The sequence below is a fragment of the Cupressus sempervirens genome, chromosome 5 (genome assembly GCF_028749045.1).
Source record: "Cupressus sempervirens isolate cs-2001-9-10 chromosome 5, ASM2874904v1, whole genome shotgun sequence".
NCBI classification, from domain to species: Eukaryota; Viridiplantae; Streptophyta; class Pinopsida; order Cupressales; family Cupressaceae; genus Cupressus; species Cupressus sempervirens.
Genome location: NC_143122.1, coordinates 473,767,970 through 474,056,327, shown reverse-complemented (window position 1 = coordinate 474,056,327; position 288,358 = coordinate 473,767,970).

The following is a 288,358-nucleotide window of genomic DNA, read 5'->3' as shown; positions in this document are numbered from 1 at the left end:
TGTATCAAGAGGATCCTAAAACTAGCGAAGGTCCCACATCTCTAAACAACACATTTGAATTCTTTTTCAAAGGACCTTTCCAATCACAACATACTAAAACTAAACACATTCCTACAATGGCTAATTATGAACTTGAACATTGTGAACACAGTAGAAACCAAGACCAACTTAGGAATGACAAAGAAAATGACCACGACATCAATGAGGAGTAGGAAGAGGGGGAAATACTTCTTGAACATATAGCAAAGTGTCGTAAAGACAAAAACTTTCAAAAGTTCATGGAAATCCTGCTCAACAAAGAGAAAGAAAAATACTTTCTCAAACTTTCCCAAGAGGGAGCTAAGCTACCCCATCATTTCAATGTGGAAACTATCATCACACCTAAAGAGGAAACTAAGACTTCCAAACTCCAAAAAAAACTAAAAATTATGCAAGACCAATTGGCTCAGATGATGCATGAGAAATACAAACCCACAAAAGCATACACCTTAGACACTCTTTGTCCATTTCCATTTAACAAGAGCATAGACATGCCTCCTTTTCCAAGAGGAGTAGAGTTACCTAAGTATGACAAATACTTTGGAACTAATGATGCCCAAGATCAATTGTGGGAATTTGGTGCCTTGTCTATTGAATTTATGCACACTCAAATGTATCTCATGCATTTATTCCCAAGAAGTCTAGGTGGTCAGGCTATGGAATGGTTTTCACACTTGTCTCCTAGTATCAAAACATTTGATGAAATTGCCAACTTCTTTGTCTAGTAGTATTCTCATAACATTCAACACCCTGTTAACATATGAGATTTGTGTAATCTTAACTAGAAGGTTGGGGAACCTTTCCTCACATTCCTTTATAGGTGGAGACAACTTTATACTAAATACTCACGCAATATTCCAGAAACAAAGAAACTTGACATCTTTATGAATAACCTCCTACCTAATTTTGGGTATAGAGTCAAACTTCAAGGTCCACACACCTTTGAGGAAATGGTCACACAGGCTATGCATATAGAGGAATTCATGGTCAAGAAGGGTGAACTTACTTTTTAGAAGGACACAAAACAAAGCTCCACCTCTAACAAGGATAAACCCAAGTATGTCAACAAGAATTGAGAAATTGTACATGATGGGATTGTTGATAATGTCACTCCTAAGCTTGCTAAGGCAACATTTAATCTCACAGATAGTCTTAATACGACCAAGAATATTGAGAAACCTCCTCTTGACAACAAGACATCTAGGAACAGACCAAGAAACTCATGGGCTACATGCCCTAAATGAGAGTATACACCTTTGGGTCAACCTTTGGATGTGGTTTACAAAACCTTGTTACAGAAAAAGCTTATTTTACCATTGGAGAACTCTCATCCTTATGATCCATAACCACACCCACCATGGTGGAATGAAACCACATTCTATGAGTACCACCAAAATAAGGGGCACAAAACTAGCAACTACATAAACTTGCATCACAAAGTCTAGGACATGATTGATGATGGTGACATTTTGGTTGACAGACATAACAAGAACTTAGTTCATAAGGCTTTCAAAGAGCCCTTCCTAGCTTATGAAAAAGGAGAGAGCTCAAAACCAAAACCTAACAACAAGGTCAACTACACATACTCTAATAACAAAAATGTGATCAACATGGTTGAACCTATGGATATTGATTACTATGACATCATTACCATTAAGGGAAAGCAAGATGCACATAAACCCAAGACACCATTTGCCCTACTTCTAACATAATAGACAACACATCTTCACAACATTATGCCAACATTGTTACATGCTCTTGTGCCAAGTTGGTACTCAAAGGCCCTGCACCTTCTACTCTTGATCTTGAACAACATAAAGAAAAATCCCTTGCTAGTCCATCTGGAAAAGGTGCAAAACTCGCAACAAATTCAACAGCAACTAGCTATAGCATTCTTGATCAAGTAAAATGAACTAACACTCAAATCACAATCTTTGAGCTACTTAAAAACTCACCTAATCATAGGTAGATTCTAGACAAAGCCCTCACTAAGGAAAATGTTCCTCAAGAGCTTGATCTTGAGTGGTTTCAATCTATGGTAGGTCACTTGACCTCACCCTACTTTATGTCCTTCTCTGAGGAGGATGATAACTCACTAAGTCACCCACATAATCAACCTCTACACATTGAGGTCATGATACTTTAGACACATGTTCGTCAGATACTCATTGATAATGGCACTAGGCTAAACATTGTCTCTGCTACTCTACTTAGATAATTAAATTACTTTGAGGACTCTATTGATCCTCACCACAGGATTACTATCAAAGCATATGATGAAGTTGAATGAAAGTCTCTCGGTCTTATGGTCTTGCCCCTTTGCATTGGTCATATAGAAAGGGATGTCAATTGTTAGGTCCTTAACATTCCCTTGGCTTATAACATTCTACTAAGAAGGCCTTGGATACATGAGATGCACATTGTACCCTCCACATACCATCAGTATATCAAATTCCCATTTCATGGCTTTGAAGTCACTATTCCTGCCAGTACTAGTTACACTTGCAATATGCTCAAAGCTACTAATAATTTTGTCCTTGCTAATAAGGAATCTATTGATTATCATGACAACAAACTAAAACAAATTGAGCAGTTAGTCAACCTGAAAGAAACTAGCATAGGTGAGTACTATATCAAACTAGTGCTATCATTAACATCTCTTCTTGAGTCTCCCTAGCATTATGGAAGACCAACTAAGGCAAAGAAGCCATTTGTGTTGACACCTCAAACGAAGTATAATGGAACTTTTTTCAAGGCTATAGTTCCCTTAGAAGATGAAAGTGAAAATAGAGCCATTTTTACATGGCTTTACAAAGAAGAGACTCCAATAGACTTAATGGAACAAGCTCATGAGATCACTCTTGAGAAGTATGGTCCTGGTCTTAGACTCATGAAATGCTTTGGCTATAAGGGTACTGGTCCTATTGGGTGCAATAACAATGGTCTAGTTGATCCTATCAAAGCAATAGCTCAAAGAAATAAAGACACATCTAGTCTAGGCTTTAAGAAGGTTCCTTTCCATTTAGGGGCTAAAAAATTCATACCAAAGCCTAAGAGTTCATCCAGAAATGAGTCACAAATTGAGTCTGATACTCAAGAAGATAATACTAATGATGAGGATCTTTATCCTTATCCTATTCCTCACAATCTTGCTAAATTCTTTACTAAACCAAATGACTTTGTGCCACATGTCAGCACTATAGATGGTACTAGTGATTCTTATGAGGACAATACTAATCCATACCATGCCCATTTAGAACAAGGTGAGTCTAGTCAGGTGTTACATATTGAGTACCTATGTAAAAATTTAGATGATGAAGGAGAGTATGTCCCTATCACTATTGGGGAATTCTATAGCTTGTCACAATGTAGCACTGATTCTAAGGAATACAAATTTGACTCCCTTTTAGAAGTAACTACAAATAAAGATATTGACCAAGTTCATGTCTATGAAAACCAACTCAAAGTGGGTGAAGCATCTAGGGTTAGTTTGGATGGGTTTGATCCAACTAGTGTCCTTGAGTATTTAGTTGATGATGTTAGTACTCAAAGGCATTCAAACACAATTGTGGATGAAGCCACTCTAGGTCTTGAATTACTAGTCCAAGTATTTAATGACTATACCATGAACGTAGTCAAACCTGTCACTACTCTTTCACTCACATATCTTGAGCTTATAGACTAGAATCCTAATGCATCTAGTGAAGTCTCCATATTCTAGAATGACTATGCTCTTGCCTACTACCTGAATACTGTTTAACCTATAATGTCTTCCACCAATTAATAGAGCATCAAAATGATTGAAGCTGACATCAAATATCTCATTCATACAATTAAAAAGAAAAAAATAGAAGGTCTGATGGTGAAAACCACATTGTGGCAATGTTAGAACCCAAAAAAGTAAAAACAAAAGACATATCCAAGGGTGAAAACCTCTCTGCGGCACCTATGGATGAGATATTTGATGCACTTCCAAGTCACTTTCAAGAGAGATCATTGGTGTTGATAGAGATGACATAGCCAATAAACCTAGGCATAGAAGAACATCCTCATATGATACATCTAGCATAGTCACTGTCTCTGGGAGAAAGAGAAGAATTCATTGCCTTTGTCCAAGAAAAGAAGATAAATTTTGCTTGGACATATTCTGACATGCCAAGACTGGATCTTGATCTCATTATGCATCATTTGTCCATTGTACTAGGCATCAAACTAGTTAAACAAAAACTTTGGAAAATGAAACCTCATGTTGCATCACTTGTCAAAGCTAAATTAGAGAAGCTTTTGAAAGCCAATTTCATCTATGCAATTGATTATGCTGAATGGATATCTAACATTGTTCTAATCTCCAAGCATGATAAATCTATCAAAGTTTGTACTAACTTTCATGATCTCAACTTAGCATGTCCTAAGGATGATTTTCCACTTCCCAACATTGATATGATAGTGGACATGATAGTAGGATATGAGATGTACTCACTCATGGATGGGTTTTCTAGTTATAATCAGATAAAAATTGTGCCAAAAGATTAGGAAAAGACTACTTTTACATGTGTATGGGGAACCTTCTATTGGAATATAATGCCATTTGGCTTAAAAAATGCTGGTGCTACCTATCAGAGAGTGGTAGCTACAATTTTATATGACATGATCCATAAGACCATGGAGGACTACATGGATGATACCTTGGTCAAAAGTGAAAAATGCAATACTCATTTGCAAGATTTGGGACCCATCCTACATCACATGGAAAAGTTTAGTCTTAGGCTCAATCCTAAGAAATGTGCATTTAATGTCACATCAGGGAAACTACCAAGATACATTATGTCTATGAAAGGAATTAAGGTGGATCTAGAGAAGGTTCAAGAAATTATGGTTATGCCTCCACCCCGTAACATTAGCCATATGAGAGGTCTACAAGGAAGACTCCAATCTATTCAAAGGTACATCTCATAGTTGGTGAATAGATCACAACCTTTTACAAAGACTTTATATAAGGATGTGAAATTCAACTAGAGTCAGGATTGCAAGCAAAGCTTGACATAGATAAAATAATATCTTGCTAATCCACCAATCTTGATGCCTCTTATCTATGGGAAGCCTTTGATTTTGTACATTTCAACAATTAAAACATCTCTGGGAATCTTATTAGCTCAAGAGGACAATGATAACAAGGAGAGAGCTATTTATTATTTGAGTGACATGCTTATCTCTTATGAGAAGAATTATAATATCATTGAGAAATCTTGCTTGGCAGTTGTCTTTGCTTCCCAAAAGTTGAGACACTACATGCCTTCCCACTCTACATGGCTAGTGGCTAAAATAGATTCACTAAATTACTTGCTTAATAAGGTGGCTCTCACATGAAGATTGGTTAAGTGGGTCATGATACTCAGTGAGTTTGACATTTAGTATGTTGAATGAAAAGCTATCAAGGGACAAGAAATTGTGGATTAGCTAGTAGATGCACCTATGCAAAGTCTTCTCCCAATGAACACTAATTTCCCTAATGAGTCAATTCTAACACTCGCACACCAAATGTGGATAATGTTCTTTGATGGGTCCTTCACACAATAGGGATCTGGAGCTAGATTACTCTTCATAATATGAAAAAGATATTTATTACCCAAAGTATACAATATTTTGTTTCGTTTTACAAAAAACATTGCTGAATATGAGGCTTTGATTAATGGAATGAAGATTGTAGCTGAATGGAGAGTTGATCAGTTAGATATCTTTGAGAACTCCTAGCTCATAATCAACCAAGTTAATGATGTGTATCAATCAAAGGATGAGAAATTGATCCCTCAAAAATGCATGGTTGATGACCTAAAGAAGTATTTTGTGCACATCACCTTCTAGCAAATTCCTTGAGCAGATAACAAAGTGGCTAATGTAATGGCTACTTTGGCCTCCTTGCTATAGATGCCTGATAATGATCTTTGACATGTGTTCCTAGTGGAAGCATTATAGTACCTATCCTATGACACCCCTAATTCTAGGATGATCTATTCTATTTTAGGACAAGATTCATCTCACTACCATCACATTTACTCCTATCTCCATAACTAAACAATTCTAGACGGTCTAATCCAAAATGAAAAATTCTACCTTATCTGTAATGCTTCATAGTATGTCATTATTGCTAATGACTTGTTTAGGAGAGGTCTCGATAGAACACTCCTTAAGTTTTTAGAATCCAAAGAGTCCAAATGTGCATTAGTTGATGTTCATGAGGGCATTTGTAGATCCCACTCAAATGGCTTGACACTAGCTCACAAACTCATTAGAGCTGGTTACTATTGGCCTAAAATGGAGCAAGAGGCAATCAAGTACACCAAGTCCTAAAAGTAGTGCCAACTTCATGGGAATCTAATTCATGCTCTAGCTAGGGAGCTGATTCCATCTACCACAATGTGGCCATTTCAACAATGGGCCTTTGATTTGGTGGGTGAGATTCACCCATCTTCTTCTAATGGACATAAGTTCATTGTTACTGCTACATACTACTTCATGAAATGGGTAGAGGCAATACCCCTCACAATAGCAAATGGAAAAATTGTAGCTCTTTTTATCACAAATTACATCATATGTTGGTATGGTGTACCATCCTCCATTATTAGTGACAATGGAGGATAGTTAAAAAAAAAAGACCTTGAGGAATTATGAAAAAGATTCAAAATCACACAATATTGGTCTTCTATCTATTACCCCCAATGTAATGGTCAGGTAGATGCATCCAATAAGGTGATCCTCAAGATCCTCCATCACATAGTCAGCAAATCTAGGAGGGACTAGCACCTCTAGATTAATCCATCTTTGTGGGTATATAGGACAAGCATTAGGACTCCAATAGGTACAACACCCTTTGCTTTGGTTTATGGAGTAGATGTTGTGCTTCCAATAGAGGTTGAGATTCCTACATTAAGAATCTTCATGAAAGGCCTTATTACTGATGAAGATTATAGAATGGCTTGGCTTCAAGAGCTAGTACTACTAGATGAACATTGACAAGTGGCATGTGATCATCTGTGAGCTTATCAATAGCGAATGTCTAGAAGCTACAATAGGAAAGTTAAGCCATGTGACTTCCAATTGGGTGATCTTTTCCTGAGAGAGAATCCTCAGAATCAACAACAATGGGTCCAAAAAGGGAAGTTTGAACTGAACTAGCTTGGTCCTTACATAATTACTGTAGTGTATGGATCTAGTGCTTACTAACTTTCTATGACCATGGGAGAAGTGCTCAATGAACCTATCAACACTCTCAACCTAAAGTAGTTTTACAAATGATATGATCTTAGAAGCTCTTTGTACATATCTAAATGTCCTAAAAAAATCTAAAAATTGCAAAAAGTCTTGAAAAAAATCATTACCTTGGTGAAAACCTAGCAATAGGCACCTTGGTAATACCAAAAAAATTGAAAATTTTCTAAAACACAAAAAAAGAGGAAAAAGAGAAAAATACAAAAAAATTGAAAAATGAGAAAGTTCCATTGGTGAAAACTTGGAAATAGGCATCATGGTAGCAAAAAATAAAAATGAAAGCCCTACCAAGAAGGTGAAAACCTGGCAAACAGGCACCTCTTGTTCCCAATGCTCCATCTTGTAGTACATCTTATGGCTCCATGTGCAATTGCTTTCTTGCTTTAGTTAACTACTTTTTGCTCATGTATCCATGGATTGAGTCTTGTCATAGCTTGGGGGCACTACCCTCCAGTATCCTAGAATCTCTTTTGCGATAGTCACTAGTTGTTTCAACTGTGTTTTCCTACTATTGATAGTGTCATTCTTTGTTGAGATTCTCCTCATAGAATCTCTTTTGTGATAGTCATCAATTATTTTAGTTGTGTTTTCCTACTATTTCTAGTGTCACTCTTTTTTGAGATTCTTCTCATAGAATCTCTTTTGTGACAGTCACCAGTTGTTTCAGCTATATTTTCCTACTATTGCTAGTGCCACTCTTTGTTGAGATTCTCCTCATAGAATCTCTTTCATGATAGTCACCAGTTGTTTCAGCTGTGTCTACCTACCATCGCTAGTGTCACTCTTTGTTGATATTCTCCTAATAGAATTTCTTTTGTGATGGTCACCAGTTGTCCTAACTATGTTTGCCTACTATCACTCATGTCACTTTTTGAGATTCCTTAAAGGCAGATCTCTCTTGCATTAGTCACCATCCATTCTAGCTATGTCTATCTACTATTGGTTAGTCCTCTTTAGGTTTTTCACATTGAAGATTCCTCTTTAACCTTAGTCGCCAATCGTTCTAGCTGTGTTTATCTCTATTGTCACTATACTGAAGAGATTTCTTTCATCTATGCTCTGGACATTGACACTTGACATCAATCCCAAAAACATGAACTCAAATGACATACTTGTTTAGATATACTGAGCATTTTCTTTATTTATTTCATTTTCACTTCATCATGTCTCCTCGAGCAACTCAATAATGTCATTTTTTACTAGATAAGCAAGGATTGGGGGCATGATCTTGTTGGTTTGACTTTTTTGTTTGATAGAAATCCTTTGTCCAGTTGTAGAAAAGTCAAATTTTTCATTTAGTGGTGAATAGGGTTTTTAGATAAGTCATCTGTTTGCTCCCCTTTTTGAAAAAACCCTATGTTTCTTTCCATTCATAAACTATCGGGTGCGAAGTGTTTAAATTTTAAATTGAGCAAATATTCTTTTCCTTTTATATCTTCCGTGCCTTGAGCTACTTTTCCTCTTAGAGTTCCCAACCGTCTAATCTAAGTAGATCCATCATTGTCATTTCCTCTCTATGAAAACATGGGCACTCTTTATGTATAGCGAGGTAGCGAGTGTCTTAAAATTTTGAGATGGGACCACAAAATGAAGACACGACAATTGAAAAATTATCTTCTAACTGATCATTTAGTCACAAACACCTGGTAAATGCTATCAGAGCTGGAGGAGGGACCTAATTAGAAAAAGTCAAAGGTTGGCGCTAGAATTAGTATCTTTCTGATGCTTTACTACCTCACTATCAAAAATCTTGAGCATCTCACCATTAGCAAAGTAGTGAGGCACCATAAAATTGAAGAGCTAGTGGCCTTGAAATTTATTAGTACCATGATTAGTCTAGGTGGCATGACCGGTAATAATTGTTGTTGTCAAAAGTAGTTGATAGGAGCAATAATGATCTGATGGATCCTTGTATTTTATGGTGCCAAGATTTATTAAAGTTTCTGGAGCTTGCTATCTCGCTATCAGAAATCTTGAGCATCTCACCATTAGCAAAGTAGCAAGGCACCATAAAATCAACAGCTAATGGGACCTCTAGTAACTTGGGATGATGGCTAGGACTAAAGTAAAGTCTTATGGGGTGCCAACAGTGTAGAATTTCATACATCATCAATGCTCTAGACCCATGGCCCATTGATCAAGTGTGCGAGAGATCCTAAGCGTCAGATTAAAGAAGAATCAACAGTCCTTGTTATCTTGCATTGGAAAGTTGCATGTTGTTTAAGCTATGTGACATAGTGAGTATGGGGCCCACCACTTTTTACGAAACTTCATGCAGCTTCTCTACCTTTGATTCAATCTTAGATCAATGGCCATCACCTTCTTGCCATGAAGAGTTGCTAGGGAGATACGTATAGTGAGGTAGCGAATAAGGGCCCACCGTCATCTTTCTAAGCAAGTATAGTAACATATCATCTGCAAGATCAAGATCAAATTGATGGTTGTCACTACTTTGCTATGGCAAGGTGCTCATTCTTTATGTATAGCGAAGTCACAACCTGCTGACACGTGTTTTCAATTGCTAGTGGGTTCAGATAGAAGTTCCATCAAGGAAAGAGCTGTGTACGTGGGCAATTTTTATTGGATCAATTGACCAACTTGTCAAGTGCAATGCCTAGTTGTTTTTCTCCATATCCCATGATTGTAGGATTGTTGAAGATCAATGGTGCAACTTTAAATGCAAAATATGGTGCCACTCTATGTATTAATTAGAAATGAAAACTTCACATGTGAGGAAAAAAAGAGTATAATACAGAAGATTTCATCAATTTCACCTTATGCGAGAAAAGATTTCGAGCTATTCTTGAGAAAAAGCAATTACTAAAGGAAATCATGCTAAAGTTTGGAAAAATTTGTGAAGTAGTTTGTTCGCGAAAAGTTTGCAGAAATACAAAGGAAAACAAAGACAGAATTCAAGTAAGTAGTACTACTATAATCTCTATAGTCTTTTCAATTCTGTAAAATATAATCCAAAATGCCTCCAAAGAAGAGATTTTCAGGTCAAATAAACTATTTGGATAGAAATGTGCATGATGACTTGCTTGAGTTGCTACCAGAGTCTACTGTAGAGACAGTGCAAGTTAAAAGGTTAACCTCATTAAACCCTAGGTTGAGGATAGCTGATGGATTGTATGATAAAGGTAATTGGGTCCATGATGCTCAAACCTCACAAATTGGTTTGAATTTGTTCAAGAAATGGTTTGCAAAAAGAAAATTGTATGCCCCACATGCCAATATATGGAATTTTGACCTAGGAAAGCTAGTTGTTCCCAGTGTATTCATGGATTATGACCTCCTTGAGGCCATGGAAAAGAATTATGATCAAGTCACAAGGGTAGTGAGAAGAGTAGGTGGTGAAATTTTAATCACCATTAGCCCAGAAGAGATTAGGGAAGTTTTCTGCTTGGGACCTCTCACTAGGTATCATGTGCCCATTGATTTGACAAAGTTAGAAAAGGAGTATATGTCAAAAAAGCATGTAGTTAGACAAGGTGCACTAAAGGCCCACATAGGCAAAATTGGAAACCTATGAGCAATAACGTCATCCTCTAAAGAACCTTTCAAGAAATCATGTTTCAATGCTAGGGTAGTAGATATATTCAGAACCCTGTGTAGAGTTTTTGGAGAGGATGAAGAAGATTTTATCCCTGTGAGCTTCATGTATATGATCACTCAAATCTCCTCTTTCGGTGTAGAGATAATTTTTTATTTTGTTTCATACCTGGTTAATGAAATTCACATTGGATTGGTGGGGATTGCAAAGGGAAAAGTGGAGAAGGTTTGGGGCCAATATTCCTTATTGATGCACATGTTTTTGTTTAAAGGGGCTACATAGTTTTGTAAGGAAATGGTTCTAAACAGAGAGCAGGAGGGGGAAGCAATCCCAATTCAATTATGGAGTGCAAATATGACTTGGGAAGTAGAAAATGCTAGTTTTGTTAGATTTGATAGACACTTTGCTTCCAAGTTAAGATTCCTCATATTGAGTGACAAGCCCAGAATTCCTAAGGCAACTAATGCATCTTGTCAGACCTATGGATGAACCCCACAATCTAAAAGTTTCACATAATTGGGGAGATATCATCCAATATCTAGTCTCAACTATCATAAGAGTTTATGGATTCAAAGGGACACCCCATGTACTACCTTATCAGGTACCTTTAAAGGTAGGAGTAGCTGAATATTTGTGGCAGTTGGGAGGAGTGGAGGAGGCCTTTTTGCATAAAAGGGGAACATGATCATTTTTTCCTACTTGCACTATAGCTCACCAGTTTGTAATAACTAAGGAAGGGTGGGTCTTTCTCCACAAATTTTTGGAGTAGTATAAAATGGTAGTATCTCACCCTCATTTTTGTGATGCTGAAGGTTTCTTTAATTCAGCTCTTAGACATAGGATCAAGCTTCGTCCAGTTAAGCATGAATTTTATTTCCCTGAAGATGTAATAAGGAATGAGTACTCTTTGTAGGAGCAAGAAACAAAGAAAGAAAAGTGGACAATTTTTTCAAAAGTTTTGGATTTTATTAATTGTTTTGACAAAGATTACAACCCTCTTGATAATGTTGTAACTACTGCAAATATGATAAATAAACTTATGAATAAATTCCCTGAAATAATGGAGGTAATGAATGAGAAGAAGCAAAATTTCATTGATTCTTTTCCAGATAAAGCCAAGGAATTAATGAGGAAATTGGGTTTCACTCCTAGCATAAGGGCAGGTCCATTGGTTGTGCAAAAGAGGATAGGATATACTGTGTGAGGCCTCACCCCGACCCATTCTAGCACCTATGATACATTGTTATTTTGATACTCATGCTGACATGTCAGAACATTATTGGATACACTGAACATTGTTATGCTATTTTGCTATGTGTGATGCTTACTTCAGTTATTTGATTTTGCCATTTAATGCTTATAAATATGTATAATGATGAAAGAAAATGTATGCAATGCTAACACATTGGTTATGCAAGTCGACATGTTAGAAATATGAGTAGAATTAGATAAACAACTATTTATTAAGAAGTGGATGCTTTAAATTATGTATAATTTTCTTTAGCATGTTATTCACATTATGCACGTGATTTTTGGACCTACTGATGTGTGCAATGAGTGTACAGGAAAATTAGCCAAGATAACTCAATGGAAGAAACAGAGTTAAATTTCTTGTTAATTTTGTGCTAATCTTATATTGTAATTCTTTAAAGGTTGTAATTTGATCTTACTATTCTACTAACTTTTAATTAATCCTAATAAGCCTTTAAAGGCTTAGAAGCATTAAATTTAAGTACCCCTATGGGTAAGGGTATGGGTGGGGGTACTTTCCAACCCTTTAGCCTCCTAGGTTGACTCTTAGGGCCTCTTAAAAACCCTATTATAGGCTGATTTCGAAAATGGGGGGGTTTCTCTTTACTTGGGTTAGTGAAACCAAACCTCCATCTTGAGTTACTTGAAGCTTAGTGGGGTTAGAGACCATACTTAGAGGCTTTTGGAGAAAACTTGAGCTTTTTGTCACCCAATCCTCTAGTTTTAGAGGAAGCCTTGAAGATTGAGGAAGGAGAAAGGGAAGCTCTTCTCAAACTACCATTGCCATAACTCTTTTATGAAGGTAGGAGTTCTTCACTCCATGAATGGTTCTTGTGTGTGTTCATGTTTTGGAATCTTGTTGAATCATGTTGGAGACATTGTGTAGATATGCATTCCTTGCTTGTGTGTTGAGGGTGGTATTGGGAGGGATTTTATCTTGTTCCTTTTTGGATGATATTCATATGTTTTTTTGGTGTGTTGATTGTTTTTGAAAGATGTCCATGGGGATGTATTTGGCAACACTCACCCTTGGATAGGGAAGAAGTGGCCATGCTTGGGGAAAGGGCATTAGTTGGACCTCAATAGTGTAGAGTCTCCTCTCATGGAGAGAGGAGGGAGAAAGGGTAGGGTGTATGGGCCCCTACTTGTCATCCCATACCTTGTTGTTATTGAGAATTCTTGAATGTGGTAAAGAATGAAAATCCTTGTGGATATAGCCTCGAAAGGGCCTTGTGAAAGAATGGAAATTCTTGAAGTTCTAGCCCCGAATGGGCTAAGTGAAGGTATGGTGATAGACTTCTCCTATTGAGAAAATCCACCTTTCCCCTATATTGGTTCATTGTTGGACCTATTGTGCAACCGGGTGGGAATGTATTGTTCATTTTGTTACCTCTGTGTGTTGTTATCTCCATGATTGTTTCTTGTATCTCCCATGTTTTCCCTTGAGGCAATGAAGACATTTGATAAAAGTCTCTTGTGAAAGTCTTGAAAAAGAAACTCAATGAATTGTAATATCATGTAAATTGTAATTGAATTTGATGTAGTGGCAAAGATATCAGGTTTTCTTACTAGTTCTTTCCCGATGGAGCCTTGAACCGGGATGAATAATAGAGGAAAGAAAAGAATAAGAAATTCTTCTTGCATTGCTCTCATGTGGTTCCAAAATTTGCATATGTTGTGAGAAAATAGGTTGATAGATATTGACACTAAATTATAGATCTCCAAGTTTCTAATTATGTTATTTCAATGCAAATTGAGATGTTGAAGTTTCAATATATGGTTAAGTAATTGATGAATTAGAAATCCTACATTGTGATTCCAAGTTAGTACATTCATTGTTATGCTCCATTAGTAATACAATTGAAATTGAAATAATTATTCATCACCTTTTTGAATTCTGAATATAGAATCATAATTCCCTTGTTAAGGTTCATAAAGAATAAAATTAAAATTGAATAGGGGGATTATAATCCTTTGCATGCTTGTGTGACAAATTGCTTTAGAGGAATGTAACTCCATTTTTCCTCTAGAAATATTTAACTCATCTTGGTTATCAAATTTTTTTTTGCATTTCTAGGCTTAAAAGACCTCTCTGCAAAATGTATGAGAGGAATCCTAATCTTCCCAAGACCACAGAGAATATTCCTTGTATTGTTCTTTTAGATTGTACAAGAAAAATTAATACTAAATCCTTTAAAATGAATACAAGTTCAATGCATTTGAAAATTATAATAATTAAAAAGAACTTTCGTTGACATTCCTCAACAAACTTTACCTTTGCATTAAATTTCCTTAGGACTAGGAGTCATGGTGCTAGTCTAATACTTTATGTTTATTCCTTTTATTAAACCTAACCACTACACTTTAATATTATCTTTCTTCTATACTCTTCCTTCGCCATTAATTTTTTTTCTTCCCCTTCCAAAACTTGGTATGGACCTATCCACCACCTGCCACCCACGTACTTGGACAATACGCTAGCCATGTCACATCAAACTAGGCGAAGGGGGGGGGGGGGTGGGGGGCAAGGTTAGTAGTATCTTTCAAAAATGCTTGTAGATGACATAAATGTTGTACTCCACCATAGCGTAGGCTTGCAATCTCTATCCCCACTCACGCAAGGTATAGAGGGGACAGGTCTGCAGTACGCAGACCTTGGGCAATGTACTTCCCATTTGGATGAGGGAGCACGTAGGTAGGTAGCCTTATTGGTTTAGGAGTAAAGGGTAGGTAGGAAGGGTGGGGAGATTATCATAGAAATTGTTTTTTTGTTTGTGTAGATTGGATTAGTATGTAATTGATAGTTAGTTAGTGTATCATGTGTAGTTAGTTTTAGGTTAAATCTTGAATGTTGTTTATCATTTTTGGTTTAGTTTTTTTTATTTTAGTTAAAATAAGATAGAGGTAATTAGTGTAACTAAATATTGGTTAGTTTGTATTTGTAGTTTAAAGTACATGTTTAGATATTAACTACCTAAGTTAGTTTAATTGTTAATAGAAGTAGGAAATATGTGTTCATTTAGATTATAAAGTTTGTAGTATAATTAGTTTTAGTTTAATTATAGTTAGTTTTAATTTTTAAGTGATTAATATGTTTTGTAGCTTAGTTATGTTTTAGATATATATATTATTAAAGTTTAAAGTTTTAGACTTAATGTTAAGATTAATGGAATTAATTAATTAAAATGAATTAAAAGCTTAAGTTAGTGTTAGCGTAGGACACTAGTTAATTTTGGGAATATTAATTAGTTCCAATTTGATTGTGTAAGATTTAATGTAGTATATAATTTAAGCAAAGTTTGGGTTTAGATTGTATTTAATTTAGTTATTAATTATTAAAGATAGTTTGCGTTAATTCGGTTTTAAACTAAGGATTGTCGATTTTTGAATTAGCTTAAGTTTAATTATGATGAAAGTTAGATTAATGACTGATTCACGTGTGAAGATTATAAACCTAAGATTAAATATAGAGAACCTTTGCTTTACTTGTGAACACAAGCATACCAAATTTCGAGCATTTTTAATTTTTTTTTAAAAAAAATTGTGTGTTTTTGCCCCTTACTTTTTGGGCATGACATACTGTCATTTAGGATCAGAGGCCCACTGTAAATAAAGGAAAGAAGATAATTGAATCTACTAGTGCTGCTTCTAAAGAAAGGCCCCTTGAACCCTCTCCCAAGAAAAGAAAAATAATAAGGGAAGATGAATCACATGATGAAGGTTACTCAGCTTCCCAAACTCCTATGAGAATCGAGGAAGAGCAGCTCACTAATGGGCAAATTGAACAAATTGGATCACAAGGAAGAGTTTTTGTTACCTAGGTAGAAATTGATGAAGGGAACCCCCAGGAGCCTCCTATGCTGAGTTTTGAATTAACTATAGTAGATTTTAGGGGAAGGAAATTAGACCGTATTTTGGAACAAGCCAGTCAGCAATTTTTTTCTGATAACAGTTTTGTAAAATCTAGGGCTTTCCATCAGTTTGTGTGGAGGGCAAACATGCACATTTTTGAGGAAAGATATAAGAATATGAAAGCAGCGCATCCAAAAATGGATGAAGCCTCCATTCAGAATCAAATAAAGGAACAAATGATACAAGAGTTCTAGAATATAACCCTTGAAGAGGGGAGACAGATGGTAAAAGCTGAAAATATCTTATTATTGCCCAATTAGGACATTGCTAATGCCTTAATTTTTAATTCTGTGTAAAATAATTTGAGATTACAAGATCTAGATAAAAAGGAATTCTTGGGAACTACATTCAGTAATGACCAAGGTGCTCTTGTTATGTGGTCATTAAGAAGAGGATCCAAGACTACTCCATCACAGCCTAATGATTTAGGACTAATAGGGAGTATCATTGTAAGGAGAGTTGCTAATACTTCACATGTACAGATAGCCAACATGAATGTGGATTATTCTCAATTTTCCTTGGCTACTGCAGAAAAGGAAGAAAATGAAATGACTGAGCTATAGGGCAAGTATGAAACAGTGGTGGATGCCTACAATAAAGAGGTAAAAAAGAGAATTGAGCTTGAGAACAAGCTATTGGGAAGGACCACTAGGCCAAGAATAACATACCCTCACCCCCCAGTTGAACCTTTCAAATCCACCCCCCTCATAGAAATACCAAATACACCCCAAAAGACACAATACTACACTGCTAAGGATTTTGAAGAAGAAAAAGGCAAACTGTGGGCCTTACATGTAGAATTGGAATCCAAATATGAAAATAAACTAAGAAAAGCTCTCGCATATTTGGGGGAAAAAGTTGAATGGCCACTAATTTATGATTAGGTGGCCAAGGTGATCAGTACCTGGGAGGATTTGAAAGATAATGATGAGGCACTAATGCCTATTGTGAATAAATGGGTAAGAAGGGAGAAAGAAATAAATTGTTTGTGTTTCTCAGTTATAGATGATTCTTTTGATCAAATTGAAAAAACTTTTGATATTGTTTTTGATCTTACTAACTTTGATAATAAAAGCATTTAGTTACAAAAAGTAGTAGTAGGCTACTTGAAAAAGTACAAGAGCCAGAAATTCATTTTGTTTCCTCATGCCCTAGATAAAAAGAATAATTTGAAAATCAAAGATGAATGGGCAAAGGAACTTGATGATTTATTCTATTTAAGAATGAATCAAGTCATTAATGAATTAGAGCATGCATGGTGGGCCACCACAATAGAAGAAATGGTGAAGGCCCAAATATTCTTTGATTCTTTAAAACAAGAATTTGTTACCATTGATAATGATGCTGAATATGTGCTAAAAAGACAGAGGGATATTTTGCAATTCAATTGGCCAGATGACACATTATTTGACAAGTGGATGGCAGACATGGCTCCTGGTGAACAGTTTGATGAGGATGAAAATGACAGTGATGAAGTGCAAGGTGAGGAGATCCAAATCATTGGCCCTATCACTACTCAGACCCAATCGAAAGAAGAGACAAGGATAATTTGTTACCCTTAGTTGCAGACCCGAGACCACAAGATGTTGATACAACTAAAGAAAGGGAAAAGGTAGAAGTTACTCCCACCTTACAGGATAAAGGTGGTGAAAGCTCATAGGTGGAGGTTGATGTGCCATCATTGGAAAAAAATTCATTATTGGTTAATTTGGCTATTGTATACAAGGAAGGATCAGAATAGCAACCAACTCAACAACATTAGAGTATGTGATAGAAGCTGACCCACGAAAAAGAATGTTTTGATTTGGACATCTTATATTACCAACATTTTTTTCATGTTTTGATAGATATTCCTTGTAAAGGACACCTATCATTTTCTCTTAGCCTAAAGCTTGTTGCATCTCACACTATATAAGTGAGATCCTAGGGATAGAAAAAGGGTCTAAATTCTATTTGTCTAAGTGATATACTTAGTCTATTTTTTGGTCCATTGTTTTGAATGAATTGGTGGTGTATTTTTTCTATCAAATCTTGAGAATACATGAATATAGAATCATATGTGTTTCCTTCTGAAGGTCATTCTAAGTCTACTATAAATCGTATACAATTTTCAAGGAAAATGAATAAAAATTATGAACTATCCCCATATCAGTTTTTTATGAATCTTGTCTCCTTTTAATCACTTGGTTATCTTGATATTGTATCAGTAAAGGCTTGTGCAATTGAATGCAATCCAATTAGGTTGTATATCTGTTTATCACTGCTGTTAATTCAATGGATTAAGTAAAAGCTTTGGTGAATGTGATAAGGTTGCTGTAGTAGTGAAAAGGGTTTTGAATGATAAATTCTAATAAGAATTGCTGATAAAATTTGTTGTAAGGCAACAAATTAGATCTAAGAATTTGCTATAGACTCTAAACCCCAATGGATTAGGTACTGATCAAATTTGATCCAACTAAAAGAGAAAAGTATCACAAATGATTGTCAAAATTACAAAATTCAATCAATTTTACTTTTATTTCTTGTAGATTTTCAAAGTTGGCCAACACTTTTTTGCATGGAATAGTTTAGCTTTAGTTAGTCACTTTTGCTGATAACACCTACAGATGTATAGAAAAAAATTTGGCCATATATATTACATGGGATGTGTTTATCAAGTTATCAAGAATTATGTATGTATTTGAGCATTTGAGATGAGAATCAGAATGAAACTAAAATTAATCCTCATACAGTTTTCATAGTCTAGAGTTATCCCTGGGTATACCCAGCCTGGTTTTGCAGAGCTAGAAGAGTAGAAAACCACCCTTGGTTTTGTCAAAGTTGGGCCCAAATTCTTTGCACATGCAATTGTTAATAAGAATTGGCTAGTCTTTAGATTGTGTGAGTACTGTCATCTTGGTATTAAGCATTTTGTTGCTTAGTAGTTTTAGTTCATTTAAAACACCAACAGATCTTTTCTTTTCTTTCTATTTGTGGTTTAGTTTCAATGATCCAAGTCATAAATATAAATGGGGTGTCCACTATAAGAGCCTCCATCTTGTATTCGATGGCTATGTGTACCTAAAATCCTTTTATATGGAAAAATCAATGAGGTTGGTTCTTCTCCTTGTTGGAGTGAACTCTTTATGCTATAATAAATATTGATACTCGTCCTACTAAGTGAACGTACGAGTCACTGCGAGTATATATGGTAACTTTTGTCTCAAGTTACAAAAACAAGGGCCATTTTGGATAGAATACTTATTGATTACTTAGCATAAGAGGGATCTCCCATGTGTCTAGTGTGTCTGCATGCAAGAAACATTTTGGTCATCCTAGTGTTTATGCTCTGATGCTTATGTTCACTTGCTATATTAAAAGGGACAAATGTTCTAGTCATTTTGACTTCTTGTACCTCAAATGCTTACATTTAATCCTAACAAAACTAGAATAGATGTCCTATTCATATTCCTATGATTGTAGTGTCAGTGGAGATTGTGTGACATCTAGGATTTACTATATGCTTAGTGATGATAATTATTGAAGCTTGGTAACTAGACCTAGGGTTGCATCTATTTTAAGATTGTATCTAGCATAAGATTACATTGTATAAGCACATGGATCGATTATAGATCCAGTTCATTTGTGATGAGGAATTGTCAACTTATTCAAAGCATCATGTTTCTTCATGACTGCATAAATGATTGGTTAATCACCCTCTTGGCTACTTTGACTACCCTAAATCCATTTTTAGGATCAAATTCAAAATATGACACCCTTAAATAGCTCAAAATCACATTTTAAAATTTTAGGACTAGCGTGATTGAATGCTTGTGCAGTTCATTTTTTTTCTAATACTTTATGAATCTTGAAATCTTTTCAAATCACACTTTCTTCAAACTTTCCAAGATTTCTTCAAATTGACTTCTACATATCTTTTGATCGTACTAATCTCTACTAAATTCTTCTAATAATTTTGATCTCTTCTATACTTCCTTTGATCATTTTGATCTCTTTTATGTTCTTTTAAACCTTAGATTTCTTCTGTATCTTTTAACATATTGTGCTACATCACATTTTTGGTGTCTCATCTTTCAATTTCACTCCTCAAGGGGTAGGATGATTATATCATTGAATCTAAAATTCAACTCAATCTAAATCTTATGTCCTCATCACTCGAGGCATTTTCATTGCTTGGGGCATCTTGTTTTTGTCTTATATTCTCACCACTAGGGGCATCTTGTTCCCCTCTATCTAGAATCATTTATCATCTATCTCATCTTTTCATCAGTTGATCACATCTTATAACATTTTTAGTCCAATTTTGATAAACAAGTATCAAGATAGTCTAAACCTTGACTCCTAAGGATCAAACCTCATTCTAAGCATGATTCTATGACTCATGATTGGATAATGTTATCTTTCATGCTTAGTTATCTAGGTGTTCTATCTAGATTCCTTAGGGTTAAGCTCCATTCTAGAGATAACCTTTAAAATGCTTATTCAACTTAGGTATCTAGGCATTCTATCTAGATCCCTTATGATTAAACTTCATTTTGGAGATAATCTTTAAAATTTTGTCAATTTAGGTATCTAGGTGTTCTATCTAGATCCCTAAGGGTTAAATGTTTTTCTGGAGAAAACCTTTAAAATGCTTATTAATTTAGGTATCTAAGTGTTTTGCTTAGATTCCTTAAGGTTAAGCTCTATTTTGGAGATAATCTTTAAAAGCTTATCAATTGGTCTCTATGTCATCAATTTTGGAACCAATCTCATTTCTTGATCTTTACATTATGCTTTCTAATTTTCTTTGAATTGAACATGTTGCTCCCACATTCATTCAAAGAGGGGAAAAATGTACTACCCCAAAATTGGCACATTTCCATATTAATCAACTTTGGTTTATTCAACTATTCCTAAGTCCTATTTTACTAGTCAATTATTAATGTTAATAATCACTACTTGACCTAGGTGTCAAATGCAGAAAACCATAATTTGCATTAATCAATTAGTTAAAGTTATCCATTTATGAGGTCATATTCTATTTTATTAAATTGAATATTCACTCAAGAAAAAGGAACCAATCAGCTCCTTTTATCACTCAAAAGGTAGTCAGTCAACTCCTTTTATCACTCAAAAGGCACTCAGTTAACTCCTTTTATCACTCAAAAAGGACTCAGTTAACTCCTTTTATCACTCAAAAAGGACTCAGTTAACTCCTTTTATCACTCAAAAAGGACTCAATTAGCTCCTTTTATCACTCAAAGGCAACCAGTTAACTCCCTTTTCATGAGGAAGTTACCTTTATGACTAGCTCTGCTTTTAAATCTTGACCATTCATTTCGATTAATCTTGACCATTGATTACCTCTTGGATTCTATAAAAGAAGCTCTCCATTCCTCATTATGGAGGATGAATTTTGGAATTTGCAAAGAATTTATGCTGAAATTCTTACTCACTTTGCTCACATTTGCATAGCTTTATTTCTTTCATTGTAATATCATTTAGATTTTAAAATATCCATCCATTTATCATACTATGCTTCTTTATTTCTTAGATTAATAAGTGCATTTTCTCATCTAGATTAATTGCGCTTTCATTTAGCAACATAAATCCTTCATTCTAGAGGTCTAGTTGCCTATTTCTCATTCTGAGAGCAAAAGCATAATCCTTCTAGTTAGAAGGCAATAAGTCGCTTTGTTAGACCTTTCAAATAAACAATACAATGTTTATTTCAGGACGATCTCATAGGTAATGACCATGTTGAAGTGTATGTGAGGATTAGAGGCCCATAATTTTGCATATACACCTATAAGGTAATATATTGTTTTAAAAATGAAAGGACCCTATCAGTTAGTTAATGCCTAGATGCCTTGTTATGGGAGGGTAATAATAATAAATTATTTTTTTATAATTGTTACTTCTTAAGATTTCATTCATAGTTATGATAGTGACTTTATGCTTTTTAAATAGTACTAAAGAAGTAAGGTTATAATATATTCATTTTTTAATATTTTAATGTTTGTAACTTGGAAAGGATTTTTTTTTTGTCCATACATTTTCTAGAGGGTTTTATGTATCTCTAGGATCACTTATGAGGTTATCATTTTCTCTTTGAACTAGTTTCCTTCATATATTATATATGGTTTTTTATAGTTGAGTTGATGATATTTCTAACATTGTATATTACATCTCAACATATTCTATATAATAATTCTGAAGTATCACACATAAAAACTACCATATTACTATCATAGTATAATTTGAAGATGCTCTAATTATGAAACATAAATGAAATCTTCTTACTTGTGATCCTAAGAACATTGAGTATTCAATTTACATTATTGATATCTAATTTTGGAGTATAACTAAATATGAATGCATTAGCTATTGAATACATATCCTACAATTGTGCATAAATCAAGTGTAATCACATAATGCATCAATCTTTTTCTATAAGAATGATGTGCAATAGAATAGCAAGAGTTAGTTTTATTTCCATCTTATTAATGCCTACAATTTCTCCATATCTAAGATTATGAAAACACAACATTAATGCAATGAAATTCTCCTACATAATATTCTCAAATCTTCCCTCTAACTCACTTATCAAGCATGAACAAAGTGTGGTGGAATGACCATATCAAGCTATATACAATGGAAGGACCATTTGGTACATACATTATTCAAATCTCTCTCTCTCTCTCTCTCTCTCTCTCTCTCTCTCTCTCTCTCTCTCTCTCTCTCTCTCTCTCTCTCTCTCACTATATATATATATATAGCAAGAGAGAGAGAGAGAGAGAGAGAGAGAGAGAGATTTGAATAATGTATGTACCAAATGGTCCTTCCATTGTATATAGCTTGATATTGAGAACAATACAACACTCTTACAATACAAACTACTTCACATAAGAGGTGGCGTTTATCTCTCCATTTCCAACACAATAATAAAGAGTCTTCTTCTCCTATGCAAAGGATAGGCTACATGAACTTCAAGCTTCCAAGCTCAACAAATGAAAACCTACAAAATAGAGATAAAATAGGAAACCATTGAGGCTCACCTCCCAACCTAGGCCTCAAGAAGGCCACCCACTGAGCTTGGGGAAACAAGGCACAAATGGTTGCATACAACACATTCTCATATCATGCATGATCACCACATTATAACAAACTCTAAACAATACATTACAACAACACAACCCAAGGCTTGCACAAAGATTCAGTAATTGAATTAAGCTATAGGGTAAAGGTGGGCTCTCTCCATGAGTAGTATTTCCAAACTATGATCCACAAATATGCACATATTCTCATTATCAATATGCCCTTTTGAGGCTTGCAATAACTTTCCTTTTCACACACCTCCTTATACCTCCCAAAATGCAAGTAAACAAGAAGTTTCATATTCCATTGAACACATAAAAATCATCTCCACACATAGGAGAGTTCCTCAACTACATGAGTGAGCCCAACTAACTCCTTCACCCAAACATCTCTTCCCTCCCAAGGTTGAGAGATGCTTCACACCCATTACACAACACACAACATTAAAAAAAACAAGATTCAAGAAAGAAATCACATAACCTTCTCACATGCAACACTCAAGCAAGAGGATCTTCTTTCACAAACCACATCTACAATACACCAAATCTACCATGAAAAAGGAATACCATATCAACTATACATGCAAAAGAAGAACTCCATGGATCATGGGTACCAATCTCACTCCAAGCAAAGGCAATGAAATTTTTTAGTAGAGCTCCTTATCCTCTTCCTTCAAACCCTAGTTGTCTCTAAAGATAGAGAGTGGTCAAGTGAATTTCTAATTTAGCCAAGCCTTCACATATATCTCTCATTTTTGGATTCATTAAAAAATGCATTCTTTTTGGGGTCTCCTAGGTCTATTTGGAACCTAGTGGCCATTATTAGCTCCCTAACTTAAGGTACTAACATTGGTAGGGTTTATTTTTGTTACAAATTCACCATAGAGTTACTTCATGGCCCTCACAATGCTAGGTAAATTCAAATTCCATGTTTTCCATGGTGGTAACCTTTTTTCTTTATTAACTTAAGGCAATAAGTGAAATTTTGAATTAAGGCATTTAACTTGGAATAAGGTGGCCACATGATCCATCATCAAAGAGAATATCATTTCACATAACAAGTACAAGTGTCAAGTGACACACACAAATTTCACTATACATCATACATGACATGTTCAGAACCTACACATGAATACATACTAAACACATATATCTCACATTTACAAAATGACAGATCATGGTGAGGTTTATGAATCTCATAAAGATGCACCTTGGCAGTGTCATTTTAACATGACCCTTGTTTCCCCTTAAAAATTCCATGGTTCCTTTCCTACACACTAAACTTCAGCATTAGTAGTCCAATGAGAAACCACATATGAAATACATATGAAAGTAAAAATACATGATAACTTTGTTATTCTACCATTCACATACAACACATTCCATAATTAACTTCTTATTCTTGATCATTTACATATAAAGCATTTAATCATTAATCCTCAAAAATAATTGCATGTTACTAACTTTTCTATCAAGATCAAATTAAGAACTTGAAACACATCATATTTTGATTTCTTATCATAAAAGTGAAATACTGAATAAATATTCATTAATCCATGGACTATGCCAATAAGTCCTAATACATATCATGATGGGAGACCATAAGGTAATTATCCTTAGTTAAGTAGAAAAATTTATGGTTCATCAAGTATCAAAATATATATCAAGATATCCAGTCCTAAATAACAAAATGGAAATATAGCATCTATGCTATGATGGGTCTAGGTGAGGCTTCACACTTATGATCACTTTGTTCCAACTTCAACTTTACTTCCTAATACAAAGACTTCATAAAATCAATAAATTCTTCCCCTTCATCATTTCTCTTCTCTTCACTAGCAACATCCCTCAAATCTTATATTCCTCTAGGCTTCATTCTTGTAACAATCTCAAAAGGTGTTTTTCATGCACTCCTATTCACAAAATTATCATATGGAAAGTCAATTTGTGCCAATACCAGCTCTAAATTACTCAGGTTATTTCCAAATAAACATCTCAAAAAATTAACTAAGCTTCTATTCACAATATTTGTCTATCCATCTATCTGTAGATGGAATATAGGACTAAATCTCAACTCAATATCCATCTTCTTCCACAAAGTCCCCTAGCAATAACCAACAAACTTACAATCTCTATAAAAAAAATACTTTTTAGTAATCCATGCAATCAAAAAATTTCTTTGAAGAAAATCTAAGTAACATGCACAACATCTAATGTCTTCTTACATGGTATGAAATATGCCATCTTATAAAATCTATCCACAACAACAAATATGGAATCATACCCTCTTATTGTCTTAGGTAATCCAAGAGAAAAATCCATACTAATTTTACTCTAGTATTTCTCAAGAACATAAATAGGTGTATACAAACCAATATTCTAACTTGCTCATTTTGTAGCTTGACTAATTCCACAACTCCTTACAAATCTCTAGACATCCTTACACATCTATGGTCAATAATACTCATCCTCTAGCAAACTTAATGTTAGATCAATTCCAAAATGTCTAGCCAAACCACTAGTATACTTTTCCTTAATCAAATTAGCTCTTATAGAACTTCTTAGTATACATAAACAAATTCATTTGAACAACATACCTTCTCAAATGAAATATTCATCATACTTACTCATGTGATATAATAGATTTGGTGCTCTACACTCTCTCTACACCTCAGAAAAATCAAGGTCAATGTCATACAACTCTTTCATTTCATCAAAACTAAGAACTTGAACCTTCATCTCAATCAACAAAGAATACCTTCTACTCAATGCATCAGCAACTTGGTTATTAACTCCACTTTTATGTTTGATCACAAACATGAAACTCTACAAGTGCTCAACCCACTTCATATGCCTTTGATTCAATTTATGTTGACTTCCCAAATACTGTAAGACTTTATGATCAATATACAACACAAACTCTTTAGGAATCAAATCATGTTTCCTCTTTGTCAAGGCTTGAACAATAGCATAAAACTCTTTATCATACACAAAATATTTCCTTTTAGTACCATTCAACATCTCACTAAAAAATAAACATGTTTACCTTCTTGATTCAATACATGTCCTATTGCACTATCAGTTGCATCACATTCCACTAGAAATATCTTATTGAAATTAGGCAAAGCAAGTACAAATAACTCAACAACCTTTTGTTTCAAAGTCTCAAATCTCTTATCAGCTCCATGTTTCCACTTGAAATCCTTTTATCTCCTCTCATTGTTTCAATCATAGCATTACAAATAGAACTAAAATTATATATAAACTTACTATAAAAACTTTCCAAACCATGAAATAATTTTACCTCACCCACATTCTCAGATGTAGGCCATTCCAAAATTACTCAAACCTTCTGAGGATCCATTCTCAAACCATTGGCTAAAATCACAAATCTTGAATATATAATATGCTCTTGCATAAAAGAACACTTTTTTAGATTAATCATCAACTTTTCCTCTTTCAAACTCTATAATACTTGTCTAACATGCTCAGTATGTTCTTCCTTAGTCTTACTAAATATTGCAATATCATCTAAATAAATAATCACAAACTTACCCAAAAATATCTTGAGAACTTTATTCATCAACCTCATGAAAGTACTAGGTGCACTAGTCAAACGAAGAGGCATTAGGAACCATTCATACAAACCATATTTTGTCTTAAAAGCAGTTTTTCATTCATCACCTTTTCTGAGTCTGATATGATGATAACCACTCTTCAAATCAATCTTGGTAAAATATTTTTCTCCACTCAAAAAATCAATTATGTCATCCATCCTTGGCATGAGAAACATTCAAAATCAATGTGATCTTGTTAATAGCTCTAGAATCAATACACATTCTCCATTCTCCATTCTTCTTAGGTTCTAGTACCTTAGGTACAACACATGGACTAAAAATTTCTCTAATCAAACCTTTATGCAACAACTCATGTGCTTTTCTATTAAGTTCTTCATTCTTTGTAGGTGTTAATCTATATGGTGCTTTGTTCAACAAACTAGCTCTAAGAATTAGGTCCATAAAATGACACATACTTCTTACTAGTGATAAAACATCATGTATATCTTCACCAACAATATCTTTATACTCATTCAAAAAAATTGTAATTTCTATTGGTACTCAACTTACACTACTAGTTCTACTATCACTCGGCCTCTACCAGGTTTTGTTTCTTGGTCATTACTGCCAAAACTTGGTCCCCTAGGAATTATAGAAAAGAAAACTTAGTTCCTTTTCATTTCTTTTTCAAATTTCTTTCCATTAACCATGAAAATTCTCATATTATTACAATTTATCTCATCATGAGACTCAATCAAAGGAAATGATACTTTCTTTCTTCCATTTACTCAAAGAGTATATTGATTCAATATTCTATCATACATAGCATATGTATCATATTTCCAAGGTCTATCCAATAGAATAAGACAATAATCCATAAGAATAACATTAAATATAATGTTATTAATGTAATTTCCAATATTGAACTTCACAACACATTGTTCACTTACCAATATCATATGCTCACACTTGATCCATGAAACATGATAGGCTTTAGGATGGTTCAACCTCTACAACTGTAACTTTGTAATTAGCTATTCTAATGCCAGATTTTTTGAACTTCCATTTTCAATGATCACTTTGCAACATTTCCTATCCATTGTACATCTTGTCTTGAAAAATATTCTTCTTAGGATAGGTTCTTCATCAATTCAATTATTACACAAAGTTCTTCTCACCATCATATTTTCTCTAGCCTCAGGTCCACTTGGTGACCACTCAAGGTCTACTTGAATCATAACATTTTTATTACCTTGTTCATTCTCACCTAAGGATCTATAATGAAAGGATATATTCCCTTCTTTTCCACATCTAAAACAATTACCATGAAAACCACCACTAGAATAAGAATTACCTCTTCCTCAATAGGAACTAGTGCCTCCTTGATAAGAATTACTACCTTTTCATTTAGTCTTGCCTTTCTCATCACTTTTCCATTTAGATTTGTCCTTATCTTACACAAAATTATCAAATCTACCACCTTCACTATGAGATATACCTTTTCCTCTCTAGAATCTACCACCTCTACCTTATTATCTTTTTTTATGCTTCTTTATCAAGATCTCCTCATCTTTCAATGTATATTGGTATGCTTCTTCTACACTTTGCAATATCAAAAAACTTATCTCACCAATCCAAAATCTCAATTCATTTAGATACCTTACAACTATATCAACCTTAGCATCCACAAGTCCAAATCTAATGTCTAATCTATAAAATTCCTTAGTATACTCCTTCACACTCATGTCCTTTTGCCTCAAATTTTGCATCTTTCTCAACAAGATAACTTGGCAATCAGCATGAAAGAACTTCTTCTTTTCTTTGCTCACCATTTTCAGCCAAGTCCTGATATCCTCATTTCCTCTCATCTATCTATTAGTTTGCAAATGCTCCCACAATAGTGAGGCATGACATTTCAACCTAGTGAGTGCAATTTTCACCTTCCTATTATCAGGAGTATTTTCAAACTCAAAGAACTTATCCATATTAGAGATCTAATCTAATATAGCATTTTTGTCCTATTTTCCATCATAAGAAACAACTTCTACAATATGATTTGAATGTGCCCTCAATAATCCTCTTAACAACCTTTCCTCATCCCAATCTTCTTCAAGTTTTGGATTGGAGTTTGGTGTCATTGCTTTATCATCATTCACATCATTAAGATATTCTCATCTCCTCTAGAATGTCTCCACAACATCTAGTCTAGCTGTAATTGGTGTAAACATGTCCATAATAGTAGTGTCAAAATTTTCTCTACCTCGAACCATCTTTGCAAGTAGGTTCCTACAAGATCATCACCTTTTGCAAGTTATGGGTCAAATCTTTAGATCTGCAACCCTAGAAAAAAATTCAACCTAGGGTTCTATATGATCCAATATCCATAAGGATGAACCTCAAGCTTTGATACCACCTAGCTCAAGGAGGGATATGAATAGTTGTGGCCAAAAACACACCTAACTATCCAAACACCTTGCTAAGTAAACACGTAGAGAAAAACACCAAGGAGAGAGATAGAACCAAAAAAAATTATTGATTCATGAAGTTAATAACATACATGGCCAAATATAAGGCCTTTTGGGTTATGATCAAATACAAAACATAACTTATCTAGCTTCAAATTCACAATTTTAGAAAACATCTTCTTTGAACTCTCTAAGTCCTTTCTAAGGTATATCTAAAATAAATCAAATAAATCTACTTATACTTTTCAAAATGGCTTATAGAAGATTCTAGATCATTACATAATAGAAAGATCAACCTTGAAATGGTCTACACTCATCTCTAAACTAGATCCTATCATTAAATTCATAATCCAAATTAAATATGAAAGCCAAATCACACTAAGAACCAATCATGACAAAATTGGTCAAACAAGGAACTGAGCATCAGTAAATATCAGTCTTACTTGACACATGAAGGAATACTCGGTTAATACTAGACAACTCAATAGTAACTAGAACGTGATAGGAACTAGAAGTTGATAGCAACTAGAACTTGACAGCAACTGGAAATCGATAGCAACTAACACTTAACAATAAATGACACTCAATAGTAATTGACACTCAATAGTAACTACAAGAATTAAAAAAAGGTGTAGAATTATAGGGCAACCCAAGATGCTCCTGCATCACTTGACAAAGGTATGTCAATCGTGCATTTTAACCCTGACCCAAAATCACCTTTCTTTGATATGATAATGCTTATATTTGTAGAAAATCATGTAGGAAATTTTTTTTTTTTTATGGCTTCTTTTATGGCATCAGTTTTTTGTTGTATTAATAACCAAGGAAGGGGCCCTAGGGTATTTTTTAGTGGCTAATATTTGTCAATTGACTAATTTTAGAAAGTTTTGGCTAGTAATTTAGTAACTAAAAATATTTAAAATTTCCACATTTTTATAAAATTTAGTTCTAAAAATATTTAAATAAGGTAAGATTTGCCAATTAATGAAAGAAATTATTTTATTTTTTCAAAATAATGTGGTATTTGCTAATACTTTATGTCCTTTTCAAGAGGGGAGTTGCTTTAAGTTTACCCTAGGAAGGGCACTCATATTAATTTGGTTTTCACTACTACTTGCTTCAATGAATAACTTCAATGCATGATTGGATTTATGAAAGTCATTACAAATTTTGACTTTTTTTTCTTTGTCATGCCTTCTATCCAATATTTTTCATGGTGTCTCTATTACATTCTTTCCAATATGCATAGCATCAAACAAATGTATGATTCGAGGGTGCTCATAGTATGGCAGCCTATTGAATTGTCTAAGATAGCTTTTTAGTCCTTTTGGAAGTTACTCATAAATTTCTTGATGATATTGACAAACATCAATTACATCATTAATAAACAAAAAACAATGTCTAAATATTAATTTTATTAAAAAACCATTAGATCAAATGATATTACCTCAAAGATTCATTCTATTGTATTCTAGCTACCATAGGTGAGGTGTCATTCTTCGCTAATTTGATGTTGTCTCTTCTTTCCCATTGAAAATATGTTTTTTGATAATTCGATACTTATAATTTTTGTGGAGAAAGTGCCTATTCTTATCAAACGCCTTCTTTCCTAAACTTTTTGAATGATGAGATTTCATCTTTGGACCACAAACTAGACATAAAAAATTTTCTTTTTTTTGAAGACCTACAAGAGCATGTATAATTGGATGACTCGTGTTAATTTTGATGTTTACCACTATCACGCACAACTTGAACATATAATAAAAATTCTTTTGCAATGTTATATAGCAAAAATATGTAGTGCCCACCCATAGTTTGCTTTTCCAATATATTTACTAAACTATTTTTATGCCTATTTCATGGATGTGTTATTTTCAAGGATATTATTTCATAACTTGGACTAGAGATATATCAATGATGATTACTTAGTTGACTATATTTTATGTGTTGTTTAATGATTATAGTTACTCATTCATTAATTATGCTTTAATGATTCATAATTAAAAAATATAATTTCTTTCATAGCAATGTCAAATGATGCTTTAACGATGATTACTTCATTTTCATAATGATATATTATTTTATCTAAGAATTTGATGTTTGACTTATAATTATTATGGTACTTACCCCATACATGGATGTGTATGGTATGTGTGTTTGTTTTATCTTTCTATTTGTTGTGTTTGATGTGGTTAAGGGAGGGAGTTGCAGTCACCCGCTAGTCAGGATCTACATGATGTACCACTCCCCACCATTGCCTATTTATTTTAGATATATATGCATATGTGCATGTTTAGATTTTATACAAGAATATAGGTACTAGGCATTGACTTCCCTGAATTTCCAGGATGAGCATGCCCTATCATAATAACTTAATGGTAAAAATGGGGAGATAAAATTTAGATCCAATCCTAGTCATAGCCTAAATACTTGTTTTGCAAGGACTCGTTACTAACTTTCCACTCTTTTCTAAAACCTATGAGTTTATCTTTGTCTATGTTGTTTGATTTTGAGTTTTAGTCTATTTTGATAATGTTGATTTTATGTGAATTTCGCTATGTGATTTATTTGGTAAATGATTTAATTATAATATTTGAGTTAATCATATAACTAAATATTATTTGATTAAAAAGAAAATATGAAAGCATGAGAATATTTAATTAAGTAAAAAAATAATTAAATACTTGTTTTAATTTAGAAGTCTTAATTTAGAAAATTGGTTAAAGAGAAATTATAATATGATGATATGTAATTAATTATAAATTAATTAAATATGTACTTCAGTTTAAAAGATTTAATTTAAGAAGTTGGATAAAAAGTGAATTAAAATATTAAAGATTTAATATTACTTTATTATAAGTATTATTTATTTAATAACAATTAAATTAAAGTTGTATTTAAATAATGAGCTTTGATAATTATTATTAATTTAAATAATAAACTATTCTTTAATTAGTGCTTGCAATAACTAATAAACTTGAGGAAAATAAAATATAAAAGAATGAACTTTAAAGATAAACTTATAGTTCTAATTGTGGCCTAGTTATATTTATTTAATTTAATGATAATTATTAGGAATTTTATTTTAATAATGAATTCTAAATAATGTTATTAATTAAATTAATAAATATATTATTAAAAATATTTTGAAAATTAATTAAAGAGAGAAAGATAATTATTTAAATTAAGATATTTTGTAATTAAATATCTAAAAAAAAGTTGTGCATGAAAAGGTAAAAATTAATAAAGTAATAAATAGTAATTAATTAGTGAGTTCCCTCTTATGATTGCATAATTAGAGCGCCAATTTAGGGGAGAACTCTTTATCAAAGATCTAGAGCTCACTTTGCAATTACACAAGTTTTGGGGAGCAAAATTCATAATCGGATCAAAAGAATTGCTAAAAATTTCAGAGGGTTTGGATTTGCATGCATTCACAAATTGTCTCAAATTTTAGCTATAGTTTTGAGGTAAGGCTTGAAAACCCATTGTAGAATTTTATTGAAAGATCTATCTACTTCGTGTCTTCCTAGGTGATGACATATTGCTTATTAATTTATTGTATTGATTGTTGAATAAAGAATTATGTTGTTAATTTTAATAAAAGAAAATTTGATTGAAAGAAATTATAGAAAAAAATTGTAGAAAATTACTGTAATTGTATTCTTATAAACCTCTTTCTAATATAAAGAAAATTTTGATTATTGAAAATCAGAAGAAAATAATAAATTGAATAGTTAAAATTTCAATTTTAAATTTTTCATTAGAACTACATGGTTACCATGAATTTCCTAAATATAGATGAATATTCTTCTTACATCTAAAATAATTTAATTACAATATTTATTTAAAAAGCAACAGATTAGTTGAGAGGAAAGAATTTTGTAACTAAACTTATACATATAGGTGAAAATAAATATGCTAAAAATAGAAAGATAAGTATAATAATGTTACATGCATGTGAAAATAAATATGCTAAAAATAGAAAGATAAGTATAATAATGTTACATGCATGTGAAAATAAATATGCTAAAATGGAAAGCTAAGTATAGTATGGTTATATGCATGTGAAAGCAAATATGCTAAAAATAATATACTAAGTATAGTATGCTTGAATAATTTGAGAGATCAAAGACACACAAAAATGCTAATTGTATGTTTATTTTTATTTTATAAAAATATAATTTATTTTTTAGATTTATTTATTTAATAATAATAATTTATTAATTTCTAACATTAAATAAATATTATCCATTTAGTTATAAATTGAATGTTAATATTAGTTGTTATTTAAATCTAATTAAATTCTTAGTTGCATATAAATAATTTTATACTTATTAATGCAAGAGGGAAGTTAATAAACAAATATTTAGAATTTTATTATATTTTAAGAGAAGTTGTGGTAGAGTCCACTTTGTAATCATTTAGTTAATAACTATTTGACTTTATGAGAGAAATTATAAATAATTAAATTAAATTTATAATTTTATTTATATTTGCATTATGAATTAAAGGAAAAGTAAATATTAATATTAAACTTAAATATAAGTCAAATTAATATTTTAGAAATGAAATTGATATTAGTATGTAATCTAATAATATACATTTATGTTATTAATTAAATCATTTATGATTTAAGATTATTTAAATTAATAACATTATAATATTGCATGATATTTTATATGCACAAAAAGATTGGATATTTAAATGCTTTTATTTAAAAAATAAGTATATGACCCAAACTAAACAAGAGAAATTGGTGGAATTAAATCATATGGCTAAAAACTATGTATTTTCTAATATCTTATTTATAGCTTTGTGATGCTTATTTTCTTGATACTTTTTCTTTGTGGGTTGCTTAGTTGATCAAGATAGAATAAATGCACTAAAGACATTTTTGAGATTTCTTTAATAATTATTTGATTGGATGTCATGATGATATTTATAATTTGAATTGAGATTTCTATTTTATAAGCTTTATGCTATTGAGCATTTATGAGAACTTGGGTTTTGAGAATCAATATTATTTTTATGTTGCATGTTAAGGAGCCAAATTTGATGAATATTACTCTTGTGATATGAGACACTATCGTGGTTTATGATTTTTGGGAAGGTAGTCTACGTGCAAGTTTATTGGAGTGGCTTGCAATAGGGTTGGGGCCCAAAGTGGTTGCTAGGGTAACTCATTGTAAGTTATGTAACAAGTGATAACATAGTAATTAAAATATCTTGCCTAGCCCTTTTCCTTGATATACATTAATAAGATAAGTTAGAGATTTTTGCTCATCCATGCTTTGAGTGCTTTTATAGACTAAGGATGAGATGGAGATGATACCTTGAGAGGTATGACTAGTTTCTTCATATTCACGAGAGAGTATTTTGGTTTTGCATAGAGTCACTAGGGGGCCGAGGTCTTGAGAGACTGCTAGGGTAACCTTAGATTTGGCTCATGTGATGATACTCTATAGGATGTAGCCTAAGTCTCCTTCATAATTTTTTTATATTTTTCTCTAGTAGTGTACTTGTTGGATATTACTTTTGATGGTATATTAATTGTGAGTTGTTACTCATTGATTGGATGTTATTTATTGTTGACAACTAACTTTTATTAATGAATGATTAGTTATTCATTAATGGTGTTTTTTATTGTTGGAGTTAGGTTTACTTTGATTGATGATAGTTGTTATCTATTGGTTATTGTGCTTGTGACACTTGACATTGTTTTGGAGGTGGTTGTGTCTTTTTGGATTTTGATACTTGATTTATATTTGGTATCTATGTAAGAATTTACCTTAGGAAAAAATTCACCCAAGAACTAAGAACTCAAACACAAGCACAACTATAGATCAAAAAGAGAGAGTATGATTAGAATGATGATATATTCATTCAATATGTGTTGAGAGTACACTATGAGTGTCTATATATAAAGGCCTTTGAGATACATCTAGAATGCTTCGAAATTGGCTACATGATAAGTCGTACAACTAGGCACATGTCCAAGAAATATGGGTTATCCTCCATTAAGTATAGAAGTAAGTGTGATGATGAAAAGATAAGCCTACAAGAGTATAACACACAATTCAATGCTCTAGACAACATGTGCTAAAAAGGGAGTGTGAATAACTATGTTTTCAACATGACAACTCAATGAATGATGCAAACTCTAGTGTTGTAGATGCCATGGGTTGAAATAGAGTTGCATACTTTTGTGTTGTCAACATAATAACTCAAAAAGGTACACAAACTCCTAAGTGTCTCACAAAATAAAATAATTAAATAATGCAAAATAATAAATAATGCATTAACTTAAGTAAACTTAAGTAAGTGTAAATAGTAAATACACATTTACACCAACACCCCCCTTAAGTGAAACTTAGGGAAATGCACTTCAACTTATGAAAACTAGGATGAAATGCAAGATGGGTCCCAACTACTAGACCATGTTAGGTACCCAAGTACATAATAAAATGCAATCTCTCATAAAGTAGAGAAAGAGAGAAAACCTCATGGGAAAAACCCTCCCTCAAAAATAGAGATGAAAAGGGATGCATGGATGGATAGAGTAATCAAGACCCCCCATTATGACATACATCTAGTATATAAAAAAGTGAAGAAGGAGAAGAACAAGACCTCATAAGAGGAAAAATTCCCCCTCAAAATGAAGAATGCTAACCAATGAATGCTACTCCAAGAAAGAAGTTGGTCCATGAATGCAGAAAGATGTTCCTCCCCTTTGGAAGAAACAAAGGCAAAGGTACAACCCTAAAGATGTATAGTGGTACTAAAACCTACTCAAGTTTCTATAGAACTTATTCCAAAACTATCTCCTCTACTGACAAAGAGACCTCCTCTAATTGATGTATGTAAGTATCCATAATTGAGCCAACTTGTGAAGATTAATCATGTAGAGAATGGACATGAGGGTTAGAGTGAGCCCTCACAACAACTGTAGAAGGATCATCTTCATCAAAGAGAAGATGTAAATCATCAAGGTTGTCTCCCAAATCTATGATGTGTGACTCCATGAATAAACTTGCAATGTCTACCATGAAGTCATCCTCTATTGCTGAAGCTAGAAGATGATGTGTACCCTACTATTCTAGACCTTTCACTATGGCAATGTAAGCATGTGGGCTATACTAATGATGTGATCTCTCACTGCAACTGTTAATAGAACCCCATGTGTCTAAATATATTGAAGCACTATCACTAGTGTCACTATCAATTTTTACTATATATAATGTGCAAAAAAGATTAGAGGATAAATTGGGTGAACTTTCCTCAAAGTGTACATCCTTCTCCACAAAAATCTCATGAGTCTCTGGATCCATAAGTCTATAATCCTTTACATTAACTTTATATCCTATGAAAATACAAGGCCTAAGTACTTGTGCCTTGCATCCCCTAGAAGGTAGGTTTACCCATGCTAGACAACGAAAGACTCTAAGGTGATTTACAACTAGTTTTCTACCACACCATGCCTCAAAAGGAGTCTTCCCATCTAGAGAATTATGAAGAGATCTATTAAGTATGTGAGTAGCATTGCTAATGGCTTCAACTTCAAGTGTAGGATTGAGAGACTTGGCTTTTATCATGCAACTTGCTATGGATTTAAGAGTTCTAATCCTCATTTTTGTAACATTTTTCTTATGTAGACTAAATGTTGGTGGATTTTGAAGATCAATTCTCTCATATATGAAAAATTATCTAATTCTTTTGTCCACATATATGTTCTCATTGTCCACCCATAGAACTTTGATGGCTTTCCTTGACATGTGCTCAACATGAGGCTTAAAGGATTGAATCTTATGAACCACTTAATTCTTGTGATGAAGGAAGTAGACCCATGTAAAATATGAAAAGTAATAAAAAAAAGTAAGGATGTAGTGGCCTTGGTTGACTGAAGTCATTGCAAAAGGACCTGCTAAAACCATGTGAACTAACTACAGAATAATTGGTGCACTAGAAGACTTCTCTTTATCATACTTCTCCTTGAGATGCATATCCACTAAACATGATGAACACTCACCCTTAGAAAATTTGATGTTAGGTAGACTTTTAACTATTTTTTTTTAGCAAAATTGTTGGAGAAAGTGGAAGTCAAGATGACCAAACCGCTCATGCCATAATGTGGTTTGTGAAGTAAAGTGAGTTAACAAGGCTTGAGAAGGAGACTTAGGCACAAAGTGGGAGAAGGAATAAAGCCTCTTGTCATGATTGACTTTTCCTACTATAACCAATGAATCATCCTTGATACTTCACACCATCATTGAATCTAGAAGCAACTCAACTTTGTGACCATCTCTAAGGTGAGTGACTTGGTAAATTGAGAGGAGATTGGAGCTAAGGTTTAAAACATAGAGAACATCTTTGAATTCCCCATTGTACATTTCTACATGTCCTTTTCCTTCAACTTCCATTTTGGTATCATCTCCCATGAAGACGTGTAGTACCTATCACTACTTCAATGAAGAAAAGTCTCCCTTTGAAGAGCCCATATGGTAGGAGTCACCTGAGTCAATTATCAATTCTGAAGAAGAACTTGTATTTTCCATAAGTGCTTGTCCTTTTCCCTTTGAAGATTTTGGAGTTGAATCCTTCGAAGTACTTGGCACTTGAATCTTGTTCTTCCTAAGTAGGTTTTCCAACTTATCGATTCTTTTAGTTTTGCAATGATACTTGTCATGATTTTTCTTTTTATATTATCCACAAAAAGGTTTGTCCTTCTTTTCATTACTTTCCTTCTTGTTGGAAGAATAATTGCCTTTTTGTGAGGAGGATTGTTGTGTCTCAGACTATGATTTATGCTTCTTCTTCTTGTTGCTAGAACTTTTCCCTCCTTGACTTGATTGGCGCTCATCACTAGCCGCCAAGGCTTTGGTCTTTGATGTCGTGAGAATTCCTAAATCTATCAAGTGAGATTGTTCAACAATGAACATCTATACAAATGCATCAAATGTAAGATTCTAGTGAGCAATTCCCATGGTCAACCTGTGAGTATTAAAAATCAAAACAAAGGAAGAATATTATGAAGGTAGCCTCTTTAGGATGTGATGAATCAACTTGTCATCTTTCATGGGATTTCCACAATCTTTAAGTAGTGCCTTATACTCATTGGCTTTATTGATGTAATCTTGAATTATGTCAAAGTTCTTTGGATCCAAGAGAAGTAGATCATCCTCAATCTGAAATTCCTTTTCCTCATCCACCTTACCATACAATGATTCAATTTTGTCCCAAGTTCATTTGGATTCCATAAAACTGGCAATGTGAAAGAAGAGATCTCTATGAACATAACTCTTGATAATTTCTAAAGCCTATTGATCTTGCTTTTTCCATTCAATGAGTTCTTTAGCATCAGTAGGTTTGGTAATTGTACCATCAACATTAAGATTATAACCTTTTTCCATTAATTTACTCCATGCAATGTCTTTCTATGTAGAATAATTGCATAAATCTAGAGGCAAACATTTAAATGAACCCAGGATGTAGAAAATGAAAAGAGCACAAAAGAGAGACACAAGAACATAGTGTGCACCCCCCTTTTCACTCAATCAAAAGACCCACCCCAAAAAAGGATACTTTTGGCACTTTATATGTAGTGCATGTATGATGGGCCACTTGTCAAAATGAACAAAGTGGACTTTCTAATTTTCCTTTTACAATAGCCTTTTGAGGCCAAAATATATCACTAAGCACTGTAGCTTAGATGTACAATAATTTTGAAAAGCAATCAAAGCTTTATAATGCAAAAAAAGCCCTAGTTATGAAATTAAGATTTGTATCCACACAACCCTAGAAATTGACAATAAATTGGGAATGTAGACAAAAAATATCACATTTAAAAAAAAAATGAAACCTAAAAAAGTGGCTAAGTGAGCCTGTACGAAGCATTTGAAGTTGCAAAATGTAGGATTAAGTAGGTACAGTTGCCAAAAACTACAATTTCTAAAAAATCCTTGCACCAAAACCAAAAAATACGACTACTAAAAAGTTCAGGAAATTCTACCCAATTTTTTTTAAAAATTGCACCTAAATTGGAGTCTAGATGACCAAGTTATGGGTTCGCAAAGTTAGGCTACCAAATCATAAAGAAATCTAGAGAGGGGTATAGAAGGAAAAATGTGTGCTTAAATTTGACGGTCAAATGGTCATTGTAGTAGTTAAAAAATGACTAGGAATGATGGTTAGATGGCTATCGAATTTAACTTAGCAAAATGTTGACATCAACAAAAAATTAGCGGCCTAGTGATGTGTCATGGTGATAGGACTTTTCATACAGTATGGATTGTACACATGGTAGAAGCCATACAGTGTACAAAATGGCTAACAGAGTTTGCTTAGTTGGCATATAGTCTTTCCACATGGCTATTCCATGTAGGTGAGTAATTGGGCTCCACGTGGCATTGAGTGGACTGTCCATTGTGTGTAGGGATGACATGAGAAGATGTCCACATGGCAGAGATTTGGCCTATGCAACTACTGTCTTTCCTTGTCCACCATGGAATGGTCATGCCACATGGCATCTTCAAATAGGTTTGTGTAGCAAGTTCTTACATGGGCATGTGGTAGTTTCTACCAAAGGCTCCAATCCAATATGGCAGCGGGTTTGGGTGCCAAAGATGTAGACTGCCAGTAGAAAGTTTTACTGTCATAGCCAAAAATTCTTCACACCAGCTAGGAATTATGTTAGAAAGTCTAATGGTAGGTGCCAAGGAAAACAATGCGCTAGGAATAGAAACTAGATGTCATTGATAGATTTAGCTACTAGAGTGTGACTTTTTTGCCAGTGTTTGTTTGGTCATGTACTAGAAGCTTCAAAATATGGCAGTGAGGTTTAACAAGAATAGTCCCACATTGTGTGTGGGTTATAACTTGCTGGTATATAAATTGAAAACCTACTGATGATAAACCAAAGCAGCTAGAATGTGAAGGTCGATGGGAATTGTGGTTGCCTAGGTCTGCTATCTTTGTCAGAAAGTGGCCACTGCCCATATTTAATTCTATAGTTGCCAAAATTTTTGAATAGTGCCCACTACATCTAGTGATAATGAAGACCACCAAAAAGAAATAGAATATTCATAGAAAAATATTCTCTCTACAGGGTCAAGATATGATAGCTTGGTTCTACAAAAAAAAATTCTTTGCTAGCCCGACTAGGCATAATTTTTTTTCAAAAAATAGAAATTCAATATAATAGTAGAAATTAAATAAAAATACTAGATTTGAATTAAATTAAATTGTAGATCTAAAGATCATACTCGTGTTGCAAATTAGGGCCTCTAGGTTTCAATTTGCAAAAAAAATTTGCCTCATAATCAATTTTAGGCTGAGGTAGCCAAATTTATAGTCAATCTTCACTGAATTAGTATTCTAAATATAATGGCGAGGTCAAATCTAGCTCTAGATGCTGCCAATTTTTGTAGTATTCCAAATTTGGGCTAAGGTTCTAAAGCAACAATGGTCTCCAATGGCTATGTGAAGTGAAAATCTCCAAGCTCTGATACTATGTAAGAATTTTCCTTAGGAAAAAATTCACCTAGGAACTAAGAACTCAAAGATAAGCACAACTAGAGACTAGAAAGAGAGAGTATGATCAAAATGATGATATATTCATTCAATATGCACCTAGAGTACACTAGGAGTGTCTATATATAAAGGCCTCTGAGATACATCTAGAATGCCTCAGAATCAACTACATGATAAGTCATACAACAAGGCACATGTCCACCAGATATGGGTTATCCTCTATTAAGTATAGAAGTAAGTGTGATGATGAGAGGATAAGCTGACAAGGGTGTAACACACAATTCAGTGTTGTAGACAACATGTGCTAAAAAGGGAGTGCAAATAATTGTGTTTCCAACATAACAACTTAGTGAATGATGCAAACTCTAGTGTTGTAGACACCAAGTGCTGAAATAGAGTTGCATACTTCTGTGTTGTCAACATGACAACTCAAAAAGATGCTCAAACTCCTAAGTGTCTCACAAAATAAAATAATAAAATAATGCATTAACCTAAGTAAACTTAAGTAAGTGTAAATAGTAAATATGTATTTACACCAAAAATCTAGATGTTGACTTGGTATATGGTGTTGATATTAGATGAGTGTTATTTCAACTTTGGTTATCTTTTATTCTTGAGTAGTTTGTGTTACCCTTGAGGTAGTTTTGGCTATTAGGATTCCTTGCCTAGGATTATTTTATGATTTTATTATCTATGTATGGATCGTACATTATCTCTCTTGTAGGGTGGGAGTGGGAACCTAATTAGGTGACCACAAGTTGGGAGGTAGTGTATTCTTATCATTTGGGCCCCTCAGATTGATAGATATTAGATTCTTATTGATATAGTGGTACAATTATCATTTTTCCTCTTATCTTGAAGACTTCTATTCATTTGATGTATCTATGTATCATGTGTTTTGAGATTCTACAAGATATTGTATTGTATATTGATGTACTTGTATTTATTTTCACATACCCTGTGCCATGTGCAATGGATTTTATTCATTATATGTGCTTTCATATTATTAGTTGTATTTTTATATTTGCTTATATGACTATGTCTGTGTTTATTCATTTTATGATTATGGACATTGTAAATTAAACTTAAACTTATTAATAAAACTTTATTAAATGTGACGCAATGTGAAGGAACCCTTAAGGAATTAAAACTCTATTTGTAATTGATAATGTGTTCTTAATGTATATGTATATATTGCTTTCACATTATTGTTACTTTGATGTTGTTTAAACTTTAAAAAAATAATATTTCAATAAACTTTGTAACATAGTAAGTTTGTTTCTTTTGGATTCCCGAGAGGGGCATTAAAAAATATGCTTTAACAATTTTACAACTTCAAAAATGTGTTATCCCAAGGGCATCATCTATTTTCCATACACACATTACATAGAATTAAAAGTGTCTTTCTCATATTTATCTAGAGATTTCATACATAGTGACCCCATTCTATAACTCCAACTCACCAATAAGGGGCTTAATTTATGCATTCATATCTTTTTCTTGGCACTTACCTAGTTGAATAAACATTGAAAAACATAATTATTATGGCCATTTTGATGCAATCTTTATAAATTAATTTAGATGACTATTAAAAAGAAAAATACATGGTATAATCATTTCCAACATTGTGTGCTCTCTCTTTATGGACATTTAGAGAGGAATTTTATTGTTAATAAAAAAATAGGCTAGACTGAGTAAATAGATCTCATCTCTCCAAATAGATTGACACCATCCACTACCAATGAAAGCTTTAGATTACAAAGTTTTTCTTTAAAAAGTTGCCACATATCTTCTATGTCCTTAAATGAGGAACCATCCATATGAATTCAGATAATGCCACCTTGAATTCTATTACATGCATGGTAATCCATAAATTTTCCCAAGCTAGTGAACATAAATAATCATTGCAGACATAAAACAATCTCAATGTAGCAAAGGACCTTGCGAGACACCTTTTTTTGTTATTTAATCTTATCAAAATCTACTAATTTGACAATCACAGAATTATATTGTAAATTCATGTTGTTTATGATATATAATATTTGTATGTGTTATTTGTGGGCCTCTAAATTAACCACATAGTTCAACATAATCCTTACATGCTAGAAACATCCTAAAATGAACATGGGATTACCCATTCAAAAGGATCCAAAAAATCAATCTGTTGCTTTCTAACTAGACAAATTTTGCTATCCACTCTCAGAGTTGAGAGATCAACAACCAAACCACTCGTACAAAGGATTTAATCTAGATGAAATACAAGATTAAACTATGATGAGCATATTAATCAAAGAATAAAATAAGAAAATTAATCTAAATGTATGCATTGTAATCTCTATGAGAAGGTATGTAAAGAAATGGAATTATAAATGTAATTGCTTGAGTAAACAAATTGGCATTAATTTGATACTTTTCATGGGTATTTTTTTGAAATGAGAGGTTGAGGGTTTCTTAAATAGAATCCAAGAATTTGATCAATGGTTGAGATCAAACTAAATGAACGATTGAGATTGAAGATGAGATTCAATTAGAATGGAATATTCCCTTGTGAAAAGGGAGTTAATTGATCACTTTTGAGTGTAATAAGGAGTTAAGTGATCTAAATCCTTTTCTAATTCCAGTGCACTCATTATTTAAAATTTTGAACCAAAGAGAGAGAATAATAGAAGATATTCAATTTAAAAAGCTAAATATGACCTCATAATTGAATAATTAAATTCAATAATTAGAATGAGGGTATTTAATTAAATCAGATACATTTAATTCCTCATGTATATTAGCTAAAGGGGTGAATTCAATTTAATTAAAGTACTAGGACTTATAATTCAATTAATTCAATTAATAGGTTTAATTTAGATGATTCAACTAGTATTTAGGAATTAAATAAAGTGTGTGATTAATCTAGGTTAGGGATTTTTTGCATTTTACACTTAGGTCAAGTAGAGATTATTGAAATTAGAATTGCCTAGTACAATAGGACTTTGAGTAGAATTGATAGACTAAAATTGGTTTAGAATACCAATATACCAATTTAGGGGTATTACATTTGCCCCTGTTTGAATAAATGTGCAAGTAGCATGTTGATTCAAAGAAATCAAAAATCTGAGAATGTAGACCAAGAAGTCAGATTGGTTCTAAGATTGACGATGTAGAGACCTAATGAGCTTTTTAAGGTTATCTCCAGAATGAGGCTTAGACTTAGGGAATCTAGATAGAACACCTAGATATCAAAATGAAAGAACAAAGATTATCAAACTTCATAGAATCATTCCTAGAATGAGACTCAATTCTTAGGAGTCAAGATTAGATTGCCCTGATACCTATCCATTAGAATCCAAAAAGATTAATCATGATCCATAGAATTATCTTGAGAATGAGGCTTAATCATCAAGAGTTAGGGTTAGATTTCCCTAATAATTGTCCATGAAATAGTGACTGAAATCAAGAATTTAGAATTATCTCCAAAATGGAGCTTAATCCTCCAAAGTCTAGATACAACACTTGAATACTGGTCCATAAAAGATAACAAGACCTAATCATGATTTTTAGAGTCATCCCCCCAAAAAAATTTGATCCTTAGGAGTTAGAGTTAGAATGCCTTGATACTTGTCCATCAAACTATGACAAGGATTGTTATAAGTGTGATCAGCTGATCAAAAGATGAGATAGATAATATATGGTGCTATATTGGGGGAAAAAATATGCCCTAAGTGATGAGATGCTCCTAGTGAATAGGACAAAATTTTAAGATTAAGTTAAAACTAGTTTCAAAAGATTCAATGATGTAATCATCCTACCCCCTCCAGAGTGAAATCAAAAGATGACACACCAGAATAGTGATGTGGAACCATAGATTGGAAGACACATGTGTGATTAGGGATCTATAAGAATTTAGAATAGATTAGAAGAGTATGAAGAAAATTTGGAGTTGATTCAAAGTGATTTCAAGGTCCATTTGACCAAGTTTGACTTTGGTTGACCAAATTTAAATAAAGTTGACTTTTTTAAAAATTGAAAAATTTGTAGAATTGTGTGATTTGAAAATATACCAATACTCACAAAGTATCAGAAAAATGGACTACACAAGCATCCAATTACATTGGTCCCAAAAATTTGAAGTGTGAATTTGAGCTATTTAAGTGTGTCAAATTTTGAATTTGAACCCAAAAATGAGTACTGAGCTGCTAAACTAGTTAATGGGGTAGCTCTCACATCAATTAAAGAACTTTAAAAAATTACGTCAAAACCTATATAAAGGCCCAAAATGTCATTTTCAATTCATTTGTGCATTTTTTCGTTTATGGAGAAGGAGCTGAAAAGTGAAAATGGTGGTCCCCATTCATACTCATCGATTTGAGCATTTGAGGCAACATAGCTAGCTAGCAAACTACAAAACTCTAGTGAGTAGTCGATTATCCACCTTGTCATTGAAAATTTTATGCTTGTTTGGTCATTTCTTAGCATTTTTTGGATGTTTTAAAAGTTGTTATCATTGGGTCTTGCACAGAAACCCAATTTTTTGAGTGAGCTTGTAGGAAAGCTCACACAAGGAAGTACCACTAGGGTACTTTATCACTTAGGTTGCTTGGTTTCCTTGTGTGGGAGGTATCCATCTCTTACACAAGGGACCCTAGATTTTTCTTTTTTGTGTGCTTTAGTGAGGTTTCTCACACGATGAAGTAAAATCTCACAAAAAAAAAGTAAAAACTTGTGCAAGAATGTGAAATCTCACACAAAAATCTAGTGTTGTCTTCATGTTGAGCTTGTCAAAAACTTGATTTTCTTTTCTAGCATCACTTCATATTGTTATCAATCTTTGTTGCATGTATTCAACATGTTTTAGTGTGTTTAGTTATAGTATTACATTTCACATGTCAAATACCGATTGTGTTATTATTGTTTCTATGTTTGTGGGTTAGCTTTCCATGTAAGAATTTTCTTTAGGGAAAAATCACCCAAGATCAAGGAACTCAAGAACGAGCACAAAATAAGCCAAAGTATCATCAGAATGACAATATGATATTCAATTAATGTACAAGTACACTAGGAGTGCCTATATATAAAGGCCTTTGGAATAATTCTAGAATGTCTAAGAGTCATTACATTGATAAGTCTTACAACCAAGCACATGTCCACTAGGAGTGGATTATCCTCCATCAAGCACAAGAGTAAGTGAAATGATGAGAGGATAAGCCTACAAAGGTGTAGCATGTAAAATTATGTTGCAAACACCATGTGCTTAATTAAGAGTGCAAATAACTATGTTGTCAACATGATAACTTAGTTAAGTATGCAAACTCCAATGTTGTAGAAACCATGTGTTGAATTAGAGTTGCTTACTCTTGCATTGTCAACAACTCATAAAAATATGCAAACTCCTAGGTGTCAAACTAATAAGTAATAAAATAATGCATTGACCTAAGTAAACTTAAGTGTAATAAGTAAATACTTAATTATACCAACACCCCCTTAAATGATACTTAGGGGAATGCACTTAAGCTTAGTAAAGCTAGGATGAGAATGCATGATGGGTCCCAAATACTAGGCCATGTTAGGTACCCATGTACAAAATGAAATGAAATCTCCTATAAAGTAGAGAAAGAGGGAAAACTTTAGGGGAAAAAATCTCCCCCAAAAAGAGAGATGAAAAGGCAATATGCATGGATGGATGGAGTAATCAAGACCCTCCCATTATAGTATACATCAAGTATATACAATAGAGAAGTATGAGAAGAACACATTCAAAAAAAAGGAAAAGGTGCCCCCAAAAGAGAGGAGAAGAAAGGAGACAAGGTAGTCCCCCCCCCAAATGAAGAATGCTAATTAGTGATAGCTTCTCCAATATAGAAGCTAACCCATGACTACTAAATAATGTTCCTCCCATTTGGAAGAAACAATATCATAGGTACATATGAGATGCTTCACCAATGTGTAGAAAGAATCCCAATGATGAATGGTGTCTCTAAAACCTTATAAATTGTCCTTGTGTCAATATTGATGGTCACCTCTTCTAATGTTGTTGAAAAGAACAATGTCAAATCTAGAAAGGATGGATGTAGAACATATTTCAAAGAACCATGTGTCCCCTCAAATGATAAGGAGACCTCCTATAATTGTTTTACATAAGAATCCATAATCATATCAACCTGTGAAGACTGATCGTGTAGAGAATGGACAGGAGGGTTAGAGTGAGCCCTTGCAACAACTGAAGAAGGATCTTCTTCATCAAAGAGAAGATGTATATCATCAATGACGTCTCCCAAATCTTCTATGTATGACTCCAAAAACAAACTCAAAATATTTTCTATGTAGTCATTCCCTATTGCTAGAAGTGGAAGATAAGGTGTATCCTACTATTTTGAATGACATGTACCTATCACTATAGCAATGCATGCATGTGGAATGTGCTAATGCTATGATATCATGCTAACTGTCAATAGGATCCCACATATCTAAATCTATTGAATCACTATCACTACTGTTACAATTTGTTTTAATATGTATGAAGTATGGAGAGGATTAGAGGATAAGCTAGGTGAACATTCCTCTCTATAAAAATCTCATGAGTCTTAGGATCCATAAGTTTATATGCCTTAACACTATCTTCATATCCAATGGAAGTATAAGGCCTTGGTGGTGGTGTCTTGCATTCCCTAGAATTTTTTTTTTCTCATGTTGGACAACCAAAGACTTTGAAGTGTTTCACAACTAGTTTTCTATCACACCATGTCTCAAAAGGAGTCTTTCCATTTAGGACATAATGAGGAGACCTATTAAGCATGTGATTGGCACTGCTTATAGCTTTTACTTCAAGTTATGGATCAAGAGACTTGGCTTGAATCACACAACTTGCCATAGACTTAAGAGTTCTAATCCTCATTTATACAATACTTGTCTTTTGTAGACTGAATGCTACTAGATTTTGAATATGAATACCCTCAAGTTCAAAAAAGTCTCTAAGTCTTGAGTTCATATATCTACTTTCATTTTCCATACAAAGAACCTTGATGGCTTTACTTGATTACTTTTCAACATGACTCTTGAAGGCCAAAAACTTATCAAACACTTCATTCCTGTAATCAAGAAAATAAACCCATGGGATGCTACTACAAAAGGACCTACTAGAATTGTGTGAAACAATTGAAGAGAGATTGAAGCTCTTGAAGACTTCCTTTTATCAAACTTATCCTCTAGATGCATATCCATTGAACAAGTTGAATATTCACCCTTAGAAAAATTGATTTTAGGTAGACCTTTGAACATATTGTTTGTGTAAAGTTGATGAATAGAGCAGAAGCTAAGATGTCCATAACACTCATGCCATAATGTACTCTGTGATTGAGGTTGTGTCAAAGGGGCATGTGAAGGAGACTTAGGCATAAAGTGGGATAAAGAATAAAGCCTTTTGTGAGATTGACTTTAGCCACAGCAACCAATGAATCATCTTTAAGATTGCATACCATTACTAAATCAGGAACAAACTCAACTTTATTGTCATCTCCATAGTGAGTGATTTGGTAAATTGAAAGGAGATTAGAGATAAGATTAGGTACATAGAGAACTTCTTTGAACTCTACATTTTCCATCTCCACTTGTCCTTTCTCTTCAACTTCCATTTTTGTATCATCTCCTATAAAGATGTGCAGTACCTTAGACTACTTCAATGAAGAAAAATCTCCTTTTGAAGAACCCATATGATATGAGGCACCTAAGTCAAGAATCCATTCCACTGAAGAACTTAAACTAGCCATAAGTGCTTGCACCCTTTTTCTTTTGAAGTGGATGGATTTGAATCCTTGGAAGTATTTGGCACATTGATTTTGTTCTTCCTAAGTAGGTTTTCCAACCCATCGATTCTCTTAGTCTTGCAATGATGCTCATAATGATTCAATTTCTTGCAATATGCACAAAACAATTTATCCTTGTTATCATTGTTTCCTTCTTGGTGGAAGAAGAATTGCCTTGTTGTGGGGAGGTAGTTTGTTGTGTCTTAGATTGTGATTTTTGCTTCCACTACTTTTTCTTGCTATTGGTAGAACTTTTGCCACTTTGATTTGATTGGTTCTCATTACTAGCCACCAATGCCTTTATCTTTGATGATTTGAGAATTCTCATATCTATCAACTTGGATTGTTCCAATATCAAAATTTCTACAAATGCATCAAATGTAGGCTTTGTGAAGGCACTTCCCATGGTCAACCTACAAGTGTTGTAACTCAACACAAAAGATGCATACTCTAAAGGTAGTCTATTCAAGATGTGATGAATGAATCAATCAATAATCCTTCATGATATTACCATGATCTTTAAGTAGTGCTCTCAACTCATTGGCTTTGTTAATATTATCTTGAATTCTGTCAAAATTCTTAGGATCTAAGAGAAGTAGAGCATCCTCAATTTGGTATCCCTTTTCCTCATCCACCTTACCATACAACCCTTCAAGTATTTCCTAAATAGGCTTGGCTTTCTTAAAGTTGGAAATGTGGAAGAAGAGATCTCTATGAACACAACTCTTAATGATTTCTAAAGCCTGGTTATCTTTAATTTTCCAATCAACTAGTGTTGTAGCATTAGTGGGTTTTGTGATTGTACCATCAACATATAGATTTAAACCTTTTTCCATTAATCTACTCCATACAATATCCTTCCATATAGTATAATTGTGTAAATTTAGAAGTGGAGTTTTAGGTGAACCCATGATGTAGAAAATGAAAAAGAGCACAAAAGAGAGACACAAGAACACAAGAGACACCCCCCTATTCACTCAATCAAAAGACCCCCTCAAAAATGATGCTTTTGACACTTTATATGTAGTGTGTGTACAATAGGCCACTTGTCAAAATGTATAAAGTGGACTTCTAAGTTTTTAGTTTACAATTACCTTTCGAGGCTCAAATTTATCACTAAGCACTATAGCTCAGATATTCAAAATTTTTGAAGAGTAATCAAAGCAATACAATATAAAAAGGGACCTAATTTTAAAAGTGATATTTTTGACCACACAATCCTATAATATAAATATAGATCTAGAAAGTAAAAAAAAAATTATGCATTTTTTTGTTAAAAAAAACCTGTTTTGGAGTCCAAATGAGCCTGTACAGAGTGTTTGAAGTTGTAAATGTAGGATTAGATAAGTACAGTTGCCAAAAAACATAATTTTTGACAAATCCATGCACCAAAACCATAAAAGAATAGCACCACTAAAATTTTTAGGAAATTCTACCCAAAATCAAAAAAATCACACCTAATTTAGAGTCTAGATGACTAAGTTATGGCCTCTCAAATTTGGATTGTCAAATCAAAACTAAATTTGGAGAGGGGTCTAGGTAGTAAATTGCAAGGTTAAATTTGATGGTCAAATGACTGCCATAAAATTTTTATTTGGCATAGAAATGATAGTAAGACAACCACCAATTTTAGCATAATAAAATACTAATGTCAGAAAAAAGATCCCCCTTATTGACATAGCAAGCTGACAATGCATACAGACTAGTACCATCTTGCCACATGGCATCTTGACAATGTAGGTCATATAGCTTAGGGGAGGGTGACGTGTTGCTGACGTGGAAAATATATGGTGATACTTGTTAGATGTTGTATGTCTAAGCACTAATGACGACTACATAGGCTAATGTGGAATAGTTGTCTATGTGGCACTTTTTATTGTGTCTAGTCAGGACTAGACTTTCCAATCACCAACGTGGATACCACATGGAGAGATTGTATTTGTGTGTTAGGGAGCATGGTGATCACAGTGTCATGGTGCTAACAGGGACTATCCTAGCTAGCATCATTGCTAAAACTTGTAAAGCTACCACCTATGATTGCAAGGTCGGCATCAAAAAAATTTGCTACAACTGCCATAAGTGGAAATTGGTGGTCGGGATTTTTTTTCAATAACACTAGGGACTATAGTGTTTTATCCCACATGCAGTGGGTTTTAAAAAAATAATGTGTTTAAAAACACAAAGGCTCCCTGCTTGAAACAAAGATCTGTGGGTGTCATGAGTTGGCCTCTGTGGAGTTGATAAACTAGCTGGAATTTGCTAAAAGCTACTTGCTATAGTGGAATATGGTGATAACAAAAAATATGTGACTCAAATTTGAGAAGTAATTCATGAATGGAATATGCCAATGGAATATTTGACCTATAGGGGCTAAGATTTCACCACCCAGTTCCTGCAAAGAAAAATTCTTTGCAAGCCTAATGGGCTAAAAAAATTTCCAAAAATTTGCATGAAAATGGAAAAAAAATTATAATAGAAATTTTAGAAAAATTAAATCAGATATGAAGAATTAATTTGCATATCTAAAAAAAAATCATACTGTACTTGTAAATTAGGCCTTTGGGTGCTGGTTTGCAAAAAAAAATTGCCTTCAATTTCATTATGGAGTAGGGTAGGAAAATTTATAGTCGATTTTCACCAAATCAACATTCTTGATGTAATGGTGAGGTTCATTTTGGCTCTAGATGCTCCCAAAAACTGTGATACTCTAGATTTGGGTCAAGGTGTCCTTAGAGAGGTGAAGAAAGATAGTAGTCTCAAATGGCTATGGGAAGAGAAATTTCCTCAACTCTAATACCATGTAAGAATTTTTCTTAGGGAAAAATCACCCAAGATCAAGGAACTCAAGAACAAGCATAGAATAGACCAAAATATGATCAGAATAACAACCTGATATTCAACTAATGTACAAGTACACTAGGAGTGTTTGTATATAAAGACCTTTAGAATACTTCTAGAATGTCTAGGAGTTAACACACTAATAAGTCTTACAACCAAGCACATGTCCACTAGGAGTGGATTATCCTCCATTAAGCACATAAGGAAGTGTGATGATGAAAGGATAAGTCTACAAAGGTGTAGCATATAAAATTATGTTGTAGACACCATGTCCTTAATTAACAGACCAAGTAATTGCATTGTCAACATGACAACTCAGTTAATTTTGCAAACTCTAGTGTTGTAGACACCATGTACTAAATTAGAGTTCCTTGCTCTTGTGTTGTCAACAAGACAACTCATAAGAGTATGCAAAATCCTAGGTGTTCAAACTAATAAATAATTAAATAATGTATTGACCTAAGTAAGCATAATAAGTAAATAATTATTTACACCAACATTCTGGACATCTCATTTAGATCTCACTATCTCCCATCAAGGCACTAATTCATCAATTAGATGCTGTAGAGATCACACACATTGATTCTATTGACCTCTCACATATTTGTGATATCCCTAATTTGTGGGTGAATCACAAGTTACTAATTACACTTATTGAGCATTTCCATTTAGAGACAAACACATTTCACTTTCCATTAGGAGAGATGACCATCACACTAGAGGACATCTACTAGATTCTATGGATACCATTCCATGGGTCATGAGTCGAGTACGATATTTAGCCAAGACTAAGTATAGTGGCATTGAAGTCCATCTTCAAGGAGGATCTCATTATGGGTAGAGTCATCACATAGGAGGAGTTGGTGTAGAGATATGGTCCTATGCATAGATTGACAGTAGTACTTGGTATATCCTTGAGTTGTTTTCTAATGCCTAATAGAGGCTAACATAGTTTAGAGTGTGTATTGGGTTAGATGTTATAGAGGATGCTGGTAGAGCCAACATGGTTTGGATGAGGTCAATGTATGCTGACCCATATGTACCATGAGATGCATGAGGTGGTATATCAGGAGAAGAAGAGTATGGCAACTAGAGTGTATGTTCTTTAGGTATGGGCATGAGAGCACTTGCCCATCACAAGGCTAATCTATGCTAACATTAGACAAGATCATGAGCTATACATCTATAGATACCAAAGATAGATGACTCAGATAACTCTAAGTATGACCAAGTAGTGGCGAGGTCATCTTGATTATCTAATAGCAATAGTATGGTAGCCATGAAGAGAGACAAAGGCATGGGATGATGCCCAAGTGGAGCTTGGAAACATGGTTTCCTCTTGGCCATTGATTAGTTACTTGATCTAGGTGATTGAGAGATTTCCTTTGACATGTGTGTGGTTGTAGTATGACTGACCACAAGAAATATTGTAGGAGTATTGCACCTATGCTCACCTTGCCTAAGAGGTTGAGAAAGGGTGGTCTATCCAATTAGACCTTAGGAGGTCTATGATTAATGTGAGCTCCCTCACCCTAATGAATTTGGATTATATGCTAATAGTTGAAAATTAGGGGATGAATTTGACATACAGGGAGCACTTTGTGAGTCATCCCTTTCGTCAATTCACAAATCCAATGGGGATGGTAGTTCCCATATAACCTATATAGGCACCACAATAGCAACCAAAGTAGTAGTAGGTTCCAAGACCATAGATGACATAGGTGTAGATTCCTCCTTGTCAGATGAGGTTGGATCTAGATGTTGGTGGGAGTGGGACAAGACATAGATGTCCTTGGGGTGTGATGGGCACTTTGGGTTCCATTGGCAGAGATGTAAAGAGGGAATGTACAGAGGAGCAGCTAGCTCAATAGTTTGAGCCCATAGTGCATGATGAAGATATGTAGGGTCAACCTATGCCAGAGCCATAGGGAGGAGACATTTTGGTATAGACCCAAGATGCCCTTAGGAGAGTGAGAGATCAAGTCTAGATAGCACAATGGTAGTTAGGAAACCTACAAATCTAGATTATAGTGAGAGATGCCCAATTAGCAAAGTGAAAGCTAGAAAACTATGAGCTAAGACAATAGATGGAGGGACATTAGGATGAGGCTCATCTATAGTCAATGGGAGACATATACTATTATTTAGCTTATGTTGGAGTAGTTTCCAATCCATCAGAGTAGGTGTGACAATTCTCAAAGTATGTGAGAGAGTCAAGAGTTACACATTTTCCAACTAGAGAAAATGTTCTCCTCCTCCACTCGAAAGTGGAGAAGAGGCACATAGTTAGCTATTCTCTCTTATGATTTTGTTTTTTCTATATATTGATTGGGGTACCATCACTATTTTGTATCTTTTTGAGATCAACATTGCTTGAGTAACATGCATTTTTGTATTGATGTACACTTGACTCCACTTGGAGATACTTATCTATGAGGTCATTTGAATTGAATATCTTTGCATATGTCATATTTTCTCTAACAATTTGTCATACACGAGATGCTGATGATATGATTGATTGAATGCAAATTGATATGATGTATGAATGTAGTGGAGATGAGATGAATATGAAATTATGTTTACGAAATGCTAAATGTGAATAAACTAACATCTCAAGAAGATTTCAAGTTTGTAATTAGTGATAGGTATCCCATTAAAGTTAAGAGGACAAAAAAAGGAGCTAAATGCTTGTGTAGTCATGAAGAAACATGATACTTTGAATAAACCAACAACCTCTCATGTTGGAATATGAAAGTAATGCAGTGATCAAACTGTGCACTTATGTAAGTGGAGTATGCAATGCAACCCTATGCTAGATGCATCCCTAGGTCTAGTTACTAAACTCATAAAATTATCATCACCAAGTGTTTAGTTAGACCTAGAAATGCCATAAAATTCACACTAAAATTGAAATCATGAGAATATTAATATGACATGTGTCTTAGTTTTATTAGGATTAAATATGAGCATTAAGGCACAAGAAGCTAGAATAACCAAAACATTTTTCCCTTTTAATGTAGCAAGCTAACATAAGCATCAGAGCATAAATGCTAGGATGACCATAATGTTTCTTGAGTGAAAAAAAACTAGACACATAAGAGATCCTTCCTATGCCAAGTATTCAGTAAAGATTTTTTCTACAATGACCCTTACATTTGTAACCTAAGACAAAACCATGTGAACTATACTCATAATGACCCATATGTTCACTTAGCAGGATGAGTATCAACATTTATTATAGCATAGAGAATTCACTCAAACAAGGAAGAGAACCAACCTTATTGAAGTATCCATATAAAATGAGTCATGGTACACATGGCCATCCAATATGAGATGGAGGCTCTTATAGTGGACACCCCTTTTATATGAATGTTCAAGATCATTGGAACTAAACCACAAACTAAAAAGAAAAGAAAAGATCATGCCCTTAGCCCTCAATTCTCTAGTCAAAAGTGAAATCCTCAAGTTTCTCAAAGGGGAATGATAAAGTAAAAGAGAAAAATAAGCAAAGAAAAGCTTAGCATATTTCAAATAGTGACAATGCTATAGGAATGATATCAAGTGTCAATGTTTATGTAGGACTAGAAAATGGGTTAAATGCATAACATACTATGAGCAAATCACAAAACTCAATAATCATATATTAGCACCCACTAGTCTACCATGAAAGCCAAACTAATAAAGAAAGCAATAGAAACCCCCTTTTTTGTTTGTAGCTCCCATGTCCTTCTTTCTTCTCCAAATGATTGTAGCTCCAATTTGCCTATAGTGCACACAATATTGAAGCCAAATCCTCTGATATGGATAATGCCATGAGAATAATTGAACTTGTGATTTGAATGTGAGAGATGGAGTGAGAAATATAAAATAAATTAGGACCTAAAGGATTCCAAGACTTCAAGAAGACCTGAAATGAGAGAAAGAGTATCCATTTTATAATCAACACTCAAAGTGAGGGCATTGGATTTGTCACCCATAGATATGCAATGTGGAAAGAGATTCCTTTGAGAATCCATGATATATACAACAAAATATGCCAATTGTGAGATTCTATGACACATGAAAGTCAAACTTGGCTAAATGTGGAAGAGAATCTATGACGTGTCATAAGACACCTCAACCCACTTAAAGCCAAGAATCTATGGTGAATAAGCCAAATAGGGATTTGCGTAAGAGATAAGAATATTTGATTATGACAAATCCTACCCAAGTGTCAAAGGAGAATCCATGAGGTGTCATATCCAAGTGTCATGATGATGCAATATTTTATGGAATATTCAAATTAAAAATCCTTTTATTCCACAAAATAAGAATTAGTAGAAAATGGAATTAATGATGGAAAATGGAACTTAGGAAATTGTACATTTCCATGGTTTGTAGATAATGAATCAATTAATTAATAAAATTAATTAATTGAGGATGATAATTAGGAAGAATAATAGAATTAAATTATGGGTTATTTAATCCTATAGAGAGAATTAGTAACTGATTGGCCAAATTGATTAAATGAATGCGACAGTATCCTTTGATGAAAATGTGACAATGATGGATATGGAATAAGATGATGATAGATAGACCAAAGCCATGGTCAAATTGATTGATTGAAGTTGATAACATGCCAAGGACACATGACATGAATTGGTTGATATGTAACATTTAACTGACATTGTAAATGCTACAAGATTGAAATTGATTGATAAGGTTTGATCATAATAACACTGACAAACATTATCAATGTTATTAAAATGGTTAATGATGTCATGATTTTAAATTTAAAGCCTCAAAAATGTCAAAGATTGAATGACATGAATGATGGTTTGACCTAGCACTGAGAGCCACGATAGTTCTAAGGTCAGATTGATAAGATTGATAGGTTGATAGGTTTCCAAGGCACTGAAAGTCACAACAATACCTAGGATAAGATAAATGATGATTTATTTTGGATGTTTGATATGTTTTGGGTTTATTAGGACTGATTCTGGGTGATTTCAGGTTGATTTGGGGTGATTCTGAGTTGATTTGATATGATTTTGAGTTGATATGAAATTGATGTGAAGAAGGATACAAATGATAAAGTATGATCAATCTGGCCAAAAGATCAAATTTAGTAGAATGAGAAAATGGGACAAATTATTATGAAGAAGTAATGAATTTGTAGATATGAACCATTTTTGAGCATCTACATTTTGCTCCTCTTTGATACAATGTGATTTAGAGCGTTGTATCAAAGAATAACTATTGAGAAAGCCACAACATGACCCAGTAGGGATGATATATATGGGTGCCCCATTGAGAAATTGACTAAGATAAGCATATGATAAGTCAATTTATCAACAACAAGAAGACAAAACCATAGCAATTGACGGATCACAAATTAGAGCTAAGATGTGAAAGTTATGAGGTCTAGAGTGCAAAACAAGGTCACTCCAGAGCTCGAGAATGATTGCATGGGTTACCACTCAAGAAAAAAAAATGATGAAAATGATATTTCATGTCATCCAAAATGGAGATACAAATCCAACGCGACTGATAGATTGCAAATCTGAGTTAAAACGCAAAAGTTATGGGCTCTAGAGTGCAACATAGGGGCTCTAGGAGCAGTTCTAGGTATCCTAGGTCCCCAACTACACCCAAAACTCAACCAAGTGCGTCATGACAGTACCAAGTGCATCAATGAAACACTTGGGAAGCCCAAGTGGTCTTAGAAAGTGCAAAATATGCCCAAAAGGCTCCAGGGGCCAAAATCAACATGACAAGGAACAAACAGGAGGCCAAGAGTAATCTCAAGGATTATCACTCCATATAGTGACCAAATAATTAAAATGATAGCTCATTTTATTCACAAGAAAGATATGAGTCCAACAAAATTGATGGTTCATAAATCAAAGTTGAAACACAAAAGTTATGGCCTCCAGAGTGCAACCTAGGGGTTCCAGGAGCAGTTCAAGATGCCCTAGGTCCCCAAGTGTGCCCAAACTCTACCAAGTGCATCAATGATACATTTGGGAGCCCCAACTATGCCCAAACAATGCAGATTGCACCCTAAAAGGCTCAGGGGCCTAGAATCAGCCCGATTGGACTCAGAATGCCCCGAAACTTTACGTGCATGCCCAAAATGATGGAAAGATGTCATAACATGAGGGGAATCATAAAAAATGGTCATATTTGGTCAAAGATGATGAGACAAATTGTTAGACTGAGGTTGAACTAGGTGGAAAGCCACAAAAATTTGATTGACAGTGTAGGATGATGCAAGAATGCATGAATGCAAGATGAAGATGATTTGGTGAATCAGAAGACATGATTATGGTGATGCAGAATGAGATGAATAAGAAAGATGGGATGAGGAGATGTTAGTATGATGGAAAGACTTTTGCTTCTAGAAAGTGCACTATATGTCAAATGGAGCTTTATTTTGATATAGTAAATAGAATGCAATGCATCATGGCATAAAGGGCCAGAGTACAAATGCAAGCCTTTTGCGTAAACAAGCACAATGCAGAAAGAGAATGACCTTGTCCTTCCTAAGGCATATGTACATGCCCCAGACTCTCAAAGGTACATTATAATAGACAAAAATAGAAAAAGATGACCATGAACCATCCCAGCCAGTCTCATAGATTAGTTTTATATCATCGAGTGGCATAGGAACATGATCAAAGAAAAACAAAGTGAAAAATAAATCACTCACTAAATAGTGTGAGCCAATAGCTATCCTTGTCCATTATTACTTTCTTTTTAGTGTTTTTAGGTGTTTAGATGGTGTTTGACATGTTGACAATGTGATAGTTCTAGTTGTGGATCTAGTTGATAGGTTCATAGTGATATGTTGGATTGATTGTTGGTTCATGTTGCTCAGATAGTGTGATTGTCTTGAAAGTGTAGAGCTTTGAGTTTTAGGCTGCAAAGTGCAAGTTTGTACGCAAAAGGGATGGTTATCCACAATGAATATGTACAAGGTTTATTGCAAATTTTTGATGGGTTTTGTAGTTTTTAGGGTTTTTTGGGGATATTTGATTTTTTTGTGTGACTAATTTCTTCAGGTCATTTTACAATTTTTAGGGTATATTTTAGGACATTTTATGATTTTTAGTGCTTTTTTCAGGACATGTTATGATTTTTAGTGATTTTTTTAGGATCGTATTTGAATGTGTAGGATTTTTTCAAGACATTATGTGGTTTTTAGTGATTTTCTTAGGATCGTATAAGCATATACAAGTGTTAGCTCCAATCCATTATGTGATAGTTCCAATGGATAGAAAGCACTTAGGGATATGCCCCTAGTTCAAATTCAAACTCATGCACCATGTAGGTAATATGCCCCCAGACAAGACGCAAACTATGTACAAAGGCCAATGGCAGAGTGTGTGTGCAGACTGGTGATGCTTAAGCAAGGTAACAAAGGACATTAACTAGTCTGTGAGCCATGGTCAAGGAGCCAAGGATGTCTTGCAATATGAAGGATATGATCAAGGAATGATAGAGGGGGAAAAGTTCATATGGAATCTCGATGGATGGAGGAGCAACACTAATTACACATGGCACCTGTTTGCCAAGTTTTCACCATGGTACTTGCCCAAAGTGCCTGTTTGCTAGGTTTTCACTTTTGGATGGAATTTTTCTCTTGACTCAAATTTTCGTGCCAAGATGCCTGTTTGCCAGGTTTTCATCAAGGCATCCATTTTTTCATGACTTTCTTCACTTTTTTCCTTGCTTTTTTTCATGACTTTTTTCACTTTTTTCTTTGCTTTTTTCATGACTTTTTTTTTTTTTTGATATTTTTTTAGGACTTTTAGATGAAATCAAGAATGTCACTGACAAATGCTAAGAAGATATCTATTGTTGGTGCTGCTAGCTGATGAGCTCTAGATCCATGACTGACCATAACTATGGAGGATTTGTTCCGAATCTGTAGCTAAAATCAAACCACTAGAAAGGCCTCAAGAGATACCATCATGTACCATATGTAAGACAATGTCTATCTCTTATGAATCAAGGCATATAAGGATAGTTGGGTCAATAGAAATGTCATGTGGGATGTCACTGATGATGACATATGCAAAGGCTTGTTGGATAAAGGACTAATTTTGGTTATTGGAAAAATTAGGTAGCTGGATTTGGGGATAAACAAAGGGATATAGGGGAGGGTTGGGAGGGTTGAGACCAATGACCTTCCGCATGAATGCTGATTGAGAGAGCTCCAAAAGACTTTGTGGCATGTTGAACACTAGAACACTGATATTCATGGCATCATATTTTTCATTTTTTATTAGTGGGAGCTGCTTAGCTTTTGATTTTTTGTAGTCTAATGGCACCTTTTTATTTTCACCAAGAGACCTATGCTTGCTATCTTTTTCTCTTTTCGCTTTGTAACTAGAAAGTGGAGTTGGCTCCCAAAAATATGCTAATGTGTTCTCTTTAGGAGAAACTATTTCTTTATGATCTTCAATCATAATGCCTTCAAATTCTATTATAAGAGTGTCATCATTGTCAAATCGATCAAAAATTGGTGGTCCACGTTGGTCCCAATCCAAAGGTTCAAGATAAATTGAGGAGATATCATCATCAGTGTTGAATGGGCTTTGGTTGAAGGTAGATATATGGGTAACTGATTCAACTGGGTCATTATGGTTATGCTCAGAGGCTAGGGGATTGTTGGTTTCAAGTGGGATATCCTCAAATGCCTTTTCATCGTTCGAAACATCCATAGTCTTACATGTAGGTACCGTGGTACTAGGAGGACCTATTTGTAATGGTTTATATCCAAGCCCCAAAATAGGAGGTTGGCCTTCTATAGTGATAGGTTCAATGATTCCTTGTTTCTAATATCCAAGACCATTATAGCCATCATAGCCTTGTTTCTACATGATGGTAAACCCAGGTCCATACTTGCTAAGAGATATCAAAGTGGGTTCTTGTTCTACTTTTTCTTTCTCAATACATACAGATGTATTCTCATTGATAGAAGTATAATTCTTTGTACTAATGGGAGAAAATGGTGACTCCCTAATGTGAGAGACTTGAGACATAAACTACTCTCCACACCCATTGTCTTCAATCTTCATCTTTTCCTTGGCTTTACTGAGCAGTATATCAGCATCCACATACTTAGACGGATTTGTGGGTTGTGCTTCATTGTTTGTTGGGATTTGGAATGCAGTAGCATCTCTTAGATTAGAACAAAACTTGAAAGGATCTAGATCATCAAGGATGGTAACCTCTACGTTGTGATAGGAAAACTTCAGACATTGATTATATGTAGAAGGGACTGCTTTCATAGCATGAAGCCAAGGGCGTCCTAGCATCATTTTGCAATTCATTTTGATGTCTAGGACATGGAACAATGTGTCTTCAATAGCTGGACCAACTCTGACAGGTAATGTGATGATGCCCCTAGAGAAGTGTTCACAATCATCATAAGCTTTTATTGTGATTCTTCGAGAGGGATCCACATCATCTTCAGAATAACCCAAATTGTTGACAACCTTAAGAGTACAAATGTCCAATCCTTCTCCTCCATCTATTAAGACATGTCTAACTTTGGCATTATGGATGAATACTTTGAGATAAAGGGGATCATTATGGTTAAGTTTGTCCTTAGGAATATCTCGAGGGTAAAAGGTGATATTTTGTGACATGGATAGGTTCCCAACCATGGCTTAGAACTGGGCAACATCAATATTATCTAGGACAACTGACTCTTTAAGGGCTTGATCCAAGATCTTCTGATGTTGGGGAGATGCACACAGTAGGTCCAAAATGGATATTTGTGCAGGGGTTTTTCTGAGTTGTTCAACAAGGCTATAATTAGATGAAGTAGGAGTAGTAGGTCTACTTGGAGGTGCAAGTCTAGTAGAAGTAGTAGGTCTAGATGGGGCTCCAAGTAGGGTGATCTTGCTACGGCATGTAGTGATAGCACAATGATGGTCTTTAGCCTTCAATGTGAATGTGGATATGTGGAAGTCAGACTCATTAAAGCAATTGATGGTGTAGTCATAGCCGGTGCTTGTGTAATTCACATTACCTTGTGAGTTTGAGTTTGAACTTGAGGGTTTCTCTTTGTCATGATTACCCAAAGGATCTTTGAAAATAGTATGATCAGAGTTGGACGCTGACATTGATGGATCAATTGTGATTACACCATCATCAATAAGGTCTTGTATTGCATGTTTCAATTGGAAGCATGATGAAATCTTGTGTCCTTTGGTGCGATGGTAATCACAAAACTTTTTGTCATGCCACCAATCTGCTTTAGTTAATGGTTCATCTTTTATTGGGGGTAGCTGTAGGAAGTTATTACTTAGTAACTATTGTAATGCAGTCTCAAGTGGTATTCCAAATGGTGTGAATTTCTTGTCTTTGGTTCTAGGATGTCTTCGAGGTTTGTCTTGCGTGGAAGTCTCAGTTTTCTATTGTGGAGCTGATGTTTGATTAGAGGTTTGTGAATTTGTAGAGTTTACACCTTTCAAAGTTAGTTGAGGTTGTGTTGTGCTAATCGTGCAAGCATCTACAATGCCAACATTAGTCACATTATTGTTTTTGGAGAAAAATTTTTCCTTGTCATTAGATGAGTTGGTGTTTGTGTTTTCTTTGTTTATCTTGAGGATTCCCTTACAGATAAGAGCATCTTCAATACTAGCCCCTTTTTTCATCAGTTTAGAAATGGTACTTGGACTCTTGATTTTGAGTTCATACATTAAGTCTGGGACTAATTTTTCAATGCATAGGTTTACTTGTTGTTCTTTAGGAATGTCTAGTGAGCATTGACTAACTAGGCTTCTCCAACACAGTAAGAATGTGATGAATGATTCTCCCATCTTCTATTTAGTTGAGCACAAATTAGAAAGTGTCACCTCAGTTGTAATGTTAAAGGAAAAGTGGGAGATAAACTTCTCTACAATCTCTGACCAAGATTTGATATTACTAGGAATTTTGGAGTACCATTCAAGTGCAGGCCCACCTAGAGAACGAGGGAACAATCTCATAAGGTAAGTGGGCTCATCAATGAGTTTGGTACATGAAGCACAAAATTCTTGAATGTGATTAATAGGGTTTCCTTCTCCTCGATATTTTTCAAACCTTGGGGCCTCAAAGTGTCTTGGGAATGGAGGCATATATAGACTTTTATCAAATGGGTTAGGACGTAGGTCCCTTTCTATATATAGAGCCTGTTTCTTTTGGACTCCCAACGCCTCGACTTGTTTGGAAAGTTGTTTGAATTGTTGTAATAGTTCTTCATTGGGTTTTTGCATGATGGTTTTTCCTACAAGTCTTTTGTGTTTGTGAGTAGACCGTTAGCTATGGTGGGAACTATGTCTACTTGATTCTGACATTTTTGTGTCTGATGAGTCTGATGAAGTGTCACTAGGTGGTGGAGGTATGTTGGCACCTTGAAGATAGAAAGGTCCCTATTGTTGTGGAACTTGTTGTTGTATTTGATGTGGCACTTGTTGTGGGATTTACTATGATTGTTGTACCATGTGTTGTTGTTGTGCCATGTGTTGTGGTTGTTGTTGGGATACCTCTATTGGTTGTATGTGAGACCATGTGCATGCTTGTTGTTGTAGAGGTATTTGTTGAGGTTGTTGTGGCACATGTTATTGTTGTAACAAATGTTTCTGGTATACAATTTTTTGCTCAAGGCATCTTTGGTATTCCAACTATTGCTTGAGTTTCTCTTGTTGTTTAGCAAACATTGCTTGTTGTTGTTGGAATTGCTGCTGAAATTGTTGTTGATAAATTGTGTGCAAGTCAAGTGGGTTCATATGGGACTGCGTAATAGGAATGTTGGATGTTTGCCCCACTTGAGGTTGTTGTCATTATGGTTGATGTTGTTTTTGATATGTGGGATGTGTGTTAAGTGGATGTATACTTGGTTGCGCCTTGGAAGTGTGGAGTCCTTGTACCACTGTAGGCTGTAGTTGTTGTGGGGGTTGACTAAGTCCTTGAGAATTGAACATCATTTTTAGATTGTGGTTTTGGTACCTTTGTACATTAGATGTTCCTATTTGTGACATCATATTGACTTGACTATGAGATGTGTCCCTGTTGGGAATGGGCATAATGTCAATAAGACTTTTCCTTTGCATGTCCATAGGGATGGTTGCACTTGATGTTTCACATGTTGTATTTATGAGAGGCTCCATAGCATTTGATGTCATAGCACTTGATAAAGTTAGGAGAAAATGTGTACTTTGTTGATTTGCCTCCAAAGGAGGTATGTTTGGCATCCCTAGAGCGCAATTCCCTTTAGGTGCATCTTGTTGTTGCATCATGTGACTAAAATCAAGTCTTAATGTCCTTTTGGGGTGTTTAGAGATTGGTGGTACTTTGTCAAACAAGGGATTAACATTGATGTGTTCAAATGTACTTTGGAGGATTTCAATAGTTGACTCTTGATGGGACCTTATAGGTGCCATTATTGTGTTTGAATACTACAAATTTTGTTTTCCCTTGTCTAAGTCCAAATTTATCATGGGTTGTATGTTTTCAATAGTTGTTTTGGTTTGATGTTTGAACTTAGGACCTTCCAAGTTTGGGTTAAATTTGACAATTTCTTGGGTTGCCAAACATTTGAAGTTCTTGCAAAAACTTTTGTCTTCACATGCCCTAGCCATTTCTTCATTAGTGATTCCATAATTAGTGTCAAAGTCATCACTTAGGTGTATAGTACCTTGTTGTATGTTTGATGTGTTAGGTTGGCTGAATTCAAAAGAATGTGATTGTTCATCTTAAGATGTGGTTGGTACACTTCCTCCTCCTAGTGGTATTGGCACAAATATAGGTTCAAAGTTAGGACTCCATTGAACCATCCCATGTGTGGGGGAAGTGTTTGGAGGAAATCTCATGGTAGGTGCATTGTTCAAGGTTTGTTGTGCCATAGCTTCATTATGAGGATCTTGCGGATACATGTTCAAGGGGTCTGCTAGTAATGGTTGTGATTCCTCGATTTGGTCTTCGTCAAAGGTTTGTTTGGTTTTCTTGCTCTTTTTCTATCTTGGGCACAGTTTTGGTTGTGCTTGTGCCTTAGAAAACAAAGGTTGATAGAGTTCCTCAGGTCTTTGAGCTGATTGTGTCCTAGTAAGTGCTGGCATGATACCTAAGAGTGCAAATGCAATCGAAATTTTGAGTGTTTTGAGTGATTTAGGATATGCAAGATATGAGTGTTTTTGGGATTTTTACATGTTTAGGGATGTTATGCAATGTGAGGAAATGATAAATGAATTATGATTTTGATGTGCAAAGTGAAAATGTCCTAGGGATGTTATGCAAATGCAAAATGCAAGGTGATGTTTTGAAGTTTGACTAGAGGGGATGAAAATGACTCTAAGGTATGCAAAATGATAATTAGGGTTATCTTTTGGACTTGGTAATGACACTAAAGGTAGGTGTATGCAAGCTAGACTATGCAAAGGATGGTTTCCAAGGGTTGATAATGACATTTAGGATATGCAAAATGAGGGTAAATGATCAAGAAGGCAATTTGGTTGATGGATAATCTAATAGGGTTTGGTAGTGGGAATGATGCTAAGGTTTGGACCATGCAAGAAGAAAGGGATATACCACTAGGGTAATTCAAAATGACATTTGGGGATGCTATGGATATGATTATGCTATGACAAGGGTAAAGGGAAAGTTTTGAATTTAGGTAAAACCTTTAGAAAGTATTTTGCCTAGGAGTTTAACCTTGTGATAAAGGACTTTGGATCTTGACCAAAAACTAATAAAAGATGAAAAGATCAAATTGACAAAAGATGACAAGGTCAAATCTATCAAGACATAGACAGATTTTGACCCAAGAAAATGATAAGAAAAGATAAAAAGACTAGTCAAGGTCCATTATCCATCAACACTAGGAGATACTCTAAGACTCATACTTTGTTCTAGATTTTTTACTAAATTCAAAGGTTTTGGGGGTTCAAAATGATGTTTGGGGAGCTCAAAATGGTGGTGAAACTGATCGGATGTGTGATATGGACAATTCCTATAATGCAAAAAAGGATTTTGGGTGCAATATGTAGTTTTGGGTCAAGTGCAAAATGAGGAGGTGTAGAGGCTCCTAGATGCAGTTTTGGGGTCCTAAAGTGCAGTTTGGAGGCCCAAAATGGTCATGCAGGTACCCAAGTGTGCCCTAGCAGTGCCAAGTGCACCCTAATAGTACCAACTACATCATTGATGCACTTGGAGCCAGTTTGGGCACAGTTGGTAAGTCAGAATGAAGGTTTGCTGATTCTGAGAGGCATGGTTGCCAAACTGATACGCTAGGAAGCTAACATGATGGGGTTGATGTTAGGATGGGTTGGGAGATGAAAAATAGAATTTATGACCTACAAAATGATGTCTTAAGTGAAGGTGAGGAAGACTAGGTGACGTAGAATGCAGATCTGGGCAGGCTAGTGCAAGGGGAGCTAACCAGGTACCTAAGGACACTGTTGAAGCCCCAAAATGTTATCTGGAACCCAAAATTGGATCTCAGGACCACCAAGTGCACCCACACAATGAAGACTACATCAATGATATAGTTGGGGCCCAGTTGGGTGCAGTTGGTAGTTTTAGGGCGTAGTTGGTAAACTGGGCTGAAACTAAGGCAATTTTGGAAGCTATGATTTAAGGATTGATGTTACAGAGAGGCCAATAGTAGGGGACGGTGTTAAGACTAGTATGAATGCTCAAAATGATGGTTAGGACACCTATAATGATGGTTAAAGTAGTCAATATGATGGATAGGTATGCAAATATTCCAGGTGGTGAATGCAAAGTGTTGATTGTGAGATGGGAATGCAAAAACTAAGGTAAACTGAACCTAAAAGGATGCAATATGAAAGGTAATAGATAATAAATGAGGACTAAAAGGTGAAATATGAAGTCTATATCATGTATGAATGAGGCCTATACTAGGGTGAATGCAAGTGAAATCTATGCAAGTGTGAGATCTACATTTTTCCAAGCATGTTTAAGAGCACAAGTCGCCATGTTTTTCAAGGTTTGAGTGTGTTGAACCAAAGTTTGCAAAGTTTGATGAAGGTTGAAATATTTTGGCCATGTGTGATGTTTTGACAAGTTCAAATGATATAAAAGGTGTAAATCTAAAAATTTGGCTTTTATCTTGATTATGTTTTACACACACACAAGACACATTAAGACAAGAATAGTTGTTGTTAAAAGTTAACAAACACACCACAACCTAGGCTTTTAGGACTATATCCACTAAATTCCTACTTGAACTGAAGTTTAGCCATGATTATCTAGAGCGGACAACCTAGGATCTTGGCACCACAAGCTCCCCCTTATAGTGCACTCACTTCTCAGGGCTACCAAGATCCGCTTCCCAAGGGGCATGACTTCCCAAGGGATTGTTGCCTCTACTAAGGACCGCGAGAATGTAGCATGTCTTCACAGGCATGGGTGACCCCTTGAGCTAGTAGATAGAAAGCATTTTGGCCACTAAAACATAGTTTTTAGTAAGGGCATTCTGTTCGGCAAGTGAATGATAAACTTTCGCAGAAGGTCTCCTAGCCCCGAGAACCGGGGTTTGATGCACCACAAGGGTACTGGAGGAGACCTATCACGCAGCAATACTACTGATACAACTTTCATTGTAATTAAATTTTATATAGTGGCTGGAACGTTGACTTGGCTTTGGCTCGTTACCACTCTAAGGTTGTCCCCTGGCATACCTAATATCGAGTATCTTGGTCCAAGGCAGGCCTCCTATAGAAGTTACATGGATTTCTCTTACACCCAAGATCCATGAATTGCAAGGGGAGAGGATACGTCCAATGCAACTCCTAAGGATTTAACACCATTGAAATGCTAGGTAGAAAAGAAAAAGATTCTTTTTAAGCACCAAACAAAATGTTATCTAATCTAGGAAATCCACACACGTAGTTTTGAAAGACACACAAAGTCTTTGACAACCTCCTACAAACAAAGCATTAGTAGTTTATGATCATGTCTTCATCCCATGATCACCACATGCTACAAATAGACCATTAGTAACACAAAATCATCTAATCTAATTTCCAAAAGGAAATAGAAACCTTATGTGTAGATTTTGATTAACGCATATGCTTATTTTGAACTCGGGTGTGCTCTGACAGAGAAGATTGCTCCCCAGAAGGCCAAAATGGCTTTGAACATCTCCAAGTGCACCCAGACAGTATGGACTATGTTAGTGACATTGTTGGGGCCTAGTTGGTTGTAGTTGGAAGTTTTAGGGTGCAGTTGGGAAGTCAAATGCAGAGTGTTGGGAAATGGTGCCTAGACAAGACCCAGAAACTAAAATTTTCAAAGCTACACCCCCAAGTGTACCCAAATAGTGTAGACTGCATCAATGATGTAGTTGGGGCCTAGTTGGGTGCAGTTGGTAAGTTAGAAACAACAGAAAGAGGTTTTGGTGGCTTCTAGACTCCTAAAACTGCTTCCTAGGGGTCCCAAGTGCACCCTGACAGAGCAGAGTGCACCCTAGGATAGCAAGCTAACAGAATGCATGAAACAAGAGCATACAAGCATTTTACTGAACCCCCTGATTAATCTAGGTGTGAAAAGGAATATTAGATAGTTTTTATACCCTTCCAAGTGAACTCCTTCCTTGCACCTACAAGCACAAAACAAAAAAATGCCAGTTAGATATGCATGTTCACGTCGGGTTCACCAAATGTAGGACCACAAAATGGGTTAAATGCATAACATACTATGAGAAAATCGCAAAACTCAATAATCATATATTAGCACCCACTAGTCTACCATGAAAGCCAAACTAATAAAGAAAGTAATAGAAACCCCCTTTTTTGTTTGTAGCTCCCATGTCCTTCTTTCTTCTCCAAATGATTGTAGCTCCAATTTTCCTCTAGTGCACACAAGATTGAAGCCAAAGCCTCTGATATGAATAATTCCATGAGAATAATTGAAGTTGTGACTTGAATGTGAGAGATGGAGTGAGAAATCTAAAATAAATTAGACCTAAAGGCTTCCAAGACTTCGAGAAGACCCAAAATGAGAGAAAGAGTGTCCATTCTATAATCAACACTCAAAGTGAGGGTTGTGGATTTGTCACCCATAGATATGTGATGTGGCAAGAGATTCCTTTGATAATCCATGACACATATGACAAAATATGCCAATTGTGAGATTCTATGACACATGAAATTCAAACTTGGCTAAATGTGGAAGAGAATCTATGACACGTCATAAGACACCTCAACCCACTTAAAGCCAAGAATCTATGACAAATAAGCCAAATAGGGACGTGTGTAAGAGGTAAGAATATTTGATTATGAAAAATCCTAGCCAAGTGTCAAAGGAGAATCCACAAGGTGTCATATCCAAGTGTCATTATGATGCAATATTTTATGGAATATTCAAATTAAAAATCCTTTTATTCCACAAAATAAGAATTAGTAGAAAATGGAATTAATGATGGAAAATGGAACTTAGGAAATTGTACATTTCCATGGTTTGCAGAGAATGAAGCAATTAATTAATAAAATTAATTAATTGAGGATGATAATTAGGAAGAATAATAGAATTAAATTATGGGTTATTTAATCCTATAGAGAGAATTAGTAAATGATTGGCCAAATTGATTAAATGAATGTGACAAAATCCTTTGATGAAAATGTGACAATGATGGATATGTAATAAGATGATGATAGATAGACCAAAGCCATGGTCAAATTGATTGATTGAAGTTGATAACATGCCAAGGACACATGACATGAATTGGTTGATATGTAACATTTAACTGACATTGTAAATGCTACAGGATTGAAATTGATTGATAAGGTTTGATCATAATAACACCGACGAACATTATCAATGTTATTAAAAGTGTTGATGATGTCATGATTTGACATTGAAAGCCTCAACAATGTCAAATATTGAATGACATGAATGATAGTTTGACCTAGCACTGAGAGCCAGGATAGTACTGAGGTCATATTGATAAGATTGATAGGTTGATAGGTTTCCAAGGCATTGAAAGCCACAACAATACCTAGGATAAGATAAATGATGATTGATTTTGGATGTTTGATATGTTTTGGGTTGATTAGGACTGATTCTGGGTGATTTTGGGTTGATTTGAGGTGATTCTGAGTTGATTTGATATAATTTCGAGTTGACATGAAATTGATGTGAAGAAGGATACAAATGATAAAGTATGATCAATCTAGCCAAAAGATCAAAGTTAGTAGAATGAGAAAATGGGACAAATTATTATGAAGAAGTAATGAATTTTTAGATGCGAACCATTTTTGAGCATCTATAGTTTAGAACATTTATGAAAGAAATTTCTTCAATAGGAGGATGACAATAGAAAAACTTTGCTAGGATAACTGGTAACTAACATTAGAGAGAAATATACATTGAGAAGAACCTCAATAGGAAACTATGTGATAGTAGACAGACATAGTTGGAAAAAATGGTGACTAACACAAAAGAGATCTTTTGTGAGAGGAATCTCTGTAGTGAAGCAAGTGATAGTAAGAAGATGCAGTTAGAATAGCTAGTGACTAACATGAAAGAGATCTTATTCAAGAGGAATCTCAATAGTGAAGAAAGTGATAGTAGGTAGACATAGTTAGAACAATTCGTGACTAATGTGAAAGAGATATTCTTTGAGAAGAACTTTTGTAGTGATAGAAGCAATAGTAGGAAGATGTAGTTAGAAAAACTAGTGACTAATGTGAAAGAGATCCTCTATGATACTATAGGGTGTTTCCCCCAAGACTATGAAAAGATTCAATCCATGGATGCATGAGTGAAAGAAGTAAACAAAAGTAGGAAAGCAATTGTACAAGATCCAAAAGATGCACTACAAGATGTAGCATTTAAAACAAGAGGTGCTTGTTTACTAGGTTTTCGCCTTCTTGATAGAGATTCTATTTTTTCTACGATGATGCCTATTTTCAAGGTTTTCATTAATGACATTTTTTTGTTCTTTTTTTTTTTTTTTTCTTTTTTGTATTTATTAAATTTTGTACTTTTTTTTGGGTATTATTAAGGTGCCTATTGCTAGTTTTTCACCAAGATAATAATTTTTTTAGGACTTTAAAGTATTTACAAAGAGCTTTTGAAAGCATGTCAGCTATAGAAATGCTTCAGATGAAGATTATTGATCAGTTCCTTGAGTGATTCTCCCTTAGTTGTTAAAAGTTGATAAGCACTAGATCTAAACACTATAGTAACTATGTATGGACCAAGCTAGTTGGGTTCAAACTTCCCTTTCTATGTTTGTTGTTGTTGATTCTTAGGGTTTTCCCTCAGAATGAGTTCACCCATTTTAAGTCACATGGCTTGAATTTCTAGTTGTAGTTTTTATACATATGCTTTTGGTAAGCTCAAAGATGAACACACCACTTGCCGATGTTTATCTAACAATTATAGCTCATCAAGCCAAGATATTTTGTAATCATCATCAATAATGAGGCATTTCATAGAGATTCTTAAAGTATGGATCTCGACCTCAATTGGAAGCACAACATCTACTCCATATACCAAAGCAAAGGGTGTTATTCCTATTGGAGTTCTGATGCTTTTTCTATAAACCCATAAAGCTAGATTAATCTAAAGGTGCTAGTCCCTTCTAGATTTTTTGATTATGTGATGTAAGAGCTTAAGGATAGCCTTGTTGGATGCTTCCACTTGGCTATTACCTTGGGGGCAATAAATAGAAGACCAATGTTACTTGATTCTAAACTTTGAGCACAACTCTTTAAGATCCTTTTTTTAAAACTATCCCCCATTGTCAGTAATGATGGAGGATGGTACATCACACTTGCATATGTAGTTAAGAATGAATAGAGCTACAATTTTTCCATTTAGTGTAGAGAAAGGGACTACTTCCACCCATTTAGTGAAGTAGTATGTAGTTTTAATAATGAACTTGTGTCCATTTTAAGAAGATGGGTGAATCTAACTGACTAGATCAAAGGCCTATTATTGAAATGGCCAAAGCATGATAGATGGAATTAGCTCCCTATCTAGAGCATGAATCAAATTTCCATGGAGATGGCACTATTTGTAGGACTTGGCATATTTAATTTTCTCTTGCTCCATATTTGGTCAATAGTAACAAGCTCTAATAAGTTTACAAGCTAGTGTCAAGCCATTAGAGTAAGATCTGCAAATGTTTTTATGTATATTGATTAATACATGTTTGGACTCATTGGGTTCTAGACACCTAAGGAGTGTTCCATAGAGACCTTTCCTAAACAAGTCATCAACAATAATAACATACAATGATGCACTATGAATAAGGTGACATTTTTCATACTAGGTTAGATTGTCTAGAATAATTTGGTCAGATAGGTAGGAATATATATGATGGTAGCAGGAAAAATTATGTCCTATAATAGAACAGATCATCTGAGATTTAGGTAAATTATAAGCAAGGTAGAGTAACATCTCCATTAGAAATTCATGTTGAAAATCATTCTCAGTCATCTATAGCATGGAAGCGAGAGTAACCATTAGATTAAATGCCTTGTTGTCTGCCCAAGGAAATTTTTGAAAAGTGAGATGAGTAAAGTATTTCTTTAAATTATCCACCATTCTCTTATAAGGTATCAAATTTCTCATCCTTTGTCTAATACACATCATTGACCTAGTTGATCACAAGATGTAAATCATCAAAGATACTCAATTCATTTACTCTCCATTCAACTATGATCTTCATGTCATTGATTAGGGCTTCATATTTTGCAATATTGTTTATACAAGGAAATAGAATCTTGTATGCCTTTGGAAATGAATACTTCTATGGTGTTAGGGATAAGAACCCAACACTAGATCCTTGTTGTGTGAAGGAACTATCAAATAACATCACCCAATTTTGATGTCTTAGCATTAAAATAGATTCATTAGGGAAGTCAATATTTAGTGGGAGAATATTTTGCATTGGTGCTTTTGGTAATTGATGAGCAATTTTTTTTCCTTTGATAGCCTTCCTTTCAACATATGTAATATCAAACTCACTTATTATCATGACACATTTGGCTAATCTTTCTATTAGAGATTCCTTGATAAGTAAGTACTTTAGTGGATTAATTTTCACAACTAATCACATAGTGTGAGCAAGCATGTTTTCAATGATGCTATAGTTCATTTCATATGAAATCAATATGCGACTGAGATAATAGATAGATTATTCCTTATTATTAGTCCTCTTAAGCTAGCAAGATACCAAGAGATGGCTTTGTTAGTTATATGTACAAAATGAGAGGCTTCCCATAAATAGGAGGCATCAAGATCAAAGGATTAGTAAGATATTCTTTTATTTGCACTAAACTCTAATCATAAGCTTTGTTTCAATCATATTTTACACCTTTATGTAGAGTTTTAATAAAAGGTTGTGACCTATCCACCAACTATGAAATGAAATTGTGAATGGATTGAAGTATTCTTTGTAACCCCCTCATTTGACTAATATTAAAAGGTGGAGGCATTTCCATGATTGGTTGAATTTTTTTAGGTCCACCTTGATTCCTTTTGTAGAGATAATATAGCCATGTAACTTCTCAAAAGTTACAAAAAATGTACATTTCTTGGGGTTTAGTCTAAGACTAAACTTCTCCATTTGATCTAGGATTGATCCCAAATCTTGAATATGAGTGTTACATTGTGTACTCTTGACCGAAGTGTCATCAACATAGTCCTCCATCATCTTATGCATCATATCATTAAAGATTTTTGTAACTTCCCTTTGATATGTGCCACTAGCATTTTTTAGACTGAATGACATCACATTCCAACAGAAGCTACCACATGCACAAGTGAAAGCAATCTTCTCTTGGTCTTTTAGTGCAATTTTAATCTAATTATAACCAAAGAAACCATCAATGAGTGAGTACATTTCATATCTTGCTATCAAATCTACTATCATATCAATGTTTGGAAGTGGAAAATCATCCTTTGGACATGCTAAGTTTAGATCTCAAAAATTTGTGCAAATTTGGATAGATGTATCATGCTTGGAGACTAGAACAATGTTTGAGATCCATTCATCATAGTCGATAGTATAGATGAAACTAGCTTTCAGAAGCATTTCCAATTTATCTTTAACAAGGAATTCCACATGAGGATGCATTTTCTTGAGCTTCTATTTGATCAGTTTTACTCTAGGAGTAATAGATAAATGATGCATTGTGAGGTCAATATCTAAGTTTAGCATGTCTAAGTAGGGCCATGCAAAATTAATCTTTTTTTTGTAAAAGAAGGAAATAAATGCCTTTTTTTCTTCTGTAGATAAAGATTGTGCAATGTGTATCATGCAAGATTGTTCCTCTATTTCCAAGTTGATTAGTTATGTTGGTTCTATCAAAACTAATGATATTTCCTAAAAATGACTAGGAAGTACATCAAATATCTCATCCTTAGACACCTCAGAGAGGTTTTCACCTTTGGATACATCTTTTATTTTTACTATTTTGGGTGCTAATACTTCCACAATGTGATTTTATCCATCAATCCTTCTATTTATTTTTCTTTTAATTATGTGATTGAGATATTTGATGTCAGCTTCAATCATATTGATACTTTGTTCACTGGTGGAGGACATTACTAGTTTGACAATATTTAAGTAGTAGGAAAGAGCATAGTCATTCTGGAATGTAGGGACTTCACTAGATGTATTAGAATTCCAATTTATGAGCTTGGTATAGGTGAGTGAGAGAGATGTGGCAAGTTTGATGGCATTCATGGTATATTCATCAAATGCTTGGAAAATTAATTCAAGACTTAGAGAGATTTCATCCAAAGGTGTACTTGAATGCTTTTGAGTTCTAATGATATTAATTAAAGACACATTGACACTAGTTGGATGAGACTAATTTGACAAAACCCTAGATTGTTCACCTATTTCAAGATAATTTTCATATATGTGAACTTGATCTACATCCTTGTCTACAGTTTCCTCTAAAAGAGAATTAAATTCATACTCTTGTAAATTTGGGCTAGATGGAGTTAGACTATAGAATTCACTAGCAATGATGGGAACCTATTCTTCACTTTCATTATCATCTTGATTTTTACAAAGTCATTCAACAACTACAATATGACTTGACTCTCCTTGTTCCTATTGAATATCGAGAGGATCAAAAGAATTTTTAGAACAATCACTATCAACATCCATAGTGCTAACACATGGTACAAACTCATATGGTTCTGTAAAGAACTTAGAAAGATCAAAAGGAATTGGATAAGTATCATCATCATTAGAGTAGTCTTGATGATTATCTAACTTAGTTTGTGACTTGCATTTAGACAAACTTTTATATTCAGGTATGAATTTATTAATTCCTAGATGAAGGGAGATCTTCTTAAAACCTAGACCTATTTTAGCTCAAGACCTTCTAGATATTTATTGGATAGGATCAATCAATCCATTTTTGTTACATTGAATTGGACCATTTACTTTATAACCAAAGTATTTCATGAGCTTAAGACTTGGACCATACTTTTGAGGAGTAATCTCACGAGACTATTTTTTAAGATACACTAAAATTTTCTATATATATCCATGTAGCAATAGCTCTATCTTTATCTTCCTCTTCCAAAGGTATAGTTGAACTTAGTCTGAGGTGATAGCACAAAATGTCTCTTCACTTCAAATGGTCTCTCGTAATGATGGGGAGAGTTAGGAAGAGATGTCAAAGATAGAATAGGTTCCATGTGATATTCACCCATCCTAGATTCTATCAACTTGAGTAACTTATTCATTTGTTTTAGCTTATCAACATGATGATTCATAGATTCCTTATTATTAGGTACAAATATTTCAACAAATTTAAGCATGTTACAAGTGTAACTAGTATTAGTAGGTATAGTAACTTCAGAGGCTTTGAATGGAAACTTGACGCATTGATCGTATGTTGAAGGTATAGCTTGCACTTTATGTATCCATGGTCTCCGTAACAAGATAATATATGCTAATGGAATGTTAAGGACTTGACAAGTAACAATCTTTCTATTGGACCAACTCAAGGAGACAATAAAACAAGACCTAGAGATTTATGCTTGACTTTATCATGTGCATTGATGGTTATTTTATGACAAGGATCAATAGACTCTTCAAAATAACCCAATCACTTGAGAAAAGTAGAAGAATAGATGTTTAGATCGGCTCCATTATTAATGAGCACATGATGAATACATTTTTGATGTATCATAACTTCAATGTATGATGGCTAGTTATGAGGATGATTCAATGAATTATCATCCTATTCAAAAAAGGACAAGTAGTGAGGTGAGGTCAGGTAACCCACGATTAATTAAAACCTATCAAGATCAATATCTTGAGTTATGCTTTCCTCATTGAGGGCTTTGTTGAGTATCTACCTATGAGAAGGGAAAATTTTGAGGAATTCAAAGATTGTTATTTGAGCACTCATACATTGCAATTGGTCAAGAATACTATAGTTGATAACCATAGAAGATGTTGCAATTTTTGTACCTTTTCTAGATGAAACAACAATAGGTTTATCTTTGCATTGATCTATCTCAAGAGTAGAAGGTGTAGGGCCTTTAATTACTATCTTGGAATGAGAATGCATAACAACATTGGCACAAGTTTGTGACTATTCTTAATTAGTTGTAAGAGATGTAGCTCCTCTTAAGACAAATGACATTCTTAGTTTCATATTGTCATGTTTTTCTCTAATCATGATAACATCACAATGTTCAAAGTCTGCTAGTTTAACCATGTTGATCACATTATTATCATAGGTATATGTATAATTGACCATGTTATTGGTTTTCTATTTAGATTTTTCTCCTTTCGCACAATGTTGAAATGGCTCATTAAAAGCTTTGTGGTTTGAATTCTTATTATGTCCATCCACAATGATTTCACCATTGTCAATTAAGTCTTGAACTTTATGAAATAGGTTGATACAATTGCTTGTGTTGTGACCCTTGTTCTGATGGTATTAGCAAAATGAACTCTCATTCCACCATGTGGGTCATGGGTGTAGATCATAAGGATCATAATTATCTAATTGAGAAATGATCTTTTTTTAAAACAAGGTCTTTGGTGTAGGAGCACCCCATCAAACCAAGGAGTCATAAGGTCTTCTCCCATCAAAATGAATAGTTTTAAGGTCTTCTACGCCTTTTCAAACTTGTTTTTAGCACGTTTGGTTATTTTTAGGCTTTCTTGCATTTAGACCCTATTGTGTGAACTCTTGAACAACTTTGGTATTTCTATAAACCAGTTGTTTCATGAGGTCAGGGGGCTATAGTAGTCTCTAGGGTCTTATTAGAAGTCATAGGAGGTGTTAGGATCTTTAGAAGTCTTTATAAAGTCATAAAAAGAAAAATAAGTTGCATAACTAGAGTAATAATACAACATTTATGCAATAATATGGATTTTTGTTTATAATAGTTCCCTCCAATGGTCACAACCTTTGAAAATCAGTTGGACTTGTTGGAGGAAGGTCTTCATAAGCCCTTATAGGCAGGTGGAAGAAATAGATTATACTTTTACTTTGAAATCAATAAAGAAACCATCATTTTTCTTGTAAAAAGACTATTTTTTCATGCATTATATAGACTATACATATCAAGGGGCCTAGAGAGTTAGTTTTTATTAAAGCCTACAGAATCACCTTTCCAATGAGCCTACTCTAAGCTCTTGATTCACTGGGAGGTTGGAGATATAAGGTTTTTTGTAAAAGTTGCTCTCAAACCCTAACCACCTAGGGTTTTGGAAAAGAATTCTGATTTCTCCCATTTCCACTGTTGGAAAATTCTGATTTTTGTTGGAATGGGAGGCTTCCAAATGTACATTAAGATTTTGGTGGTTTCTAGGCTAGAGCAGATGGTGACAATATGAAATTTGCACAAATGAATTGGCATCCTCATGTGACAACTTTGCTACATTATGAAACTCATTGGTTTGCATGCCTCAAGGTTTGTGCCAATAAGTGAAACTTTGGAATCTATCTTCCCTTGTCCTAACCTAATCATTGGATGCATTTTTTTGGTCTTTCTTACTAGAGTTTTGGTATTTCTTTTGTTAAGGTGACCTAATTGGGGCAATTAGGCCGATTTAATAGTCCAATTTTGGAAGGCTTGTAAATGGATTTAACACTTTTCCTTTTGGGGATATAAAAAAATCAATAAAGGGTACTTGGAATGATAATTAGTTCCTAAGGTCTTTTGGAAGATATTGTACTTGTTGCCTAATTTGTCTTTGTAAGGGCTAGCAGCCTAGATGTATTATTAGGACAAAGTCATGAAACCCATGTTTAGGTTGTTGTTTGGCCTTGATTCTTTGGTTTTGGTGTTATGTTGAACCCCTTAACATGTTGATCAACCTTATTTGTGAGTATCCACCATTCATGGGTGTGAAGCCAAGTTTGCTAGTGTAAAGTTGTATGGATTAATGATGATCCATTAGTGTTATTTTTGTGTCAAAGTATAGAAGTTTGTGTCTATAATCTAACCTATTGGATTGATATCAGCATTGTGCTTATTGTACCCTAACCTCTACATCAATTGGTATCAAAAGCTTGAGATCTAAAGGCTTGAAGTTTTTTTTCATCATGTCTAAAGAAGAGGGAGATGGATTGTCATCAAGGATGACAAATGCTAAGATTGTGAAGTATTTGAGGGAGAAAAAATAAAAGGAGACTGAGAAAAGAAGCAGGGATGATGTTAGGAATAGTGAGACTATGCAGATGAGGGATGAGATAATCAAGCTTAAGGCAGAGCTCAAAAGGAGTAGTGGGAACTTTTGTGATCTTGAACAAGGGAGTGATGATGAACCCCTTTTGGAAGAAAAAGAAGGAAGAATGCCCTCTAGATCAAAGGCTTCTTGTAAAGAATTTGAAGTCCATGGAAAGCAAATGATTGGGTGCTAAGTTTTATTTTCCCACTTATGATGGGAAGGATGATCCTGATGCTATATTGGATTGGGTGAATGCCCTAACAAGTTTCTTTTATTGTAAAACTATCCCTAAAAATCAAAAAGTTAAGATAGCCAAGTCAAGGCTAAGAGAGTCTACATTGGAATGGTGGAACTTTATCCAAGATGATAGGGTAAAGAGAGGTAAAAATTAAGTCTCCACATGGAAGAAAATGGTGGCCTTTCTCTGAGAAGCCTATGTAGCTGTAGATTATGAAGTGCAACTCCATAAGAGGAGGATGGGATTGAGACAAAAAGATATGGATGTATCAACATATATTGAAGAATTCCACAATCTTGTGGTGAAGTCTTGCATTGTAGAACTAGAGAACTTGAAGCCTGCAAGATATTTGCTAGAGCTAAAATTGTCAATTCAAGATGAATTAAGCCTAACCACCATAACCACTATCCAAAAATGTTTGATGTTGGCTTCCAAGGTAGAAGAAAGGTTCAAGAGGAGGAGTGAACAAGGTGCAAGATGTAGAGGAAGAAATGATAGATCAAGAACAAACTCTCAGAATAAAGTGAAATCAAATAAATTAGAGTAGTCCTCTGATCAAGAGGCTAAAGAACAAGGAGAATCAAGGTCAAGGGGACATGCAAGAGGTAGAAGATCCTTTGGTAGGAGTATGGGAAGGTCTAATAGTCCTCCAAAGTGTTTCAATCGTAATCAAATAGGCCACTACTCCAACAAATGCTTGGAGAAAGAAAACAAGAATGAAGGTGAAAGGAGAGCTCAATTGGTCCATGAGGAAAGAGACCTTGAAGTAGAAGAAGGCATAGCATTGATGATGAGATAAGAATTTTTTCAAGTACCACATACTCAAGAGCCTCCACAAAGAAAGAATTTGTTTAGAACAAGGGTCAAATTCCAAGGGAAAGTATGTAATCTACTCATAGATTCTAGTTCCACTAAAAATTTAGTTTCAAAGGAAATGGTGCAAAAGTTAGAATTGATTAAGGCTCCTTATCCTTTCCCTTATCATGTTTCTTGGCTCACCAAAGGTCAACAAATGCTTGTGACTAACTAAACCATGGTGGAATTCTCCTTGAGTGACTTTAAGGATATTGTCCTATGTGATGTAGTGGAGATGGATGCTTGTCATCTATTGCTTGGCAAACCTTGGCAATATGACATGGATGCCACTTATAAATCCTTGCCTAATCAAAAGAATGAGAAGGAGCCTTTAGTTGTTGTTGTAAATGAGAAGGAGATGTTTTAAACCATTAAAGAATCAAATCAAGGGTATGTGCTGATCCATAAACCAAGGGAGGAAACAAAGTCTGATAAAGTTAAGCCAATCCTCAAAGAGGTGTAAAAACTTCTTGAAGAGTACCATGAGATAGTAAAAATTGATCTACCTTATTCCTTTCCACCAATTAGATATTTGTGTCATCAAATAAACATTATACCCGGTGCTTCCTTGCCCAATAAGGCCCCTTACAATATGACACTGGCACAAAATGCTAAGATTGCTAAACAAGTCAGTGAGCTACTAGGAAAAGGTCTGATACAATAAAGTCTGAGTCCTTGTGTAGTGTCTATTTTTTTGGCTCCAAAGAAAGATGGCAAATGGAGATTGTGTACTGAAAATAGGGTAGTCAATAAGATCACCATTAAATATAGGTTTCCAATCCCAAGAATAAAGGATCTACTTGATCAACTAGGGGGTGCTTCCTACTTCTCAAAAATTTATTTAAAATTAGGTTATCATTAGATAAGGATAAAGCCAAGGGATAAATTGAAAACAACATTTAAAACAACCAAAGTTTTGTATGAGTGGCTTGTTATGCCATTTGGATTAAGAAATGCACCTTCAACCTTGATGAGATTAATGAATGAAATTTTTCAAGACTATAATGGAAATTTCTTGGTTATCTACCTTGATAATATACTAATATTTAGTTGTATTTTGGGAGAGCACCTTACAAATTTGAGCATGGTATTCAAAAGATTACGAGAAAAAAAACTAATTATCAACCTTGAAAAGTGCACCTTCTTGCAAAAAGAACTTATCTTCTTGGGATTTGTGATCTGTTAAGGCACTTTGAAGATGGATCCTTCAAAGGTTGAAGCAATAGTTAATTGGCCTCCTCATAAAACAAAAATTGATGTTAAAAGCTTCCATGGGTTAGCCACATTTTATAGGAAGTTTGTGAAGAATTTTAGCCATGTATGTGCCCCAATTTTAGATACCTTTAAAGGATGGAGAAAGGTCAAATTTGTGTAGACAAAAAATGCCAATGATGCCTTTGACTATCTTAAGTCAAGGATTGCACAATAACCTATAATAACCCTCCCTAATTTCAACAAGGTTTTCACAATGGAAATAGATGCAAGCAACCTAGCTATTGGGGTAGTCCTAAGTCAAGATGGAAAACTAGTTGCATTTTTCTTAGAAAAACTAAATGATGCCAAGAAGAAATACTCCACCTATGGCCTAGAACCTTATACCATGGCTCAAGATCTTCAAAAATGGAGACATTATCTTCTACCCAAGGAATTTTTAGTTTTAAAAAATAACCATGCATTAAGTTACCTAAACTCACAAGATAAGTTGAATGTCAGGCACCTTAAGTGGATGGAACAATTGTAAGCATATTCCTTCAGAATTAAGCATAAAAAAGTTCAAGCCAACAAGTTGGCTGATGCATTGATAAGGAGGATCAATTTGGTGCAGCAAATCCAACTCCAAAGCATTTGGATAAGTTCTCTTAAGGACCTTTACAAAGATGACATTGGTTTTGGCCATATTTATTAGGTTTGTACTACATTGGTAGGTAGGTATAATACTGATTTCTTTGAATTTCTCATCCAAGATGGCTTACTTTTCAAGGGATATTAGTTATGTATCCCTTGGTGTTCTACGAGGGATAATATTATTAAAGAAAAGCATTGTGGGAGAATGAGTGGACATTTTGGTCTAGATAAAACATTAGAGGTAGTTAAGAGGTATTACCATTGGCAAAAGATGAAAAATGATGTAAGAAAATTTGTGGAAACTTGTGTCATATACCAACAAGCCAAGGGAACATCCACTAACCAAGGTCTTTACCAACCTCTTCCTATACCTTCTAGGCCATGGAAAGCTATCTCAATGGACTTTGTTATGGGAATTCCAAGGAAAAAACAAGGGTATGATAACATTTTTATGGTTGTGGACCTTCTAGCAAAATGACACACTTTATACCATGAAAGAGCACTCATGATGCATCACATATTGCACAATTATTCTTCAAGGAAATTGTTAGAATCCATGGATTACCTAAGTCTATTGTGTCAAATATGGATTCCTAATTCCAAGGACATTTTTGGAGAACTTTGCATAAGAAGTTGGGAACAAATTTGCAATATAGTTCTACTTATCATCCTCAAATGAATGGGTAGACTGAGGTCATAAACAGATCTCTTGGCAATCTCCTTAGGTGTTTGACAAAACAATACACTCAAAGTTGGGATCTTTTGTTGCCACAAGCTGAATTTTCCTTTAATGAGTCCTTGAATAGATCCAAAGGTAAAAAACCCTTCCAAAAAGTCTATGGCATGCATCCCATGGGTCCTATGGAGTTGAGGGAACTTCCAAATGATTTTAAAATTAGTGCTAAAGGAGAAGATTTGGCAGAGATGATAAAATAAATGTAGGAGTAGATAAAGGATAGTTTGGAGCAATCACCACAAAATTATAAGGTAATGGCAGATAAGAGGAGAAGAGAGGTGCATTCTAAGGTAGGTGACAAGGTATGGGCTTACCTAAGGAAGGAGAGGCTTCCCAAGGATCAACACACCAAGCTTCAAATGAGGAAGATAGGACCTTGCACAATACTACATAAGTTGGGTTAAAATACCTATGAAATCACTCTCCCACCATCCCTTTCAATTTCTCCTATTTTTAACGTTGCTAATCTAGCTACTTTTAAAGGAAATTCTGATGTGATAGGTACTAATGATAAGGAAGAAACACATGCTGATTGGTTGCAGGAACTTCCACCAAGTCAGCCCCTTCAATTGGAGAAGATCCTTGACGCCAAAATCTACAAGAAGACCAGGAACAAGAATTATTTGTAGTACCTTGTCAAGTGAAGAGGTCTTCCTAGTATTGATACCACTTGGATGACAGAGCAAGAAAACAATGAATATGGTACACTTTGGATCAACTAGCCTCAAGTGGGAACTTGAGTTTCAAATAACCTAGGCAGCATGGTGCAAGAGCACCCTATCAAACCAAGGAGTCATAAGGTCTTCTCCCATCAAAATGAATAGCTTTAAGGTCTTCTAGGCCTTTTCAAACTTGTTTTTAGCATGTTTGGTTACTTTTAGGCTTTCTTGCATTTAGACCCTATTGTGTGAACCCTTAAGCAACTTTGGTATTTCTATAAACTGGTTGTTTCATGAGGTCATAAGGGTCTAGTAGTCTCCTAGGGTCTTGTTAGAAGTCATAGGAGGTGTTAAGATCTTTAGAAGTCTTTATAAAGTCATAAAAATAAAAATAAGTTGCATAACTAGAGTAATAATGCAACATTTATGCAATAATATGGATTTTTGTTTGTAATGGTTCCCACAATGGTCACAACCTTTGAAAATTGATTGGGCTAGTTGGAGGAAGGTCTTCATAAGCCCTTACAGGTAGGTGGAAGATAGATTGTACTTTTTCTTTGAAATCAATAAAGAAACCATCATTTTTCTTGCAAAAAGACTATTTTTTCATACATTTTACGAACTATACAAATTGAGGGGCCTAGAGAGTTAGTTTTTATTAAAGCCTACAGAGTCACCTTTCCAATGAGCCTACTCTAAGCTCTTGATTCACTGGGAGGTTGGAGATATAAGGTTTTTTGTAAAATTTTCTCTCAAACACTAACCACCTAGGGTTTTGGAAAAGAATGTTGATTTCTCCCATTTCCACTAGTGGAAGATTTTGATTTTTGGTGGAATGGGGGGTTGTCAAATTTACATTAAGATTTTGGTGGTTTCTAGGCTAGAGTAGATGGTGGCTATACGAAATTTGCACAAATGAGTTGGCATCCTCATGTGACAACTCTGTTGCATTATGAAACTCACTGGTTTGCATGCCTTGAGGTTTGTGCCAACAAGTGAAACTTTGGAATCTATCGTCCCTTTTCCTAAGCTAATCATTGGATGCATTGGTTTGGTCTTTCTTACTAGATTTTTGGTACTTCCTTTGATAAGGTGACCTAATTGGGGCAATTAGGCTTGTTTAACAGTCCAATTTTGGAAGGCTTGTAAATGGCTTTAGCACTTGTCCTTTTTGGGAGATAAAAAACTCCATAAAGGGTACTTGGAATTCTAATTAGTTCCTAAGGTCTTTTGGAAGATATTTTACTTGTTGCCTAATTTGTCTTTCGAAAGGCTAGCAGCCTAGATGTTGTATTATTAGGACAAAGTCATGAAACTCATGTTTAGGTTGTTGTTTGACCTTGATTCTTTAGTTTTGGTGTTATTTTGAACCCCTTAACATGCTAATTGAACTTATTTGTGAGTATCCACCATTCATGGGTGTGAAGCTGAGTTTGTTAGTGTAAAGTTGTGTGGATTAATGATGATCCATTAGTGTTATTGTTGTGTCAAGGTGTAGAAGTTTGGGTGTATAGTCTATCCTATTGGATTGATATCAGCATTGTGCTTATTGTATGTGTACTCTCATTTTTTTCATGTAATCCAAGATGAGTTCTTGGTTTTGCTCCCAAATGTATGGTTATCAGGAGGAGATTTATCAGTAGTCTTAGATGCATTTATGTCTATGGGATTGAAATTCATTTTAGCAAGTTTGAGAGTAATTTTATCAACTACTCCATCATGTGCTACCTCTTGATTCTTGTTCACATACCTAAATTTGTCCTTACTAGAGGTAGATCCTTGCTAATGTCCTTTTGAAGGGTTATTTCTCCCTTTTTTACCATGAACTCCTGTATTGAGATAGCTTGTGTAATCATATCTTCGAAGGTGTGTGGACCTTGAAGTTGTACTTTATACCCAAATTTGAGCAAAATATTATCTACAAAGATATCAAGTTTTTCTATTTCAAGATTTTTTCATGAATATTCGGTATGCAATTGTTATCACCTTTTAAGAAACGTTAGGAAAGGTTCTCCAACCTTTTGTTTGAGGTTATACAGATCACCTATGTTGGTTGGATTTTGTATGTTGTGTGAATATTGCTTAACAAACATATTAACAATCTCATCAAAAAATTTAATGCCAGTAGGTAACCTTGAAAACCATTCCATGGCTTGACCACCTAGACTCCATGGGAATAAATGCATAAGATATTTTTGATTAGGCATGAATTCTATAGATAAAGCACCAAATTCCCTCAAATGATCTTGGGGATTAGATGTTCCAAAGTATTTTTCATACTTGGGTAACTCAACTCGTCTTCGAAAAGGAGGCATGTTCAAACTTTTGTCAAAAGGAAATGGACAAATGGTGTTTGAAGTGTATATTTTCATTATTTTATCCTTGTCATGCATCATTTGGGCCAATTGTTCTCACATGTCCTTATGTTGTTTTTATAAATTGGATGTTTCTATTTCTTCTTCTTGTGTGATAATTGTTTCAACATTAAAATGTTGAGGTAGTTTTGCTCTTTCTTGAGTGAGCTTGAGAAAGTATTTCTCTTTCTCATCATTGAGAAAGATCTCCATTGCTTTCTAAAAGTTTTTATCCTTACAAAATTTCTCTATGTCTTTAGGAGGTATCTCTTTAGTATCCTCATACTCATTCATGTAGTTCTAAGGTTCTTTCAGCCTTTTGTTTCTTTGGTAGTCTTGATTGTATTGTATTCTACTATGGTCTCTTGTTTCTTGATCTTGATCGACCATTTTAGGAGTGTAGAAGGTTTTAGTATATGTCAATTGAAGAGGGTTTTTGAACAAGAATTTAGTTATTTCATTCAAAGACATAGGTGTTCTATCAATTTCAAGATTCTCTTGATACAATGAATTCCTAATTTGCTAAAAGTTTATGGAAAATGTTCTTTGAGGACTAGGTGGATTAATAGGTGAAAGAGATCATGAGGATCCTTCACTATATTCAAACTATCTATAAAATTTAGAGTAACCTTTGCCATTATTTCTACCTCTAGCTCTACCACATTATGGTCTATAGGAAGAAAACAAGTTTCCACTCCTTGTGGCAATAGTCATAGACAATGATCACACTAGAACATTGTCTCAAAGTGAGTAAGTGTGTTGTATATCTAGGTATCAATAGTCTAAGAAATGGCTAGAACACAAAGAGCTATGACTATCATGATGTAAGGTATAAAGAACACAATAGAACCAAATAGGACAACCAAGTAAGGAGACTAGTTTGTGTCCAAATGACAAGTGATCAACTAAGAAAGAAATCAAAGTTTGACACTATTATAGACAAAGGAATGAATAAATGTTTCAGAGACATATTAGATTTGGATCAAGTTTTGATGAGGAAGCTTAGAATAGCTTATTTTCTTGGTTAAATTTGGACAAAATTGCACAAGGAAATGACTTCCAAGCAAGGAAATATAGAAAACTAGGCAAGGAAACACCTTTGGCAAAGTAATTTTGACAATTTTAGGACAAAATATTGTGTGAAGATTCACACAAAGCTGTACAAGAAGTACAATGAACTAGATGAGAATTTAGAACAACAATTTTGAACTTGTTTTCTCACACAATGATTTGGAAAAAACCACATGAGGAAAGGACAAACTAAGAACAAAGATAAAATTTTGACTCAAAAAATTAAGTGTTTTGGCAATCTTTCATGTGAGTATTTACATCCTATTGAGTGAGGAACTATAGAGAACCACGTAAGGATTGATAGTATTTTCAATTTTTAGGAAGATGTGGACATCATTTTCAAATTTTGGACATCATGTTAGTTTACAACCAGAAAATTATTTTTCAGACAAGGGATGCAAGTAGTAGTCATAGATAATCTGACTAAGGACAAAGAAACTTGAAAGGATGAAGGAGTCTTAACATTTTTTTGTTTGGACGATTTAAAAAATTTAGAGTCTCAGAAAAAGACACTTTTTATCTCTATAACCAAAAATGGTAGAGGAAGTAAAACATTTGTCTCACAACTTATGTGCATGTGTTCACCTCACACAGTCATATCAACCCACTAGAGGGCTCTATGTTTTTGGTGTATTTCAAAGACTTAATTACATATATGCTCAATGAGGACCCTTGTGGTAGGGGTCAAGGGTATATACCACCTTTAAACATTTAGGTACATGCCTATGGTGATTATATACATGAGAGATTCTTCCCCCTCCTTGCACAAAGATTATGCCCTCTTTCAAAAGTGAGCTGGGTAGCAACTATATAAAATTTTTTACTTGGCTTCTATTCACATTAATCTCTAGTTTCTTCATTAATGAAGTTGAGGCTAGCAACCCACACCAGCATCTATAAGTGCACACACTTGACTAGAAAGCCTAGGGGGAACCACCCAGTGCAATAGACAAAGCATCTTCTTGATATTTGATATTAGAATGAAGAAGAGGAAATTAACAGGTCTTTGGAGTCTTTCTCTATATAAAGTTTATTTATTATAGTGAGTTGGAATCAAAAGTAAAAGTTGTGTCCTTACTTGGGTCATTCATGGAGGTTGGATCACTCTAGTAGGCTCTCTAAAGGTTGACTCAGATTGTACCTCAAATTCAAGGGTCAAAGTTTCTGATTTTCCTAAGGGAAAAAGAGCATACTCCTCTACCTTGTCACCTTACCCAAACACATAGAACATGTTCATAACCAAGTTAGTTTATCAATCCCAATGTGTCCTTTTTCAAGATTCTAATTTTCCTGAAAGGAATCCATAATCTCTTCATAAAAAGAGTTGTATAGGAGAATTTCTAACTATCTTTGAATACATTCCAAGTAGTAAAGAAATTAGTACTTCTAAGTAGTAAAAATTATATTCCCCTATTCCTTTGTCTAGAGCCCTATGAAATTCACAAGCCTTATTAAAATATGTGTATAAGAAAGAATTAAATAGATACAATGTTTGAGTGGGTTTGAATAAATTCCTTGACCAATGAATCTTTGACGAAATATCCTACAAACTATCAATACTATTTCCATGTTCATGATAAGGTATCTTTAACAAATGATTTGCACACCATTATTAGGTTGTTTCAAAAATAAATAATAAAAAGTAAATGCCTTAGAAAATAAGTGCCAAATCAATAAACATTATGAAAACAACATTTAAAAGTTATAATTTACTTTTACTAATGAGGAGTTTCATGTGAACTTCTACATAGTCCCATGCAAGAATAGGTTGTCTAGCACACAAGAAATGGCTTTCTTGCATGCAAGGATACACTGTTTTTGCATGAGAAAGTACAAAAATATAGGCAGAGATTTTGTTTCTTTACACAAGAATTGATCTTACTGCTATTATAATTCTTTAGAATAACTAAGAGGGTGAGGGGCGGGGGGGTTGGGGGGGGGGGGGGGGGGGCAGGGGGGTGGTGGGTGGTTGAATCAGTTATTCAAGGTCCAATGCCACTTTTTCAAATCCTTAATAGCACATAACTAAAACTATCATGCATGCAATTTGAACATTCAAACAACTATTGAAAAATAATCATGCATCACACCATAACACTAAGAATTTCATAACCTAGAAACCCTCCAGGAATAAGAAGGTAATACTAGGGTGGCGATGATACCCACAAAATAACTACGCAATTTGATTTCAACCACTTCTGATGGTCTGACCTATTAAAGGCTGCAACACATTGTTAAATGTGACCTTGTTAGAGGATTTCACCATACTGATAGGAATGGGCCTGGTAAAGGACTTTGGAACATTCACTTGGAATGTCACCTTGTTAAAGGATTTACAACATGGCTATTAAACCAACCTAAGTTCATAGGATTTATCTTAACTATTAAAATTTCTAGAGAGTAACACCAATGGCTTTTGATCTGATACAACTTACAACATATCTTGCAGATTATAGATCTCACTTCAGTTCAATCCTTTTCTTGGATTTTAATCACTTTAGATTTGTTAGCTTGTCATCTCAAGCTTTGTCACCTTGAGTCTTCTTACTCATCATACCAATGCAATCATATCTATGGTCACCTATTGAAGTAGAGTATCTGTGCTCTCTTTCACCTTAGCACCTTCTTCAGCACTTCATGATTTCATGCTTGACCACTTCTCCTTACTTTGCTTCTTGAGCTTATGACTCCTTAAATAGAAATCTGGAATCTCTTTTCAGCTCGATTCTCCCTCTCTAATTTTAGGGTTTCAATAGATTAGGTAAGATACAATGTATCTATCCCATATCTTGCTCTTATCTAGAAACTTCATCTAGAATCCAATTGTATTTGCAAAAAATGGTTTACATAGTGTTCTGTGCAACCAGCTCATCATTCTTATCTTCTATCTAGTTCACATAATTTTAGATAACTCCCATGTCAGCTCAGATTTGGAAAATCTTCAATTTTCAAAATAATGCAGCAACTCGGCATTATTGATTTACTAATGCTCGACACCCTCTGTATTATTTGGCTCCTATATTCTATTCAGCATTTGTATCTTGCTCGGCACTTGTATCTTTTCTGCTACTCGGCACCTAACCTTCACTTGGCACTTGAAGACCACTTGGCATACTTTAGAGGCAAACTTGCTTGACTTCAACTAAGAATCTATTTGGCACTAACTAGCTTGCTCGGCACTCTCTTATGAACTTAGTTAGGCTACACAAATGACTTAGCTAAACCTTACATCTTTGATATGTCTTGGTGTGTCTATCCTCTATGTCTTAGAGTATGTCATCAATACACTATTTCATCAATGGCTTAGCTGATCCTTATACTTCATTACAACATCATAACTTCAACCTTTCTCTAGGTACTCTAGTTACATCTTATTGATTGCCACCTCTTTCTCAATCAACCAACTTGTAGTATTTGGATTACTTAAAGAAATTGTCATTCTTGCAAGTAGCAATTTTGACATCAATGACAAAATAATGATTGAAAACATTCTTTATCAGTTCCATTACTCCTCAATCATGAGATTTTCAATTATTTCCAATAATCTCCCTCTTTGGCATTGATAACAAACCAAACTGATCACTTGATCAACTTTAGGTACCACCAAAATCATATTTGTTTCCTACTACATTATGCTTCCTTCTTGACTACTGCATCCTTTACTACTGATCTCATATATCTCCATATCTTTACCTTTCAGTTTCTCATAAATCTACCTCTTTCATATATATCTCCGTCATGAGTATCTCCTTCTTACTTTGTATTGATCAATTTTTTGCATATATGTCCCTCTTTGACATAAATGCCAAAGATGTAGCATATTTAACATGCAAAATATAAGCTTTTCATCTCATGTTTTCTCCCTCTATCACCATGCTTGTGACTGATATGGAGTTTCCTATTTCTGCTATCATCCTCTGCATCATCCTTCTAATATTTCAATGATTTGTTTTAGTTGATTCAGGGTAGCTTCTTTGTTGCTTTAAACTACTTGAATTAGGGGGATTACCCCCAACTTGCCTCTTAGATATTCATAAGAATCTTTAGGCAATGGTTTGGTGAAGATATCTACAGTTTGTTCCTTTGTGTGAATGTACTCCATCTTCACTTGTTTGTCTTCTACCAATTCTCTAACATAATGATACTTGATTGCAATATGCTTGGTTTTTGCATGCATTACTAAATTCTTGGATATGTTTATAGCACTTTTATTATCACAATACAATATCACAAGTTTAGTTACCTCTTCTTTCATTCCTTTCAATAGATGTGTGAGCCACACAATGTTTGTGCAATTGACTGCTGCTGCCACATATTCTAATTTTGTAGTGGACTGATATGTGCATGTTTGCTTCTTGCTAGTCCAAGTAACTAGTCTTTTACTTAAAAATAATGCTCCTCCACTTGTGCTTTTTCTATCATCAATGTTGCCTCCCCAATCTGCATTTGTGTATGCATTGAGTTCAAAATTTTCATTCTTTTTATAATATAGGCCAAAATCATCAGTTCCTTTGAGATACTTCATTATTCTTTTTACTACTATGAGATGATTCTCTTTAAGATTTGTAGAGAATCTAGCCACTATTCCAACTGCTAATGCTATATCTGGTCTGCTATGTACAACATATTGTAGTTTTCCAATCATGGATCTATACATTTTTTTATTAACTTCAGCTGATACATCATTTTTGGATAGTTTGTGTCCTGTTGCCATAGGTGTGCTGACTGGTTTGGAGTCTTCCAATCCAAACATTTTAAGTATCTCTTTGGTGTACTTGGATTGTGTGATAAATATACCATGTTTTAGTTGATGTACTTGCAAACCAACAAAAAAATTGATTTCTCCAAACATAGACATCTCAAACTCATATTTCATTTTGTATACAAAACTTTTGCAAAGCACTTCCTTTCCTCCAAACACTATGTCATCCACAAACATTTTAGATACAATAATATCCTTACCTTCTTCTGATTTGATGTACATGTTGTTGTTATCATCAGTTCTTTCAAATCCTATTTGCACTAGATACTTGTGAAGTCTATCATACCATGGTCTAGGTGCATTGTTTTAGATACAAACCATATCCATGTTATTTTCATCAACAAATCCCTTTGGTTGTTCAATATAAACTTCCTCTTCCAATATACCATTCAGAAAAGCAGACTTTACATCCATCTGATAGACTTTAAAACCTTTATATGCAGCATATGCAAGTAAAATTTGTACTCCTTCCATTCTTGCAACAGGGGCAAATGTTTCCCCATAGTCTAATCCTTCTTCTTAAGCATAACCCTTACATACTAGTCTGGCTTTGTTTCTAGTAATCTCACCCTTCTCATCTAGCTTGTTTCTGAATACCCACCTGGTGCCAATCACATTTTTGTCAATTGGTCTAGGAACCAAACTCCAAGTTTTGTTCTTCTTTATTTGATCAATCTCTTCTTCCATAGCTTTATACCAATCACCATCTTGTAATGCATCATACACTATCTTAGGTTCAAATTTTCTTAACAAACATGATTCATTTCTTATTCTATTCCTTTTCATTGGTCTTGGATCTTTATCACCAATTATCTATTCAGTAAGGTGATGCCTCTTCACATATTTGGACAATCTTGGTTCTATTGTTGTTTCCATATTTGATCTTTTAGATTTAGGATCACTATGCACTTTGTTGTCAAATAGTTGTACATCTTTTTCATGTGTACTGACTTGAGAGTCAGAATGAGCATTTTCTTCATTCTGTAACTCAGCTTCTAAATGTAGCTCGGCATTCACTAGTTGTGACTCAGCTAAGACTAAAATTTGTTGTTGAATCCCAATGTGATTGGTGGTATCCTCATCAAAATAATACACAAAGATTCTGTAGTCATCCATTCTCTTTGGTTTTTCAACTTGAACATCTGTATGCTCATCAAAGTTTACATTTGCACTTTCCACAATTTTGTTAGTGTTAGTATTTAAACACTTATACGCTTTACTTCTAGTGGAGTAACCAAGAAATATGCCTTCATCACTTTTTGCATCAAATTTTCCATTTCTAGTATCTTTAAGGATAAAGCATTTGCAACCAAATATTTTGAAATGCTTTACATTGGGTGAGTGACCATACCATAATTCAAAAGGTGTTGAATTTGTACCTTTCTAGACTTGTACTCGGTTCAGTGTATGAATAGCCACACTTAAAACTTCTCTCCAATATTTTAGAGCAATAGTCTTTTCCATCATTAATGTTCTAGCACAGTCAATCATAGATCTATTTCTTCTCTTAGCAATTCCATTTTGTGGGGGAGTTCTAGGAACTAATGTTTGTCTCTTGATTCCTTTGTCATTGCAAAATGTCTCAAATTCATTTGATGTGAATTCACCACCTCTGTCTGATCTCAGGCACTTCAAACTCTTTCCTATTTCTTTTCCAACTCTATCCACATACCACTTAAACATTTGAAAAGCATCAGATTTTTGTTTTAAGAACATAATAGTCATCATCCTAGAATATTCATCAACAAAAAACATTATATATTTATCTCCTTTGTAGCTTTTTACTTCTATTGGACCACATAAGTCAGTATGGACTAACTCAAGTACTTCTTTAGATTTATAGTTTTTACTCTTGAAACTTGATTTGGTCATCTTCCCTAGCTGACATTGTTTGCACATGATATTGTCAGGTTTCTTTAGTTTAGGTAAACCTCTAACTTTCTTCATTTTGCTAATATTGACCAGATTACCAAAGTTAACATGACATAGCCTTCTATGCCATAACCATACATCATCAAATTTTGCAACAAGATAGGAAGCATTTTCCATATCAAGATAAAATAGATTACTTCTTGTTTGATCTCCTTTTCCTATCAATTTACCATTAGTATCATAGATTTTTGCAGTTATGTTTCCAAATTCTACTTTGCACCCTACATTGCCTAACTGTAAGACACTTAGCAAATTGTAGTTTAGTCCTTCAACATAATATGCATTGTCACATGAAATTTTTTCTATTAGCCTAATGGAACCTTTTCCTTTGATCTGACATGGAGCATCATTACCAAATCTAACACTATTTCCATCATACTGAGTAAAGTTAACAACTTACTTTTGTCTCCTATCATGCGATGTGAGCATCCACTATCTATGATCCATTTATCATTCTTTTTCATACATGTTACCAGTGCTATAGGTTCTTCTTCATTAGATTGGTCCTTCATGGCCAGATAGACAACTTCATCATCATTATTATCAAAATCCTCTTCAACAATATAGCATTTCTTTCCTTTTTCTATGTAATCTCTCTTATCATCTTCTCTTCTATTTTTGTACTTGTTTCCTTCCTTGTATTCCTTTTTCTGTGTACACCTGGCAGCAATATGTCCTACTTCATTGCAATTGAAACAAATAATAGGCAGCTTACCTTTGAATTTTCCTTTGCCTCTGTGAAATCTTCTAGCTAGTAAAGCTTCCAATTGTTCCACATCTTCTTCATCAATGCTACTGTCACTGGATACATATTTCATCTTTCTTCTCTTCTTTGATTTCACCTGATCAACATCTTTCAATGATAGCTTGGCTTTGAAATAAGATTCAACATTCTTAGGTCTATAGTTGTCAAACTTAGATAACTCAAATGCAGTGAGTCTACCCACTATTCCTTCAAAACTTAGATTGTTTCCTATCACACATCTTAGCTCTTGTATAGCTGATACTCTAATAGCATAGATAGGGAGCAAGGTTCTTAGGAACTTACTATTAACAGTATCATCATCTAATTGACCACTTAAGCATCTTATTGCACTTACCACTTCCTTTATTCTAGTAGCATACTGAATAGCATTTTCACCTTCTTCCATTCTCATATCATCGAACTTTCCTCTCAGAATTTCTCTTTTTTCTCTTTGAACATTCTGATCTCCTCCATAAATGTTTGATAGGGCTTTCCACATCTTGAACGCAGTGTCACATCCTTTGATATCATCAAATTCAACATAGTTGAGTGTAGAGGCAATTTTCAGCATTGTCTGATTATGTTCCTGTTTGTTTTTCAAATATTCTATAGTTAAAGTACTAGTTGGATCAACATGTTTAGTAACAATTGAATTTTGGGCATAATCTCCTATGAATCCAAGATGTAGCTTCATCAAGCTTTTCCATGCAACAAAGTCATCTTTGTTGAGCTTGGGAACTTTTCTCTTAGGCATTTTGATTTTTTCTGCTTCTAGTCCTTCTAAACTAAGTCAGTAGCAATGCTATGATACCAATTTTTATAATTCTTTAGAATTAACTAAGAGTGGGGGGGGGGGAGGTGGGGAGAGGGGGGTGAATCAGTTATTCAAGGTCCAATGCCACTTTTTCAAATTCTTAATAGCACATAACTAAAACTATCATGCATGTAATTTGAACATTCAAACAACTATTGAAAAATAATCATGCATCACACCATAACACTAAGAATTTGATAACCCAAAAACCCTTCAGGAATAAGAAGGTAAAATTGGGGTGGGGACGATACCCACAAAATAACTATGCAATTTGATTTTAACCACTTCTAATGGTCTACCCTATTAAAGGCTACAACACATTGTTAAATGTGACCTTGTTAGAGGATTTCACCATACTGTTAGGAATGAGCCTAGTTAAAGGACTTTAGAACATTCACTTGGAATGTCACCCTATTAAAGGATTTACAACATGGCTATTAAACCAACCTAAGTTCATAGGATTTATCTTTACTATTACAATTGTTGGAGAGTAACAACAATGGCTTTTGATCTGATACAACTTACAACATATCTTGCTGATTACAAATCTCACTTTAGTTCAATCCTTTGCTTGGCTTTTAATTACTTCAGATCTATTAGCTTGTCATCTCAAGCTTCGTCACCTTGAGTCTTCTTACTCATCATACCATTGCAATCATATCTATGGTCACCTATTGAAGAAAAGTATCTATGCTCTCTTTCACCTTAGCACCTTCTTTAGCACTTCATGATTTCATGCTTGACCACCTCTCCTTACTTTGCTTCGTGACCTTATGACTCCTTAAATAGAAATTTGGAATCTCTTTTCAGCTCGATTCTCCCTCTCTAATTTTAGGGTTTCAATAGATTAGGTAAGATACAATGTATCTATCCCATATCTTGCTCTTATCTAGAAACTTCATCTAGAATCCAATTGTATTTGCCAAAAATGATTTACATAGTGTTATGTGCCACCAACTCATCATTCTTATCTTCTATCTAGTTCACACAATTCTAGATAACTCCCATGTCGGCTCAGATTTAGTGAATCTTCAATTTTCAAAATAATGCAGCAACTCGACATTATTGATTTACTCATGCTCGACACCCTCTATATTACTTAGCTCTTGTATTTTTTTCGGCATTTGTATCTTTCTCGACACTTGTATCTTGCTTGGCACTTGTATCTTGCTCAACACTTGTATCTTTTCTACTACTTGGCACCTAACCTTCACTCAGCACCTAAAGACCACTCGGCATACTTTAGAGGTGAACTTGCTCAGCTTCAACTAAGAAACTATTTGGCACTAACTAGCTTGCTCAGCACTCTCTTATGAACTTAGTTAGGTTACACAAATGACTTAGCTACACCTTACATCTTTGATATGTCTTGGTGTGTCTATCCTCTATGTCTTAGAGTATGTCATCAATACACTATTTCATCAATGGATTAGCTGATCCTTATGCTTCATTACAACATCATAACTTCAACCTTTCTCTAGGTACTCTAGTTACATCTTATTGATTGCCACCTCCTTGTCAATCAACCAACTTGTAGTATTTGGATTAGTTAAAGCAATTGTCATTCTTGCAAGTAGCAAGTTTGACATCAATGATAAAACAATGATTGAAAACATTTTTTATCAGTTCCATTACTCCTCAATCATCAGCTTTTCAATTATTTCCAACAATCACATGAGAAATTGTTGAATCACATGGAAATAATGTTAAAAAATTCAAAAAATGAAAAATGATCAAAAGTTCAGGCTAGAAAATTGCTTTATTGGCCCAACGGTGGGTGCTAAAAATGTATTTGCTAATTTTGGTCCTTTAAATTAACCACACACTTCAACATAATCCTTATGTTCTAGAAACATCCCAAAATGAACATGGGATTATCCATTTGGAATGATCCAACAAGTTGATCTATTGTCTCCTAACTAGACTAATTTTTCTATCCACTCTCAAAGTTGAGAGATCATCAATTAGACCACTAGTAAAAAGGATTTAATCTAGATAAAATACAAAACAAAACTAAATGATGAGCATATTAATCTAAGAATAAAATAAGAAAATTAATATAAATGTATGGATTGTAATCTATATGATAAGGTATCTAAAGCAATGAAATTATGAATGAAAATGCTTGAGTAAAAAAATTTGCATTAATTCGATACTTTTCATGTGCATTTTTTTGAAACAAGAGGTTAAGGGTTTCTTAAATTAAATCCAATAATTTGATCAATAGTTGAGATCAAATAGAGTGCATGGTTGAGATTGATTATGAGATTCAGTTAGAATAGAAAAATCCCTTGTGAAAAGGGAGTTAACTAATCTAATTCCTTTTCTAATTCCAATCCACTTAGTATTTCCAATTCTAAATTGAAGGGAGAGAATAATAGAAGATATTTGATTTAAAAAGTTAAATATGACCTCATAATTGAATAATATGTTTAATTGAATAATTAAATTCAATAATTAGAATGAGGGTATTTAATTAAATAAAATGCATTTAATTCCTCATGTATATTAGCTAAAGGGGTGAATTAAATTTAATTATAGTAATAGGACTTATAATTAAATCAATTCATTTATAGGTTTAATTTAGCTAATTCAATCAGTATTTAGGAATTAAAATAAAGTATGTGATTAATGTAGATTAGGGATTTTCTACATTTGACACTTAGATCACGTAGAGATTATCAAAATTAGAATTGCCTAGTACAATAGGGCTTTGAGTAGAATTGTGATGTAGGGAGGGATGAAGAACTAGGGCCAAAGACACATTGAGCTATTCAAACCACCTTGACAAAGTCAACACAATAGAAACAACAACAAAAAAAACAACTCAGGAGATAGAGGAAGTAAATGCCTTTATTTATATATTCATCCAAGGATCAATTGCATGCCCTGTTGTAAGGACTTTTTGGTTATGACCACATATATTAATTTAATGAAAATCTCGATGATTAAACTACTACTACTTCTTCATCATCATCATCTTCTTCTTCTTCTCTCTCTCTCTCTCTCTCTATAACTACCCATTAAGACTCTAATCAAGGTCCTTTAAATACATGCACAACCACAAGTTAGCCTATTGCAAATACAACTATATAAACTCTCATATTAAATGCTAAGCTAAGCCACAAGTTAGCTTGTTGCAAATATCTAACATTGAATTAAATGCAAAGGCCAGCCTTAATAGGAAACCACACACAAATAACTTGGTAAATGAAGACTCAACAAAATACTAGCACTCAACATCCAAACAAACTTGGCAACCACACAAACTCAACATCCAAAGGATGATTTGATAACCAAAGAACACTCAACAACCAAAGGATGACTTGGAAACCTATAGATGCTCAAAAATGGTTTGCTTCCATGGTTTCATCCCATTTTCTCATTCCACTAACTCTGACCTTTTGGCCAACTTGATTATATCTCAATAGTGTCTATTTCCATTCGTATCCTCTTTTGTATCAATTGCAAATCATTTTGGAATAATATCAAATTAACTCAAACTCATATTAAATCAACTCAAAATCATATCAAATCAACTTAGAATTGCCCCAAATAAACTCAAAATCACCTAGAATTAGTCTTAATCAACCCAAAACATGTCAAGCATCCCAAATCTATCATCATTTGTTTAATCCTAGGCATTGTTGTGGCCTTCAGTATCTTGGAAATCTATTAATCTATCAAATCTTATCAATTTGATGTTAGTATTGTCATGGCTCTCAATGCTAGGTCAAAGTATCATTCACATCATTTGATATTTGACATTGTCAAGTGCCTCAATGTCATATCATAACATTTTCAACCATTTAAAAATATTGATAGTGTTCATCAATTTTATTTATCATCCAAACTCAATCTTGTAGCATTTTACAATGCTAGTTAAATGTTACATGTCCTTAGTTCATGTCATGTGTCCTTGGCATGTTATCATTTTTCATCAATCAATCAGTTTGACCATGGCTTTGGTCTACCCACCATCATCCCAATAAATTTGCATTATCATCACATTTCATCAAAGGATATTGTCACACTTATTTAATCAAATTGGTCAATTATCTACTAATTTTCTCTATAGGATTAAACAACCTATAATTTAATCCTATGTAATTTCACTAAGTATTCTTCTTAAATAACCTTCTTAATTAATTAATTTCATTAATTAATTGACTCATCATTCACAAACCATAGAAATTCTCAATTTCCTAAAGCATATTTTCCACCATTAATTTTATTTTTACCAAATTCTAATTGTGTGGAATAAGGGAATTTTTTAATTCAAATATTCTACATGATATTGACATCATCATGACACATGGGCATGGCACATCACGGATTCTCCATTTACACTTGGCTAAGATATGTCATGATCAATATATTCTTATTCTCTTATGCATATCTATATTTGGCTTCCATTGTCATATATTCTTGGCTTTAAGTGGGTTTGAGGTGTCATATGACACATCATAGATCCTCTTCCAATTTTAGCCAAGTTTGAGTTCCAAGCATCATACAATCCTACATTTGGCATCTTGTATCATATGTGTCATGGATTCTCAAAGGAATCTCTTTCCAACTCACATATCCAAGGTGATAAGTCTAACGCTCTCATCTTTAATGTTGATTATAAATTGAGAATTCTTCCACTCATTTCTAGTCCCTAGCTTCTCTCTCTCTCTCTCTCTCTCTCTCTCTCTCTCTCTCTCTCTCTCTCTCTCTCTCTCTCTCTCAAGCTTAAATCACATCTTCTAGTATTCTCTTAACATTATCATTAACATAGGCTTTGCTTTCAAATTGTGTGCACTATAGGAAATTAGAGCTATATCACATGGAGAAGAAAGAAGGACATGGGAGTTACAAATGAAACAAGGGGTTTTAAATATTGTGTTGCTTTCTTTGTTTAGTTGTATTTTGTGGTAGACTAGAGGGTGTCAATGTGTGCTTATTGATTTTGTGATTTTCTCATAGCATGTTAGACATTATCTTATTTTCTAGTCCCAAAAAACCAAAGAACACTTGGAAACCAAAGACACTCGGTAGTAACTATGAACTTGACATCAACTAGGAAGATTGACATCCACTAAAGACTTGACAAAAATTAAGAACTTGGCAATGCAAGGCATTGCAACTTGAAAATAACTAATAAAATTTAAAACATGTAGGATAGTAGTTGATGTAGGAGCATCCAGAGGTATAAGGGCAATCCTATGTCACCCAAAAAAAATGTACTTTGACTTAGTTTCTGTTTCATGTCTTTACATTTTTGGATACCCATTTGGCTCAAATAAAGGTTCCAACTCTCATAGTTAAACTATCAGTGCATTTGAAAATCCCAAAAAAATAGGAGCATGTATTTGGGCCATCTTTTCAGTAAACTAGAAGGTGTGAATTGGTCAGATGAATGTAATCATGATTTAGAGAATTCCAAAAAAAGAATCAGGTCAATAAGCCCCACGGTTTGAAAGTTATTGCAATTTTTTGGGTTTTGGAGACCTCCTAAGAATGCTTCAAAGTCAGGTTTGGGGCATTAAATGACCTCAAAAAGGGTCAAAAAATGGGGGACGAGAAAAGCTGGTCCATAGGGCTATAGAGCACTTCAAGAGCTTTCCGAAAATGTAAACGGTTCATCAATCAGAGCTACGGTTCAAAAGTTATGCCTCTCGAAAGTTCGATTACCATTTCTGGATTCATCTAGATTTGTACTAACTTCTAACGCAGCTTCCGGAACCTTCTATTTCATTAGTGGATGCCTACTAGCACTTTCTAGAATGTACTCCTAGTCCTTAACCCTCCAGGGTCTATTTAAGGAGATTTCTGGCATTGTAAAAGGCAGTTCGGAGTGGAGTTTGAGAGGAGGTGCTAAAAGGAGAAATATTCTTCAGATTTATGCTATTGTAAGTCCTTAGGGCATGTTCTGAAGTTTATTTTCTCTGTACTGTTTGTACTAGCTTATTTTCTCAGTTAATATAATTTCCCTTTTCTGTTGTTTCCATTCTGTTCTTGGGTTGTGTCCCCATCAAGTGGTCTTAGAGCGGGTTTTCCTGAGTGTGTAGATAGAGCGCCGACTGTGAGGCAGTTTGCACCAGGACTATGTGGTTGTGGTTTCGAGTTAGAAGATCCCTCCATGAAGAGAGCATGGCGAAAGGGCTAGAGCTATTGATCTTGAGGAGGTTAGAGCCCTCTAGAGGCAGGTACAAGCATTACAAGAGGAGCTTCATAGAGGAACAAATGTTGTTGCAGGTGACAACAGTGAGGATGACAATGAAGAGGAAGTAATGGGACCAGAAGAGGAAGTTGACAGGGAAGTTCTAAATCTTGTAGAGGAAAGGCTTTTTAGGGCCATTACTATGTTTGGGAAAAGACCTACAATTGAAGTGGGTATATTTTCAAAAAATCTAAAACCAGATGAGTTGATCGATTGGATCAATGAACTGGAAGAATACTTTGAGTATGAGGATATAAGGGACCCAGATAGGGTTAAGTTTGCAAAGGCCAAACTAAAAGGCCATGCCAAAATCTGGTGGCAAGAGGTTCAACTAGAAAGACTTAGAAGAGGAAAGGAGAAGATCACAAGATGGGATCGCATGGTGGACAAATTGAAGAAGCAGTTCATTCCTATGGACTACAAGCTTGATCTATTTAAGAAGATGCATGGGTTAAAGCAAGCAGGAAGATCAGTCCAAGAATATAGAGAGGAGTTTTACCGACTCTTGATTAGAGTGGGGCATGCAGAAGAAAATAAGGAGAAGGTTGCTTGTTATATCAGTGGCTTGCGACCTAGCATCCAAGAGGAATTAAGTCTGGTAAGAATGACCAGCGTTGAAGAAGCATACTAGTTTTCCCTACGAGTTGAAGAGAAGCTGAGTAAAACATATGAAGGAAGACAAAGAGGGCGTGGTCAAGGAGGAAGGGGAAGCGGTAGATCATCTGGAGGCTGTAATGAAACCCAAAATAAAAATGAAGATGTGGGTACTAGCAGAAACCATAGGAATGAGGGTTTGAACCGCTCCCATGATCAAGACTTTGGAAATCAAAGAGGAAGAGGTAGAGGACGTGGAAAAGGAAGAGGAGGCTTCTGTGGTACCTGTTTCCATTGCAATGAAGAAGGTCATCATGCCTTTGAATGCCCTCAATGACAAGGAAGGATAGATAGGAGAACTGAGGGCCAAGCTAGGGTTGCTCATGTGGATGAGGATGCAGAAAGAAGAGAACCTTGGTAAATGAAAGAGTCCTACTAAGCAGTGAAAATGAACCAGGATAGCGGAGGATTTTGTTTCGTACCAGATGCAAGTGTGAGGATAAATTTTGTGATGTGATCATTGATGGTGGTAGCACTGATAACTTGGTATCAGAAGAGATGGTCTCTAAGCTGAAGCTCAAGAGGGAGAAACATCCCCAGCCCTATCAGATTTCTTGGGTAAAAGATGATCATAACGTCCTGGTAAGTGAACAATGTTTAGTAAAATTCAAAATTGGGAATTACCATGATGAAGTTCTCTGTGATGTTATTTTGATGGATGTTTGCCATCTATTATTGGGTAGACCATGGCAGTTTGATAGACATGCAAACACATACTCTCTGACAAAGGATGGAGTTCACCACAAATTGAAGCCCATGAAAAAGGAAGGTGAAAAGGTATGTAGCAGTGCTAGGATTTGTCTTGTTGATGGAAGGAAGTTTTTAGATGGCATGAAACATCAACATATGTGCTATGCATTGATTCCTAGGAAAGATAAAGAAGGTAGTAGTGAAATACCATTTGAAGTTTCAAATTTACTAGGAGAATTTGGAGATATTATCTCTGGTAATGTTCCAGATGGATTGCCACCAGTAAGGAAAATCATTCATCAGATAGATCTGATTCCAGGAGCTAGTTTGCCGAACAAGGCTGCTCATAGGATGACTCCTACTAAAATAGAGGAGCTAAATAGACAGGTTTAGGAGCTGTTGAGGAAGGGCTTGATTCGAGAGAGCCTGAGTTCATGTGTAGTACCTGCAATAATCGCACCAAAGAAGGATGGAGAATGGAGGATGTGTACAGATTCTCAAGCTATAAATAGGATCACCATCAAGTACCGGTTTCCTTTACCATGGATGGATGATATTATGGACTGCTTGAGTGGAGCTCAGTACTTCACAAAGATAGATCTGAAGAGTGGTTATCACCAAATACGGATTCAAGAAGGAGATGAGTGGAAAATAGCCTTCAAGACCAAGGAGGGTCTTTATGAGTGGTTAGTCATGCCCTTTGGATTGACGAATGCCCTGAGCACCTTCATGTGGCTCATGAATGAGGTACTTAAGAAGTTCTTGGGAAAATTTGTTATTGTCTATTTGGATGATATTTTAATTTTCATCAAGACTTTGGAAGAACATTTACTACATATTCGTAGTGTCCTTGAAAGGCTAAGCGAAGAGAAACTACTAATTAATCTAAAGAAGTGTGTCTTTGCAAAAAGGGAATTAGTCTATTTGGGGTTTGTTATATCACCTAAAGGTCTCAAAATGGATCCAGAGAAGGTAAAAGCCATCTTGGAATGGCCTACTCTGAGGTCTGTTACTGAGGTAAGATCATTTCATGGTCTGGTTAGTTTTAATAGGAAGTTTATTAAGAATTTCAGTGGCATATGTGTACCCCTAACTGATACAATAAGAGGGGATAGAAAAGAGTTCAAATGGACTGCAGTAGCTACGAGAAGTTTTGAATTGCTGAAGAAGAAGGTGACAAAACAGCCTGTGTTGGCACTTCCAGATTTTAGAAAAGTGTTCTAGGTGGATTGTGATGCTAGTGGTAGCGCTATTGGGGCTGTATTAAGCCAAGAAGGTAAGCCTATTGCATATTTTAGTGAAAAATTGAATGATGCAAAGAAGAAGTATTCTATTTATGATCAAGAGTTCTATGCAATAGTTTAGGCCTTAAAGAAATGGAGGCACTATTTATTACCAAAGAAATTTGTTTTGTATACTAATCATCAGGCATTGCAGTACCTAAATAGCCAAGGTAAATTGAATCAAAGGCATATGAAGTGGGTAGAATTCTTGCAGAGTTATACATTTGTGTTGAAGCATAGAAGTGGAAAATCTAACAAGGTTGCAGATGGACTAAGTAGGAGATAGTCACTGCTTACAGCAATGCAGGTTGAAGTAGTTGGGTTTGATGAACTCAAGGATTTGTACCTTAAGGATCCTAATTTTGCTGAAGCATGGAAAGCTTGTAAAGAGCCTGTTGTTCTAGATAGAACCAAGTGGTTAGATTATTTGATTTAGGATGGCATGTTGTTCAAAGGTAGTCAATTGTGCATTCCAAGGAGTTCCATGAGGGAAAATCTAATTAAGGAGAAACACAGTGGGGGGATGGCAGGACATTTTGGTCGAGATAAGACCATTTCCATTCTTAGAGAACATTATTTTTGGCCTCAAATTTCATAGGATGTGAAGAAGTTCATACAAAGTTGCCAGGTTTGTCAAGTTGCCAACGGGTTTAGTCACAATACTGGTCTATATCAGCCATTGCTTGTTCCATCAAGGCCATGGGAGGACATAAGTATGGATTTTGTTCTTGGATTGCCAAGGACACAAAGGGGTAATGACTCAGCATTAGTGGTGGTTGATAGGTTCTCCAAAATGGCACATTTCATTCCATGCCACAAAACTCATGATGTTGTCCATATTGCAGACTTGTTTTTCAAAGAGGTGGTAAGACTACATGGTCTTCCAAGGAGTATAGTTTCTAATAGAGATACTAAATTTGTGGGGTATTTCTAGAGGACATTGTGGAAGAAGTTGAGAACAGACTTGAAATTCAGTTCCATGCATCACCCACAGACTGATGGCCAAATAGAAGTGGTAAATAGAAGTCTGGGCAATTTGCTGAGATGTTTAGTTGGAGATAAGCCCAAGGGATGGGATTTGATTCTACCACAGGCAAATTTTGCTTATAATAACTCTGTAAATAGGAGTACTAGAAAATCACCATTTCAAATTGTATATGGGAATAACCCAAGGACTACACCAGAATTGAGGAAGATAGAACAAGGGGAGAGGACAAGTGTTGAAGCTGAGGAATTTGCTAAACACATCAAGCATCTACATGAGGAGGTTCAAGCACACATTATCAAGATGAATCAAGAGTATAAAGCTAGGGCTGATCAAAGGAGAAGACATAAGGAATTCCAAGTAGGGGATCTAGTCATGGTGCACTTACGAAAAGAAAGATTTCCAGTTGGTACTTACAACAAGCTAAAAATGAAGAAATTTGGCCCCTGCAAAGTTTTGAAGAAACATAACTCAAGAAATGCATATGAGGTGGAGCTGCCAGATGGTATTCACATTTCTCCCATTTTCAACATTGCAGATTTAACAGAGTATCATGATGATGGTGCAGATGAGGAGCTAGTTTTAGAGCCATGTCCAATTCCTGCTTCTAAGAAGGAGGAGATAGAAGACATTATAGATCATCGTGTGGGTAGGAGTACCAGAAACAGGCAGTATGAAGAGTATTTGGTCAAATGGAAAGGATGGCCGATCAAGGACTCAACTTGGATTTCAACAGCTGAGGTTTCCCATTTGGGATTTCCTCTACCATCCATAAAGTGACAGGGTCACTTTTCAATCTACCCTGGGTGTCTGATGCAGGAGCATCCAGAGGTATAAGGGCAATCCTGTGTCACCCAAAAAAAATGTACTTAGACTTAGTTTCTGTTTCATGTCTTTACATTTTTGGATACCCATTTGGCTCAAATAAAGGTTCCAACTCTCATAGTTCAACTATCAGTGCATTTGAAAATCCCAAAAAAATAGGAGCATGTATTTGGGCCATCATTTCGGTAAACTAGAAGGTGTGAATTGGCTAGATGAATTTAATCATGATTTAGAGCATTCAAAAAAAAGAATTAGGTCAATAGGCCCCACGGTTTGAAAGTTATTGCAATTTTTTGGGTTTTGGAGACCTCCTAAGAATGCTTCAAAGTCAAGTTTGGGGCATTAAATAACCTCAAAAAGGGTCAAAAAATGGGGGACAAGTGAATATTTTCCATAGGGCTATAGAGTGCTTTGAGAGCTTTTCGAAAATGTAAATGGTTCGTCAATCGGAGCTACGGTTCAAAAGTTATGCCTCCCGAAAGTTCGGTTACCATTTTTGGATTCTTCTAGATTTGCACCGACTTCTAACGCAGCTTCTGGAACCTTCTATTTCATCGGTGGATGCCTACTAGCACTTTCTAGAATGTACTCCTAGTCCTTAACCCTCCAGGGTCTATTTAAGGAGATTTCTGGCATTGTAAAAGGCAGTTTAGAGTGGAGTTTGAGAGGAGGTGCTAAAAGGAGAAATATTCTCCAAATTTATGCTATTGTAAGCCCTTAGGGCATGTTCTGAAGTTTATTTTCTCTGTACTGTTTGTGCTAGCTTATTTTCTCAGTTAATATAATTTCCCTTTTCTATTGTTTCCATTCTATTCTTGGGTCGTGTCCCCATTAGTAATGCAAACTAGGATGCTCCTACATCGGATAACTGGGGTAGAAGGAAATAATTCTCCTAAATTACTGAGATGTCACAAACCAAGCTGAATCCAACTCAGATTAAGAAATCCATGTAGCATCTTCACTAGGTCTATTTTTCTATTTTATCAAATATTCATAGTAGTCTTTCCCTCTTTCACTCATACCAAATCTTTGTTTTGGTATCTATTCAACTTCTTCATTCTTCTTCTTAGGATAATCATGTGATACATCCACTTCATCTTCAAACTCATGATATTTGTATAAATTGGCACCATTGAATATATGAGATATATCCATGTCATCAGGTAACTCAACTTCATAAGAATTACCACTATCAAACTTCCTCAAGGTCTTACATGGTCCAAACTCCTTCATCTTCAATTTATTGTATGTTCCAATAGGAAATCTTCCTTTCTTCAAATGAACTATCATCTCATCACCAACTCCAAAAATATGATATCTTCTAGACTTATCAGCACTCTCCTTATACTTTTGATTACTTTGTTCCATCCTCAATTTTACTTCCTTATGCAAAGACTACATAAAACAAACAAATTCTTCCCCTGTAAAACTTCTCTTTTCGTCACTAGAAAAATCCCTCAAATCTAATACTCCTCTAGGCTACATTCCCATAACAATCTTAAAAGGTGCTTTTCTTGTACTCCTAGTCACAAAATTATTATATACAAACTCAGCTTGTACTAATTCTATTTCCAAATTACTTGGCTTATCTCCAACTAAACATCTTAATGAACTACCCAATCTTCTATTCACAACCTCTATCTTTCCATATTCCTGTGGATGGAATGTAAAAGTAAAATTCAACTCAGTACTTATCTTCTTCCACAAAGTCTTTCAAAAATAAACAACAAACTTATTGTCTCTGTCAAAAAAAATACTTCTTGGTAATCTATGCAATCTCACAATCTCTTTGAAGAAAAGTTCAGCAACATGCTTACAATCTAATATCTTCTTACAAGGTATAAAATGAGTCATCTTAGAGAATCTATCCACAACAACAAATATAGAATCATATCTCTTCACTATCTTAGGTAATCCAAGAACAAAATCTATACTAATATCACTCCAAGGTTTCTTAAGAATAGTAATAGGTGTATACAAACTAGTATTCTAACTTACTCCTTTTGCAACTTAATAAACTCCACAACTCCTTACAAATTTCTAAACATACTTATACATTTGTGGCCAATAATATTTCTTTAGTAAACTCAATGTCTTATCAATTCCAAAATGTCTAGCCAATCCACCACTATGATTTTTCTTAATCAAATTAACTCTCATGGAACTTCTAGGGATACACAACTAAATTACTTTGAAGAACATACCTTCTTGAAAAATAACTCATAATACTTACTTATGTAATCTATTAGATTTGGTGCTCTACACTCCCTCCACACCTTAGAAAAATTAGGATCAATATCATACAACTCTTTCATTTCATCAAAACCAAGAACTTCAACCTTCTTCTCAGTTAATAAATAATGTCTTCTAATTAATGCATTGGCAACTCTATTAGTAACTCCACTCTTATGCTTGATAACAAATGTGAAACTCTACAAGTACTCAACTCAATTCATATGTCTCTAATTTAATTTACGTTAACTTCCCAAGTACTATAAGCTTTATGATCAGTGTATAACACAAAGTCCTTAGGAATATTAAAATAATGTCTCCACTTCTTCAAGGATTGAACAATAGAATAAAATTCTTGATCATACACAAAATATTTCATTTTAGCATCATTTAACTACTCACTAAAGAAAGTAATAGGTTTACCTTCTTGACTCAATATGGCTCCTATTGCAAAATCACATGCATCACATTCAACTTGAAATACCTTATTAAAATGAAGCAAAGCCAACACAGGTAACTCAACAACCTTTTGTTTCAAAAGTCTCAAAACTGGTATTAGCTCCATGTGTCTACTTGAATTGCTTTTTATTTCCTCTCATTGTCTCATTTATAGTGTAACAAATAGAACTAAAACTCCTTATAAAATTCCTATAAAACTAGCCAAACCATGAAATGATCTTATCTCACCCACATTCTTAGGTGTAGGCCATTCCAAAATTGCTTTTATCTTCTCAAGATTTATCTTCAATTCATTAGCTAAAATCACAAGTACCAAACACACAATCTCCTCTTACATAAAAGAACACTTTTTTAAATTAATCATCAAGTTCTTCTCTTTCAATCTTTGCAATACTCGTCTAACATGCTCAAGATGTTATTCCTTAGTCTTATTGAATATCAAAATCTCATCCAAATCAATAATCACAAACTTACCCAAGAATCTTTTTAGAACTTCATTCATTAACCTCATGAAAGTACTAAGTGCAATAGTCAAACCAAAAGGCATAACCAACCATTCATACAAACCATATTTTGTCTTAAAAGAAGTCTTCCATTCATCACCTTCTCTAATTCGAATCTGATGATAGCCACTCTTTAAATCAATCTTGGTAACATAATTTTCTCCACTCAAACAATCCATTATGTCATCAATCCTCGATATAGGGAACTTATATTTCACTGTGATCTTGTTAATAGCTTTAGAATCAATACACATTCTCCATTCTCCATTCTTTCTAGGTACTAATATGGTAGGTACACCACATAGACTAAAACTTTTTTTGATCATTCCTTTCTCTAACAATATATGCACTTGTCTATTAAGTTCTTCATTTTGTATAGGTGATAATCTATATGGTGTTTTATTCAGCAAACTAGCTCTAAGAATTAGATCCATATAATGACTTATACTCCTTACTAGTGGTAAACCATCAAGTATATCCTCTACAATAATATCTTTATACCCATTTAACAAGTTTTCAATTTCTACTAGTACTTGATCAATACTATTAGTTGTCACTCAGTCACCACTGATTGGCACTTAGTTGTTATTGACACAACTTGGTCTCCCTTGAATTGTAGTAAAGAAAGCTTGATTCTTTTTCATTTCATTTTCAAATTGTTTCCCATTAACCACACAAATTCTCAAATTAGTACAATTACCCTCATTTGGACTTTTAGTTAAAGGTAGAAATATTTTCTTTTTCCCATTCACCCAAAGGGTATATTGATTTATTCTTCCATAATTTATAACATATCTATCATATTGCCAAGGTCTACCCATTAAAATATGACAAAAATCCATAGGAATAGTATCATGCAAAACTTCATCAAAATAATTTCCAATCTTGAACTTCACAATACATTTCTCACTTTCTAATATCTTATGCTCATCCTTGATCAATGAAACATGATAGGGTTTAGGATTCTTTAGCCTCTATAACTACAACTTGTAAATAGCTCTATTGATGCCAAATTTTTAGAACTTCCACTATCAATGATTACTTTCCAACATTTTCTAGCCATCTTACATCTGGTTTTGAAAAGACTTCTCCTAAGGATAGGTTTTTCATCACTTCCCTTATTACATAAGGTTCTTCTCACCATCACATTCTCTCTACGCTCAAGTCCACTTGGTGAACCCTCAGTATCTCTTTGAATTACAAAATTTATGTTACCTTGCCCACTTTCATAGGATCTAAATTCAAAGGATCTATGCCCTTCATTACCACATCTAAAACAATTACCATGAAATCCACCTCTAGAATAAGAATTACCTCTTCCTTGGTAAGAATCAATACCTCCTTAGTAAGAATCACCACTTTCCACTTGGTCTTGCCTTTTTCATCATTCTCCCATTTAGATTTTCCCTTATCTTGTATAGAACTCTCAAATCTACCACCTTCTCCATAAGATCTACCTTTGCCTCTCTAGAATCTACCACCTCTACCCCTTTACTTGTTTTCATGCTTCTTTGTTGATATATCCTCAACTTTAAAGGCATATTGGTATGCTTATTCCACACTTTCCAATTTCACAAAACTTATTTCATCTTGAATTCTAGATCTTAGTCCATTTTATGTACATTGTAATTTTCTCAATATTATCATCCACATGTCCAAATTTGATGTCTAATATATAAAATGCCTTAGTATACTCCTTCACAATCATATCCCTTTGTCTCAAATTTTGCATTGCTCTCAACAAGATAACTTGGTAATTAGAAGGAAGGAATTTTTTCTTTACCTTGTTCACCATTTTTACCCAAGTTTTGATCTTCTCCTTTCCTCTCCTTTTCCTATCAGTTTGAAAATGATCCCACCATACTGAGGCATGTCCTTTCAATCTAGTAATTGTAATCTTCACGTTCCTATTGTTAGGAGTGTTCTCATAGTCAAATAACTTCTCCATTTCAAAGATCCAATCCAACATAGCATTGGTGTCCAATTTTCCATCATAAGGAACAACTTCTACAATAGGCTTTGAATTTTCTCTAGATAATACTCTCAATAACCTTGCTTCATCTTGATCTTCTTTAGATCCTATATTAGGATTTTGTGGTACTACTTCATAATCACTCACACCCTCAAGATGTGGTACATTGATCTCAAAATGGTTTTGACTAGTGAATTTCTATGAACTTAAGTCATTTACTTAGTTTGTGCTAAACAAGAAACATAAGCTAAGCACAACATATAAGTTAGAGCATGTTGAGTAGATAGTGAGTGTGAAGTCACTCATATGCTGAGCCACTCAAGTGCTAAGAAAATAGTATGTTCTAAGTGATTCAGAAGCCAATCAAGAAGTGCATGTCAAGTCATTCAGATGTCAAGTGATAGTATTGAAGTCAATTAATTTCAAGCATCAGGGACTTTAAATGTTGAGTAACACAATTTTCTCATAGTTGCTTGTATTGGAAAAAACTACTATGTAAACCATTTTGAGCTGACTTAAAAATTGAATTACAATATTTTGGTGATAAGGATGAATCTTTAGTTGGAATCCCTATGTATTATATGCACCCATTTAGGTAAAGAAAAGGTTTAAGTGGCAATATAGATGAATCATAATAATTGATTCATACCTAATCCTAAGTCACATAGGTCTTCTTAAGGAAGATAAACCCTAAACTTCATATGTGTGAGAAGGGAAATAATGGATGAAAAAGGAGAATAGAGGAAGGGCACAGTAAATAGTAGAGAGTCATCAGATCAAGAAGGATCAAGTAAATAGTAGATAAGAGGTGATCTATTATCAAGCATCAAAGTTCTAACTATAGGATCAATGCTAAGACATTCTAAAAGGTGAATAAGTTAAATCTCTTAATAGATTAGTCCTAATAGGCTATATTGAAATCCTCTAACAAGGTTCTCAATTAATTGTGAGTTGAAGTACTTTAATTAGGCATACTTCTAATAGGGTTTTAAAATCCTTTAACAAGGCAGGACTTAATAGTCTTTAAAAGTATTTAAGAGGGTAGACCTTTCATAGGGTAGATCATGGTTCATGATCAAATATTGTAACCTTTATTAGATACACTTTATTATAGTAGTAGTGAAGATTTGTGAGTGTCATCCCTATACTAGTTTTACCTTCTCATTAGAGGGTTTATCGGTAATCATATCTTGTGTCATATATGTGTGTGAATGCTTACTTGTTTACATGCTTTAGATGTACATTTTTTACATGGTATTTTAGTTTACTTATTGAATGTATGAGATGGATGTGTGGTAATTATTTTATGGGTCAAATTTTAAATCACTGATTCACCCCACCCCCCTCAAAATTTTACCTTTCCTATTGTAATTCCAACAATTGGTATCAAAGCCTAGTTCTTTGAAAGTGAAGCTTTATAGTTTTGAGGAAAGATCTTAGAAATGGAAGCCTACAATTTGAGAAAGATTATTGAGAAATAGGAGATTAAAATACATCTCATTCTACATTAGTTGAATGAAGCAAGAGAAGATGTAAATAAATAATTAAAGAGAAGGAAGGAAATTGCTATTTAGGAGAATGACACAAAATACCAAGAGATGGACACTACTAAGGCATTTGCAAATGGAAACTCCAATGAATTTTATGTAGAAATTGTAGATCTAATGGAAAAGAATAGAACCCTAGTTGATGAGATCAAAAATCTTAAGATAGAACAAGAATCATAAACCATATTAGTATGTGAGGTGACTGAATAGAAAGAGAAAACTATAGAAAACAAAGTCATGATTGAAGATGAAAAAAGAGTTTTAACCAACAGACTGGAGGAGAAATCATCAAAGGTAACTAAGATTGCCAACATGCATTTAGAAACTTTGGGTCAAATGATGAAAGAAAACCATGAACTGAATGCCAAGGACAGTGAGATAACAACACTGAAGTTGCAGAATGAACAGTTTAGCAATGACCTAAAAAGGAAAAATGAATTTGCTAAAAGTTTCAATAAACCAAATGAGGATATCAAGTACTTTGAATAATTGATGAGATCTCCTAGATCTAACAATGATACATCTAGTCTGGGATACACAAGTACTAAAGAAGGAGAATCATCCAAAAGTGCTAAAGAAAGAAGTAACAAAGGTAAGAACTCAAAACCTGCTTGTCATAATTGTGGTAAGAAAGGACATATTAATAATGTGTGTAGGATCAAGACTACAAATTAGAATGTTGAGTAGAAGAGCATAGGTCACTACCATAAGTGCAATAAATAGAGTCATCAAGCACATGAATGCAAAATCAAGAGCATGCACACTCAAAGATTTAAAGGATATTGTTATAATTGTCAAAAGTATGGACATAGAGCTTTTCGGAAAATCCAAACCCATGTGGTCATCTAATAAGAAAAAAAAGGTAAAGAACAATGAAAACTTCTATAATTGGGATTATAATACAAGCTATAGTTGTCACTACTATCAAGAGTATGGACATGTTCATGAGAATTGTATTAGAAGACACTTTAGAAGTGATTACAAAAGATGGTTGAGTCAAACTACATGTTTTAGCTATTTGATGATTGGTCGCATCAATCGATATTGTCCAACAAGGTCAAAGGAACCAAGTTGTGAATTCAACAAATGCAAAGGCAAGGCAGATATTAGAAATGTCAAAGATGAGATGAAAAAGACTAGGAAGAGAAAAGATCACACCTCATCAAACTAAGAAACCAAGTGATCAACAAAATCAAACTTAAGTTTACTTAGGTTAATGCATTATTTTATTATTTATTTTGTGAGACACTTAGGAGTTGGCATACTTTCATGAGCTGTCATGTTGACAACACAGAAGTAAGCAACTCTAATTCATCACATAGTGTCTACATATTTACTATTTACACTTTACTTAAGTTTACTTGGGTTAATTCATTATTTTATTATTTATTTGGTGAGACACTTAGGACTTGGCATACTTTCATGAGTTTTCATGTGGACAATACAGAAGTAAGAAACTCTAATTCAACACATGGTGTCTACAACACTAGAGTTTGTATCATTAACTAAGTTGTCATGTAGACAACATAGCTATTCACACTCGAAATTTAGCACATGGTGTCTACAACATAAATTTTTGTGCTACATGTTTGTAGGCTTATCCTCTCATCATTGCACTTACTTCTGTGCTTAATGGAGGATAGCCCATATTTGGTGGACATGTGCCTGGTTGTATGACTTATCATGTTGTTGTATTCTAAGTATTCAAGTGATCACACCTCATCAAACTAAGAAACCAAGAGGTATGTGGTACTAATATCTAAAAAGTTAAATCATACATCAATTCAAAAGAATTTTGTTCTAAAAATACTACATATGCATGAATAAATATGCAAAGTGTTATTAGAAACCAAAGAAAAATATTTAAGTTTTATTAGTTTTTCATGTTAGTGTCATGCATGAAAAGTATCTTATGGTTTCCAAGTAAGATGCTATTTGATGCCAAGCTCATAATTTTTTCCAAGTGAATGGAAAGATATGTTGATTCTGAGTGAGTTAGAAATTAGTTGATACAGAGCTTACAATTGTTCAAGAACTTAGCATTAATTGCAATGTTTTAAGGCCTATTTAATTGATTTCTACCCATTTACCATCATTTAAATTCAAGAAAGAAGGTAAAGAGCTAAAGGAAAACTAAAGAATTCCATTTGAAGCATTTTTATGATATTTGAATGGCTATTTGATACCATTTCATCAGGATTTGTAAGGTATTTATCATGTGCCTAGTTATGTAGTTTCAAATTTATTAAACCCTAGATTTATGTGATGGTATCTAGTTCTTCAAATGCAAAAGGTGTACAGGGAAAATAATTTTTTAATGTTTAGTTAATTAGTAATGATATTAAAAAACCTATTTTCAAGGCTATTCTAGATATAGCATATAGACAAGATCCCTCTAGTGCATTGTTTATGATACCACCATGAGTCTTAATGATACAAGATGTTAGAAATTGTTATAATTAAAAGATTGGAAGCATGGGTGACATGGAAATTAGAGAAGCATATGGAAGACTATGTGAAAATGGAATATTGAAGGCAGAATACAACATTGTTGAGAAGAAAGGGTTAATTTGTCCCTAGATTTTCCAAATGTCTTCAAAACTAAGTGGATAAAAATTTTCTTAAGCATAATTCATGATAACTTAATATGGTTAGAAAATAGGCCAGTTAGAATTACAAACAAAATTATTCATAAGGTAATTTAGGATATCCAACCCTAGATTGTCCAAAGACTATGAGAAGTGAATTGAAGGAAGTCATTGAAAGAACATAGGGGATGTATGGAACAAAAGGGTAATGAAAATTGACACTATCATAGATCCCCTGATAGCTTTTGTAGTAAGGGTAATTGCACGTAAGTTTTATCAATCGAGTAGATTAAATAGTGTACCTTTCATTGCAATGGACATGGGCTACAAGATTATGAAGAAATATCATACTTATGATCTTGCAGAGTTGGAGTTGCAGCAATTGATTGAAAACCTAGGAGCAATAAGGAAAACAAAGAGTTCTTAATGCAAATTTGGATCTATTTTGGTATATATTTTCTTCTATGTATAGAATAAATTTCATGCTATTGGCAAGGTTGCATGGAAGAAAAATAGATCAATTGTAGTAAAAATAGGATAATTCATTGAACAACTAGTCAATAACTTTGAGTTAGTGATGACTAGTTATCATGAATATTTTGAACAATCTACAAAGAAGAGATTAAGGATACCAGTCTCACTAGTGGAGAAACATTATGATGATGTTTGCTTCCTAGTTGATACTGACTACACATATGTTCAAACAATAATTCCTAGAGTAAGATGACTAAGACCATTAGATTATGAGATCAATGTTGATGAGGCCTCTATAGAAATCACAAAATTATTGATAGAAGAACTGGAAAAAGAAGCCAAAGCATTTGGTAACTATGAACTAGCCAAATAAAAAATCACTATAGAGTTGAAGACACTTCTATGTTTAGGAAGAAGAACAAATTGGTCAAGAAACTAAAAGAAAAATTTTGGGAAGGAGCTAAGGAAGAGGAAGAAGAAGAAGATGATGAGCAAGAACCTATTGAGGTCAAAGATGATGAAGAGGATAACAATGAAGAAGGCACAGTTGAGGGAGGAATAGATGTGGATGTTGATAAGAAAGAAATTAAGGAAAAGCAACAACAAGACCAAAGTCGCTATAAAACTTTGGGTTTCAGGATCCCTGTAAAACCTATTTTACCTAATAAAAAACAACAAGACCAAAGTGTACAAGATACACAAATACTAAGTGCTAGCTCTCCATAGATAATAATTTTAAGTATTGAAACTATTACAATAAAGGATGTTTATGATATTACTACTCAGAATATCAATCCCCTAATAGAGGAATATCTGAAAGGGATACTTGACCAATCTAAACTATAGTCCAAATTATGTGACAACCCTACATTGGTAAGTGTTGATGAAATTAAGAAGTCAAAATCTATAACTACAGGAGAGGAAGTGAAAATACAAGAAACTCCTATAATCACTCCTCAAGTCACATGTGTATAGCCTTCACAACCATTAGTTGTATATCAAAGGAAGGAGACAGTAGGATGCACTATTAGTACACCCATGGATAGTACTCTAGTCTTAGAAAATGCTTAAGAACCTACAAAAGAAAAGGATGATATAGTTGGAGAAGTTAAGATGGAAACACTAGTCAATGTTGGGACACCAAGTCAAATAGGTCAAGTAGATGTACCTATGCCTCCAACACAAGCTCAATGTGCAATTGAACTCAAAGAGGTAGAAAAGGACAAGCCTAAAGAAATAGATTTGATATCCAAGATAAAGGAGCTAGAAGAAATACAAGTAATGGTAATATTACTAGAATCAAGAATTCCTTCTAGTCAAACTCTTTAGATGCCAAGAACATATGCAACACCTTTACAATTCTTAGTGCCAAGTCCTAGCTCATCTAAGGCAGAAGAGATAATAACTTATGGAGATGTTATCCTAGATGAAGAAATTGTATTGCCCAAGTTTGATCTTATAGCAATGATAATTGAGTAGATGAGCATACTTCAAGAGGCCCTAGCAAGAAAGAAACATCAAGAACTACTTAGAAGGGAGCATAGGCAAAAGAAAGCTTTGATTGAGATCAAAGACATTTTTTTAGATGCATTCAGCATGCCTACTCCAAATGAAACAAAGCCAATCATTGAAAAATTGACCAACATAGTGGAAAGAGTAAGTATATAGACCTTGATACTAATGCCAAATTATTAGAATGGTTTAAGAAGAAGTTTCAAAATAAAGTAAATGAGAAGATATCTAGTGATATAGCACTAACACAAGTTGCATTGGCAAATAAGATAGAAGGTGTGAAGAATGTACTAGAGAACATTTTCTCTTTATAAACCAAATTTTGTAATGCTACACTCTTCACACAGGAGATAAGAAATCACATCCTAAGGTTGGAAAGTCAAATGTAGTCATCTAGAGTTAGATTTCCCATGACTCCAAATCAAAGTGAGAAACACTTCAGGACCCTTTTGCAGTCCCAAAGTTAGTTAGCAACACTACAAGTAGATGAAGCCAACATAAGGACTAAATTGATAAGCATCCAGTCTATATTGACTCCTCACATGAAGATTCTACACAAGGAGTTAGGATATGCAAAAAATCTTATGAAGAAAGACCCCAATCTTTCTATATTATATGTCCTAGTAAAACTTGTTGCCATGTTGGCCATTCAAATCAAGTCTTTGGAGATCACAAGTGATACTTGGGATGTAACTCTTAAAATAATACTTGATGTTCATAAATCTTTTTTTGGATAGATACACTATTAGTGTATAACCCATCGACATAAGAGTCAAAAAAGGGGGAGTAAGAGCTATGAGGGAGCAATGGGGAGTGAGAATGAGAAAGTAAGAATGTGGAAGTAAGAGAAAATGGGGGAGTAAGAAAGAAAAATCAAATAGGGCAGAAAGAAAAAACTAGAGAGAGTATCAATAGAGGCAAACCTCCTCAGCAAGAGTAAGATTTTGATATAGAATATAGTATATAATAGATCAAACAACTTAGGGGAAGTTAAAATATTTTGAGGTATAAGTCATGTTACAAATTTTTTTGATATTTTTTGATATTTTATATAGAAGCTAAATAGTCATTTATTTTATGCTCGTAAGAATAAGAGTATTAATGTATGCTCAAGTGTTTTTGACATTCATGTCAAAGGGGGAGATTTTTGATATCAAAATGGTTTTGACTAGTGAATGTTTATACACTTAATTCATTTACTTAGTTCATGGAAAACAAGTAAGATATGATGAGCACAACATATAAGTCAAAGCATGTTGAGTAATAGTGAGTGTTGAGTCACTCATATACCGAGTCACTCAAGTGATGACCAGACAATATGTATTGAGTGATTGAGGAGCTAAGAAAGTAGTTAATGTCAAGTCATATAGATGTTAAGTGATAGTATTGAAGTCAATTAATGCCAAGTATCGGGGATTTTAGATGCTACATAACATAGTTTTGTCATAGTTATTTGTGCTGGCATAAACTACTATATAAAATATTTTTTAGCTGACTTAAAGATTAAATTATGGAATTTGGTGATAAGGATGGATCTTGAGTTGGAATCCCTATGTATTACATGCACCCAATTAGGTAAAAGAAAGTATTAAGTGGCAATATGGATGAATCATAGTCGTTGATTCATACCTAACCCTAAGTCACCTAGGTCTTCTTAAGGAGGACAAACCCGAAACTTCATGTGTGTGAGAAGGGAATGAATGAATGAAAAAGGAGAATAGAGGAAAGAATCAATTAACATTAGAGAGTCATTTGATCAATAAGGATCAAGTACTTATTGAATGCATGAGATGGATGTCTGGTGAATATTTTATGGGTCAAAGTTTAAAGAAAAAGTTTACCTTTCCTATTGTAATTCCAATATGCTTCTCTCCTCTGGGTTGTCTCTACAACATCTAATCTAGATGCAATCTGTCAATGTATCCAATACTACATTATCAACATTTCCTCTACCTCAAAACATTTTTCAAATTAGGTTCCTACAAGATTGTAATCCTCTGCAAGTTGTAGGTCAAATCCTCTAATCTACTACCCCACAACCAAATTTACTCAGGGTTCTACACAATCCAATATCCACAAGGACAAACATCTACTCTAATACTAGCTGATGTAGAGACAGATGAAGAAGTAGGGCCAAAGGCATACCAAGCTATTCAAACCACCTATACAGAGTCAATATAGTAGAAACAACAACAAAAAAAACAACTTAGAAGATAGAGGAAGTAAATTCCTTTATTCATATATCTATCCAAAGATCAACTACAGGCCTAGTTGTAAGGCTTTCTAGGTTATGGCTACATATATCAATTTAATGACAATCTTTGATGATCAAAATTTGCATTCTACTTCTCTCTCTCCCGCTTTTTCTATAACTACCCCTTAAGACTCAAATCAATGTCTCTTAAATACATGCACAACCACAAGTTAGCTTATTGAAAATACTACTAAATACTTGCATATTAAATGCTAGGCTAAGCCACAAGTTTGCTTGTAGTAGATATCTAATACTAAATTAAATGCAAAGTTTGACCTCAATAGAAAACCACACTAAAAAAACTTGATAAATAAAGACTCCATGAAATATTAACACTTGGCATCCAAACAAACTCAACAACCACATGAACTCGACATATAAAGGATGACTTGGAAATGAAAGAACACTCGATAGCCAAAGGATGACTTGGAAACCAAAGAACACTCAGAAATCAAAGACACTTGACACCAACTATGAACTTGAAATCAACTAGGAAGCTCAAAAATCCACTAAACACTTGACAAAAAATGAGAACTCAACAACACAAGGCATTGTTAATTAGTAGAAACTAAGAAAACTGAAAACATGTAGGATAGCTATGCAACCTAGGATGCTTCTACATCAAATTGATAGACCAAAATTGGTTCATAATACCGATGTGCCAATTTAGGGGTATAACAATATTATCATAAGGACATGCATGTATTGTTTGATACTCCATTCCAATATCTTTCATAATGGTCAATAATTCACAATAAGAGCAAGGTAGAATATTTGATGGTGGTAACAAACTCTCTCCTATCAACCTATAGAAAGAAAGTATTAATATAAAGAACATTAATGGTATATCCAATGTAGTACTCTCATGTATGCTACATTGGATATACCATTCATAATCTTGAGTCTTGAAGTTCACCAACAACAATATAGCATAGAGAAGAGTTGTTTGGAAGCCTTGGTGTAGGGGCTCATATTCCTTTTCAATTATAGGTATATCAAGGTTCTCTTCATCATTGTCATCATTAGATGCACTAGTATCATCATCTTGATCAAGTCCACTAGTGCCATCTTATTTTATCATGTTCTCTAGCACATGATAAAGTGTGCCAGTATCAAAATCTTCAATTTTTTTCTCTACCTCAAGATCATCTTCTTTCATGGGAGAATTCCTTTCTATTTTGATATTCACACCTCCATGTTCCTCCAGTTGGAAATTCAAATTCTTCAATGGATGAAAATCCTTTCCCTATTCAATTTGACTATGTTTCCTACAATGTATCTTATTTGTTGTAGTTAGAAGTCTTCTATTATTTAAGCCCTTCCAATTTTTTTGGGGATAATAACATTTTCTATCACCATTTCTTTTGAAGTGAGACCACAATCTAGCAATTGTCTCCTTATTTTTCTTTGAGTTTATATTGACATGCGTGGTATTTCTTCATAGCCAAATATTTAGGCTATAAAATTATATCAAATATAAACACATGAGAATTAGTTGTATCTTGTATAATAAAAATTAATAAAATATTGCTATCTAATTAGTAAGGGTGGCATCATTAACTACTTCCTTCTTATGTTGTAACTATTTTCCTTTTAAGATTGAATCATGTTTGAAGGCTGCTACAATTTTATGTAGATTTTTGTTACTTGTATCTTATGAATTTTTGTGGTATGTGGTACATACCTAGAGGAACAAACAAAGCTATGTGTTGATGTCTATGGTATTCTCTATGGTACTCTCTTTCATTTCTTGAGAAACCCCTTAGGTATTTGGATACCATTGGTTGCGAGATTATTGGGTAGATGTGGCTTACATATAATACCTTGGAGTTTCAATATTGTAAAAAAACATTATTTTTTGAAATACATCTCTTTGCAACACTCAAAACCATATAATCTTAAGATACATCTCTCTTTGCACTTAATTTTACATCTCCCATTGGTTATGAAAATATACATCTATTTGACAAAAACTATTGCCCTTTCATTCCTTATTTACTCTTATCTTACCTCTTAGTACACATACCTAGTATAATGAAAGAATTGATATATAAAAATTTAAAATCAACAACATACCTAAGAAGAGAATAAGAGTTTCAAATGACAATTGCTCCAAGATATTTAAATCCATAGAATACCACATTGAAACTATCATTAAACTTCCAAATTGTAAATACAATATTGTGACATAGTATTGTGATCTATAAAGCCATACATATAATTCTAGCATCTTGTTACTTATGTTGTTGAATTATGCCTAGGGAGAGTTATCAATTTAAAAGTGGGATCTCAATTTTGAAAAATAATATTTATGTTCTTGTCCATTTTGTAGACATTCATCTTATATTATCATACCACACCATATATTCCCTTAATGGATGAATGACATTGGAATTATTTAAAGGGTACATCCTTATCCTCCACTAAAAAATAGGAACTTAGAGAGATCCTTTCAAAAAGGAAAATTTGTTTCAAAAATAGAAAATATAAACAAATATGGGGAGGATCAAAACAAGGGGTCTATATAGTTAATAATATTTATGAATCTTTAATTAATTCTAGATGATGGAAGAAAATAGGTCTCCCTATCTACCCATGCTTTGATTATACATGCTTACCTAACAAAGACATGTTTCTCTAGGGGGCACTCCAAAATATAATTCTCACTGATAAGGGGTTTAAGAAAATTGAATTTGAAGGCCTTTCTAAATGTTCTTTGTGTGAAAATATTAAATAAATCATAGATCCTATTCTCTTAAACTCTTTATATTCATTAAAATTTTGGGAATGGCTTAGTTATAACTTAAATTAGAAATCAACCCTCAACAACACTCTCCTTAATAATTTGAAATCTTAGCCTAAGAAGCCCAATTATATTTATATAATATTATATACCAAATTACCTAGTTGATATTAGTTTGATAAATATGAAAAGAAATGAATTTACCTATCTTTCAAGGGAAAATCATGTATGTCTCCTATCTCCTCATTAAGATTAAGGATAGAATTATTGAATTTACAAATAATAGACTTAGGAAATTAAATCATATTGAAGAAATTCTCACAAATTGGGATGATGAAATAAGAAAGAATTGGTTTCACATCATTATCTTGCTAATGTATAGAGCTAGTAGATGTGACAAAAATAAACTCAATAATGAATGTAAGTAGTGTACCCCTCCTGAGGGATGATTTAAATTAAAAAAATTATGGAGCTTTGAGAGGAAATCTTGGTAAATTTAGGTTAAGTTGTATCATCCATTCAACTAAAGTTATTTTATATACAAAATTAGCTTTTTCATTGGGGTAAATGTCTAACAATGAGGAAGAATCACATGCTTTGATTGAAGGACTAAAAGTTGAAATAGAGTTTGGAAAAAAAAATAAAAAAAATAAAAGGAGACTCTAAAGGATCCTCCTTCACAAATTACTCCTAATCCCAAGTCCAAGGATTTTTACCAAGAGGACTCATCACAAATGAAGAAGAAGATATGTGCTTGTTGCAAGAAATTAGGACATGATGAGCATAGGCATTTTCAATGACGATTGATGAACTTACATACCTTGGTGTAGAAGCACCTAAGAACCTATAAGTACTAGGAGGTCAAATGTAAAATATGAGAAATCTAAAATTGCATTTAAATCACTTATGATGTATTAAGTTTATTTGAACATATTTTGAGTCAAAATAAGTCATTATACAAAATTATGTTTTCAAATTGTAACAAGTTGGCAATTTGAGAAACAAGGTCTTTAGTAGGTCTAGAAGGTCAAATTAGGTACACAATGCCATGAAAAAGTAACAATGATATAAAAGGTCATAACCATTCTATTTTAATGTGTTCATAATGTCCATCTAAATAGTTAAGGTCATTGGAGAATAAAGCCAAAAGTTTTTTGATGCGACAAATTGTTGTCAAGAACAAATATATTGTTAAAGTTCCAAAATGAGTTGTTATTTGGTCCATGAAGTTGGTATAATCTTTATGTATTCAAAGAAAAACATCATAATTTGTCCAAATAAGGAGAGAAAACTTTGTCAAAATTTTCCATTTTACTAATACTATTTTGACATTACTTGACAAGTTACTAATATGACAATTTTTGTTTTTTTCTTTAAAATAGGCTAATAGACTTTAAAATAAGGAATCAAAATAGTTACATTAACCTTGTTGTTAAAATGTTCTCTCGTTCAAATATGTTCACATCATATGTATATAATGTCAACTACATAAATTTTTTCCTTAGTTTTAAGTTTTTTTGTTTGCTGCATTGTTCATTATTGTGCCAATTTGTTAGTGTAACAACTATTACTCCATAAGGCCTATCTTCTCTTGCAAGATTTGGTGGTTTCATAAACATAGAATATTGAATTGCATGACCCCAAAGTGAATGGGAGTTTCATTCTAACTTTTAATATAACTCTTAAAAGCTAAATATAGATATTTATATCACTCCTTATAAAACATGGTTAAGTTGACAATGCTACTTCTTGCATTAATTTTTTTTTTTGGGAATATTGTGGATGAGAACATCCTTCTTTTCCTTTCTACATGATTATAGCTTTAGTACTTGAATGCAATGTAATAGCTCCTAATTTTTATTTTTAGTTAAGATGTCCACTTTGTTACTAATTTTTTTTCCATATGTTCTTATTGTGTGTGTGTGTGTGTGGGTGTTGTTGACTATGCTAGCATGAGGTTACTATGCCAGCATGAGGTTTGGTGGGTGATTTTCAATTTGTCATGCCTAAATTTTTCTTTTTTTTGGACTTTACTGCTTATCAAGATTATGTGGTTATAGTATCTTTCTGATGATACGTTCTTTTATCTGTTGGACTTGGTGTTAATGTCTAGAGACATGTGTTATTTCAGAACATATTGCTATCTTAGATTTCTATGTTTGATTTCACTATTTTTACAATGTTGTTGTGTAAACATTTTTAATAAGTCTGTTAGGAATTATGTTATAAATTTTACTTCAAAATTTTATGGTGTGATTAATTTGTAAACATTGCTACGAGTTTTCAATTGCCAATGTCAAATTTATGATATGCAGAAAAGAGTTTTCTTGCTTAGGCACATTGTTATAAAATAGTTTGATCTAATTCAATAAATTAAAAGAATTATAATGGGTTAGGTTACAGTTGAGATAAATGATGTTAAGTATTAAGAGGTTCTCTTGTTTTATATATATATATATATATATATATATATATATATATATATATATATATATATATATATATTCCTGATTATGTGATTAGGGTTTTTTTTTTTTAAATACCTATAGTTTCAATTTGTTATGTGTTGTATTTAATTGGAATGGTCTTATAAAAAAAAACCCAAGGGGGGGTTTTGGCTTTGTTTTTTTTTTGAAAGCTTATCACTCATGGTAGTGGAAAATGGACCTCCATATCCACGTCATTGTGGTGAACTCCTGTGTGATGAATCTGGCAGTTGCATATTAATGAGATATCATGGTTTTATGGTTATCTTTGAGTTAGGGCCGAAAATATGGCCGCATCGCTTTGATTTTTAAGCATCTGTAGCCCTTGATGCTAGGAAATCAGCATTATGGAAGGTCTTGAGGGAAGAGATTTTATGTTTAAGGGACAAAGATTTGAGAAGTTGCTGACAATCGGTTCATTTGTTTCATGGTTTGGGTTTTGTTGTTGGAAATTGTTTCCTTTGTTGCGAGCAAGTTCTTCAATCTCTGTCTTGTGGAAGTGCAGTTTGGACTTGGGTTTTGGGCTTTGGCTTCGAGCTTCATTACTGGAGTGTTTTCCATCTTCATTACCCATGTAGGGGCAATTCCTTACCCTACTCTCTTTTTGTTTATAATCTTTTATGTTTTTATTTAGCATTTTGCAAATGGGTATTTGATTTTTATTATGTGGAGTATGGAATACCATTTTGGGTATATTGATGAGTTTCATAATCAGGTTGTGCCCTAGCTGTATGGTTCAATTCATGTTAAACACTGTCGAGGCCTCAATTTGAGACAGTTGGCTGTATGTGGGTTTGGTATTATGGCTACATTGGGGCTGAGCTTGGATAGAACCCATACCTTGAGATATTGGTATGTGTGGTTCTACCATAGTCATGTGCACATATTAAATTGTAGTATCACGTCAACAGTTACTCTATTTCATGAATTAGCTATCTGGAACTGTTGTTTGGAAAGATGAGGAAAAATGTAGTGAACCATATGAGACTCTTGATGGTAATGACATTAGGATTAGCATCTTAGGGGATTATTTTCAAAATTATGGTGTTTTTTTGAGCTCGGTTGTATGTAAAAGAGTTTTTATAAGATATGTTTGTGTGAATTGATTGAGTTTTTGTGTGATATCATTGAGAAAAATCTATAGGCATTATGTGTTTACAATTTCATACTATTGCAAGGATCTAAGGTTTAAGTTGTAACATAGAGTCACCTGTATGTTGTTTAAGGCACTGTTTTTGTTTATTCAACTATATGGATTTAGAGGAATAAAACCTGAGTTTGACCTTCAAGATTTTAGAATGAGTACTATAAAATTGAAATTATTTCTAGAGTCATTTAATGCTTAATAGTATAGTAAAACTATCAATTTTTTTTATCATGGAAATGCAATGTGTTACGAAATCGTATTATTGTTACAAAGTATTCATTTGATAATTTGAAATTTAGGTTTCACTGTCAGTTGAAATCTGACATGGGAATTTGTCAAACAGTTATATGGAAATTGTATTTGAAGTAAGTTCTGTTGCGACAGCATAAACTTCTTTTTTATGGTTGAAGAAATTGATTTGTTTTGGTTGTTGTTTCATCAATATCTGAATGGTATGTAATTTTGTATTTGGATTTAATTATATTTGAATTTTGTTGTGAAGTATTTTCATAGTTATTATGTATTGTTTGGAATGTTATGTTGAAACAGAATTCTTTTTAAATTATCTTGATGTATTCTGTTCATAAATGAAATGGAAAGTTGTTTTGTGAAGGGCAACTTTATGATATAAGTTAACCAAATCAAACTAGAATATCATACGAGCATTATTTATTTGTCTTGGTCTTTTCAAAGGATAAATTTAGTTTACTTCGATGGTAGAAGTAAGTAGTATAGTGTTACAACTGGTAATTATCATTAAACTAGTGTAATAGTTTAGTTATAATTATGAGGGTTTAATATTATAGTACTTATTTCTATTGTTAAAATAATCTAAGTTTACTTTTGAATATGACAGTAAAAGATGAGTTTGTTTATCAAAAGATGAAGAATGTAATAACTTATTTGCTATTCATAATTGTGCATTCTTAGAATATCTTCTTGATGTGTATTTTAAGGATAACTATAATGAATGTATATCGAGGTGGCTAAATATCAAATTATTCTAATTCAGTTGATTAAATCAGTGATAACCTTAAAATAATTTGGGATGGGTTAAATATATATAAAATATATTTTGCCTTACCTAGGACTTAAACCTATATGATTGAGTATGGAGAAAAAAAGGCATATTTCTATTCTATCAATGATAAGTATAATAGAAATTTCCTTTATGAGTTGACTATGGGCATACCAAACATGGATGCAGAATCTTAGTGCCATAGTGATGACACTTCAGTATATATATGATTCATTTACAGGTTATTCTTAGTGCGAGTTTAATTTTGCATTGTTAAGTAAATATTTACTTCTTGCATATTAATTTGAAAACTGCACTATGATTAAATGGTTCAGATGTCTGCATTATGGTTTATATATGTTTATTCTAACATGTATGTAGGTGGATTATTCATTTGATTTAGTGTGTACTGAGCCCTCTTGTTTTGTGTTGCATTCTTTTATGTGATCACTTTCAGGTGCTTTGTAATGGCTAATAGGTATCTGAGGATTATTGTTGAAGATTACTTTATTCAGAAAACTATTCGTTGAAGAATACTCAGAGGAAACTTGATAATATATATATTTTTTAAAAAAATGAATATGTATCTCATTCTTATTTTGAACTCCATATGTATTTATTTTTCTATGGAGATGTGTGTAGATGAAATTCTTTATTATTATGAATTTTTCGCTTTAAGTGTGGATAGATCAATGTATGGACATATATATTATGTTGAGTAATAGAAAAAAAAAATTGTTGTGTTTTTTCTTTCTAGTTTTGTTTTATTATTTTCTTCTTTATGCTTGGGTGGTCATTACATTTTGGTATTAGAGCCTAGTTTTAGATTAATTAGGACTCTTGGGTTTTAGGGTTTTTCTCATCTTCGTTGCATTGTTAACAGTTAATTGTTTTAGGTTGTTACCATGCCTCCCATCACTAGAGGAACTCAAGGTCACGGTGTTCCTAAAGATAACCTTGTTGGTAGAGGCAGAGGTAGAGGCAGGGGCCATGGTAGAGGTCCTAGGCACCAAGGAAATGTTGGGGATGATCAGTTTGATCAGAATGCTGGGATTGGAAACAATCTAGAGAATTAGGTAGATCAAGCTATGGTACTTCAACGGATACTGGAATGTCTTGATAATATTGAGACTAATAATCAGATTCTTGGTGGGGGTGCAAATGTGCGAGTACCTCTAGTGCAATGTATTAACCTTCCTGTCGAGGAAAATCCAGTGGCAAGAGCTCAGCTCAAGGATCTTTCCAAGATGAAAGGGTTGTTATTCTATGGTATGAAACAGGGTATAGTGGCAGAAGCTTGGCTGCTGAACATTGAGTGATGCTTTGTCTTACATTGTTACTTGAGTAATGTGAAGGTAAGATGGACGGTTATGCATTTGAGAGGATTTGGTTCCTTGTAGTGGGAGCAAGAGTTGGAGAAGCTGGGCATTGATATCTCTTTAGTTACTTGGGAGCTCTTTGTAGAGTGATTCAAGGAGAGGTTTATGTCAAAATATTGGCGACGGGATCATACAAAGGAGTTCTTTCAGATTATGCAGTCTGGCTCTATAGTGGAAGCTTATGAATGTAGATTCTACGAGCTTAAGAAGTTTTTTGGTTGGGCAGAAAATGATAAAGCCATGATTTAGCATTTCATCAAGGGGCTTATGCCCAAGATTAGGGAGGAAGTGAGAACTTTTAGACCTGTGTCTATGCAGGAAGCTTCAGAATGAGCAAAGCTGATTGAGATGAAGTCTAGGTATCATGGGGCTTCATACAAAACCAACATGAATCCACCTACTCTAGATGTTAGTAGGAATCAAAAGCCTCCACAAGGCAGTTCGAAATTAGGATTTTCAGGTGGAAAATTCAAGAAGAGAAAATTTGGTAAGGATTCCAAGGGTTTAGAATAGCCTAAATCATCACAACCACCTCTTAGTGTGCAGAGTAACAACCCATCTCCTAACCTTTCTGGTTAGAATATGGGATTTCAGAAATTTGTCGAGTGTTATCATTGTGGTCAGATAGGTCATTACTAGTCTCAATGCCCTAATTGGGACAAGTCAAAGGTTAGACCTAAGCTAGCTAGGTCTAAAGTGACAATTGGTGATTCTGCCAGAAACCATTGTGTTTTTGCTACCCTAGATCAGAAGCAAGCAGAACATCAGAACACGATTATTGAAGCTTAGGGTAATATCCAAGGTATGAAAATATCTATTTTATTTGACTCTGGAGCTATAGATTCCTTTATTTCTTCTACTTTAGTTGCATATTGTGGAATTCATGTGGTTAAGGTAAGGAATAGATGGCATGTGGAGTTAGCATCAGGTTCTAGGGTGAACGCTGATATAGTGGCTCTTGATTGTAAGATTCAAATGAAACCATTTACTACTTCAATGAACCTTAGGGTTATACCTTTGGGATCGTATGACATAGTTTTGGGAATGGATTGGTTAGAACAACATCAAGCTATTTTGGATTGGAAGGATAAGGTAATCACTTGTTTAGATGATGTTGGATTAGCTAGAGTTATTGTTGGAATCAAGAGACCCATCTCTTTGCAGACAATTTTTGCCAAGCAATTGGCAAGGTGTGCTCAAAAAGGCTGTAGTTTGTTTGCCATATCAGTAAATGACTTAAATGATATCATGGATAAGGATTCTTCTCTTGATCATCTAGTCTTGCGGAAATTTTTGGATGTTTTTGTTGAAGAGATTCTGGGAATACCCCCGAGAAGAGAAGTTGATTTTCGGATCGATTTAGTGCCAAGGACGAAACCAATTTCCAAGACTCCTTACAGAATGATAGCCCAAGAGCTGATTGAACTTAAAATTTAGTTGTAAGAGCTTTTGGAGAAAGGTTTGATTCAACCTAGCGTTTCACCTTAGGGTGCTCCAGTAATCTTTGTTAAGAAGAAAGACGGTTCATTAAGACTTTGTATAGACTATAGACAATTAAATAAGGTCACTGTTAAGAACAGGTATCCTTTGCCTAGAATTGATGACTTGTTTGATCAAGTCAAGGGTGCCTGAGTCTTTTCGAAGATTCATTTGAAATTCGAATATCACCAACTTAGAATCCAGGAAGCGGATATTCATAAGATGGCTTTTCACACCAGGTATGGGCACTACAAATTCACGGTAGTACCATTTGGATTAACTAATGCACCTTCTTTTTTCATGAGCCTTATGCATAGTGTGCTTAGAACTTTCCTTGATAAGTTCATAGTGGTTTTTCTGGATGATATTTTGGTTTATTGTAGCTCTGTCGAGGAGAATGATTGGCATTTAGAGCAAATTTTTGGGTGCCTTCATAGGAATAAACTATTTGCCAATCCTTTGAAGTGCGAATTCTTTAAGTATGAGATTTGTTATTTAGGTCATATCATTTTTGGGGATGGAATTTCTATTGATCCATCCAAAATTCAAGCTATTTTCGATTGGCCAGTACCTTCTAATGTGTCTGAGGTTCGAAGTTTCATGGTTTTAGCAAGCTATTACCGCAAATTTGTGTCAAACTTTTCCAAAATAGCGCATCCTATCACGTCTCTTTAGAGAAAAGGGAAGAAATTTGTCTGGATAGAGGAGTGCGAGATAGCATTTCAAAAACTTAAGGATTGTTTGACAAGTGCACCCGTTTTGGCAGTTCCTGTTTCAGCTAAAGAATTCATGGTTTGCACTGATGCATCTTTGAATGGCTTAGGGGTAGTATTGATGCAGGAAGGACGTGTTATAGCTTTTTAATCCAGAAAGCTCAAGAGTCATGAGGTGAATTACCCTACTCATGATCTCGAACTTGCAGTGATAATGCATGCTTTGACCAAGTGGCGGCATTTTCTTTTGGGTCAACGGTTTGAGTTGCATACTAATCACCGAAGCCTTTAGTATCTTTTCACACAACCAGACCTCAACACTAGGCAGCGAAGATGGATGGAGTTCTTGTGTGAATATGAATTTGGGATTAAGTATGTGCAAGGGAAGGAGAATGTTGTTGCTGATGCACTTAGCAGAAGGCGACATGAATTATCTTCTTTAATCTTAACTATGGACCTTAGGAATAAGATTCTTCAGAATCTTTTTGCAGATCTTCCGTTTCAAGATGTTAAGGCTTTTATAGATAGTAAAAGCATCTTGGAAGGGCGTTTTGAGGGGTATTCAGTAAATTTTGAAGGTTTACTACTTTTTAGAGGGAGCATGTACATTCCTAATTTGGGTGATTTGAGAAATCTGGTTATGTTCAAGGCTCACAGAGCACCATATTCAACTCATCCGGGAGTCAAGAAAATGCATGCTATCCTTAAGCGACATTATTATTGGCTGAGAATGAAGAGGACATAGCAGATTTTGTGACTCGATTCTTGGAGTGTCAGTGGGTTAAGGTTGAACATCAGCACCCTACAGGACTTTTGCAACCACATAGTATTCCAGAATGGAAATGGGACACCATTTCGATAGATTTTATTACTAGATTTCCTATTACAGCCCATAGGCATGATGCTATTATGGTGGTAGTGGACCAATTTTCAAAGGTTGCTCATTTTGTTCCAGCTAGATCATCCTATAATGCAGCATTGGTTGCCAAAGTATTTATGGAACAGATAGTTAAGTTAAACAGAATTCCTAAAAATATTATTTCTAATAGGGATCCAGTGTTTACTTAATCTCTTTGGAAATCCATGCAGTGAGAGTTAGGTACTCAGCTGAATTTCAGTTCAGCTTATCATCCAAAAATAGACAAACAAACTAAACGTGTCAACCCGATTCTAGAAGACATGCTTAGGATGTATGTTATGGATAGACAAAATAAGTGGGAGGAGTATCTACATTTGGTAGAATTTGCTTATAATAATGGATATCACAGTTCCATCGGTATGGCACCATTCCAAGCATTGTACGGTAGACCTTGTAGAACACCTCTTAGTTGGGATAATTTGGATGAAAGGATTCTTTTAGGACCTAATATGTTGCAAGATTTGGAACAACAAGTGAAGAGGATTTGAGAACACCTTATTACTGCTTAGGACTGACAAAAGAAATATGCTGATAAGCATAGAATTGACTATCAGTTCTTGGTTGGCGATAAAGTGTTTCTCCAAATAAGGTCACATAAAAGTCCTATTCATTATGGAAAGGGGTCCAAGTTGCCACCACGATTTGTAGGTTTATTTGAAATTTTGGAATGGATTGGGCCTGTTCCCTACAAACTTGCCTTTCCACCTAGGCTTTCATGCATTCATAATGTATTTCATGTTTTTTTTTTTGCGTAAGTATATTCTTGATATTGCTCATGTGTTGGATTGGAAAAAATTACAGATTTTGGATTGTCAAATCATGCTAGAACTAGTGCAGATCATGCAAAGTAGAACTATGAGTTTAAGAGGAAGAGAAATAAGGTAGGTAAAGGTCCTATGGGACCCCAATGATGAAACATCTACTACCTGGGAGGACACTAAGATGATGAGAACAACTCATTTGCATTTGTTTGCTGACTTCCAGGAGAAAGTCAAAACCTAGTGGGGGAGGATGTCATGCCTGACTTTTTCTTTTTTCTGGACTTTACTACTTATCAAGATTATGTGGTTATAGTATCTTTCTAATGATACGTTCTTTTATCTATTGGACTTGGTGTTAAAGTCTAGAGACATGTGTTATTTTAGAACATATTGCTATCTCAGATTTCTATGTTTGATTTCATTGTTTTTACAATGTTGTTGTGTAAACATTTTTAATAAGTCTGTTAGGAATTATGTTAGAAATTTTACTTCAAAATGTTATGGTGTGATTAATTTGCAAACATTGCTACGAGTTTTCAATTGCCAATGTCAAATTTATGATATGCAAAAAAGAGTTTTCTTGCTTAGGCATATTGTTCTAAAATAGTTTGATCTGATTCAATAAATTAAAAGAATTATAATCGGTTAGGTTATAGTTGAGATAAATGATGTTAAGTATTAAGAGGTTCTCTTGTTATATATATATATATATATATATATATATTCCTGATTATGTGATTAGGGTTTTTTTCTTTTTTAAATACCTATAGTTTCAATTTGTTATGTGTTGTATTTAATTGGAATGGTCTTATAAAAAAAAACCCAAGGGGGGGTTTTGGCTTTTTTTTTTTTGAAAGCTTATCACTCATGGTGGTGGAAAGTGGAACTTCCATATCCATGGCATTGTGGTGAACTCCTATGCGATGAATTTAGAAGTTGCATATTAATGAGATATCATGGTTTTATGGTTATCTTTGAGTTAGGGCCAAAAATATGGCCGCATTGCTTTGATTTTTAAGCATCTATAGCCCTTGATGCTGGGAAATCAGCATTATGGAAGGTCTCAAGGGAAGAGATTTTATGTTTAAGGGACAGAGATTTGAGAAGTTGCTGACAGTCAGTTCATTTGTTTCATGGTTCGGGTTTTGCTGTTGGAAATTGTTTCCTCTGTTGCGAGCAAGTTCTTCAATCTCTGTCTTGTGGAAGTGTGATTTGGACTTGGGTTTTGGGCTTTGGCTTCGAGCTTCATTACTGGAGTGTTTTCCATCTTCATTACCCATGTAGGGGCAATTCCCTACCCTACTCTCTTTTTGTTTATAATCTTTTATGTTGTTATTTAGCATTTTGCAAATGGGTATATTATTTTTATTATGTGGAGTATGGAATACCATTTTGGGTATATTGATGAGTTTCATAATCGGGCTGTGCCTTAGCTGTATGGTTCAATTCATGTTAAACCCTATCGAGGCCTCAGTTTGAGACAGTTGGTTGTATGTGGGTTTGGTATTATGGCTACGTTGGGGCTGAGCTTGGATAGAACCCATACCTCGAGATATTGGTACATGTGGTTCTGCCACAGTCATGTGCACATATTAAATTTCAGTATCACGTCAGTTTAAGGACATAGTTACTCTGTTTCATGAATTAGCTATCTGGAACTATTGTTTGGAAAGATGAGGAAAAACGTAGTGAACCGTATGAGACTCTTGATGGTAATGACATTAGGATTAGCAGTTTAGGGGATTATTTTCAAAATTATGGTGTTTGTTTGAGCTCGGTTGTATGTAAAAGAGTTTTTATAAGATATGTTTGTGTGAATTGATTGAGTTTTTGTGTGATATCATTGAGCAAAATCTATAGGCATTATGTGTTTAAAATTTCATACTATTGCAAGGATCTAAGGTTTAAGCTATAACATAGAGTCGCCTGTATGTTGTTTAAGGCACTATTTTTGTTTATTCAATTGTATGGGTTTAGAGGAATAAAACCCGAGTTTGACCTTCAGGATTTTAGAATGAGTACTATAAAATTGAAATGATTTTTAGAGTCGTTTAATGCTTAATAGTATAGTAAAACTATCGACTATTTTTATTATGGAAATGCAATGTGTTATGAAATTGTATTATTGTTACAGAGTATTCATTTGATAATTTGAAATTTAGGTTTCACTGTCGGTTGAAATCTGACATGGCAATTTGTCAAACAGTTATATGGAAATTGTATTTGAAGTAAGTTCTATTGTGACAGCATAAACTTCCTTTTTATGGTTGAAGAAATTGATTTGTTTTGGTTGTTGTTTCATCAATATCTGAATGGTATGTAATTTTGTATTTGGATTTAATTATATTTGAATTTTTTTGTGAAGTATTTTCATAGTTATTATGGATTGTTTGGAATGTTATGTTGAAACATAATTCTTTTTAATTTATCCTGATGTATTGTGTTCATAAATGAAATGGAAAGTTGTTTTGTGAAGGGCAGCTTTATGATATAAGTTAACCAAATCAAACTAGAATATCATATGAGCATTATTTATTTGTCTTGGTCTTTTTAAAGGATAAATTTAGTTTACTTCGATGGTAGGAGTAAGTAGTATAGTGTTACGACTGGTAATTATCATTAAATCGATGTAATAGTTTAGTTATAATTATGAGGGCATAATATTATAGTACTTATTTCTATTGTTAAAATAATCTAAGTTTACTTTTGAATATGACAATAAAAGATGAGTTTGTTTATAAAAAGATGAAGAATGTAATAACTAATTTTCTATTCATAATTGTGCATTCTTAGAATATCTGCTTGATGTGTATTTTAAGGATAACTGTAATGAATGTATATCGAGGTGGCTAGATATTGAATTATTCTAATTCAGTTGATTAAATCAATGATAACCTTAAAATAATTTGGGATGGGTTAAATTTATATAAAATATATTTTTCCTTACCTATGACTTAAACCTGTATGGTTGAGTATGGAGAAAAAAATGCATATTTCTATTCTATCAATGATAAATATAATAGAAATTTCTGTTATGAGTTGACTATGAGCATACCAAACATGGATGCAGAATCTTAGTGCTATAACGATGACACCTCAGTATATATATGATTTATTTACGGGTTATTCTTAGTGCGAGTTTAATTTTGCATTGTTAAGTAAATATTCACTTCTTGCATATTAATTTGAAAACTGCACTACGATTAAATGGTTCAGATATCTGCATTATGGTTTATATATGTTTATTCTAACATGTATGTAGGTGGATTATTCATTTGATTCAGTGTGTACTGAGCCCTCTTGTTTTGTGTTGCATTCTTTTATGTGATCACTTTCAGGTGCTTTGTAATGGCTAATAGGCATCTGAGGATTACTTTATTCAAAAAACTATTTGTTGAAGAATACTTGGAGGAAACTTGATAATATATATTTTTTTTTAAAAGATGAATATGTATCTCATTCTTATTTTGAACTCCATATGTATTTGTATTTCTATGGAGATGTGTGTAGATGGAATTCTTTATTATTATGAAGTTTTCACTTTAAGTGTGGATAGATCAATGTATGGACATATATATTACATTGAGTAATAGAAAAAAAAAATTGTTGTGTTTTTTCTTTCTAGTTTTGTTTCATTATTTTATTCTTTATGCTTGGGTGGTCATTACACAATTAGCTTATTTGACTTCTAATTTTTCCTCTTAGAATAGCATTTTCAAATTAGTTTAGATTAATAAAAATTGAGTTACCTTGGTCATAGATATGATTTTCATATTATAATATATAGTGAAACTAAAATATTATTAAAAAGTGGAATTTTCTTATTTAAATGAAATGCGAATGCTGACAATGATCACAATCCTTAACATAGACACATTGTACTATTTTCTCTTTGACTATCCTATTTGGGTGAAGATATTTTATCAATTTTCATATTGTTGAAGAAAATGCTTATGAGACTCCTATGCCTAGGAAAGAAGTTTATTAAACTTTGGCGAATACTTCTTAACACAATCAAGATTGTAGAATCATTGAATCCAAGAATGAAGGAAAGGAGAGCTATGAAGATATATTAATTTCACCTCACCAATCTCTTCACACACTTGAGTCCACACAAGCATTCCCAAAAATTCCTACAAATTATATCTATGATTCAGGATTAAATATATATTTTATCTCTTATTGTGTCCTTGTCATCTATGTCTTTGAAATTATCTTTTTTAACACAGAAGGAAGAAAATTAAAAGGAAAAAGGAGTGTCTTATGTATCAAGAAATTGAAATAATCCTTATTCTATCTTATCTATGCTCATGTTAGAAATGTCTTTGCACTGATATCCACACCATATATCTAGAGTTTTGTTTTACTTTGAATACTTTTCCATTTATCTAGTGTTATTTTGAAGCATGAAATGGTCATATTTTATATGTACCACTCTGTTAGTAGATGGGCTTCCACTTGTGTATGTAGGAATAAATCTAGCCAAAATAGGGGATGAACCTACACCTCATTGTCCCAGGGAGTTTGAATTTTTAGTGGTTATTTGTATTGTTGAAAATATAGGCACCGTCACTAACAATGTGGAGAAAATGTGAGGTTAGTCCTAATCAAGGCATGTGAGCATTTATTTTTCAAAGGAGAAACTCTACGCATACTATGGAGTACAGTCTTCTATTAGGGGCCAATTTTTTCTCTTAGTAAACACAAATAGAGGACAGGTAAATGAGATGAGAGGGCATCACTCTCAAGAAAGGGGAGGGTCTAATCATTTTTAGGTGATACACTCGAAAGAATTATATTTGAAGAAAATCATAGGTGACCTTGTATTTGAATGCCAGGGCCATCATTCATTTTTTTGAAGGGTTGCATGTTTTGCATTCACTTACTTTCTACCATTACTACCAAAAAACTTACCAAGGGCACATTTGGGACATTGGAATATTAAGACATTGCACAAAGTTGGAACCCTTCCTCCCACCTACAATTCGGCTAAGAAAAAATAAGTGAGTTTCACTTCTTTTTTTGTTTATATCCCAATTTTGTCAAAATTTCAACAATAAACTTAAGTGATATCAAAATTTTGACAAAATACTTAAGTTACATCAAAATTTCAATGATATCAGGACATAAACAAAAAAAAAAAGTGAAAATCACAAGCCAAAATGACCTAAAATCAAAAAATAAAGGTCAAAATTAAAGGGGAAATGTACTAGTGAAGGTATGTAAATGCAAGTATTTTTGTATTTTTTTGGAATATAAGTAGGAAAAATGCACACTAAGGGTATGTATGCAAAATATTTTTGGGATTTTTGAACTTTGGATTATGCAAATGCAACTAAGGATATGTGCATGCAAGGTATTTTGAGAATAGTTGGACTTTGGATTACAACAATGAAACTAAAGGTGTATGTATGCAAGTATGCAAAGGATTAATGATGTTTAGGACATGCAAGGTTAAAGTATAATGTAGGGTTATGAAAAAGTTTGACTATGACAATAAATTTTGGGTTTGAAATGTTAGTGAACTTGGACAAAATTTATGTTTTATAGTGCTCCTTGGACTTTGGAGGCTTTTCATGTTTGGAAAATGTTTTAGGCTATGATATGAAAATTTTTTGGAGTTGGAAATGATAATTCAAAATGAAATTATTTTTTGATTTTTGGAATAATTAAATGATATAAAAACCAAGTTTTATAAAACTATGGCTTATGAAAACTATAATTATGTAAAATGAGCATAGGGTTATGCAACCTAAGTTTAAAATGAGGATTATGAGAACTAGTGATATGAAAATGAGGTTTATAAAGCCAAAGATATGAAAAATAATGTTTTGCATGGGGTTTATATAAAGTTAAAGCCAAGGTTATGCAAAATGCAACTAAGGATATGAAATTTTCAAACTAAGGTTATGCAAACATTTTAAATTTTGAAGAAAAATCTTTGGAAAATATGAATGAAAGAGTATAACCTTATAAGTATAAGAAATAGATCTTGACCAAGAAACAAATCTCAAAAAGAAAAAAATGAAAAAAATAACCAAGTAAAATTCATAGACATAGATAAAATTTGACTCAAAAGAAGAACGATAAAATAAAAATGACAAAGACCAAGGCCAACATCCTTTACTCATCCATACAAAGAAATTCTCCAAGACCCTTTTTTTCAGATTTTTCTAAAAAATTCAAAGGTCCTAGGTCCAAAATGAGGACTAAAATTATGATTGTGAGGGCTATGTAAGGATCTAAGTGCAAAAAATGGAGAATATGCTATGGTAAAAATGAGGGCTTAGGAATGTAAAAATGCAAAGGCCTAATGGAAAATGAAAGGAGCCAAAGAGATAAATAAAAATAATGAGAGTGTTAGAATGAGGAATAAGGACAAAGGGATACAAAATTAAAGTGAATATTAGGATACTCAAGATATCCTAAGTGAGATAGAATGATGGTTATGCAAGATGCAAATGAGTCATAACGATCATGAAAATGAACATTAAGGTTACAAATTTCCATATTTGCAATTTTTCAAATGTTGACAAGTGCATATTTGAAAGAATTTTTCAAGGGTCTCAATATGTTTTTGTGAGAGTGTATAGGTTTTTACAATTATGTCGATTAATGAAAATATTCACGCAAGAAAATACATGAAGAATGGTTATTAATGTAAACAAACACACCACAACCTAGGATAAAAGGACTGTATCCACTAAATTCTCATTTGATTGAAGTTTAGCTACACTTATTCAAAGTAGCTAATCAAGAATCTTGGTACCACATGCTCCCCCTTATAGTGCACTCACTTCTCAAGCACACCAAGATCTACTTCCTAAGAGTCATCAGTTCTCAAGGGACTACTATCTCTACTAAGGACTACAAAAATGTGAGATATCTTCATTGGCATGGGTGACCCCTTGAGCCAATGGACATAAGGTTTTTGGCCACTACAACAAAGGTTTTTTAGTTTGAGACATTTTGTTTAGTAGTTGGATTATAAAGTCATGCAGGAGGTCTTCCAACCTTGAGAAAAAGGGGTTTACACACCTCTGAGGGTATTGGAGGAGAGCTATCACCCAACCATACTGTCAATTGGGCATTACCCACAATTAAGCCTTTATATAATAGTTAGAGTGGAGATCTAGCTTTGGCCTATTACCACTTTGAAGTTATCCCTTGGTGTACCCAACATCAAATATCTTGGTCCAAGGAAGGATTATCTAAAATAATTATACATATTTCTCTTACACCCAAGAGCCATACAGGCAAGGGGACGTGATACATCTATATAACCCTTTGGCTTCTAGCACTGCTAAATTGCCAAATAGAATAGAAAAGTTAATTTTAGAGCACCAAAATCAAGTGTTTACTAATCTACTAAAAAACACACAAGGTCTTCATCATACTTCCTACATCAAATGCATTAGTAGTTTTCAACATGATATGATCTTGATCCCAAGACTATCACAAGTTGCAAAGAGATCATTAGTAAGACAAAAACACCACTCTAAAACAACTACATGGATTTTTCTTCACCCAAGTTCCACAAATGCAAGGGGAGAGGATACATCTATATAGCCATTTAGGATTGAAAAATGATAAGACACACCAAAGACTTAAAATAAAATTTTCATTTTAAGCATGTAAGCACATGGTTCATCATCCAATTAGAAAGGAATTTGATAAAAAACACAATATTATTATTCATTTCCTTCCTAATTAAAATTGCATGATATTTTTTCTATTTATTAACCCATTAAGAAAGGAAATTTGATGACATGTGAATTTTTTTTCTTTGATCCTCCCTAATTAAATCTAAGTGAGAATTGTAGAGTTCTTTGATCCTCCTACTTAGACTATATGATGTTTGTTGTTTATTTACCTACTAATTAGACTATACAAATTTTTTGTTAATTTTAATTCTAAAAGTAATAAATTGCAAAACGAACAAAGTTAGACTCCCAAAAGTTCTCCAAGATTTAAGTTTGGGTTCATCAAATGTACAGCTAAAAAAAGAGTGAGAATGCATATGTGAGAGAACCACAAATCTCATTAAAGATAATGTAAACAATTACATCCTAAAATAAAATCCATTTAAAATTAAAATAGATTAAACAAGAAAAAACCTTCAAATGTAGCCCCTATGCTCTCCTGTCTTCTCAAAGATTTGAAGTTGATGTAGGTCTTGATCTCGACAAGATGTACCTACAAAATGATAGCAAGATGATAATGATATGATGAATGAAAAATGGCCAAATAATGATAATACTAGGAGAATATGGTTATAAAAAATAAGTGCATAAGAGCTCAATTTGTTAGGATTTGAGAGCCAAAATACAAAATTGGAAGGAAAGTGTACAATTAGAAATATGTAATAGTTACATTGTACAAATTAGAAAATTTCCATGATTAAGAGATTTAAATCAAAAAAATGAGTCATATAATGACACATTATGGAAAATTATAAGAGATATGCATAGAAATATGTAAAAACATTTGGTAGAAGTATAAAATAAAAGGAAAGGTATGAAAAAAGGAAGTTGTAAGAGTGGAAGCTAGAAAATAGGAAGTGGAAGAAAAATTAGTAGGAAAGTATAAGAGTGGGAAACTTGAATTTTAAAAATTAATAATTCCATCACAAATTAGAAATTAAAAATTAGAAATTAATTAATCCTAAATTTCATAGAAATGAAACAAATAATTAATAGATATTAATTAAATGGGAATAATGAATAAGATGAAGTGAATTAAATGATTAAAGACATAAGAATAAAGCATGGGTTATTTTTTCCTAATGATTTTTTAATAAAAATGATTGGCCAAATGATAAAATAAATATAAGGAATAATCCAATAGAAGGATAATGATGAAAATGTAGATCAAATGTGATGATGTTGAATATGACCCAAGCAATGATTGAACTGATGAAATAAGTGATGCTAGATGAATTGGTACAAGATGATGATATGTTAAGGACACATGACAAGGATTGATGACATATGACATTTAACAAACACTATAAATGTCATTAGTTGATTGTAATTGATTGATAGGGTTGATCATAATAACATCAACAAAGACATGCAATGTTAAATTAGATCAATTTAAGTAAGAGGGACATGATCAAACATTGAATGATTCAACAATTTCAAGGATCAAAATGATAAAATGATGACAAGGCATTATTGAAAGTGATAATGCCAAGGATACATGACATGAATTGATGAATGTTGATAAGGCAATGAAAGATGTAATAATTCCTAAAAGGATCAATGATGATAAGATGATGACATCAAAACACTTTTGAATTTGTTTTGAGATGATTTGCATCTGATTAAAAAGGTTTACAAATAATGAAGAATATATTCAAAGAACACTGAGAAATAAGTCAAAATTATGGTCAATTTTGCCAAGAGACTAAAGTTAGAAAATTCAAAAAATGAGATGTGTTAGCATTAAGATATGATAAAAAAATAGGTGTGGACTATATCTTAGTGTCTACAATAACAACAATGTTATTTGATACAATTTCTTCTTTATTATTATGTAGACAAGTGTTCCCATTTTACAATTTCATAATATTACAATTTTGATGAGATATTTTTTGATTTCATAGATGCTTACATGAAATATTATAGTTATGATGAGAGGTTATTTGATTTGATTAAAGTGGACATGCAATCCTAGTTTGAATTTTCACAATATTATAGTTTTGATGAGAGATTTTTTAATTTGGTGGATACTTACACACAATAGTATTAGAAATAACAATAGGAAAGTAAGTTCTGAGGTGGGGGATGAATCAACACTTAAAACATTTTCCCATAAAACATTCCACTATACATCCATCTCATAACTTAACATGTAAAGTGAAATATATAACCATTCATCACATCTTAAACATGAAATAAATCAACACATAATACATGAGATTTGGTTACCTAGAAACCCTCCAAGGAGAAGGTAAAACTGGGGTAGGGATGACAATCACAAATCTTTACTATTGTAGTTGTAAAGTGTGGCCTATTATGGCTACTATATTTTGATCATTAACTATGATATACCCTATGAGAGGTCTACCCTATTAAAGGCTTACAAAATTCTATTAGGTCTCACCTCGCTAGAGGATTTAAAATTACAATAAAGTAAGCACTCAATTAAGAGATTTACAAAATCCTATTAAGACTAATCTATTAAGAGATTTACTATATATCACCTATTGGAATGATCTAGCACCTAATCTTTGATTAGCACCTTACTACTTGATTCCAAATCTCCCCTTTACTGGTTATATCTTGATCCTCCTAATCGGATCTATCTTTTTCTAACCTTTCACAACTTGTTTATATTCTTGTTAGACTGATTCTTCATTGAAAAAACTTGATCTTAGCCATATTCTCCATGCTTCCTTCACACCAAACATGCTCCTTATTATCCTCATTCATAACATTAGGTTACCCTTAGGGTTTCCTTCTTTAATAAACATCATGAAAATGAAATTACATTAGAATCAATGAATTTGGTTGATCCATATTGCCACCTAGTGCTTCCCTTAATTTATTTGTTATATGTATAGCATAACATTGCATAAAATGACTCCCTCCTTATTCCCTATAATTAAAAATTCATGGTTATGTTAGAAGTTTTGTGCCATTACAAACATCTATAACAAAAATTATTCACTTGGCATCAATAGGCTCTGGTGCTTGGACTTCACTATGTTGTATTTACTGATACTTGGCTTCTAAATAGCTTAGAACACTCTATTTACTTGGTACCTAAAATCACTTGGCACACTCTAATTGCTCGACACCTAAGTGACTTGGCAAGCATTGTTTGCTCGATACATACTAGAGCTCGGCACTTCTTGTCATATTTATTGACATGTATTGTCTAGAGACTTATGCTTGACATGCTCTATTCACTCAGCCCACATTGATTACTTAACCCACTTTGTTCACTCAACATTCACTATGCATTCAACTTGCACCATTCTCTATTGAATAATGACTAAGTGTTTTATCATTGCCTTATCAAAACCAAAATGAGATCAACAATCTCCCCCTTTAACATGAGTGGAAAAACACTTTGTCATGGCATATACATACTTGATTCATGCATAAGTCAACCAATGTATCTTCCTTTCTCGTATTGTATGCAAAAGCTTCAATATATCAAAATTTGCAAAAATGTCAAAGTTGTGTTAATAATTTTACTCCCCCTAAGTAAAATACATAACTTCTATTCTATGGCTCCTCCTAGGTAATTATCTATCTTGACAAAAATCTTCAAAATTTAAATTCAAAATTGCATAATCCCTCTTTTTTGACACTATGTCATGTGGGTAGTACACCTATAGTATGTTTGTCCAAAAATGGCTTGTGTAACTCCAAAATAGTCTTCAAAGTTATCTCCCAATTATCTATTGCTCCATCTAGAGATTGAACTTGGATTTCTAGTTGTACAACTAGATCAATTAAGCCTTCATGAGTAGAAAGATGGGAATATTTCTTCATCAATGTTTTTGCATAGGCTAGTTCCTTTTGTAAAGCTTCCATGTAAGGTGTCCACATGGACTAAATACTAATCAAAGTAGATTTGATATTGGTATCTTTGGCTTGCAACTTGGAAAGCCTACTCCATGTCATCAGAAGCCTCCAAAAGTGCAACTGACTATTTTCTAGAGATTGGTTCAATATTGTACCTATAAGTTGCAAATATCCTTGTAGCTTGTCAGTAGCCTGTTAAGTCTCCTTTATGAATAGGTCAATGTTGCAAAGCTTTTTGTATAGAGAGAAAACATTCTCTAACACCTTCTTTACATTCTCCATCTTGGTCACTAAATCAACTTTTCTAGATACAATAACACTAGATGTATTTTCCAGAACCTTTGTATCAAATTTTCTTTCAGACCATTCTAGCAATTTTACATTGGTCTCTAGGTCTTCATCCTTAATCTTGTCCACTATGTTGATAAGTTTCTCTATGATAGGAATATTTGCATTTGTATCTAGGATACTAAAAGCATCAATAAAAATATCTTTAATTTCATGCAAAAATTTCTTTTACTTGTGCTCCCTCCTTAAGATTTCTTGTCTTTTCTTCCTTTGACAAGTGCCTTGAAGAATGCTCATTTCTTCAATTGTGATTGATGTTAGATCAAACTTGGATAAAAAAATTACCTCATCTAAGTTTACCTCCTCAAATGATGAAGCATTAACACTCTTGGGTGTGTTGGGACTTGGCCTTGATATTTGCAATGGATTAGCTTGTATACTCGACCTTTAAAGAGTCTAGCTATTGGAAGGAAGTTTAGAGACTGATAAAGTAGCTAGTGTTTGTATGGAAATTTTATCATTAGGTGTAGCAATCAACTTGTCCTCTTTTTTCTTCTTTCCCTCTTTTTGTTCTTCACCCTATGATGGTGGAGTGGGTACAAGACTAGCTTCCTTACTCTTGTTCATTTCATTTCCATTGTTATTAATGATCATAATGGCTAGTAAACCTGGACTATTCAGACTTGAAAAACATGTAACTAATGGTTGTGCCTCTGTCTCTATCATCTAAATGACTATTGTAGGAATTTTAGATGGTGTCTTTGAAGTGTCATATTTCTTTTTAGGGTTTACACTTTGATCTATTTGTAGACCATGTGATTCTTTCTCCTTTAATTTTGTAGTTGATGGGGGCACATTTGGTGTAGCTTGGTGTTTCTCCCCTACAGATGCAATTTCTACCTTGTGAAACTCATCTACTCTCACCTATATTGGTTTATTACATATAATTTTTACATTAGTAGAGTCTTGTTTCAATTTCTAAAAATCATCCTCAATCAATGTATTAACTTTCTGAGATTTATCATCAAGGACATCCTTGATAATCATTAAGTTCTATTAAGACTCTTGGTCTTCATGTGGGGGACTGGTGCTCGACAATTGAACATCTCAAGCATCCTATAGTTCTTCCTCTATTTCTTCTTCTATTTCCTCCATAGTACCTTCCTTGACTATCGCATTGGTTCCTTTCTCTCCTTTTCCTTCCTCTACTAATGTGGTCAACCCATAGATATTTTTCCATAGTAGGGTATTCTAGGTTACCACCTCCTCTACTTGTTTCTTTAAAATATCAAATGCTCAATATTTTGGAGAAAATATCCCTTTATGCCTCATCATTTCCTTAACAATCATATATTTATCCAAAGAGGTCATAACTTGGGCTTATGTAGCCTCCTTAATTTGTCTTTCAATGGTTAAAATAAATTACAACTTTTTGCTCAACTCTATCATATAGATTTTGGTATAGAGTTAGCAATCTCTATTGGAGTGATCTTAAAAATAGTCATCATATCATAAATATCCTCTTCTAGATCATTTTTATCCTCACTCTCTAACTTATCAAAATCAATATGTGAAAAACTAGATAAATCTACATTGGTCTTTACATTTTCACATAAATTGTCAATGTTAGATGAGAGATTGTTGATTACCAATTGGAATTGACTTAAGTCATCTAACTTGATCTTCCCTCCATCTGAGTTCTCTTGGTGTATGTACTTCCTTAGCTTCTTTGTAATGCCCTGCCAAGGGATCCAAAGAATTAACCTAGAATTTTTCACTAAATTTGGTAGCATTTTTTTTTTTTTCATGAAAGTAAATACCACGTATAACTTATGCACAATAACAGAAGCAATAGTAATGTCCATCTGAAAGTAAACATAACATATATAATCAGATTACATTCTTTAAAATCCCTTAACGTTGGATTACATCTAAAAACATCTTACATACATGAATCCATCTAGTACAACATCCACATGAAATAATAATGATAAGTCCAATGTTTATACATTACATTTCAAATACTCAATCATCCACTATACATGTCACAAGGTATGACAAGCTCAAAAGAATATACATACATAAAATAAGGTACATCATCCTATTCTAATCCATGATAAATCAAAGTAAAGATAATCACATGATATACATGATACATCATCATAGAAGACATATACATCCATCATAAAGATCAAACATAATAAACTAAGTGCACGGTTCCTCCCAACTGTTAATAGCATCATTAGACCATCGTGGATCCTAGCCATCCCTCCGTGCATAACATTCCAAATTACCAAAGAGATCATCAGTACTAACATAATAGGAATGTCACTCCTAATATATACAACATCATATGTAGAAAGTAATCTAACATGCAAATAAAAGCATAAGATAACATCATCTAACATATGCTAATCATCAATGAAAAGGATACATATCCACCATCATGAAGGATGCATCAGCCACGATGTCTCAATAAATCTCAAATGATAAGAGTGGAAAATAAACTACCACCCAACCGCATGGTACCTAAGTGGTCCACTCCCACCATGCTGAGGAGATAATCTCAAGTTCCAAACAGGCTATCAAAATCACATAGCACAAATCTCTATAAGTCCAGGAATCCTAAAAGTATACTAACTCAAAGGTTCCAAACACAAAATCCGACATCTAATTCCCAGAGGCACACAATGACATGTAGGAACCTACTATGCAAGTGGGAAAGTGTCATCTCAATTATCACAGAGAAGTTACCCTGGCAGTTAGCTAAACTCCACGGGTCCATACTGATCTCATGCGGCCACTAGTATCCTCTCATACTGACGAGGCATACTACAGAATGCAAGGTTGCAACCATGCATTCTCACTACTCCCATCCTAACCTATACAAGCACTCAAGGCATGGGTGAGAACAAAACACTTATCTTTTTAGGTTCATTCAGTTGGTATTAGGTGTGAATGTTATCACTTATTAATCCAACTTACAATGAGTTACCCTAGCAGCCTCTTAGGGCCCCGGCCCCCATTGCAAGCCACTTCTCATCACTACATGCAGATATCCTACCCTAATGCTCATGGAATCATAAATATCAAAATCAAAAAAGATAATCCATAATAAAATCATCAAATATGCATAAAAGCATCAAATCTCCATGAGCAAGCATCCATAGAAAATCATGATCACAACAGCTCTCTATTGGCAACTGAAGCATCACTGATAATCAAAAGTATCCAATGGTTCTCAATAACCAAAATATATCTCAATCATACTAATCGAAGACTCCAAAAATGGTTGAGTCAAACATGTCACAACATGACATCATCAAGAATAAATCCACATTTCAGTCCCATCATGGCGACTAGAAAATAATCAAGGATAACTGATCGATGACCAAAACAATGGTTAAGTCAAGTGTCTCATACATAAGAATCTCAACTATAACAATCAGTAATCACATCCAATACATAGAGCATTCCATCACATAACCATGGTTGGGTTTATAAAGATTGAGATTAAACACATCATCATGACATCACAATCACATAACCCCCAAGCCTCTGGTAGATGTCCTATACTGGTCAACACTAGTCAACCCAAAACCCAAAACAATAGCATAAAGAATACACAATGCAAACACATGTTTTGGTTTTGCTAAATTTCAAATTTGAATTTAAATGTGGAGGTTTTAGTTTATGTTTTCCAATCTAGATATCAAGTATAGAAATTTCATGTTTTACCTAACCCATGTATTTGTTTGATAGATAAAAGTTTCTGCCCAAAACCATTAGACTCAATTTTCTAATTGATCTAATAATATTCTGTTTATGTAAACTTTGTTTGAAAATGTCATTTCCAATGAATTCAATATTATCAACAAAATTTTTGTATTTCAAAACTTTGACTCATAACATGTTCTAATAATTAACCTTAATTAAACTAAATTTAATTAAGTTAATTATTAATATCTCTTCATTTATTAATAATTGATAAATTCATATTTTAAATCAATGATCTTTTTAAAAACATAACCCATTAATTCAATCTTTTAAATATAATAATTATTTATAAATTAATAATAATATATATACATTTAATAATTTATAATTACATTTAATAATTAATAACAATGCAACATTAAAATCAAAATCGAAATTCATATTCAAATATCATATGAAATAACATTTCAAATAAAACTTTTTATAATTTAAAACCAAACTTAATCATAATGTGCTTTATTAAAATCGCGCGGGCCACCAATGCAACGGCACCGCAGGTACATTGCGAATCGCAGGTACACTACAATCGTAGGTACCCTGTGATCTCGCAGGCCTGCGGTGGGTGGGGTATGGAATACTCGCCCGCCCAGCATCATAATGAATACATTTTTTTAAAAACATTTTTTGATACAACGTTTTTAATAACATTTTCCAAAAATGAAATTGCAAATCACAATGCATTTAAATGAGTATTTACTACAATAATTCGCTCGACTTCCAATTAATTAAATATATATATATATATATGCATATGTATATATATGTGTGTGTGTGTGTGTGTATGTATATAAATATATGCAAAATTTTAGACAGTATATATTTATATGCAAAAATGCAGATCTGAATTATATATATATTTTTTCACAAAGAATATATATAATTTTATGAGTTTCCTATAAATATTTACTCTCTAAATTATCTCAATAATTTTCTACTAAATCTGGCTACAATTCAACCCTAGCCCCATATTCTTTTCAGATCTATGCATATAAAGATTCTCAAATAAATTTTAACTACCCATATTGAGAATGCACAATAAATTATGAAATTCCTCAGAACACATATGGAAGACATGAAGAAGATAGGGAATGCATGATGCGGAAATAGCATAAGTAAAATCACAAGAATCTACCCGAATTTTGATGCTAAATCGCTCTTCCTCAGAAAACCTGCAGAGCAAGCTCCTCCCTTCTTCAGAGTTCTCGAGTCCTCCAATGCTCCAATTTGCACTCCAACCGCTATATCTAGGCTTCTAAGAATGCCTGAATATAAAGAGCTCTCAGGAAACATCTAGAATGCCTCTAGAAACAGCTAGAAGGTGTCACCAACTAAGCATGGGTCTTTTCCATCCTTCTAGATGGGTCATAAGGTTGTAGACACCATGTGCTTAATTGATGCACTAACCTCCGTGTTGTTGACACATGAGAAATAGAAAAGTGCGTTAACTCCCATGCAAGCTTTTAACTCCAATTCACTTTTTATATAATTTCTATTTAAATATTTATAACTCCCATTCAATTAATTATAATCAAAATATCAAATAACATGATATTTTATATTAATTTCCTCAAATAATTAATTTATTAATTAAATCTATTTATTAAGACTTAATTAATAGAAAATTCACCATAGACCTCCAAAATAAAATATGAAAACCCATCATAGAGAAATTCACACAAAATCAGTCTAAAGGGTTAAAAACCATGAATCATGTCATCCGACACATTCGGTGGGTAAAATATCCAGATACTTGTCCTACCTCACTAGGACAATTGGCTTAAAGGTTTGGGATTTGGACTTGAGAATTTATCTCCCTTCTCTTATCATTGAGATAGTATAATAGGGTACGCTCATCCTGGCAATTCAGGGAAGTTGATACCCGATACCTGCAACCTGTAGAAAAACTATGCATGTACATACAATATATATAATGCTAAGCTAAACAGACAATGGCAGGAAGTGGTGCATCGTGTAGATCCCAACTAAGCAGGTGACTATGACTCCCTTCCTTAACCACATTAGAAACGCCATACAATGAGAAAACACACACACCATACACATGCAAGTATGGTCTAAGTATCCATAATAAAACATATAAGATAATAACCATCCAATTAATCATCAACAATAGCTGAAAACAATATAATGATCATCATGTATGCATGAAATGTAAAGTCTAAATGATCTCATCATATAACCACTGAATCCATAACATAATGTCTAATAGTCTCAAAACAATACCACTAATCCATCAACATAATACTATTCCATCAAAGTCTGATAATAATAGCAACAATAAGTCTAGAAAAGATGTGAATGAGAGTAGGCACTACATTCTTGGTAGGTTGACTTGGATCTATTGTGGTACTCTCTCTTTTTCTTTTAGCCTTTATATCTTTACCTTCCATAGTAGCAACCCTTGTGCTTGACCTTTACAAAGGTACAATTGGCTTTTCTTGAGACTTCTTTGCAATCTTCTTTGGTTTCTCCACTACCTTTTGCTATGCTTTTCTCTTTTTCTCTTTTCCCTTGGATACTTGCTGAGCACCATCTTCATCATCATCTTTATCTTTGCACAATCCTTGTGTTAGTTCCAAAGGTCCTTGACCTTCTTTCTCTTCATCTTCTTCTTCTTCTTCTTCAACAAATTTTTCTTTAAGCTTCTTCACCATCTCATTTTTCTTCCTTATAAATATGGCAATCTTCAAGTCTATGGTGATCCTTGACTTGGTTCATCATGATTTCCAAATTGTGTAGTATCCTTTTCAACTTCTTCTACCAATAATTCAGTAATGGCTAATAAAGCCGCATCAACATTAATTTCATATGGTAAGGGTTTTAACAATCTAACTCTTGGTATGGATTCCTATATATATGTGTAGTTAGAATCAACTAGAAAACATACATGATTATAATGTTTTCCAACTAGTGACATGATGGCACTCAAATTTGTATTTCCCATTTTGAATACAATTCTAAATTTTGAGTCACTCTGAGCTCTATAGGTACATTTTCTTGCTTGAGTACCTAACTATCATATTAAGGCCTAAGAGGTGTTTTATGTTTCTAACACCTTGCATTCAGCCTATCTATGTGTAATGTGCCAATTTGGACATTTATTTATTTTCTTCTTATTTCTATAGGTTTTCATAATAATTCATATGATATCTTCTCAAAAGTTGATATTTGATATATATAGATGGTATTTCATAGAGACATGCCCTTTCAATAATGTTAATTATATTAATTATATGTTTATATATTAATAAGCTTTGATTATATTAATTAATATCATAAGATATATTATATTAATTATTATATCATATATTATTTTAATAATATATCAACTATATATAATGTTATATTATAATACTTTATTAATATAGTATTGCTATATTAAAATATATCTCTATTATTTATTATTTCATTCGTATTTTTATATTACTATTGTAATACAACATATATAATATGATTATTATATAATATTACTTGTAATATAATATTATTATTTTAATATTACTTATTAATATTACTTTATATAAAATATTTATTTATTATTTAAATTAATTGCCAAAATGGGGACATTATAGTTATCCCCTCTCAAATTTTCTTGTCCTCAAGCAAAATCATTCATACACAAGCTTTTTCATAGACACAAAACATATTTGCATTCAAAAGACTAGAGAGATTTATGAAATATACATGAATGAAAGAAAAAAGCATACATGATGTAGATAGATGAAAACACAAAGCAGACACAATGTAGACAAATGAAGACACAAAGCAAACATGATGCAAATAGATTGAAGACACACGTTATGCAATTCCTCGATTTTGAACTTGCAATCACAAAAAATCATTAGTACATGTTTATATATAAATTCTCTTTTTTAGGATTTCCTTATATCAATCCCCTAATAAGGTATTTATAGTTTGAATTTAGAGAAATTTGATCTTATAGTGATTTTTCAATCAAATTATAGTCCATTATAGTATCAACTCATCATTTTTTGAGTATGGGAGGAGAAAATATAATAGGGTGCCCTATTACCCAATCATGGGCCTCACCATTTTCCTTCATTATCATTATCTCTCTCTAATCATCATTCCCAAGATGGTGCCCTTGTATGATGTACCCTAGGGTATTCGCTCCACTGTAGGCCTTACCTAGTATGTGTAGGCTTTACGTAGTACCTCGGAGTGGTGTCACCCAACCCATTCCACTGTAGGACTTATCTCATCTTTCTCTTATTGATCATCATTCCCAAGATGGTGCCCTTGTATGATGTACCCTGGGATATTTTCTCTATCATAGGCCTTACCCAATACCCATAGGCTTTACCTAGTACCTCTAAGTGATGTCACCCAACCCATTCCATTGTAGGGCTTATCTCATCATTGGAGAATTATGATCTTATTAAATTTAAGTTTTATTCAATTATTTATTTGAACATATTTCCTTAGTTAATAAGTTTAAATATTAATTTCTTTCATTGCTCTAATTCAAATTAATCTTAGAAATTAATATTAATTAACTTTTTAATTCAATCTAAACTTAGAAATTAATGTTGATTCCCTTTATGTTTCAATTCAACTTAAAAGTGGATATATATACATTCTCAATGGATATATATACATTCTCAATGGATATGTTAAACATACCACTCACCTTATTTTCAAAGTGCTAACACACTGCTGACTCCTTATTCCTTCCATGTGGGAGCTGATGATGATTCCTTGGGTATGGTTTGAATGTCGATTGGTACCTCTGATCTTCCACCTTTTTTCTTTCAATCTCCTACACAAAGAGCCCCATTTTCTAATTTGTCTCTAATTTGTACAAGTTTTATATTATTTCCCTCTTTTTTTTCCATTCTTCATTCTTGTTCAAGCTTCTACTTCTTAAAATTTCATGTCTTGACTATGATACTTCAACTATCTTGGCAATGTCTATCGCACTATGCCCAATGAGAATTGTACTTCCCTGTGATAGAATATTTGGCTTTATATTTTTTTGGTAGTTGATGTGATCTATGAATATGTGTTTTCCTTTGTCATGCCTACCCACTACTTCAGTTTTACTGCATTTTAAGACTTTGTGGTTATAAGTTCTTTTCGGATGATTATGTTTCTATTTCTGAAGAACTTGGATTTATTAATGTCTTTGGGACATGTGACTATTGCTGGATAAAACCTTTTTATTTCAGAATTATTCTATTTTAAGCTTTGATAGAGACATTTATGAATCTGACAAACTTATGATGTATTTAGAATTAATGTCTGATGTTTCTAGTTTTAAATGATATTGTTGTATATTGTCTTCAGGTAGAATATGACTGAAATTTTTTTTAAATTAAGCTCAAATTTTATGGTTATTGCTTTCATATTTTGTTGAATATCAACATATTGTTTATGATTATCATGTTTTATATTTGGTGTAATAGTATCAATGATAATACTTGTATAGTGGATAATTGCAGAACTTAGGTATGATTTAATTCTAATTTATTCATTGGTCTGTGTTGAGATTAATTTAATAATGATGTTTAAGTTATGAGTTCTTGTTTTAGGTATTTTCCTAATCCTCTTTTGGCATGTTACATGTGTGTGTGTGTGTGTGTGTGTGTGTGTGTGTGTGTGTGTGTGTTTTATGTTAAAGGGTCTATATATATACATTACATTTATGTTTTAAATCAATTGCTAATTTAAAATGGGGTTTAAAAACCCACGGTGGTTATTATGGATGTGTTTAGCATATCATATTTGTAAAAAAAAAGTTTTATTAACCTAAAACCCTAAAGGGTTTCACATACATTATGCTTAAGGTAATATGTTCATTGTTGTTTTTTAAACATGGCCAATATTGTGGCAGTGGCTATGAGATAGTCATATGCATGGCATTCTGAGAGATGCAGGTTTATTCATTTCATATTTATATGGTTTTTATTGCATTAAAGGCCTTGGTCGGCTAGTTTGGTGTGAATGAGATTTTTGCTATGCATGACTAGAAATTGAGTCATTTTCCTCTATTTTGATTTACACTTGTGTGTTGTTGCTAGAGTTTCAACAATATGAGGGGTTTCAGTTGGAAGGAAATTCTTGCATATGAAATTGAGCAAAGGGAAAACTCATTGGGAGTTATATTGCGGTTGGACATTTGGATTCTGTTGCTATCCTTCATTGTGGAGATTGTGGTCAGTTTAGGGCTTTGGAGTCAAGCTGTATTTCGGAGCTTTGAGTTGAGCATTTTTCCTTCCACTAAGTTTTTGAGGTAGGGGGCCTCTCTTAAACCCTATCTTAATTCTGTTGTGTATGGAATTGTAGTTTATGATTGTTAAAATTTGGTTTGTATGAAGATTTATATCAACACCCAAGTGTGGGCGTATGTAGAGTTTAACAATGAAGCTATCGAGTTGTGCATATTTCCATACTCGAATGTGGGTATTTGAAAACATAGTTTGTAGTAGAGTGTTGGTTTCATGTTGTGGAAATGTGTAATTTTATGAGGTTATGGCTTCCATAGAGTCGAGTTCAGGGTGTTTAAGTTTTTGGTATGTGTATTACTTGATATATGGTTAACATCGACATCAAACTTTAAAGTATATGCAAAGCTTGGGAAATTCATTGTTAAGTTTTGTTTGTATTTAGAATTGGGTGTGAGGATGTTGGAATTTACAAATTATTGTGTTGCACCTAGATGTGTTCTATATTGTGGTAATATGATTAATTTGAGAACAGACATTTGATCAAATAGTTGTCAAAAATAGTTAGCATGAAACTCAAATTACGTTGTATTGGCAGTTGTCAACGTAGTGTTATTGCAAGTTTTTTATGACTATCAACAGTCGACGCCGTGGAAATATTTTGTGTTCAAATTACATATCATCAGTTTTAAGAGATCATATGAAAATTTGAAATTTAGTAATTTGTTGTTAGTATTATCAGTCGTGACATATTGTCAAACAGTTATGTGGAAACTTGAAACAAGTAGTAACATCTCTGCGACAGCATAGTTTCTTATTATCATATGGAAATTGGTAAAAGGGTTTAAGTTATATGAGCTGATGTTTAATTATTAAACCCGTGATCTGGTTTCATTTCAAACTATATGATAGCTATAAATAAGATAGTTGATGATTACTTCTTTGGAAAAATAGACATTCAGTTAAATAGTTTGTTTACAATCTTAATACATAGTTAAATTTTCTTTTTTTTTAACTTAGGTCTATCATAGTTAATGAAAAACTAAATTGTACCAGTGGAATAGCTGAGGTTCTGTGTGAACAGATACTTTGTTTTGAATATACATTTCGAGTTTTGTTTGTTGTCGAGACTATAGATATCTTATGCATTTTAATAAGTAGAACATAAAATTTGGAGTTTGGTATTAAGATAAATGACTATTTAGCATTAATAATCCAATTTTATTTGTTTGAAAATATTTTTATTAAATTGAATAGTTGTTCAAATGAATGCTATGGGAAACTATTATAAGGTGCAGTATGTGATATTTTATTAATGAATTTAGGTTGGCAGGGGTTGTAATAAATACCATTATATACTGTGATGAGTGGGATTGAGATATCAATCATGGGAAATCATTTGAATGTGAATTGGAATTTTTTTTATAATGATGTTTTTCTTTCCATTATTGAATTGGAAATTGTTCTTAATGAAAAGATGGATTAATGATATATGTTTGATAAGAATTTCATATTAAACAAAAATATCATAAGTATTTTGATTTGTATCTTGGTCATTTCGAAGTTATGTATAGATGGTTTGGTTAGTAGGAAATTAATGTATAGTATGAAGATTCTGTAAGTATCATTGAGTTGAGACAATAGTTCAATTATATTTGCATGATCTTGATATTATAGGTTTTATTTATGATGTTAAAATTATCTATATTTACCTTTGAACATGGCAGAATAAGATGTGTTACAAATGGATTAAAGGATGTAGTATCATGTTGTATACTGATATTAGATCTGTTGCAAGTACATTCTTTTGTAAATCTGTTTGATGTGTATTTTAAGAATAGCTGTGATGAACATATATCGGGGTGGTTGAATTTGGTTTATCCTATTCAGTTAATTAATTCAGTGATAACCTTAAAATGAATGGGGTGGGTTAATTACATATAAAAGATAATTGGCCTTACCTATGACTTATACCTATATGGTTAAGTACAGAGAACAAGGCATATCTCTATTCTATCATTGACAAGTATAATAGAGAATATCGTTATGTGTTGACTATAAGCATACCATACATGGATGCAAAATCTTAGTGCCATAATGATGACACCTCGGTATATATATGATTCATTTATGGGTTATTCTTAGTGCGAGTTTAGTTTTGCATTGATAAATAAATGTTTACTTCTTGCATATTAATTATGGAACTGCACTTTGTTAAGTGGATCAGATATTTGCATTATGGTTATGTATATGTCATTCTAACATGTATGCAGGTAGATTACACTTTTCAACTCAGTGTGTACTGAGCCCCCTTTTTGTTTTGTTTTGCATTTCTATATGTTTTTAGGTGCATCAAGTTGATTAGCGAGTAGCTAAGGATGACTGTTGAAGTTACTTCTTAAAATAGCATTTAGGGTCCCTATGTTGGACATTAGTGATTAAGAAAGATGTTGGACTTCATTATTGTACTGACTCTATATGTATTAACATATTAATGGAAACATATTTGGATGATATCATCTTTTATTTCAAGGTTTTCAGATTGAGAGTGGTTCAATCTATGTATTTGTACTTGTATTAAGTTTTATTAATAAAAAAAAATTATTGCATTCATTGTATTTGTTTGGTTTCAAATTTATTTTCTTATGCTTAGTGTGGCATTACATTTTGTATCAGAGCCTAGTTAGAATAACCATGACTCTTGGGTTATAGGGTTTAACCTGTCATCGATGTATTTTAATAGTTATTTGTTTATAGGTTTCTATCATGCCTCTTGTCACAAGAGGAACTCAAGGATGCGACATTCTTGAGGATCACCTTGCTGGTAGAGGTAGAAGTAGGGGCAGAGGCTGTGGTAGAGGTCTTAGGCACCAAAATTTTGCTGGGAATGATCAGTTTGATCAGAATACTAGGGTTGGAAACAACCAGGATAACCAGGTATATCAAGCTATGGTTCTTCAAAGGATACTTGAATGTCTCGATAATATTGAGGCTAACAATCAGATTCTTGGTGGGGGAGTGAATGATAGGAGACCTCTTGTGCAGGGTATTAACCTTCCTATAGAAGAAGATCCAGTGGCAAGAGCTTAGCTCAAGGATCTTTCCAAGATGAAAGGGTCATTATTTTATGGTACAGAATAGGGTACAACATCAGAAGCTTGGTTGCTGATTAAAAAGTGATGCTTTGTCTTACATCATTACTTGAGTAACATGAAGGTAAGATGGATGGTTATGCATTTGAGGGGATTTGGTTCCTTGTGGTGGGATCAGGAGTTGGAAAAGTTGGGCATTGATATTTCTCTAGTTACTTGGGAGCTCTTTGTAGAGCGATTCAAGGAGAGGTTTATGTTTGAATATTGGTGACAGGCCTGTGCAGAGGAGTTCTTTTAGATTATGCAGTCTGACTCTACAGTGGAAGCTTATGAACGTAGGTTCTATGAGCTTAAGAAGTTTTCTTGGTGGGCTGAAAATGATAAGGCCATGATACAACACTTTATCAAAGGACTTATGCCCAAGATTGGGGAGGAAGTGAGAACTTTTTGACCTTTGACTATGCAAGAAGCTTCGGAATGAGCAAAGCTGATTGAGATGAAGTTTGGCTATCATGGGGCTTCATACAAAACCAGCATGAATCCACCTATTTTGGATGTCAGTAAGAGTCAAAAGCCTCCTTTGAGTAGTTCAAAGTCAGGATTTTTCAGGTGGAAAATTCAAGAAGAAAAAGTTTGATAAGTACTCCAAGGATTCAAAATAGCCTAGGTCTTCTCAACCACCTTAGAGTGTGCAGAGTAATAAGCCATTTCCTAATCCTTCTAGTCAGAACATGGGATTTAGGAAATCTGTCGAGTGTTTTCATTGTGGATAGATAGGTCATTACCAGTCTCAGTGCCCTAACTGGGATAAGCTGAAGGTTAGACCTAAGCCAGCTAGGTCTGAAGTGACAGTTGGTGATTTTTCCAGGAGCCACCGTATCTTTGCAACCCTAGATCAGAAGTAGGCCAAACACCAGAACATGGTTATTGAAGCTTAGGGTAATACTCAAGGTATGAAAGTATCTATTTTATTTGACTCTAGAGCTACAAACTCATTTATTTCTTCTTCTTTAGTTGCAAATAGTGGAGTTCTTATGGTTAGGGCAAGGAACAGATGGCAAGTGGAGTTAGTGTCAGGATCCAAGGTGAAAGTTGATATTGTTGCTCCTGAATGTAAGATTCATATGAAATCTTTCACTTCTTTAGTGAACCTTGGGGTTATACCTTTAGGATCGTATGATATAGTTTTGGGTATGGATTGGTTAGCAGCATCAAGCTATTTTGAATTACAAGAATAAGACAATTCATTACATAGATGATCTTGGATCAGCTAGGGTTATTGCTAAAATCAAGAGACCCATCTCTTTGCGGACAATTTTTGCCAAGCGATTGGCAAGGTGTGCTTGGAAAGGCTGTAGTTTTTTTGCCATTTCGGTAAATGACTTAGAAGATTCCATAGTTAGAGGTCCTTCTCTTGATCATCTAGTCTTGTAGAGGTTTTCGGATGTTTTTGTTGAGGAGATGCCTGGAATGCCTCCGAGAAGAGAAATTGATTTTTGAATCAATTTAGTGCCAGGAACGGAACCAATTTCCAAGACTCCATATAGAATGATAGCTCAAGAGTTGGTTGAATTTAAATTTTGATTGGAGGAGCTTTTGGAGAAGGGTTTGATTCATCCTAGTGTTTCACCATGGGGTGCTCTAGTAATCTTTGTCAAGAAGAAAGATAGTTCCTTAAGACTTTGTATCAATTATAGATAGTTAAACAAGGTCACTATTAAGAATAGGTATCCTTTGCCTAGAATTGATGACTTTTTTGACTAGGTCAAGGGTGCCCGAGTCTTTTCGAAGATTGATCTAAAATTCAAGTATCATCAACTTAGAATACAGGAAGCTGATATTTATAAGACAGCTTTTCACACCAGGTATGGACACTACAAATTCACAGTAGTACCTTTTGGGTTAACAAATGTACCTTTGGTGTTCATGAGCCTAATGAATGGTGTGTTTAGGACTTACCTAGACAAGTTTGTAGTGGTTTTTTTGGATGTATTCTAACTTTGCTAAGGAGCATGAGCAGCATTTAGAGCAAGTTTTGGAATGCCTTCTTAGGAACAAACTGTATGCTAATCCTGAGAAGTGTGAATTCTTCAAATCAAAGATTTGTTACTTAGGACATATCATTTCAGGGAATGGAATTTCTATAGATCCATCCAAAATTCAGGCTATTGTTGATTGGCTAGCACCTATGAATGTGTCCAAGGTTTGAAGTTTCATGGGCTTAGCAAGCCATTACCGTAGATTTGTGTCAAACTTCTCTAGAATAGCACACGCTATCACATCTCTTCAGAGAAAAGGGAAGAAATTTGTATGGACTGATGAATGTGGGGTAGCATTTTAGAAACTTAAGGAATGTTTGACCAGTGCACCAGTTTTGGTAGTTCCCGATTCTGCTAATGAGTTCATGGTTTTCACTTATGCATCTTTGGATGGCATAGGGGCACTGTTGATGCAAGATGGACATCTTATAGCTTATGAGTCTAGAAAGCTTAAGAATCATGAGGTGAATTACCCTACTCATGATCTCGAACTTGCTGCGATTATGCATGCTTTGACCAAGTGGTGGCATTTTCTTCTAGGTCAATGATTTGAGTTACATTCTAACCATCAAAGCCTTCAATATCTTTTCACACAACCAGACCTCAATGCTAGGTAGTGAAGATGGATGGAGTTCTTGTGTGAATACGACTTTGAGATTAGATATGTGCAAGGGAAGGAGAACATGGTGGCTAATGCACTTAGTAGAAGGTGAAATGAATTATCTTCTTTGATCCTAACAGTGGATCTTAAGGATAATATTTTGCAGAACCTTTCCAAAAATATTTGGTTTTAGGATGTTAAGGCTATTATGGATAGTGGAAGCATCTTGGAAGGGCGTTTTGAGGGGTATTTAGTGAATCCTGAAGGTTTACTGCTATTTAGAGGGAGTGTGTACATTCCTATGTTGGGTGATTTGAGAAATCTAATTATGTTTGAGGCCCACAAAGCACCATATTTGGCTCATCCAAGTGTCAAGAAAATGCATGTTGACCTTAAGAAGTATTACTATTGGCCTAGAATGAAAAGAGACATAGCAGATTTTGTGGCTCATTGTTTGAAAAAGGCTGAACAACAACACCTTGCAAGATTATTGTAGCCACATACTATTCCAGAATGGAAATGGGATACCATTTCAATAGATTTTATTACTGGATTGCCTATTACAGCTCATAGGCATGATGCTATTATGGTGGTAGTGGACCGATTTTCTAAGGTTGCTCATTTCATTCCTATTAGATCATCCTATAATGCAGCAATGGTTGCCAAAGTATATATGGAACAGATTGTTAAGTTACATGGAATTCCTAAAAAGATTATTTCTAATAGGGATCTAGTGTTTACTTAATCTCTTTGGAAATCTATGCAGTGAGAGTTAGGTACTCAACTGAATTTCAGTTCAGCTTATCACCTAGAGATAGATGGACAAATTGAACATGTCAACCAGATTCTGGAAGACATGCTTACGATGTACGTAATGGATAGACATAATAAATGGGAAGAGTATCTACACTTGGTTGAATTCACATATAATAATGGATATCACAGTTTCATAGGTATGGCACCATTTCAAGCATTGTATGGTAGACCTTGTAGGACACATCTTAGTTGGGATAATATGGAGGATAGGACTCTTTTAGGACTTGATATGTTGCAAGATTTGGAGCAGTAGGTTAAGAGGATCAGAGAGCACCTTATTATTTCTCAAGATAGACAGAAGAAATATGCGGATAAGCATAGAATTGACTGTCAATTCTTGGTTGGTGATAAAGTTTTTCTCCAGGTAAGACCACATAAGTGTCCAATTAGTTATGGGAAGGGATCCAAGTTAGCACCATGATTTGTAGGTCCGTTTGAAATTTTGGAATGGATTGGACCTGTTGCCTACAAACTTGCCTTGCCACCGAGTCTTTCATGCATTGATAATGTTTTTCATGTTTCAGTTTTGCGTAAGTATATACCTAATATTGCTCACATGCTTGACTGGAAAAAATTTCAAATTTTGGATGGTCAAATCATGCTAGAACTAGTGCAGATCATGCAAAGAAGAACTATGAGTTTAAGAGGAAGAGAAATAAGGTAGGTAAAGGTCCTATGGGATCCCATGATGAATTATCTACTACCTAGGAGGACACTGAAATGATGAGAGCAGCTCATCCGCACTTTTTTGCTGACTTCCAAGAGAAATTAAAAGCCTAGTGAGGGAGGGTGTCATGCCTGCCCACTACTTCAGTTTTACTGCATTTTAAGACTTTGTGGTTATAAGTTCTTTTCAGATGATTATGTTTCTATTTCTATAGAACTTGGATTTATTAATGTCTTTGGGACATGTGACTGTTGCTGGATAAAACCTTTCTATTTTAGAATTATTCTATTTTAAGCTTTGATAGAGACATTTATGAATTTGACAAACTTATGATGTATTTAGAATTAATGTCTGATGTTTCTAGTTTTAAATGATATTGTTGTATATTGCCCTTAGGTAGAATATGAGTGAAAAAACTTTTAAATTAAGCTCAGATTTTATGGTTATCACTTTCATATTTTGTTGAATACCAGCATATTGTTTATGATTATCATGTTTTATATTTGTTGTAACAGTATTAATGATAATACGATGTATAGTGGATAATTGCATAACTTAGGTATGATTTAATTCTAATTTATTTATTGGTCTGTGTTGAGATTAATTTAATAATGATGTTTAAGTTATGAGTTCTTGTTTTAGGTATTTTCCTAATCCTCTTTTGGCATGTTATATGTGTGTGTGTGTGTGTGTGTGTGTGTGTGTTGTTATGTTAAAGGGTCTATATATATACATTAAGTTTATGTTTTAAATTAATTTCTAATTTAAAATGGGATTTAAAAACTCGCGGTGGTTATTATGGATGTGTTTAGCATATCATATTTGCAAAAACAAAGTTTTATTAACCTAAAACCCTAAAGGGTTTCGCATACATTATGCTTAAGGTAATATGTTCATTGTTGTTTTTAAACATGGCCAATAATGTGGCGGTGGCTATAAGATAGCCGTATGCATAGCATTTTGAGAGATGCAGGTTTATTCATTTCATCTTTATATGGCTTTTATTGCATTAAAGGCCTTGGTCAGCCAGTTTGGTGTGAATGAGATTTTTGTTGTGCATGGCCAAAAATTGAGTCATTTTCCTCTATTTCAATTTACACTTGTGTGTTGTTGCTGGAGTTTCTGCAATATGAGGGGTTTCAGTTGGAAGGAAATTCTTGCATATGAAATCGAGCAAAGGGAAAACTCATTGGGAGTTATATTGCGGTTGGACATTTGGATTTTGTTGCTATCCTTCATTGTGGAGATTGTGGTCAGTTTGGGGCTTTGGAGTCGAGCTATATTTCAGAGCTTTGAGTTGAGCATTTTTCCATCTACTAAGTTTTTGAGTTAGGGGGCCTCTCTTAAACCCTATCTTAATTTTTTTGTGTATGGAATTGTAGTTTATGATTGTTAAAATTTGGTTTGTATGAAGATTTATATAAACACCCAAGTGTGGGCTTATGTAGAGTTCGACAATGAAGCTATCGAGTTATGCATATTTCCATACTCGGATGTGGGTATTTGAAAACATAGTTTGCAGTAGAGTGTTGGTTTTATGTTGTGGAAATGTGTAATGTTATGAGGTTGCAGCTTCCATAGAGCTGAATTTAAGGTGTTTAAGTTTTTGGTATGTGTATTAGTTGATATATGGTTAACACCGACATCAAACTTTAAAGCATATGCAAAGATTGGGAAATTCCTTGTTAAGTTTTGTTTGTATTTAGAATTGGGTGTGAGGATGTTGGAATTTACGAATTATTATGTTGTGCTTGGATGTGTTTTGTATTGTGGTAATATGATTAATTTGAGAATAGACATTTGATCAAATAGTTGTTAAAAATAGTTAGCATGAAAATCGAATTAAGTTGTATTGGCAGTTGTCAATGTAGTGTTATTGCGAGTTCGTTATGACTGTCAACAGTCAATTCCATGGGAATATTTTGTGTTTGAATTGCGTATCATCAGTGTTAAGAGATCATATGAAAATTTGAAATTTAGTAATTTGCTATTAGTATTATCAATCATGACATTTTGTCAAATAGTTATGCGGAAACTTGAAGCAAATAGTAACATCTCTACGATAGCATAGTTTCTTATTATCATATGGAAATTGGTAAAAGGGTTCAAGTTATATTAGCTGATGTTTAATTTTTAAACACGTGATCTAGTTTCATTTCAAACTGTATGATAGCTATAAATAAGATAGTTGATGATTACTTCTTTGGCAAAATAGACATTCAGTTAAATAGTTTGTTTACAATCTTAATACATAGTTATATTTTCTTTTTGTTAACTTAAGTCTATCATAGTTAATGACAAACTAAATTGTACCAGTGGAATAGCCGAGGTTCTATGTGAACGGATACTTTGTTTTGAATATACATTTTGAGTTTTATTTGTTGTCGAGACTATAGATATCTTATGCATTTAAATAAGTAGAACTTAAAATTAGGAGTTTGGTATTAAGGTAAATGACTATTTAGAATTAATAATCCAGTTTTATTTGTTTGAAAACATTTTTATTAAATTAAAGAATTGTTCAAATGAATGCTATGGGAAACTATTATAAGGTGCAGTATGTGATATTTTATTAATGAATTTAGGTTGGAAGGGGTTGTAATAAATACCATTATATATTGTGCTGAATGGGATTGATATATCAATCATGGGAAATCATTTGAATGTGAATTGGAATTATTTTTATAATGATGTTTTTCTTTCCATTATTGAATTGGAAATTTTTCTTAATGAAAAGATGGATTAATGATATATGTTTGATAAGAATTTCATATTGAACAAGAATATCATAAGTATTTTGATTTTTATCTTGGTCATTTCAAAGTTACGTATAGATGGTTTGGTCATAGTATGAAGATTCTGTAAGTATCGTTGAGCTAAGACAATAGTTCAATTATATTTTTGTGATCTTGATATTATAGGTTTTATTTCTGATGTTAAAATTATCTATATTTACCTTTGAACTTGGCAAAATAAGATGTGTTACAAATGGATTAAAGGATGTAGTATCATGTTGTATACTGATGTTAGATTTGTTGCATGTACATTCTTTTGTAAATCTGTTTGATGTGTATTTTAAGAATAGTTGTGATGAACATATATCAGGGTGGCTGAATTTGGTTTATCCTATTCAGTTAATTAATTCAGTGATAACCTTAAAATGAATGGGGTAGGTTAATTACATATAAAAGATAATTGGCCTTACCTATGACTTATACCTATATGGTTAAGTATAGAGAACAAGGCATATCTCTATTCTATCATTGACAAGTATAATAAAGAATACCGTTATGTGTTGACTATGAGCATACCATACATGGATGTAGAATCTCAGTGCTATAATGATGACACCTCAGTATATATATGATTCATTTACAGGTTATTCTTAGTGCGAGTTTAATTTTGCATTGATAAGTAAATGTTTACTTCTTGCATATTAATTATGGAACTGCTCTATGTTAAGTGGATCAGATATCTACATTATGGTTATGTATATGTCATTCTAACATGTATGCAGGTAGATTACACTTTTCAACTCAGTATGTACAGAGCCCCCTTTTTGTGTTGTTTTTCATTTCTGTATATTTTCAGGTGCATCAAGTTGATTTGCGAGTAGCTAAGGATGACTATTGAAGTTACTTCTTAAAACAGCATTTAGGGTCCCTATGTTGGACATTAGTGATTAAGAAAGATGTTGTACCTCATTATTGTACTGACTCTATATGTATTAACATATTAATGGAAACATATTTGGATGATATCATCTTTCATTTTGTGGTTTTCAGATTGAGAGTGGTTCAATCTATGTATTTGTACTTGTATTAAGTTGTATTAATAAAAAAAAATTATTGCGTTCATTGTATGTTTTTGGTTTCAAATTTATTTTCTTATGCTTAGTGTGGCATTACATCCTTTCATTACTTTTCACAATTCCATGTTATAATATTTTATTTCCTCCATTTTCTTTGCTGCTAACTAGGTTCGATTATATTTAGTCATCCTTGGATGTATGGTTTAGTTGCTGACTGTATTTTCTCCATGTGAATTTATTATTTATTATATCTTTCGCATGCTTGATCAAAAAATTATCCTCCATGTGTCTACTATCTGCCAATATAAATACTTTTATCATTGTTAACCAATATCTCATATGTTTTCCTTTGATTGCACTTAACCTTTTATTTTTAATTTGTGTATGTGGTTTCTGACTGGGCTACCTCTATGTGCTCATCATATTATTATCATTGTGTGTTATATCTATAATGAAAGATTTTGACTGATAAACTTTCAATCAATATTTTTAATCTTTTTTTTGCATGCAAGACCCTTAATCTTCAGTATGCGATCCATACTCTTCCCAATAGGCTATTGTGTATTTGGTCTCTCTTTGTATATATGTTATTCTCTATTTTTTCCTATGTTGATTCCCCTCCATCTCTATTTTCTAAGTATTAATCTCTTTTCATGTCCATTGCTCTGGCTACTTTATTTTCTTATCTCATTCTGAATAGGGTTTCATGTTTCTTACCTTTCATACGCATTTAATACTATAATGCAAAGAAATATCTCTCTTATATAGGCTTTGTTTAGTATCCAAAAAGCTCTCCAATCAGCCTTGTAGATGTTGCATTTGTCAAATGATATCATTGCTACTTGTAACTCATGAGAATATTGATTTTAATAGCCTTATCAACCAATACACATATTTGATCTAGGCAACATTTCAATTTTGTCCCTTCAATTTGCTAGCTCAATTGCAAAATCCTACAAATCAAAATTGTGAGACTTTATGCCTTTAATATTAAGATCTCATACAAATGAATATCATTCTCTTATTATTTTCCTAAATTATCCAAACTTCCCAAATTGTTCTTTTATTTGAATCTGATTTCTTATCCTTCTTTTTATGTATGAGATACTCTCCTAAATCTAGACTCTATATTCTTGAATCTTGATTATGAAGTCTCTTGTTTATTTTCTATCCTCTCCTAAAGCTGATTTGTATTTATATTAGGTAGGCCATTTATACAAAGAGCAATGAATCCCTATTTGAATTCGTTAACTGATTTATTTCTCCAATATATGGAATAATCTATCTCTAAAGTATTTGTATCCACTATCTTCTACAATCATTTAGTGTAATACTCTTTCTTTTGACTCCCTTTGTATTTTAATGGTTTTCCACTCTCATCTATGATTTTCCCTATTCTCCTCTATCATATGTTTGCATTCACTATTTTTTATAGGATGGCAAGATCATGCTCTGATACCACTTGTAATGTCCCGTTTTTGGACATTTATTTGTTTGCTTCTTATTTCTATAGGTTTTCATAATAATTCATACGATATCTTCTCAAAAGTTGATATTCGATATATAGATGGTATTTCATAGAGACATGCCCTTTCAATAATGTTAATTATATTACATTAATAATTATTATTATATAATTATATTAATTATATATTTATTTATTAATAAGCCTTGATTATATTATATTAATTATTATATCATATATTATTTTAATAATATATCAAATATATATATTATATTATAAAACTTTATTAATATAGTATTGCTATATTAAAATATATCTCTATTATTTATTATTTTATTTGTATTTTTATTTTACTATTATAATACAACATTTATAATATGTTTATTATATAATATTACTTGTAATATAATATTATTATTTTAATATTACTTATTAATATTATTTTATATAAAATATTTATTTATTATTTAAATTAATTTCCAAAATGGGGACATCACACTATGCATTCTATAGTGATAAACTATCATTCTGAATCATTTTGTGAAGTTCTATTTTGAGCTAGTGTCATATTTCACAATTTTGCCTAAGTGTCAAACATTGTATAGTAGCCCAGTTTGCCTTCAAATATCTTGTACCTAGTAATGATTGATGACTCGCTACTTTAATATTCTTTAGTATGCATATCAGTGAGCCTATGTTTCAATTTTTGAGTCATTTTGATATGTTTTGATTAGATTTTGAATCCCCCAAATTTGGTTATTTATCTCTATCATGCTGATACATATTTCTCAAAAATCTACGAAGCCCTATTTGACTAATTATAACTTTGACCCAATTGACCATACTACAAATTTTTTTTTGCATTATATTCTAGAGGATGCACATTTGCCACACTCTAGATTTGAGCTTATGCTGAATTAGTTTGATCAGTTTTCAAACATGATTCCAAATGCAATTTATAACTTTTCACTGGTGTCATAAAATGCAAATTGGTTAGTACCCCTATTCGAGATGTTGTAATTCTAAATCTATAATAAATGAGATAAAAGGGTTTGTACCCCTACATTATACTTTAAAAATACTATAATTGTGCCAGTTTATAAACCTTGATGAATCTGTCTACATACTTTCCCAAGGCCATTCCATCTGCAAAAAATACTTTTCTACTGATTTTCTAGGCTGACAATTCTAAGTAGCTCACTTTACATGCTCACCAAATATGTCCTATTACTTGTAATGAGTCCAAATCATAGAATTATATTACCCTCATGGAAATGAACTAATTCAGTTTTGAGCAATGAAGCATCTATTTGCCTAGTTTTCAAAGCCAAAACCAAACACAATTTCCAGTTTTCTAACTTATTTATCTGCAGCCAGTTTTCAACTAGGCAACTTCGAACATCAATATCTTTTGACTAAGTGGTTATTATGTGACAATATTTGGTACGGTGCAAGAATGTGGAAAATTGTATCATTATGTCTACTTTTAGGGCCTTTATTTTTGTTTATATTAGTTTTTAAAGCCAGCTGACAGGCCCTGTTAGTAGAAAATCACAATTTGCAGATAAGTGTTAAAATCAATTTTTAATGATCAATTAGTGGTCAAATTTGATTTCAAATAGCTTGAGATGATCAATGGATTAGTTTGTAGTATTAGTTGTTCGAAAAAAAAAATATTAGCCATGCCCTATTTGGGGCCCAACTGATTCCATCAGATTAGCAATGACTATAAAAGATATGAAATAATTAATTGATGAAGTATATTTATTATATAGTGAGCACGTCATGGAGTTCTTGATCTACTTAATGAGCCAGCCTCCCACTCAAAGATTTTTGAGGGCTCTATTTAAAGATCTCCCTATTGTGGCTAATTACTACTCTAATGCACTTTATAGATCTTATTGAAAATGATATCTTGACATTTTTTGATCTTCCCTAATGATATAATGTTTTCATATGAGAGAAGTGAGAAAGAAATTCTTTTTCATAACTTGAAACCTTAACACAATACCACATTTGGTTACTCATATTGAAATCATGATAAAAACTTTAAACTTGTCCAAATGTCCATTGATTTTAAACCTCCATATACTTATGGATATCTTAATTGCATCCACACAGGGAGTTGAGGTATATACTTGAGGTTGACATCAAAGGAAGGAGCAACCAGGTTTAAAGCAATCCAAAAGAGGAGCAATCTCCATAAAATGAAAATGAAAGGGTTGCAACAAGCTAAAATATACATGAGTAGTAGGGGATGACATCAGCAGAAGCTACAACATCAAGGAGAGAGTGTGCATGGTAGATGAGTTATAGTCCAAAGCAAGAGGGGCTTACAATTTTCTCCATGAAGGGAAAGAATCCACCCAGCTCCATGTCTCAGATAGAATGTGGGTAGCTGATGGTAGGGGATCCCATGTGGAGGGAAAAGCTCCATGATGTTGGGAAGAAGGAAATATCAACATAGGGTAAGATGCCCATATTCACATCAAGAGGATTTACAATCCACATTTTGGGTAGGAGTTTCATTGGTGGCAAAGAAAAAATACCATAGCCAACATGTTGAAAGGAAAGCATGGCAAAGGCATTCATGGTAGCGACGAAGGAGATTGCATTCTGTTGAGGTTGTATGTCCATGTGCTAGAAGGGTGCCAAGGTAGATTTTTAGAACAAAGTGTTCATGATGTAAAAGAACTGAGATTTTAATGCTCCACATAGATGAGATGGGAGTTATCCCATATGCATTGTGTGAAAGGAATTAAGAGCCTTTTAATACAAAAACTCACATCGATTGGAGTGTCTCAAGTGGAAACTTAAGACAAGCACAAAAAATTCATGGAGGGGCCCATCTACCATGGCATGTTGAAGCCAACAAGTTTTGACCTTGAACACAATGGGAGGAGTGCCATGTGTCACATTCTAGGAATCTTGTAAAAGGATCAAAGATGGAGAATCAAAGCCTTAAAATGTTACAACCAATATGAAGAAGCTATGAGATCATCAATCAAAAGCTATGGGTGTGCATTGTTATGCTAACATCATATAATCATGAGGCTCAATGTGAAGAGCTAAGATATTGTGACTAGTCAAGAGATTGGTGAAGCAATTCCAAACTTTTGAGATATTACAAAAATTGCCTCAAGTTGTAAGTTTGTCACAAGGTTGGGGGGTGGATTTTTGAGGTTTAAGATGACACAAATTATGATGATATTAAACAAGAGTAAATTAAAGTTTTAAGATATTACATATTAGACTCATAATTTTCAAATATTTCAAATGATGATGGTCAAATTAGAAACTGACAAGTGGCACTGATCAATTGGAGAAATGAGAAAACAAATTTTAAAAATTAAAATTCAAATATGTTTCAAATGCATCAATTTCAAATGATGAAATTTTTTAATAAATTAAATTTTTTATATAGTTTATACTATATAGACATTTAAATTTTTCATCTTAATGCTCTGTTCATGGCCCGAGAGCTGAATTTTCAAATTGATTTTAAGGGAAAGATTTTTTTCTAAAATGTGTAGTGTAACTTACCATTGTAATCAAGAAGAAATGAACTATCCATTTGTGCAGTCATTTTTTGTATAGATATTTGTTGGAAGCAGCTACAAGAGGTTTTGTGACTTTGGGGAATCCTTGGTGCAGATGTTGATTAATATTTAAAAAAGGAATTAAGATCAGATATAACCAGAATTTCATCATATTTGATTTCATTGATAGTTATAAGCGATGATTTTATTATTTTTAAGGTAGTTGGAAGTAATTTTTTTTTTTCTAGCAAAATAGTTGAATTTCATGGTAAAAGCAAAAGTGATAGGCCAATATTGGATTTGAAGCTTCAACATAGTTTATGATTTATTTTTGATATTTCTCCGTAGGATATTTTGTTGATTACTTTAAAGGGGGATATATCAAAGTTTTTTGCATCATTTATGGTTTTTGATTATAGGCAAATGAAGGAAGACTATTTTCCACAAAATTAGATTGAAGATAATTTCAGTGGGACACATGTCAATTTCAGATTCCATATCTTGAAATATCTTCACTACTATATAGCTTGCTTCTCTACTCTTTGTAGAGGTCCCAATTTTTATGACTAGTGAGATCACAAGGTTGGCTCCAATTCTAGAGTTGTGATACCATGTTTCTCAATATTTTCCTATCTTACAAATAGTAGTAGTTTAGTTTCTTTGAGCAATTAGATAACATAGTCATCCTTTGTTTATTTTCTATGTTTCGGTGTATACATGATGTATTAATTTCAAAGAACTTAATAAAGAGCTTCATTTTTCTTAGTTTCATTTTGATTCTCATCTCCTTCCTCTATTATCTATAATCTTTTGTGTTTAAGAACAAAGAGCTTAAACTCAATCATAATCCCTTAAGGTTGTATGTCTAGATAAGTTTTCTATTGGAACAAAGAGCCAAGTAAATGCTTATTTACCTTAATAATGTTGCAAGTTTCACCTAGAGGATATTATCATAAGAATGAGAGTTTTTATGAATATTGATGTCTATTTGCAAGCCAGATAGATAGATCAGATGTCTAGATATACAAGTATACTTTAGGTGTCCATGTGTATGTTAATGTTTAGTTGATGCCCAATGGATAAGGGACTGATCATCTTAGAGGTTGCATGTTCTCTGCTATTGCATACCTGAGTTATGTTGAGATCCAAATCTTTAATTGAATATCTTTTCCCTTTATGTTTAAGGAATTAAAAGAGTTTTCCCTTACTTGGTTTATTAGGTTCATGTGCTCTATTATTAGCTATTTAATGAACATGAATGCTTGCATAAACATAGAAGATTAAGGGAGTTTATCTGTTATCTAGATTCAATTGTATGCCTTACACTTTTAGCATATAAAGAATCTAAGGTCCACCCACCTAGGTCTTGCAAAGCCTAAATAAGAAGAAATTACACCTTATAGTTGGCCCAAGATCAGCAGTCAAGTGCATCCATCATAGAAATTTTCTAGCCTTAAATGTATTGATCTAGTTTCTTGGTTATTTTTAAATCTATTAAATTAGGAGCCAACAAAATGGTTACTCCACTGGGGAAAAAAGTTGTAAATGCTTGATAAGGAGCTAGAAATATATGATATATTGTGCATATTTAGTTTTGTATGCAAGGTTTTGATTTTCCTAGTGATGTTTTATCTAGGAAAATAGTAGCTTTGAAGGTTGAACAAATATTGTGTTGTTACTAGTGTTTCCATCATTGGTTAGTTTAGTTAAAAGTTTTTTCAAAGTGTTATAGTATTCAAAGTCAAGAATGAACAAGCATGGCTTGTTCTCTATTTTTAAGATTGTAAATCTATAAGAGTGGTTTGATGATATGTGTTTTTCCTACCATTGAAAGTTTGGTTCAAATTTTGTCAAGTGACAACTCTTGTTTTATTTCTCATGTTTATGAGTGGTGACTCTTTTTCTATACTAGTGTATCCTGGTTGATTTCATGTTTAAAAGTTGAAGGACTTTCAGTTGTATGCGTATATTTGAAGCTCTTGATAGTTTCTTGGAAAAGAAATATTTCTTGATTAAAGTTTAGTGTTGTTGCCTCTACTCTTATAAGAAATTTGAATATTTAAAGTGAATCACAATTTTGATTTAATTTTCCTCTTCAAGGAGGTCGTAGCTCTACAAGATTTTCATCAATGTGTGAAAGAATATATGTTCACACTTGTGCTAGAATTAGCATAGGAAAGTCTTTGCATCAGCACTGAAGGTATTTTACTTTTCATGAGTTTTGTTTTCATGAAAGTTGAATGTTAAAAATTAGTACCTCTATTTAGTGATTTTCAACACTAGAGAAAGAGGTGAAGTTTTATTTTAAAATGGAGTTAGATATCAGATATGAGGTTAGTCTACAAATTTTTGAAAGTTTGAAAACTATGGCGAGTAATATTGTAATGTTGAATAAGAAAATCTACAATAGGATTGTTAGTATTATTAGAGGGAAAATGGGAATTATTTAGGGTCTGAATGTTGAACGAGTTTATGTAAAGTGTAAATCAGTAATTAGAATGATGCCTTTGCATTCTAGACCAGAGGAATCTCCCTTACCTAGTGTCTTCCTAGATATTATAGTGCCTAATTTAGTTAATTTGGCCAACACCTATAAGATTACACGAGCTTTTGCAAGCTGAGAGATTCATTAAGGAGATGGAAAATGATAATGATAGTGTTCATGTTATGTCTTCTAGTGATGATAATACATGTGCTAAAAGTCAATATAATGATGAATGTAATGAATCCATAAACAATGATAATCTCTCTTTCAAATGTAAAGAGATGGAATCAACTTTTAATTAATCAAAAGATTACAACTAGCATCAAGAAGATGGATATGAAATTGAAAATGAGTCTTGTGACAGTAAATATTAGTTTGAAGAAGTTTGTAACAAAAAAAGAGATAGTTCTTACTATGATCAGACTGAATATTGTGATGATTCTAATGTTTCATATTTTGATACTAATTATGCTGCTATTGTAAGTTCTTCATATTATCCAAATAAAAATCATAGCTAGGAGAAGATTTGTGAGGAAGTCTTCTTGAGCCCTAATGAGATTTCAAATTTATTGGCTTGTGAGTTTAAGAAATTTGCAAGTACTACTAAGGATGTTCATATTTTCCCTCATAGTTTTTCTTCATTTAGTCAAGTTACATATCTAATCTTTGATGTGGAAAAATACACAAAATCTAAATTATCTTTAATAGAATTTGGAGGTGCCTATGATAGTACCTCAAATGTATATGCACATGATGACTTGTTAGATGTGAGGAATGTCATTGAAGGGAATTTTTCTATTGATTTAGTTCTTTCTCATGTTGGTGATTGCACTACAATGTGTTTTGATACTTTAGGAGATGAAGAGGAAAATAGTGAAAATAATATTGCTAATTTTGAGTTTCCTTTTTATACTGAAAAATCTTGTAATGATTAGCTTGATGGAAAATTTAAAAAGTGCAAGGTTCCCTCTAAAAATATGTTAGATAAAGACAAAGATTGTGATCAACATATTTTCGATTGACTTTTTCAAAATAGTTTTCAAACTTGGTGACTAACCAATTTTTTTAGTGTGAAGAAGTTTCAATGAGTGGTAAATTTGATTTGATGAGTGATATAACTAGAAGAAGGCAAGGATTAGATTTTGTGTACCTTTCACACCCAGATACACAAGGTGAGTTGCACTTTTTTCACGTGTGCAACTTGGTGAAAAAAGTGGAATATGAATAAATTGTGTTTCCTTTTGATAACATGCATTTGTCATATGTTCATGATGGTTCTCAATTTGATTTTTATATTCAAGAGCATGTTGAAATGCATTTTCATAGTGAGCAAGAAGAAGAAACTGATTTAGGTTTTAATATGCACTATGAGAATGATTTTGTTTCACCTAATCCACTAATGAGAAGATTTAATATGTGTGATGAAATTGATGGAAATAATACTTACAACTTACTTCAAAGAGATGTAAATAAGAATCATTTTTTTGTATAGAGGTAAGAAATTTTGACAAGTTGTGGTGACCCAAGGCCATCCTTCTATACAGTTAGAATAGATTCCCTATTTTCAATAAGTTGTGTGGAGAAATATTTTTGTCAAAATTATCTTCTTCAACCAAAGATCTAAATCCTTGCCATGCCTAGAAGGGGCATACATCCCTAGACAAAGCCACTAATGGCATTGTTGGTCAAAAAGAATAGTCTTGACAATTGAGTGTCAACACACTTAACCATTTTCACTATATATGCCAAGTACACAATGTATGCCAAGCCAAAATTTCAATAGGTGTTGAGCCACAATTGGTGTTGAGCAAGTTAGAATGTAGTATGTACCAAGTGACTTAGGAAAGTTCATGTGACGAGTAATCCAAAAATGTTCAGATGCTATGCAATATGGAACATACATGTGCCAAGAAAACTAGGAAAGTAATAGATGGTGAGCAATCTAGGAATCAGTTCATGCTGAGCATCAGTAATGTAATATGTGTCAAGTAACTCAAGATCAACATAAGAGTTTGTGCTTTTACAAACTAAGATGTAAACCAATTTTGGAGTTGACTTAGAGAAATTTTGAAGGAGAAAAAGGATAAAGATAAATCATTTACATTCCCTATGAAATCTACATGCAACTAATCAAAAAAATTGAAAAGGCATGCAACCAATGAGAAAAATACAAGGTATGAGTGGGAATTTGAGATTCAATATGGACTATAGATCCATACCTAACCCTAAGTCTTCACATTCTTTAAAAAGAGGTCGAAAATCCATTGCATGTGTGGAAGAGAACAATGTATGGGGGAGATTATAGCAAAATTTTAGTGTGAAGAGGAAAAGACTTAGAGGAACAAAGCAAAAATTTCATATCTAGTTGATTAGAGTAGCACAAGGGACAAGGAACACATATAGAGATTAGATCAATCAAGGGTTAGAATAGGAAGAGTAGATCTAGAACCTAAATCTAGCAATTTGAGATTGCATTCAATCAGATCAAATGTTCTAATACTCTCTCACAATTATATTAGATGTTGAAATCCTATATTGACAGGTTAGCTTAACAATTAGGTAGGAGAACCTTTGGAGAAGGTGATTGAAAATCCTATGTATTAGGTGGGTTTAACAATCTATTGTAAATCTTTTAATAGGGTGACACTTCATGTAAGTGTTTGTAAATCCTCTAACCAAGTCGCTATTAATAAAGTGTAAAGCCTTTAATAGGGTAGGCCATCAGAAGTGGTTGAACATTGATTGCTATAGTACTTTTTGTGGGTATCATCCCCACCCCAATTTTACCTTCTTATTCTTGGAGGGTTTCTAGGTTATCAATTCTGGTGTCATGTGTTATTGCATGCGATTGATCTTATGTTCTTTTATATGTTTACATGCATGCAATTTGTTTTTTAGTTATATGTTTAAAGGATTGGAAAAGTTTGAAAGGTGTGGTACTTTTGATTCACCACCCCCCCCCCCTCTCAAAATTACTCTTCCCATTTTGAATATTCCAACAATTAGTATCAGAGTGCTGGTTCTCACAAGGAGAAGCCTAATAGCTTGGAGAAAAAGGTTAGAAGATGGAAGTCTTCAAAATTGGGAAGATAATTGACAATCAAGTGATTGATGTGCAACTAGTTCTACACAAAGTGATGCAGAGCCACACCTTGGAAAATCTAGGAGGAATTAAACACTCAACTAGATTATGTCAAAGGACTCATACATCACAAATAAATTTAAATGAACTCTTCAACGTATAATTCTAACTTTATTCTTCTTTATCATAAACACAAAATATCTTCATTCATCCAATATTCCATAACAATCATTTCTATAAAGCCTTGAATTCCCTTTCAACGAACTTCCAGGAACACGAACATCGACATCAATCGGAACTAAACTATCCTATTCTTCTAAGTTCAGAAACTTATTACTCCCGCTATTCATGGGCATTTGAATATGGATGGGATAAATTTCTTTTAACTGAGCAACCCTTATTACCATTAATTACTTTAAATAACTTTAAATAACTTCCAATTTCCTGATATCTACAGACACCCAAAACTAAATTTCTCATTTCTGGGCATCTTCCTGCCTCACCATGGTGTTTATATGTAATACATGCATGTCGAATACATGTTCAGCATTGCAGCCAGCTATTCAACATTCCTTCTATCTCCAAATGATTGGTCATGGTGTTCTCATTGAGTGCCAAAATCCCCAAACAAAATTTTAAGCTTTTTGCTGAAAAAACGTAGAAAACCACTTAATTTTAATATGGCATGTACAAATAATACAACATTTCTCTTTATGAATAGACCCAAAAATTAATACCCTCTACTCCATTATACATCCATATTAAAACGTGATTCTATTCACCATGCTCAATATCTTATTTGCCATATTACTCAGAAATTGATGAATACATGCCAGTAAAACTCGTTTTAAACAAAAATACTGAAATTTGCACAAAATAATGAAACTTTCTATCTTTCTCTATAGTTTGATTCCTCTATAATGGAGCTCAAAAATCACAAAGTTTTAGAGAAATTCCAGAATAGACAATTGACGTTCAGATCTAAAATGTAGGAAAAACCAATATACAAAAAAAATTGAAGCATTCTATTCTCTGTGACGGAAAGCAGAAATCTCAAAGTTTTGAGAATTTCAAAATAGATAACATTCAGTTCTGAAACACAGGGAGCCGACTGGTTTTTTAAAAGAACTGGCCTTTTCAAAAAAACTGACTCTCTTTCCTAATTAAAGAATATGAAACGTTTTCTTTCTATCCAAAAAAGAAAAATGTCTTCTATCCAAAAAAAGGATAAGAATCTGAAACGTTCTTTTTCTAGCAATATTAGACAGTCGTTTTCTAGATCATGAATATTCCAAAAAATTTCCTACTACCTATGATTGGATTTTGAAAATCATTAAACACTCCAACTACGAATTAAAACAACTATTCTAATTTAAAACCCACACACCTGGTCCTAGGTGGCTATATCTGGAGATCTCATCAAACTGCTACTCTAGGTATGCCACCACATGTAGGATGTTATTGAAAACATTTAAATTTAAAATACACACAAAACATAAACATTACTTATCACATTTTCCGCTCTGCTACTACAACATACTCCCCTGTAGAAAGAATCTCAAGTCCACTTGAGATGAGATCTTGAACTGATGAACCATGTTTGCTAATTTTTTTCTCATCCATCCAAATAGCCTCTGTCACTGGTTTGTTCTTCCATTTGACTAAATACTAAGTGTATTGTCATCTGTGAGTGTTCTTTATTTTTGTATCTAGGATTTTCTCCAACTGAGGTGGTGCTAGTTTAGGTAGTTGTTGCAAATCTTCTATTACTGAATCTTCATGTACGGCTTGTGTTTCAGAACCTCTATATTGTGTGAGATCACAAACATTGAATATGGGTGAAATACCAATATCTATAGGTAACTAAATTTTGTAAGCATTATGTCCATATTTTTCCAGAATTTGACAAGGACCAACCTTCTTAGGTAGTAACTTTGTATTCTTCGTTTGAGGTAACCTCTCTTTCTTCAGATACGCCTATACTAAATCACCAACTTTGAATTGTACTTCTCTTCTTTTCTGATTAGAAACTTCTTTGTACTTTTGATTTGAATTTTGTAGCTGCAACTTGAATTGATCTTGGACCTCTTTAATAGCTTCAGCAAATTCTTCAGCATGTGAACTACTTGGAAAAGTATTTGGAAGTTCCCTCAGCTTGAGAATTCCTCTTGGATGTGTACCATACACAATCTAAAATGGAGATTTCCCTGTACTTCTATTCACTATATCATTGTATGCGAATTTAGCCTGAGCAAGTACGGAATCCCACTTTTCTCCATGTTGTTTTGTAAGGCATCTTAATAGATTTCCCAAAGATCTATTGACAACTTCTATTTGACCATTGGTCCATGGATGATATGCAGATGAAAATGATAAATTTGTGCCAAGTTTCTTCCAAAGAGTCCTGCAAAAATGACCCACAAATCTGCCATCTCTGTCTGAAATAATATTTAGTGGTAGTCCATGAATTCGCACTATCTCCTTGAAAAATAAATCTGCAATGTATGATGCATCTTTGGTGGATTTACATGGTAAGAAATGTGACATTTTACTGAACCTATCCACAACAACAAAAATGCTATCATACCCCTTCTGAGTTCTTGGTAATCCCATAACAAAATCCATACTAATACTTTCCCATGGTCATGAAGGAATAGGTAAGGGCTGATACAATCCTGCATTGGTACTTTTACCTTTACCTTTCTGACAAATGGTGCATTCTTCCACAAATTTCCTCACATCCTTTTGTAACTTTGGCCAAAAATAGTTTCTACGAACCAGCTCTAAGGTCTTGTCTAGTCCAAAATGACCAGATAATGCCCCACTATGTTTCTCCTATATGATATTATCTCTCATTGAACACTTTGGGATGCAAAGTTGTCCTCCCTTGAACAATAATCCTTCTTGAACCAAAAAATCAGAATATTCACTATTGTACCTCTCATCCAAATTAATACATGCCTGATAAATGTCTTTGAAATCAGCATCATCCACATACATACCTTTCAGATTTTAAATGCCTGTAGTTCTAACTGAATTTGTGACGTAGTTAAAGTTCTCTTGCTTAACGGATCAGCAACCTTATTTGTTACTCCTTTCTTGTGCTTAATAGAAAACGTGAATGCTTGCAATGTCTCCACCCATTTCATGTGCCTATGATTCAATTTCTCTTGGCTATTTATGAAACTAAGTGCCTAGTTATCTTTGTATACAATGAATTCCATGGGTAGAAAATAGTGTCTCCATTTCTTTAGGGATTGAACAAGGGCATACATTTCCAAATCGTATGATGAATATCTCTATTTGGCTTCATTGAGCTTCTCGCTGAAAAAGGCTACAGGTTTGTCCTCTTGACTAAGAACACCTCCTATGGCTATGTTGCTTGTGTCACATTCTATTTGAAAGACTTTATTAAAATCAAGAAATGCAAGGACTGGTTGTTGGGCCACTTTTTGCTTAAGAAGTTCAAAGGCTTTATTGGCTTCTTCTGTCCAAACAAATTTACACTTTTTCCCTCCTTTTATGGTGTTCAAAATAGGTGCACAAATCAAGCTGAAATTTTTGATAAACTTTCTATAGAAAGTGGCTAAACCATGACAACTTCTAATTGCTGCAATAGTTCTAGGAGTTGGCCAAGAAAGAATTGCACTTACCTTATCTTGATCCATCTTGAGCGTTCCCTTTGAGATCACAAAGCCAAGGTATGTCAGTTCCTCTCGCATAAAACTACATTTCTCCATATTGATCATTAAATTTTCCTCTTGTAACCTTCTCAACACCAAATCTATGTGTTTCAGATGCTCCTCTTTTGTTTCGCTGAAAACCAAAATGTCATCTAGATATACTATCACAAACTTTCCTGTAAAATCCTTCAAAACTTCATTCATAAGCCTCATAAACATACTAGGAGCGTTAGACAATCCAAATGGCATTACCTTCCATTCATACAATCCCTCATTTGTCTTAAATGTTGTTTTCCATTCATCTCCTGGCCTAATTCTTATTTGATGATACCCGCTTTTCAAATCAATCTTTGAAAAATATCTTGCTTTCCCTAAACAATCCAGTAAATCTTCTATTCTAGGCATTGGAAATCTATACCTTATAGTGATATTGTTTAGTGCTCTTGAATCAGTGCATAATCTCCATGTTCCTTCTTTCTTTGGTGCTAGGACTGCAAGTACTGCGCATGGGCTTAAACTTTTACCAATCAAACCAGCCTCGAGCAACTCTTCAATTTGTCTTGCCATTTCTTCATTTTGTTGGGGTGTTAGCTTATATGACGCCTTGTTGGGTAATGTTGATCTTGGTATGAGATCAATACAATGACTGATTTCTTGCATTGGTGGGAGACTTGTTGGTATTCCATCAGCTATAATTTCTTTGTACTTGTCCAGAATTGGTTCCACTTCGTCAGGCACCTTTTCCTTCTTCTTTTCTATCACTTCCACCTTCAAGTTTAAAGACTCCATCTCTAAATTTTATTCCTCAGTCCGATTTTCAGCATCATTCTGTAATTTATCTTTGAGTACAGGAACCAGTGCAAAGAGTGGACACTTCTTTCCTTTCAGCTCTTTCATAAATTCTTTCTTACCCATCACCATAACTTTAGCTTCTGCAGCTTTTGATTCTTCTTGACTCAGCTCCACTAAGGGTATTAGTTCAATGACCTTTCCATTCTTTGTAATGGTATATGTATTCTTCACTCCATCATGATGTGCCTTGAGATCATATTGCCAGGGTCTGCCGAAAAGTAAATGGCATGCATCCATATTAACAACATCAAAAAATAATCTATCTTTGTATGCTCCAATCTGAAATTCCCCCCACGCTTGTTCTTCTACTATAGTCTATTGTCCTTTATTTAACCAAGATATTTTGTAAGGATACAGGTGTTGTATTCTTGGTAGCTTTAACTTTTCCACCATTTCCAAAGATACAAAATTTTCTATAGAACCAGAGTCTACTAGTACCTTACAAACTTTTCCTCCAGATTTACAGGTAGTTCTGAAAATGGACTTCCTTTGTGGTGGTTCTTCTTTGATAGGCATTTTCAATAGTGTTCTTCTCATCATAAGTGCTTCCCCTTTTTTTGGATACCCATAACTTTCTGAATTTTCTTGTAAATCAGCTTCTTGTGCCAAGTGCATTCTCTTTTCACCATGAGTACTAGAGCTTTCCTTTACTGGACATTTGTGTGCCATATGATCCTCTTGATTATAGTTGTAGCATCTTATTGGCCCATTCATTCTTCCTGGTGATCTTCCTCTAAAATTTGGCCTTCTACCTCTAAAACTTCCTCTAAAATTATCAAACTTATTAACTTCATTATGCATCTCTGTTTGTGGCTGAAAATTTGGACTCCTTCCTCTAAATGTACCTCTTCCTCTGAATGGTTGCCTTCCTTTGCCTCTGTTGTTATTTTCTTGTCTCCTTTTTATTTTCTCTTCCACCTTCAAAGCCATTTGATAGCACTTAGCTATGGTGTTAGGACTCAGCAACTGCAACTCTTCTTGTATGTTCATCCTCAAACCATTTAGGTATCTTGCTACCTTGATACTCTCGGGTTCTGCAAATTTTGACCTTAGACTTAACTTCTAAAATTATTCTGTATAAGTATAGACATCCATATCCCTTTGTCTGAGATTTTTCTTTTTTTGATGCAACTATACCTCATAGTCTTCAGGGAGATACGTCTCTCTTATCATTGACATCATCTTCTTCCATGAACAAATCTTCCTTTTATCCTCTTTTACCCTTTCTTCTTGCACAAAATTCCACCATGTAAGGGTTGCTCCCTTCATTCTGGATTTAGCTAATTTAACTTGCCGTGATTCTAAAACTTTCTCACATTCAAAATGATTCTCTAGAGCTTCAATCCATTCCAATACTAATTCAGCATCCATCTTTCCTGTAAACATCGGTAACTCGATAGATTTTCCTCCCAAAGCCTTTAAAGCTTTAAAAAATGGCTTCTCATTCTCAGATATTTTATCTTCTTCACTGTTGGGTATGTCTTCCTCTTCTTCCATTTCTTCTTTCATTTCTTTCTTCTCAACTACATTCTACATATATTCCAACTTACTGGCTAGTTCTGCCACTATCCCCTTCAACTCACTATTCTCTTTCTAGATAAGTTCTTCTTGCTCCTCGACCTTCTTTACTAACTCTGCATTGGTCACCATCTTTTTTGACCCTATTGAAGAATCTTGATCAGAGGCGTTCAACATATAACTTCACAACCTGCAACTCTCAAGCTCTAATACCAAAAATGATGTAGAGCCACACCTTGGAAAATCTAGGAGGAATTAAACACTCAACTAGATTACGTCAAAGGACTCATAAATCACAAATAAATTTAAATGAACTCTTCAACATATAATTCTAACTTTATTCTTCTTTATCATAAACACAAAATATTTTCATTCATCCTATATTCCATAACAATCATTTCTATAAAGCCTTGAATTCCCTTTCAACGAACTTCCAGGAACATGAACATCGACATCAATCAGAGCTGAACTATCCTATTCTTCTAAGTTCAGAAACTTATTACTCCCGCTATTCATGGGTAGGATAAATTTATTTTAACTGAGAAACCCTTATTACCATTAATTACTTTAAATAACTTTAAATAACTTCCAATTTCTTGATATCTACAGACACCCAAAACTAAATTTCTCGTTTTTGGGCATCTTCCTACCTCACCATGGTGTTTATATGTAATATATGCATGTCGAATATGTGTTCAACATTGGAGCCAGCTATTCAACATTCCTTCTATCTCCAAATGATTGGTCATGGTGTTCTCGTTGAGTGCCAAAATCCCCAGACAAAATTTAAGCTTTTTACTGAAAAAATGTAGAAAACCACTTGATTTTAATACGACATGAACAAATAATATAGCATTTCTCTTTATGAACAGACCCAAAAATTAATATCCTCTACTCCATTATACATCCATATTAAAACGTGATTCTATTCACCATGCTCAATATCTTATCTACCATATTACTCATAAATTGATGAATACATGCCAGTAAAACTCATTTTAAACAAAAATACTGAAATTTGCACAAAATAATGAAACTTTCTATCTTTCTTTGTAGTTTGATTCCTCTATAATGGAGCTTAAAAATCACAAAGTTTTAGAGAAATTCCAGAATAGAAAACTGACATTCAGATCTAAAATGTAGGAAAAACCAATATACAAAAAAAATTGAAACATTCTATTCTCTGTGACGGAAAGCAGAAATCTCAAAGTTTGGAGAATTTCAAAATAGATAACATTCAGTTCTGAAACACAGGGAGCTGACTAGTTTTTTAAAAGAACTAGCCTTTTCAAAAAAATTGACTCTCTTTCCTAATTAAAGAATATGAAACATTTTCTTTCTATCCAAAAAAGAAAAATGTCTTCTATCCAAAAAAAGGATAAGAATCTGAAACGTTCTTTTTCTACCAATATTAGACAGTCATTTTCTAAATCATGAATATTCCAAAAAACTGCCTACCACCTATGATTGGATTCTAAAAATCATTAAACACTCCAACTATGAATTAAAACAACTATTCTAATTTAAAATCCACACACCTGGTCCTAGGTGGCTATATCTGGAGAGCTCATCGAACTGCTACTCTAGGTATGCCACCACATGTAGGACGTTATTGAAAACATTTAAATTTAAAATACACACAAAACATAAACATTACTTATCACATTTTCCACTTTGCTATTGCAGCACAAAGTAGAGGAAACCAAGGAGGAATTGAGAAAATCCTTGAAAAGAAAGAAGGAGGTAGCCATAGCTGAAAATGGCATACACTACAAGTAGATTGAGACCACACAAGTATTTTTCAATGGAGATTCCAAGGAATTTGATGTAACAATAGAAAAATTAATGGAGAAAGATAGAGCACAAGCTGAAGAAATTAGATTACTCAATCTTGAACAAGAATCACAAGCCATAATGCTTTGTGAAGTGACTGAACAAAAGGAAAGAGCTATTGAAGACAAGGCCATGATAGAAGATGACAAGAGAAATCTCACCAATAGGCTAAAGGAGAAGAAAATTGAATTTGAAAAGATCTCAAACATGTAGCTAGACATCTTAAACCAGATGATGAATGCTCATCATGAACTAAACATGAGGGACATTGAGATCTCCACCTTGAAGATGTAGAATGAAAAATTGTAGAATCAATTGAAGAGAGAAAAGGAAATAGTAGAAAGTTACAACAAACCCAATGAGGCCATCAAGTACTTTGAGCAATTACTAAAATCACCAAGGGCTAGTAATGATACTTTAAGACTTGGCTACATCAGCACTGAACAAGGAGAATCATCCAAGACTGCAGAAGAAAGAACCAACAAAGGTAAGAATACTACACCTACTTTTCATTTCTATGGTAAAAACGAACATACCTCTAATGTGTGCAGAAGTAAGAATAGTCATTAGCATGATCAGCCTACAAATGCAAACTTTTGCCACAAGTGCAAAAAGCAAGGACATTCAACACAAGACTACAGAACCAAGACCATGAGGACACCAAGATTTGAGGGTCACTCCTACAACTACAAAAAGTATGGACATAGAGCATTTGAATGCAAATCAAAGCCTATGTGGACACTTAATCAGTTTGTGAGAGGAATCAATCATGCACATCACTACAATTGGGATTACAATACTAGATATAGCTACCACTATTGTCAAGAGTATGGACACATTCCTAAAAATTGCATAAGGAAACATTTCAATGGAAGCTATAGTAGGTGGCTAAACCAATCTACATGTTTTAGTTGTTTGAAAATTGTTCATATCAGCAGAAACTGTCCTACAAAGTCAAAAGCACTAAAGACTGAAGTCAACAAAGGAAAAGAGAAGATTGATGTTGAACATATAAGAGAAAAAATGAACAAGACATGGAAGAAGAAAGGTGAATGCAACACATCAAATGGAGAGATCACTTCATCCAAGAAGTCAAGTGATCACACCTCATCCAATTAAACACAAGATAGATGCATGGGATTGATACACATAAAGATGTATCATACATCAGCCCAAGAAAACATGGAAGTACTATAAAAAAGAAAGATGCATGAGAAAAGATGCCAAGTTAAAAGTTAAAAGATGATGTCAAGCTACCTTTGGTTGCTAAGTGAAACTCTAGTATGTGCCAAGTTGAATAGTCTCATGGATGCCAAGTAAGAGATGTTAGTGGTTGTCGAGCAATTGACAATTTTAGTTGATGTTGAATAAGATGTGATAGTGGATGCTGAGTATAAAGCTATAATCACAAATGCAATAAATGCTAGGTTTTTTAACCTAATAAAGTTGAAAATCATTCATTTTTGAATCATTCAAACACAAAGCAAAGTTTAGCAGAGCGAAGAGGTGATTGTACAGTGATCAAATAGTGATTTGTAGTGATTCCAAATATGATTCAACTCAATTTCATTGATTTATAGGTATTTCATTCAAGTGTTGAGCTATGAAAATTTTGAAAGCTTATTTAATTTTAAACCCTAGTTTAGCAAATGATGGCATCTAGGTCAAAATCTACCAAAGGAAAGAAAAGTCATAAAATTCAACTTGTCAGTAATGAAGTCAAACAACCAGAGTTTAGGCCCATCCCTAAAGTCACCTATAAGAATGATCCTACTGGTTCCCTATCTATAATACCTAATAAATTTGTTATGGTTCAAGACATTCGAAAGTGTTATAATTGTAAAGTTGGAGCCATAGGAGATTTGAAGATTTTTAATGCATTTGATAAACTGTGTGATAATGGAAAACTTAAAGATGAATTCTCCATAGTTGAGAAGAAGGGTCTAACCAAAGCCCTAATTTTCCCTACTATTTTCAAAATGGAATGGACATGAATAATGTTGAGAAGAATCAACAATGAAGCCTTTTGGTTTGAGATAGGACCAATAAAGTTTACAAAGAAAACTGTCCATAGGGTTACTAGTATTCTAACCCTAGATTGGCCAAAGACCCTGAGAAGTGGCAAAAGGGAAGCCATAGAGAAGAATATAGGTTCAAAATGGAATAATAGGGGAATGAAAATAGACACCATTACAGAACCACTACTAGATTTTTCTATGAGAGTCATACCCCACAAATTCTACCAATCAAGTAGACTAAACTGTATACCATGTATTGCAGTAGATTTAGCCTATAAATTGGTGAAGAAAGATCACACATATGATCTTGCAAAGCACATGTTATAGCAGATCAATGAGAATCTGGGAGCTATAAGGAAGTCTAAGGGAGCTCAATGCAAATTTGGCTCAATTTTGGTTTGTATGTTTTTCTATATTATGAAAGAATTCCCTTTAGCAGGCAAGGTGAAATGGGAGTAGAACAAGACCATTGTTGAGAAAATAAATGGATTCATTGAGAAGATGGGTGAGAATTTTGACGCCCAAATGACTAGTTACTTTGAGGACTTCAAGATTCCATGAAATAGAGAATGAGGATACTAGTCTCACTGGTAGAGCAGCATGAAAATGACATATGTTTCCTAGTGGATATTGATTACACTTATGTACAAGAAGTCATACCTAGAGTGAGATGGCTTAGGCCATTGGACTATGAACTTGATGTTGATCAAGCCTTAGTAACAATAATAGCTCTACTTGCAGAGGAAAGTGACAAGTCTACAAAACATTTTGGAGCTTATGACATTGTCAAATTAAGGATGGTGACAAACCTTAAGACAACCATAGTAGTGAAAAAGAAGGAGAAATTGATCAAGAAGATCAAGAAAAGATTTGGAGTTGAAGCAGCAAGCACTACTGAAGAAGAGGAAGTAGGAGAAGAAGAAGATGACAATGAAAATGAAGAGGAAGAGCCAAAGAAAGCACCTCTACAATTGACACAAGGCTTAGGTGAGGATAAAGAGGAAGGTGCCGAGGAAAAAGAAGTTGAGGAAGCACCTATTAGAACTAAAGTCACCAAGAGGAAGGCTAAAACTCCACCTACTCCTCAACCCAAAGCAAAGCAAGTGGAAAAACCTATACCAAAGAAGCCTACTACTAGAGCCACCACCAGAGCTACAACACAAAAGGTGAAAGAAGAGGTAGAGAAGAGAAAGAAAACTACTAGGAAGGCTGATGAGGAGCCAAGGAAGAGAAGAAAATATGTAGCTCAACCGGACTTAGATGAAGAAAAAATAGAGATAGATGATAATAGTTAGTTCAAAGTGGTAAGTCATCCACCCAAGTCTACCATAGATAAATTGTGTACAAAGATTAGAAATGGTGACTTGAAAGATTGAAAGAATTTAGATTTTAATAAGCTCACTAAGGAAGAGAAAAATAAAATAGAGGAATCTATGTATTTTATGGTGGCCAAGTACAAGCATACACCTCTAGATCTAGATGGCTCAATGCCCAAGGAGTTGTATAAAATCATTGAAGATAAATGGCATTTCTATCTACAAATGGAAAAGGAAATAAGGGAATCTACTTTAGATAGATTATTTCTTGATTTGACTAAGGGTCAAATAACTAATGCAATCAAGAGGCTCAATAGTATATTTACTCCAAAGCATAGGGAATTTAGTATTTTGTAGAATAAAATTGAAAATGTTGCGAGAAAATCCACACAGTTGTGGAAAATAATTTATAAGGAAATTGATGATGTTTTTGATGAGGAATATAAGGCAGAAGAAAGTTCCAAGATAAAGGAAATAAAAACATCAAGAAAGAAGGAAGAAGAGAAGAAGGTTGAGGAAGAGAAGCAAGTGGAAGAAGAAAAGAAAGATGAAGAGGAGAATAAAGAGGAGAAAGAGAAAGAAAAGGGTACAATTGAACAACAAGAACGAAGTGTGCAAGATACACAACTATCACCTCCTAGCCCTCCTCATGCTATTGTCACACCTGCAAAGATTATCAAGATTAAGGATGTTATTGACACTTCTTGTCAAAATGTTAATCCTTTGACTATAGAGGATCTCACAAAGATCCTTGACCAATCAACACAAGCAACTAGATTATGTTCAAGCCTAATACTAGTTAGTGTTGATGAATTACAAAAGTAAATAGTAGAATCTAAAGAAGCTGAGGTGCAAACACAAGAACCACTCTTGACCACTCAAACTATTGGACTCTTATTACTTCCACCACCATCTCCACCAAAAACAATAATAGATGCACTTCAAGTGCCGAGTGCAGTAGCAGGGGAACACAAAGAAAAATTAGTATAGTTAGCAAGTACACCCCCAACCATTGATAGTGAAAAGGCTAGACAAATAGAAGAGAAGGAAGAGATAAGAGATGAGGAGGAATATACAATACAAAATTTGGTTGAATTACAAAAAATAGGTACTCCTACTCAAACTCTTCAGAAGCCAAGAACTAACATGCTAGAATTGTAATTTAGAACACCAAGCTCAAGCTCAACAAGGGTAGCCAGAACACTTCATTATGGAATTCCTAAGCTAGATGAAGAAATTAAAATACCCTACTATGAATCCAACACTCTCATTGAGGAGAAGATTAATGAAATATAGATTAAATTGGATAGAAGAAGGAGACAAGAGGTATTGAGAAAAAAATATAAATATAGGCAACCATTGAATGAGATAAAGTACATCTTTATGGATGTCTTCAGCTTGCAGACACTTGATGTCTCAAGGCCAATAGTAGAGCAACTATTTGACATAGTTGACTAGGGTACAAATGAAGACCATGATACAAATGAAAAATTAATGGAATGGTCAAAAAAGAAGTTCCAAGGAAAGGTAAATGAGAAAATATTTGGTGATATAGCACTATCTCAAGTTGAGCTAGCTAAGAAATTGGACAGAGTAAAGATTATACTTGGGAATATATTCTCCTTGTACAACAAGTTGTGTGATTTTTCAAATTTCACATAGGAGACTAGCCAGAGAATAATGAGCTTGGAAAGAAATATAAAGATTTATAGTATGCAACTCCCCACCAATCCAGCTCAAAGTGGGAAGCATTTTGCTCAAGTGCTTCACACTCAAAGAGAATGAGTTGTATTAATAGTAGAGGAGGCAAATACAATAGCTAAGTTGATGCAAATTCAGTCCTCTATAACCCCTCACTTAGAGGTACTCCATAAGGAGAAAATGTATGCAGAAACAATCCTCAAGAAAGATTCCAATCTTTCTACCTTAGATGGATTTGTACATCTAGCAATAGAGATTGCCATCCAGCATAAGTCATTGGACATTGCACTAGTAGATTGAGATGTAGCTCTAAAAATACTCCTGGAGGTAAATAGCACATTTTTGGCTAAGCATGGTATTACTCCATAGAACCCTTTGGAATTAGTGTCAAAAAGGGGGAGGTATATGTATAAGCAAAGATATGTATATATGCAGATACTATGGGAGAATATCAAATTTTGAACCATTTTTTATTACATTCTTTCATTCATTTTGAGAATAAAGTGGAAAGTTTGTAAATAGCCAAAAAGGTGGAGACTAGTAATAAAGGAAAAGGGGAAGATGCATAGTTTTGAACTTCACACAAATTAGATACAACATACAGGCTTAGAATGTAGAAATAGGCTAAAGGATAGAGAGAATCAAGCACATTAGCATAGAATTTCAGTTTCAAGATTGGACAAGGCATAATCAACTCAAGGGGAGTCATAAGGCATATTATTACTCACAATATTTTTAAATTTTTGCATGAATGTTGAGTAGATAAAAAAATGTGCTCAATAAAGTTAAGTTCATAAGAGCTTAGTTAAGTGTTTTTTACACTCATGTCAAAGCGGGAGATTGTTGCTCAAAAAGAATAGTCTTGACAATTGAGTGTCAACACACTTAACCATTTTCACTATATATGCCAAGTACATAATGTATGCCAAGCTAGAATTTCAATAGGTGCTGAGCCATAGTTGGTGTCGAGAAAGTCAAAATGTAGTATGTACCGAGTGACTCAAGAAAGTTCATGTGCCAAGTAATCAAAAAATGTTCAGATGCTAAGCAATACAAAACATACATGTGCCAAGAAAACTAAGAAAGTAATAGATGCCAACCAATCTAGGAATCAGTTCATGCCAAGCATCAGTAATGTAATGAGTGCCAAGTAACTCAAGATCAACATAAGAGCTTGTGCTTTCACAAACTAAGATGTAAACCATTTTTGGAGCCAACTTAGAGAAATTTTGAAGGAGAAAAAGGATAAGGATGAATCATTTACATTCCCTATGAAATCTACATGCAACCAATTAGAAAAATGGAAAAGGCATGAAACCAATGAGAAAAATCCAAGGTATGAGCAAGAATTTGAGATTCAATATGGATCATAGATCCATACCTAACCCTAAGTCTTTATATTCTTTAAAAGGAGGTTGAAAACCCTTTGCATGTGTGGAAGAGAATAGTGTATGGGGAGATTATAGAAAAAATTTAGTGTGAAGAGGAAAATACTTAGAGGAACAGAGCAACAATTTCATATCTAGTTGATTAGAGAAGCAGAAGGGACAAGGAACACATATAGAGATTAGATAAATCAAGGGTCAAAATAGGAAGAGAAGATCTAGTACTTGAATCTAGTAATTTGAGATTGCATTCAATTAGGTCAAATGTTCTAATAGTCTCTCACAATTGTATTAGATGCTGAAATCCTATATTGATAGGTTAGCTTAATAGCTAGGTAGGAGAACCTTTGGAGAAGGTGATTGAAAATCCTATTTATTAGCTGGGTTTAACAACCTATTGCAAATCCTTTAACAAGGTGACACTTCATGTAAGTGTTTGTAAATCCTCTAACTAGGTCACTATTGACATAGTGTAAAGCCTTTAACAAGGTAGCCCTTTCATACAACAGACCATCAGAAGTGGTTGAACATTGATTGTGATGGAGACACAACCCCAAGCACAGAATGGACACAACAGGAAAGGGAAAATTTTATTAACTATAAAAATATGCTAGTACACTTAGTGCAGAGAAATAGACTCCAAAACATGCCCTATGGGCTTACAATAGCATAAATCTGGAGATAAATTCTTCTCCCAATACCTTCTCTCAAACTCCACTCCGAACTACCTTTTACAGTGCCAAAAATATTCTTAAATAGACCCTAGAGGGTTAAGGATTAGGAATACATTCTAGAAAGTGCTAGTTGGCATCCATTGACAAAATAGAAGGCTCTAAAAGTCGCATTAGAAGTCAGCACAAAATTAGAAGAATCCAAAAATGGTAACCGAACTTTCGGGAGGCATAACTTTTGAACTGTAGCTTTGATTGATGAATCGTTTACATTTTCGAAAAGCTCTCGAAGTGCTCTATAGCCCTATGGACCAGATTTTCTCATCCCCCATTTTTCAGCCCTATTTGAGGTCATTTAATGCCCCTAACCTAACCTTGAAGCATTCTTAGGAGGTCTCCAAAAATTTAAAAACTACGATAACTTTCAAACCGTGGGGCCTTTTGACCTGATGCTTTTTTTGGAATGCTCTAAATTACAATTACAATCATACAACCAATTTACACCTTCTAGTTCATCAAAATGATGGCTCAATTACATACTCCTATTTTTTTGGCATTTTCATGTCTTCCAAGGTGTTCAAATACACTATCCTAGAACATTGATAGTGGAACTATGAGAGTTGCAACCTTTATTTGACCCAAATGGGTATCCAAAAATGAAAACACATTAAATAGAAACTAAGTCTAAGTACATTTTTTTGGTTGTACAGGATTTCCCTTATACCTCTGGATGCTCCTGCATCAGACACCCAGGGTAGATTGAAAAGTGACCCTGCCACTTTATGAATGGTAGAAAATCCCAAATGGGAAACCTCAGCTGCTGAAATCCAAGTTGAGTCCTCTATTGGCTATCCTTTCCACTTGACCAAATACTCTTCATACTGCCTATTTCTAGTACTCCTACCCACACAACTATCTAGGATCTCCTTTATCTCCTCCTTCTTAGAAGTAGGAATTGGACATGGCTCTAACATCAGCTCCTCATCTGCACCATCATCATGATACTCTGTTAAGTCTGCAATGTTGAAAATAGGAGAAATGTGAATTCCATCTGGCAACTCCACCTTATATGCATTTCCTAAGTCATGTTTCTTCAAAATTTTGCAGGGGCCAAATTTCTTCATTTTTAGCTTGTTGTAAGTACCGGATGAAAATCTTTCTTTTCGTGAGTGTACCATGACTAGATCCCCTACTTGGAATTCCTTTTGTCTTCTCCTTTGATCAGTCCTAGCTTTATACTCTTGCTTCATCTTGGTAATGTGTGCCTAAACCTCCTCATGTAGATGCTTGATATGTTTAGCAAATTCTTCAGCTTCGGCACTTGTCCTCTCCCCTTGCTCTATCTTCCTCAATTCTAGTGCAGTCCTTGGGCTACTTCCATATACAATTTGGAATGGTGATCTACCAATACTCCTATTTATAGAGTTATTGTAAGAAAACTCTACTTGTGGTAGAATCAAATCCCACCCCTTGGGCTTATCTCCAACTAAACATCTCAATAAATTGCCCAGACTTCTGTTTACCACTTTTGTTTGGTCGTCAGTCTACAGGTGATGTGTGGAACTAAATTTCAAGTTTGTTCTCAACTTCTTGCACAATCTTCTCCAGAAATACCCTACAAATTTAGTATCTTTGTTAGAAACTATACTCCTTGGAAGACCATGTAGTCTTACCACCTCTCTAAAAAACAGTCTACAATATGGACAACATCATGAGTTTTGTGGCATGGAATGAAATGTGCCATTTTGGAGAACCTATCAACCACCACAAATACTGATTCATTACCCCTTTGTGTCCTTAGCAATCCAAGAACAAAATCCATACTTATTTCTTTCCATGGCTTTGATGGAATAGGCAATGGCTAATATAGTCTAGTATTGTGACTAAAGCCCTTGGCAACTTGACAAATCTGACAACTTTGTACAAAATTCTTCACATCTTATGAAATCTGAGGCCAAAAATAATATTCTCTAAGAATAGCAATGGTCTTATCTCGACCAAAATGTCTTGCCATCCCTCCACTATGTTTCTCCTTAATCAGATTTTCCCTCATGGAACTTCTTGGAATGCATAATTGATTGCCCTTGAATAACATACCATCTTGAATCAAATAGTCTAACCACTTAGTTCTGTCTATAGCAACAAGCTCTTTACAAGCTTTCCACGCTTCAGCAAAATCAAGATCCTCAGGGTACAAATTCTCAAGTTCATCAAACCCAACTACTTGAACCTGCATTACTGTAAGAAAACTTAGTGCATCTGCAACCCTGTTAGATTTTCCACTTCTATACCTCAACACAAATGTATAACTCTACAAGAATTCTACCCACTTCATATGCCTTTGATTCATTTTACCTTAGCTATTTAGGTACTCTAATGCCTGGTGATCAATATATTAAAAAAATTCCTTTGGCAACAAATAATGCCTCCATTTCTTTAAGGCCTCAACTATTGCATAGAACTCTTGATCATAAACATAATACTTCTTTTTTTCATCATTCAATTTTTCACTAAAATATGCAATAGGATTACCTTCTTGGCTCAATATAGCCCCAATAGCACTGCCACTAGCATCACAATCCACCTGGAATACCTTTCTATAATCTGAAAGTGCCATTTAAATAGGTTGTTTTGTCACTTTCATCTTCAACAATTCAAAACTTCTTACAGCTGCCACAGTCCATTTGGACTCTTTTTTATCTCCTCTTATTGTGTCAGTCAGGGGTGAACATATGCCACTAAAATTCTTAATGAACTTCCTGTAAAAACTAACCAGACCATGAAATGATCTTACCTCAGTAGCAGACCTTGAAGTAGACCATTCCAAGATGGCTTTTACCTTTTTTGGATCCATTTTGAGACCTTCAGGTGATAAAACAAAACCCAAGTAGACTAACTCCCTTTTTGCAAAGATACACTTCTTCAAATTAATTAACAGTTTCTCTTCCCTTAACCTTTCAAGGAAACTACAAATATGCAATAAATGTTCTTCCAAATTCTTGCTGAAAATTAAAATATCATCCAAATAGACAATAACAAATTTTCCCAAGAACTTCTTAAGTACCTAATTCATAAGTTGCATGAAGGTGCTTGGGGCGTTTGTCAATCCAAAGGGCATGAATAACCACTCATAAAGACCCTTCTTGGTCTTGAAGGTTGTTTTCCACTCATCTCCTTCTCGTATTTGTACCTGATGATAGCCACTCTTAAGATCTATCTTTGTGAAGTACTAAGCTCCACTCAAGTAGTCCATAAGATCATCCATTCTTGGCAAAGGAAACTGATACTTAATGGTTATCCTATTTATAGCTCGAGAGTCTATACACATCCTCCACTCTCCATCATTTTTTGGTGCTAGTACTACAGGTATTGCACATAGACTTAGGCTCTCTCGAATCAAGCCCTTCCTCAATAGCTCCTGAACCTATCTATTTAGCTCCTTAGTTTTAGTAGGAGTCATCCTGTGAGCAGCCTTGTTAGGCAAACTAGCTCCTGGAATTAAATCTTTCTGATGACTAATTTTCCTTACTAGTGGCAATCCTTCTGGAATATTATAAAAAATGATATCTCCAAACTCACCTAGTAAATCTGAAACTTCATGTGGTATTTCACTACTACCTTCTTTATCTTTCCTAGGGATCAAAGCATAGCACATACACTGATGTTTCATGCCATCTAAAAACTTCCTTCCATCAAAAAGAAAAATCCTAGCACTGCTACATACCTTTTTGCCTTCCTTTTTCATGGGCTTCAGTTTGTGGTGAACTCCATCCTTTGTTAGAGAGTATGTGTTTGCATGACCATCATGTACTGCATGCCTATCAAATTGCCATGATCTACCGAACACTAGATGGCAAACATCTAATGGAATAACATCATAGAGAACTTCATCATGGTAACTCCTAATTTTGAATTTCACTAAACATTGTTCACTTACTAGGACCTTATGATCATCCTTCACCCAAGCGATCCTATAGGGCTGGGGGTGTTTCTCCCTCTTGAGCTTTAATTTAGAGACCATCTATTTTGACACCAAATTTTCAGTGCTACCACCATCAATGATCACATCACAACATTTATCCTCACACTTGCACCTGCTATGGAATAGACTCCTTCTTTGTCCTGGTTCAATCTCACCACTTAGTAGGACCCTTTCATTTACTAAAGTCTCTCCTCTTTCTACATCCTCTGAATGTGATGATTGTGCATCCTCATCCACATGAGCAACCCTAGCTTGACCCTCAGCTCTCCTATCTGTCCTTCCTTATCATTGAGGGCATTCAAAGGCATGATGACCTTCTTCATTGCAATGGAAATAGGTACCACAAAAGCCTCCTCTTCCTTGTCCATGTCCTCTACCTCTTCCTCTCTGATTTCCAAAGTCTTGATTACGGGAGTGGTTGAAACCCTCATTCCTCTGGTTCCTACTAGTACCCACATCTTCATTTTTCTTTTGGGTTTAATTTCGGCCTCCATATGACCTACCACTACCCCTTCCTCCTTGACCATGCCCTTTTTGTCTCCCTTCAAACCTCTTATTTAGCTTCTCTTCAACTCGTAGGGAAAACTGGTATGCCTCCTCAACGCTGGTCATTCTTACCAGAATTAATTCCTCCTGGATGCTAGGTCGCAACCCATTGATATAATGAGCAACCTTCTCCTTATTTTCTTCTACATGCCCCACTCTAATCAAAAGTCGATAAAACTCCTCTGTATATTCTTGGACTAATTTTCCTGCTTGCTTTAACCCATGCATCTTCTTAAACAAATCAAGCTCGTAGTCAACAGGAATGAACTGCTTCTTTAGTTTGTCCACCATGCGATCCCACCTTGTGATCTTATCCTTTCCTCTTCTATTTCTTTCCAATTGAACCTCTTGCCACCAAATTTTGGCATGGCCCTTTAGTTTGGCATTTGCAAACTTAACCCTATCTGGATCCTTGATATCCTCATACTCAAAGTACTCTTCCAGTTCATTGATCCAATCGATCAACTCATTTGGTTTCAAATTTCTTTAAAATACACCCACATAAATTGTAGGTCTTTTCCCAAACTTAGTAATGGCCCTAAAAAGTGTTACCTCTACCTAATTTAGAACCTCCCCATCAACTTCCCCTTCTGGTCCAATTTCTTCTTCTTCATTATTGTCCTCACTTTTGTTGTCTACAGCAACATTTTTTCCTCTATGGAGCTCCTCTTGCAATGCTTGTACTTGCCCTTAAAGGGCTCTAACCTCCTCAAGATTAATAGCTCTGGCCCTTCCACATTGCTCTCTTTGTGGAGGCATCTTCTTAGCTCAAACCCACAACCACACAGTCCTGGTGCAAACTGCCTCACAGTCGATGCTCTGTCTACACACTTAGGAAAACCAACTCTGATACCACTTGATGGGGACACAACCCCAAGCATAGAATGGACACAATAGGAAAGGAACAATTTTATTAACTGTAAAAATATGCCACTACACTTAGTGTAGAGAAATAGACTCCAAAACATGCCCTATGGGCTTAAAATAGCATAAATCTAGAGATAAATTCTTCTTCCAGTACCTTCTCTCAAACTCCACTCCGAACTGCCTTTTACAATGCCAAAAATATTCTTAAATAGACCTCGAAGGGTTAAGGATTAGGAATACATTCTAGAAAGTTCTAGTTGGCATCCACCGACCAAATAGAAGGCTCTAGAAGTTGCATTAGAAGTTGGCACAAAATTAGAAGAATCTAGAAACAGTAACCAAACTTTTGGGAGGCATAACTTTTGAATTGTAGCTCCGATTGATGAACCATTTACATTTCCAGAAAGCTCTCAAAGTGCTCTGAAGCCTTATGGACCAGCTTCACTTGTCCCTCATTTTTCAGCCCTATTCAAGGTTGTTTTATGCCCCTAACTTGACTTTGAAGCATTCTTAGGAGGTCTCCAGAAATCAAAAAATTGCGAACTTTCAAACTGTGGGGCCTTTTGACCTGATTCTTTTTTTGGAATGCTCTAAATTACAATTACAATCATATGACCAATTTACACCTTCTAGTTCACCAAAATGATGGCTCAATTACATACTCCTATTTTTTGGCATTGATACGTATCCCAAGGTGTTCAAATACTCTATCCTAGAACACTGATAGTGGAATTGTGAGAGTTGGAACCTTTATTTGACCCAAATGGGTATCCAAAAATGAAAACACATGAAACAAAAACTAAGTCTAAGTACATTTTTTTGGTTGTACAGGATTGCCCTTATACCTCTGGATGCTCCTACATCAGATTGCTGCAGTGATTTTTGTGGGTATCATCCCCACCCCAGTTTTACCTTCTTATTCTTGGAGGGTTTCTAGGTTATCAATTCTACTGTCATGTGTTATTGCATGTGATTGATTTTATGTTCTTTTATATGTTTACATGCATGCAATTTGTTTTTTAGTTCTATATTTAAAGGATTGAAAAAGGTTGAAAGGTGTGCTACTTCTGATTGACCCCCCCCTCCACCTCCCCCCTGAGAAGTACTCTTCCCATTTTGAATATTCCAATAGGCACTCAAATTTGCATTCCCCATTTTGAGTACCATTCCAAATTTTGAGTCATTTTGAACCATACAAGTACATTTTCTTGCTTGAGGACTTGGTTGTCATATTAAGGCCTACAAGGTGTTTTATGTTTCTAACACCTTGCATTTAGATGATCCATGCATCCTATAATGATAAATTGTCATTTCAAATCATTCTGCAAAGTTTTGTTTTGAGCTAGTGTCATATTTCACAATTCTAAGTGTCAAATAGTGTATAGTAGCCCAGTTTGCCTTCTAATATCTTCTACCTAGTAATATTTCATGACTCACCACTTTGGGATTATTTATTATGCATATCAGTGAACCTATGTTTCAATTTTTGAGTAATTTTGATATGTTTTTATTAGGTTTTGAATCCCTAAAAGTTGGTTATTTATCTATCATGCTGATACATATTACTCAAAAATCTTGGAAGCCCTATTTGACTGATTATAACTTTGACCCATTTGACCATACTAAGAAAATTAATTTTTCATTTCATTATAGAGGTCACACACTTTCTACACTCTAGATTTGAGCTTATGACATATCCATTTGATCAATTTTCTAGTGCAATTTTGAATGCAATTTATAACTTTTCACTGGTGTCATAAAATATAGATTGATTAGTACCCTTATTCGGGATGTAGTAAGTCTAAATTTGTAATAAATGAGATAAAATGGTTTATACTCCTAAATTCTACTCCAAAAATACTTTAATTGTTCCAATTTGTAAACCTTGACAAATTTTTCTGCATACTTTCCTAGGGCCATTCCTTTTGCAAAAAATACTTTTCTACTAATTTTCTAGTCTCGTAATTCTAAGTAGCCCACTTTGCACACTCACCAAATGTGTCCCATTATTTGTCATGAGTCCAAATTAATGGCTATGAACTAATTCCTTAGTTTTTGAACCTTCAAGCATCTATTTACCCAGCTTTCAAAGCCAAAACCCAATGCAATTTCTAGTTTTCTAACTTGTTTATCTGCAAGCAGTTTTTAACTGGGCAACTTCAAACATCAATATCTTTTGACTAACTAGTTGTCATGTGACAAGATCTATTAGGGTGCAAGAATGTGGAACAAAGTATTGGTATGTTGGCTTTCAGGGCCCTATTATTTGTTTATGTCAATTTTTTAAACTAGCCAATAGGCCCTATTAGTAGAGAATCACAATTTGCAGATAAGTGATAAAATGAGTTTTTAATGATCAATCAGTGGTCAAATTTGATTTCAAATAGTTTGAGATGATCAATGGATCAGTTTTCAATTTTAGTTGTTCAAAAACAAAAAAAATTCTAACTGGGCCGAGTTTGGGGCCCGACTGATTCCATCAGATTAACAATGACTATAAAAGCTTTGAAATAATTAATGGATGAAGTATATGTATTGTATAGTGGGCATGTCATGGAGTTCTTGATCTACTTAATAAGCCAACTTCCCACTCAAATATTTTTGAAGGATTTAATCAAAGATCTCCCTGTTGTGGCTAATTACTACTCTAATGCACTTTATAGATCTTATTGAATATAATGTCTTGACATTTTTTTATCTTCTCGAATGATATAATGTTTTCATATGAGAGAAGTGAGAAAGAAATTATTTTTCATCACTATTTGGTTACTTGAATTGAAAAACATGATAAAAAAATTTAAACTTTTCCAAATGCCCATCAATATTGAACCTCCATATATATGGAGATCTTAATTGCATCCACATAGGGAGTTGAGGTATATACTTGAGGTTGACATCAAAGGAGGGAGCAATTAGGTTTAAAAAAATAAAAAATAGCAGCAATCTCCATGGCGGAAAAGGAAAATGAAAGGGTATCAACAAGCTTCAACATATATAAGTAGCAATGGATGACATGGGCTGAAGCCATGACATCAAGTAGAGACTACTCACGGTAGATGAGTTATAGTCCAAAGCAAGAGGGGCATGTAGTTCACTCCTTGAAGGGAAAGAATCCACCCAGATCCACATCTCAAATGGAATGTGGGTAGCTTATGGCAGGGGGTCCCATTTGGATAGAAAAACTCCATGGCAGTGGGAAGAAGGCAGTATCAACATAGGGGAAGATGCCCATATTCATGCCAAGAGGATTTGCAGTCCACATTTTTGGCAAGAGTTGCATTGGAAACAAAGACAAAAAGCCACAACCAATGTGCTAAAAATAAATTATGGTAGAGGCATCCATGGTAGGGATGGAGGATATTGCATTCTATTGAGGTTGTATGTCCACATATTAGAAGGGCACCAAGCCAAATTTGCAGAACAAAGTGTGTATGATGTAAAAGGATTGAGTTTTTTATGCTCCACGTAGATGAGATGGGAGTTATCCCATATGCATTGTGGGAAAATCATTAAGAGACTTTTAATACACAAACTCACATCAGTTGGAGTGTCTCTAGTGGACACTTAAGACAAGTGCAACAAATCCATGGAGGGGCCCATTTGCTATGGGATTTTGAAGTCAACAAGTTCTAACCTTGAATGCAGAGGGAGGAGTATCATGTGTTACATTTTGAGAGCCTTGTTAGAGGATCAGAGATGGAGAATCAAAGTCTTAAGATGTTACAACCAAGATGAAGAAGCCATGAGATTGTAAATCAAAAGCTAAGGGTGTGCAATGTTATGCTAACATCATATAATCGTGAGGCTCAATGTGAAGAGGTAAGATATTGCAACTAGTAAGGAGATCAGGGAAGGAATTCTAAGTGTTTGAGATATTATAAAAATAGCCTCAAATTGTAAGTTTTTTGTAAGGTTAGGAGGTGTATTTTTGAGGTTTAAGATGTCATTACATTGTTGTGAGATCAAATGAGAGAAAAATTAAAGTGTTAAGATATTACAAAGTAGACTCATAATTTTCAAATATTTCAAATGATGATGGTCAAATTAGAAACTGACAAGTGGCACTAGTTAATTGGGGAAATGAGAAAATAAATTTTAAAAAAATAAAATTCAGATATGTTTCAAACACATCAATTTCAAATGATGAATTTTTTTAATAAATTAAATGTTTTATATAGTTTATACTAAATAGACATAAATTTTTCATCTTAATGCTCTATTCATGGCCTGGGGGCAAAATTTTCAAATTGATCTCAAGGGCATGATTTTTGTCTGAAATGTGCAGTGCAACATACCATTGGAACCAAGAAGAAATAAACTATCCATTTCTACAATCAATTTTTGTATAGTTATTTGCTAGAAGTGGCTACATGAGGTTTTTTGATTTAGGGGAATACTCAGTGCAAATGTAGATTAATATTTTCAGAAGGAATTTAGATTAGATATAGCCAAAATTTCATCATATTTGATTTCATTGATAGTTATAAGGGATGATGAATTGATTTTTTTAAAGGAAATTGGAAGTAATTAAGTTTTTTGCTAGCAAAGGAAAGTTTTCGCATCAACACTGAAAGTATTTTACTTTTCATGAGTTTCATTTTCATGAAAGTTGAATGTAAAAACTAGTATCTCTATTCAATGATTTTTAGCACTAGAGAAAGACGTGAAGTTTATTTTAAAATGGAATTAGATATTAGATCTAAGGTTAGTCTAAAATTTTTTGAAAGTTTTAAAATTATGGCTAGTAATATTGTTATGTTAAATAAGAAAATCTACAATAGGATTGTTAGTATTTTCAGAGGGCAAAAGGAAGTATTTAGGGTCTAAATGTTCAACAAGTTTATATAAAGTGTAAATTAGTAATTAGTATGATACCTTTGCATGCTAGACCAAAGGAATCTTCCCTACATATTGCCTTCCTAGATATTATAGCATGTGATTCAGTTAATTGGCCAGCACCTATAAGAGTACATGATCTTTTGCAAGCTAAGAGATTCATTAAGGAGATGGAAAATGATAATGATAGTGTTCATGTTATTTCTTCTATTGATGATAATACACATGTTAAAAGTCAAGGTAATGATGAATGTAATGAATCCATAAACAATGATAATCTCTCTTCTGAATGTGAAGAGATGGATTCAACTTTTAATGAATTAGAAGATTGGAACCAACATCAAGAAGACAGAATAGAAATGAAAATGAGTCTTATGATAGTGAATATGAATTTGAAGAGGTTTGTAAAAACAAAAGAGGTAATTCTTACCATGATGAGAATGAATATTTTGATGATTCTAATGTTTTAGATTTAGATACTAATGTTGTTGTTGTTGTAAGTTCTTTAGATCATCCAGATAAAAATCATAGCCAAGAGAAGATTTGTGAGGAAGTCTTCTTGAGCCCTAATGAGATTTCAAATTTATTGGCTCATGAGTTTGAAAAATTTGCAAGTACTACTAAGGATTTCCATATTTTCTCTCATAGTCTTTGCTCATTTAGTCAAATCACTTCCCCAATGTTTGATGTGGAAAAAGATACAAAATCATAATTATCTTTATCAAACTTTGGAGGTGCCTATGACAATACCTCAAATGTATATTCACATGATGACTTTTTAGATATAGGGAATGTCATTAAAGGGAAGTTTTCTATTAATTTAGTTCTTTCTCATGTTGGTGATTGCACTACAATATGTTTTGATACTTTGGTAGATGAAGAGAAAAATAGTGAAAATAATATTTTTGATTGTGAGTTTATTTTTTATGCTGGCAGTCTTGTAATGATTAGCCTGATGGAAAATTTACAAAGTTCAAGGTTCCCTCTAATAGTATGTTAGATGAAAACAAAGATTGTGATCAACATATTTTGGATCAAATTTTTCAGAATAGTTTTTTAGGCTTGGTGACTAACCAAATTTTTTAGTGTGAAGAAGTTTTAGTGAGTGGTAAATCTGATTTGATGATTGATATAACTACAAGAAGGTAGGGATCAAATTTCATGTACCTCTCACACCTAGATACACAAGGTGAGTTGCATTTTTTTGACATGTGCAACTTGGCGAACAAAGTGAAATATGAATACTTTGTGTTTCCTTTTGATAACATGTATTTGTCATATGTCCATGATGGTTCTGAGTTTGACATTTATATTCAATAGCATGTTGATATACATTTTCATAGTGAGCAAGAAGAAGTAACCGATTCAAGTTTTTATATGCACTATGAGAATGATTTTGTTTCACCTAATCCACTAATGAGAAGATCTGATGTGTGTGTTGAAACTGATGGAAATAATACTTATAGATTAATTAAGGGAGATGTAAATGAGAATCATGTTTTTTATAGAGGTAAGAAATTTTAATAAGTTCTGGTGGCTTGGGACCATCTTTTTGTACAGTCAGAATAGGTTCCCTATTTTCAATAAGTTGTGCGAAGAAATTGTTTGTTAGAATTATCTTCTTCAACTAGAGATCTAAATCCTTTCCATGCCTACAAGGGGTATGCATCCCCAAAAAGATCCATTGATGGCACTCAAATTTGCATTCCCATTTTGAGTACCATTCCAAATTTTGAGTCACTTTGAGCCCTATAGGTACATTTTCTTGCTTGAGTACTTGGCTATTGTACTAAGGCCTAAGAGGTGTTTTATATTTCTAACACCTTTCATTTAGCCTATCCATGCATTCTATAATGATAAACTATCATTCTAAATCACTATGTGAAGTTTTGTTTTGAGCTAGTGTCATATTTCACAAATTTGCCAAAGTGTCAAACAATGTACAATAGCCTAGTTTGCCTTCGAATATTTTGAACCTAGTAATGTTTCATGACTCACCACTTTGGTATTATTTAGTATGCATATTAGTGAACCAATGTTTCAATTTTTGAGTTATTTTGATATATTTTGATTAGGTTTTGAATCCCTCAACGTTGGTTATTTATGTTTGTCATGTTGATACATATTTCTTAGAAATCTAGGAAGCCCTATTTGACTAATTATAAATTTTACCTAGTTGAGCATACTGGAAAAAATTATTTTTGAATTACATTCTAGAAGTTTGACACTTGCTACACTCTAGATTTGAGCTTATGATGAATCCATTTGATCAGTTTTCAAATGTGATTTCGAATGCAAGTTATAACTTTTCACTGGTGTCATAAAATGTAGATTGGTTAGAACCCTTGTTCAGGATATTGTAATTCTAAATTTATAATAAATGAGATAAAATGGTTTATACCCTTGCATTCTACTCTAAAAATACTTCAATTTTGCTAGTTTGTAAATCTTGACAAATCTGTCTGCATACTTTCCTAGGGCCATTCCATTTGCAAAAAACACTTTTCTACTAATTTTCTAGTCCTACAATTCTGAGTAGCTCACTTTGCTCACTCACCAAATGCGTCTCATTATTTTTCATGAGTCCAAATCATATAATTATATTCCCCTCATGGTAATGAACTAATTCCTTAGTTTTTGAGCCTTCAAGCATCTATTTGTCGAGTTTTCAAAGCCAAAACCAAACATAATTTTCAGTTTTCTAACTTGTTTATATGTAGGTAGTTTTCAACTAGGCAACTTTGAACATCAATATCTTTTACATGGTTGCCATATGACAAGATCTGGTAGGGTGCAAGAATGTAGAACAATGTATCATATGTTAGCTTTTAGGGCCCTGCTATCTATTTATGTTAGTTTTTAAAGCCAATTGATAGGCCCTGTTAGCAAAGAATCATAGTTTGTAGATAAGTGATAAAAAGAGTTTTTAATGATCAATCACTGGTCAAATTTGATTTCAAATAGTTCAAGAAGATCAATGGATCAATTTTTAGTTTCAATTATTCAAAAACATTTTTTTTAGTTAGGCCTTGTTTGAGGCCCGACTAATTCCATTAGATTAACAATGACTATAAAAGCTATGAAATGATTAATGGATGAAGTATATTTATTGTATAGTGAGCATGTCATGGAGTTCTTGATCTACATAATGATCCAACTTCCCACTCTAAGATTTTTGAGGTCTCTAATTGAAGATCTTCTTATTGTGGCTAATTGCTACTCCAATGCACTTTATAGATCTTATTGAATATGATGTCTTGACATTTTTTGATCTTCCCTAATGATATAATGTTTTCATATGAGGGAAGTGAGAAAGAAATTCTCTTTTATAACTTGAAGCCTTAACATAATACCATATTTGGTTACTCGTATTGAAAAACATGATAAAAACTTTTAACTTGTCCAAATGCCCATTGATTTTGAACCTTCATATATATATATATATATATATATATATATATATATATATATATATATATATATATATATATATATATATATATATGGAAATCTTAGTTGCATCCACATAGGGAGATAAAGTATATACTTGAGGTTGAGGTCAAATGAGGGAGTAGTTAGGTTTAAAGTAATCCAAAAGAGGAGTAATCTCCATTGTGGAAAAGGAAAATTAAAGGGCATGATGCAAGTGGTAGAGTATAGAAAGTGTAAGTTGGGAGAGTTCAACACACAATCATACCTTAAAAAGGTTTGAGAGTCAAAAGAGACCCTAGAACCCCACACTTGCACCTTTGCATAAAATGACTCAATACATGAAACTTACCCAAAAAATTTAAATAGGAAACAATGCTCAAGGGATGTTTTTTTTATATCATTATGGTCATGTTGAGTGAGCTTGAGGACCCCAAAACAAAGATATTGCATAGTTCCTTCAATACACCCTTGGAATGCTAATAGCCCAAGAAATTGGATTTTGGCTTGCAACTTGAATATTTTGGATTGAAATAAGCAACCTAATCATAAAAATAGTTATCATTTCAAATTTACTATAGGACTTCCAAGTGATGAGGTCCTATGAACAAGGATGCTATCATAACCTATTATAACAACAATTAGGCCTAAAGGGCTAATTAGGTCATTTTTAAAAAGGAAGTGTCATTTAAACACATGACAAAAACATAAAACCAATTATTTTTTCTAGAAAACATTACAAATAGGCTAAATCCAAAGTTCTAGGCTGTGGAAATGAGTTTTGGAGTCCTAGATGCTTGTTGAAGAAAAATAGTGTATTGGTGCATACATGAAATACTCACCTAGGGCATCACTTTTCTCCCTTTTCCTTGCACCTTAAAAAATTTTTTTAAAAAAAATCTTAAATGGTACTAAAGGTACAAGGATTCTACCAAATTCCATTAATTTCCTATGGTGGAATCTAGAGTTATGAAGCAATTTCCCTAGAAACCCTTGAAACCCTCAAAACTTACGCTGTCAACACTAAAATGAGTATAACTTGAGTTTTATAGTGTTTCAGGAGCTCAAACCAAATTAATTTGAAAGCTAACTCATTTTTGCATTCAAAAGTACTAGGCTTAAACTCTTTGGCATTTGTACAAGTCCATACCATGCAGAAAACTCACCCAAAATGCAAAAAATATAGTTATTCTTTATTGATTTCAAGGAAAAAATGTACATCATACCTTCCACCCATTTTAAAGGGCTATATGAAGGTCTTACACAACTGATATAACCTATTTTAAAAAGGTTGTGACCATTGGAGGACTAATTACAAACAATTTTCCTAATTATGCAAAAAGTTGTAATGTTGCATAGCAACTTTTCCAACATTTGTTGCATTTTTATATTTTAAAGCCTCAAGTGCATTTTTAACTATCCAAATGAGTCCTAATTGACTCAATGCAACTAATAGACCCTAGATTACAAGTAAATTCATTCAATTACATGAATTTTTCCCTTGTGACCTCATTGAGTGATGGGCTTATAAAAACATCGAAATTGCTAATGGGCCACACAAAATGGTTAAGAGTAAACCTAGGAGTGTAGAATCATTGTCTTATTTAAAACATATAAAAGTAAACTAGAGCAAGGTCATAAATGACCCAAACAACTTTATTTCATTTTTTTATGAGAGGGTGCTCCTACACTAGGGTGGTAGTAAGCTCCAACATACATTAGTAGCATGAGACAACATGGGTAGAAGACACAACATCAAGGAGAGAGTACCCATGGTAGATGAGTTGTTGTCCAAAGAAAGAGGGGCCTATAGTCTACTCCATGAAGGTAAGGAATCCACCTAGCTCCACATCTCAAATGGAATGTGGGTAGCTTATTGTAGGGGGTCCCATGTGGAGGGAAGAGCTCCATGGCATTGGGAAGAAGGGGGAAGATGTCCATATTCATGCGAAGAAGATTTGTAGTCCATGTTTTTGGTAGGAGTTTCATGGCAAAGGCATCCATGGGAGGGATGGAGGAGATTAAATTCTATTAAGGTTTTATGTCCATGTCTTGGAAGGACACCAACGAAGATTTGCAAAAGAAAGCATTCATGATGTAAAAGGATTGAGTTTTGTATGCTCCATGCAGATGAGATGGGACTTATCCCATATGCATTGTTGGAAAGGCACTAAGAGCCTTTTAATACACAAACTCACACCAATTGGAGTGTCTCAAGTGGACATAGGCACAAAAAATCTGTGGAGGGGTCCATCTGTCATAGCATGTTGAAGTCAACAAGTTTTGACCTTGAATACAGAGGGAGGAGTGCCACATGTCACATTCCAAGACTCTTATTGGACGATTAGAGATTGGGAATCAAAGTCTTAAGATGTTACAACCAAGATGAAGAAGTCATGAGATCATAAATCAAAAGCTAGGGGTGTGTGATGTTACACTAATATCATATAATCATGAGGCTCAATGTGAAGAGGTAAGATATTGCAATAAATTGGGAGATTGAGGAAGGAGTTTCAAATGTTTGAGATATTACAAAAATTGCCTCAAATTGTAAGTTTTTCGTAAGGTCAAGAGGTTTTTTCTTAAGGTTTAAGATTTCACAACATTGCCATGAGATCAAACAAGAGTAAAAATAAAGTGTTAAGATATTACAAAGTAGACTCATAATTTTCAAATATTTCAAATGATGATGGTCAAATTAGAAAATAACAAGTGGCACTGGTCAATTAGGTAAATGAGAAAATAAATTTTGAAAAATTAAAATTCAGATATGTTTCAAAAATATCAATTTCAAATGATGAAAGTTTTTAATAAATTAAATGTTTTATATAGTTTATACTATATAGACATTTAATTTTTTTTATCTTAATGGTTTGTTCATGGCCCAGGGGCTAAATTTTCAAATTGATCTCAGTGACACAATTTGTGTCTGAAATGTGTAGTCGAACATACCATTGGAACCAAGAAGAAATGAACTCCATTTCTACAATCATTTTTTGTATAGGTATTTTTTGGAATTGACTATAGAAGGTTTTGCAATTTTGGGGAATCCTTAGTGCAAATCTAGATTTAATATTTTCAGAAGGAATTAAGATCAGATATAGCCAAATTTCATCATATTTGATTTCATTGATAGTTATAAGGGATGATTTGATTATTTTTAAGGCAATTGGAAGTAATTAAGTTCTTTGCTAGTAGAATAGTTGAATTTCATGGCAAAAGTAGACAAGACAGGCCAAGATTGGATTTGAAGCTTTAGCACAGTTTATGATGTATTTTTGATATTTCTCCATAGGATATTTTTTTGATTACTTTACAGGGGGATATATTAGATATTTATACATGATTTATGGTTTTGGATTGCATGTAGATGAAGGAAGATTAGTTTCAACAACATCAGATTGAAGGAAATTTTAGTGGGAAACACGTCAATTTTAGATTCCAAATCCTAAAATATCTTCATTGTTATATATCTTTCTTCTCTACTCTTTGTAGAGGTTCCAATTTTTATGACTAGTGAGACCACAAGGTTGGCTCTAGTTCTAGAGTTGTGATACCATGTTTCTCAATATTTTCCTCTCTTATAAATAGTAGTATTGTAGTTTGTTTGAGTAGTTAGATAACATAGTCATCCTTTGTGTATTTTTTGAGTTTTGGTCTATACATGATGTATTGATTTCAAAGAACTTAATACAAGATCTTTATTTTTCTTAGTTTCATTCTGATTCTCATCATTTTCCTCTATTATCTATAATCTTTTGTGTTTAAGAATAAAGAACTTAAACTCAATTGCAATCCCTTAAGGTTGTATGTCTGGATAAGTTTTTTGTTGGAACAAAGAGCCAAGTAAATGCTTATTTACCTTGATAAAGTTGTTGGTTTCACTCAAAGGATATTATCATAAGTATGAGAGTTTTTATGAAGATTGATATCTATTTGCAAGTTAGATAGATAGCTCAGATGTTTGGATATACAAGTATACTTCAGGTGCCCATGTTTATGTTAAGGTTTAGTTGATGCCCAATGGATAAGGGACTAGTCAGCTTAGAGATTGCATGTTCTCTACTATTGCATACTTGGGTTATGTTGAGATCCAAATCTTTAATTGAATATATTTTCCCTTTATGTTTAAGGAATTAAAAGAGTTTTCCCTCACTTGGTTTATCAGGTTCATGTGCTCTGTTATTAGCTATTTCATGAACATAAATGCTTCCATAAACATAGAAAATAAAGGGATTTTATCTATTATCTAGATTTGATTGTATGTCTTACACTAGTACCATATAAAGAAACTAAGGTCCACTTTCCTAGGTCTTGCAAAGCCTAAAGAAGAAGAAGGAATTATGCCTTGTAGTTGGACCAAGATCAGTAGTCAAGTGTATCCATAAGAATTTTCTAGCCTTAGACGTATTGGTCTGGTTTCTTGTTTATTTTTAAATCTATTAAATTAGGAGCCAACATGGCACATGAATTCTCTATATTTTCTTCATAGATTTCTTAAAGTCTTCAAAATAACTTGTCATTACTAACTCAAAATTATCAACTAATTGCTTGATGAGCTTTTCTATCTATTAAGTAATATATCTATTTGTCTTCCATGAAATCTTGCCAAATGTAGGAAAGTATTTTTCACATAAAAGAATATGCACATGATGATTGAGAAAAATTTACCCTAGGAGTTCTTGACCTCCCTAATTGCTTCTAAATTTTTTGACACTTTCCTAGGTCTTGCAAAGCCTAAAGAAGAAGAAGGAATTATGCCTTATAGTTGGACCAAGATCAGTAGTCAAGTGTATCCATAAGAATTTTCTAGCCTTAGATGTATTGGTCTAGTTTCTTGGTTATTTTTAAATCTACTAAATTAGGAGCCAACATGACACATGAATTCTCTATATTTTCTTCATAGATTTCTTAAAGTCTTCAAAATAACTCATCATTACTAACTCAAAATTATCAACTAATTGCTTGATGAGCTTTTCTATCTATTAAGTAATATATCTATTTGTCTTCCATGAAATCTTGCCAAATGTAGGAAAGTATTTTTCACATAAAAGAATATGCACATGATGATTGAGAAAAAATTACCCTAGGAGTTCTTGACCTCCCTAATTGCTTCCAAATTTTTTGATAGTTGTTGTAGTTGTAACTTAGCAAGGTCATTGGAATGATCACACTTCACAATCTTGTAACCTAGGTCAACTACCATACAAGATACATTGTTCAGTCAACTAGACTAAAAGAACTTGTGTACAATCACTATTACTACAAACACTATAATAGAATATTTGATAGTGTTCATAGACATCCTTCATTTGTTCCTCATGGCTCTAGTATTCTTCTTGATTGTATCATTTACATCTCTCCTCATGCTCTTTGGTTTATCAAGGGTAGGATAGCTTGATACCTTGTGAATGATTCTCTTAGAGATTCTGAGATGTCTACCCTCCAAACATATTTGATTGTCATGTATTCTGCTCAACACAATCCTTATCCATTCAATCTTAAATATTTGTAGAAAATCTAGGACATGCATCAACCCTTTTTTCTCTAAAATATTGTTTTCTTTACTCAACACATCATTCTTGTACAACTTTTGATAAGTTTCTCTAATTTCCAAATCACCAACCTCACCTATCTTGTATGTATAACAACATTTTATATCTTAGATCATTAAAACCTTTGGTGGTATCATAGATAATGCACTAGGCATATGTCCTTTATAAGTGATCTTAGGGATGACATGTAATGGAGCTTTTCTCACATAATTTCTAATTAATTGAACATTGAAAACTTCCTTCCCTTCTTTCCTAACTATTATTGAAGAACTAGTTGCCATTTCAATCACTATGGTTTGCAAAAAATGAAATCATGTAACTCAGCACAAGTTAAATACCTTTCAAATCTATTGAATATTGTCAAGTTATACTAGAATCTCATTTGAAAATTCTTGAATCTCCTTTTGCAAATCACATTCATGCTCTTCAAACTCTAGCAAATGAAAATGACTCAAAAATCAATTATATATCCATAAAAACCTTGCATTAATTTCTCAATGCTTATACAATTATAAGCTTAGTTGATAAATGGTTTCTAGTATGCTCAGCTAACATAACAAGCTCAACTATCACTAACATTTCTCTTCTACTTGACAAGTACTACAATACATCAAATACTTGGCAACAACACACAAAATAGTATAACAATAGATTGTCTCATACTTCTAATCACTTCATTGCATCTTGATTCATGCTAATATTATCTTTTCATACCTTAGATACTTGGAACTGATGCAAAATATATATTTTCAAGTGTCAGTTTTACACATACCTTTGATTTCCTAGTTGGGGGTAATGTGATCACCTAATCCATTAGATAAAGTGACCACATCTTGGCTTAAAGTACTACAACCTTCCTTATTTTTCCATGTCTTATTCATCTATATCTTCACCTTCTCAGCACCAACCTTTACTTTACCTTTATTGAATTCACTTCTCAGTGTAAGTGACTGAGTTGGACAATTTCTACTCACATGAGCGGCCTTAATATAGCTAAAGCATAACCCCATTCAACCATCTATTTTAATTACCTTTGAAATGTGTTCATATGCAATTTTAAAGAACATGACCATACTCACCAAAATAATGACAAATGTACCTTATATTGTAGGCCCAATCATAAGTATTCCCAAGATGATTTACCTTGGTTTTCTTGTTTGATGTCCACTTAGGTTTAGATCTATATTCATATCCCCTGTGTCCATACTTTTGATAGTTGTAACAATATCCTTCAAATCTATGAGTTTTGATGGTCTTGGTTTTTCATTCACATGCTTGATATCCTTTCTTTTTGCAGTTATGGCTATGTCCCTTGAATTTCTGCTTAGGATTTTGATTTCCAATGTTTCTCCTATAAATATTTGTTGTGTAACCCAATTTTCCATAGTGATGATAAGTTGGCTTTATATTATTTCCCTTCTAGTTCCTTCATTCACCACTTTTAGGTGATTCTCCTTTGTTAGTAGTAGAATAGTTCAAACTAGTAGTGTCATTGTTTAACCTTGGGGCTTCCATCGTGAAGTTTTTAAAAATACTTTATGGCTTTACTAGGCTTGTTAAGTTTCTCTTTCTTAGTCTCCAATTCATTATAGAGTAGGGTGTTCTGTGTTTCCAAAGTTATAATCTCAATGTCTTTGACATTCATTTCTTGATTTGTAATCATCAGCTACTTCATTAGATACAATTGAATGCTTGATAGCTTTTTCACATCCAATGACTTCTCCTGAAGTTTATTAGCTAGTGGTCTTTTGTCTTCTTCAATCATGACTCTATCTTCTTCATCTTTCTTTTTTAGTTTAGTTGTTTCATGCAACAATATTTACTAAGTTTCTTGTTTTGTCTTTAGATTCTTGACTACTTTATTTAGGACATTGTTCTTTTCCATTAGATCTACAATAGATGCATCAAACTCTTATGTGTTCCTATCCTAAAATAATCCAATAGTAACTTCTTCTTGATATTGAGTGTCATTTTTTTGAAAGGCCAATTCCTTCCTTCTTTTCTATGAATGTTACAATTCATCTCTTGCCTCCTTAAGTTGATGCAGGACAAGCTATATTTCAATCTTCTAGTTCTCAATAGTCTTTCCCAATTTGTAGACTTCCATATTCAAGATCTTACCTCCAAAGATGTCAAACTTTCCTTTCTAGAGACCAAACCTCTGATACCAATTATTCGAAATAACAATGGGAAAGTAAGTTCTAAAAGGGCGGGGTGTGAATTAGAAATTAAAGCATTTCCCTCTAAAACATTTCACCATACATCCATCTCATAACTTAACATGTAATCTAACATATATAACCATTCATCACATCTAAATCATGAAATAAATTAACACATAACACATGATATTTGGTTACCTAGAAACCCTCCAAGGAGAAAGTAAAATTGGGGTGGGGACGACACCCACAAATCTTCACAACTATAGTTGTAAAGTGTGTCTGATTATAGCTACAATAGTTTGATCATAAATTATGATCTACCCTATGAGAGGTTTCCCTATTAAAGGCTTACAAAATATTGTTAGGTCTAATCTTACTAGAGGTTTTAAACTCACAATAAATTAAGAACTTTGTTAAGAGATTTACAAAATCCTATTAAGACTACTCTATTAATATATTTACTATATATCACCTATTAGAATGATCCTTCAGTTAGCACCTTACTGCTTGATGTTAGATCTCCTCTTTATTGGTTATCTCTTGATCCTACTAATCATATCTATCTTCTCTAACCTTTTACTACTTGTCTATGTTCCTCTTAGACTAATTATTCATTGTAAAAACTATGTCTTAGCCATTTTTCCATGCTTCCTTCACACTAGATACTCTCCTTAGTATCCTCATTCACAATATTATGTTACCCTTAGGGTTTCCTTCTTTTAGAAACATCATGGAGATGAAATTAGGTTAGAACCATCAACTGTGATTAATACATATTGTTTTCTAATGCTTCCCTTAATTTGATCGGTTGCATGCATAGCATAGGGATGCATAATATGACCCCCTACTCATTCCTTATAATAATAAAAAAATCATGTTTATGTCAATCAAAAATGATTTACATAGAATTTTGTGCCATTACAAACATCTAACATCAATAGGCTCTAATGCTCCATGTCATTGTCCTCTATTTACTGATAGACAAATTCTGATTAGCTTGGCACCCTCTACTTTCTTAGAACCTGAATCACTCAACACACTCTAATTTCTTGACACCTAATTGACTCAACATGCACTATCTACTTGGCACATACTAGTTCTCAACACTACTTGTCATATTACTTGGTGTGTATTGTCTGGAGACTTATGCTTAGGATGCTCTAATGTTCACTTGGCTCATAATGATTACTCAACTCACTTTGTTCACTCAGCATGCACTATGCATTCAACTTGCACTATTCTCTATTGAATAATGCCTAAGTGTTTTGTCACTACCTTGTCAAACCAAAATGAGATTAACAAATACTATGGTTGTGACAAGTGATTATTTTATTTGGTTTATGTAGACACATGTTGCCAGTTAATATTTTTGAAATATCAATCTCACATGATTTCAACTTTTATGTTCCAGGGCACATATTACATTATTAGTTTTTATTTCCAAATAGTTTAATGTTTGTAGACACATAAATGTGATTACATACTAAATGATATTACACAATTAAGTGAGCTTATTTAGTTATCTTCTAAAGTATTTTTATGGGTAAGAGGCTAAAGCTAAGATTTATAATTATTATGCATTGTGATTAATTATTATTATTTGTTAAACTCAATAGAATTGAACCCAAGACCTCCTAGATAAGAGGCTCATAGTTTACTATTGTATTTTCATATGTCCTAAAGTATTAGTAATTAAGTATTTAATATTTAATTAATTTATGCCATCATCATAGTTAAATAATTAAATTAATTAACTATAGTTCAATTAATTATTAATATGCCACCCCATAGTTTAACTCTTAATTTAGCTCACAAAATCCCCTTTTGATTAAACAATTAACAATTAATTAATAATAACCCTAGTCAAACCCTTAACCAAAGCTAATACCTCAAGTTTAGACATAACCCAACTCATTTTCCCATACTAAGCCTACTTAATTAATTAATCAAACCTGATTGAGTAATGTGCCTACTTGCATTCTCCATGAAAACCTATTTGTATCCTAATTACTCCTTGATCTAGACCTAATCTCACTCTAATCATTTGCACAATCCTAAGCATGTAGACTAAAGAAACATTGTCCAATATAAGATAGATCTCATGTAAAATCCTCCATTTTCCCAACTAAATGTATTAAATGCACCTACACATCTCATAGACCTTTGTTCACTTCATATCCCCCAAAATGGTCACATTCCTTTTATTTTTTAACTCTCTTCTTATGACACTTGCCACAATGAAATTCATTTAAGAAAGAAAAATCCACGTGTTTCCCCTTAAACACATCTTGACCACTCTTAATATATTCCCAAGAGTGCATCTCAACTATTTATCTCACCTCCCATCTGCTTATAAATTGAACCCTTTCACTTCTTAATTTTATCCACAATCAAGAGTAAAGTTATAATGCTAGTTTGAGAGCCTAAAAACTATCAAATTACCATTATAATTTCAAATTCCCTTCACACATCCATATCTTAAATTTCTATCCTTTTCATTACTAATTCAAAATCTTATTCCATGAAGTTTCAACATACTATTTGAGCACACATTCTATCCATTGGACAAATCCAAGCTACACTTGGAGCTATTTGAGAGCATATTTTTCACTCTTTTTTGTTGGTTTGGATTCATTTGTAGTATCCTATCTTTAGTGTAGTGATTCTTTAGTTTGTTGAATGCTTATTGATAGTATTTCTAAACACTAGTTTTATTGCTTATATTTAGGCACACTTAGTGAGACCCACAACAAGGGTCATTTTCCATCCTTTTCTTCATATTTTATCTTGTAAAAGTAACAAACTTTACATTTTTAAACTATTTGAGGTGTTTTGCAAGGCTTTTTAGGTATTTACAAGATTGAAGGCTAAAAAAGAAGCACATGCAACATCTCATGGTTAAAAGTTGCACATCAATAAAAATGTCTACTAGTGGGAACCTAAGTACAGTTAGTTGGAATATAATCTCCATCTGTGGAATCACATTCCCACAAAATAAGGTCTCTTAGCCTCTAAAACCCACCTTTCTCTTGTCTGTATCTTCTTTCTAAATAGTTAATGATAATGCCTTTTTTCCCTATAGGAATGTAGTTTGACCTTGTAGGAACAAAATTTTAAGTCTCTAGGAAGAAAATATGACAATCATCCTTTTTCACAATTCTTTTATCAATCTCTCCATTCATGGGATCTTTGTTTGATCCTATAGCAATATCAGTTGATGGTGTAGGAATGAAGATATAAGCTTTTGATATAATGTCATGTGTTTTAATTCTCTAGTTTTTGATAAACTCTTGATATCTCTTGTACAACCCATGAGATCTCTTGCATGGCCTTAATGATTGCCTTTACATAGTTTCTATTTTTAATTGATGTGCAATTCTACAAGATTACAGTCTCTAGTGGTGGGATTGTTATATTAGAATTTTCAAATATGATTTATTCATTATGATTTTGCACTATAAAATCTATCTTGAATATCAGACATCACATCACACTTCATATTTGGGCTCTCAAAACATACAAGATTAGATTTTTTTAATCAAGTATTTCATTTTGGCTCTAAAATGAGAAAAATCCAATCTTGAATGTTAAAGGAAATTGAACAAGGAAAATATAACATTTCAATTTGAGATTAAACAAACATTGTTGTCTCCAAAATAATCCTTGAATGCTAAAGGTTGTAATATTTTATGGATAAAGTTCCATTTTAAGAATTGAAATTTATTTCCAAAGTAAAGCCTATATGCTTAATCATGAGTATTTTTTATTGTAAAGTAAAAATAATGGTATAGATATAGGTATCAATTTTCAAGTATTGAGTCTATGGCATATTTCAAGGAGTGATTTTCAAACCTTAAGCTAATTTACATTTTCAAAATTAGATCCACTAATTTGTGTGATACATAAGAGATATATTGTATCTTTATCCTCTCTCATCATCCTTTTGGATCTTGAGTGAATAGAAGGTCAAGTTGTTTTTACTTCTTTTAGAGAGGATTGTCCAGTGGGTGCATTTCCTAATTAGAGGATGACTTCAAACTAATATCTCCCTGACTAGTATATAAAATTATGCTAAGTCAAATCTTATCATATCTTCTCAAGCCCAGGTGATGTGTGTGATAATCTAGTTTAGATGAATATTCCTTAGTAGCCATGATGGTCGACTAGGATCTTAAGTGAGTCACATATGTAGAAATTGATTATGAATATTCCACAGATTTTACTATGAACCAAGTATCTACCCCTTTATCCTTGGTATGTTATTCATAGTACAAGAGGATTATGTCATCCTATGAAGTTACTCACCCTTACCCATGGTTGTAGGCATTAGGCTACTTGGGCTTGATCTCTAAGAGTCACTAACCCACATAAAGGGGGCTTCTACTTGCCACAAACTTGAAGATTCTATCACATGTAATATTTTGTGTTCATCTCTAAATAAACTTACCTCATATATTGACAGGGACACAATGCATGAGAATCAAATATACCTAGAATGTGACCCTTCCTATGGGCCTATGAATAGAATATTGAAAATAAATGACCATAAGGTAAAGTTTATTTTTGTAACTTGACCTCATGAAAAATGATTTCTTAATATACATATTTTGAAGTTGGTTATGTAAAGTAATTTTCCCAAAAGAAATTCATTTTCTATCTTCCTAAAAGTTTCATTGTCAAAATTGAGAATACAAAGACATCTTGGAAACTATAAGAGCAGAAACTCATTGGGACAAGTAAGTTGACCAATTTGAGTCTTTTCCCAATGTGAATCAAGATTTCATATCATATATGTCATTCAAATAGTAGATCTACCTTGTGTTTAGTGGTAAAATGACATCAATGTGTTCAAAAATATAAATTAGATGAGATCAATTAATTAGTTAAATAGTTCCACCTTAATTGATTAAATGCAAAATAAAGAGGGACTTCTTAAAATAGCTCTCAATGCAATTGAAGTTAGATTGATAAAACCCAAATAGGATCAAGAGATACCAATACTAAACCCAAATCACATTAAGGAAGTATGTAATAAAGTCCTCTTTTATGCAATGTTTGTTAGCTTTAAGATTCAAAGTGTGGTCAATTAAATTGACTAATTTACCTAAGGTAATAATATCTAAACACATGTATAGTAATGATGAAATGAGAAAATAGATCTAAGATACCAAAGGAAGAGAAGAAAGATGGATCACCTTGAAAAATTATAGAAAAGGCCACCTTTCTTCCTGAAAAAATTGTTGATTAGAAACTATAGCTATAAATCTAATTGCAAATCTGGAATCAAAATAGAAAACCTATAAATCATAGATCTCTATGCATAGGTTGATTTGGGTAATGCCTACAATTAATTTTATAGGATGATAGACATGTTCCAATACCATAAAAATAAATTCAACCCTAAATATTCTAAAAATCCTCTGACTGATAGTTTCTAGATTCAAATTTAATTTTGATAGTCTATAAGTATATTAAAAAAATTGTGTATATGGGTGCCTATGTAGGGGTTTTCCTTAGTCAACCCTAGATTATGGTGATATCCACCTCCATGTATAGTCATTAGAAATATTTTTGTCTGACTATGTAGTTCTTGTGCATCCTAGAGTATAGATCTAAAATGTAAGAACTAAGAAATGCTAAGAATTGACTCTATGAGGTAAACCCTAACATGTAAGTGTCCATGAAAATGTTTAAAAAAATTGAAAAGATAATTATCATTTCTAAACATATCCTAGAAAATATACCAAGCACTCAAGGATAAATTACTCTAACCATCCTTATGACCCCCTTGGGTTGCCATGATTGTTCATGAATTGCTTGAATTCTTGAATGTGAAAGAAAATACTCTTTGAAAAATAATGAGTGATATCAATCCCTTTTATTCTACTTTGTAATTTCTCTATGTTAGATTTCAATGTGCATGCATGCTTATAACTTTCTTCCTTTTATGCTAAATAAGGAAATTGATGTCTTTTTATAGAAATTTTTTGAGATTACCCTAATAAGAGATGACTATAGTGAGTGGGAAGGACTTTGAAATTTGAATTAGAACTAGTGCCCAAAACTCAAAAACCTAAGAGTACAAGTCATCCATGTTGACTTGTATAGGTATAGGTCAATTGGGTTTACCTATATACTAAGATACTAGAATACCAAGAAGATTCCTTAATATTCTATGACCATAGAAGGTCTAGGTACAATTACATTGAGGGACTAAAACATTAAGACCATCATTAGGAAATAGAACTAGAAAGATGGGGATACAAATACACTAGATCCTACCATGATCTTTGAATGAGGAGAAAAAGGGAAATTATGGAGGATGGGTTAGGTCCTACATCAATTTCACATTGGAGAGAGAAAAATAATAGAAAAGTGTATGCTCAAAAAAAAGTATATAATACAAAAACACTATGGAGGAGCTAAAAGGTCATAAATTGAATTGCTTCTAATTTAAAAGATGGTACATTTATCACCCAATTTAATGGTATATGAAACTATGTACACATGGAAACTAAAGTAAGAAAGTAATATAAAAATGAAAAAATATGGCTAATTCAAAACAAATAGTTCCTACAAGAAAACATTAGTAATCAAATCTTACAAAAATACATAGTAGAGATAATAAAAAGTCACCTAGGACTTTTAGAGGTAGAAATGCAAATCAAGGATGTAGAACCTAAGTTCATCACATAACCACACACACATAAAAAAATATAGGGAGGGAAGTCAAGGATATGTGTCCTTTCAATCTCAAATTTGAAGAACTAGGGCTAGAGATATTAGTGCTAACAAAAAGATTAAGGAGCACTAATGCAAACTAGGTCTAGGAAGAATAGGTGAAAAGATATCCAAATGCTTGAAAACCATAGATGATATTGTAGGACTAGAAAATGGGTTAAACATCTAGCATACTATGAGAAATCACTAAACTCAATCAACATACACTAAAAACCATCTAGTCTACCATGAAAGCTAGCCAAAATAAAGAAAGAAACATAAAGTAAAACTCCCTCTTTAGTTGTAACTCCCATGTCCTTATTTCTTCTCCATATGATATAGCTCTAATTTCATGTAATTCACACAATTGAAAAGAAAAATAATATGATATGATAATGTTATTAGCGTACTTGAAGATTTATTTGAAGCTTGATGATTATGAACTTAGGCATTAGGACCAAAAATGAGAGGAAGAATGCTCAATTTATAGCCATCACACAAGAGGAGAGCATTGAAAATATCACCTTGGATATGAAGCTTGGCAAGATATTCCTTTTGGAAATCTATGAAACATATCATACAAGATTCCAAATGTAATATTGTATGATTCATAGAAGCCAACATGGCTAAAAATGGTGAAGGATCTATGATGCGTCATGTGACACCTCAAAGCCACTTAAAGCCAAGAATCTATGATGATGATGGCTAAATATAGATATGCATAAGGAATAAGAATATATGGATTATGATAATTCTTAGCCAAGTGTAAGGATAAAATCCATGATGTAAGATGTCCATGTGTCATGATGATGTTAAGATTATGTCAAGATTATCTAGAATATTTGAATTAAAAATTCATTAGTCCACACAAATGGAAATTTGGAATTTGGAAATTAGAGGTGGAAAATATGAGTTAGGAAATTGAGAATTTCTATGGTTTTTGAAGATAAATCAATGAATTAATAATATTAATTAATTGAGGATTCTTGGTTAGTGATAAAAATTAGTAATGTTTGATAAAAATGATTGAAACAAAATAAGATTAAATCATGAGTTATTTAATCCTATAGATAAAATTAGTAGATGACTAGCCAAATTGATTTGATAAGTGTGAAAATATCCTTTGATAAAATGTAATTATTATGAAAATTGACTTAGAATGATGGTAAATAGATCAAATTGATTGATTGATTAAAATTGATAACACACCAAGGACACATGACATGGATTAAGTACATGTAACATTTAATTAACATTGTAAATGCTATAGGATCGAGATTGATTGATAAAGTTGATCATAATAACATCTATGAACACTATCAATGTTATTAAATTGATATGATAATACCATGATCTGACACTAAAAGACTTGATAATTTCAATGACCATATGATAAGAATGACAATTTTTCCTAGCACTAAGAGCCATGATAGTACTAAGGTTGAATTGATTCGTTTGATAGATTGATATATTTCCAATGCATTGAGAGACACAAAAATGCCAAGGTTAGGTAGTTTATGGTAGATTTGAGATGTTTTACATGTTATAGGTTGATTAGGACTAATTTTAGGTGATTCTAGGTTTATTTGGGGTGATTTTGGGTTGATTTGATATGGTTTTGGTGATGTTAAAATGGTTTTGAAATGATCTTCAATTGATGTGAATGAGGATATGAATGATGAAGAATATTGTTGAGATATAATCAAGTTGACCAAAAGATAAAAATTGTTCAACTAAGAAAATGGGATGATTTAGTAAGAAAATGTGATTAAACTATAGACACAAATCATTTTTGAGCATCTACATTTTTCCCCTCTTTGATACAATGTGATTTAGAGCATTGTATCAAAGAGCCCCGATGAGAAAGTGATAACAACATGCTCTAGTGGGCATGATATATATGGGTTCCCCCTTGATAAATTTACTAAGCTATATATATGATAGGTCAATTTTTTGATAATGAGAGGACAAATCCATAGCAATTGATAGATCACAAATTGGAGCTCAAATTTGAAAGTTATGGGGTCCAAAGTACAAAGCGGGGTCAATCGAGGGCCCAAGACTAGTTTCATGGGTTACCACTCAAGATAGTGACCAAATAATGAAAATGATATGTCAATTTTTTCATAAAAAAGGTAGGAATCCAACACAACTAATAGATTGCAAATTGGAGTTGAAACACAAAACTTATGGGCTCCATTAAAGTACAAACTAAGGGCTTCGAGAGCAATTCTGGGCATCTAATTACCCCAAGTGAACCCAAGTGTGCCTAGGGAACACTTGGAAAGCCCAAGTGCACTATGAATATAACAAGTACACATTAGGTGCACTTTGAAAGCCCAAAATTGCTCTAAAAGTGCATACTATACCCCAGAAGGCTCTAGGGACCAAAATCAACCTAACTAGACTAGGAATGACCTAAAACTTTTTGTGCATTCCTAAAATGATAGAAAGAGGTCAAGAAATTGGTAAAATAATTAGAACATGGTCAAATTTGGTCAAATAATTGTCAAAAAAGGTCATACTAAAGTTAGACTTGGTGGAAAGCCACTAATGGTTGATAGATAGTGTATGATGATGTAGGAATGCAAGAATGCAAGATGAAGATGATTTGGTGTATCAAAATACATTATCATGGTGGTGGATGAAGAGATGAATGATAGAAGACTAAGGAGAAGAGATTAGGACCAATCAAAATGAGGACTAGTTAGAATGAGGTGAGAACTTTTTACTTTTAGAAAGTGCACTATATGTCAATGGAGATTTATTTTGATTTGGATAATGGAATGCAATACATCATGGTCATAAAGGGCTAGAGCACAAATGCAAACCTTTTGTATAAACAAGTACAATGCTGATAAAAAATGACCCTATCCTTCCTAAGGCACATATAAATGCCCTAGACTCTCAAAGGTACATTTTAATAGACATAAAATAAAAGATGACCATGAACCATCCTGACCACTCTCATAGATTAATTTATATCATTGAATGACATAGAAACATGATCAAAGAAAAATAAAGAAATAAATCACTCACTAAATAGCATAAGCCAATAGCTATTCTTTTCCATTATTACTTTCTTTTTAGTGTTTTAGGTTTGCAAATAATGTTTGACAGGTTGATCATGTGATAGGTTTGTTTTTTGATTCAATTGATAGGTTTATAGTAACACATTGGATTGATTGTTGGTTCACATTTCTCATATAGTGTGATTGTCATTCAAGTGTCATGCTTTAAGTTTTAGTCTGCAAAAGTGCAAGTGTTAAAGAAAAAGGGTAAAAACTAGATGGAATCCCAATAGATGGAGGAGCAACAATTGATTACACATGGTGCCTATTTTCTAGGTTTTCACCATGGTACTTGCCCAAAGTGCCTATTTGCCAAGTCTTCACTTTTGGACATAATTTTTTTCTTGACTCAAATTTTCATGCCAAGATGCCTTTTTACTAGGATTTCATCAAGGAATCCATTTTTTCATGACTTATTCCACATTTTCATTTCTTTTTTCATGGCATTTTTCTATTTTTTAAAATATTTTTTAATGACCTTTTGGCATTTTTTGATATTTTTTTAGGACTTTGGACAAAATCAAGAATGTTGCTAATGAATGTTGAGAAGAAATATGTTGTTGGTGCTACTAGTTAATAATATTTGGACCCACAATTGACCATAAATACAAAGGGTTCATTCCAAGTCTATAGATAAAATCAAACCACTAGAAAGGTCTCAAGATATACCATCATGTACCATATGTAAGACAATGTCTGCTTCTCATGAATTGAGACATCTAGGGATAAATGAATCAAAGGATTCTTTGTATGGGATGTCACTAATGATGATGTGTGTGAAGGCTTGATGGATAGAGGTTTGATTTTTGGTGTTGGATAGATTAGGTAAGGATTTGGGTATAAATAGTTGAACATAAGAAAGAACTAGGAGGATTGATACCAATGACCTCCCACATGAAGGCAGATCAAGAGATCTCCAAAATAATTTGTGGCATGTTGATCATTGGAACACTTATATTAATGGCATCAACTTGTTCATCTTGTATATTGGGAGTTTCCTATCTTTTTCTTTTTTATGGTTTAATGGTGCCTTTCATTTTTCACCAAGAAACCTATGCTTACTATTTTTTTTCTATGTTTTCAATTTTGCAATTAAAAGATGGAGTTGACTCCTTGAGATATGCCAATGTGTTCTCTTTAGGAGAATCTATATGATTTTCAATCATAATGGATTCATATATTTCAAAGTTTGTTACAAGAGCATCATCATTATCAAATCGATCAAAAATCAATAGTCCATGCTAGTCCTAATCCAATAGTTAGGATAACTTGATGGGATGTTGTCATCAATGTTGAATGTGCTCTAGTTCAAGGTGTATATATGGATATTGCATTCAATAGAATTATTGATATCAATAAAGATATGGTCAAGTGCATAAGGATTATTTATTTTAGGTTGGGTGTCCTCAAATGTCTTTTTATTATTTGAAACATTCACAATCTCACACATGGGTACCTTAGTACTAGGAGGACCTATTCGCACTAGCTTGAATCCAAACCCCAAACTAGGAGTTTGTCCTTTTGTGGTGATAGGTTCAATTATTCCTTGTTTCTGAGATCCAAGACCACTACATCCATCATAGCCTTATTTTTGCATGATAATAAACCCAAGTTTATACTTGTTAGGAGATATAAGAGTGGGTTCTTGTTATTGTTTTTCTTTCTCAATACTGATAGATGTATTCTCACAAAGATGTTCTTCAAGTAGGCTATCTCTACTAATGAAATTGATAGGGTTGGCATTTTGTGTACTAATCTCATAATGTTGTGCTTCCAATAGTTGTGATTTACCATAAGATTGGGGAGAAAGTATTAACTCCCTACTATAGAATACTTGAGACATAAAGTATTCTTCACAACCTTTATCTTCAATCTTTAGAATTTCTTTGGCTTTACTAAGGAGTATATCAACATCCACATATTTATAGGAATCTATGGATTGTGCTTCAATGTTTTTTGGGACCTTGTATGTAGTAGCATCTATTAGATTAGTACAAAACTAGAAAGGATTTGGATCACCAAGGATAGTAACCTCCACATTTTTGTAGGTGAACTTTAGGCACTAATGATATGTAGAGGGCACCACCTACATAGCATGGATCCAAGGGCATCCTAGTATCATGTTGCAATTCATTTTGATGTCTAGGATCTAGAATAATTTATTCTTAGTAACTAGACCAACTCTGATGGGTAATGTAATGAAGCCCTTGGAGAAGCTTTAGCCATTCATAGGCCTTTATTGTGATTCTTTGAGAGAGATCCACATCTTCTTTAGAGTAACCCAAACCCATGACAACTTTAAGGGTATATATGTTTAGTCATTCTCTAACATCTATCAAGACATGTCTAACCTTGGCATTATGGATAAATATTTTGAGATGAAGGTGGTCATTGTGGTTAGGTATATCCTTAGGAATATCTTGAGGGGAAAAGGTGATATGCTGTGATACAGATAGGTTCCCAACCATGGCCTAGAATTGGGAAACATCAATATTATCTAGGACTACTAACTCTTTGAGGGATTGATCCAAGATCTTATAATGTTGGGGGGACACACAAAATAGTTCCAAGATGGATATTTGCATAGGGTTCTTGCTGATTTGGTCAACAAGGATATAATTAGATGATGTAGGAGTATTAGGTCTACTAAGGGGTGTGGGTTTAGAAGATGTAGTAGGTCTAGAAGGAGCTCCAGGTAGGGTGATCTTGGTACAATGTATAGTGACAACACAATTAGGATCCTTAGCTTTTAAGGTGAATGTGGATATATGGGAGTCAAACTCATTAAAATAGTTGATGGTGTAGTCATATCCAATGTGTGTATAATTAGCATGGGAGTTAGAGTTTGAACTAGAGGATTTCCCTTTGTCATGCTTACCGAAAGGATCTTTAAAGATGGTATGATCATAAATAGATTCTAGTAAGGAAGGATTCACAATAATTATATCATCATCGATAAGATCTTGTATTTCATGTCTGAGTTAAAAACATGAGGAGGTCTTGTGACATTTGCTATGATGGTAATCATAGAATTTGTTGTCATCCCACTAAGAATATTTAGTTAATGGTTCATCTTTGATTAAGGGTAATTGTAGGAGGTTATTAGTAAGTAATTATTGGAGTGTAGTCTCAAGAGGTATCCCCAAGGGTGTAAGTTTCATGTCTTTTGTTCTAGGATATATTTGAGGTTTATACTACATGGAAGTCTCAGTTTTCTATAATTGAAGTGGTGTTTGATTGGGAGTTTGTGAATTTTTAGGATTTTCACCTTTTAGAGTCAATTGAGGTTCTATTGTATTGATTGTTCATGCATCCACAATGCCATTATCGGTTACATTCTTGTTTCTAGAGAAAAAAATTTCCTTGTCATTAGATGTGTTAATTTTGGTTTTTTTCTTTTCGGTTTTGAGGATACCCTTATGGATGAGGTAGGTGGGCTCATCACTAAGTTTAGTACAAGAGGCACAAAATTCCCTGATGTGTTCAATGGGGTTGTCTTTTCCTTGGTATTTTTCAAACCTTGGAGCCTCAAAATGTTTTGAGAATGGAAGCATATATAGACTTTTACGAAATGGAGTAGGAGATAAGTCCATTTGTGTGTATAGAGACTATTTCTTCTAGACTCCTAATGCCTTGACTTGTTTAGCAAGTTTTTTGAATTGTTATAGTAATTCTATATTAGGGTTCTAAATGGTATTCCTCTCTTTGAGTCTTTTTTGTCTACGAGTAGATCATTTGCTATGGTGAGAACAACGTCTTCTTGGTTTTGACATTTCTATATCTAAAGAGTAGGGTGATGTGTCACTTGGTGGTGGAGGTATGTTAGTACATCAAAGAAAAAAGGTTACTTTTTGTAGTACATGTTGGGGTACTCAGTGTGGTACTTGTTGTGGTATTGATTACAATGGTTGTACCATGGGCTATTGTATCACTTATTGTGGTTATTGTTATGCTATTTGTTGTGGTTATTGTTGTAATACCTCTATTTCTTGCATGTGAGACCATGTATATTAATGTTTTTGTAGAGGTATCTATTGAGGTTGTCATGGCATATGTTTTTGTTATAACAAGTTTTGTTGATAAGCAACTTGTTGCTTCATACATCTTTGGTATTCCAACTATTATTTTAGTTTCTATTGTTGTTTAGAAAACATGGCTTGTTTTGTTGGTACATTGTGTGTAAGTCAAGTGGACTTACATTGGGATGAATGTTAGGGATGTTGAATCCTTGCAATCCTTGAGGTTTTTGTTGTTGATGATGTTGCTACTGATATGTTATGTGGGTTTTGACTTGGTTGTGCATTAGAAATGTTAAGTCCTTGTGCTACTATAGGTTGTTGTATTTGAAGTTAGTTATGCCCTTCAAGATTGAACACCATGTTTGGGATGTTGGTTTGATACTTTTGTGTGTTAAATTATTCTCCTTGGGACATCATATTGATTTGGCAATGAGGTGTGTTCCTTTTGGGAATGGGTGAAATGTTGATAAGGCTCTTCCTTTGTATGTCAACAAGGGTTTTTGAAATGAATGTTTCACATGGTGTGCTCATAGGAGGCTCTATAAAATTTAATGTCATAACAATTGTTAAAGTTAGGAGCAACAGTGCACTTTGTTGATTCTCCTCCAAAGGAGGTATGTTTGGCATCCCTAGAGTGCAAGCCCCCTTAGGTACATATTTTTGTTGCATTATTTGATTGAGATAAATTATTAGTATTCACTTGGGATAATTAGGAACATTCTTGTTGTTGCTAATAGATGGAGGTTCATCAAACAAGGGGTTTATGTTGTGTTCAAATGTACTTTGGAGGATTTCAAAGGTTGATTCTTGGTGAGATCATCTAGGTTTCATATGTGTGTTTGAAAATTCCAAAGGTTGCTTTCCCTTGTCCAAGTAGAAATTAATCATGTTTTGTATGATTTTAAATGTTGGGGTGTCTTGATTTTGGACTTAGGTCCCTCCAAGTTTGGGTTAAATTTGACAATTTATTGGGTTGCCAAAAGTTTAAAGTTTTTGTGAAAAGAATTGCCTTGGAAAGCCTTAGCCATTTCTTCATCAGTGACACCATAATCTATGTCAAAGAAATCATTTACTTGATAATACCTTGTTGTATGTCTGGTATGTTGGGGTTAAAGGTACTTGTCTTGGGTGTATTGAATATGAAGGAGTGTGTTTGTTTATCCTCAAGTTTGGTTGGTACACTTCAACCTTCGAGTGGTATTAGTACAAATATGGGTTCAAAGTTAGGGCTCCATTGAACCATTCCATGTGTAGGAGAAGTTTTTGAAGGAAACCTCATAGTAGATGTGTTTCTTAGGGTTAGTGGTGCCATTCCTTGGTGGTTATGGTCTTGCAAATACATGCTTAAGGGGTCCACAAGTAAAGGTTGTGATGCTTCAATTAGGTCTTTGTTAAAAATTTGTTGGGGTTTCTTGCTCTCCTTTTGTCTTGGAAAATTTTTAGGTTACACATTGGGTTTTTTTTGTACCTTGGAAAACAAGGGTTGATATAGTTGTTTGGGTCTCTGAGTTGATTGTGTCCTTGTAAGTGCTGGCATGATACCTAAGGATACAATTGCAATGGAGGAAAACCTAAATGGATTCTCTACCTACCAAGTGTGCACCTAAACTACTAACTATGCTCCAAAAGTACCACCTGAAGGCAAGTAGTCGGTAAGAAAAAGGTATTCAACTGGTAAAAAGAGGTGTTAGGGTGACCAATATGAAAAATGTGAATAATTTGAGTGTTTCTAGGTTTTTTCTAGGGTATAGGGATGCAATGTAAGGTGAGGAAATGAAATTTAGAGTTATAAAACCTAAAATGAAATCCATAATTATCTAGTGCACTTTGAAGCTACCAATTGAACACTAAAACTATCAACTATGCACCTAAAGTGTGTAAAACAGGGGTGTAGTTAGTAAAATAGGGCAAAACTTAATAATCTAGAAGTGGGTATGCAAGATATGAGTATTTTTTGGATTTTTAGGTGTTTAGGTGTGTTATGAAATGTAAGGAAGTTCCAAATGAACTAGGGTTTTGATATGTGAGGTGCAAATGTCCTTGGGAAATTATGCAAAATGTAAATATAAATGACATTTTGAATTTTGACTAAAGGGGGTGAAAATGACTCTATGGTATGTAAAATAAAGATTAGGGTTGGATCTTAGACTTCATAATGTTGTTAGAGGTTAATATATGTAAGTAATATTATGCAATGTATGGTATGCTAAGGTTGATAATGATGTTTAGGTCATGCATCATGAGGGTATGAAATCAAGAAGACAAGTTGATTCATGGACAAGTTGATAGGGTTTGATATTGGAAATGATGATAGGGTTTTGAACAATACAAGATAAAGGGGATATGCCACTAAGGTAAGTCAAAATGAGATTTAGGGATACTAGAAATATGATAATCCTATGCCAAGGGTGTATGCAAGGTTTTTGTGAGGCCTCACCTCAACTTGTCATAGCATGGATATTTCATTTACATTGTGGATTTTCAGATCTGGATATTTTGACAGTTATTTGAGACTTGATGGACTGTGGATTATTTTATTTATGCACTTTGATACTTAGTAGTGGTTTACATTATCATATGCACTTAGAACCTATTATTGTGTAGGAAATGTTTGAAAATATATGGATGCAATTTTATGAATTGATATTATTAGAATTTTGATGTGATGACATTAAGCTAATTATGGATAGATGTCAATTTGATTATGATGCCTTATGAGATGAATTATTATGATATACAGAGAAGTGGTTATGATGATTTATGATACACTAGTAAATGATAAATTGATGTTGATATGCAGATAGATGTTAATCTGATGGCTTATGTTATGTAGATTTGTTAATCTAACATCTTGGATTATTTAAATAGGGAAAATTTACCTGAATCATGATTATCACTATACACTTATACGTTATACATGTTATATGACTCCTTGGACTATTGATGCTTGAGTTTATTGTGCAGGAAGTGGAACCATGGAAATTCTTGGGGGAAATGACTTCCAAACCTTGTGACATAGTTTAACCAACGTGAATCTTTGGAACATTCAAAAGACTCATTGTGAAAGTAATTTTCTTCATAACTACATGATTCCTTGCTTGCTTGTGAATATGTTTAAATAGAACCTAGGTGCATTAAGGGCATGTCAAGGAAAATGTAATGTATTTTTTTATGTGTGTCACTTGACACTTGTATAGTCTATGTGTTGATGACATGTCACCTATAGTGTTGGTCTCAAGGTTGCTCAATCTTGGTCCTCTTCCTTCTTTTCATATTAATGCTTAAGTACTCCCATTTGGGAGAGAGTGTTTGGATGGATCACATCATGTAGGAATTCGAGTTCAAACTTGACAAGGAGTTTAGGGGGTCTAAATGGGATCCTAAGGTTTTATTTTATTGTTAAAAGGCCACCCTAATGGTAGTATAGTAGGTTAGGGGCCTAAATTTAATTATTTTAATGTTTTCCTAGTTTTGGGAACCCGTTAAACAAAGCTAACTTATACCAATTCAAAATTGGGAGTTTTTCCATGATGGAACCCTCACAACCCCGCTTGGTCAACCTACTTATTTTGGAGGAGCAACAATGTAAGAAAGGGAGGCTTGATTTTTTTACTAAAAATGGTTAGTGGAGAGTCTTTTAGGGGGGGGAGTGACAAGTTAGTGGGTTGTTCACCCACTCTCTAATTTTAAAGATAGCTAATTTTTGGAGGGAGATTAAAGGGAGCTCTTCTACAACTATCCTTACCCTAGCTTGGACCAAGGTTGGTGACTTAAACATGTTCTTTTATTCCTTTTATTTAGTATGGATAAGAAAATCTACAAGTGTGAAAAGTTATCAATGGAGTATGCATTGCATTGTCAATCTTGTGTTATGAACTTGTCATTGTGTTGGGAAGAAGTGCATGTGTTTTGTGCTTTTGGAGATCCTTTCTTGGTTTTGTTTTGTTGTTCTTCATTTGTTTGTTGTTGTTTCTTGTTTGAATGTGAGTGTTGATTGTGATTATGGGTGTGACTGCTTCACTCACCCTTGGGAGGGCAGAGAAGCCTTGGGTGAAGGGCACAAGTTGGGCTTGACATCGCAGGTGAGAGAAGAAATCTTTTTTTTTTAACCTCATGATGAGGTTTGTTATTATCATGGAGCATGGGCTCCATCATGGCCATGAATCTTGTTGTTTGGGAGGTATAAGGAGGTCTAGTGGATTAATAGGGTTAAAGTAAGTGAAATAATGATATATTTATATTTTCATTGTGGAATTTTTATAAAAATTTTGCTAGTAAATTATGGGCAGGACATTATGGTATCAAAGCATTTGGTTCAACACTAAGAATCTAACCCATTACGTCTAACCCATGAATTGCAACTTAATGTAGGATGCCTCTGATTACCTGCAATGATCGTCGGAGGATTAGAGGCTCTAGGAATGCACAAGAGGCCCCTGGAGGTGTAGGATGGGGAATTGTTGAGACACCACCCAAGCAACCCCAAAATATCAATCAACATTTTACAGCCATCTAGAACCTTATTGGGGTGATGCAAAAGAGGTTGTGACCTATAGTTCCTTGGCCCAAATAGCAAGTAATAGGAGAACAGAGAGGTGATAATAGAGAAAGAAGTAGGAGTCCCCCACCTAGAGGTGCAGAGGGACAAGGTGACCAGGAAGAAGCCTTTGTTCATTAGATTAATCCACCACCAATAGAGAGAGAACCCTGGGATAGAGGAAATGATATTATGGACTTGATTTGACTCAAACCACCTCTCTTCACCAGAACCATAGAGGGTATCCAAGCCAAGGCTTGGCTGCAGAGTCTAGAGAGGTGCTTCAAGTTGCGACCGTATGGAAGTAATCTGAAGGCCCGACTTGCCATCCACTTACTTTGAGATGGTGCTTCCAACTGGAGGAATCCAGAGGAGAGCTTGGGTGGAGTCAGAATAGACACACTTACTTGGGAAACATTTGAGGCCATATTTCAACACAGGTATCTCTCAGAACATTTTAGACAAAGTCAGATTGAGGAATTCCATGATCTTTAGCAAAGGGGCCTTACTGTAGCCCAGTATGAGAGCAAGTTCTTAGAGGTACTTCCAAATGTGGAATATATGAGAGATGAGAAATTGTGCATCCATCGATTCATTAAAGGTCTTAACCCATCTCTATAGGGTTCAGTACAGTTGGCATTCCCTACCACCTTTAGAGAGGCAGCAGAGACAACATTGGTTGCTAAAGACATTTGAGCTAGATAGGACTCATAGGATAGGTCCCATAATCAGAACCTCATCAATCAGCCAACATAGCAGAAACCCTCCTGGAAGGGCAATTAGGGTCATACAACAGGGTCATCAAATGGCCCACAGATTCAATAGAGGGGTTAGTAGGACCCTAGACAGAGATCATCTCAGGGCTATCAAGGCTCTAAGCCCAAATAGTGGTAGACACAGGGCTCCAAGCATGATTAGAGACCCCAAAACCAGTACACACAACCTGCCAAATCTCAGCAGTCCTCCAGGGGAGGCTTTAGTGGATCTAGCAGGACTGGGGGCTAGCAATAGTCTAGGCCACAAGGAGTGAAAATTTAGCCCCATGGGCCATGCTATGCTTGTGGTGGCATGGGTCATATTGCGAGGGAGTGTCCACAAGGTTCCATAGTAGGTAGTTAGCGAGGAGCCACCTTTGAGCCTACAGTTGGTATATGGGTAGATCTCATAGAGTATTTGTAGTGATTGACAACTACCAGGCTGAGCATCAGGCCACAATGATAGAGGCTGCAGGTATGATTAGAGGTAGTAAGGTTACTATACTTTTTGACTCCAGAGCTACAAATTCTTTTATATCTCCATTTTTAGTGGAGCATTGCATGCTAGTGGTAGCTAGACAAGATGTTGACTAGGAGGTTGAATTAGCTTCAGGGGCTAGGGCGTCAGTTGACTCCTTGATCCATAAGTGTCCAATCTAGATTTTAGACATGAACACCACATTAGATTTTCATATTACTCCATTGGGATCCTATGATGTAGTCCTTAGCATGGATTGGCTTAGTGCCCATAGTGCCAAGATAGATTGTAGACAAAGGAGAATTGAGTGTGTAGATGATTATGGCACACCTAGGGTGATTTCAAGGGTCTAAAAGCCAGTATCCCTTCGTATGATTTCTGCCATGTAGCTTAAGTAGTGCATGCAAAAAGGATGTAAATTATTTGCTATCACCATCAGTGATAGGGAGGAGGATGAAGAGGAGGAACCTTCTCTTGATGACTACCCAATTTTACAAGAATTTGTAGATGTGTTTCCATCAAAGCTATCGGGTATGCTACCACTGAGGGAAGTAGACTTCCATATTGATCTCATACTAGGAGCCACAACCATATCTAGAGAACCCTATAGGAAGACCACCCATGAGCTCAATGAGCTTAAGATACAGCTAGAGGAACTTTTGGAGAAGGAACATATCCAACCTAGTGTGTCACCTTGGGGAGCACCAGTGATCCTTGTCAAAAAGAAGGATGGAACACTCAGATTGTGTATAGATTACTGACAGTTGAATAAAGTGACTATCAAGAACTAATACCCACTATGTAGGATTGATGACTTATTTGATCAGTTGCAGGGTGCCCAAGTTTTCTCAAAAATAGGTTTGAAGTCAAGATACCATCAGTTGCACATTATGGAAAGTGACATTCACAAGACTGCATTCCACACAAGATATGGGCACTATGAGTTCATAGTGATACCTTTTTGTCTCACAAATTCCCCAACCATATTTATGAGCCTCATAACTGGGGTATTTTTCACATTCCTAGATAAGTTTTTAGTTGTGTTCCTAGATGATATATTAGTCTATTCTTGTGATGAGAAGGAACATGAAGAGCACCTACGATAGGTATTACAATGATTAATAGAGAATCACCTTTATGGTAGCTTGTCAAAGTGTGCTTTTTTCAAAATGAAAGTGCATTATTTGGGTCATGTGATATCAGGGGATGGGATCTCAGTGGATCCATCCAAGATCTGAGCCATCATGGATTGGCCAACACCCACCAACGTCATAGAGGTCAAAAGTTTCATGGGTTTAGCAAGATATTACAGGTGATTTGTGGTAGGATTCTCTAAGGTAGCTCACCCTATTACCTCTCTTCAGAGATAAGGGAAGAAGTTTGAGTAGATAGAAAAGTGTGAGGAGGCCTTTCAAAAGCTCAAGAGAGCACTCACAAGTGCACCCATTTTAGTGGTACCTGATCCCTTAAAAGATTTTATAGTATGCATTGATGCTTCCTTGGATGGAATTGGAGCTGTTCTTATGCAAGAGGGTTGAGCCATAGCTTGCAAGTCAAGGAAACGTAAAGGGCATGAACTCAATTACCCTAATCATGATCTCAAACTTTTAGCTGTGGTCCATGCTTTCACATAATGGCATCATTTTCTTTTAGGGCAATAGTTTGAACTTCATTTAGATCATCAAAGCCTGCAGTATATTTTTACACAGCCAAATCTTAATGCTAGGAAAAGGAGATGGATGGAGTTCTTATGTGAGTATGATTTTGATGTACAGTACATTAAGGGTAAGGAGAACCTAGTAGCAGATGCCTTGAGTAGATGACATCATGAGCTCACTTCCATGGTTACAAGTACCAATTTGAGGGAGCATATTATGCATCACCTACCAAAGGATGGATTTTATGCAAAATTTTGCCAGCTGGTCCACTCTCAAGAACCCATTGAGGGTAAATTTGTTGATTATGCATTGGATTTGGAGGGATTATTATGGCATAAGGGATGCATCTACATGCCCTCCATAGGGAACTTGCATGAGTTCATTATTCTAGAAGCACATGAAGTACCCTATGTAGCACATCCTAGAGTCAAGAAACTTCATGCGAATTTGCATCAGCTATATCATTGGCTGGGTATGAGGATGCAAATCGCTAATATCATAGCTAGATGTCTTGAGTGTCAGAGGGTTAAGGTAGAACATGGACATCCAGGTGGCCTTTTGCAACCATATGAGATACCTGAGTGGAAGTGGGACACTATCTCCATGGATTTCATTGTTGATCTTCCAATGTCTTCTTGTCGCCATGATGCCATCATGGTGACAGTTGACACCTTCACCAAAGTTGCTCATTTTTCACCCGTTCACACCACCTTCACAACAGCTATAGTGGCACACGTATTCTTGTGAGATATCATTTGACTCCATGACATACCTCATAAGATTATATTAGATAGAGACTCCTTATTTGCATCATCATTTTGGAGGGAGTTGCAAACATCACTTAGTACCAAGCTCAATTTTAGTACAACCTATCACCCATAAACTGATGGGCAAACCGAGAGAGTTAATTAGATCCTAGAGGATATGTTATGGATGTATGTAATGGACCATCAAACCATGTGGGAAGAGTACCTCCATCTTGTATAATTTTCTTATAATAATGGGTATCATGCTTCCATAAGCATGCCACCCTATCAAGCCTTGTATGGTAGGTCTTGCAGGACACCTTTAAGTTGGGATAGAATTGAGGACAGGATATCTATAAGGCCCCAGTTAGTCAAGGACATGGAGCAACAGGTAGCATTGATCAGGCAACATCTTAGAGAAGCCCAAGATAGACAAAAGAAATATGCAAATGCAAAGAGGGTGGATAGAGAGTACATGGTTGGTGAGAAAGTGTTTTTGAGAGTGCAACCACATAAGAGCCCAATCCATTTTGGAAAAGGCTCTAAGTTAGCACCTTGATTTGTGGGTCCCTTTGAGATTTTGAAGTAGATATGGCCAGTTTCTTATCATTTAGCCTTGCCACCTAGCATGTCACTCATCCATGATGTATTTCATGTATCTATATTAAGGAGGTATGTTTATGATGAGTCTCACATTATAGATTGGGATGCCTTGCAGGTGGAGTCAGACAGTCAGATATCATTAGTGTCCATATGCATATTCGGTTAGTGGATCCTCAAACTTTGAGGTAGAGAGTTGGACCAGGTTAGGGTCTAATGGGATTTTTATGGTGAGGTCACGGCCTTGTGGGAGGATGTAGCTCAGATAAAGGCATAGTACCCATACCTTTTTGATGAACTCCAGTAGGAAGTTCATGCCTAGGGGGAGGATGTGAGGCCTCAACTCAACCCGTCATAGCATGGATATTTCATTTACATTGTGGATTTTTAGATCTAGATATTTTGATAGTTATTTGAGACTTGATGGACTGTGGATTATTTCATTTATGCACTTTGATACTTAGTAGCGGTTTACATTATCATATGCACTTAGAACCTATTATTGTGTAGGAAATGTTTGAAAATATATGGATGCAATTTTATGAATTGATATTATTAGAATTTTGATGTGATTATGTTAAGCCAATTATGGATATATGTCAATTTGATTATGATGCCTTATGAGACGAATGATTATGATATACAGAGAAGTGGTTATGATGATTTATGATACACTAGTAAATAATAAATTGATATTGATATTCACATAGATGTTAATCTGATGGCTTATGTTATGTAGATTTGTTAATCTAACATCTTGGATGATTTAAATATGGAAAATTTACCTGAATCATAATTATCACTATACACTTATACATTATACATGTTATATGACTCCTTGGACTACTGATGCTCGAGTTTATTATGCAGGAAGTGGAACCATGGAAATTCTTGGGGGAAACAATTCCAAACCTTGTGACATAGTTTAACCAAGACGAATCTTTGGAAGATTCAAAAGCCTCATTATGAAAGTAAGTTTCTTCATAACTACATGATTTCTTGCTTGCTTGTGAATATGTTTAATCATAACCTTAGTGCATTAAGGGCATGTCAAGGAAAATGTAATGTATTTTTTTATGTGTGTCACTTGACACTTGTATAATCTATGTGTTGATGACATGTCACCTATAGTGTTGGTCTCAAGGTTACTCAATCTTGGTCCTCTTCCTTCTTTTCATATTAATGCTTAAGTACTCCCATTTGGGAGAGAGTGTTTGGATGGGTCACATCATTTAGGAATTCGAATTCAAACTTGACAAGGAGTTTAGGGGGTCTAAATGGGATCCTAAGGTTTTATTTTATTGTTAAAAGGCCACCCTAATGGTAGTATAGTAGGTTAGGGCCCTAAATTTAATTATTTTAATGTTTTCCTAGTTTTGGGAACCCCTTAAACAAAGCTAACTTAGACCAATTCGAAATTGGGAGTTTTTCCATGATGGAACCCTCACAACCCCACTTGGTCAACCTACTTATTTTGGAGGAGCAACAATGTAAGAAAGGGAGGCTTGATGTTTTTAATAAAAATGGTTAGTGGAGAGTCTTTTAGGGGGGGGAGTGACAAGTTAGTGGGTTGTTCACCCACTCTCTAATTTTAAAGATAGCTAAGTTTTGGAGGGAGATTAAAGGGAGCTCGTCTACAACTATCCTTACCCTAGCTTGGACCAAGGTTGGCGACTTAAACATGTTTTTTTATTCCTTTTCTTTGGTATGGATAAGAAAATTTTCAAGTGTGAAAAGTTATCAATGGAGTATGCATTGCATTTTCAATCTTTTGTTATGAACTTGTCATTGTGTTGGGAAGAAGTTCATATGTTTTGTGCTTTTGGAGATCCTTTCTTGGTTTTCTTTTGTTGTTCTGCATTTGTTTTTTGTTGTTTCTTGTTTGAATGTGAGTGTTGATTGTGATTATGGGTGTGAAGGCTTCACTCACCCTTTAGAGGATAGAGAAGCCTTGGGTGAAGGGCACAAGTTGGGCTTGACATTGCAGGTGAGAAAAGAAATCTTTTTTTTTACCTCATGATGAGGTTTGTTATTATCATGGAGCATGGGCTCCATCATGGCCATGAATCTTGTTGTTTGGGAGGTATAAGGAGGTCTAGTGGATTACTAGGGTTAAAGTAAGTGAAATAATGATATATTTATATTTTCATTGTGTAAATTTTATAAAAATTTTGCTAGTAAATTTTGGGCATGACAGTTTTGAACTTAGGATAAAATCTTTGCAATGTATTTTGTTTAAGAGTTTAACCTTGTGAAGATGAACTTTGGATCTTCACAAAAAAGAGATAAAAGATGAAAAGTTCAAGTTGATAAGAATGAAAAAGTAAAATACATCAAGACATAAATTGAGTTTTACCAAAGAAAAGAATAAAATATTACAAAAGGAATAGTCAAGATCCATCATCTCTCAACACTAGGAGATACTCTAGGTCTCATACTTTGTTTTGATATTTGACTAAGTTCAAAGGTTTTGGGTTAAAAATGAGGTTTAGGGTGATAAAAATGATGGTTATGATGATCATATGTGCAATATACAAGGTCCTAGGATGCAAAATTAATTTTGGGGTGCAAGATGAAGCTTTGGGTCATGTGCAAAATGAGAACCTATAGGAACTTCTAAATGTAGTTTTAGGGTCCCAAAATATAGTTTAGAGGCCCAAAATGGTCTTTCTAGTCACCAAGTATGCTCTAAAAATACCAAGTTCACTCAAACAACACCAACTACACCTATGGTACACTTGGGGTCAATTTGAGCATAGTTGGTAGTTTCATGGCCGATTCGGGAGACTGGGTTGAATGTATGTTGATTCTAGACAAGGTGATTATTAGATTGTTATGTTAGAGAGATAAGTTGTGTGGGATGATGTTAGGATAATATTGAAGATGAATTATGAGGTTTATGACCTAATTAATGAATCTCTAATTGAATACACTGATGGTTATGACATGTAGAATGCAGATCAAGACATGCTGAGAAAGGGGGGCCTATCCAAGTACCTAATGACCCTCCTAAGGTCCCAAAATGCTACCTAGAAGTCTAAAATGGGTTCTCAAAATAAAATGTGTGCTTATAAAAATCCAACTACACCCATGGTGCCCTTGGGTCTAGTTAGAGTGTAGTTGGTAGTTTCAAAGTGCAGTTGGTAAGATGGGTTGAAACTAAGGTGTTTTTGGGTTCTGTGGTTTCCAAATTGATGTTCCAGAGAGCCAAATGGAAGAGGATAGTGATAAGAATAGGATAAGGTGAAAAAATATGGTTAGGACACATGGATTGAGGGTTAAATTGTGCAAGATGAAGGTTGGGCGTACAAGGATGTAAGATGGAAGATGCAAATTAAGGGCTAAAATGCAAGGACTAAGGGATGGAAAGTGAAGCCTAATGAATGCAATATGAAAGATGAGGGATACATATTGAGGAATAAAAAGATGAAATATGAGGCTTAGAGGATGGAAGTATGAAGCTCAAAATATGATGAATGCAAGTGGATGATATGCAAAGGTTACATCTAATTCATGCCAAGCACTCCTAAGGTTATAGTTCTGCATGTTTTCAATGTCTTGAATGTTTTTGGACAAAGTTTGTAGCATTTTCAAAAGTGGCATAACATTTTGAAAATGTGTAATGTTTTGACAAGGTTTGAATAGTATCTAAGGTGTAAATTTTCAAGTTAGATTTTATCTTGATTAATCTTTTACACACACAAGACACAATAAGACTAGAATAGATCTTGTTAAAGTGAAAAGACATACCACAACCTAGGCTTTAAGATTGTATACAATGAATTCCCACTTGAACCAAAATTCAATCACACTTATACAAAGTGGAAAAATTAGAATCTTGGCACCACAAGGTCCCCCTTACAATAAACTTGCTTCTTGGGGCTACCAAGATCTGCTTCCCAAGGGGCATTACTTTCCAAGGTATTGTTGTCTCTACTAAAGATTGCAAGAATATGGAGTATCTTCATGGGCATGGGTGAACCCCTAAGCTAGTGAATAGAAAGTTCTTTGGCCTCTAAAATAAGGTATTTAGTATAGGAATTCTATTCAGCAAGTGAATAATAAACTTCCTTAGAAGGTCTTCTAGCCCTGAGAACCAAGTTTTGATGCACCACAAGGGTACTCAGGGAGAGTTATTGTGTAGCAATACCATTGACATGACATTAACCATTGCAATTTTATTATAGTGGCTAGAATGTTGACCTTGCTTTGGCTTGTTACTACTTTAAGGTCATCCCCTAGGGCTCACCAAGTGGTGAGTCTTGGGCCCAAGGTAAGCCTCTCTATAGAAGTCACACAAATGTCTCTTGCACCCATGATCCACAAATGGCAAGGGGAGAGGATACATCCATGTAACTCCTAGGGTTTTAAACAATGCATGGACACAAAATAGAAAATAAAATTTATTTTTAGTGCACGAAATGAACTATTATATAATCTAAAGCACTCATTGAGATTGGACAAGCACACGGGTCTTCAGCAACATCGTACCAATAAGAATTAGTAGTTTTTCAATGAATATTTTCTCCCAATGATTACCACATGCTGAAAATAGATAATAAATAACATGAAATCATCTATTGTAGGTCCTAGAGAGAAATTGAAGCCCTTTTGATTAAAATATGTGCTTTCTATGGACCAACTATGCTCTAACAAAGCAGACTATGTTCCAAAAGGCTAGAATGACTTAGGAAGCCACCAAGTGCACTTAGACAATCCTAATTTCACCCATGGTGCACTTGGGGCCTAGAAGGGCATAGTTGGGAGACTGGAAATAGGTTGTGGGGATATGGTACCTAAACAAGACCAAAAACTAAAAAATTTGAAACATAGCTAACCAAGTGCACCCTGATAGAGAAGAGTGTACCCTAAGATAGAAAGCTAATAGAATGCATAAATGAGAGCTTAAAATCATATTAATAGACCCCCTAATTAGACTAGATGTGATAAAGGAGAGAAAATGATAATTCTACCCCTCCAAACGAGCTCATTCCTTGCACCTACAAGCACAAAAACAAGAAATCCAAGTTAGTTTGCATGATCTTCACATTGGTTCACCAATTATAGGACCAAAAAATGGGTTAAAAATCTAGCATACTATGAGCAATCACTAAATTAAATCAACATACATTAATAATCATCTATTCTACCATTAAAACTAGCCAAAATTAAAAAAGAAACATAACATAAAACTCCCTCTTTAGTTGTAGCTCCCATGTCCTTCTTTCTTCTCCATGTGATATAGCTCCAATTGCTTATAATGCACAAAATTGAAAAGGAAAAGCCTATGATATGATAATGTTATGAGAGTGCTAGAAGAGTTATTTGAACTTGATGATTATGGAATTAGATGTTACGACCAAAAATGAGAGGAAGAATGCTCAATTTATAGTCATCATGCAAGAGTAGAGCATTGAATGTATCACCTTGGATATGCAACTTGGAAAGAGATTCCTTTTAAAAATCCATGACACATATGACACAAGATGTCAAATTTAATGTAAGAATTTTTCTTAGGAAAAAATTCACCCATGAACTAAGAACTCAAACACAAGCACAACTGTAGACCAAAAATGGATATGATCAATTAATCAGAGTATGTCTTAATACATTGCTCTATTCAGTATATATAAATACACTCTATGTCTATATATAAAGGCATCACAAGAAGCACCTAGAATGTCTCTATAAAGAACCAGGAGATAAGATAAGAGTCATGAAAACTAAGCATATGCCTTATCCATCATTCTAGATGAGTGGATAAGAATGACAAGGTTGTAGACACCATGTGCTTAATTAGTGTGCTAACTCCTATGTTGTCAACATGACAACTCACAAGAGTATGCATATTCCTAAGTGGCTAATAAATAAATATTAAAATAATGCATTAGCCTAAGTAAATTTAAATAGTAAATACTTATTTACACCAACCACCCCCCCTTAAGTGCAACTTAGGGGAATGCCCTTAAGCTTATAGAAACTAAGATGAAATGCAAGATGGGTCCTAACTACTAGGCCATGTTAGGCACCCATGTACAAAACAAAATGAAATCTTTCATGAAGTGGAGAAAAAGGGAAAGCCTCATGGGAAAAACCCTCTCCCAAAAAGAGAGATGAAAAGGGATGCACAGATGGATGGAGTAATCAAGACCACCCCCCACACCCCCCCCCCCCCCCCCTCATTATGACATACATCAAGTATATACAAGAGAAAAATGGAGAAGGAAAAAACCCCCTAAGAGGATAAAGCCCACCCTCCCCCCCCCCCACAAAAAAAAATAAAGAAGGAAAAGAAGGAGATGAGGTAGTCCCCCCCATAAAGATAGTGTGTCAATTAGTGAGAAATGCTCTGACATAGAAGCTAACCCATGACCTTTGAATGATGTTCCTCCCCTTTGGAAGAAACAAATGTAAGGGTACAAAGGAGATGTGTCCCCTATATGGAGAAGGAATCTCTAAGATGAACACTGTCTCTAAAACCCATTCAAGTGTCCCTGTGTCAATGTTGATGATGGCTTCCTCCAAAACTGCTAAGAAGAAGTGTAGATCAAATAAGGAGTGATATAGAACCTATTTCAAATAACCAAAAATCTTCTCAAATGACAAAGAGACCTCCTATAGATGTTGTACATAAGTATCCACAATCACATTAGCCTAGATAGACTGATTATATAGAGAATGGACATGACGGTTAGAGTGGGCCCACACAATAACTTTAGAAGAATCATCCTCAATAAAGAGAAGCTGCAAATCATCAAAGAAGTCCTCCAAATCCACTATGTGTGACTCCAAGAATAGAGATGAAATGTTAGACAAGAAGACATGACCTGAGGATAGAAGATCAAGTGTACCCTATTGTGTTGAAGTACATGAATCTATCACTGCTATAATGAAAGAAGTATTTGCCTCAAAGAGAAGACAAATATCATCAATAGTATCTCCCACATCTTCAATGTGAAACTCCATGAATAGGCCTACAAGGGTAGAAAGGAAGTTGTCCATGAAGGTAGAGTAGGAAGACATAAAGGGTCCTACTGCACTAAATCTAAAGCACCTATGGCTGGAATAGGATCAATAGGAGCAACAAGAGTTGAAAGTGTGATCGCATCTAAAGAGGAGTTAGCTACAACTAGAGGTATGAGATCTTTTGGTAATGGAGGAATATTTGGATCTCCATACATCTCCCAAAGATATATCCAATTATCATAATGATGAGATTTCTTAAGGTCAGTAAGTGAATCCAAAACTTCATAATCTGTATATAAAAAGAGGATAGTACAAATGAGGGAAGAAGTCTCAGGATCATATTCAAGTGCTCTCACATATGGTAGTGCATTGTGTTGACAAAGAAATTTGATAGCAATTTGAATCCATTCTTGATATTTTTGGGGGTCAAATAAATCAAATCTACCTCTTCCATGATGGACTAATCAATGTAACCTCCAAAGAATCAAAGAACCCCCCCCAAAAAAGATGCATTGGCACTTTATAAGTAGTGTGTGTACAATGGGCCACTTGTCTAAAATGAACAAAGTGGACTTTCTAATTTTACTTTTACAACTAAAATTTGAGGCCCAAATCTATCACTAAGCACTTGTAGCTCAAATGTACAATAATTCTAGAAAGTAATCAAAGCTTTACAATGTAGAAAAAGCCCTAGTTCTAAAAGTGAGATTTTTGTCCACACAACCCTTGAATCTGACTATAGATCTAGAAAATAGATGAAAAAATATGCACTTTCAAAAAAAAGCTAAACCTAAAAAGTGACTAGATGAGCCTGTATGAAGTGTTTCAAGTTGCAAAATGTAAGATTATGCAGGTATAGTCACCAAAAAATACAATTTCTACAAAATCCTTGCACCAAAATTAGAAAACAACACCACCACTAAAAAGTATAGGAAATTCTACCCAATTTTTTTAAAAAATTGCACCTAAATCAGAGTCTAGATGTCCAAGTTATGGGCTCACAAAGTTAGGCTGCCAAATCAAAAAGAAATCTGGAGAGGGGTCTGGAAGAAAATTTGTGAGCTTAAATTTGATGGTCAAATGGTCATTGTATTAGTTAAAAATCCCTTGGTTTTGATAGTTAGATGACTGTAAATTTTAACCTAGAAAAATGCTAATGTAGGCAAAAAATTAGTGGCCCAAGATGACATGGCAGTTAACTAGGATGTCTGTATGTTATGAATGAGTACACATGGTAGTAGCCAAACAATGTATGGAATGATGATAATGCAATAAAACTTGTGGATGTGGCGGATGAGATGGTTGTACATGTCAAATGTACGAAGTGTATGGCAAAATAATGACATGTCCTACGTGTCAATGATGTGGCAAAATACACATGGGATGGTGACGTGTGCAAGAGCTATCAAATGATGTGTATTCCACCATGGCTAGTAGTTTTAAGCTATGACATGTGTCACACATTCTAGGTACTTACTTGGTGTGGGTGTATTCACTATGTAGATTTGACAGTACATTGCGTGGCAGCATTGGAGGGACTACTATGTGTCAGGCCAAAACTCAAATAACTGCTAGAAAAAGTAGTGATGCCACTAGTATATACTCTGCTCATGCTGAATTTCAAATTTTCCAAGGTTAGAAGTTTATAAGCCATTCCCTAGAATATATCGTAGTGGGGGCTAGAGATGATAATGTGACATCAGAATATGCTCTATGTGGGCATAATTTATAACACGATGCAAAGAAAACCTTGCTACGAACTAGAGCCTGCGGTCACCAGGAAAGTAGTCAATTGGTGCCACAAAAAAATAATGGATGACAATGTTGGGAGTTTAATCCCACATTGCTAGTGGGAACTTTACAATGACTATTTAAAAGTAATGCAACTTGGTAAATAGATAAACCAAGCCTGCCAATTGGTAGAATTTTTTGCTGGTAGGTGTAGGGGCTACATTAGAAAGTTGATTTCAGTTAGAATATGTCTATAGTCTAGATTTCCTATAGATGCTCATTGATTTTGAAGATTATACTGTGTGGAAATTATAGGAATAATGCCTGATGGAATAAAATATTATGCTATGTAGGGGCCATGATCTGACATCTTGATATGTGCAAAAAAATTTCTCTCCTAGCTACTTGAAGGGAAAAAAAAATTGAAAATAATGTAGCTAAAAAAGTAGAGAAAAAATTACAAACTTGAAAATAATTAAATAGATCTATGAATGACCATACCTTAACTGAAAATTAGAGCCTTCGAGTTATAATTCATGAAATAAAATTTCCTCACTATCAACTTTGGCTTAGGGTAGCTAAGTTTATAGTTGATCTTCACTAAATTAGCATTATGGATGCAATGGCAAGGTTAGATCTGGCTCTAGACACTCCCAATTTTTGTAGTAATCTAGATTCAAGCTAAGGTGCTGAAGCAACAGTGGTCTCAAATGACTATGTGATGAGAAAATCTCCAAGCTTTGATACCATGTAAGAATTTGTCTTAGGGAAAAATTCACCTAGGAACTAAGAACTTCAACACAAGCATAACTATAGACCAAAAATGGATATGATCAATTAATCAGAGTATGTCCTAATACATTTCTATATTCAATATATATAAATACACTAGGAGTGCCTATATATAAAGGCCTCTCAGGAAGCACCTAGAATGTCTCTAGAAAGAACTAGGAGATAAGATAAGCATCATGACAACTAAGCACATGCCTTATCCATCATTCTAGATGATTGGATAAGAATGACAAGGTTGAAGACACCATGTGCTTAATTAGTGTGCTAACTCCTATGTTGTAGATACCATGTGCATAAAAGAGATGCGAACTCCTGTGTTGTTAATATGACAACTCACAAGAGTACGCATACTCCTAGGTGGCTAATAAATAAATATTAAAATAATGCATTAACCTAAGAAAACTTAAGTAAGTGTAAATAGTAAATACTTATTTACATGAACATGTAAGATTGTATGATGCAGAGAAGTCAACATGGCTAATAATGATGGAGGATCTATGATGCATCATGTGACACCTCAAAGCCACTTAAAGCCAAGAATCTATGATGATGACAACTAAATATAGATATGCATAAGGAATAAGAATATATGGATTATGAAAATTCTTTGCTAAGTATAAGGATAGAATCGATGATGTAAGATGTCCATGCGTCATGATGATATCAAGATTATTTGGAATATTTGAATTAAAAATTCATTATTCCACACTAATGAAAATCAAGAATTTGGAAATTAGAGGTAGAAAATATGAGTTAGGAAATTGAGAATGTCCATGGTTTGTGACGATGAACTAATTAATTAATAATATTAGTCAATTGAGGATGTTTGGTTAGTAAGAACAATTAGTAACATGTGATGAAAATGATTGGAATAACATAGGATTAAATCATGAGTTATTTAATCCTATAGAGAAAATTAGTAGATGATTGGCTAATTTGATTTCATAAGTGTGACAATATCCTTTGATGAAATGTGATGATTATTTAGATCAACTTAGAATGAAAGTGGATAGATCAAAGCCATGATCAAATTGATTGATTGATTAAAATTGATAACATGCCAAGGACACATGACATGGATTAAGGACATGTAACATTTAACTGACATTGTAAATGCTACAAGATCAAAATTGATCGATAGGGTTGATGATAATAACATTGATGAACACTATCAATGTTATTAAATTAATTTGATAATGCCATGATCTGACACCGAGGGACTTGACAAAGTAAATTATTAGATGATAAGAGTGATAGTTTGACCTAGCACTGAGAGCCATGACAATACTAAAGCTAGATTGATATATTTGATAGATTGATAAGGCACTAAGAGACACAAAAATGCCCAGGGTTGAATAAATGATGGTAAATTTGGGATGTTTGACATGTTCCAAGTTGATTATGACTAATTCTAGGTGATTCTGGGTTGATTTGGGGTGATTCTAGGTTGATTTAATATGATTTTGATGATGTTGAAATGGTTTTGAAATGATCTGTAATTGATATGAAAGAGGATATGAATGGTGAAGAATATTGTTGAGGTATAATAAAGTTGCTCAAAAGATCAGAATTACTGAAATGAGAAAATGGGACAAGTTAGTATGAAAATGTGATTAAATATGAGAACCTCAAGCTAGATATAAGTAAATATGATAAATGAAAAAAAAAAACAAAAAACATATATAATTAATTTTAATTCTTGTTGTGTTGATAAAAATGAATGGAAATACTTAGATTTGGGCTTTAGACTATGTAATGGAAAAAACCCAAAAATCATTCAACGATCTTCCAAGAGTGAACATGATGATCAAGGGAAACTTGATCAACCCTAATTGAATTTGTGTGATGCATGATTTTGATTTTGAAGTTTTGAGGAAATTCAAAAAGGGTACTGAAGTCTACAACCTATTTATTAATTTTATATCTACATCATATGCTAAAAAAGGGTTTTTGTTGTTGAATGGGGGTTTTCCTTGGTCTAAACATACTTTAGGAATTAGCCTTGAATTGAAATGATTGAAATACAATGAATTTAAAGTAAATGTATGAATTTACCTTACAATAGCTAGATCTCTCAAATTGAATGTAATGCCCTTACTTCACCAATTGATTGGGATCAAAAAGATGAAGATGAGTGGCTATAGAAGATGCAATAAAGGATCTTCATTAGATTGAAGAAGGTCCTAAAGATAAACTCCTTTAATTAATCAAATTCTTGAATCCTTGATCTTTAATGAAGGAATACTTAAATAAATTCTTGAAGGCTTGAAAACTTAAGTTCTTGAACTTGTGAAAACTTGATCATATAATGCTTCTGAATTGATGATGCATCATGTAAAAATGAGGAAATGAAAGGGGTTATGTAGAGCTCAAAATTGACTAACTGTCTTTGGATGAATTGCCTAAGAATGAACACCCTAAAGGTATCCAAACATGAGACAAGAATAAAGGAATAAAAATAGGCAATAATCACAAGTGCACTAGAGTCTTGATAGCCAGGGATAAAACCTTTGGGATCCCTTCAAGATATCAAAATAGGGCCCAAATCCTAGAAGTCAAGCATAAAGTTTGAGATATAGTTATTTTAGTGTGAAGAGTAGATTCTAGGTGGATATATGAAAGGAAGGAATGACCTAGAAGGATAGATCCTAGCTCAAGCTTGATGTTATGGAAGTAGGATTTTTAAAGAGGACTAATTAGGTTTTACCCTCATTCTACCTAGGGGAAAGGAAATAAAAAGTAAGAAAGAAGTAATGATGTAAGGAGATACATGATCTCACATTAAATAAGTGTGTTAAGCCTTCATTAAATTGGAGTCCATCTAATTTAAGATGGCACACTTAGCCCCCACTTTAGGGAGAAGAAGGACTTGATCCAAACTCTTGGTAAGTAGAGAACAAAGTATTATATACTCATTAAAATCATGGAGACAAAGAATCTATCAAGCTCCCAAGGGATCACCAACTTAAAAGAAAAAAGAGAGGATCAATTATCTTTCCTAGTAGAGTGCCCACCCTACTATGAATCATTGAAAGAGATGCTAGAAAAGATGACATTGGAATAGTCTAATAGGATGGTAACCCTCTATTCAACCTATCAGAAGGCCCACACATAGATAAACATTCTTTGTATCACCATGGTGAGCTCTAATAAGACTGTGTTACCTAGGTATGGGATTTAGAAAAATTTCATGTGTTAACCATAGATAAAATTTACCATATGAACATGTAAAAGAAAGAGAGACCCAATGTCAAGGATGCTCACTTACAATATTGAATGTTTGCATGGAGAATCCATTCTTTAGGATTGTGCATAATCCATAAAGGGATTCACAAGATCTGTGCATTGAAAAATGGAATTAAGTAGTAATGTATAGATTTAATAATAATTTAGGAAATATACTAAGTGTCCAAGGCTAAAGTAACCCAAAATATACTATATATATATATATATATATATATATATATATGCTACCCCATGACTAAAATGTAAAAATGAGAAGAATGTATGCCCATGCCACATTAAAGTCATTGCTAATACTTTAATACGAAAAATAAATTTAACAAAGTATATGTACAACCATTGAAAGATATTTCCATTATGAGATACCCCCAAGAGAATACAAATCAAGGGAAATGATTACATAATATGTAAGAGAACAAAGGGATATACTAACTTTATGGTCAATTTGATCATATGATAACATGTAAATATTATATCAAGTATGAAATATCATCATATCCAAAAGGAAATAGAACTAAAATACAATGGAATAAAGACATGTAATATTTATGAAGAATATTAATTTTGGACTACCACCATAGAGATAAAAAATAATTGGTGCTACCATGCCATAAATCTAAGTGGACAACATAAGGATATAAGTACAAATGATAGAAAATGTATAACATAACATAAAATGTAATGATAAGTAGAAGAGATAAGATAGAAATAGAAGAATGATACAAAAAAAAAGTATTCATTTATCATCTACTGCCAATAGAGAAACAAGGGTCATCTAAAGAAATCTAAAGAAGACAATACAAGGGAAGCATCAAACAACAAGAAAATACACAAAAGGCTACTATGCTAGAGCACTCACTTTAAGAATTTTGCCTCTTGTTGTATCTTGATTAGTAATAATAAGAGAAGCTAGATAAATTTCAAGAGGAGCTATATCTAACATAGTTGAAAAAATAACAAAATCTAAGGAAGAATTCTTGGGAGAGTCACTATGCTGAGGAGTAGATGTAGGCATGAGCTACATAAAGAGAATGTTAGGTAAATCAAAATAAATATCAATAATCTCACATTCATTATCATCTAAAGTAGCTTCTTCATCTAAATTAATAGCAATATAATCTACAATAGGAATATCCATCTCATTAGTATGATTAACTTCCTTGACAAACATGGGTGTTAGGATAAACCACGGACAGAAATAAAAACTACATGCAAATATAACCAATAACAGAAAATAATAGAACACACAGAAATGAACACAAGGCACCAAGATTTAATGTGGTTCACCCAATCCCTAGGCTATATCCACCAAATAGCAAGTCCGATCTTATTACAATCCAGTGATTACAACCTGATTACAATCCGTAATCCCTTACAGCTCAATACCGCCGCAAGAACCAATTTCGTATCACCACATATGAAAAATACCCAACCCTAAGCCCTTTTTATACAAGTATTAAACTTCTTTAGGGTTATAACATGTCGGCCATATGTCGTCCATAATATGTCGGCTACTTTGAAGTATGTACAGTACTTTCCTGATCAGTCACCACAATCTAACAATCTCCCACTTGGGGACTAATCAGGCTCCACACTAAACAAAAATCTCCCACTTGGAGACTGATCCTATAGCAATACAACTACCGCATGGGGCTCCCACTGGATCAAACCACCCTGGACTCTGCTGTTCTTTTATTCACATTTAGTCTAAAAGACCAACTGAAGCTGAAGAGGAGTTCAGCTTCTCCCTTGTTACAACCTTTGTCAAAATATCTGCTGGATTTTCATTGGTATGTATCTTCTCCAGATTTAACTGTCCATCCTCCAAAACTGATCGAATGAAATGGTACCGCAACTGTATGTGTTTGGTCTTAGAATGCAGAGCTAAATTCTTAGCAAGATGAATGGCACTCTGACTATCTGTGAACAAATAATTATCCTTCTGAGGATGTCCCAATTCTTCCAAGAAGAACTGAAGCCATATCATCTCTTTGGCTGCCTTTGTAGCAGCAACATACTCTGCCTCTGTAGTGGAGAGAGCATTAATCTTCTGTAGCCTAGAAACCCAGCTCACGGCTGCCCCACCAACAGTAAAGACATAACCTGTAGTACTCTTCCTGGTAGCAATATCCCCAGCCAAATCTGAGTCAACATAGCCCTGTAAATCAGTAGTAGAGCCCCCAAAGTGTAAACACTTATTGGATGTTCCTCTCAAATATCTAAGAATCCACTTGACAGCATTCCAATGCTCAAAACCTGGATGACTCATATACCTGCTAACGACTCCCACTACATGTGCAATATCTGGCCTAGTGCATACCATAGCATACATCAAACTTCCTACAGCTGAAGCATAGGGTACCTTGGACATCTTATCCTCCTCTGCCTGTGTCTTGGGACACATCTCCTTAGTCAATTTCAAATGACCAGGTAAAGGTGTGTTGACAGCTTTAGCATTCTCCATAGAGAAATGTTGCAGCACCTTCTTAACATAATCAGCTTGAGATAGCGTCAATGTTCTGTTCTTCCTATCTCTGCAAATCTTCATACCAAGGATTTGTTTTGCTGCCCCCAAATCCTTCATAGCAAATGCATGTGCTAATTGGCGTTTCAGCCCCTTAATATGATCCATGTTAGACCCAGCTACAAGCATATCATCAACATATAAACATAAAATAATGTAGCTATCATCATCCAACCTCTTAAAATAAACACAGTAATCTGAATGACACCTATTATATCCATGCTCATGCATAAAACTGTCAAATTTCAGATACCATTGTCGAGGTGCTTGCTTCAAGCCATATAAACTTTTCTTCAATTTACACACTAAGTTCTCCTTACCTTTGACCTCAAAACCCTGTGGCTGAGCCATATATATTTCTTCATCCAAATCACCATGAAGAAAGGCTATTTTAACATCCATCTACTCTAAATACAAATCTTCAGTAGCCACAAGACTTAAAACAGTACGAATAGAAGTCATTTTAACAACAGGAGAAAATATCTCATCAAAATCAATTCCCTTTTTTTGTGCAAATCCTTTTACAACTAACCTAGCCTTAAATCTTTTCTTACCTGCTTCCTCTTCTTTCAACCTGTAAACCCATTTATTCTATAAAGCCTTTTTACCTACAGGCAACTTGCACAAATCCCATGTCTTATTTTTTAGCAAAGAGTCCATTTCATCTTTCATTGCAGACTCCCACTGAATCTTAGTATCCACCTGCACAGCTTCATCATAACTTTCAGGTTCACCAGCATCAGTAAGTAAAATAGAATACAAAGAGGGAGAAAACCTTTGTGGAGGTCTAACTAGCCTTGTTGACCGTCTAACATTCACTGGTGTGTGTGGTATTTGTTGTTGCAATTGTTGCACATCATGAGGAATGGCTGGAACATCAGCTTTTGGAGTATCATCCAGCACTACATAATCATCTTCTTTCTTCTCATGTTGCTGCAACAGATCTTTGTACAACACTTTTTCATTGAATATGACATCTCGGCTTCTTATAATTTTATGATTTTCAAAATCCCAAAGCCTATAGCGAAATTCATTAATGCCATATCCAACAAAGACACATTTCTTTGATTTAGCTTCTAGCTTGGTTCTATTTTCAGAGTCTATATGAGCAAAAGCTTCACAACCGAAGGTCTTGAGAAAAGAATAACTCACCTTCTTACCAGTCCATGATTCCTCTGGAATACCATAGCCCAAAGGAGTAGAGAGACCTCTATTAATCAAATGTACTGCAGTATTGATAGCCTCTGCCCACATGTGTAAGGGAAACCCAGCATGCAACCTCATGCTCCTTGCGCGCTCCATTATAGTCCTGTTCATGCGTTCAGCCACTCCATTTTCCTGTGGAGTCCTTGGAACAGTTTTTTGTCTATGAATACCATTAGTGGAGCAATAATCTTCAAATTCATGACTGCAATACTCACCACCATTATCAGATCTGAGACATTTTAATTTCTTACTAGTCTCATTTTCAACCAAGCATTTCCATTTCTTAAAAGTTTGAAATACATTAGATTTATGTCTAAGGAAATAAACCCATACTTTTCTAGTTGCATCATCAATAAATGTAACATAATAATGAGAGCCACCAAGGGAAGATACCTGAGCCGGTCCCCATACATCTATATGCACAAGCTCTAATTTCTCCTTTTTGTTTTCCTTCCCTGTCTTTACAAAACTCACTCTCTTTTGTTTTCCATACACACAACTTTCACAGAAATCCATATTCACACATTTTAGACCTAGTAAAACTTTCCTTGAATGAAGTACTTTCATACCTTTCTCACTCATGTGCCCAAGTCTATTGTGTCACAGCGTTGTATCAGAATCTACAGCAGCTATTTGTTCTCCCTGCTCAACTGTAGTAATTGTTCCTGAATATTCATTTTTCTCTGAAACAATCAAAGTAGAAGGAACAATATGACCTATACAAATATATAAGGTGCCTACTTTCACACCTTTTTCTACTACAAGGGAACCTTTTGAAACCTTCCAATTTTTATCATTAAAAGTAACTACACAACCCTCATCACCGAGTTGACCTACTGAAATTAAATTTCTACTTAGTTTTGGAACATGTCTTACCTCATGTAGTAGCCAATGATTCCCATTTTGCAACTTAATCTTAATTTTTCCCTTTCCAACAATCTGACAGGGTTCATTATCCCCCAAATAAACAAGCCCAAAATCCCCTTGGACATAATCAATGAAATAACCTCTATGAGGTGTAGCATGAAAAGAGGCACCAGAATCTAAAACCCATGAATCATCAACACTCTCTAAAGACAGAAGCAAAGCATCCTCTTTGGATTTGTTACTTACCACATTTGCCTCTTTGTCTCCATCTAATTTATCTCCTTCATTTTTCTTTTGAGTCCAGCAATCTTTCTTTTTGTGCCATGGTTTCCCACAGTACTAGCAATCATTTGGTCCTCTCGATTGAGACCTCCTCCCCTTTAACTTTCCTCTTGATTTCCCACGATTTCCAGAGTTACTTCCTCTTTCAGTCGTTCTGCTCCTGCTTTGTGCATTTAAAGCACTTCCTAATGTAGATCCACCTGAGGATTTTCTACGAGTTTCCTCACTTAAAATAACACCGATCACATCATCATATTTTAAGGTACTAGATCCAGGAACAGAATTACTCACCGCCATTACCAAGTCATTCCAGCTTTCAGGCAAAGAACACAAAATCAAGAGAGCCCTAATTTCTTCATCAAAATTGATACCCATAGAAGATAATTGACTACTAATAGTATTAAACTCATTTAAATGATCTGCAACAGATCCACCTTCTGCCATTTTCATATTAAATAAACGCTTCATGAGAAATACCTTATTTGAAGCGGAGGGCTTTTCATACAGTGTCACTAGGGTTTTCATCAAATCTTCTGTCGTCTTTGCTTTTGTAATATTAAATGCCACCGATGGTGCCAAGCATAACCGAATGCTTCCTAGTGCCTTTCTATCCAAAAGATCCCATTCAGCCTCTGACATAGTTCCCTGATTCTTGGCTTTTCCTTCCAATGGCTTCCATAAATCCTTCTGATATAAATAGTCTTCCATTTGCATCTTCCATAACTGGAAGTTCTGCCCATTAAACCTGTCAACCCTCAACTTACCCTCATCTGCCATCGCTCCCACTCAACTGTGAGACTCCCACTTAACCGTGAGACTTTCCTGCAGAGGATAACTAAAAGACAACCTTGCTCTGATACCACTTGTTAGGATAAACCACGGACAGAAATAAAAACTACATGCAAATATAACCAATAACAGAAAATAATAGAACACACAGAAATGAACACAAGGCACCAAGATTTAACGTGGTTCACCCAATCCCTGGGCTACGTCCACCAAATAGCAAGTCCGATCTTATTACAATCCAGTGATTACAACCTGATTACAATCTGTAATCCCTTACAGCTCAATACCGCCGCAAGAACCAATTTTGTATCACCACATATGAAAAATACCCAACCCTAAGCCCTTTTTATACAAGTATTAAACTGCTTTAGGGTTATAACATGTCAGCCATATGTCGGACATACTATTTATGAAGTATGTACAGTACTTTCCTGATTAGTCACCACAATCTAACAATGGGATGATGAGAAGCATGTCAATTATTCTTAGTTTTATTAGAGATTTATTAAGAAGATGAAGGAGGATCAAGAATCATAGGCTCCTTACCTTTTTATGGTATAGGAGGAGAAACAAAAAGAGGCTAAGAACTAGAAGGAGGAACCACACTAGGAGGAGAAGCCACACTAAAAAGAGAGACCACACCAGGAGAAGGATCCACACTATAAGAAGGACCAACACTAGGGAGAAGAACCACACTAGCAGGGTTATATGGTACAAGAGGTGGCTGACCATTAGAAATAGAAGAATAAGAAGAAATAGGAAATGAAGGTGTAGGTCAAAGACCATGAAAAATATCCCTAGGAATACCTAACTTGGAAATCTTTCAACATTTATGAAGTTGACCAAAGAAAAAAATAATTTGGTTGAGTAGGAGGTGTAGTGGGAATAGAACGCCAAAATAAATTGAGAGTAGCATAATTTTGAGGTTTCAAAGGATGATAAATACTATGATATATCATCTTTATCCCACTATCATAATAAAATTTAATATATTTATGAATAGGAAAAGCAATGGATTGAATGGAAGTCAACCAAGGTAAACCAAGCTTCACTTGGAGCTAATCAAAAGTAGGAATGAAAATAGAGGTACTACTCACCACTTTAGCACATATCTCAATAGGAAAAGATTTGAAACCTTGAGGAGGATACAACAAACCATTATAAGTATGAATCTAAGTATCAGTTGGGTTAAAAAAATCATGATGTTAATGCTTAGCATATAAATGTTCCTCATTAATAATATTAACCATGGAAGTAGGATCATTAAGAAAACCATAAGAAGGATATTTAACAATTTTGGTAGTAATATAAAGAGAACCATTAGGATATTTGAACTTATTAGCATCACTAAATGAGATAACAAGAGCCCTAGGATGATTACAAATTAGTTTAGGTTTTGTAATGCCCCACTCTAGAACCCAAGAGAAATTAACCTACTTTGTTACAATGTTTTGCTGAACATTTTTAAAAAGTTTATACAAAATCAAGATAATAATGTAGAAGAAATATATTCTTACTAATAAAGTACACATAAGGAATTACAAATATATTTTTCATCCCTCAATGGTTCATTCACATTGAGTCATATTTAAGAAAATTTTATTAATAAGTTTCAATCTTAAGCATAATGTTTATAATCATACATGAATAACAGATACATAATTTCATAAGTAGATACATATGTACAAATGATACAATGCAACACATCCCAATAAAAACATCCATTACACATCATAAGGTTTGTAATAATAAATATGAGTACATCAATAAATAATGCATCATCTCATAGAATCTCTAGATATAAGGTACATGAATATATATATACAACATCTAAATATAAAGTGTCCAAGACAAGAATAAGAATGATAATGGTACAACTACATCAAAAGCATCCAATATCAGTGTCAATCTAAGGGGAAGCCAAATAGTAAGAAGTCACTACCTCTTGATTGTGCTCCCACTCCAACCATGCAAGGGGGATAATATTTGATCTACATATGAATAATTAAAATAAATAACACAAATCCTAGTAAGCATCCTAAAGATTCTCTACAACAAGTGGTACTATTCATATAAAAAGATAATCCTAGAGGTAACCCAAAACTAAAACATAAATACAAATATAAATAAGAACCCTAAGATAGATATGGGAAAGTATCATCAAATGAGTCAACTCTAAGGTTACCATGACAATCACTTTGGACCCCACCCACTTAGTGACTCTATGTTGCATTAGTAATCCTTTCATACAGACAAGGAAACTAACTATGCAAGATCACAATCAAGAATCTTCTCCCACTCCCATCCTAGTGTGTACTAGCACTCAAGACATGGGTGATGAACACTTAATCTTTTTTATTTCATTTAAAAACCCTCCATTTAATGTCTAATGTTATTACGTAATTAAGATACTTACAATGAGTTATCCTACTAGCCACTTAGGGCCCTAGGCCGATTGTTAGCCACTTGACCCCTATACATCTAGATAACCTACTCTAATGCTCCATTCAAAAAATCTAAATAATACAAAAAATATTCTCATAAACCATAATCGTGAAAGTCACCAAAGTAAATTAATGGAGCATAGGAAAGAATACCACACCCACACAAGGATTCATTATCCAACTCAATTTAACATCTCAAGGAATCATTCATCCCATAATGGATATACCATAATTATAGTAACAACCATAAAGTATCATAATCATAAGAACAATAAACCAATATCAATAACATATATTTCCATCATAGAGTACATAATGATAACCATTCAAAATTATGATGTAAATAATAAAGTAACATAATACACAACACAACCATCCTGAACATTCATCAACATAAATGATAATGTAAGGTGACTAAGTCAATCAAACTTAATAAAATAATCATTTTCACCCCTTTTGGTTAAAATAAATAATTATAAGATCATAGGGGCTATACATACATACGTACGTACGTACATATGTATTTATGTATGTATGTATGTATGAAATATTCTTTTACAATTATACCATAGGTTTTCATGCATGTTTGAAACATAAACTCCTAAGCCAAACTAATTAACATATAGATTAATTTACTTATAGAACTAAACTTGTATTATTATTGTAATTTCTTAGCACATGGGCTTTTTTTGTTTTTTATGATATTTTGAGGGTTATGTAGTTGGCCAATGAGGATTATATAGATTATATATATAATCATCGTGATTAACCAATATTATAATGATATTATTTCCTTTAATTATTGAATAATTTAATATTCATCTCAAAAAAATTCTTTTAATGAAATATTAAATACATTAATATTATATGAATTTTGACTATAATATTTTATCATGTTATTAACTTAAAAGTGTTAGATAATTGAGATGGGTGGGCGGGGGGGGGGGTGTTAATCAGTAATGTCTAGTTATCTCACAGTGTCTGCAAACATTTGAACACCATTAAAGAAATATAAAGATTAACAATAATAACTTCAATATATTCAATCACTTGGTAGATAAATCCAACTTAATACTTAACTCACACATTCACTTATTTCCAAATTGTTATTGAATTGTTCATTGCATTATCGATTGTCGGTAATTTTTAAGTTATTACCTAGTGATATGTTAGTTATTATGGAGTTGTAGTAAACTATAAAAATATGTATAACAACTCATTACATAATTAACATTCACACAATTAACATCAATATTTATTGTGGAAACCCTATTATGGGAAGGATCGACAACGCAAACATTTCACTTTTCTGAAGTGATCTCTATTAAGAGACTGCCTTATTAAACTTTATATACACTTTGGTAAAGTGAACTTGTTAGAGGATTTCACCAAAAGACCATATAGATCTTATCACTCCCTATCTAGGACTAAAAAGAGTGGCCTAATTTAAAGTTCTTACAAACACCACTAATCAATGTTATCATATAGGATTTCACAGACTTGTTAGGTCCACTTAGTGTAATGCCCCGCCAAGGGATCCAAAGAATTAACCTAGAATTTCACTAAGTTTGGTAGCATTTTTTTTTTCAACATGAAATTAAATACCAGATATAACTTATGCACAATAACGGAAGCAATAGCAATGTCCATCTAAAATTATACATAACATACACAATAGATTACATTCTTTAAGATCCCTTAACGTTGAATTACATCTAAATCAACTAACATTATTGAATCCATCAAATATAACGACCACATGAAATAATATTTGTAAGTCCAATTTTCATACATTACATTTCAAATGTTCAATCATCCACTATACATGTCATAGGGTATGACAAGCTCAAAAGAATATACATATGTGAAATAAGATACATCATCCTATTCTAATCCATGATACATCAAAGTAAAGATAATCACATGATACACATGATACATCATCATAGAAGATATATACATCCATCATAAAGATTAAACATAATAAACTAAGTGCATAGTTCCTCCCAACCGTTAATAGCATCATTAGACCATCGTCGATCCTAGCCATCCCTCCATGCATAACATTCCCAAATCACCGAAGAGATCATTGGTATTAACATAGTAAGAATGTCACTTCTAACCTATACTATATCATATGCAGAAAGTAATCTAACATGAAAATATAAGCAGAAGATAACATCATCTAACATATGCTAAAATGTCAATGAAACGATACATATCCACCATCATGAAGGACGCATTAGCCACGATGTCTCAATATATCTCAAATGATAAGAGTGAAAAATACACTACCACCCGACCGCGTGGTACCTAAGTGGTCCACTCCCACCGTGCTAATGAGATAATCTCAAGTCCCAAACAGGCTATCAAAAATCACATAGCATAAATCTCTATAAGTCTAGGAATCCTAAAAGTATACTAACTCAAAGGTTCCAAACACAAAATCTAACATCTAATTCCCAGAGGCACACAATGACATGTAGGAACCTAATATGCAAGCGGGAAAGTTTCATCGCATTTATCATGTACAAGTTACCTTGGCAGTTAGGTAAACTCCACGGGTCCATACTGATCTCATGCAGCCACTAGTATCCTCTCATACTGATGAGGCATACAATGAGTTACCCTGGCAGCCTCTTAGGGCCCCGACCCCCATTGCAAGCCACTTCCCATCACTACATGCAGATATCCTACCCTAAGCTCATGGAATCATAAATCTCAAAATCACAAAAGATAATCCATAATAAAATCATCAAATATGCATAAAAGCATCAAATCTCCATGAGCAAACATCAATAGAAAATCATGAACACAAGAGCTCTCTATTAGCAACTGAAGTATCACTGATAATCAAATTATCCAATGGTTATCAATAACCAAAATATATCTCAATCATACTGATCGAAGATTCCAAAAATGGTTGATTCAAACATGTCACAACATGACATCATCAAGAATAAATCCACATTATAGTCCCATCATGGCGACTAGGAAATAACCAAGGATAACTGATCGATGACCAAAAATAATGGTTAAGTCAAGTGTCTCATACATAAGAATCTCAACTATAACAATCAGTAATCACATCCAATACATAGAGAATTCCATCACATAACCATGGTTGGGTTTATAAAGATTGAGATTAAAACATCATCATGACTTCCCATGCCTCTGGTAGATGTCCTATAATTGGTCAACACTAGTCAACCCAAAACCCAAAACAATAGCATAAACAATACACAAAGCAAATACATGTTTTGGTTTTGCTAAATTTACATCATTGCATAGAGTGTGGGGGTCTCAGTTTTCATTTTCCAATCTAGATAACTAGCAAGAAACATTTACACGTTGTTTTTCTCTAACTCAAATATTAACTTTTCCCACCATAACTCTTTTAAAAGTTTTCTAAAGTGTTTTAAGAAAATTTTACTTAGTCACTATGTTGATAAACGATTCCTCTCCTAAAAGATCATTTTCCTCTAAATTAATCTAGGAGAAATTTTCCATTTAAATCGTTTTATCTTTGCAACTAATCATTTAAAATCACCCTCATAATAAACATCTAATATTTAATTATAACTACAACTTTATAAAAACTCATTAACAAATTTTATACAACTAATAGTTTTAAGTTATTAATAAGTAATGATTAATAATTGATATTTATTAATTTTAATATTTAATATTTTAAAGAAAATTATTAATATTTATTATTATTAATAATATTGTTAATGAAAATTGAATTATTAAAAGGAATCGATTTCAAAGAAAACGTATAACATAAACGTTTTAAACATATAACATAAACATTTTTTTTTAAAAACACATAACATATTATTTGAATTACCCCCCCTTGCTGCGATATGCAGTACCTGCAGTCGTAGGCACTGCGCCGACAGTGGATACAGAGTACCCCTATCATCGCAGTCCTACGACGGTAGGCCTCTGCACCCGCAGGGGTCCGTGCCCTTTGTTATAACATTTTATTTTAATAACATTTTTTTATAAAAACGTTTCCATGCGATATGGCATTTTATTATCATGAAACTCTATCACGATTTTGATATTCAATTACTAAATAAATAAATATATATATATATGTATATACATACATATGTATATATATATGTGTGTGTGTATATATATATATATATATATATATATATATATATATATACATGTAAAGTTTATCAATATCACAGCACATGAATACGTATACATATGTATATGTTTCTATAAATATGTGTGTGTGTGTGTGTGTGTGTGTGTGTGTGTGTGTGTGTGCAGATTTGAAAATATAAATAGTTTATTTAGAAATTCTAATTTCTAGAATTTTCCTATAAACTTTTGATCTCAAATTTATCCAATAAATAATCTAATGGGTTTGGCTATGAATTTAAACCCTAGCCCCGTGTTTTTTCAGATCTATGCATACAAAGTTTTCTCAAATAAATTTTAGCTACCCATATTGAGAATACATACAATAGAAATATGAAATTCCTCAGAAGACATATGGAAGACACGAAGAAGACAGGGAATGCATGATGCAGAAATAGCATAAGTAAAATCACAAGAATCTACCTAGATTCTGATGCTAATTCACTCTTCCTCAGAAAACCCGTAGAGCAAGCTCCCTTCTTCAGAGTTTTCGAATCCTCCAATGCTCCAATTGCACTCCAAAAACTATCTCTAAGCTTCTAGGAATGCCTGAATATAAAGAGCTCTCAGGAAACATCTAGAATGCTTTTAGAAATAGCTAGAAGGTGTCACCAACTAATCATGGGTCTTTTCCAACCTTCTAGATGGGTCATAAGGTTGTAGACACCATGTGCTTAATTGATGCACTAACCCCCGTGTTGTTGACACAAGAGAAATGTAAAAGTGCGTTAACTCCCATGCAAGCTTACAACTCCAATTCACTTTTTATATAATTTCTATTTAAATATTTATAACTTTCATTTTAATTTTTATAAATTTTATTATTATTATTTATTTATTACTTTATTATTATTTTATTATTATTAATAATTTTAATTTCTAATTTTCTTTTATTTAATTCTTTTTTCCTCAATTAATTATCATTTAATTAACTATAATCAAAATATCAAATAACATGATATTTTATATTAATTTTCTCAAATAATTAATTTATTAATTAAATCTATTTATTAAGACTTAATTAATAGAAAATTCACCATAGACCTCCAAGATAAATTATCAAAATCCATCATAGAGAAAATCACACAAAATCATCTAAAGGGTTAGAATCACGAATTATGTCATCTGACACATTCGATGGGTAAAATATCCAGATACTTGTCCTACCTCACTAGGACAATTGGCTTAAAGGTTTGGGATTTGGACTTGAGAATTTATCTCCCTTCTTTTATCATTGAGATAGTGTAATAGGGTACGCTCATCCTGGCAATTCAGGGAAGTCGATACCTGGTACCTGCAACCTGCAAAAAAACTATGCATGTACATACAATATATATAATGCTAAGCTAAACAAATAAGGGCAGGAAGTGGTGCATCATGTAGATCCCAACTAAGTAGGTGACTACGACTCCCTTCCTTAACCACATCAGAAACACCATACAATAAGAAAACACGAACACCATACACATGCAAGTATGGGGTAAGTATCCATAATAAAACACATGAGATAATAAACCATCCAACTAATCATCAAAAATAACTGAAAACAATATAATGATCATCATGTATGCATGAAATGTAATATCTAAATGATCTCATCAAATAACCACTGAATCCATAACATAATGTCTGATAGAGTCAAAAAAATACCACTAATCTATCAACATAAAACTAGTCCATCATAGTCTGATAATAATAGCAACAATATGTCCAGAAAGGATGTGAACGAGGGTAGGCACTACATCCACCCCCCCTTGGGTTAGGCTTACTCTTGGAGGCCTACAAAAAAGTAGGGATATAACCCCCTCAATCTAGCTGCATCCTCCCAAGTAGCTGAAGAATCATCAGTAGGGTCCCATTGGACCCTTACCTGCATGATGGTTCGACCCCTGAGGGTCAACTCCCACTGCTCTAGAATACAAACCGCCTCCAAAGCTAGCTGCTTGTCCTCTACTTGCAATGCATTTCAATCAAGAACATGTACAATATCAGGAATATACTACCAAAGCACTGAAACATGGAAAAACATCATGAATGTGAGCAAGGCTAGGTGGTAGAGCAAGGCGGTAAGCAACTGGGCGAATCCTCTCCAAAATCTTGAATGGTCCCAGAAAGCAAGGTGCTAGCTTAGAACCCTTTCCATATCAAATCAGACTCTTTTGTGGTTGCACTCTCAAGAAAACCTTATCTCCCACAGCAAACTGCTTATCAGTCCTATGAGCATCAACATACTTCTTCTGCCTATCCTGTGCCATAGTCAAGTGCTCATGGATACACACTACCTGTTGCTTTATATCATGAAGCATCTCAGGACCCAACAAGATGTGATCCTCAAGGCTGTCCCAACTCAATGATGTACAACAAGGACATCCATATAATGCCTGAAATGGTACCATGTCAATAGAACTATGATACCCATTGTTGTAAGCAAACTCCACCAGGCAGAGATAATCCTCCTAATGTGTCTACCTATCCATCACATACATCCATAACATATCCTCCAAAATCTTATTCAACCTCTCTGTCTAACCATCAGTCTCTGGATGATATGTCAAACTAAAGTTTAATTGCGCTCCAAGCTCATGCTGCAGCGATGTCCAGAATGCAGATGTGAATATAGGATCCCTGTCAGAAATGATCTTTCTAGGAATACCATATAATCTCACAATGTCATGCATGAAGCCATTAGCTACAGAAGCTTTTGCGTAGGAAGACCTAATCGGTGAAAAATGTGTCGCCTTAGTCAACCGATCAACGATAACCATGATAGCATCATGATGTTGAACCGTCAGAGGTAATCCTACTATAAAGTCCATGGAGATGATATCCCATTTCCAAGAAAGAATGAGATTACCCTGCAAAAGTCCAACTGGGTGTTGGTGTTCTGCTTTAACTCTCTTACTCAAGGCACCTAGCCACAAAATCAGAAATAACTTCATCCTAGACCAAAAGAACAAACGTCTCAAATCAGCATGCATCTTCTTGACACTTGGATGTGCTGAGTAAGGTGTACGATGGGCTTCTTCCAGTATCAAGGTGTGAAGCTCATCTAGAAATGACACATAAATCCTCCCCAGATGTCTTAAAAGACCATCTGATTCTCAAACGTAACCTACAAACTTACCTTCCAAAGTTCTTCCTGAATCTATCTCCCTGCACACTTCCTGATACCATGAATCCATAGGAAGTGCCTGAAGAATCTGACTCCTCAAATCCACACTAAGAGCCATCGATGATATCACATGTCTCATGCGACTCAAAGCATTTTCCACCACATTCTCCTTACCCTAAATGTACTTAACCTCAAAATCATACTTGCATAAAAACTCCATCCATCGCCTTTAGAGAGCATTCAAATTAGGCTAAGTAAAAATGTACTGAAGACTACGATGATTGCTGTGTAGCTCAAATTTGTGCCCCAACAAGAAATGTCTCCATCTTGTCAAAGCATGAACTACTGTTGCTAACTCAAGATCATGCACAGGATAATTTAACTCATGATCCTTGAGCTTGCGTGATTCATACGCAATCACCCATCCATTCTGCATCAACACTACCCCAATCTCTTCAAGAGAAGCATCTGTACACACCATGAAATCATCTTCTGGATTAGGTATGACTAGAATCGGTGCACTGGTCAAAAGCTCCTTGAGCTTCTAAAAAGCTTCCTCACATTTCTCTGTCCATATGAACTTCTTTCCTTTCCTTTGAAGAGAAGTGATAGGATGTGCTATCCTAGAGAAGTTCTGGACAAATCTACGATAATAGCCGGCTAAACCCATGAAACTACGAATCTCTGACACATTAGTCAGTGTCGGCCAATCTAATATCACCCGAATCTTTGCAAAATCCACTAAAATACCATCACCTAAAATAATATGCCCTAAATATTGAATCTCCAATTTGAAGAATTCATACTTAGCTACATTGGCATAAAGTTGATTGTCTCTCAAACATTGCAATACCAACTGTAGCTGTTCCTCATGCTCCTTCTAAGTCTTAGAATATATCAATATGTCATCAAGAAACACAAGTACAAACCTATCTAGATAAAATTGAAACACATCATTCATCAAACTCATGAAAATTGATGGAGCATTAGTCAACCCAAAAGGTACCACTATGAACTCATAATGCCCATAGCAAGTTTGAAAAGTGGTCTTGTGAATATCTGCTTCCTTAATGCGAAGCTAGTGGTATCCTAACTTAAGGTCAATCTTGGAGAATACTGCTAATGTGTGCAATGAGTGTGCAAGAAATTTAGCCGAGAAACCCAATGGAAAGATGGAACTAAACCCCTTGTTAATTGTGCTATCTTTGCATTGTCTTTCTTTGAAGGTTGTTAATTGGTCTTACTATTCTCCTAGCCAGTGTTTGTTTCCTATTAAGTCTTTAAGGCCTAAAAAAATTAAATTTAAGTATCCTAGGGGTAAGGGTATGGGTTGGGAGTACTTTCCACCCCCTTAGCCTCTTAGGTTGACTTTTAGGGTCACTCAAAAACCCTACTTTTGGTTGATTGCGAAAATTGATTGTCTTCTCCATGAGTTGGTGACTTAACTCCATCTTGAATTACTTGACCCCTAGTTGAGTTAGGGATGATACTTAGAGGCATTTTGGAAAAGTTTTGTTTTGTTACCCAATCTCTAGTTTTTAGAGAGAAGTTGAAGATTGAAGGAAAGGAAGGATACGCTCTTCTCAACTTGTCATTTTACCATAACTTTTTGTGAAGGTAGGGTTCTTCACTCTTTTGATCATGTTTCTTCTTACTATTCATGTTTGGTTCATGCATAAGGCATTTTGTTGTTCTTTGTTTTGCCTTTTTGTGTGTTGGAATTGATTTGGAGGGATTTTAACTTATTCTTGATGTTATTCTTATGCTTTTTTTTTATGTTTTGTTTTGAGGGGATTTTATGGGGATTGTTTTGGCATTACTCACCCTTGGATAGGGAAGAAGTGGCCATGTACGAGGGAAGGGTGCCCTTAGTTGGACCTCAATGGTGTAGAGTCTCCTCTCATGGTGAGAGGAGGGAAAGAGGGTAGGGTGTATGGGCCCTTACTTGTCATCACATACTTTGGTCGATATTGTGAATTCTTGATATGGAAAGGAATGAAAATTCTTGTGGTAATAGCCTCGAAAGGGCCTTGTAGAAGAACAGAAGTTCTTGAAGTTTTAGCCTTGAAAGGGCTATGTTATGGTATGGTGATTGATGTCTCCCATTGGAAAAATCCACCTCCCCCCTAGTCAGGTTCTATGCTTGGACCTATTGTGTAAAATCGGGTTGGGAATGCATGCTTGAATTGTTCATCTTTGTATTTTGTTTTACTTCCATGTTGGTTCTTGTCTTTCCCATGGTTCCCTTGATATATTGAAGACATTGGTAAATATCTCTTGTGAAAGCCCTAGAAGAGAATTCAATTGAATTGTAACATTATGTAAAATTGTATTTTAAATTTTGATGTATTTGGCAAAGACATTGGGTTTTCTTATGGGTTCTTTCCTGATGGAGCCTTGAACCAAGTTGATTATAGAAGAGAAAAGATCAAGAAACTTTCTTGCATTGTATCTTATGTTATTTCAATTCTTGCATATGTGTGTTGATGAATAGATAGAATGATGATGATATTAAGTTTGCAATTTAAGTTAAATTATGTTAAGAAAGTCTGCATTTTATTTGTAATTAAATTTCATAATTAAATATGTGTATGAAAAAGTTAAATAATTCTATTCGAATTCGTATGTATTTAATTTAATCATATTATCACTTTTAAGGGAAAAATAAATAAAAATTTGTGGGTGCGGTTGCCCTATATTTTGGGCATGACAATCATTATTTATTTCATTTTCCAAAATAAATAAATAATCATACATATATATTTTTAATTTATTTTAAAATTTGAAATTAAATAATTAAATAATAATTTTAATAAATATTTAAATAATTACAAAAATTTATATATATAAAATAAAAGTAAGCTTGCATGGTTTCTTTGACATGTCTATCTACTTTTAAACATGCATGATTATTCTATTAATTTTATTAACATATATTTATTCTTTTTTATGTTCATAAATATATTCATTTGTATTTATTGCTTTACTTGCATAATTACATTGAATTGTATGTATATCTTTATAAATATATATATTTTAAACATAATTATTTTCATAATAAATATATTCTATTTTATTTATTAAATATGCAAACATATTTTGACATATAATTTGCTTTATTTTATTTTATTCTAATATTAGATTTAACCTCTAATTTGAATGACAACATCTAATTGATCCTTGACTTTCAATTTATTTTAATTTTATAAATTATTTACAAAGATATTTAATCAAGCATTAAATTGGATGAATATTGCTAATTTTAAATTATTTTGCATCTAACTTTTCTCAAGGAGAACCTATAGTTTTGATAGATTTCATGCAACATGGTTTTGCTAGTTTTAAAATAAATGTTTCTAGATTAAATTTTTATGAGAATTTTCTACACAAGAATAATAAATTTTCTTCTTTCTAATTTCTCAAAAATAATGTAACCCAAAAGTAATTTCTCTTTTAGAAACTATTCATAAATTTTAACAATCACTTCAACACAACCTAATAGACAGGAAGAAGAGAATCTTTTTAAAGGAAAGATTTGCAAGGTTCTCAAATCCTGCCTCAAATCTACTAGCAAAATTCCCAAGATAGCACAAGCCCAAAATATGTGATCCAAAATAATCCTAAGCTTTCAATTTATCCTTTAACTTCAATGTCAAAAACACCATAAACCTCTATATAAACCTATTAATTCTGACTCTCTATTTGATTTCTCTCCCAAAACCTATTTTTCTTTAAAATGATTTTAAAAAACCTCTAATAAAGAGTCATAACCCTAACTATGGTTTCCTAATTTTAATTTTTAAAAATATTTTACTTTTAGTAAAATATCAAATAACTTAATTAATTAAATATTTTCATGCAAACTCAAAGCACTTCTAATATAAAATTTTTTTTTTTTCTTTTCTCTGCTTTATTTATTTTGCATGACACTTGTAGAATCATAATTTATTATTTTAGTTAATAATAATAATTAAAGTCCATTATTTAAAAGAAACTCTAATTTAATTATTAATAATTAAATAATTATAATAAATCAATATTTAATATTTTAATTTCTCTTTATCCAATTTCTCAATCTAGACTTTTAATTTTTTTAAATGAAGGTACATATTTAAAATTAAATTAAAATTAATTAAATATCATTGTATTTTAATAATTTCCTTACTAAATTGAGTAATATTTAGTAACTAGAATATCATAAGATTAAATTAAGCATCATAATTAAACCATCTATCATGTAAAAATGACAAAAATCAAAATCAAACAACACACACAAGGAAAAACTCATGAGTTTTTAAAGGGTAGGTAGTCAAATAAATGTCCTCCTTCTTAGGACAAGTAATTAGGTTTTGGTTGGGATTGGATCTAAACATTATCTCCCTATTCTTACCATTAAGTTATTGTAATGTGGTACACTCATCCTAGCAATTGAGGCAAGTCGATGTCTAATACTTTTAACCTTCATAAAAGATGAGCATGTACATGTGCATATATATCTAAGCTAAACAAACAATGCTAGAGAATAATACATCATTTAGATCCCATCTCGCATGTGACTATGACTCCCTCACTCAACCACCTCAAGCACATCAAATAGAAATGTAAAACACACACACGTAGGCACACATGCATGCATGCATGTACACGCACATGCACATGCACACACACACACACACACACACACACACACACACACACACACACACACATGCAAGTATAGGGTAAGTATAATTAATAAATCATGATTATAAATATCATCACATTTTAACATAAGTAACTCATCATCATGAAGATATGGTAAATATCATTTGAAGATATATCATATGACATCATTATGAAGGTAGTTACATTCACTAATTAAGATCAATTAAAGTGTCATCATTGCAAGTAACCATTATTATGTGATATAATCAGCTATCCTACATAATAAACTATTATATTTTAAATATTAGTTAAGAGCTAACATGTCCACAAAAGAGTCTGATAGAACTTTAACAATGGATTCTAAACTGATAGTGAAGAAGGGGTATTATAGGTTTAGGTTGATCATTAGATATAGCTGGAATAAATTTTTTAGGTGGAGATGGAAGTTGAACTGCACATTCCAAAACATTAATAGTATTATTATTCTCTCATTGTAAGGTATCATACATAGTATTTACTTTAGAAGGAGAAGAAGGATGATGTTGAGAAATAGTGTTAGTAGTGTGTTGAGGTAAAGGATTAGTATATATTTGAAGATTTTGATTAGGAGGTGCCACAAATTTATTTCCCCTATCATGACTATTAAAAAATAAGGCATTAGAATAAATCAAATCCTATATCTTATGCTTCAAAGAATATAAGCCTTAGTATCATGTCCAAGATGGCAATGATATCCACAAAAGGCTTTAGTATTAAAGTGTGGACTTAATGTAGTACTAGGAAAAAGAAATTTAATAGGAGGAACTGTAGTCATTTTAGCACTAACTAACCTACTCATAATAGAGTGTAAAGACTCAAAAAGAGGAGTAAACTTAGAATTTGTCTTAAAATGGAGGAACAATTAGACTCAAGATGTAACATCTACTTGATTATCTACTATATTCTTAGCTTTGATAATATTGATATAGTTGTTATATTTTTGAAGTTTATTATGATTAGGTGCACCATCACTCTTATCAATAGATATAGGAGTCATTTTAGTCATGCTCATAAATTGACTCACTTGTAATTGATAATGATGAAGCGTTGCACAAAGTTGTGAAAAAGAAATAAATTTAGTAAGCATAATCTTATCTTTATTATCTTTTTGTAAATTTTCAATAAACATATGATAAATTATATTAAGCACGAGATAAGAAATATGAACATGAAAATTCCTAAATCTACCAATAATATCAATCACTTTCTCCTTATGACCTTTTTTACAATGCATCAAATCAGTCAAAGAAAAAGAATGACCAATATCATTCTGAAACTATTGTATAAAGGCATTAGAAATTTTATGAAAGGAATCAATATGATAAGGTGAAAAAGAAAAATAATAATACAAATAATTGTCATAAAAGATGCAAGAAATTTTTTAGCTAAAATCCTATGGTCATGAGCATAATCACTAAATAGGACCTAGAAAGTCTTAAGCTATGTCACATGATCACCTTTACTATCATAAGCGTCAAGGTGAGACATATCAACTTGTTAAGGAGTAGTGGTACAAACAATTTTAAAAGAAAAAATACTACCCATATCATATGTAAGAACATTAAACTTAAATTGAGTAAAAGAAGAAAGTTGTTTTTGCAAAGAATAAATAGTCTAAAAAAGGCTAAGGATAGTGGAATCGTTAGAAGGAATACATGGAAAAACATATTCAATACACTAGAAATAGTGTATGAATTAGCTAGGATAGAATAAACTTAGGGTGTAACACTAGGAACCACAGTAGTCTAGGATTACGATAAGTGAAAGGAACAGTTTTGTATGAAGGTTGTGAAGTAGGGAATCAAACAAGTGGAAGACTCACAAGAAAAAAAGGAAGAGGAAGACTAGTAAGAGGATTAGAAAGTGAAAAAAATGTAGTCACAATAGGAGAAAAGTAAGTAAAAATTATAGAAATAGGTGTGAAAATAGGCAAAGAAGGTTCAACATTAGAAATAGGAAAAGCCATGTCATGTTTAGATGTAGCTTGAATTAACACCACACAATAGATTAACACCACACTCATCATTAAAGGTCACTTTATTAAGAGCATCAAAAGTAGAAATAGTCTTAAAATTGTGGTTCTCTTGAAGAATCCAATCATGCATTTTATCAATCTTAGTAGCAAGTTTATCAGCTTGTTTAGGAGGAACCCTTAAAGCCTCATCCCCTTCATGAGATGAGTGGGAATATTCAAGATTCATAAAAGGATTAGGATCATGAGAAACTATAGGGTCATTAAAGTTTCAAAGATGAGGAGAAGATGATTCCAGGTCAAAGAGAGCAACTAGTCTTCAAATTATCATAGCAAGTACACTATAAGTATGACTAAAAGTAGTAAAGCTCATACACTAAACAAGGAAAGAAGACACAAATAAATTGAGCCTTATAATATGAACTAAAATACAATGTAATTTAAAGTATGCAAAGATAGATCATAGGATAATATAAGAGAATGCAAAGACCTAACTTTAAAATAGAAATATCTAAAGGGAGGAAAAGTTCTGGAGGCAAAAATCTCGTATCACATGGCTTAAGGATGGAGATCGGAACATGAAGTTATTTCATCTCTCCACCCTAAAAAATAGGGCTAACAATAGGATCTCTGGAATTAGGAAGGGGCAGGTGTTGTTGTCTAAAGATCTAGTTATCTCGACTGAAGCGGCCTCCTTCTTCTCTTCTCTTCTCTCCAAGGACCCCCTGCTTTCCAAGGTGGACCAAGAGGATATCATCTCTTGTATTCCTTAGATTATTCAACCCCACCAAAATAAACTTCTCTATGCTATTCCTAATGCTTTGGAAGTTAGAGAGGCCCTTTTCTCCCTACCTGGTGACAAATCTCCTAGTCCGGATGGGTTTCCCACCTTTTTCTTCCAAATGTATTGGCCGGTGGTCATGGGGGATGTGGTTAAGGTAGTTCACAAGTTCTTTAGAGCTAGAAGTATTCTTAAGGAGATAAATTCTACCTTCTTGGTTCTCATCCCTAAATCCCAAGGGGCTGACTCTTTCGACAAGTTTAGGCCTATTAGTTTGTGCAACTCTCTCTACAAGATCATCTCTAAAGTTCTCACTTCCAGAATGCTTAAAATCCTGCATCTAATCATATCATAGCAACAATCTAGCTTTGTTCCTGGGAGACAAATCTTGGACTCAGTGCTAATGGTTCATGAGGTTATTCATTCTTTAGAAGCTTACAAGTGGGAAGGTATGTTGCTCAAACTAGATCTTTCAAAAGCCTATGATCGGGTGGACTGGTCCTTTCTTGGGAAGGTCCTTTAGGCCTTTAGTTTTGACAATAAAGTGTGTAAACTCATTTCTCAATTGGTTTCTACCTCCTCTCTAGCTGTTCTAATTAATGGAGCCCCCTCTGATTTCTTTAAACCTTCTAGAGGTCTCAGGCAGGGAGACCCCCTCTCTCCTATCCTCTTCATTATTTTAGCTAAATACATTGGGAGGCTTATTGAATGTAAAAAGTTTGAAGAAAGTCTCAAAGGGATTAAGCCTTCTTCAAGAAATGTCCCCTTCACTCACCAAAAATTTGTGGACGACACTATAATGGGGGGGGAAGCTTCTATGAAAGAAGCTAAGACTTTGAAAGAGGTTCTTGATACTTACTACAGAGGGACTGGATAGTTGATTAACTGGAATAAAAGCTCAACCTTCTTTGTTAACACCCCTGAAGTTAGACAAAGGAAAATTGCCAAAATCCTTGGTTGTGGGGTGGGCTCTCTCCCTTCATCCTATCTAGGGCTCCACTTTGGCTCCTCTCCCCCTAACTCTTTCTGGAATGGTATTCTAGACAAATTCAACAAGAAGATGGTTGGATGGAAAGGTGCCTCTCTCAGCCAGGCTGGGAAATGTTTACTGGTCAAATCCACTCTTCAAAACCTTCCCATTTATGCTCTGAGCCTTTTTGGAATTCTTGTGAAATTTGCAAAGAAAATGGAGAAAATCCAAAGAGACTTTCTATGGACCAGACTTGAAGGAAAGAAAAGGTACCCTCTGGTTGCCTGGGAGAAGGTCTGCTTCCCCAAGAGGTATGGTGGTCTGGGCATTAGAAATCTTACCCATCTTAATAAGGTGCTTCTTGCAAAACAAATCTGGTGAATCTTCAATAACACTGGTGAATGGAGAGACATTTTGGAAAATAAATACCTCAGAAGACCCTCTCTTCATTTTACTTTATTCAATGAGGACATCCCTAAAGGGTCAACTATTTGGAATGGTATCCTGAAGGCTAGGGACCTGGCTAAGGCGAGGGTCTCTTGGAAACTTGGCAATGGGGAGGATATTCAGTTTTGGTCTGACAGGTGGTTATGTCAAGGCCCACTTTCTAACAACCCAGTATTTGAGAGATGGCTGGAAGAATGCACGAAGCTATATGGGTTTAAAGTAAGCAATTATAGGGTTGGCCAGGAATGGAGAGACCTTTCCCTCATTTTCGAGGATTTGAAACCAATAATGACTATTCTTAAATCTTTGATCCCTAGTAATAATAAGGATGAGCTGGTCTAGAGGGATAATCCCAATGGAAGTTATTTTGTTGCTTCTGGCTACAACTCTCTCTAGGTCTTAAAGGAGAAACCCCCTTGGGTAGATGCCTGGCTCATGGGCCTCACTCCAAAGATCAACATATTTTATTGGCTGGCCCTTTAGAACAAAATCCTAAAATAATCTCATGAAGAGAGGCCATGTTATGCCCAGAAGATGCCCGCTCTGTAAAAACCAGTCTGAGTCAGGAAATCATATCTTCATTCAATGTGACTTTTCTAGGGAGGTGTGGAGTTCTCTTAATCAAGAAATGGAATTCTCTAGTGCTGGCCAGATAACCTTATTGACTATTTTAGTCATTAGAAAAGCCTTTGTAAAATTGTAGGCCAGTAGGATAATTATGCCTAGTTTTTGCCTCACTTCTGCTAGAGCATCTGGAAGGAAAGGAACAACAGAATTTTTAGGGACAGAGAGGAGCCAACAATAATTCTAGGAAGGAAGATTTTGAAAAACATAAAAGAAAACCTTCAAGTGATGAAGGAGGGGGAAGTTGATATAGGGGACAGGAAGACAGTTAAAGAAAAAGATAGGAATCCCAAAAGACAGGATGCCAAATGGATTCTACCCCCGGAAAGATGGTCAAAAGCCAACTTTGATGGCACTTCTAAGGGAAACCCTAGGCCCTCTAGAAGTGGTGGAATTATAAGAAATAATTTTGTGGAGGGGATTGTGGCCTTTGCTCTCCCGCTTGGAACCTAGACCAACCATTTGGCCGAAGCCAAAGCCGCGTGTAGTGTGGTAAAGCTAGCTTTTGAAGTTGGCGTTTCAAAACTTTGGATTGAAGGGGACTCCAAAAACATAATTAACAATATTAATGGAATCTCCCCCCCTTGTGGTTGATTGCTAATATAATTGATGAGACACGTGCTACCCTCACAAAATTTGAGAAGGTCCACATCACTCATGCATTTAGAGAGGCAAACCTAGTTGCTAGCTAGTTCACTAACAAAGGGGTGGGAGCAGACAAAGAGATGACCTGGCATTTCAAAAAAGATTTTTTGATGGAGGCTAAGTCACTAATCAATCTGAAGAAAATCCACGAAAGTATGGGTCAATCTAACTGTTATCATGTTTAATAAAGAAAGATTGGATTTGGCATGAGCCATAATAATTTTCTTGGTTTTCATAATCTCAAGGGATTTTTTCTATCATTTCAACACGTTTGGAGGATAGTTATCATTTTCACTTGCTATTGTATTAGAGTGGCAAATGATCACAAACCCAATAATAGAAATAGAGCCAAAATCTTGGCTGGAAAAAATTTGTAGAGATTGGGGCTCATGAGAATAGTTGAAGGAAAAATGGATGTCATGACTGGAGAACGGAGCAAAAAGGAGCTGGTGGGTGAAGTGGAGAAGTGGAAGAATATGGGTAAAGTCTGGAAAAAATTGGAAAAGGTGAGGTTGCAAATTTTTTTGAGAAACTCCATGGCTTTGACCCTGAGGTCGCCAACAACATGGTGAACTCGTGGAACAATGGCAAGGTCAAGGTGAATGGGGTTTCTTTCCAAATCACAAAGGAGGTGGTTGTGGAGGTCACTGGTATCCCTATGGAGGGTTTCAAATTCTATAGGGACAAGAAACTTTTGTCCAATGCAATCAAGGAGTTCATGAAAAATTCTACAGAGATGAACAAGCTGGTAAAGAAAGAGTCTTTCTATGTGACGGAGACTATAAAGAAGTTCTAGAGGTATGTTTTATATGCCCTCATTGATTATGTTACCCTGGACCCTAGGTTTGATCGAGTCAGAACTCACCATTTTGTGTTTTTAAATCATTTTCACCATAAGAGAAGAATTTCCATTCCCTTTTACCTTCTCACTTCTATGAACAAGGAAATCTCTAGTTTCAAGAAGAAAGCCATTGTTAACCCTGATTTGCATGAAGGATTATTGCTCCTCATCCATGAGCATTTCAAAGCTCGGTCTATATGCAATAACCCTCCTCAAATTGAGGATGTTGACAAAGGCAACTCCAACTTTTCTTCAAACTCTAATGACATTGAGAGCATAAGCTCGGAGGAGGAGAATGTTACCTCAGGAAAGAAGAAAAAAGGTCAAGATAGGAAATAGTCCATAGCTACAACTCCCAATAGGAAAAGCCCTAGGGATCATGGCCAAGCTCAAGCAAAAGAGAGTTATGTTGAGGAGGAGGAGGAAATGGATACGGAATATTCTGACAAAGTGTTAGAGGAGGAGTTGGAAGAGGAGAAACCTAGGAAAAATTGGAAGAGGGAGGTAGTGAGAGTTGAGAAGACTAGAAATTAGAGGATGGATGCTATTCCTCTTCCCCTCTCCCCTGTCCAGTCTTAGCCTCCTTCAGAGGAAAAAGTGAATGTCATCACTGGTGAGAATGAGGGGGAAGTGTAGGTCAATAATAAAAGAAAGGCTTGGAAAAATTTCAATGTGAGGATTGCTACTATAGGGATTTTTAGGGAAGTTATGAACCCTCAGATCTTGGTGGACAACCTAGAGCAGCCTAGGCTCAATGAGCTCATAGACCCAACTATCCTGGCCATTTCAGACAATGCAAGGGAGACTAGAATGAACCTTCTAAATAATGCCTATAGTAGTATGATTGACAACTTTAGATCAATCAAATGGCTCTTCCATGGGCTGGAGGAAGTTAGAGAAAGGGTATCCCAGATGGAAAGTACTAAGAATAAGACAGGTATTGACAGCCAGGAGGACCAGGATAACAAAGAAAGCTTAAATGAAAGGAGATTTAGAAATCTTGAAAATTTCAACCACAACCTAGCAAGTCAGATGATTTCTCTCCTAAGTTTGATGAATGACAACATCCAATCCCTTGCTGGTAAACTTAAGGATAGGGGCTTGCTGGTGGAGGAGGGAGGATAGAATAGGGAGAAGGCCAAGCCGGATGATGACAAGGCCATAGTCAGTATGTTCACCAGTATGGATCAGGGCATGGAGAAGGTCTAGGATCAAATGGAAAAGGAGCAACAAAAGATAGTCAAGGCAGCTTAGACTATGCAAGAAATGGAGAAGATAACTGAAGACTAGTTTTCTTGTCTTTTGTATTTTTGTCTTTCTGGCTTTTGGCTTTTGGATAGACTTTCTGTAGTTTGTTTTAGTTTGTTTGTTTTCTAGCCTTTCTATGGGCCTTTGTTTTGGGCTAGGCCTTCAGGCTTTTTTTAGCTGTTGGACCTCTGTTTTGGCTGGGCTTCTTCTGCTTATTATCAGCCTTGTTTTTTGTAAAACTTTTAGGTTTTAGGATCCCTTAAAATCTGTTTATCTTATCAAAAACTTTAAAATAGAAATGTAAACACCAAATCAAAAGTGGAAATGTTGTAAGTTGGGCTTACTAATAAATTTATAGGTAGAAAAGTGAATCAAGGATATAGAACCTAAGTTCATCACATAACCACACACATGTAACATAAAAAAAAGGAGGGAAGTCAAGAAGATAAGCCATTTCAATCGAAATTCTAAATAACTAGGTTTAGAGAGATTAGTGTCAATCAAATGAGTACTAATTCAAACTAGATCTATGAAGAATAGGGGAAAATATATCCAAATCCTTGAAAACCTTAGATGATATGAGAAGCTAGAGATAGATATAAGTAAATATGCTATAATAATAAAGAAGGTGGATAAAACACCTTTTGAATCTATTTTATGCTTGATGTGTTGAATAGAATGAATGGAAATCATTGGATCTAGGCCTAAAATTTCACAAAGAACAAAAACTAGATATGATTTAGTGATCTATTAGGGGTGATCTAGATGATTAGGGGAAAATTGGATGATCATAGGAAACCTAGTTGGCTCTAATAGAATGTGTGTGACATAGATTATAATTTCATAGTTATGAAGAAAGATAAAAAAGGGTACTTAGATCTACAACCTATTCATCAATTAGATATCTACAACCTACAATAAAAAAAAGGGGCTTTTTTTATTGATGGAGGGTTTTCCTTTGTCAAACCCCATTTTAGGAATTAATTTTAAATTGAAATAGTCTGAATATAAAGTAAAATTCACCTTACAATAGCTAGATCTCTTGAATTGAGTATAATGTATTTATTTAACCAATTTATTGAGATCAATAAGATGAAGATGCATGGATGTAGATGATGTAAAAAAGGACCTTCAATGGATTGAAGAAGATCTTGAAGATAATCTCCTTCAATTGCTTGAATTCATAAATCCTTAATCTTGAATGGACAAAATGCTTGACTGAAAGCTTAAAGACTTGAAGGCTTGAAAACTTGAGTTCTTGAACTTGTGAATGTTTAATCATTGAATTATCTTAGATTGATGATGCATGATCTAAAAATGAGGAAATGAAAGTGGCTATATAGAGCTCAAAATTGAGTAACTCCCTTAGGCTAAATTTTGTAGGAAATAACACCCTAAAGGTATCTAAACATGGGACATTAGTGACAGACCCAAACTAAGGCCCAATAAGGGGCTCATTATAGCCCTAATTAGCCTATTAGTGGTGCACTATACCCTTGACAACTAGGGGATAGAACATATAGGATCCCTTTGGGATCCCAAAATAGGTCCTAGGTCCTATAAATTAGGCATAGAGTATGACAAATAGTTTTTTTTGGTGTGGAGAGAAGATTCCAAGCGGATAGATGGAAGGAAGGGAGGACCTAGGAGGACATATCTTATCTCAAGCTTAATGCCATGAAAATAGGATGTTTAAAGAGGATCCATTAGGTTTTACCCAAATTCCACCTAGGGAAAGGGACATAAAAGGGAAGAAAGAAGGAAAGGTGCAAGGAGACTAATGATCTTGCGTTAAATAGGTGTTAAGCCTTCATTCAATTGAAGTGTGTCCAATTTATAATGATACAAGACATACTAAGGAATCTGGATGAACTTTGTAGTTAGCTATATGCCATTTTATTTCATCTTGTTAGTTTGGAAAAGTGTAAAATGGAATCATGATTACCACAATGAATTGAGTATGGAATTTATTAAATATACAAGTTCTATCCTAAATATATCTGAAGGTACTTAGATATAAGTTCTACAAAATCATGGCTTAATGCCTATAAAGATACTCAAATAGGATCTTCAATGCTCCATTTGTGATCAAATGATTGAGAGAGATCATAAATATATAAGAAATAAAACTTAAATTTTTGAAAATAGGCCCAAAAAATAATCTAATAAGAACATTTATAAAGAGAAAATTACCTTTTTGAAGCTCATTTGGAGATTTTGTTGAAGGTGAAGAAGAAAGAGGAGAAATATCTTTAGGAAGGAGGAATTTTCATTAAAACAAATGAAGATTGTTTGAAAAGAAATGAAAGATGGCCTAGAGATGGATGAAGTAGGCCTTGATGTCTATATGTATTTCCTTCCATTTATCATGCTTTATGTAGATTTAGGATGTAATTATCAATTTTTTAGGTGTTGGTCCTACCATAGGTTAGTACTGAGAGAGAGGAGTGGGTAAATCAATATACTTATTGGTTTAAACTTTATACTCTTAATCTCACTTCACACATATCTATAGGTTTGTGCTAGCTATAACATAACTAGCAAGGATTAAGAAAAAGAAAAGAATGTGAAAATAGAAAACAAATGACACAAAATTTATCTTGCAAAAACCTAACTAGGGTTAAAACTATTGGTGTTTTAAAACTACTGAACAACAAAATTTTCAATACCAAAATGATAACACTCATACAACCTAAGGATCAACTAATTCCAATTATCAACTACATGAGTAAACCATTTGGTTCCAACTTCAACAAAACCAAAGGATGGTTTCCTACTCTTTTGGCTCTGCTAAACTAAGGTGGGTGTACCTAGGGATAATTTTAATGCAAAATGTTATGTAGAGACTCTTTTAATTTCATTATGATTCTCATCTATTACCCATTAACACATGAGAAATTTATTTCACTTCTTTTAATGTTCTCAAACTTGTATGCATCCCTTGTCAGTAGATCTAGTCGTCATTCTCCTTGAATTTACAAATATTCCTGGAAATAGCAGCTACCTAAGACTCAGAGAATAGATATAAATGAGCATTGACCAGCATTTATAATTTTGAACAAAATAGAATGAAAAATGATTTTGATTTTATAAATTGATTTGATATGCAATAGCAGAATTCATCCTTCTTACTTCTGACTCATGAGACCAGTGCCTTATCCATTGGGCAAAGAATTAACAATTGGTGGGAGATCTAATTCATATAACTTGTAAATGAATTAATCAATTGTAATCAACCATCTCCATTCTTATGAAATGTCCCTTTATGAATTCACAAACCCTACTAATTCACTGAAGCATTTATATAATTTCTTGAATTAAGAGCAACAATGAAATCAATATACAACCCATCCAGATTGCATTTAGCCAATTAAACCTTATTTAAATGACTTCAAAGTATACAAACCCATAAATTGGAGATAGAAATTGATGACACAAATATAGTGTAAATACCCTTTTGTATTATCCTTTTCATATGACTAATACAGTGACCAATAGAAAACCAATTGAAAGCCCAGAATAGATTGTTCTTTCTGTCATTCAATATCTTATCAAAAAGTACAATGGAAACAAACTCAAATCAGCTACACTCTATTGGACCAACTAAATGTACTTTTCTTGAGAAAACCAAAATTATACAAGTCTCAAACCCTCACAATGCCTTGAAAACTCATTTATATAGCATGAGTTGCAACAAGCAAAGGGAAATTGTGATTTGACAAGTGTCCAAGAAACAAAACATCACACAAAAGACAAAAATGGTCACAATAGAATGCCAAGCGCATCAAATATTCTTTTAGGTAGGCCCGTTCCTATTACTATTATAAATCATCAACTTTTGATTTGTCTCTCATTATTCTAGATCCTCAAAATATGTGGCTACCAAGCTAGCCAATGAGGGGTGATCTTTTGATGCCTCCAAATCATTTTTTTCCTGTGGGTTTTCACTGCTTTCACCTTGAGCAAGCACTATTTCTTTTTCACCTTCTTCTTTCTTCAATTTTGGTGCTGATGTGTCAATGACCTACACCTCACCTTCTTGTTCCCTATCATCATCTGAACTACCTTCCTCTAACTGCTTGTCCGAAGGAATGTTTGCCATCCAGGTGTTAAACTATATGTCATCTGGTTAGCTGAACTACAGGATATCATCTTGTTTCTTTAGTATATAATCAGCCTCCTTTTCAAAACCAGAAAATTCTTGCTTCAAAGAATCAAAAAATAACTAGACTTTAACCAATTCCTCTGTCATGGTGGCCCACCAAGCATTCCCCTTTTCATTAACAACTTTATTTATCCTCATGCAGAAAAGGTCATCCAGTTCTGTACTCCATTCATCCTTATTTTTCAATTGATTCTTTCTATCCAAGGCACAAGGAAATAGATCAAATTTTTTATTCTTGTACTTATTCAAGTAAAAAACAATTTTCAATTGCAGAGCAACTCTCTTGTTATCAAAATTTGACAGGTCATTAGCAATATCATACAATTTTTCAATATGGTCATTGGAAGACCTTATAACTGAATAACATAAAAGGGTGATTTCTTTTTCACTTTTTCCCCACTTGTTAACAATAGGCTTGAGGGTTTCATCATGGGATTTCAGTTGCTCCCATATACTTATTACTCTTGCCAACTAATCAAAGAACAAGGGCCATTCAATCTTATCTACTAAATACATTAGGGCCTTTCTAAGCTTATCCTCATATTGCATATTTAACTTTGCATGTAAGGCCCATAGCTTATTTTTTTCATCTTCAAAATTCTTAGCTATATAATATTATGGCCTTTGAAGTGTGTCTGGTATTTCTACAAGGGGGGTGGATTTAAAAGGTTCCACTAGAGGACAAGGGTATGTTATTCTAGGCCTAGTAGACTTCCCCATTAGCTTGTTTTCAAGCTCAACTCTCCTATTTACCTCCCTATTATAAGCCTCAAGAACTATTTCATACTTATTCTGTAACTCCATCATAACCTATTCCTCCTTCTTAGCAGTGGCCAAAAGAAACTTAAAAGAATCTAGATTCCAATATGCTAACTACACATGTGAGGTATCAGCAACTCTTCTCGCAATTAAGCTTCCAATCAACCCAGACTCATTTGACTGCGATGATGTGGCTCTAGATAATAAGAATCATGCATGACCTTTCCCAGCTTAATTCTATGCCTTAATGTTTGGTTGAAAAATCCCTCAGAATCACAAAAATGAGGATGAGAGACAGCCATCATATACTGTTCCAAAATTTTATACAAAAGAGCCAACCTCCTTTGGTAATCACAAATCGATGGGCCACTGTGCAGGTAGGGAAAATTGACCCTAGTTGCCTTTTCAACAAAAAAATTTCTTCTACTCCTCCTAATTGCCACAAAACTTTAGCCATTCCTACTTTCAAAGGTACTTGGTAGGGAAAGACATGAGGACTCCCTTTAAAACCATAGATTCTAAAAATAGTAGAAACAGAGTAAGGGATGATATCTCCCCAATTATGTGAAACCTTCAAGTTATGGGGGTTATCCATAGGCCCAATGAGACTCATTAGTACCTTAGGGATTCTTGGATTGTCACTCAATATGAGGCATCTCAATTTAGAAGCAAAATACCTATCAAATCTGACAAAACTGGCCTTACTTGCATCCCAAGTCATATCTGCACTCCACAACTGGACTAGTAGTATTTCCCCATTCTCCTCTCTGTTCAGTTCCATCTCATTACCAAAATATGTTACTCCTTTGAAAAAAAACATATATATTAATAGAGAGTAGTGACCAAAAGTTTTTTCCACCTTGCCCTTCACAATCCCAACTAAACCAATGTGAATCTCTTCGGCCAAAAAAGAAGCAAAATCAAAAATAACATCTACACCAAAGGAAGCAATTTGAACCATCATGTAGATGAGGCCAATGGGTATGAACTCCTACTCATCTTCACCAAAAACTTGGCACAAGGTCCTATATATCTCTACATCTCGAGAAGTGAAAGGACTCTTCTTAAAAGGCTCTCTAGAGGCTGCAGTAATTATGGGCAAAGTTCCTATTGTAACAATATGTGCCCTCAGTGCACCTCCCCTAATTACATCCTTCTTTGATTTGTATTCATTCTCTAATTCTAGTAGATTGATTTGCACATGGTAATCTGACAAAGGTTCTAGGTGAAAAACCTCTCTAATTTGTTCAGGACTAATTAAGACCAGAGACACACCATTCTTTCTTCTCACAACCCTAATGGCTTGGTCATAATTCTTTGCAATGGCTTCAAGCAAATCATAATCCATGAAAACACTCATAACTACTAACTTTCCCAAATCAAAATTCCAAACATTAGCATGTGGGGCAAACAAATTCCTTTCTGAAAACCACTTTTTAAACAAGATAAGACCAATTTGAGTAGTTGTTGCATCCCTAACCTAGTTCCCCTTATCATATAGGTCATCCACAATTTTAAGCCTAGGGTTAAAGGAAATCAATTTTTTAACTTGTGCAAGTTCAGTGGTGGACTCTGGAAGTAATTCTAAAAAATAATCATGAACATTCCTATCCATATAATTAACTTTCCCAGAAAAAGCTTTCTTAGGAGGCATCTTGATAGTATTGAAAGAACTAGAATGCCACAGAAGTTGTAATATGATTACTTACTTGGCTTGTTGACTTGTTCTTCTCTGAACTTCTGTAATTGATCTCGAACAATAGAGGAATAGCTTCACGTCTTTACCAAGCTTAACACAATACAATCAATAGGCTCTTATGCTCAAAAAACTTGCAATCTTTGTTTGCGTGGGACTGGAGTTAATGAAAATCTCCTATGTTAAACTCTATTTCTCCCACATGTGAAGCTTTCACTTATCATAAATGCACAAAATAGAAAAATAGAGTGGCATCACACTTTCTTTTTAAACTTGCACTATTGATCCTTGAAAAATCCTAAGATCTAGGAATGAAAACTAAGTTGACTTAGTTTTCTTCTTGACACACTGGTAGTCAAGCCAATAGAATGCCTCTATCTATACCTTTCCTTCAAGGTTGGCACTTCAAATTGGGCCCACAGATGACCAAGGACACATGTCATCAACTTGCTAACTCGTTATACATAACTCTCAAGTACCTTTCCATAACGAGCTAGCGATAAACGCTAATCTTGCATTGATCCCATGGCAGATATTTGAAACTTCTTTTGAAGGAAACAATAGTGGCCCCTTGCTCGTTAACTTGCTATACTTATTCATTGCACATCTCTTCATAGTGAGTTAACGAGCATCATAGATCCATACTTGATCTTGTGGACAACAATTTACTGCAATAGTGGTGGGCCATCACTTGCTAACTCGCTATACTTAACTTCCAAGCATTTTTCCATAGCAAGTTAATGATGGCCTTAGATCCTGGTTTGATCTCACGATGAAAAATATTTATACTTTATACATGGGGAGTGGGTCTAGGATACTACTTTCACTGAGCTGGCTCAACACGCTAGCACACATACATGTTTTCTAATCTTTTAATGATATCACATCTCTTTGACCTTGCCGTGTTTATGACTTTCAGGTAGGTTGCTACATTACTACTGGCAAATATACCAAAAATTTGGCTAGCGATATGGCAAGCTCCGACGAATAAAATTTTTTTGGCTCAAAGATGCTCAATAGGATGCCACCATGTAATTTGAATCTACACAATTCAGCCTTATCATGTCACTCATTTGGGGCCCACCTCTGAGAAATTTCAGTTACATCACCATTTTTTGACTAGTCGCTATATTGCTACTGGTGAAAATACCAACTATTTGGCTAGCAATATGGCGAGTTTTGATAACCTTTAAAAATGATGCCCAGAAAATGGAACTACTAACTTTAACTTGCAGAGAAATAAAAGCAAAAACTGTGCCATATATTCCTCGGGATCCTCAAAATTACATCTTACTTCACAAGAATGTCATCTTTTGCAAACTTCGGGCATTCACTATATCACCACTGGCAAGTCACATGGATTTCTCGGTAGCAAGTTGGTGAATTGTTGGATAAATTTGAACTCTGGTGTGCATTTCTTCTTGAAGTTGACAGGCCTGAGACATAGCATGTGGTCAAAAAGTCTTCATGTTAACACATTTTGCAGCACCAGATTTCACTTTTAAGTATCACAGATAATTCTCCAATGATTGCTACCTCGCTATGTGTAACATATGAGCATCTTGCCATAGCAAATATGTGACAACCATGGATTTAAATCAGATTTGACGGTAGGATTAAAACCCCTTTTTTAGAAGACTCAACAATAACGCTCAAGCAAGCAGGAAAAGAATATTCGCTCCTTACCCCTTTATAAAAAGTTTCACACCAGGGTAGAACTTAATAAGCCAAACCTAGGGTTTTTGACAGATTTTCAAAGGTATCAAAATATACTAAACCAAAACCTAAAACCCTATGATTTAATAGGAAAAATCTCATCTGATTTTTTTTTATGATTTTAAGAAAAATTGATACGTAAAAAATCAGACAAACAAAAACCATAGTATTTGAGTTGATCCTCACAAATCTTGCCATTTCTTGAAGTGTTTCTGATCAAGATATTATCACTACTAGAAGATTAAAAGGACACTATTAGGTGCCACCTAGTTAAGGGATTTTGTTAAGACCTATTAAAGTCTTTCCCTATTAGGAGCATCTTATTCAATAAACTTTATAACACGAGTTAATATGTCACCTTACTAGGGGATTTATACAAAGAACCTATTAGGGTCCACCCTTGAAGGCATTTACTATTACAAAGATTAGTAAACAATAGGGAATGATCTAATAAATAGATCCTACATTTATCTTGAAATAAATTCTTCTTCATCTCTCTTGAACTATCTAGAGCTATGCTCTATCCTTTCTTCGCTCTACAACTTTAGACCTTGATCACTTGTGTGATTGACTCTCTTTTCTATTACACACCATAAACCTTGTGGTGTTTGGGATTACCCACTTCTCCTCAAAATGGCATCTATTCAAAGGTGACTTATCTCTTGTCTCTCTACTCCACATCTTAAGATTCCACTTAGCTCAACCTTTTTGTCTCTTTGGCTAATCACTCAATAATCTAACCTTTTCTTTTTCAACTCTATCTCCTTATATACTTTCTTCTAGATTCACTTGGAAGCTGCAATATGTAATTCAAAATTTGAATTCTCACTCATACTATCTCAAATCCCAATTATAGTCCTCTTCCACTCTTGTTAGATGTAGCATGTTCATATAGGAGTCACAAGTGTTATGTTTACTTGATGAATTCTCTTATTGGAAAGACATCAAATTTGAATTTTTTTGACTATTCCTAAATGTATCAATCCATCCACCATTAAGTGGGCTGATGAGTACAGTCCTACCCTCTTCATAACTTGGTAGTCACATGTATCTTTCTCCATGCTTTCCTTGCCAACTTGTCCAAATTATCTTGTATGGTCATTAGTAAATTGTATTTCCTTTCCACTTGTTTTCCTTTTGCATATATGAACTTCACTTATCATGATTCATCTAAGTAGATCATCTCTAATATTACCACTATTGGGCCTATATTTATTCTCTTCTTTGATCACCCTTGTCAATTAGAGTCACACATCAATGTGCTTTTCTAGTCATTTCTCTCTACTGGTCTTGGTTCCTTTGTGTGCCTTGACATAAATGACAACAAATTTGATAATTGAGTCTACCATTATATCTAGTGATTAGTCTTTAGGGTTCAAGATAGTTATGCCAAAAATGTCCCCCTTTAGCATTGATGGAAACACCTAGGAATTTTATCACTCACTATTTTGGTGTCTTACCTTTTCTTTCTTTTATTATTTCAACATCTCCCCCTAAGATTGTCCATCCACATGATTTGACCATTATGTGCCTCCTCTCATCTTTCTTTTTATGGTCTTCTCACACTTGTTCTTTTAATCATTTTTGTTTCTATAACCCTGTTTGTTTCTCTTCTTTTGCTCCTCTCAACTTCCCCCCCTTTGAAAACAATACCAAAGGTGACCATATTCTCTTCTATTCTCTTCTCTTCTATCCTCTCTACTAATCTCCCTATGGAGTAGTTCCTTGTTCTCATCAATCAACCATTTGACTTCTCTATTTCTTGATCATGGATTGATTTTTTTTGTTTGCTCTTGGTTTAGGTTGGATGGGGTTAAGAACCCTTGTTGGTATGACTTTTTTTTTGATAGAAGTCTTTTGTCCAATTGTAGAAAAGTCAAATTTTTCATTTTTGAAACATAGGGTTTCTAGAAAATTCATCTATTTGTTAGCCTTTGAAAAAACCTTGTGAAAACCTGCAAAATATTTGAATTTTCAAATAAGGTGAATATTCTGTCATCTTTTTATCTTCTATGCTCCCGAGATACCTTTCCTCTCATATTCCCCAACCATCCAATCTAAGTAGATCCACCATTGTCGTTACCTCGCTTTGCAAACATGGGCACTTTTTATGTATGGTGAGGTAGTGAGTGTTGAAAATTTTATAAAACGGGACCGCAAAATGAAGATACGACGGTCGAAACTTTGTTTTCTAGCTGATTTAGTAGTCAAGTACACATTGCAATCACTGTCAAAATAGGAAAGGGGACCCAGTGGAAGCAGTCTGAAGACGAAGCTGGAATGATGATTTTTCTAGTGTTTTGCTACCTCGCTATTGAAAAAATTTGACATCTCACCGTTAGAGAAGTAGCGAGGCCTCATGAAATTGAAGAGTTAGTGACATTGTAATTCATCAGTACCATGACTAATCCAGGTGGCATGATAAGTAATAACTATCATTGTCAGAAGCAGTTAATAGTAGCAATAATAAATCTTATGGACCCTTGCAGTTCACAGTGCCAGAATTCATTAAAGTTGCTAGAGTTTTCTACCTCGCTATCGGAAAAATTTGACATCTCGCCATTAGCGAAGTAGCGAGGCCCCAGGAAATCAAGAGCCGACGGGACCTTTAGTAACGTGGAATGATGATTAGGACTAAAATAAGATCTTAAAGAGTGCCAACTATGCACAATTTTGTACTTCATCAATGCCCTTCTGATCAAATGTGCAAGAGATCTTGAGCATCAAATTAGAATAGAATCAACAGTCCTTGCTACCTCTCTTTGAAAAGTTGCATGTTGTTTAAGCTATGTGACATAGCAAGTATGAATCAAAAGACTGCATGCAGTTTCCTCACCCTTGATTAGACCTATGATCAATGGCCATTGTCTTCTTGCTATGAAGAGTTGCGAGGGAGATATGTATAGTGACATAGCGAATAGGGCCCACCGCCTTCTTTATGAGCAAGCTCAGTAACATATCATCTACCGAATTCAGATCAAATCAATGGTTGTCACTGCTTCACTATGGCAAGGTGCTTGTTCTTTATGCATAATGAAGTAGCGACCTACTAACATGTGTCCTCAGTTGCCAGTGGGTCCGAACATAAGCGCCATCAAGGAAAGAGTTATGTACATGGTAATTTTTCATTGGAGGAATTGACCAACATGTCAAGTGCAATGCCTAGTTGCTCTCTTTGTATCACATGATCGTAGGATTATTGAAGATTGATGGCACAGCTTTAAACACAGAATGTGGTGCCACTCTCTATATTAATGAGACATGAAAGTATCATTCATGAGAAAAAAAAAAGTATAATATAGAAAGATTTCATTAGTTTCATCCTACGCGAGCAAAGATTTTGAGCCATTCTTGTGTAGAAGCAATTACTGAAGGAAAGCATGCTGAAGTCTGGCAGAATTTGTGAAATTGTCTATTCACGAAAAGTTTGCAAAAATACAGAGGAAAACAAAAATAGAATTCAAGTAAGTAGTACTACCATAATCTTCGTAGGCTTTTCAGTTCTGTAAAAAATAGTCCAAGATGCCTCCAAAGAAGGGATTTTCAGGTCAAATAAACTATTTGGATAGAAATGTGCATGATGACTTGCTTGAGTTGCTCCCTGAGTCTACTGTAGAGACAGTGCAAGTTAAAAGGTTAACCTCATTGAACCCTAGACTAAGGATAGCTGATGGATTGTATGATAAGGGTAATTGGGTCCAAGATGCTCAAACTACTCAAACTAGTTTGAGTTTGTTCAAAAAATGGTTTGCAAAAAGGAAATTATATGCCCCACATGCCAATATATGGAATTTTGATTTGGGAAAGCTAGTTGTTCCTAGTGTGTTTATGGATTATGACCTGCTTGAGGCCATGGTGAAAAGTTATGATCAAGCCACTAGGGTAGTGAGAAGAATGGATCGTGAAGTTTTAATTACCATTAGTCTAGAAGAGATTAGGGAAGTTTTCAGTTTGGGACCTCTCACTAGGTATCATGTGCCCATTAATTTGATAGAATTAGAAAAAGAATATATGTCAAAAAGGGATGTAGTTAGACAAGGTGCACTGAAGGCCCACATAGGCAAAATTGGAAACCTACCAGCAATAACATCATCTTCTAAAGAACCTTTCAAGAAATCATGTTTTAATGCCAGGGCAGTAGAGATATACAGGACCCTATGCAGAGTCTTTAGAGAGGGTGAAGAAGATTTTATTCCTATAAGCTTCATGTATATGATCATCCAAATCTCCTCTTTCGATGTAGAAATAATTTTTGATTTTGCATCTTACCTGGCTAATGAGATTCACAGTGGATTGGTGGGGATTGCAAAGGGCAAGATGGAAAAGGTTTGGGGTCAGTTCTCCCTATTGATGCATATGTTTTTGTTTAAAGGGGTTACATATTTCGGTAAAGAAATAGTTTTAAATAGGGAACAAGAGGGGGAAGCACTACCAGTTCAATTATGGAGTGCAAACATGACTAGGGAAGCAGAAAATGCTAGTTTTGTTAGATTTGATAGGCACTTTGCTTCTAAACTAAGATGCCTCATATTGAGTGACAATCCCAGAATTCCTAAGGCACTAATGCACCTTGTTAGGCCTATGGACAGATCCCATAGTCTAAAAGTTTCACATAATTAGGGAGATATCATCCCATATCCAGTCTCAATTGTCATTAGAGTTTATGGTTTCAAAGAGACACCCCATGTACTACCCTATTAGGTGCCTTTAAAAGGAGAAGTAGCTAAATTTTTATGGTAGTTGGGAGGAGTGGAGGAGATCTTTTTGCACAAAAGGGGAACAGGATCAATTTTTCCTACTTGCACTATAGCTCACCAGTTTGTAATAACTAAAGAGGGTGGATCTTCCTCTACAAATTTTTGGATCAGTATAAGATGGCAGTATCTCACTCCCATTTTTGTGACATGGAAGATTTCTTTAATTCTTCTCTTAGACATAGGATCAAGCTTCGTCCAAGTCAGCATGAATTCTATTTCCCTGAAGATATAATAAAGAATGAATATTCTCTCCACGAGCAAGAAACAAAGAAAGAGAAATGGAGAGTCTATTCAAAAGTTTTGGAGTTTATTAATTGTTTTGACAAGGATTATAGTCCTCTTAGTAATGCTGCAACTAATGTAGATAGAATAAATAAGCTCATGAGTACATTCCCTGAAATAATGGAGGTAATGAATGAGAAGAAACAACATTTTATTGATTCTTTTCCAGATAAAGCCAGGGAAGTTATGAAGAAATTGGGTTTCACCCCTAACATAGGGGTAGGTCCACTAGTTGTGCAAAAGAGGATAGGATATACTATCATTCGGGATCAGATGCCCACTGTAAACAAAGGAAAGTAGATAATTGAATCTACTAGTATTGTTTTTGAAGAAAGACCCCCTGAACCTTCTCCCAAAAGAAGAAAAATAATAAGGTAAGAGGAATCCCATGATGAAGGTTACTCACCTTTCCAAACTCCAATGAGAATTGAGGAGGAGCAGCTCACCCATGAGCAAATTGAACAAATGGGATCACAAGGAGGAGTTTTTGTTACTCAGGTAGAAATTGATGAAGGGAACCCCTAGGAGCCTCCTATGCTGAGTTTCGAATTAACTGTAGTAGATTTTAGGGGAAGGGAATTAGACCCTATTTTGGAACAAGCCAATCAGCAATTTTTGTTTGATAACAGTTTTGTAAAATCTAGGGCTTTCCATCAGTTTGCATGGAGGACAAACATGCACATTTTTGAGAAAATATGTAGGAATATGAAAACAAAGCATCCAGAAATGGATGAAGCCTCTATTCAGAATCAAATAAAGGAACAAATGATAAAAGAGTTCCAGAATATAACCCCTGAAGAGGGTAGACAGACGGTAAAAGATGCAAATATTTTATTATTGCCCAATTGGGATATTGCTGATGCCTTAATTTTTAATTTTGTGTCAAATAATTTAGGATTACAGGATCCAAATAAAGAGGCATTCTTGGGAACAACATTTAGTAATGACCAAGCTGCTCTTGTTATGTGGTCATTAGGAAGAGGATCCAGGACTACTCCATCACAGCCTGATGATTTAGGACTAATAGGAAATATCATTGTGAGGAGGGTCACTGATACTTCACATGTATAGGCAGCCCACATGAATGTGGACTATTCTAAATTTGCATTGGCCACTGCAGAAAAAGAAGAAAAGGAAATGACTGATCTACAGAGTAAGTATGAAACAGTGGTGGATGCCTACAATAAAGAAGTAAAAAAGAGAATTGAGCTTGAGAACAAGCTATTGGGAAAAACTACTAGGCCAAAAATAACATACCCTTGCCCCCCAGTTGAACCTTTTAAATCCACCCCTATTATTGAAATACCAGACACCCCTGAAAGGCCCCAATTCGATACTGCAGAAGATTTTGAAGAAGAAAAAACCAAATTACATGAGTTGCAGGTAGAATTAAAAAGTCGGTATGAAGGAAAATTAAAGCAGGGTGTAATGTATTTAAGGAATAAAATACAATGGTCAACCTTCTTTGATCAGTTGAAAAAAATTGCAACCCTTATGGATGAGTTGAACAAAGATAAGCATAAATTGAC